The sequence below is a fragment of the Heterodontus francisci genome, chromosome 2 (genome assembly GCF_036365525.1).
Source record: "Heterodontus francisci isolate sHetFra1 chromosome 2, sHetFra1.hap1, whole genome shotgun sequence".
Lineage (NCBI taxonomy): Eukaryota > Metazoa > Chordata > Chondrichthyes > Heterodontiformes > Heterodontidae > Heterodontus > Heterodontus francisci.
The window spans coordinates 24,778,342-25,066,699 of record NC_090372.1 but is presented as its reverse complement, the minus strand read 5'-3'; the positions used below and the strand labels follow the sequence as shown (position 1 = coordinate 25,066,699).

Genomic DNA, 288,358 nt, shown 5'->3' with positions numbered 1-288,358 from the left:
GCTCTAAGATATCCGTACTCATCTAATTCTGGCCTCTTGAGTATTCCCAACTTTCATCACGCCACCATTGGGGGCCGTGCCTTCCGTTGCCTCAGCTGCAAGCTCTGGAATTCCCTCCCTACCTCGTTTCGTCCTTTAAGACACTCCTTAAAACCTACTTTTTTCACCAAGCTTTTGGTCATCTGTCTTTAAGTGTCTGCTTGTCATATTTTGTTCCATTATGCCCCTGTGAAGCCCTTGGGATGTTAAATTACATTAAAGGCGCTATATAAATACAAGTTGTTGTTGAACAGTCTCTTACATGAGACATCCACCCAAGACTTAACACCCAATAGGTTAAGAGCTAATAATATTTTATATTCCCATTATATTTAGTTTTAGAGATACAGCACTGAAACAGGCCCTTCGGCCCACCGAGTCTGTGCCGACCATCAACCACCCATTTATACTAATCCTACACTAATCCCATATTCCTACCACATCCCTATATTTCCCGACCACCTACCTATACTAGGGGCCATTTATAACGGCCAATTAACCTATCAACCTGCAAGTCTTTAGCATGTGGCATATTAGATGTACTTAAATTATATAGTACATAAGCAGTGACAGCAATCGCAAGCCCTATGGGAAAGCTTTCGGAGATGTCGTACTGAAAATACTTCTTGCCAAATTTCCGATTACTGCCCTTATTCGTGGTGTTTAGGGAGGAAATATTCAACACCAGTACAAGCAATCCTCTCTTCTTGACATACGCGGACATTTTAAAACAAACTGCGCAACATATACAATTAAGAAAAACAGTATTAAATAAGAAAGTAGATGAACATTGCTGGAAGAAATCGTTACACGGTCGGCAAATCCCTGCAAAAAAAAAAGACTGATTGTTACCTGTTCACGCAAACAACTGCACTTCATGCGTCCGCTGCATCAACCCACAGTGAAGGACTTCGTACTCGTGACAACTCATCGCCCGACCGCTGCTCAGTTTCGATTTCGCATTATTTCCCTGCAACTGTTTGTGCCCTTTTCACAGCAAGAGGCCAATAGGAGACAGGCCCTAGCAGCGGATCACTCTTGACTCCGGCGGAAATCGAAACCGAACCAAAGTGAATTTACAGAATTTATAAGATACAGTTCAAGGAGTGTTTAGAGATGTGCAAATATAGAGGCAGGACGGACTGAAACTAACGAACGGGCTGACTCCCATATCATTGCGAAATGTAGAATCTGTGCATTCCCTAATAATTAAACACTTTGTATTAGCACTGCACAAGTGTAAATTAGATTTGGTTTGTTTTTAAACATTGTTCAAAAGCATATGTATATTGTTATGTCTTATGTTTCCCAGAGCTTCTTAAGTAATCACACATTAAACACCATTACTGGAACTTGCAACATATTTTCTCACATCACTCCATTTGTGGCAGAATGATACAATATGGGCTGGATTTTAAGGAGTCCATCTATGATTGGACAGCCTGAAGATGGCCCCGGATGAGGCCTGCCGCGGACCTCGACGCCAGCAGGGCCCCGCCCGATAATGCCGGTGGCGTTCAGGCCTCGTGACGGCTCGGCTGTATCCCCCATCACATATCACATCACATCACCACTCGGTGACACGACCACAATTTAAATATTTAAATCGATTAAAATAATTTGAATAAACTTACACTGCCTCCTGATTTCCTGCTGCAATCTTTGGCCCGGCGTCCGGCATTCCCATGCCTTCGGATCCCCGTCTGGGGAAACGAGGCGCAACACTAGTGGGGGGTTGGGGAGGAGGTACGTTTCTCAGCACGGGGAGAGGTGGGGAATGGGGTCAAATAAACGACATGGGTGTAGGGGATAGTGGGAAGAGTTGAAGAGTAAAGTTTGTGCAATTTGGGCGGGGGAAGGTCAGATGGTAAAGCTAAGTGTTTTGGGGGGGAAAGGACAAATAATTTAATTGTTATTGGGGGTCGGAGAGGGGCAAAAGAGATGTATTTATTTAATTTCATTAAATGTTGCTTTAAATATTTAAATTTGCCAATAGGGCTGACAGCCCTTTAAAAATGGCGTCAGCACCTGCGCAGCGGCAGCTAACAACATTGCTGGGACGGACAGCCCATGTGATCGGGGGGGGGGGTGGTGCAGCCCGCCCCAGCTATTTAAATGAGCCGCAGCGCTTGGAATGTGCAGTCCGCACGGGCGGGCTGCCATTTTTTCCGCCCGTCGCCAATTTCGGCAGTGGGTTTGTAAAATTCAGCCTGTTTGGTAAACAGGTTGTAGTGCAGTAGTGACTGATGTGGCATTGTGGAAATAGGGGATTTAGGGGAGATTTTGGTGTGGTGGTAATGTCACTGAACTCGTAATTCAGGTGCCCAGGCTAATGCCCTTGGGTCATGGGTTCAAATCCCACCATGTCAGCTGGTGAAATTTAAATTCAATTAATTAATAAAAAAAATAAGGAATTGTAAGGTAGTCTCAGTAATGGTGCCATTGTTTGTCATAAAAACCCATCTGGTTCACTAATGTCCTTTAGGGAAGGAAATCTGCTGTCCTTACTTGGTCTGGCCTACATATGACTCCAGACACACAGCAATGTGGTTGATTCTTGACTACCCTCAGAGATGGTCTAGCAAGCTACTCAGTCGATAAGGGCAATTAGGGATGGGCAACAAATGCTGGTGTTGCAAGTGACGCCCACATCCCATGAAACTAATAAAAGTATACATAAAAATATATATATACACGCACATATGCCAGAACAATATGGTTCCTAAGTCATTTTGGATAATACAACATTCATCTTTTTTTTTTTAATTGCAATGCATTTTTACTATTAACATAACTTTTCCAAACATTAATTCTTTTTGTTTGGCAAAACTAGAGAAAATTTACAATCAATTTTTACAATTAAACTTGTAATTCTTAACACTGTTCACGATATTGTTCCACTGGTAAGTTGTGTCTCCACCTCGTGGGATTTGGCTGTTGTCATCCTTGTGTGATGAGTTGGTGTGCTGTACTGATGGTGTTGTACGTGCTGCTCCTGGTGATGTTGTGTCAATTGTTGGTGATGTTGTGTCAATTGTTGGTGATGTTGTGTCAATTGTTGGTGATGTTGCTGATGACCTTCTCTGCTTCACCAGTTCTGATGTAGGCTGAATATGGACTCTGTTCCTTCTCATCTGCTTACCTGTTTCAGTCTCAGTGACATATGATCTTGGAGTCTCAGTTCACCAACAACTTCTGCTGGGTTCCAGGTTTTCTGGATTGGATCCTGCACATGCTCAATTTGTCCTCTCAACAACTCAGGCAATGATTTGGCACATTTGTCGAAGTGCTGACTTCCTTCTACCCGTGCATCAGTGTTTTATCGTCTTACTTCTTCATGGTCATCTGGAGGATATTTCTAGCTTGGCAGAGTTGTCTTGTATTTTATGTCATTCAATAGCTCTGCAGGCGATTTCATGTCGGCCTTGCTAGGTGTAGCTCAGAGTGACAATATGACAAGATTTGGGTCTTCCTTTGTCGCTCTGCATTTTATAAGGGTCTTCTTGACTGTGAAGATGTGTCCTTCTATAAAACCGTGCTCCCTTGGGTAATGTGGTGATGAGGTTATGATGTTGAATCCATAGTGTTCAGCAAACTCCTTAAATAATGTGGAGGAAATTGGGTTCAATTATCACAGATCATCCTTTCTGGAGTCCCTTGCTCAGCAAATAGGACTCTTACTGCTGGAGTGACTGTTGTAGCTCTCAAATCGTTTACTTTTCTGATGAATTGGAACTTTGAGTAATTGTCTGCTGCTATAAGATACCATTCTTGATTGCACGAGTCAGCAACGTGTCCATACATGGACACCAGTGTCCATGGTAAAAACTTTGAGGTCCGTGACTGGTAATTTCAGGGATGAGAAATTTCACACTGGCTTCTTCTCCCAGACCAGTCCGACTTCTTAAAAAATTGCAGCCATCGGTTTCACAGCTGACAGGTGCTTAGCGTGGAAACAGTAGTTTCTGAACTTTGGACAAGTTTGTGGCTTCCCAGCAGATTCTGACTTTTTTTAAAGTCTGCCGGACAACCACGAACTTGTCTGAAGTTCAGAAACTGCTGCACCTGCTCTAAGCACCTGTCAGCTGTGAAACTGACGGCTGCAATTTTTTACAAAACTGAATTGAAAGTTCCCACTCCCTGCAACTGTCGGTGGGGGGGGGGGGGGAATTGGGGGGGAGACAGAGTGGGGGGGAGACAGAGTGGGGGGTGGAGAGAGAGAGGTGGGGAAAGAGAAAGTGAGAGAGGGGGGAGGGGGGGAGAGAGACAGAGAGAGGGATAAAGAGGGGGACAGAGTGAGAGGGGGCAGAGGGAGGGGGAGAGTGGAGGGATGTAGGACAGAGTAAGATAGGAGGGGAGAGAGTGAGAGAGGGGGACAGAAAGAGAAGGGGGGAGAGAGAGGGGCTAGAGTGAGAGGGCGCAGCGAGAGAGAGGAGAGGAGAAAGAGAGGGGGAATAGAGTGAGAGAGGGCAGAGAGAGGTAGAAGGACAGACAGAGGAGTGGGGGGGAAGAGAGAGGGGGGAGAGAGAGAGATGGGGGACATAAAGAGAGAGGCAGACAGATTGAGAGAGAGGGTGACAGAGTGAGAGAGGGGGGATAGAGAAGGGGGGGGGGACAGAGTGAGAGGGACAGAGAGAGAGAAGAGTGGATAACATCTGTTAGTAAGAAAATACTGGAATCCATTAGTAAGTAAGTAGTAGCAGGACATTTAGAAAATCATAATACAATCAGACAGAGTCAACATAGTTTTATGAAAGTGACATGGTGTTTGACATATTTATTAGAGTTCTTTGAGGATATGACAAGCAGGGTGGATAAAGGGCAACCAATAGATGGAGTGCATTTGGATTTCCAAAAGGCATTCGATAAGGTGCCACATAAAAAGTTACTACACAAGATATGAGCTCATGGTGTTGGGGTAGTATATTAGCAAGGATACAGGATTGGCTAGCTAAACAGAGAGTCGGGATAAATGGAGCATTTTCAGGTTGACGAACAATAATAACTAGTGGGTACTACAGGGTCAGTGCTGGAGACTCAGCTATTTACAATCTATATTAATGACTTGGATGAAGTGATCAAGTATGTTGTAGCCAAATTTGTTGATGATACAAAGATAGGTAGGAAAGCAAGTTGTCAGGAGAATACAAAGAATCTGCAAAGGGATATAGATAGGTTTAGTGAGTGGGCAAAAATTTTGCAAATGGAGTATAATGTGGGAAAATGTGAGATTGTTCACTTGGCGGGATGAATAGAAAAGCAGAATATTAAATGGAGAGAGACTACAGAATGCTGTGGTGCAGAGGGATCTGGGTGTTCTCATACATGAATAATGAAAAGTTAGTATGCAGATTACAGCAAGTAATTAGGAAGGCAAATGGACTTTATTGCAAGGGGAGTATAAAAGTAGGCAAGTCTTGCTACAACTGTGCAGGACATTGGTGAGACTGCACCTAGAGTACTGCGTATAGTTTTGGTTTCCTTATTTAAGGAGGGATATACTTGCATTGGAAGCAGTTCAGAGAAGGTTCACTAGGCTGATTCCTGGAATGAAGCTCGGGGTTGTCTTATGAGGAAAGGTTGAGCCTATACTCATTGGAGTTTAGAAGAACGAGAGGTGATCTTACTGGAACATGTAAGATTCTGAGGGGGCTTGACAGGGTAGATGCTGAGAGGATGTTTGCACTCATGGGGGAATCTGAGTTTCAAAAGAAAGGGGGCCCCCTTTAAGGTGGAAATGAAGAGGAATTTCTTCTTTTCCAGGGTCATTAATCTTTGGAATTCTTTTCCCCACTCAGCAGTGGAGGTGGGGTCTTTGCACATGGTAAAGACTGAGTTAAACAGAGTTTTGATCGACAAGGGAGTTAAGGATTATGGGGGGCTGGCAGGAAAGTGGACTTCAGGCCACAATCAGATCAGCCATGATCTTATTGAATGGCAAAGCCAGCTCAAGGGCTTACTCTTTCTATTTCTAATGCTCTCATGTTTAACAAGGTTAAATGGACCTGGCCCACTGCCATATCAGGACTAGAGGGCAAACACATAACTCTGGAGTGAGTTCAGCTAAAAGCCACACCAAAGTCATCGATGGGTGTCATTTTAACAGGTGATATTGTATTAGCCGCTTATATGTGCACTCCGAATATTCCCTTCCATTCAAAAGAAAAGAAAATGGGGCAGGATGTATAATGGGCAGCTAATTCAGTATCATTCGTTTTACCCTTATCTCCCAAAGTTAAAACCACCCACAATGGAAAGATTATCAAATTATCAAACTATGAAAACCCAAAAATAGGGAGTGAGGAAAGAGCCATTGAATGGCTCCTTGCCATCGGAAATGAGAGGATTGGCACTTGATTAATTTAACCCCTTAAAGGTGCAAAGTCAACAGCTGTGCTTCCAAAAAGAGAAAAATGAAATTCCTTCCGAACCCCAGAATCAGTTGAGTAATCCTCCAGAAAACCAATCCAGCATCAATCAATAAGGATGGGATGTGTTGGAGAGATGACATTGCTACTTTGAAAACTGGATGTGAGGTAATCACTGATCAAATACATACGTACAGATCCCCATCATCATAAATCCTTTTTGTGTATTAGATGGCATAATATATAACTAAAGGTTCAATGAAGAGTGCAAGAGGGCATGCCAGGAGCAGCACCAGGCATACCTCAAAATGAGGTGCCAACCTGGTGAAGCTACAACCCAGGACTACTTGCATGCCAAACTGCGTAAACAGCATGTGATAAACAGAGCTAAGCGATCCCATAACCAGCAGGTCAGATCTAAGCTCTGCAGTCCTGTCACAACCAGTTGTGAATGGTGGTAGACAATTAAACAACCAACTGGCGGAGGTGGCTGCACAAATATCCCCACCCTCAATGATGGGGGAGCCCAGCAGAAGAGTGCAAAAGATAAGACTGAAGCATTTGCAACAATCCTCAGCCAGAAGTTCTGAATGGATGATCCATCTCGGCCTCCTCCCAAAGACCCCAGCATCACAGATGCCAATCTTCAGCCAATTCAGTTCACTCCACGTGATATCAAGAAATGACTGAAGGCATTGGATACCCCAAAGGCTATGGGCCCTGACAACATTCCGGCAATAGTACTGAAGACCTGTGCTCCAGAGCCTGCTGCGCCCCTAGCCAAGCTGTTCCAAGTACAGCTACAACACTGGCATCTACCCAGCAATGTGGTAAATTGCCCAGGTATGTCCTGTACACAAAAAGCAGGACAAATCCAACCCGGGCAATTACCACCCCATCAGTTTACACTTTATCATCTGTAAAGTGATGGAAGGTGTCGTAGGCAGTGCTATCAAGCAGCACTTGCTTAGCAATAATCTGCTTACTGATGCTTAGTTTGGGTTCTGCCAGGGCCACTCAGCTCCTGACCTCATTACAGCCTTGGTTCAAACATGGACTAAAGAGCTGAACTCAAGTGGTGAGGTGAGAATGACTGCCCTTGACATCAAGGCAGCATTTGACCGAGTATGGCATCAAGGAGCTGGAGCAAAACTTGAGACAAAGGGAAACGGGGAAAAATCTCCGCTGTTGGAATCGTACCTAGCGCAAAGGAAGATGGTTGTGGTTGCTGCAGGTCAATCATCTCAGCTCCAGGACATCACTGCAGGAGTTCCTCAGGGTAGTGTCCTAGACCCAACCATCTTCAGCAGCTTCATCAATGACCTTCCTTCAATCATAAAGTCAGAAGTGGGGATGTTCTCTAATGATTGTACAATCTTCAGCACCATCTGCGACTCCTCGGAGAAGAAGTCCGTGTAGAAATGCAGCAAGACCCAGACAATATCCGGGCTTGGGCTGATAAGTGGCAAGTAACATTCATGCTACACAAGTGCCAGGCAATGACCATCTCCAACAAGAGAGAATCTAACCATCTCCCCTTGACATTCAATGGCATTATGATCACTGGATCCCCACTATCCACATCTTGGGGGTTACCATTGACCAGAAACTGACCTGGAGTAGCCATATAAATACCATGGCTACAAGAGCAGGTCAGAGGCTGGGAATCCTGTGGCGAGTAACTCACCTCCTGACTCCCCAAAGCCTGTCCACCATCTACAAGGCACAAGTCAGGAGTGTGATGAAATACTCTCCACTTGCCTGAATGGGTGCAGCACCAACAACACTCAAGAAGCTCAACACCATCCAGGACAAAGCAGCCCACTTGATTGGCACCTCATCCACAAATATTCACTCCCTCCACCACTTACACACAGTGGTAGCAGTGTGTACCATCTACAAGATGCACTGCAGCAACACACCAAGGCTCGTCAGGCAGCACCTTCCAAACCCGTGACCTCTACCACCTAGAAAGATAAGGGCAGCAGATGCGTGGGAACACCACCAAGTTCCCCTCCAAGCCACACACCATCCTGACTTGGAACTATATCACCGTCCCTTCACTGTTGCTGGGTCAAAGTCCTGGAACTCCCTTCCTAATAGCACTGTGGGTGTACCTACCCCATGTGGATTGTAGCGGTTCAAGAAGGCAGCTTACTGCCACCTTTTCATGGGCAATTCAGGATGGGCAATAAATGCTGGCCTGGCCAGCGACGCCCACATCCCCTAAATGAATAAAAAAACAAAGTGATTCCTGACAACGCAGCTCCCACTGACGTCATCAGGCTGCGCTGCGGAATGCACATGCGCAGATAGTCTCCTGCTCTCTGCGCATGCGCTGCGTTCCGGCTTGCAAGGACTGGTTAGCGCATGCGCGCATGACGTCATCGCGTGACGTAGACTTCCTCGGGAAACGCGCCTGGTCGGTCTCTGCGCATGCGCTTTTTGCAACGCCAACGTGTATTCACGCATGCGTCGATCTTCCGATATTCACGCATGCGTCAAAGCTTCGGCGCAAGTTTCTGAAAGTGGAAGGAGGAGAAGTTTCGTCGGGCATTTTCTCGCAATAATTTAGTCGTTTTGGAGATTTCAGTCTGCTTCATTTTTATTATACAGAGGCGATTGCTCCAAGGTAAGTTGCTCTGCTGTTGTAAGTTGCTCTGAAAACATTTCCATTGTCTGGGGCACTGCATGTGCTCCAGTCCCTGTTGTAAGTTGCTCTGAAAACATTTCCATTGTCTGAGGCACTGCATGTGCTCCAGTCCCTGTTGTCAGCTGCTCTTGAAACATTTCCATTGTCTGGGGCACTGCATGTGCTCCAGTCTCTATTGTAAGTTGCTCTGAAAACATTTCCATTGTCTGGAGCACTGCATGTGCTCCAGTCCACTGCACTGCACTAAAATCCTTTCCATTGTCTGGGACTGTGTGCAGGCAGTACATGTGCTCCAGTCCCTGTTGTAAGTTGCTCTGAAAACATTTCCATTGTCTGGGGCTGTGTGCAGGCAGTAAATGTGCTGCAGTCCAGCGAACAGCTTTCCATCTAAACGGTCACTTTTGTTTTTGTAACGTTTCAATGGAGTACATTCTGTATTTCTTACCTCAGCTCATGTTTCCAGTGTGGTCCCTTAATAGCCTTCCTGAACTGCAAACGTCGATGATGGCTACTTCAGTAGATTCCACAGAGCAGCTCCTCTGCACTGCGAAACAGGTGCGCACCAGATTTTGGGATCTTGTCATGGTGCACATGTGAACTGCTGCCAACAACACACCTGGGGATGGCTGACGTTTTGGTGAGGGCACGAGGAACTTGGGGCGTGCTCATTGAATGTCTGTGTAACTTTTCAGGTATCTCGCCCTGGGCTGTGAGGTCTTCATCAGTGTGAAATTCAATACGAGCAAGAACAAACTGTGTGTCAGCTCCTACCATCTTGTACATACCGGTCATGTTTTGCATCCAGAATGTTTACACTTCTATGCAAGGAGCCGACAACTGAACCACGATGACAGGCAGAAGGTAGAAGAGTTGGTCAAGCTGCAGGCTGGGATCAAACAGCTGAAGGATTATATCGAGCATTCATTCAATAAGACCGTGACCCTTAGTGACATGAGAAATGTAAAATCCCGGCTCAAAACAGGGGATGACAGCATGGATGCGCTGTGTGATACGCTGGAGAAGATTCAGCAGTGCGGGGCTGCAGTGCGGGTTGGTCTGCAGGGAAGCAACATCCTCTATATTGCCTTCATGACACCAGCCATGAAGGCCCACATGCGGGCCTTTCCTGAACTGCTGTTCATGGACAGAACGTACAATGTGAACAAATGCAGCTACCCTCTGTACCAGGTGATGGTGCAGGACAATGTTGGTAGGGGCAGGGCTGTGTTCTATGCCATGGTGAGGAATGAGACGGCTCAGATGCTCGACGAGATTGTGGGTGTTTTTGTCGATTTCATGGGATCCAGTGCCTGCCGCGTGAGGTCAGCCATTGTGGATAAAGACATCAATGAGATTAATGCCATCAGGAAGCATCTCCCAGCTGCAACGGTTCTCCTCTGTCAGTTCCATGTGATGCAGAGCATGAGGAAGAAGATCAGCAGCTACCCACTGAATGGTGAACTGAGGGATCAGTTGTTTATGATCTGCAAGGAAATGGTTCATGCACCTTTGGAGGAGAAGCTCACTAGTTGTGTAGAAAGGATTGGACACCTCTACCCACCCCTGCAGGACTACCTGCTTACAAACTGGATTCCACAGAAGGAGATGTGGGCAGCATGTTCACACGGTAAAGTCCTAACTTTTGGGAACAACACCAACAAGCGCATTGAGTCAGAGAATGGCAAGATAAAGCACCTGCTCCACTCCTCCTCATCCATGAAGGAATGCATCTCAGCGCTGATCTTCCACAATAGTGTCCTGGATCGGGAGCGCTCCTATTACACATTCCTGCAGGGAGCCTCTTTCAAGTGCATCACAGAGGCACCAGCAGTTCTGGATTCACCAGTCATGCTGTGAAGCTGATGCATCAGGATCATAGCCACATTCAGCGAGTACATGTCAAGGAGCAGGATGAAGGCACAGTGACTGTGATTTCTGGTGCCAAACAGTACACACTGCAGATACATGATGGCCAGGCTACCTGCAGCTGCATCTTCTCCATTCAGACTTTGTTGCCCTGCAAACATGCTATTGTTATGCAGAGGCATCTGGGTCTGCCTTTGGAGAGGAGAGGCTTGCCCCCAACTGCCGCTGGCGTGCATCTCAGACACCGACGACGACAGGCATGGCTGCTGCCATTGTGATTACAGAGGAACAGCCAAAGCCCCTCAGCTACAATTAAAAATACCGCTTGCTTTCAGATCAATTGTACCAGCTACAACAGGCCGTTCTGCAGAGTGGAACGGCATCATTCATGCGGAAACTGGACTGGCTGCGGCGACAGACTCTCCGCTGGCAGCAAGGACTGGCTGATGAGATGGAGCCAATTAATTTGCCCAACAATTGCCCGGAGGCACCTTCGGATGGAGGTGGCCACGCACTGGACATCAGTCACGTGCCACAATCCATGGATCCTGAGCGTTTCACCCCCTGGCCTAATGATCTGATGGACCATTCATACGCCTGCCTGTTCAAAGCTCCACTTCCCCCACCTGCGGTACCCTCTCCTTGCTGCTCAGTTACACAGCCACCTGTTCCTGCACCCATCAGAGCAGTGCACATGGACACACAGCCACCTGTTTTTTTTAGAATTAGAACATTACAGCGCAGTACAGGCCCTTCGGCCCTCGATGTTGCGCCGACCTGTGAAACCATCTGACCTACACTATTCCATTTTCATCCATATGTCTATCCAATGACCACTTAAATGCCCTTAAAGTTGGCGAATCCACTACTGTTGCAGGCAGGGCGTTCCACGCCCTTACTACTCTCTGAGTAAAGAAACTACCTCTCACATCTGTCCTATATCTATCACCCCTCAACTTGAAGCTATGTCCCCTCGTGTTTGCCATCACCATCCGGGGAAAAAGACGCTCACTATCCACCCTATCTAACCCTCTGATTATCTTATATGTCTCTATTAAGTCACCTCTCCTCCTCCTTCTCTCCAACGAAAACAACCTCAAGTCCCTCAGCCTTTCCTCGCAAGACCTTCCCTCCACACCAGGCAACATCCTAGTAAATCTCCTCTGCACCCTTTCCACAGCTTCCACATCCTTCCTACAATGCGGTGACCAGAACTGCACGCAATACTCCAGGTGCGGTCTCACCAGAGTTTTGTACAGCTGCAGCCTGACCTCGTGGCTCCGAAACTCGATCCCCCTACTAATAAAAGCTAACACACCATATGCCTTCTTAACAGCCCTATTAACCTGGGTAGCAACCTTCAGGGATTTATGCACCTGGACACCAAGATCTCTCTGTTCATCTACACTACCAAGAATCTTCCCATTAGCCCAGTACTCTGCATTCCTGTTACTCCTTCCAAAGTGAATCACCTCACACTTTTCCGCATTAAACTCCATTTGCCATCTCTCAGCCCAGCTCTGCAGCCTATCTATGTCCCTCTGTACCCTACAACATCCTTCGGCACTATCCACAACTCCACCGACCTTAGTGTCATCTGCAAATTTACTAACCCACCCTTCTACACCCTCTTCCAGGTCATTTATAAAAATGACAAACAGCAGTGGCCCCAAAACAGATCCTTGCGGTACACCACTAGTAACTAAACTCCAGGATGAACATTTGCCATCAACCACCACCCTCTGTCTTCTTTCAGCTAGCCAATTTCTGATCCAAAGCTCTAAATCACCTTCAACCCCATACTTCCGTATTTTCTGCAATAGCCTACCGTGGGGAACCTTATCAAACGCCTTACTGAAATCCATATACACCACATCCACTGCTTTACCCTCATCCACCTGTTTGGTCACCTTCTCGAAAAACTCAATAAGGTTTGTGAGGCATGACCTACCCATCACAAAACCGTGCTGACTATCTCTAATGAACTTATTCTTTTCAAGATGATTATAAATCCTGTCTCTTATAACCTTTTCCAACATTTTACCCACAACCGAAGTAAGGCTCACAGGTCTATAATTACCAGGGCTGTCTCTACTCCCCTTCTTGAACAAGGGGACAACATTTGCTATCCTCCAGTCTTCCGGCACTATTCCTGTCGACAATGACGACATAAAGATCAAGGACAAAGGCTGTGCAATCTCCTCCCTGGCTTCCCAGAGAATCCTAGGATAAATCCCATCTGGCCCAGGGGACTTATCTATTTTCACACTTTCCAAAATTGATAACACCTCCTCCTTGTGAACCTCAATCCCATCTAGCCTAGTAGCCTGAATCTCAGTATTCTCAACAACATTTTCTTTCTCCACTGTAAATACTAACGCAAAATATTCATTTAACACTTCCCCTATCTCTTCTGATTCCACACACAACTTCCCACTACTATCCTTGATTGGCCCTAATCTAACTCTAGTCATTCTTTTATTCCTGATATACCTATAGAAAGCCTTAGGGTTTTCCCTGATCCTATCCACCAATGACTTCTCGTGTCCTCTCCTTGCTCTTCTTAGCTCTCCCTTTAGATCCTTCCTGGCTAGATTGTAGCTCTCAAGCGCCCTAACTGAGCCTTCACCTCTCATCCTAACATAAGCCTTCTTCTTCCTCTTGACAAGCGCTTCAACTTCTTTAGTAAACCACGGCTCCCTCACTCGACAACTTCCTCCCTGCCTCACAGGTACATACTTATCAAGGACACACAGTAGCTGCTCCTTGAATAAGCTGCACATTTCGATTGTTCCCATCCCCTGCAGTTTCCTTCCCCATCCTACGCATCCTAAATCTTGCCTAATCGCATCATAATTTCCTTTCCCCCAGCTATAATTCTTGCCCTGCGGTATATACCTGTCCCTGCCCATCGCTAAGGTAAACCTAACCAAATTGTGATCACTATCACCAAAGTGCTCACCTACATCTAAATCTAACACCTGGCCGGGTTCATTTCCCAGTACCAAATCCAATGTGGCATCGCCCCTGGTTGGCCTGTCTACATACTGTGTCAGAAAACCCTCCTGCACACACTGGACAAAAACTGACCCATCTAAAGTACTCGAACTATAGTATTTCCAGTCGATATTTGGAAAGTTAAAGTCCCCCATAACAACTACCCTGTTACTCACCTGTTCCTGCACCCATCAGAGCAGTGCACATGGACGCACAGCCACCTGTTTCTGCACCCATCAGAGCAGTGCACATGGACACACAGCCACCTGTTTCTGCACCCATCAGAGCAGTGCACATGGACACACAGCCACCTGTTTCCCCATCCACCCTTGAAACAACCATGCAGAGCCTTGTGAGACTCCGCAATTGCCAGCTGCTGCCTGTCAAGCAGAGAGGGCGTCCAAAGCGGTCAAGTACTTGGGGAACATTCAGCAAGAAGAGACTGAGCACTAAAAGAAACAAGCATGCCGTGTCCAGTGGTATCACAAATGTGAATGCTCTTGCTGTGTACACAACTGGTGAGGTGGGAGTGCAGCCACACCATTCTCCATCCTCAATGTTGCTTTAAGGCAAAGGTAGATAAGAGCGAAAGAAATGGAAGGTGATGCTGATAGTAGTAGGCAGGATTAAATGGGAGCGTATGGGAAGGCGCAGGAGTAGCATAACCACTAGCAGGGAACAGCTGGGCTAAATGGCCTGCTTTATGTTCATAGTCCAAAAGAAATGTGCTTCTTTTTCCAGCACCCTCACATCATTCATGTTTTCCCTGAGAGCAGCATTGAACCATCGCGAGATAGGGGCAGTTACATCATCCTGACTCCTACAGCTGAGGTGGGTACTAAGTGATTCATTGGCGGTGTTATCAGCACATGCCTATACTGCAGAACATAAAGCATGCTCAACAGTAATTTCATTGGAGGGAGGGAAGCTCTGACACTGATGTTCTTTCCTTATTTCTTTTCATGTAAAATGTGCCCTTGAGAAAACAATCCTTGAGACTTAAGGACGGCATTCAAGCAAAGGAGGCAGTGCAGGAGAGGACGCAAGGATGTGCTGATTCCTGCATCTGAGGTGGGTAATAAGTGCTTCATTGGCAATGTTATCAATTGGGGCCTTCACTGCAGAACTTAAAAAGGTGTGCACAACAGTAATTTCAGTGGATGGACGGAGGCAAGCTCTAACACTGATTTGCTTTATTTCTTTTCATGTAAAACATGCCGTTGAGAAAACAATCCTTGAGACTTAAGGTCAGCATTCAAGCAACGAAGGCAACTGGATCATGCTGCGGAGCTGGTCACGATGTGGAAAGGAACATTGCATTTATGGATGAAGTGGGAGCGCACATTGGGATGCGTTTGGGGAACATTCACCAAGAATAGACTGAGCTCAGACTCTTGTGACTTTGCCTTCTTCACATGGACAATACAGTAGTGGAATAGAGAGCCAAGCGTTCATTCACCACAAGGCTCTCCAGGAACAATCTCTTTAGCTGTGCATAGCAGAGACTCGGCCTGTCTGTCTCACGGGAATACTGGTGACACAACACTGATGTCTCCATGCACAGCAGTTCCTTGGATGCTTAATGAATTTAATAAAACTTCTCAAAAATTAAACCCAGAATTGTTGAGGTTTTGTTTTGGATGCTATTTCCCCGACTTTGCAACTGCACTTCAGATATTCAACTGTGGTAGAGGTAGGGGGGTAGAGGAAGGGGTGGAGGGAGGGGTGGGTGAAGAGGTGGAGGGAGGGGTGGGTGAAGAGGGGGAGGTGAAGAGGGAGGGGTGTGTGAAGAGGGGGAGGTGAAGAGGGAGGGGTGAAGAGGGGGAGGGAGGGAGGGGTGGGTGAAGAGGGGGAGGGTGGGAGGGGTGGGTGAAGAGGGGTAGGAGGGAGGGGTGGGTGAAGAGGGGTGGGTAAAGAGGGGGATGGAGGGAGGGGTGGGTGAAGACGGGTGGGTAAAGAGGGGGAGGGAGGGAGGGGTGGGTAAAGAGGGCGAGGGAGGGAGGGAGGGGTGGGTAAAGAGGGGGAGGGAGGGAGGGGTGAGTAAAGAGGGGGAGGGGTGGGTAAAGAGGGGAGGGAGGGGTGTGTAAAGAGGGGGAGGGAGGGAGGGGTGGGTAAAGAGGGGGAGGGAGGAACGGGGGGGGTGGGTAAAAAGGGGGAGGGGTGGGTAAAGAGGGGGAGGGTGGGAGGGGTGGGTGAAGAGGGGTAGGAGGAAGGGGTGTGTGAAGAGGAGTGGGTAAAGAGGGGGATGGAGGGAGGGGAGGGAGGGAGGGGTGGGTAAAGAGGGGGAGGGGTGGGTAAAGAGGGGAGGGAGGGAGGGGTGGGTAAAGAGGGGGAGGGAGGAATAGGGGGGTGGGTAAAAAGGGGGAGGGAGGGAGGGAGGGAGGGGTGGGTAAAGAGGGGAGGGAGGGAGGGGTGGGTAAAGAGGGAGAGGGGGGAGGGAGCATGCAAAAGGCAGGGACCAGACAGTTGCAATGCCTGAAGTACTGTTGAGAAGTAGGGGAGAAAGCAACTGGATTGGGGATCCGCAGCTGGATGGAGAGGGCCGGAAGTGAGAAGCCGTAGAGAGCCGCGGGGAGCGAGCGGCCGAAGACCTTGGTGGCGCCGGGTGCGGGGACCAGCTGGCAAGTCGTTTGCTGTTTTTTGCTTTTGCTCCTCCACCCCTCCCCGGCCCTGCTCTCCCCCCCCACCCAGCGCTGCTCTCCTCCCCCCAGCGCTGCTCTCCACGCCCCCCCACCCTGCTCTCCTCCCCCCAGCGCTGCACTCCCCCCCTGCGCTGCTCTCTCCACCCCCCGCGCTGCTCTCTCCACCCCCAGCGCTGCTCTCCCCCCCCCTCGCGCTGCTCTCCCCACCCCCCCGCGCTGCTCTCCCCACCCGCCCCCGGCGTGGCTCTCTCACTCCGGCCATTGTGTGCTGCCACGTGTTTGTTAGGTTGCCTCTGTGTGATTCTTTGAGCAGCGCCATCTTTAGTCCTGGCAGCTGCTACAGTCGCAAGCTGTAACGTTTTAGTGGCACATGCAGTATTTGCGCATGTGCCACATCAGCGCCACCTACCGATAGCGTTGTCAACAAATGCAGTCATTAAAAAAAAGGACAGCAACTTGGACATATTTAGTCATGGGGATTGATGGGAAAGCACAGATCTTGAAAAAAACTATAGAGGACATTTTCTATTTCAGCATTTCTGGCAGTGCATATTGGGACAGAGCACTCCCTATAGGAAAAGTTACCTTAATTTTTAAAGATTTGTTCATGGGATGTGGGCAACGCTGGTACAGCTGGATCTTTCTCGCCCATCGGTAGTTGCCCCGCGAAGGTGGTGGTGGGCCTTCTCCTTGAACCACTACAGTCCGAGTGGTGAGGGTAACCCCATGATGGTGTTAGGTGAGAATTCTAGGATTTTGACCCAATGATGATGAGGAATGGTGATTTTTTTGTCCAAATCAGGATGCTGCGTTACTTAAAGAGGAACTTGGAGTTGTTGATGTTCCCAAAGATCCTACTGCTCTCGTCCTATTGGTAGTACAGGTTACAAAGCAGGGAGATATTATCAAAAATAACCTTGCTGGGCGTACCCTGTAGGTAGTACATACAGTAGCCACAATGGACCGTCAGTGGAGAGGGTGGATATTGAGTCCAGTGACAAAGGCAGCAAACAAGCAGTCTGTCCTGGATGGTGCTCAGCTTCTTGAGTGTTGTGGAAGCTCCACCCATATAAGCAAGCAATGTACATTCCATCACACTTCTGATTTGAGTTTTGTGCTGGGGTGCTGGGGTGGCTTCGAGAAGTCAAGACATGACTAATTATCACCTCTGCTGGCTCATCCATATAAGCCTCTAGTCAGTGATGATTCCACTTCCACCCCCCACCCCCAGGATGTTGATTGTCTGGTACCTGGGGATAGTGATGCCATTAATGGTTAGTGGTAAGTAGCTGGGACATATCCTGTTGCCAGTACTTATGTGGTAGGAATATTATCTGCCACTTGTCATCCCAAGCCTGGATGCTGCCCAAGGTAATGGTTGCTCTATCGTCGTAGGAGTTGCGAATGGAGCTCAATATTTTAGAATCATCAGTGAACAACCACTCTGACCTTACGATAGAGGTTGGGTCATTGTTGGAGCAGCTGAAGACAGTTGGGCCAAGGATACATCCTTGAGGATGAGGACCATCTTCCTTTTTTTGGCAGGGATGACTCTAGCCATCAGTGGGTTTTCTCTTTGACCATCATTGACCTGTTTTGCTAGAGGTGCTAGGTGCCATAGATGGTTGAAAGCTACCTTGATCTTGAGAGCAACTAGTTTCACCTTTCCTCCAACAATCAGCTTTCATTTCAATGTTTAGAGTCATAGAGTTATACAGCACAGAAACAGGCCCTTCAGCCCACCGTGTCCACGCCAGCCATCAAGCCTATCTATTCTAATCCCATTTTCCAGCACTTGGCCCGCAGCCTTGTATGCTATGGTGTTTCAAGTGCTCATCTAAATACTTCTTAAATATTGTAAGGGTTCCTGCCTCTACCACCCTTTCAGGCAGTGTGTTCCAGATTCTAACCACCCTCAAATCCCCTCTAAACCTCCTGCCCATATTGCTGTCCTATCTAGGACCAGCCATCTCTATACCAAACCTGCTGCTTTTACCTGCATGTTGTAGCATTATTTTCCACACTGCCTACCTACTGAGGCATGAGTTTTAAAACAAGCCAAAACACTGTCCTCAACAGGGAAATAAAGCAATTTTGCCAACTAAACGGTTAATTTTAACTGCCATCTGACCTGGTGCTTCAGTGACTAAACTTGTATTCCCAATATCCTTTCTAAAGGTAAATTAAATAGACTTATTTCGGATCCCAATTATCTGTCTTAATGTTAGTTACATGCTCTGCTCTCTGTTAAAAATAGGCTGCTAGTGACCTGGGGGAAAGTTCAGCCCCAAATCCACCTCACATTACATGGTAACACACATACATTGTGCACATTGTGGGAGTAGATGCATATCTGTCCACTGGCAAAAACAATATGAGACACTGACATAACTGGTTTCGTCCAGCACCTGCCAGGTTGCATTAATATTAATGTTAACTGGATGCTTGTTCTACATAAAAGAGTTATTGTAAACGAAACTCAAAACAATGAGGGTAATTTTATTTTCTGGCAATATTAGCTTGGTTGCCCATTAAACACCTCTCCCAATTTTCATTTCCAAACAAAAATCAGGAGCGTTGTGTAACAGGTGGCTGATCTGATATGGTTTCATTTGCAGACCTGAGTAGCGTACACTTCTCTTGATGATTATTTAGCTGATAACAGAAATAAGCAGACAAGTGGATAACTTGAAACTTAGGGAAATTTGACAAGTAGACGTGAGGGTAAGTTTTCCACCCAACAGTATTGCTGGTGCAATTTGAGTGTCAATCACTCTTGCCCGATCATAACTGGAAACATGCCTGTTTAATTCTTCCGGTGAGGCTGTACACCTGCCTAATTTACTGCTGCTCATTCAGGTGCCTCACTGAATATCCCAGTCTTTGAGCTCGGTGTTACTTGTGCTAGTCAGACCAGGCATTAAAGATAAGTTGCACAGGTGAGTAAATAAAGTGGCAAAGGCTTTTTCTTCATTAGGCTAATCAGCATGGATCGGACCTTGATAATTACTTTATTGTGGATGCATTTGGTCTAGTTTTTGGATCAGAATATAGAGGAAATGGTAGGAGACAGTCAAATCTTGTTTCTATTATCATGCAGATACTGACAGTGAAATAAGTCTTTGAGAAAAGCTAGCAGAGTAGGAAGCTCATTACAGAGGACAACATGTGTAAAGTATGCAACCTATGTTCATGCCACATCAGGGCGCATTATGCCATCTAACCACAGGCTCAACTGGATATCACCTTAATACAGGGGGTGACTTTGAAAGTACTGTATTTCATATTTTACCTGGTACAAGATGAAGGGAGTGTTTTTCTGGCACCTTAATCTGCAGCAGCCTAAGAGAAAGAAAAATTCTGAACAAAGTGATGAAAAATTAAGCTCGATGTATTGCCATAGCAGGCACTGCTCAATTTGTAAAATTGGACGGCTGATTTGATTGGCCCGGATTTTCCGTCGGCAGCGAAGTGGTGGCATTCGCAGCTGTCGGCACACAAAAAATCCGTACTTACCTGTTTCATAGGCTGCAGCGAAAACGTCCTCTTCTTGCTGCAGCAGGGCTAGTGTCGGGAAAAACAGCAAGGGCCTTCAGTGTGGCATACTGCTGGTGAAGCCACTCACCCTCTCGTCATGTCTCAAGCTGAAGGCACACCGCTTGAAGTCAGTCTTCAGCTCAATGACAGGTGAGTTTCTTATTACAATTTTAAATATTTTAAAAGTCATGACACTTTTTAAAACTGCTATAAAAGTGTTAAAAGTATTTAAAAGTTTATAACAGTTTTTAAAAAGTTCTGTCGCTCACGTATCAACGCCACCCAACTCCTCTTCTCCCCCCATCCTCCAGCGCCTCCTTTCCCACTTCCACCCTCCCCGTACCCCAGCTCCTTTTTTACAACCCCCCGCCCCAACCTCTGGCTCATCTTGTTCCCCCTCCTCCCACCACCTCCGCCGGCTACTCTTCCCCCCCACCCCAGCTCCACATAAATATCCATGCATGTTCTGGGAAAATAGGCAAAATTTTCGAACTAATTGGCCCCTGCCACGTTAAGAATCAGAACAACGGGATAATCAGCATCGGCTCGTCCAGAGTCCAGTGAGGCACATGGCAGCTTCCGGATTTCAGTGCAAGTCAGGTCGCTGCTATTGAGAAAGAAAAATCTAGACCAACATGTCAGTTTACTGCCTTGCACATTAGGCTAAAAACACCCAGTGTTGAGGTCAGGTGAGGAGGGGTCAGAGGGCTCCCCTCTTGTACCCTCATCGTGTTTGACCACAAAAGGGTTTTTTTTAAAAAGTGGCTATGCTTGCCAATTTAGTGAGTGTTCAAACGATTTACATGATACAATCGTAAAAAGAACCAGTCGGAGAGGTTTTCTTGAGTTTAACAAAGAAAGAGGTTAGCTTCATTGTACTTAAACTGATCTAAGTAAAATAAAAACCATGCTCCAGCTTTCACACACACACATACACAAAAATAGGTTACAGAGTAGGGAAGGGTAGATTAGTTGGATTAGCGTCTGGAGCAATAAAAGGGAGTATAAAGGCTGTGGACGTTGGTGACTTGGTTGTCTTCCAGATGAACTCAATGGTCCTAAAGCTTCCAGCTTGCAGATGTGGCCAGTTGATTCGGGGCTCTCCTGGAAACAGCGATGTAGATGCCTTCCTTCACGGGGTCTCTGTCTGCAGAAGTGATAGGCCTGGGTGGTTACGGCCAGCAGGCAGGGTTCGAAACTTGCAAGGTGGACTGCAGAGAGAAAGAAAGAGAGAGGGACCCCTCTTAGATCTTCTCTGGTCAGTGTCTGGTTGCTTGTCTGGTCTGCAGAGAGAGAAAAACCAGCTTAAATACACAGACGGTGGGCCCTGTCACAGGGGCTCATTTAAATGGAGGGGACGGAGCGGCTGACCCGATGACATAGAGAGGGCGGCCGCTCCATCCCCGGCAATGGCGTCCAGCACCACTGCGCAGGCGCCATTTTTAAAGGGCTTCAAGCCCTTCAGGTTTAAAGGTGCCGGCACCCAGAAATTACAAATAAAATTTCAGAAATACTTTCAATCCCCTTTCCACCACCCCTCCACCCCACCCCCCATGCAGTTATCAATTGATAAAATAACCGGAAAACCAATTTATAAAATTACAAACTTCCACCCCCCGACTTCAGCACCTTTGACCCTCAACCCCTTCCCAACATCCCTACACCCAATCAGAGCGGTTTTCCCCGCTTTCCCCCCACCACCCTGAAAATTTCACTCCTCCCTCCTCCCTACAAGTTTTACGTCTCGGAACTCCAAATGGAGTTCCCAAGGCCGCAAGTTCGGGCAAGAATATCAGCGTGGGACGGCCACCAAGTCAAGGTAAGTTAATTTTCATTTATTTTACTTCATTTTAATATTTAAATGAAGACCCCGGAGTCGGGGGCCGCACTAAGGCCTCAATGCTGCCGGTAAAATGAAGTGGGGCCTTCTTGGTGTCGGATGTCGTGGCAGGCCTCTCCCAGAAGAATTTTCTGTGCCCACCCCTCCCCAACCACCACGACCAGCGAGGGGCTCATAAAACTCAGCCCAGCAAGTGGTTAGGATCTGGAATGCACTGCCTGAGAGTGTGGTGGGGGCAGATTCCAATGTGGCTTTCAAGAGGGAGTTGGATAATTATCTGAGTAGTAAAAATTTGCAGGGCTATGGGGAAACAGTAGGGGAGTGGGACTGCATGAATTGCTCTTACAGAGAGACAATATGGGCAGGATAGGCCAAATGGCCTCCTTCTGTGCTTTAAGCGTTCTATTATTCTATAATGTGGGTGACCTCCCAGGGTGCTGTGGTCAAAAGTCGGTGGGTGAGCAACAGTTGGAGGAGTGTTTTGCTCCCCCTGTGCTCCTGCTTTGCCCGCGATCCTCCTCCCCACATTCCTGCTCTCTTCATAGACTTCTGCTCTCACAGTGGTGTGCTTCCCATTGCTCCTGCTCTGCCCCTGCTCCCTTAGTACTTTCTCCTTGTTCTGCTCTCCCTGGGCTCCTGTCAAGGATTGACATACTCTGCAGGGAGAAGCAAGTACACCCACCTAACTGATATCTGTAAGTAAATACCTGTTTTCTTAAAAGCATAATCGAAACATTCTTTACATGCAACATTTTCATATTCTGTGTATGATGTAGTGTTAAGACCAGGTGAGAAAGTTGTCGAGGGGTATTTTACTGTCTTCATCTGGTCTTATTGTAACAGGGTTTAATTTTAAACTCACTGTGTTTTGAGCTTCCCCTTTGTGAATCCTTGTTCACAGCTTTCCAATCATAAGGCAAAGAAATGAGCATAAACAGGCGTTCTTAGGTTTAAAGAAGAAGAGTGAAATTTTATTAAACCTTAAACTTAAACTCTAATATGGTTAACGCCTATGGATATATGACACGCCCACGCTAGCATGCACACGCGATACACACATGCAATTAGGGACAGAAAAGAGCAGAAGAAAAATAAAATGGAGAGGTTTGAGGCAGTCTCGAAGGGGGGTTTCTTGTTAGGCTGCGTTTGCTGACAACGCAACCACTAGGTGGCACAATATTAGCACATAAGCAAATGCAGCCTTTTCCACTGAAACGTCACTGTCTGCGACTTCTCAGGCAGCTGCCAGTAATAACAATGGCACTGCTCAATTTATCACAAAAACAAATTCAACCCGAAAATCCCTTCAATGGCTGCATCGCTGCCTCCATCCCAGCCCCAACAGTCCACCGCTCCCTCCTGCTATTGCGTTTCTCTTTCCCGCTCCCTCCTGCACCCGTCTTCTCACTGCTTGCTCCCTGCTGCCTTCCCTTAGCCACTTGCTCCAGCCTCGCCACTCCTCCCCCGCCTCTGGCCGCTCGCTCCCTGCTCCTCGCTTCCCCCCAGTGGGGCTGGAGAAAGCGTCGAGGGTGACAGTGAGTGGCTGAGAGTGGGTAAGTGGGGAGGGCTGCAGCGAGCGGCCAGTGGGGTGGGAGCAAGTAGCTGAGCGGAGGGAAGTGGCGATTGAAGCAGCGATTGTGGGGGGGAGTGTGGTACAGGTGAATGGAGATGGCTGAAGGGTGAGGACATTATTGTGTGGTGACGTCATGTGCGTGCATGCGCTCATTCATACTGGCAAGCTGGCAAATGTTCGCACACTGATGACATCCGCAATCGATCTGCGCATGCTCTGCGTTGTCAGGAATCACTTTGGTCCATGATCACCAATCCATTTGAAACAATGTTCCTCAACCAAAAGGTTTGAGAACCGCTAGTGTATCAGACCCCGCGTTAGACACAAAGAAAAATGGCTGTGGTTGTTGGAGGCCAATCATCTCAGTCCCAGGACATCACTGCAGAAGTTCCTCAGGGTAGTGTCCTAGGCCAACCATCTTCAGCTGCTTCATCAATGACCTACCCTCCATCATAAGGTCAGAAGTGGGGATGTTCACTGATGATTGCACAATGTTCAGCACCATTTGCAACTCCTCAGATACTGAAGCAGCCCATGTCCAGATGCATCAAGACCTGGACAACAGCCAGGCTTGGGCTAATAAGTGGCAAGTAACATTCACACCACACAAGTGCCAGGCAATGACCATCTGAATCAAGAGAGAATCCAACCATCTCCCCTTGATGTTCAATGACATTACCATCGCTGAATCCCCCACTATCAACATCCTTGTCCAGCCATACACATGCTGTGGCTACAAGAGCAGGTCAGAGGCTAGGAAATCTGCAGCAAGTAACTCACCTCCATCTCCCCAATGCCTGTCCACCATCTACAAGGCACAAGTCAGGCGTGTGATGGAATACTCTCCACTCGCCTGGATGGTTGCAGCTCCAACAATACTCATGAAGCTCAACACCTTCGAGGACAAAGCAGCCTGCTTGATTGGCACCTTCAACATTCAGTCCCTTCACCACTGATGCACAGTGGTGGCAGTGTGTACCATCTACAAGGTGCACTGCAGCAACTCACCAAAGTTCCTTCGACAGCACCTTCCAAACCCGCGACCTCTACCACACGTAGAAGAATTACGGCAGAAGATGCTTGGGAAAACCAGCAAGTTCCCCTCCAAGCCACACGCCATCCTGATTTGGAACTATATCGCCGTTCCTTCACTGTTGTTGGGTCAAAATCCTGGAACTCCCTTCCTAAAAGCACTGTTGGTGTACCTACACCCCAAGGACAGCAACAGTTCAAGAAGGCAGCTCACCACCACCTCTTCAAGGGCAATTAGGGATGGGCAATAAATGCTGTCCTAGCCAGCGACACCCACATCCCACGAACGAAAATAAAAAAGATCAATAAAGATAGCAGAGAACTTTGCACTCACAAAGAATTCGGACAAGATATAAAATTGAAATTCTGCTATAATTATGCACAATAGATCCTCAAAAATATCACCCATAAAATCTGTTTTCATCTTAACCTGTTGAGATTGTTGGTTCCCTAGTGTGAGCTGTGACTTGGTTGGTAGCATCTTTGCTTTTGAGTCAGAAAGTTGTGGGTTCAAGTCCCACCTTGAGCACATAAATCTAAGCTGACACTCCAGTGCAGTAATGAGGGAGTGCTGCATTGTTGGAGGTGCCATCTATCGGATGAGATATTAATCTAACGACACTCCCAGATGGATGTAAAAGATCCCATGGCACTATTTTGGAGAACAGGGGAGATATCCCTGGTGTCCTGGCAAATATATATCCCTCAATCAATATCACAAAAAGAGATTAACTAGTCATTATCACGATGGCTCCTGGGCAGTCGTCTCCCCAGGGACTTCCTCACTGTCCACATCTATCCTTGGCCATCTGCTGTCATCTGTTGCACTTTCTCCCCCTAAATCCTCTCTTCTGTTGTTTAAGTTCCCCTGATTCTAACAGTGGGTGCAGTTTTAGCCCAAACTTCAAGTTAACTGTTAGGTTAAACAGCCTCTCTCTGATGGTACAAACCCCATCCCCTAGTGAGCTCGGGTAAAGATCTGGATAAGACCTGGATGTACTTTTTCTCTCAAATCTGGCTTCACTGAACATCGAGATCATGTTTCTGCGCTGGACGACATTGGAAAAAATATAAGACTCTACTTACGTCTATAATCTGCTTCCATTCTTTTTTTGGTTTTCTGATCTGTGAGCTGTGGATAAATCTAGATCTAGATCTTTTTTGAAACTTAGTTTCAAATTTCTAGACTTAACTCAACATCAAGAAGACGGTTTTGCCCTGGACTCTGAATTGCTGTTTTGTTGTGATATTTAACTTTGATCAGTTTACTGCCCTTCCCCCACCACTGCTGTGATTCAGAGCCTTCAGTCTCCTGCTGAGCTTGTGGCTGGCCACTGGTTATCCTGGTTTTTCTGCTTCAGCCTATTGCTTGCCAGAAAATCACTTGCCTGTGTTGAGTTAACTCCTAAGTGACCTACAGTCATCTTAGACTGTCCACCTGAGGACGTAGTAGCTGGAGGGTTCAGAGGATGGTGGTGGGAAACAGAGGCTCCCTTCGCACACCTAGAGGACAAGATCACACCTACTTTTGTGAGAATCTTGGGTCCTGCCGGTTGGTACCTTCAACATTAACAACACCATCAAGAACTAATGGCTAAGGGAGTAAACCCGACAAAATCTAGAGTAGAGTCCCATTAGGCAGTTGCTGTTTCCCTCAAGTTAGCACCTTCCGGCAACTCCTGCAATCAAATTGGCCCCAAACATATTGGCTTTCGTTTTTCCTCTGGACAGCAGCCTACAAAGTTGAGAGGAGGGAGCAGGTGTTAGGTAAGTCTGCACCTCCTGAAACCACACCTAGGTTATGCAGCAATCAAAAAAAGGCAACCTTTCGACTTGGAAGCTGGTATGTGAGGACTATGTGCCCTGGAATAAACATCGACCCACACTCCACAGCAAGTGTACGCAAGACAGCCCTCATTGACCAGGAGTTACACAAGCTCGGTGTCAACATTGCCGCTCTACGAGAGAGCAGATTAGCCAATGCAGGCTGTATTCAAGAGGTGAATTAGGCCTTCTACTGGCGTGGAAAGAGTGCTGAAGATCGGCGTGAGCATGCTGTGGGCTTCGTAGTGAGTAACTGGCTGACACAGTCAATTGAGCCACCAGTAGCAAACTCAGAGCCCTTCATCTCCCCGTGGTTATCATCCAATGGAGGCACAGTCAATATCATATGTGTCTACGCACCAACTCTGAAGGCCAGCATCTCAGGTAAAGAGTTTTTCTATGACTCCCTAGGTGACATTCTGAGGAACGTCCCAAATGACGAGAGACTACTCATCCTGAGTAACTTCAACGCACGTGTTGGGGCAGACAGTGATTCATGCCCATTGTGCCTCGGTCATCATGGGGAGGGCAAGATCAACAATAATGGACAATGCCTTCTTGAACTTTGTGCCCTGAATGAAGTCTGCATCACCAACACCTTCTTCCAGGGCCACAAATTATCACGGCGTCACCCAAGATCTGGTCATTGGCACCAACTAGACCAGTCATCACAAGGAGGCGTGATCTGCTCCGTGTTCTTCACACCCACGCCTACCATAGTGCAGATTGTGACACTGACCACTCTCTTAAAAGCAGCAGAGTAAAGGTGCACCCCCGAAAGCTCCACAGCTCCAAACACGACAGGTCACCAAGCATCAACATCCCTTGCATGATGCCAAATACCAGCACTTTGCACTGTCGATAGAACACTTGCTACCCACCAAAGTCTTAACGGGAAGCACCAATGCCAGCATTGATGAAGCTTGGAAGTCACTAAGTCTATGAAGCAGCAGAAGCATCATTTGGTAAAGGCAGAACACACAACAAGGGCTGGTTTGAGATCTACTCAGCTGAGATGATATCTGTCATTGGTGCAAAAAACAAAGCCTGCATGATGCACAACATAAATCCAACAGCTAAGTCACTGCATGACCTGAAAGTAGCCAAGACAGCTGTGCAAAGTAGAGGGAGACTGTGTGCAAACACCGGATCAGCTTCTGTCAAGAAATCCAAACTGCATGTGACAAAGGAAATCTACGAGCTATGTATGAAGGGATCAAGAGGGCGCTTGGCCCAGCCATCAGCAAAGATGCTCCCCTGAAGTACTCAGCAACAGAAGTAAACAGATGTCCCGCTGGGCTGAACATTACTATGAGCTGTACTCCTGTGAGTTGGACATCTCCCAGTCTGTGCTCAATGCTCTCCCGCACCTTCCTCTAATGGATGAATTAGATGAAGAACCCTCATCACTGGTGATCGAGAAGACCATAGACACCTAGCGAACAAAAGGGCACCAGGCAAGGATGGAATCCCAGCTGAGCTGCTCAAGCACGGAAAGTCCCATTTATTGCCACACCTTTATGACTTCCTCCTCCTCTGCTGGAAAGTAAGCTCTGTTCCACAGGAGATGCGTGATGCCAAAATCATCACAATATACAAAAACAAAGGCGACAGAGGAGACTGCAACAACTACAGGGGCATCTCGCTCCTTAGCATTATGGGGAAGGCCTTTACTAGGTCACACTTAAAAGATTGGCCAACCAAGAGTACCTGGAAGTGCAGTGTGGTTTCTGTGCAAGCAGATCTACTGTGGATATGATCTTCTCCATACGTCAGCTACAAGAGAAGTGTAGGGAACAGAGTATACCCCTTTATCTTACTTTCGTAGATCTCACTAAGGTATTCAACACCATCAGCAGAGCAGGACTCTACAAGATTTTAGGAAAATCTGGCTGTCCACTGCAGTTCCTCAGTCTCATTCGTTCCTTCCATGACAACATGCACAGCACTGTATGGTTTGAAGGCTCTACTTCTGACAGTTTCAGAGTGACGAATGGAGTGAAACAGGGTTGTGTCATAGCCCCCACTATAGTTGGCATCTTCTGGATGCCCCTGACCTTCTCCTTCCCTGCAGATATGGAAGGAGTCTACTTGCACACTAGGTTAGACGGCAAGCTGTACAATCTGTCAAGGCTGAAAGCGAAGAAATAACACACTGTGTCCCGATCAGAGAACTCCTCTACACTGATGATAACTGTGCTAATCGCTCACACGGAAAATCAACTACAAAGACTCACAGACTGTCTCTCTCATGCCTGTAACTTGTTCTCCTTGACGATAAGCGACAAGAAAACCGTGGTCCTGGGGCAAGATTTTGCATCTCAGCCCCTGATCACACTAAATAACACCCCACTGAAAGCGGTTTGCAAATTCTGCTATCTTCAGTCCACAGTGACTGACAATCTGTCCCTTGCTGTAGAGCTCGATACATACATAGAGAAAGCAGCTACCACCTTTGGCCAACTCATGAAATGCAGGTGGGATAACACCAAGCTGATCCTTAGGACCAAGCTGATGGTTTATAAGACCTGTGTTCTCAGAACTTTGTTGTTTGACTGTGAAACATGGCCAACTTACAACTACCAGGAAAAGAAGGTCAATAATTTCCATTTTCACTTTCTGCAGCACATTATAGGTATATCCTGGCAGGATAAAATCACAAATGCAGCAGTGCTCTCAAAGGCAGAGGTTCCAAAACTGTTGGTGCTAATCAGAGGTGGCTTCGGTGGATCAGACACATCTGCAGGATGGAAGATGGTCGCATACCCAAGGACCTTCCGTATGGTGAGGTAGCTGGGGCCAGATGACCAGTGGGGTACCCAAAGCTCCACTTCAAAGATGCATGCAAGAATTGAAAATAAAAGTAAGGATGTGATGCTTCAGTTATACAGGGCATTGGTGAGACCACATCTCGAATACTGTGTGCAGTTTTGGTCTCCTTATTTAAGGAAGGATGTAATGTGTTGGAGGCGGTTCAGAGGAGGTTTACTAGATTACTAGAATGAGAGAGTTGTCTTATGAGGAAAGGTTGGATAGACGGGGCTTATTTTCACTGAAGTTTAGAAGAGTGAGGGGGGGACTAGATTGAAGTATATAAGATCCTGAACAGTCTTGACAAGGTGGATGTGGAAAGGATGTTTCCTCTTGTGGGGGAATCCAGAACGAGAGGGCACTGTTTTAAAATTAGGGGTCGACCTTTTAGGACAGAAATGAGGAGAAATTTTTTCTCAGAGTTGTGTGACTTTGGAACTCTCTGCCTCAGCAGGGGGTGGAGGCAGGGTCAGTGAATATTTTCAAGGCGGAGGTAGGTAGATTCTTGTTAGGCAGGGGAATCAAAAGTTATCAAGGGTAGATGGGAGTGTGGAATTCGAGTTCGAAACAAATCAGCCATGATCTTATTAAATGGCAGAGCAGCCTTGAGGGGCCGAATGACCTACTTCTGCTCCTAATTCCTATGTTTGTATGTAAGTGTGACATGAGGGCCCTAAATGTTGACTATCGCACTTGGGTAAAACTAGCTGGTGAAAGAGGGAAATGTGCACCATGACGACCAGTTGCTACAGTAGCTTGGCAACAGGCACCAAAGTCAAAAACAACAACTCACAGCGTCACTTGGCAGCTTCACATGCAACACTTGCGGTAGAACCTGCTTCGCAAAGGATTAGCCTTCACAGCCATCAACAAAGGTGCACCAAGAGAGGACACCCCGCCTAAATGGATTGTTTGCTGCATGGCCATCATCTTTCATAGATGGACAGATGCCAACCCCCCAGTCATTATCACATTGCTGTTTACAGGTGCTTGCTGTATGCAAATTGGCTGCTGCATTTCCTACATTACAACAGTGACTATATTCAAAAGTACTTCATTGGCCCTAAAGTGCTTTAGGATGTCCTGTGGTAGTGAAAGGTGCTATATAAAAACAAGTCTTTATTTCTTTCTTTCTAAACATACACCATCACAATTTTAAATGTTTTTTGAAGTATGTACATCACACTGTTGGCAATTAAAAATATGTAACTCCCACTTTCCAGCTCTAACCATCTACATAAATAATTCTGACTCATGAATCAGAACTGTGATGGTACAACCATCAGGAAAGATTGAACAGGCTACAACTCTTTTCTCTAGAAATAAGGAGGCTGAGGGGTGACCTAATAGAGGTCTTTAAAATCCTAAAGGTGTTTGCCAGGGTAGACATACATACTAGAATACAAGTTATGCTACATTTAAACAAAGTTCTTGTTAGACAACACCTGGAGTACTGTGAGCAATTCTGGGCACCACATCTTAGGAGGATATAGTGACTGTGGAGGGGGTGCAGCGTGGCTTTACCAGAATGATATCTGAATTCCAATGGTTAAATTACAAGGAGAAACTACACAAACTAGGAGTGTATTCCTCAGGACGTAGCTTGGCTGGTGGTGAGAAGGGCCCTCCCCGTCAGATCCTTCATGCATGCCCGAAGTCTCCCCCCTCCGCACAATGCCCCCGCGGTGGCTGTGGTGGGGAAGAGAAGGTTGCCCACCTCCTCCTGGAATGTGTCTTCGCAAAGCAGGTGTGGAAAGAGATGCAGTGGTTTTTGTCGAGGTTCATCCCAAGCAGCTCTGTAACACAGGAGTCTGTGCTCTATGGGCTGTTCCCAGGGACACACACCGAGATAAACATCAACTGCTGCTGGAGGACTATCAATTCGGTGAAAGACGCCCTTTGGTCTGCCCGAAACTTGCTGGTCTTCCAGCGCAAAGAGTTGTCCACCACCGAATGTTGCAGACTGGCACATTCCAAGGTCCAGGACTACGTGCTGAGGGACGCACTAAAGCTTGGGGCAGCCGCAGCAAAGGCTTAATGGGGAAAGACCACAGTGTAAGGTCCCCCCCCCCCCCCCCCAAGCTGAACTGAGGGGCTGGATCCATGGGAAACCCCTCGAACTGTATCGGGAAAGTTTCTGTCTCCTGTATAATGTAAAAATGTATCTGGCAGGACAAATGTGAAATGGAAGGGTTGTGAGGCAACTCATAATTGTATAGAAGGAAACTAATCACCTTTGCACTGTTTGTATTTTTTGACTTGATGCTGTTTTAAACTGTTTGTGAATGTAATTTTTACAGATTTTTATGAATAAAGTATATTTTGAAAAAAAAAGTATTCCTCGGAATTTAGAAGGTAAAAGGGTGAATTGATTTAAATTTTCAAGATATTAAGTGGTTCAGGTAGGGTAGATAGAGAAAAGCTATTTATGTGGTTGGGGAGTCTATGACTAGGGAGCATAGCCTAAAAAATAGAGACAGACCTTTCAGGAGTGAAACTAAGAAATGCTTCTACACACAAAGGGTGGGCAAAGTTTGGAACTCTCTCGCATAAACAGCAATTGATACTAGATCGATTGCAAATTTTAATTGAGATTGATAGATTTTTATTGTCCAAAGGTATTAAGAAATATTGGGCAAAGGCAGGTGTATGGAGTTAGGTCACAGATCAGCCATGATCTTATTGAATGGTTTAACAGGCTTGACCGGCTAAATGACCTACTCCTGTTTCTATGTTTTCACTTTTGGAAGAATCCAAAACGAGGGGCCATAAATATGAGTCACTAATAAATAAAAAAAAGTAATTCAGGAAGAATTTCTTGAGAGTGGTGAGATGTGGAACATGGAATGGTTGACGCAAATAATATGGATGCATTTAAGGGGAAGTGAGATAAGTATATTAGGGAAAAAGGAATAGCGGGATATATTGATAGCTTCAGATGAGGTAAGGTGGGAACAGAAACCAGCAGAGACCATTTGGGCCAAATAACCTGTTTCTGTGCTGTAAAATTGCGTGCAATACTACCTGGACAGTTATCAGAACATCTTTGCCTGTGGTCATTTGAATCTCTGATCAGCGAGGATGAACTCTAACATGGAACAGGAACTTGAAAGGTTGAACCCACGGAGTGCTGAAACCCTGGGAACAGGGAGGTCGCGGAGAGTATGGTTCACCCAAAATTCAGTAGGGATAGAGCTATTGTGTTTTCTGTCCGGATCCCTTCCCTCCTCCCTCCCAATGTCAGAGGACAGCTTTAGGCCTTGTCTGGGGATGTTCGCAGTCTCCCCTAGGAATTCTGGCCAGCACAGTCTCCAAAGGCCCAGTCTAAGTTGCAAAGGCTGAGAACTGGTTTGAATTCTGCAAATGACACAAATGGTTCCCTAGAATGGGGCTTTTAGGATCAATTATCTTAAAATTGAGGCCTGCATTTCTTTTCTAAAATAAAAGTACAAAATTATGTACAAGCCATTCGGCCCTTCTTGGGCCCCTCATGTTACAATTGGAGTTCCATGGTGGCACTTCAATTTTTCTGCCAATAGACAGGACTGGTACCTTTGCCACAAACTCTGGTTGCCCACCCAGTAATAATTCGAATGCAGTCTACTTCTGTGAAATTCCATCCCATTTATTCAGCCTCCAATTAAAAATAGGTGATGAATTTCTGCAGAAATTGTTGATGGAGGACCAATTTCTAAAGTGCCTATTGTTCTGGGTTGTAAGGTCAAGACAATAACGATTACATACATGTGGATTTGTTTTTCCACATGCTGTACTGTAGTTAGCCTCCAAGAGGGAGCTGTTGTATGAAAAGTGAGCTCTGTCTTTTCCTGGTCTGGGGTCAGCAACGTGTCCATACACGGACACCAGTGTCCATAGTAAACATTTTGAGGTCTGTGGTAATTTTAAATGTCTTGCTCCAGACTTGGAATTAGAAATTAATAGTTAGAAAAGATCGTGATCATTGAGGCATCGGGCTAGGTCCTAGAACACGAAGTAGCAAGTAGCATTATGGAGCAGACTGTCAATTACATAGAAAGCGATGCCAAAGAAAAGGTTATGGGGTGAAATTGATGAATGCCAGTAGTATGAAATGGGTTAATGGTGAATTGGCAGTTTGTTATACACAGTGGATGATCTATTAATAAACTTGATTCTGATGTAAAACCAGTTGCCGATTTTCCATCAGCCCATTGGTCAGAGCCAGTACTGCACAGTGATGTCTCAAGCTGCTCATCAAGAGCCCTTATAAGCTCATGAAAGCCAAAATTATTGTGGCGACCATAACCATAAATTTACACTGCATAGATACAGCAGGTAAGGGCTCACGGCTTAAATTAAACAAATGAGCTCCCTTCATTGTTAGTGTTAATATTTCTACCTCTTCTCTGCTTTAAATCAGGGTCCACTGCAGGTTGATTTCAATCCATCCAGTAAGAATTGCTGGCTTTTATTGCCCACTCATTAGGGATGTCAAAGTCAGACTTTGACTTTGGTCCACCTCACAGTATTAAAATGCTTTGAATGTGACAATTCTCATGACTATTGTAAACACTATGATGTTGTGTACTTTAAATTCCACACAAAAGGTTATTCATTAAACTGAAAGCTCAAAACAGAGGATTCTGGGAAAAACTTGGGTCTGGATTAAAATAATGGAGGATATCAAATAACAGATGTTGGCTAATATTGGAGTTGGTGATGGCAGGTGGTGAATTACTTAATGGGTTGCCCCAGGGCTCAGTATTGGCGCACTGCTATTTCTGATTTACATCAATTTATTATTATTATTAGCTTGCTAGCTAACTAGGACAGCTAGCTAATCTCTTTCTCCAGTCGGGAAAATTATTTGCTATTTTACTGGTTGAATGACAAAGTTACTTCTCTCGGTCCTGTTTTTTTAAATTATGTAGTTAGTGGTTTAGTTGGTTTACGACATGCTAACATAACATTAGCACATGGTCTGTCAACAAAAGTAATTCACATTTTCATTGCAGACAGTTTTGCTTGCTAATAAAATTGTGCTGCTCTCCATTGGTGTTTGTATGCTTAACTACTTAATTTACAGGGAGAAATGTGTTTTAAAATTGGACTGTGTTTTGATGGCATTAGGTTGGCTATACATTTTATATACAGATTAATTGCTCAATTATTGCATCAATAATTTTGTTAAATGTCCGTGGTGCATTTTGGTGCCTATCGCTGTTTCTGGTGCTTACCTACCAAAGTGATTCACTCCACAATCTAATTTGTCAACCTTTAGTCACGGTTGCAGCAGCTTTTTCGGAAGCAGAGATAGTGCGAGCGAGTTATCAGCTGGGAAGGTCAGTTTCAGCTTAAAGTAAATTAACTTTTGTTTCGGCGGACCAGGGGACTGCTGGGTAAGTAAAAACCTATATATTTGGGCAGTTTAAAATAACTTACCTTTTGTTCCAGCAGCTTTTTCGGAAGCAGAGATAGTGCGAGCGAGTTATCAGCTGGGAAGGTCAGTTTCAACTTAAAGTAAATTACCTTTTGTTTCGGCGGACCAGGGGACTGCTGGGTAAGTAAAAACCTATATATTTGGGCAGTTTAAAATAACTTATCCTTTGTTGCAGCAACTTTTTTGGAAGCAGAGATAATGCGAGCGAGTTATCAGCTGGGAAGGTCAGTTTCAGCTTAAAGTAAATTACCTTTTGTTTCGGTGGACCAGGGGACTGCTGGGTAAGTAAAAACCTATATATTTGGGCAGTTTAAAATAACTTATCCTTTGTTGCAGCAGTTTTTTCGGACGCAGAGATAGTGCGAGCGAGTTATCAGCTGGGAAGCTCAGTTTCAGCTTAAAGTAAATTACCTTTTGTTTTGGCAGACCAGGGGACTGCTGGGTAAGTAAAAACCTATATATTTGGGCAGTTTAAAATAACTTATCCTTTGTTGCAGCAGCTTTTTCGGAAGCAGAGATAGTGCGAGCGAGTTATCAGCTGGGAAGGTCAGTTTCAGCTTAAAGTAAATTACCTTTTGTCTCGGCGGACCAGGGGACTGCTGGGTAAGTAAAAACCTATATATCTGGGCAGTTTAAAATAACTTATCCTTTGTTGCAGCAGCTTTTTCGGAAGCAGAGATAGTGCGAGCGAGTTATCAGCTGGGAAGGTCAGTTTCAGCTTAATGTAAATTACCTTTTGTTTCGGCGGATCAGGGGACTGCTGGGTAAATAAAAACCTATATATTTGGGCAGTGGCTGAACCCGAGACACTACACGTGTAGTGTCTCCCACCCGCCCTCCTCCTCCAACCAAAAAAAAGGACTCTGGTGTGCTGATAAGGTAAGCTTTTTTATTTCTTCTGTATCGTGTGATTGGTTAAAAATTTACTTTCTTTTTTTACTTTCTTTTTTTGATTTATCTATTAATTGGTTATTTGAAAAAGACCATAGCAGAGAAGTATCAGAAAGTATTTAACTCATAAATTTATATAAAGTAATAAAGTAATTAACTAAGTAGAGATGGCTGGGCAGGTTATGTGCTGTAGCTGTATGATGTGGGAGCTGGCTGACCCCATTGTGAACGGCAGGGACCACATCTGCAGCAAGTGTTGGTTGCTGGAAGAACTCCGGCTCAGAGTTGATGATCTGGAGTCTGAGCTTCAAACACTGTGGCACATCCGGGAGGGGGAGAGTTACCTGGACGTTTTGTTTCAGGAGGCAGTCACACCTGGTAGATTAAGTAACTCAAATTCAGTTAGTGATCAGGGACAACAGGGTGTGATTGCAAGTGAGGCAGGTAGGGGGATCCTGAGTTCAGGAGTGGAGGAGCCTCAGCCTTTGACCTTATCCAACAGGTACGAGATATTTGCTCCCTGTGTGAATGAGGAAAAGGGCTGCGGGAAGGATGAGCCAATTGACCATGGCACCATGGTGCAGAAGGCCATTCAAGAGGGGGGAGCAAAAAGACAAGTGGTAGATATAGGGGATTCTATAATTAGGGGGATAGATAGTATCCTTTGCAAGCCGGATCGGGAGTCCCGCATGGTGTGTTGCCTGCCCGGTGCCAGGGTGCAGGACATCTCTGACCGGCTTGAAAGGATATTGGAGTGGGAGGGGGAGGATCCAGTTGTTGTGGTCCACGTTGGGACGAACAACATAGGCAAGGCTAGGATGGAGGACCTGTTTGGGGATAATAAAGCACTAGGAACGAAATTAAGGAACAGGTCCTGGAGGGTCATAATCTCCGGATTACTGCCCGAGCCACGTGCAAATTGGCTTAGGGATAAGAATATTCGGGAAGTAAACACGTGGCTAAGGGAGTGGTGTGGGAAAGAGGGGTTCCATTTCATGGGGCATTGGCATCAGTTTTGGAACCGGGGGGATCTGTACCGATGGGACGGTCTCCACCTGAACCGATCTGGAACCAGTGTTCTAGCGAAACGGATAAATAGGGTGGTCTCTAGGACTTTAAACTAGTGAGTCGGGGGGAAGGGAAAACGACAGGGAGTATGATGGTAAATAAAAAGGTAAGCAGCAGGTTAACATGTGTGCAGGAGGGTTTAAGTTCAAGGCAGACTATGAAAGAAGCAGAAAGGAAGGATAACTCAGGAGTTATTATTAGAGATGTTGGAAATCATGAGAGTAAGAAAGCTAGCATAAAGGCACTTTACCTGAATGCTCGTAGCATTCGTAACAAGGTTGATGAGTTAACGGCACAAATCATTGCGAATGAATATGATTTGGTAGCCATTATGGAGACATGGTTACAGGTTGGTCACGACTGGGAGTTAAATATCCAGGGGTACCAGCCTATTCGGAATGACAGACAGGAAGGTAAGGGAGGTGGTGTAGCTCTGATATTCAAGGACGACATCAGGGCGGTGCTGAGAGATGATATAGGTTCTATGGAGAATGAGGTTGAATCCATTTGGGTGGAAATTAGAAACTCTCAGAAGAAAAAGTCATTGATAGGCATAGTCTATAGGCCACCAAATAATAACATCACATTGGGGAGGGCAATAAACAAAGAAATAACTAATGCCTGTAAAAATGGTACGGCAATTATCATGGGGGATTTTAATCTACATATAGATTGGTCGAACCAGCTCAGTCAGGGTAGCCTTGAGGAGGAGTTCGTTGAGTGTATCCGTGATAGTTTTCTTGAACAGTATGTAATGGAACCGACGAGGGAGCGAGCTATCCTAGACCTAGTCCTGTGTAATGAGACAGGAATAATTAATGACCTCATAGTTAGGGATCCTCTTGGAAGGAGTGATCACAGTATGGTTGAATTTAGAATACAGATGGAGAGTGTGAAGATAAAATCCAATACCAGGGTCCTGCGCTTGAACAAGGGGGACTACAATAGAATGAGGGAGGACTTGGCTAAAGTAGACTGGAAACAAAGATTTTATGGTGGGACAGTTGACGAGCAGTGGAGGACTTTCAAAGCAATTTTTCAAAGTGTTCAGCAAAAGTATATTCCAGTGAAAAGGAAGGACTGGAAGAAAAGGGGTAATCTGCCATGGGTGTCTAAGGAAATAAGGGAGGCTATCAAATTGAAAGAGAAGGTATACAAAGTGGCCAAAAACAGCATGAAACTAGAAGATTGGGAAAACTTTAAAGGTCAACAGAAAGCCACAAAAAGAGCTATAAAGAAAAGTAAGATAGAACATGAGAAAAAACTAGCACAGAATATAAAGACAGATAGCAAACGTTTCTATAAATATATAAATCGAAAAAGAGTGGCTAAAGTAAACGTTGGTCCTTTAGAGGATGAGAAGGGGAATTTAGTTATGGGATATGATGAAATGGCCGAGGCATTGAACAGGTATTTTGTATCTGTCTTCACAGTGGAGAACATTAATAACATGCCAGTAATTGACAAAGAGACGAACGTAGGTGAGGACCTGGAAACAATCATTATTACGGAAGAGGTAGTGTTGGGCAAGCTAATGGAGCTAAGGATTGATAAGTCTCCTGGCCCTGATGGAATGCATCCCAGGGTAATAAAAGAGATGGCGGGAGAAATAGCAGGTGCACTGGCGGTAATTTTCCAAAATTCGCTGAACTCTGGGGTAGTCCCAGCAGATGTGTTTAAAAAGGGAGGTAGACAAAAGATGGGGAATTATAGACCGGTTAGCTTAACCTCTGTAGTGGGGAAGATGCTTGAGTCTATTATCAAGGAAGAAATAGCAGGGCATCTCGATAGAAATTGTCCCGTTGGGCAGACGCAGCATGGGTTCATGAAGGGCAGGTCATGCTTGACAAATCTTTTGGAATTCTATGATGACATTACGAGCAAGGTGGACAATGGGGACCCAGTGGATGTGGTGTACCTAGATTTCCAAAAAGCCTTCGACAAGGTGCCGCACAAGAGGCTGCTGCATAAGATAAAGATGCATGGCGTTAGGGGTAAAGTATTAGCATGGATAGAGAATTGGTTGACTAACAGGAAGCAGAGAGTGGGGATAAATGAGTGCTATTCTGGTTGGCAATCAGTCACTAGTGGTGTGCCTCAGGGATCGGTGTTGGGACCGCAATTATTTACAATTTATATAGATGATTTGGAGTTGGGGACCACTTGTAGGGTGTCAAAGTTTGCAGATGACACTAAGATGAGTGGCAGAGCAAAGTGTGCAGATGACTGTGAAACTTTGCAGAGGAACATAGATACATTGAGTGAGTGGGCAAAGGTCTGGCAGATGGAATACAATGTTAATAAGTGTGAAGTCATTCATTTCGGTAGGAGTAACAGTAAAAAGGATTATTACTTGAATGGTAAAAAGTTGCAGCATGCTGCTATGCGGAGGGACCTGGGTGTCCTTGTGCATGAATCGCAGAAGGTTGGTCTGCAGGTACAGCAAGTAATTAGGAAGGCAAATGGAATTTTGTCCTTCATTGCTAAAGGGATTGAGTTTAAAAGCAGAGAGGTTATGTTGCAGCTGTATAAGGTGCTGGTGAGGCCGCACCTGGAGTACTGTGTGCAGTTTTGGTCTCCTTACTTGAGAAAGGATGTACTGGCACTGGAGAGGGTGCAGAGGAGGTTCACTAGGTTGATTCCGGAGTTGAGGGGGTTGGCTTATGAGGAGAGACTGAGTAGATTGGGATTATATTCATTGGAATTCAGAAGAATGAGGGGGGATCTTATAGAAACATATAAAATTATGAAGGGAATAGATAAGATACAAGTAGAGAGGATATTTCCACTGGCAGGTGAAGCTAGGACAAGAGGGCATAGCCTCAAGATTAGAGGGAGCAGATTTAGGACTGAATTGAGAAGGAACTTCTTCACCCAGAGGGTTGTTAATCTATGGAATTCCTTGCCCAGTGAAGTAGTTGACGCTTCTACAGTAAACGTTTTTAAAGCTAAGGTAGATATCTTTTTGAACAATAAAGGAATTAAGGGATATGGTGAGAGCGCGGGTAAGTGGATCTGAGTCCACGAAAAGATCAGCCATGATCTTATTGAATGGCGGAGCAGGCTCGAGGGGCCAGACGGCCTACTTCTGCTCCTAGTTCTTATGATCTTATGACTACTCAGTCTTATTTCCAAATGAAACAACTGCTTAGACAAAGATTTCCACCATTCTGCAAAGGCTAAATCTGTGCCTCTCCGGTAGTTGCCACTTTTCTTTCAAACATAATGCAGCTAGTAGTCCCTCAGCATCATGATTGAGCCAAATGAAATTTCAGCAAGCTGCCAAATGAAAACGGTTTCCTATCTGCCATCCAAGATCAGGTAGATCTAACAAAGCACAGTAATAGCGTCAAGTAAAATAAATCTAAAAGTTTGGCTCAGTGGTAACATTTGCCTCTGATTCAGTAGCTTAGGGGTTCATGCGCCACGTTAGGACTTGAGCACACGATCTAGGCTGATACTCCATTGTAGCATTGGGGGAGTGCTACGTTATCAGAGGTGCCATCTTTCAGATGAGATATTAAACCGTGCGTTCAGTTGGATGTAAAAGTACTATTTGAAGAGCAGGCAAACTCTCCTGGCATCTACTAATATTTACCATACGTACTCACGTTGAATTAAGACCATTTTTTGAAGCTAAAATTTGGGGCCGGGCTGGGGTGAATTTTACACAAGTAATATTTTTGAGGGGTTGAAATCCCTGCTCATTTTGAATTCACAACACATGAAATAGATCAATTGATAAAGAGGGGATTTTTTTCCTCAAACTTTTATTTACAAAATAGCCACAAGGGAGACAGACCATTTTTGATTCAATTTATTGGCATGTCAAAATTCATAGGAGCTTCGTCCATCTTGGCACTGCAAGCCAACCTGTAGCCATTCTTCTCTCGATGTCGGAGTATAAATCGGTGGAATTCAGTGATCTTGTTGTCAAGTTCAGCAGGTGGACGCTGTGAAATCTTATGCTTTTGGTAAAGTATAAAATTGCGTCTCTGCCTGAAACTGGTACACCATCCAACACTGGCCTTGAAATCTGCTTTGCCTTCTTTCTTTGCTTCTTTCAGGCGTAGAGTCGGATGGATACACAGGAAACTCCGTATGCATTCTGGAGCCATTCACTGGCCTATTCTGCAACTTCACTATCCAATTGCAGGCACTTGCTAGGCTTTCACCTGTTTGGCACTTTTACTCTTAAGCACCTTCATAAGCTTTCAGGAAAGCTTGCTCCAAACTCTGCCCTTCTTTGATACTTTGAATTCACTTGCTGCCACGCAATTATTAATCTTTTCTGCAAATGCAACAACTTTCAACTTAAACTCTGCTGTGTATTTGTTGTTCTTCCTTGACGTATTTTGCCAAAGTGTGGGGTTCCGAGCTGAACGATCGGGTATTTATACTAGTACGTGATTAGAATATTCTGTCTGCTTTCTGAAAGTTAAGGTCAACTTTTACACGAAATACAGGAAACATGCAAAATGTTTCGGCCAAAAGTCATGAATTGACTTTTACAGATCATAGCATAGAATCATAGAACCGCCACAACACAAGAGGTTATTCAGCCTGTCGTGTCTGCACTGGCTCTCTGAAGGAGCAATTTACCTTTCACCACCTTCTCCCCCTAGCCCTGCACATTCTTTTCAGATAACAATCCAATTCCCTCTGGAATGCCTTGATTGAACCAACTTCATCAAGAACAGATTAACTGGCCGTTCATCTCATAGCTGTTACAGCATCTTTTTGTGTAATTTATTTCTTGTGGTTCCCTGCACGACAACAACATTTCAAACTATAAAGTGCTTTGCCAAGTCCTAGTGCTATAAAAAATGTCATATAAACACAAGTTTGTTCCTTAAAGTAACAAAACTCTTACATTTAAAGGGTTCTGATATGAATTTGCTCAAAATCAAATTCTATCATTGTAAAGAGCCCAGAACAAGCGGATATTAAGAAACACTAACAGAATTTAGGAGGAATTTCTTTACTCAGAGAGTGAGAATGTGGAAGTTGCAGCCACATGGAATGGTTGAAGCAGATAGCAATGACACATTTAAGAGGAGGTTTGATGCATCCATCAGGGAGAAGGGAAAAGAGATGGAGGTGGCGGGGAAGTGTGGGAGGAGGATCACGTGGAACAGAAATTGCACCATGGATCAGTTAAGCCACATGGCCTGTTTTGGTGCTGTAGATTCGATGTAATTTCATGTTTTTAAAAAAAAAAAATCCCTCAGTACTGCACTGGCCTGGAATATCAACCTCGATTTTGTGCTCAAAACCTGTAACTGAGCCACACTTCAGAGGTACTAAAGAAAGCTGTGGGTCCTTTCAGCAATATAACCAATGTTACTGAAACTTGGCCTCCATGTGCCCACCACTCAGTGCTCTTTGACACTACCTTGATATGGGGCTTCAAGGGTCTCAGTGCAGCCTCTCAGTCTTTTGCCAGGGAGATTTTTTTTTAGATTTAGAGATACAGCACTGAAACAGGCCCTTCGGCCCACCGAGTCTGTGCCGACCATTAACCACCCATTTATACTAATCCTACACTAATCCCATATTACTACCACATCCTCACCTGTCCCTATATTCCCCTACCACCTACCTATACTAGTGACAATTTATAATGGCCAATTCACCTATCAACCTGCAAGTCTTTTGGCTGTGGGAGGAAACCGGAGCACCCGGAGGAAACCCACGCAGACACAGGGAGAACTTGCAAACACAGGCAGTACCCAGAATTGAACCCGGGTCGCTGGAGCTGTGAGGCTGCGGTGCTAACCACTGTACCACTGTGCCGCAGGATATGCTTAAATTCCCAGCAGAGGCATGCCAGGATTAACCATGGGTGGGGAAGCCACTTCTTAGGAGTAACCCCACATTCAGGCAATCCACTCAAGTGACCCATGTTGAGTCAAAAAAAAAGGGCCAGATCCAAACAGCCACTACTGTAGCAGTTCAGCACTGCACCATCCAGCAACCAACTCATTTTCTGCCACTAGGGTAGGACCTGGGCACTCCCCTTTCCCATTAATATCATTCCCGTCAGAATTTGACTGTTTAGAAACTTCCTTTATCACAGGTCACATTTCTGCAGGTGTAGGGATGTGCATGCACAATGAGCGAGGTGGAGTACAGGTTCAGTGCATCAGTTCATTGAAGTTGTGCTGGGGGTGATTAAAGTTAAGTGAAATTGTTTTCCATTATTGTTATTGCAGTAATGGAATTGGCCTTGCCCAAGGCTCAGCCTCAGTCTTCTTTGGCCCTCCTCCTGCACCATGGTGACTCCTCTCCTGCTAGCATTAACTGTGCAGTACTTACTATTTTTCAGGACAGTACAGCAAGAAACCCCAGAGAATCTCTGTTTCAATATGCCTACTGTGTGCTCTATTTATTTTTAATCATTTTTCTACATAACCTTGAAGCCAGAACATTTTGGGTTGGGAACAGGAAGAATTCACTCCAGTGAAGGACACGGCCTTTCATCCAAATTCATCTGAGCATTCAAAGGAAGATGCAAATATGATAATCCACTGGGGACTCAAAAACTCAATCTTTCCCCTGTGATATTAGTCAGAGTACAGTGCAAGATAGCTGATGAATGACACTTATTTTACCTTGAAGGTTTTGACTCGTGCTAGACTATGGCATCAGCAGATTCTTCGTGTCCTGCCCATGTGAATTTAGACAGCAAATATTGCAAACCTATTGGGCTCATCTATTCCACACACAAACACCTCCACTAGAAGAAACTAATTAGGAATAGAAACCCCAATTAACAGGTATATTGAACCCAATTGCGACACTCCTCCCAGTCCTTAGGCAAGATAGGCAAACAGAGACTGGCGATGAAACCCAATATGTTCCTAGTCCATGCTAGAGCTGCTTACTGTGTCTAAATTGGCCCTTTGAACATCATGGCTATGGTTTCTTGTGGTACTGACCATTCAACCTTTTCTAGAAATCTGAAATTATTAAATCTTCAACAGAGGATAATTCTGCTCTGATCAACATCCAAATTAACTTTAGCAGCCTGTTCAATACTGTAAATCATCCTAAACCATATTTCAAGAACTCAGGCAAGTCAAATTACCTACAAATATTACTAAAGTAACTTGATAAGGCAGCAAAGCTATCTGAAGGTAGTTTTGAGAAATCTGCTGAGAGGTTAAGTATTCAGGTCATCTGGCCAGGCTAGAGATGTGGAGGGATCAAGTTCGATAGCCCCCCACTATTTAAAGGGAGGGAGGGAGTGTAAACAGGGAATTACAGATCTGTTAGTCTTACATTAGTCATTGGGAAAATGCTAGAATCTATTCCAAAGGACAGACAAAAAGCAAAAGGTGGTGGAGTTGCATTGCTGGTTAAAGAGGAAATTAATGCAATAGTGAGGAAAGATATTAGCTCTGACTTTGTGGAATCTGTATGGGTAGAGCTGAGAAACACTAAAGGGGTAAAAAAACGTTAGTGGGGGTTATATATAGACCCCCAAACTGTAGTGGTGATGTTGGGAATGGCATTAAACATGAAATTAGAGATGCATGCGATAAAGGAACATCTGTAATTATGGGTGACTTCAATCTGCATATAGATTGGGCAAATCAAATTGGTCACAATACCATATAGAGGAGGAATTCATGGAGTGTATACGGGACGGTTTTCTGGACCAATACGTTGAGGAACTAACTAGAGAACAGGCAATCTTAGACTGGGTATACTGTAATGAGAGAGGAATAATTGACAATCTAGTGGTGCGAGACCCCTTGAGGACGAACGACCATAATAAGACAGAATTCTTCATCAAGATGGAGAGTGACGTAGTTGATTCTGAGACAAGTGTCCTGAATCTTAGTAAAAGGAAACTACGAAGGTATGAGGTGCGAGTTGGCCATGACGGATTGGGAAACATTACTTAAAGGGATGACGGTGGATAGGCAATGGCAAACATTTAAAGAGCGCATGGATGAACTGCAACAATTGTTTATCCCTGTCTGGCGCAAAAGTGGGAAAGGTAGCCAAACCATGGCTTACAAGGGAAATTAGAGATAGCATTCGATCCAAGGAAGAGGCATATAAATTCACCAGAAAAAACAGACCTGAGGATTGGGAGCAGTTTAGAATTCAGCAAAGGAGGACCAAGGGATTGTTTAAGAAGGGGAAAATAGAGTACGAGAGCCTTGCGGGGAACATAAAAACTGACTAAAAGTTTCTATAGGTATGTGAAGGAGAAAAAGATTGAAGACAAATGTACATCCCTTATTGTCAGAAACAGGGGAATTTATTATGGTGAATAAAGAAATGGCTGACCAACTAAATGCATACTTTGGTTCGCTCTTCACAAAGGAGGACAATCATACCAGAAATGTTGGGGAACACAGGGCTTAGAGAGAGAGGAACTGAAAGAAATCAGTATTAATATAGAAATGGTGTTGGGGAAATTGATAGGATTGAAGGCTGATAAATCCCCAGGGCCTGATGGTATGCATCCCAGAGTACTTAAGGAACCGGCCCTAGAAATAGTGGATGCATTGGCGGTCATCTTCCAAGATTCTATAGACTCTGGAACAGTTTCTACAGATTGGAGGGTAGCTAATGTAACCCCACTATTTAAAAAGGGAGGTAGAGAGAAAGCAGGGAATTATAGACCAGTCAGCCTGACGTCAGTAGTGGGGAAAATTCTAGAGTCCATTATCAAAGATTTTATAGCAGAGCACTTGGAGAACAGTGGTAGAATCGGGCAGATTCAGCATGGATTTACGAAAGGGAAATCATGCTTGACAAATCTACTAGAATTCTTCGAGGATGTAACTAGTAGAGTTGATGAGGGGGAGCCAGTGGATGTGGTTTATTTGGACTTTCAGAAGGCTTTCGACAAAGTCCCACAGAAGAGATCTGCATGTAAAATTAAAGCGCATGTGATTGGGGGTAGTGTATTGCAATGGATAGAAAATTTGTTGGCGGACAGGAAACAAAGAGTAGGAATAAATGGGTCTTTTTCCAAATGGCAGGCAATGACTGTGGGGTACTGCAGGGATCGGTGCTAGGACCACAGCTATTCACAATATACATTAATGATTTGATGAGGGAACTAAATGTAATATCTCCAAATTTGCAGATGACAAAACTGGGTGGGAGGGTGGGTTTTGAGGAGGATGCAGAGAGGCTTCAGGGTGATTTGGACAAGTTGAGTGAGTGAGCTAATGCATGGCAGATGCAGTATAATGTGAATAAATGTGAGGTTATCCACTTTGGTAGCAAAAACAGGAAGGCAGATTATCTGAATGGCTATAAACAAACAGAGGGGAATATGCAGCGAGACCTGGGTGTTCTCGTACAGTCGCTGAAGGTAAGCATGCAGGTCCAACAGGCGGTAAAAAAGGCAAATGGTATGTTGGCCTTCATTGCGAGATGATTCGAGTACAGAAGCAGGGATGTCTTGCTACAATTATACAGGGCCTTGGTGAGGCCACACCTGGAATATTGTGTGCAGTTTTGGTCTCCTTATCAGAGGAAGGATGTTCTGCTATAGAGGAAGTGCAGTGAAGGTTTACCAGGCTGATTCCTGGGATGGCGGGACTGACATATGAGGAGAGATGGAGTCTGTTAGGATTATATTCACTGGAGTTCAGAAGAGTAAGTGGGGGGGGGATCTCATCGAAACCTATAAAATTCTAATAGGACTTGACAGGGTAGATGCAGGAAGGATGTTCCCAATGGTGGGGGAGTCCAGAACTAGGGGTCATAGTCTAAAGATACGGGGTAAACCTTTCAGGACTGAGATGAGGAGAAATTTCTTCACCCAGAGAGAGTGGTGAGCCTGTGGAATTCACTACCACAGAAAGCAGTTGAGGCCAAAACATTGTATGTTTTCAAGAAGGAGTTAGATATAGCTCTTGGGTCTAAAGGGATCAAAGGGTATGGGGCGAAACCGGGAACTGGTTACGGAGTTGAATGGTCAGCTATGATCATAATGAATGGTGGAGCAGGCTTGAAGGGTTGAATGGTCTACTCCTGCTCCTATTTTCTACGTCTATGTTTATGTGATAAATGGACATTTGGATAATGATCTGATTGGGTAATCAACATGGATTTAATGAATGGGAAATCATGTTTGACAAACCTGTTGAATTTGTTTTTTTGAGGATTTAACATAATTGATAAAGGGGAGTCGGTAGATGTGGTATACTTGGATTTTCAGAAGGCTTTTGATGAAGTCCCCCACAGGAGGTTTGTTAGCAAAATTAAAGCACATGGGATAGAAGGTAATATACTGGCATGGAGTAAGGATTGGCTAACAGGCAGAAAATCAGTGAGTAGGAATAAAATGGGTCATTCTCACGTTGGCAAACTGTGACGAGTGGGGTACTGCAGGGATCAGTGCTTGGGCCCCAGCTGTTCACAATATATAATCAATGATTTGAATGTGGGGACCAATTGTAGTATTTCCAAGTTCACAGATGGCAAAACTAGGTGAGAATGTGTGTTAAGGAAGATGCAAAGTGGCTTCAAGGGATTTGGACAGACTTGGTGAGTGGGCAAGAATGTGGCAGATGGAATATAATGTGGAAAAATGTGAGGTTATCCACTTTGGTAGGAGGAATAGATGTGCAGAGTATTTCTTAAATGGTGAGATTAGAAAGCGTAGATGTACAAAAGGGACCTGGTGTCCTCATCAATAAGTCAATGAAAGCCAATATGCAGGTGCAGCAAGCAATTAAGGCTAATAGTATGTTAGTCTTTATCACAAGAGGATGAGTGTACAGGAGTAGTGAAGTCTTAATTCAATTGCTTAGAACTTTGGTTAGACTGCACCTGGAGTATTGTGTGCAGTTTTGGTCCTCTTACCTTAGGAAGGATATTATTGCATAGAAGGGGGTGCAACAAAAGGTTCACCAGACTTGTTCCTGGGATGGCAGGACTGTCCTATGAAGAGAGATTGGGAAAACTGAGCTTGTAGTCTCTCGAGTTTTGACGAGCGAGAGGTGATCTCATTGAAACCGACAAAATACTTAAAGGGATAGACAGGGTAGATGCAGTTAAGATATTTCCCCTGGTTGGAGAGTCTAAAGCCAGGGGAAACAATTTCAAAATAAAGGGGGAAGCCACTTAGGACAGATGAGGTGAGATTTCTTTACTCAGAGGGTTGTGAATCTTTTGGAATTCTCCACCCCAGAGGGCTGTGGAAGCTGAGTCATTGAGTATGTTTAAAGCAGAGATTGAGAGATTTCAAAATACAAATGACATAAGGGGATATGAGGATAGTGTGAGAAAAAGGCATTGAAGTGAAAGATCAGCCATGATCGTATTGAATGGCTGGGAAGGTTAGATGGGCCAAATGGCCGACTCCTGCTCCTATGTCCCAAAAAGGGCATGGGGTCACGATGCTTCACCTGTCTGTTGCTTACAATTTTGGAAGCTCTTCAATTTTGTGCTATTGATTTACGTTTGCAGCATGCAACCAATGCTAACCACACTGAGTGTGGAAGGGAGCAGAAAGGCATGGCACTATGCTTGATGGGAAATTTAGCCAAGTTAGGAATAAAAGCTTGTTTTTGTAGGACAAGGAAATAGATCAGCAGAATTCGGTTGGCACAGACTCGGTGGGCCGAAGGGCCTGTTTCAGTGCTGTATCTCTAATCTAATCTAATCTAATTCAGCATCTGTTATTTGTGTAGTCACACCGGCAGGCTGCAGGCAGTTAATCGCACCCCTTACTGGAAATAGACTTTAGAATAGACTAGATATAGGTAGATTGTGCAATGATATTAAGAACATGATGGGCTGTTAACCTCAGTAATTAGTATGTAAAACGAACAGAATGTACTGCTAAATGTGCTGTTAACCTCAATAAATGGTTTAACAAAGAGGTATAGCACGAAGCTGAGTTGTATCGCACTGATTGGTTGAACAAGGAGGTATAGCATGAATCCTAAATGTATAAACGATAGTATCTGTAACACGAGGGCACTTACTCTGGTGGACTCGACAGACTCTGTTGGAGTCAGTACCGCTGTACCAGACTAGGTCCGCCGGCTAGTGCGCAAATAAAGTAATTGATTTTAAATGGTGTCGAGACTTCTTTACCTATACAGGTCTGAACCGATTCTTACAGCTGCACACCCCAGAAGAGGCCCAAGATTGGATAGGTGCAATAAAAAAGGATACGTGCATTGTGACTAGAAAAGGTACTGAAAGTCACTAACTAATGCAGGCCTGGGAAAGATAGAAGAATGGTACAGTATAGGAGAGTGTGGGGTCCAAGATTTTCCAATGTTGCACTGGAGGCTGTGGTTCAGAAGGGAAGAGTTCTGATCTAATCAGTAGGGGGCCAGGACACCCTCCAGACAAACTCTTAGAAGGCAGTAGGAGCAGATAGCCATAGTGACCAATGCCAGGGGTTGAGCTCCCAGGACCTGGATGTAGGGCCACAAAAAATTCAGTGACCTCACACAAATTGTCAAAGTCAGTGAATGCATCTTCAAATGAGATAGCCCATCAACTGAACCACTAGCCTCAATACACCACATCCCCACTCACCTACCAACATTCTCTTATCAATTAAGACTCACACCCAATACTCATTGCGCTACTGCAAACCTCACACCCATATCTCTCAGCTTGCACACACTGCCAGCTATTCAATAATGACAGCTACATCACCCAAACAGATTGCATCATTCACTTTACACTTCTGTCTCTTGCAGGACAAGCAAGTGCACAACCAAAGGCAGCAAGTAGTAATCAGTGGGGGACAGGCAGCTGTCGGTCCTTACCCCTTGCACATGAGGTAATGGTGCCTGCCATCAGTTAAGTGGCCATTGCTGATGCTTTGGCCAAGGCAGGGCTGAAACAATAGATGACTGTATCCTCACACCTAATCCTCTTTGATATCCCACTTTCCCCTCATCGCACAATCTCTGATTTAGAAGTTGCAAATATGCAAGTCTTACTTTTCCTCCTCGCCCACCCGTCCCAACAGTCCTCACCACAACCCTACCTTGTGTCGTTCTCCTTTCAAATACCAAAGAACTACAACCTGGCCAGGCAGCGATGGAACAGCAAAAGGTGAAGAGCAGAAAATCAATGAAGAAACACTGTCACTCAATCTCACATTCACAGCCCAGAGGCTGATGCCCATGCCAAGATGGTGCAGTCCAAAGCTAGGCCTTCTATGCCCAGAGTTTCTGGGGGTCATACTCCAAGGCCAGCTACAATTTCCTCCACTGAAAGTCAGTAGCCTTCCACCAGCAATGCTGCAGCCACTGGGATAGCACTGCATAAGAACACGAGGAGACACAAATGAATGAACAAGGATGATCTGTTGACATTTGTGTGCAATATAGCATGCTTTGATTTATAAAATTGGTTTAGAACGTTTTTGTATTGGCTTTTATTTTTGCATCATGTCTGATCAGACCCTATGATGGGTAGTCAGAGGGAAGGTAAGGTATGTGGAACTGTTGTTTACTGGTATCATACAATTTCCCAGTTGCCATTACCCCAAATCAGGTGAGTTGCTCAGACAGCCCAGCCAAAAAGCAGATGTGTAGGTTGCCTCAAATCTTCCTCAGTTGCACACTGTTTAGCTACTGGTAAGGGCTGTACCCTCACAATGGCAAGGTTGTATAGCATACAGTAGACCACTACAAATTGACACGTAGTGCAGGGTTCCTCCAGAGCAGTCCAGCCAACGGAAGCATTGTTTCAGCACACCCAATGGTCTGCTCAATCACATTTCATTTGGCAGCATAATTTTCATTGTGTGCAGCTCACCACGTGTGCACAGGTTGCACACCAGAGTCATCAGCCATATGGTCACCCAATAATTTTCCTTTGGTTGGTTGTGCTGGCACAAATGCAGATGGCAGTAAAAGGCCAGAGAATGAAGGCATCATAACTGCTGCCAAGAAATTGGGCATTGACCATCATGATTTCCTACATATGGTTGCACACCAGCTGGATGCTTTTTCTTCTTGTAGAAAGAGATTTACTCTGCATCTAACTTTTTTTTTTAAAATGTATTTTTGTCAAGGGCCAGCTGGACGTTGAGGGAGTAGAATCTCTTTCAGTTGTGGTATCTGGAGTTGACATGCAGCACCCACAAAGATGTGCCTGCAGTCAATGGCACCCTGCAATATTTCAAAGCTGCATGCTCACTCTGGCAGAACACAGCAGGTGGAACAAAACTAGTCAACTCTGTCTGAAGAATTAGGGATCTCCCTTTTGCAACAGTGGACGGCAAACACGTGGCTGCAGCAGGAGACAGATTTCCATCAGGATGTCCTTAGTGGAGGGCAGATGTCTCACCCTGTTCTTCAATGAGGTTTGATGAGTGACTTGGGATGTTTTATTACATTAAAGTGGTCATCCTTGAACATGCTGGGCTGATCTGGCCTCCTGCCGAGGTCCCTTCTCTCCCTCTTCTGGCAGCTTGTCCTGCTCGATGTGCCCTCCGCTCATTCTCCCAGTCATGCTATATTCCAAGGGGAATGGCTACTACTGCACCCATGTCTGGATACCATGCAGTCAGGACCAAGTCATTCAGCACCTACTACACCACTCTCTGTAGGCTTTAGCATCTTTACAAGAACTCTAGAAAGCAACAGAAATTTTGTACAATCATAGATTTCTACTGGCTGTTGCTATCAACACCTAACCCGAAAGTAGTTGACGTTCCCTTTAAAATAGTGCTGGTGGGGGGTGGTCTTCCTGCTTAGCACACATTCAGCGTGCATAATTAAAAGATGGCATTAGCTAGAGCATTGAGCTCCAATGACAGTGCTGGCGTCAAATCCACATTTATATGCTGACTGATTTCATGAGCTGACGACTCTGCATACCTCTGGCAGATGCTTACTGCATGTGTGTATGTCAATGGCCTTCGCCAACATGGTGTCCAGCATGACTGCAGCAGAAGTGTGCACGTGTGCTACAGACACTATATTGGACCATATTAGACCTTCAAAGCCACAAACCTAAATTTTATGCCTGTGGTTTAATGATCACAACCTACACATCTTCCTTCACTAGGGAGATTGCATATGTGTGGTCTACTTATTGTATTGGGCGTCAAGGAATCTGATCAAATATCCATGGTCGGTGAAACAAAGAAACCAAATGAAGTTGCAAAATTTCGCAGACAACTGGGACCTGTCAACAGAAGAACTAATGTATGTGACCCAACATGTAGGTGTATGTGCTGGAAATCAGCAGGGAAAGTTCATCGGATGCCCTTGGTGAGCATATATGTCCACAGGTGGTTACCCCCCTCCCCCTCTTGGATAAGTTCTGGCTCAGGTGTGAAGGTTGAATGAATGAAAAGGATTACTTAATTTCGTAAACTAATCTGTTTAAAGCAAAATGCTTCAAAGGCACCATTAGTTGGTAATTACTGTAAAGCCTGATGACAAACTTCTTGAATGCATCTTTATGGCTTTGAAGGACGTGTTCTGGATCCTGAAGGACCTTGAAAAAAAAAGAGAGGAGAGACTAGTATGAAGAATATAGCTGCTGTATAATCCACATCACAAAAAAACAAAAAAATCACCAGCAGTAACCATATATTCACCACTTCCACAGCGGATAACAAGTTATACAAGCAGAACAACTCATGATAATTCTTCATGCATAATGTTCACTATTTGTTAATACAAAATTGGGTCCAAAACTTTAGATTCTTGGAGAATTTGGAAAGTAACAGTGCTGGGGGCAGGAAAAGCTAATAGTGACGATAGCGTGGCTATGACTTGCTTTTATTTTTGCCTACCCAGTAAGGACAATCCCATTGACGTGGACGATGGAGAGGTGTTGGAGGAGGAAAATGTGAACTACCATGTGGCAGGCTACAAGGAAATCAAGAAGGATGGGGAGGAATACTCAACTTGTGTGAATATGGTGAATATAATTTTTGACTTGGTTGGGACTGTTTCAGAGAATGACTCTCTCCCATTAGCTTTCCAACAGGGAGCTACAGGAAGGATGAGCAGATTTAGGAGGCAACTACAGATTCATAAACTGTCAGAAACAGAAGTTGGAGCTGGGGAAATTGTCAGGATAGAGGGGTTAAGGGCAAGTTTTTTTTTTTGAGGAATGAATTTCATGATGGGAAGGGGACAATACCCAGGAGGGGGAAGCATTTACAATGCCATGGGCCAGGAAGGTAGTAATTTAGTGGAAACTTGATCAAGCAAGCAGGAGGTGGATTTCATGGACCAATTGAGTTTGGAGAGGGCATGAGGCAGATAGGAGAGAAACAAGAGTGAAACAAGAGAAAGACAAGTGTTGGCCAGGGGCTGTAAGAAACAGAATCAGTTTCAAACTGCTGGGATTGTTTGACCTGTAGTAACCTGGAGCTCGGACACTGGCCTGTGCTGGTAAAAACCAGTTCGAACTAATTACTTAATGGGACAAGACAAAGAACAGGACACAGGAAAAGGGCCTTATTTGGACACTGTGTCATACTAGGGTCTTTGGGCCTGGGCTAATTGAGAGAAGCTGTGAACGAGGTGAGCAAGCTTAAGCCAACCGGAAAGACACAGCTCAGATTTGGAGAGATAAGCAACAGGATAAGAATAGAGCTTTTTGGGCATAGAGCCAGCGGAAACTCCAGAGATCAACCATAGTGGAAGCGGGAGACCCTGCGTGAGCAACACGACGACGTGAGCGAGAGCAAGAGCGAGAAACGGCTGGCCAGCGTTAACTCTCCCTTTTTCGGGTAATATCCTTAAGTTTTCTGTGACTAAGTCAGGGAAAGGTCAGAGGAACCTAGTGTGTGTGCTTATGAATTCTAGCTAGTTTTGTTATTAACAGTATAACTCAGTGGGAGTTGTATGTTTTTGTCTAAGTATATAAGCCTTATTCTTACATTGTACAACAACGTGAATAAAGTAAATTGATAGTTAAAGAAAGGACTGAGTTCTCCCTCTTTGTACTAAGCCAGTAACTGTAGCTGTGGATTAAGCTGGAGGGTGGCTTTCTTGAAACCGGATATCCCAAACACTCAACGTGAGCCTGAATTAAGAGGACTTCAGTCCCACGTGACGGCCAGGACCAACTGTGTGCAGGGAATAAAGGGGACAAGGGGGAGTTGACTCCGCGCCACGGTTTACACAAGTTCACGGCTGTAAGGCTTTTGGATATCTCTTGTATTTCTGTTATGCTGTGAGGCATGTTAATATCTCTTGTATTTCTGTTATGCTGTGAGGCATGTTAATATCTCTTGTATTTCTGTTCATAGATGTAAAATGTAACCAGTTGTGGTGTGGATCAGTGTGTCGAGCTCACCCTGGTGGTGAAGACATGGAGGCAAAGGATATCATGATGAAGGGAGAAGAATTCTGACTGACGACATCTCTGGGGTTCATAAAAGGACTTAAAAAAAAAAAGGCAATGTAAGTGAACTAGGACCCCCATATATACACATACAGGCAGACAAATCAGAACATGCCACTGATGTGATAGCCTGGACTGTTAGAACATCCAACAGCCTGTCTACAACCACACTCAGGGACAATGGCCTTTTGAAATATGCGTGAATTGTTTCCTTCTTGCCTCATCAAGATGCCGATATCACATCCATGGTGGTACGCATTGAAGAACCCCACCTGCTGAGAGCAGGATATGACCACATGCAGGTGGTCTTGCATAGCCAGGATTGATAAGGCACTGAAACCCAATAGGGTGACCCAATTTAAAACATTACCTTGTATGTCGAGGGACCAGGGTCAGGAAGGGATATAAAACCACAGCTCACAAGGACATTGTTGCTGCAGCCAGGAAGTGTGACTTAGTCACATGATATTGTGCAGAAGACGTAGTTCAGCAGACCTGACACCTGGGAGCAAGTTTCTGTATGTGGGTCTAAGCAACTGGTGTTGTAAGTATATACTATTGCTTGGTGAATTAATAAAAGGAATTCCCATTAAGTGGAAATTGTATCCAAAGTCTGTTTCATGCGATCGATACTCATTATGGGTCAGGACCTTAGAGGGAAGCAAGACCCCCTTCTTATTTTTAATATAAAGAGTCTTACACAGCTAAGACAAGAGGAAGTGGGAAGCATCAGCAAAGGTCGCTGTACTGATGGTCACAATCTTAATGATAAACATGACTAATACTAACAGTAGGAAAATAGGCACAATTAACGAAAGAAAGGGAAGCTACACAGATAATGCTGTTCCAGGTGAATACGTGAAAAATCAAGCCTCTCTAAATTATGTTGAGCAATCAAGGTACTCTGAGAAGCAGAGCATGTGTCCCCCAAGGTGCAGTACTAAGTTCTACACTTGCCTCTCATCCTTGGCATCATTGGTGGTCTCATTCCTGGAGGAATTCCCATGGGAGCTCCTCTGCCAGAAGGCATCCCCATCGGTGGTGGTCCATATTGAAGTCTCATGCCAGGAGGTGGTCCCATAAAGCCTGTAATATGGAGATTGATGGAGGTTTGCAATTTGCAGTGATCAATGCTGGAATGCCTTTTGCTTTGTCTTTTTATGCTCCCACCTTTATCCCACCCCAGAAGCATTCCCCAACAGAGCAGTAGCCAGCCTAGGATGGTCAATACTGCTCTTAAAGCTGTAGCTAAATTGTGTGCAGAAAGGAACATTTCCCCTCAGTGTGGTGGAGGCAGACTCAATAGAGGCCTTCAAAAGAAAAAAAAAATGGATAATTATCTGAAGAGAAAAAATTTGCAGGGTTATGGGGGAAAAAGGCAGGAGGAGTGGGCCTAGGCGAGTTGGCACAGACACAAGGGGCTGAATGGCCTCCATCTGGGCTGTAACCATTCTATGATTTAAAGTTGGAATGCCACATTCAATTGTACGTTTGGCAAGAGGGTCAGTTATAAGAAAAATACCATTACTGCTTTGATGAGCAGAATTGACCATCACATTATACTGCAAGCATGTTGTAATGGCAGGAGTGGTTAACAATGTGAGAAATAGGATTTGGAATGCAATTTCAAAACTTGTCTGACTGGAGAGATCATTATGGCTTGTAAATTGGTGCAGAGCTACAAACTTGAAAGGTGCAACAATTTCATTCTGAATTTGGATAGGACAACCACCTGTTTGTGTGTAATGTTCAACTTCACCACCAGGGCAGTAACCGGACAGCAGGTCATCTTACCTTTATGGAGTCTGGACAGGTTCTACAAAAAAAAAAGATGACCCACTCCAACAGGTTACCACCCAGACTGAAACGACTTTGGAGGTCAAAAATCCGATGAGTCAAACAAATGCATATTTAGCAAATTAAAATCTGAAAACCTTGTCCAGATTAGATACTGATGCTGGGGTCTCGTTATCTCAGCTTCAACCAGCATCCACTATCATGGGCTAAAGGCCGGCTACCCAACCCGAACGGGACCCGACAACGTGTGTCGGGTACAGGTCGGGTTGTACTTCTGATTCTGGCATTCAGGCTCAGGTGGGTTCAGACACACTCCATCACAACCTCAGGTAAGTGGCTCCAATGTTAAATGTAGTTTTTTGACTAGAAAGGTGGTTTTGTTATTTTAAGCTTGTGCAGATCAGCAAAGTGAAAAACAGAAGGTAGGTTAACTGATGGTCAGAACAGGCACAGAAAAAAAAAAAAATGGAAGGACTCGGGGCCGGGTCGGGCTTAGATGTGGTCCTGTCGGGGTCAGGTTTCATTTGCAGACCCAAGGCGGCCTTTATCATGGGCAAATACTCATCAACCTACCTGGTCTTGGCTCACCAAGATTCAGAACAGGCGGAGCTCCCCTCATTGGTACATAGGGTTGAGGGACAGCAGAAAAGCTAGGACTAGGCGCAACTCCAGTTCCTCTAGTCTGAGGGACCATTTCCTAAAACAGGAAATAAAACACATTGTTGATCTACAGTGCATAGATCAAGCACTTACTGTGACAAGAATGATCAAAATGTTGTACAACTTGCAGATGATATCAGCTTTTAAAATATTAAGTGGCTTTAAATAGAACAAGTTGTATTTATAGTGTCTTTCACAACCTCAGGATGTCCAAATGGCTTCACAGTCAATGGATTCCTTTTGAATTGTAGTCATTGTAGTAATGCAGCCAATTTATGCACAGCAACATCTTAAACAGCAATGAGATAAATGACCAAATAATCTACATTAATGCTGTTGAGGAATTGGTCAGATTACCAGGGTGAACTCCCCTACTCTTCAAAATAGTGGATGGGATTTTTATTTTTTTACACCCATAGAAAGGGCAGATAGGGGTTTCAATTTAATATCTTATCTAAATGGCAGCACCTCCAACAATACAGAAATCCCTAGGTACTGAACTGAATTATCAGCCTAGATCTGTGCTCAAATTTCTGGAATGGGGCTTGAACCCAGAACCTTCTGACTCTGAGCCACAGCTGACACCTATTTTAAAACTGATTACCACAAAGGTAGGTGTACACCTACCATTTGACCCTAGTGTATGCTTCGACTCAACTGAATATGCAAAATCTTATTTCACATGACTCATTCAGATGCACAGGGTAATAAAAATTTGCCTAAATTATGTGCTCAAGTCCTGGAGCAGGGCTTGACCCCATGACCTTTTGACTCAAGAGCTGCGAGTGTTACCACCGAACCAAGTACTGCAAAAATTATCTACCCACTCTGTACAGCGTACAATTGGTCTTTGCAACACAATCTTGTTCAGTAAGTCACAGTTCTATTATCAATATTCCAACTGCTACGCTATTTTGTAATTGGAACAATTTCTAAGTGCTACAACACAATGCTCACTAATTTATTTTATATAAAAAAAGAGATGCACACTTTCAGCAACAAACAAATGAGTTCTTGCAACCTGAAAATATAGAATACTCCCACAAAAACGTAGTGCCCAATTAAAGAAATTCACAAATCAATATTAATTTTCATCTCAGAAATCAAATGTTAGCTCAAATAAGATTACAGCCTTATAGTCAAAGTTGGATACTCATGAAGGGTTTGGAATGAGTTTCCAATTTGTATGTCAGATGTTGAGTATGAATTAGTTAAGATATTGGGGGTGAAATTCAACTTCTGTGGGGCATAAACAGGCAGTTATGACTGTTAAATAGAAAAGTGGGTGAGGTGTGTAACAGGCAGCTAAATACCACCCATGTCTCTGAAATTGAAAATCATGTGTCCCCCACAGTGTTTTAAAACCTGCACTATTCTGAAAGTACCTTCTAGTCTGACAAAGGCCAAGTACAACTAAGTTGTCTCCATTACATTCAAGAGAGCAACATATCCACTCCAAAAGATTTGTTTATAGGCGGAATTTGAAACACGCATTGCCAAAGGTTTATCTTTACCTGTTGTGAGGGGCCTCCGACCCCTCTTATCGGTCCTGCTAGTCCTGCGGGTATCTGAACCATTGGCATGCCAGCTGGCATCCCTCTCCCTGCTGCTCGACCAATACCAGGACCGCCAACAGGAACTCTAGAAATGCCAACCTGTGCGCAAATATTAAAAAAAAGAGAATTAGGGAATATTATTCCTAGAAAAACAACAATTTGATCGAAACTGATCCACAAATTCAACTTTCATTATGTCGTTACTCCCATCAGACTGCCACTAAAATACTTAGTCTATCTTGGGACTCTTGTATGTAAAATGTAACCTGGTGCCACTGTCAATCAATAGAATGTGCTGGCCGGTGTTTTGAATTTATTGCACATATTCCTTGGGGGTACATTCAACATTTTGGTCATCAATGCTTCCCTAAAACAGTTGAAGCAACAGATACATGAAAGAACCTCCTTCATTGACTATTGTGTCACACACAGTCTATACAAGAGGGATGAAGACAACTATCTGTAACAGGTGTTCAAATGGCAATGGTGCAATATAAAACTGCTAGCTGTAGTTGTCTGGATGTTGGTAGGTGGAGCAGGAATGATGCTCTGCAGTGCAATTATAGGTTTGCATCATTTAGTGTCCCAGAATCTTCAAAAGAACTTCACACCCAATGGATTAGTTCGAGATGCAATGACTGCCAAGTAGGCAAAAAAGCAGGTAATTTGCACACAGCAAGATCCCACAGCAAAATGAGATAAAGAGCTTGTCTTCCACAAACTCGGCCGTGTTCCAAAGCACTTTACAGCCAATTTTTTTTTTGTTTTTTTCTAAAGTGCTGACACTCTTTTAATGTTTTAAATGAGACAACCAATTTGCACACATCACGATCCCACAAACCAAAATGAGATAATGATCAGATAATCTGTTTTCAGATCTTAGTTGAGGGATAAATATATATCAGCTGGGACACCAGAAGATCACCCCTGCTTATCTTCAAATAGTGCCTTGGGATCTTTTACATTCACTGAGAGATCAGGCTCTGATTTAACACATCTTTTAAAAAAAAAACACAGCTCTTCTGATGCTCTCTCAGTTCTGCACTGAACTGTAGATAAAGTGCTCAAGTCTCTGGAGTAGGACTTGAACCCATGACCTTCTGAAATCAAAAAAAAAGAGTGCTACCACGGAGGTAAACACGGCAAAAATTATCACTAGGTCTATACAATATCCAATTTCATTTCAATTGTTGTTGTTGATTAAGTCTTACATCAATTTTCCAATTGCTAGGCTACTTCATTACTGGAAATATTTCCTACTGCTACAAAACAATGTACTTTAAATATTCAAATGCACACTTCAAGCAACAATTTTTTAAAAATATAACTGAAGTAGCATTGTAATCTGTTTGAATACCAGGCAAGAAATTAAAAAGTCATCCAAATAATGGGTGCTGTTAAGCTGCCCACTTTCTTGAGTACATACATGACTAAATTTGGAAAATACAGGAGAAGGAACAGTCCTAGCACGGCATTAAATCTAAATTCTTTAAAAATGTAACCAAGTTTAATATAATATAAATCACATCTGAAACTGTATTCTATTTCTTGCAATGAACATCTACAGCCTCTCCTCACAAAATCACACAGTAATGTGTTCAGGTCACCACAGAATGCTTCAAGTCAGAACATGAAGGGCAGGGTTACAGCTGGGTGAAGACTAGACCAGATATTTTATATAAATCACATTAAGGCCTTACTGGAAAACATACCTTTCACTGGGTGATAATGTTGTTTAAACCATATATAGAGGACAGGCATAACTGAGTGAGTGCACAGCTAATTCATTGGCCTCATACATTACCTCATAATACTGGCCATATGTAAATTAGAGTTTACATTTTACCTGGGACAGCTCTCCCCACAACCCAGTTTTCAGTGTAGTACATTCCACATGATTCTATTTCCCCCCTGTGGATCAATCACATCCTTGGTGCAGACCTGATAGAAGGAAGTTACCTGCTGGGGATTAGGAAACTGTGTCCAACATATTGTAAACATCTTCCTCTGCCAGACACTTAGACCGTGCCTGGCTCTTCACATCAGGCATGCATGTGCCAAATCAATGCAAGTTAAATTGAAACATTGTTCAGTTTGGCCCATATAAACTAGATTAAAAAATAGAACCACATTAGTGTAACTTTGGGAAACCCCCAGGGATTATGTTTGATTGATTCAAAGGTCCTGCAGCTCTGGAACATAGATAAGATATCCACAGGGCACCCCTGCAGGAAAACTATGTTTTTGGCATAATAAAGTTTTAAAACATTCATTATAATTTTTTTTTTTTAAATCACTCCATGGCCTTATTTCACCCAATTACAAAAACTTCCCCCAACCTGCTCAGAACTCTCTGGCTCCAAACTCCTGTACATCCCATTCACCTCACTACTGGCAGCCAAAGCCTGCAGTCACTTTCCTACAAAGTTTCAATATGAACGTTGAAAACATTTGACTATCTGAATGACACCAGTACATTTGTACATTAGTCATTTACTATACTAGTTTTTAAACACATGTGGCAAAGTACACTTAGTGTCCCCAAATTAGCTTAAGTGAAGTGGGTGGTGGGGGGGGGGGGGTGGTTGGGGAAATAAAAGGGTGAACTGCTACTTACTTCTCTCACAGGAGGCCCTTCCACAGTCATCGTGACAAGTGTTTCTCCTCGAAGCAACACGAGACCAAGAGCCCGTTTTTCTTCTCTTTCACCTTGTTTGGAGTTCTTTGACCTATATCAATCCAGTCACCATATAGGTGAACAAGAAAAACTTGCATTTATATAGCCCCTTCAAGGTAGTAAAAAGTCCCAAGACACCATTATCAGACAAAATTTGCAACCAAGTCACTTGAGATACTAAGACAGGTGGCAAAAGCTTAGTCAGAGATGCATCGTAAAGAGTATCTGAAAAGGAGGTAGAGGGGGAATGTCTGGGCCTAGGGCCTAGGCAGCTGAAGGCATGCAGACCGATGGAGGAGTGAGAAAAATCAGGGATGTGCAAGAGGCCAGAATTGGAGGAGCAAAGATTGGAGGGTTGTAGAACTTGAGACTAGAGGTACAGAGGGGCAAGGCCATGGAGAAAACGAGGATAAGAATTGAAGAGGAGCAGTTTTCAGACTGGGAGTCAATACAGCTCAGCGAGCAGAGAGGCGATGAACGAACGGAACTTGGTGCAAGTTGGGATATGGGCAGCAAGTTTGGGATTAAAGCCAAACCAGATCATTTTTCATACAGCAGAAAGGTACAAGCAGCATACATACTTTAACTTTCTGAATTCATCACAGTCACACAGAATTAGATTCATGTGCCGGTCAAAAGCTTTGAAAGTGCCAATGAATACACGCCCATCTTGGAGTACACATCGCATCCTGTAATCCACATATTGTACCATTTTAGCACTTCTTCCAATAGGCTGAAAAGAAAAGAATTATTTATTGATCCAACTCAGTTGAACAGTCAGCATGGCCATCTTCAATCTTCAAATGTAGTTCATACTACATATACAGTAAGCATAATTCAAGAAGAAATCTCTTAAGGACAATGGGTTGCAGTCATTGGATATATATATATATATATATATATATATATATACTTGAAATTGAAAAATTGCAGAACTTCAGGGAAAGAACAGGGGAGTGAGACTAATAGGAGAAAATGCTGAAAATACTCAGCAAGGCTGACATCATCTGTGGAAATAAGCAACGTTTCAGGTCTGTGACCTTGCAGGGTAGGGCAATGGGACTAATTGGATAGCTCTTTCAAAGAGCTAGCACAGGCACAATGGGCCAAGTGGCCTCCTTCTCTACTGCAGGATTTAGCTACATCTGTTTAGTGAATTACATGCCCTGGTTCTTGAACAGTAGACAATAGGAACAGCATGAAAATAATACATTATGCCTCAAAACTTTCAACACCACAGCACAAGCAACATCAGAAAGATCTGAACAGGTGGGGAGGGAACTTTGCACGCTATAATCTAGTGAGCCCTCAAGGTCATCTTCAGGCTATATTGGCCTGGATTTCACCATTCACTTCAAGTATAGTTGCCCACAGACTTTTTCTGGGCTTGTTAGTGCACAGCAGTCAATCTTTGTGGAAGCGGGGGGCGATCGGAAGCCACCTGCTTTTCCTGTGCGGCTTTTGCCGACTTCAGGATGCCCACTTGCCACATGTAAAATCCGTGTGGAGGCTGGCGAAGGCCCTTAAGTAGCTGTTAAATGGCCACTTAAGGGCCTTGATTGGCCAGGGGCGAGCGGACGGTTTTTTCGCCCCACCCCCACCGTACGTAAAGTGGGGTGGAGGTGGGAGCGGGTCCGGAAAGCCTCACGGAGCATCCTGCTCCATTTTATGCCACCCCCTCAGCTTTGTGCTGTAATTCAAGATAGCTTTTGATGTTGACCATGTGGTTGGAGAGAGACCAGGCTGATGTTGATGACTTGATGGCTGAACTGCAAAACAGCAAAGGAGTGGCGCAGTGGTTAGCACTGCAGCCTCACAGCTCCAGCGACCCGGGTTCAATTCTGGGTACTGCCTGTGTGGAGTTTGCAAGTTCTCCCTGTGTCTGCGTGGGTTTCCTCCGGGTGCTCCGGTTTCCTCCCACAAGCCAAAAGACTTGCAGGTTGGTAGGTAAATTGACCATTATAAATTGCCCCTCATACAGGTAGGTGGTAGGGAAATATAGGGACAGGTGGGGATGTGGTAGGAATATGGGATTAGTGTAGGATTAGTATAAATGGGTGGTTGATGGTCGGCACAGACTCGGTGGGCCGAAGGGCCTGTTTCAGTGCTGTATCTCTAAACATCTAAACATTTCCAGACATCTGGTGTCTGTCTGAATTTGTCGCCCTACAAGGAAAGCAACAGAAAGATTGAAGAATCAGACATGCAGACAAAGGAGGAAGTAAAAACATAAAATATAAAATTTACATATAAATAATTGTACAGGAAGCAAAATAAAGATTGAGAAACACAGGATTAACTCAATTACTCCTGATTGAACGAGTCCCAACTTTTCCAGCCATTAAAAAAAAAAGAGAGAATAGGGGGTAATTACCCCATGTTCACATCATGATTCTGATCTGTGTAAATTCCATCACCAAAGACTGCAACGACACAGCCTGTGGAACAGTAGGGCATCACTGACAGCAACGTCTGGACTTCTGCATTTAACACATGGTTTTGGGGGTAATATGTTAGCATGGAGAGGGGATTGGCTAAGTAACAGGGAGAGAATCGGGATAAATGGGGCATTTTCAGCTTGGCAAGTTAAATAGTGGAGTGCCACAGGGATCAGTGCTGGGGCTTCAACAATTTACAATCTGTATTAATGACTTGGATGAAGGAACCGAATGTATTGTAGCCTAATTTGTTGACGATACAAAGATGATCAGGAAAGCAAGTTGTGAGGAGGACACAGTCTGCAAAGGGATATAGATAGGTTAAGTGAGTGGGCAAAAATTTGGCAGATGGAGTATAATGTGGAAAAATGTGTGGTTGTCCACTTTGGCAGGAAGAATAGAAAAGCAGTATATTATTTAAATGGAGAGAGTGTGCAGAATGCTGCATTAGAGGGATCTGGGTGTTCTCGTACATGAATCACGAAACGTTAGCATGCAGATACAGCAAGTAGTTTGGAAGGCAAATGGAATGTTGGTCTTTATTGTCAGCAGATGGAGTATAAAAGTAGGGAGGTCTTACAACTCTACAGGGTGTTGGCGAGACCCGAACTAGAGTACTGTGCACAGTTTATGTTCCTCAAATAAGGAGACCTACTTGCATTGGAAGCAGATCAGAGAAGGTTCACTCGGCTGATTCCTGGGATGAAGGGGTTGTCTTATGAGGAAAAGGTTGAGCAGTTGTGTCTATACTCATTAAAATTTAGAAGCAGGAGAGGTGATCTTATTGAAACACAAGATTCTGAGAGGGCTTAACAGGGTAGATGCTGAGAGGATGTTTGCCCTCATGGGGGAATCTAGAACTAGGGAACACAGTTTCAAAATAAGATGTCTCCCATTTAAGATGGAAATGAGGAGGAATTTCTTCACAGAGGGTCGTTAATCTTTAGAATTCTCTACCCCAGAGACAATGGAGGCTGGATCATGGAATATATTCAAGGCTGAGTTAGACAGACTTTTGATCTACAAGGGAGTAAAGGGTTATGGGGCACAGGCAGGAAAGTAGAGTTAAGGCCACAATCAGATAAGCCATGATCTTATTGAATGGAGGAGCAGGCTCGGCAGGCTGAATGGCTCACTTCTGCTCCTTTTTCTTATGTTTTTATGTTCTTAAAAGATGATATCAGTTTTACCCTGTAATAACTGAGCACTGAGCCTTATTAGTACAGCAATAAAGTAGATTGAATGGGTTCAAAACTTGTGGCATCTGCAACTCCTGCTCTTCTGTTCTACATGCACCATCCTTACTATTGACTGTCAGATGCCTTTTCATTAATTTCACATTTGGTTTATTAGGGCCAACTGCAATGTTTTACAGCTGCAGTGCATAGTTGTGGATTGGTGCCATGAGACACATTTCAGTGGCTACCTCATCCGAAGCCAGTCAAATGGTTATTGTCCTCAAACAACTAAAAAAAAAAGGACTCCAATTTAAAAGGAATAAATCCAGCTTTCTTCTGTACACTGTGCTGATTTTGGATCTTTTTATTTTACTAATGGAGTTGGGGATAATATATTAGCATGGATAGAGGATTGGTTAACAGACAGGAAGCAAAGAGTGGGTGTAAACAAGTTGGCAGGCAGTGAATAGTGGAGTGCCACAGGGATCAGTGCTGGGGCCTCAGCTATTTACAATCTACATGAATGACTTAGATATATTACTCTGTTTCTTCATCCAAGTTTACTGATGATACAAAAGATAGGTGGAAAGGTAAACTGGGGAGGATGTAGAGAGGCTGCAAAGAGATATAGACAGGTTATGCGTGTGGGCAACAAGATGGCAGATGGAGTATAATGTGGGGAAGTGTGAAGTTATTCACTTTGGTCGTAAGAATAGAAAGGCAGAATTTTTTTCTTAAAAAAAAGGGTGTGACTTGTAAGTGTTGATGCTCAGAGAGACTTGGGTGTGTTTGTACAAGGAATGCAGAAAGTTAGCATGCAGGTACAGCAAGCAATTAGGAAGGCAAATCCTATTACAGGTAAATAATCTCTAATTTGAGTAATTTAAAAGGAGTAAATTAAGAGCAAGTCATGGCAGGGCAGCTCAGCAGCACAGAATGCTCCTCTTGTGCAATGTGGGAAGTCAGGGACACTTCAGTATCCAGAGCGAACACGTGTGCAGGAAGTGTCTCCAGCTGCAGTTACTCGAAATCTACATTTTGGATCTGGAGCGGCAGCTGTGGAGCATCCGCGAGTCTGAGATCATCATGGATAGCATGTACAAGGAGGTGGTCACACCGCAGGTAAAGAGTCCTCAGGCAGAAAGGGAATGGATGACCGCCAGGCAGAGAAGAACAACTAGGCAGGTAATGCAGGAGTCCCCTGGGTGCATCTCCCTCTCTTACAGATTTTCTGCTTGAAATACTGTTGGGGAGATAGCTTCTCAGGGAAATGCAGCAAGAGTCAAGTTTAGGACGGCACAGTGGCGCAGTGGTTAGCACCGCAGCCTCACAGCTCCAGGGACCCGGGTTCGATTCCGGGTACTGCCTGTGTGGAGTTTGCAAGTTCTCCCTGTGTCTGCGTGGGTTTTCTCCGGGTGCTCCGGTTTCCTCCCACAAGCCAAAAGACTTGCAGGTTGATAGGTAAATTGGCCATTATAAATTGTCACTAGTGTAGGTAGGTGGTAGGGAAATATAGGGACAGGTGGGGATGTTTGGTAGGAATATGGGATTAGTGTAGGATTAGTATAAATGGGTGGTTGGTGTTCGGCACAGACTCTGTGGGCCGAAGGGCCTGTTTCAGTGCTGTATCTCTAATCTAATCTAATCAAGTCTGTGGCACCATGGGTGCACAGGAAGGGAGGAAAAAGAGTGGGAGAGTTTATAGCGATAAGGGATTCTACCGTAAAGGGTACAGATAGGTGTTTCTGTGGCCACAAAAGTGACTCCAGGATGGTATGTTGCCTCGCTGGTGCTAGGGTCAAGAATGTCATGGAGCAGCTGCAGGACATTCTGAAGGGGGAGGGTGAACAGTCAGAAGTTGTGGCTCATTGATACCAATGACATAGGTAGAAAGAGGAAAGAGGGGTGTGGGTAGGGAGATGGGATAGAGTGGGGGTACAGTAGCGGGTGATGCACAGCCAAATATAGAAGAGAAACTACATCAATCTGAAAAGCAGAGCAAATATAAACCTGTTAAGGCACAAGTGAAAGCTGCAAGGCTGGATTTCATCTATTTTAATGCAAGGAATCTTACAAGTAAGGCAGGTGAATTGAGGGCATTGATTAACACATGGGAATATGATATTATTGCTATTACAGAGACACGGTTGAGAGAATGGCAGGAATGGCAGCTCAATATTCCAGGGTATAAAATCTTCAGGCCTGACAGGGGAGGGTGTAAAAGAGGAGGTGGCATTGCACTATTGATCAAGGAGTCAATTACTACAGTAAGAAGGGATGATATCTTAGAAGGTTCCTCAAATGAGGCCATATGGGTAGAACTTAACAAAAAAGGGGGCAATCACTTTGCTGGGAGTGTATTACAGACCTCCAAATAGTCAGGGAGAGATATATAGAGAACATATGTTGGCAAATCTCAGAGGTGTAAAAATTAGAGGGGAATAATAGTAGGGAATTTCAACTTCCCTAATATTAACTGGGATAGTCTTCATGCAAAAGGCTTAAGAGGGCAGAATTCATAAAAATACATACAGGAGAGCTTTTTGAGCCAGTCCGTAGAAAAACCTACAAGAGAAGGGGCAATACTGGACCCAATCCTAGGGAATGAAGCCAGACAAGTGGCAGAAGTGGGGGGAGCATTTTGGGGATAGTGACCATAACTCTCGAAGATTTAAGGTAGTTATGGAAAAGGACAAGGATGGACCAGAAATAAAAGGTACTGAACTTTTGTGTGGGGGAGTGGGGGGGGTGGGAAAGGCCGATTTCAATATGATAAAACAGGATCTGGCCAAAGTGGACTGGGAGCAGCTACTTGTGGGAAAGTCGACATCAGACCAGTGGGAGTCATTCAAAAAAGAAAGAGTGTGTGTTCAGGGCCAACATGTTTGCGTAAAGGTGAAGGGTAGGACCAATAAGTCCAGAGAACCCTGGATGTCAAGGGATATAGAGGATTGGATAAGAAAAAAAAAGGCTTATGGCAGATTCAGAGTGCTGAAAACAGTGAAGGCCCTAGAGTATAGAAAATGTAGGGGGAATTTGGGGGTGGGGGAAGAAAGTGGGTGGGTACTTAAAAAGATGATTAGCAGAGTGAAGAGGGGGCAGGAAAAAACACTGGCTGGTGAGATAAAGGAAAATCCCAAGGCATTTTATAAGTATATTAAAGGGCAAGAGGATAACCAGGGAAACAGTAGGGCCTATTAAGAACCAAAGTGGCAATCTGTGTGTGGAACCAGAGGAGGTAGGTGAGGTTTTAAATGATTACTTTTCATCTGTGTTCACTATGGAGAAGGACAATGTAGGTGTAGAGATCAGGGAGGGGGATTGTGATATACTTGAACAAATTAACATTGAAAAGGGAGGAGGTATCAGCAGTTTTAGCAGGCTTAAAAGTGGATAAATCCTCAGGCCCAGATGAGATGTATCCCAGACCATGTGAGGCAAGGGAGGAGATAGCAGGGACTCTGACAAATTTTCAAATCCTCTCTTGCCACAGGAGAAGTGCCAGAGAATTGGAGGACAGCAAATGTGGTACCATTGTTCAAAAAGGGTAGTAGGAATAAACTAGGTAATTACAGGCAAGTCTAACATCAGTGGTAGGGAAACTATCAGAAAAAATTCTGAGGAATTGTGAGGATTAATTTCCACTTGGCGAGGTAGGAATTAATCAAGGATAGTCAACATGGCTTGGTCAGGGGAAATCATGTCTAACAAATTTGATTGAATGTTTTGAGGAGGTGACTAGGTGTGTAGATGAGGGTAAAGCTGTTGATGTAGTCTACATGGACTGCAGTAAGGCTTTTGATACGGTCCCACATGGGATCTAGGGCAATTGGGCAAATTGGATCCAAAATTGATTAGTGGCAGGAGGCAGAGGGTGATGGTCGAGGGTTGTTTTTGCAATTGGAAGCCTGTGACCAGTGGTGTACCGCAGGAATCTGTGCTGGGACCCTTGCTGTTTGTAGTGTACACTAATGATTTAGACGAGAATTTAGGAGGTACGATCAGCAAGTTCGCAGATGACACGAAAATTGGTGGTGTCATAAATAGTGAGGAAGAAAGCCTTAGATTACAGGACAATATTGATGGACGGAGCAGCGGCAAATGTATGAGGCGTGAGTTGGCCATGACGGATTGGGAAACGTTACTTAAAGGGATGCTGGTGGACAGGCAATGGCAAACATTTAGAGCGCATGGATGAAATGCAACAATTGTTTATTCCTGTCTGGCTACCTTTCCTGTTTTATTTTTGCGCCAAACGATGGCTTACAAGGGAAATTAGAGACAGCATACGATCCAAGGAAGAGGCATATAAATTTGCCAGGAAAAACAAACCTGAGGATTGGGAGCAGTTTAGAATTCAGCAAAGGAGGACCAAGGGATTGATTAAGAAGAGGAAAATAGAGTACAAGAGCAAGCTTGCAGGGGACATAAAAACTGACTAAAAGTTTCTATAGGTATGTGAAGAGAAAGATTGGTGAAGACAAATGTAGGTCCCTTACAGTCAGAAACAGGGGAATTTATTATGGGGAATAAAGAAATGGCTGACCAACTAAATGCATACTTTGGTTCTGTCTTCACAAAGGAGGACACAAATATCATACCAGAAATGTTGGGGAACACAGGGCTTAGTGAGAGAGAGGAACTGAAAGAAATCAGTATTAGTAGAGAAATGGTGTTGGGGAAATTAATGGGATTGAAGGCCGATAAATCCCCAGGGCCTGATGGTATGCATCCCAGAGTACTTAAGGAAGTGGCCCTAGAAATGGTGGATGCATTGGCGGTCATCTTCCAAGATTCTATAGACTCTGGAACAGTCCCTACAGATTGGAGGGTAGCTAATGTAACCCCACTATTTAAAAAGGGAGGTAGAGAGAAAACAGGGAATTATAGACCAGTCAGCCAGACGTCGGTCGTGGGGAAAATTCTAGAGTCCATTATCAAAGATTTTATAGCAGAGCACTTGGAGAACAGTAGTAGAATCGGGCAGAGTCGGCATGGATTTACGAAAGGGAAATCATGCTTGACAAATCTATTAGAATTCGTCGAGGATGTAACTAGTAGAGTTGATGAGGGGGAGCCAGTGGATGTGGTTTATTTGGACTTTCAGAAGGCTTTCGACAAAGTCCCACATAAGAGATTAGCATGTAAAATTAAAGCGCATGGGATTGGGGGTAGTGTATTGCGATGGATAGAAAATTGGTTGGTGGACAGGAAACAAAAAGTAGGGATAAATGGGTCTTTTTCTGAATGGCAGGCAGTGACTAGTGGAGTCATAGTCATAGAGAGATGAGTACTGCAGGGATCGGTGCTCGGACGCAGCTATTCACAATAAACATTAATGATTTAGATGAGGGAACTAAATGTAATATCTCCAAATATGCAGATGACAAAACTGGGTGGGAGGGTGAGTTGAGGAGGATGCAGAGAGGCTTCAGGGTGATTTGGACAAGTTGAGGGAGTGGGCTAATGCATGGCAGATGCAGTATAATGTGGATAAATGTGAAGTTATCCACTTTGGTAGCAAAACAGGAAAGCAGATTATCTGAATGGCTATAAACTGAGGGGGGGGGGGGGGGGGTGGGGTGGTGGGGTGGGAAAAGAGAGAAATATGCAGCGAGACCTGGGTGTTCTTGTACACCAGTTGCTGAAGGTAAACATGCAGGTCCAACAGGCGGTAAAAAAGGCAAATGGTATGTTAGCCTTCATAGCTAGAGGATTCGAGTTCAGAAGCAGGGATGCCTTGCTACAGAGCCTTGGTGAGGCCACACCTGGAATAGTGTGCGCAGATTTGGTCTCCTTATCTGAGGAAGGATGTTCTTGCTATAGAGGGAGTGCAGCAAAGGTTTACCAGACTGATTCCTGGGATGGCGAGACTGATGTATGAGGAGAGATTGAGTCTGTTAGGATTATATTTGCTGGAGTTCAGAAGAGTGAGGGGGGGGGGGATCTCATAGAAACCTATAAAATTCTAACAGGACAGAGTAGATGCAGGAAGGATGTTCCTGATTTGGGGGGAGGGGGGGTGGGGGTGGGGGGGGTGGGTTGTGGTTAAAAAAAAAAGAGTCCAGAACCAGGGGTCATAGTCTAAGGATACAGGGTAAACCTTTCAGGACTGAGATGAGGAGAAATGTCTTCACCCAGAGAGTGGTGAGCCTGTGGAATTCTCTACCATAGAAAGCAGTTGAGGTCAAAACATTGTATGTTTTCAAAATGGAGTTAGATATAGCTCTTGGGTCTAAAGGGATCAAAGGGTATGGGGCGAAAGTCAGAACAGGCTACTGAGTTGGATGATCAGCCATGATCATAGTGAATGGCAGAGCAAGCTCGAAGGGCTGAATCGCCTACTCCTGCTCCTATTTTCTATGCTTTAATTGAATTTAGCCCTGATCCATTTTGTGAGGACTAACAAGGCAAGGGAATGTACAATGGATGGTCTCTTTTGGGCCTCCTTATCTCGAGAGACAATGGATACGCGCCTGGAGGTGGTCAGTGGTTTGTGAAGCAGCGCCTGGAGTGGCTATAAAGGCCAATTCTGGAGTGACAGGCTCTTCCACAGGTGCTGCAGAGAAATTTGTTTGTTGGGGCTGTTGCACAGTTGGCTCTCCCCTTGCGCCTCTGTCTTTTTTCCTGCCAACTACTAAGTCTCTTCGACTCGCCACAATTTAGCCCTGTCTTTATGGCTGCCCGCCAGCTCTGGCGAATGCTGGCAACTGACTCCCACGACTTGTGATCAATGTCACACGATTTCATGTCGCGTTTGCAGACGTCTTTATAACGGAGACATGGACGGCCGGTGGGTCTGATACCAGTGGCGAGCTCGCTGTACAATGTGTCTTTGGGGATCCTGCCATCTTCCATGCGGCTCACATGGCCAAGCCATCTCAAGCGCCGCTGACTCAGTAGTGTGTATAAGCTGGGGATGTTGGCCGCTTCAAGGACTTCTGTGTTGGAGATATAGTCCTGCCACCTGATGCCAAGTATTCTCCGAAGGCAGCGAAGATGGAATGAATTGAGACGTCGCTCTTGGCTGGCATACGTTGTCCAGGCCTCGCTGCCGTAGAGCAAGGTACTGAGGACACAGGCCTGATACACTCGGACTTTTGTGTTCCGTGTCAGTGCGCCATTTTCCCACACTCTCTTGGCCAGTCTGAACATAGCAGTGGAAGCCTTACCCATGCGCTTGTTGATTTCTGCATCTAGAGACAGGTTACTGGTGATAGTTGAGCCTAGGTAGGTGAACTCTTGAACCACTTCCAGAGCGTGGTCGCCAATATTGATGGATGGAGCATTTCTGACATCCTGCCCCATGATGTTCGTTTTCTTGAGGCTGATGGTTAGGCCAAATTCATTGCAGGCAGACGCAAACCTGTCGATGAGACTCTGCAGGCATTCTTCAGTGTGAGATGTTAAAGCAGCATCGTCAGCAAAGAGGAGTTCTCTGATGAGGACTTTCCGTACTTTGGACTTCGCTCTTAGACGGGCAAGGTTGAACAACCTGCCCCCTGATCTTGTGTGGAGGAAAATTCCTTCTTCAGAGGATTTGAACGCATGTGAAAGCAGCAGGGAGAAGAAAATCCCAAAAAGTGTGGGTGCGAGAACACAGCCCTGTTTCACACCACTCAGGATAGGAAATTGAGGAGGATGCAGAGAGGCTTCAGGGTGATTTGGACAAGTTGAGGGAGTGGGCTAATGCATGGCAGATGCAGTATAATGTGGATAAATGTGAAGTTATCCACTTTGGTAGCAAAACAGGAAAGCAGATTATCTGAATGGCTATAAACTGAGGGGGGGGGGGGGGGTGGGGTGGTGGGGTGGGAAAAGAGAGAAATATGCAGCGAGACCTGGGTGTTCTTGTACACCAGTTGCTGAAGGTAAACATGCAGGTCCAACAGGCGGTAAAAAAGGCAAATGGTATGTTAGCCTTCATAGCTAGAGGATTCGAGTTCAGAAGCAGGGATGCCTTGCTACAGAGCCTTGGTGAGGCCACACCTGGAATAGTGTGCGCAGATTTGGTCTCCTTATCTGAGGAAGGATGTTCTTGCTATAGAGGGAGTGCAGCAAAGGTTTACCAGACTGATTCCTGGGATGGCGAGACTGATGTATGAGGAGAGATTGAGTCTGTTAGGATTATATTTGCTGGAGTTCAGAAGAGTGAGGGGGGGGGGGATCTCATAGAAACCTATAAAATTCTAACAGGACAGAGTAGATGCAGGAAGGATGTTCCTGATTTGGGGGGAGGGGGGGTGGGGGTGGGGGGGGTGGGTTGTGGTTAAAAAAAAAAAAAAAGAGTCCAGAACCAGGGGTCATAGTCTAAGGATACAGGGTAAACCTTTCAGGACTGAGATGAGGAGAAATGTCTTCACCCAGAGAGTGGTGAGCCTGTGGAATTCTCTACCATAGAAAGCAGTTGAGGTCAAAACATTGTATGTTTTCAAAATGGAGTTAGATATAGCTCTTGGGTCTAAAGGGATCAAAGGGTATGGGGCGAAAGTCAGAACAGGCTACTGAGTTGGATGATCAGCCATGATCATAGTGAATGGCAGAGCAAGCTCGAAGGGCTGAATCGCCTACTCCTGCTCCTATTTTCTATGCTTTAATTGAATTTAGCCCTGATCCATTTTGTGAGGACTAACAAGGCAAGGGAATGTACAATGGATGGTAGGATCATAGGAAGTACAGAGGGACAGAAGGACCTTGGTGTACTTGTCTGTAGATCACTGAAGGCAGCAGCACAGGTAGATAAAGTGGTTGGGAAGGCATATGGGATACTTGCCTTTATTAGCTAAGGCATCGAATATAACAGCAGGGAGGTTATGATGGAGCTGTATAAAATGCTAGTTAGGCCACAGCTGGATTACTATGTACAGTTCTGGTCGCCACACTATTGGAAGGATGTGATTGCACTGGAGAGGATGCAAAGGAGATTCACCAGGATGTTACCCGGGCTGGAGCATTTCAGCTACGAAGAGAGGCTGGATAGACTAGGGTTGTTTTCCTTAGAGCAGAGAGGGTTGAGGGGGGACCTGATTGAGGTATACAAAATTATGAGGGGCATTGATAGGGCAGGTAGAAAAAAAACTTTTCCCCTGAGCAGAGGTGTCAATAACCAGGGGGCATAGATTTAAGGTAAGGGGCAGGAGGTTTAGAGGATGCATTTTTTCACCCAGAGGGTGATTGGAATCTGAAACACACTGTCTGAAGGAGTGGTAGAAGCAGGAACCCTCAACATTTAATAAGTATTTAGATAAGCACTTGAAATGCTATAGCATACAAGGCTACAGGCCAAGTGCTGAAAAATGAGATTAGAATAGATAGGCTTGATGGCCAGCGCAGATAGTGTGGGCTGAAGGGCCTGTTTCTGTGCTGTATGACTATGACTGACTCAAATGACATGTTGGCCTTTATTGCAAGGAGCTTGGAGTACTTTAATAAAGTCTTGCTACAATTGTTTAGAATTTTGGTGAGACTACATCTGTAGTACGGTGTGCAATTTTGGTCTCCACATTTAAGTAAGGATATACTTTCACTGGAGGCAGTACAATGAGGTTCACTAAATTTGTTCCTGGGATGAGGGGATTTCCCATGATGAGAGGCTGAGTTAATTGGGCCTATATTCTCTGGAGTTTAGAAGAATGAGAGGTGATCTCATTAAAACATACAAGATTCTGAAGGGGCTGGATAGGGTAGATGCTCAGAGATGGTTTCCACTGGTCAGGAAATCTAAAACACGGGGGCACAGTCTCAAAGTAAGGGGCCAATCATTTAGGACTGAGATGAGGAGAAATTACTTCACTGAAAAGGATTGTGAATCTTTGGAATTCTCTGCCCCAGAGGATTGTGGATGCTCCATCATTGAATACATTTAAGGCTGGAATAGACAGTTTTTTGGTGTCTCAGAATCAGGGGATATGGCGAGCGGGTGGGAAAGTGGAGTCGAAGCCAGAGATCGGTCATGATCATACAGAATGGCAGATCAAGCTCGATAGGCCATCTGGTCTACTCAAGCTCTTATTTCGTGTTCTTGTGTTCTTCTTCGATTGCCCAGGATAATTCATTCTTGCCTGTACATCTGGGAATATTCTCTTATCATGCCACTCAGACAATTTGTTTCAGTAACAAACATGGTGTTGAATCAGAGCAGCTATCCTAAGTAAATGACACTTTCTACAACAACAACTTGGGACAAAAATTCTCTGGGATTTTTCCAAACATTTCAATTTTGATTTATTGCAAAGATCTTAGTGAACAGTCATTCTCAACTGGATCTCCGCCCCAATAAATTGCTTAATCAGTGACTTTGTGATGGTAATTCTCTGCCTAGTTTAATACAGGGAGGACAAAAACACAAACTAGTGGATATTTAGCCAAACTTTGAATTCAATCTTCTATCTGGTCAAAAAGCCAGTGGACAATTTACTGTTTCCCCAAGGTAACAAAGTACATAAGAAATAGGAGGAGTAGACCATACAGCAAATTGAGCCTACTCTGCCATTTAGTAAGATCATGGCTGATCCTCAACTCAAATCCACTTTCCCACCCAACCCTGCATAACCTTTGATAAAAGCAAAATACTGCAGATGCTAAAAATCTGAAATAAAAAGAAATGCTGGAAATACTCAGCAGGTCTGGCAGCATCTCAGGCCAGCGACCCTTCATCAGAACTGGCAAATGTTAGAAATGTAATAGGTTTTAAGCCAATAAAGCGGGGTGGGGCAAGCAATAACAAAGGGCAAGGTGTTGATAGGACAGAGGATCACAGAATAACTGACCAGAAGGTCATGGAGCAAAGGCAATGGTAAGTTAATGGTGCAGAGAGGGGGTTAATTGACAGAAAAATGAACAGCCCTGGCCCAAAGCACAAACATGAAAAATCAGTAGGCACATGGTAAAAAAAAAAACAAAAATAAAAATTATAAATACAACCCCCAAATCCTTTGATTCCCTTAGATATTTGGACTTTATCAATCTCATCCTCGAATATGCTCAACAACCAAACATCCACAGCCCTCTGGGGTAGTGAATTCCAAAGATTCACAACCCTCTGTGAAAAAGTTTCTTATCTCAGTCCAAAATAACTATCCCCTTACCCTAAGACTTTGATAACTAGTTCTAGACTCTCTCGCCAGGGGACACAGCCTCTCAGCATCTACTCTCTAAGTGGAGTTTCTTCCTCTGTCTTCCAAAGTGTCATTCAGTAAAATCCTGGAAAAACATGGTTTCCTCATGGGGGATATAAAACTATGCTGTGGACTTTCTAATTTTCATAAAATGTCCTGGATTTAGAAACTTCATGCAAAATGGCCATATTTGCAAATGATGTTGAACTGGGAGTGGCAGTTGTGGGAGAAGGCAGTGGAATTGGAAAAGGCAACTAAGAAATTGCCGTGAGTGTCATGTGAATTATGCAAGTGGGTAGAATGTCAGATGAAGATTAATGCAGATGTTTAGGTGCTACACGAGGAAGGAAACACAAGACAAACCATGAAGAGTGTTGAAATAGCCAAGGATGAAGCTGAAAGAATCGATACTGAACATGTTGAATGCAGCATTCAACAAAGCCACATGTTGTACTACAGAGTCAAAACAATGGAGGTAGTGATCAAACTGCACAGGCCTCTGGTCAGACTGCATCCAGTTCCAGTCGCCAAGGAACATTCAAGGTAGTGCAAAGAGCCTCAGAGATCTTCCCAGCATCAGAGGTTAGAGTGTTGAGGAAAGACTCGAGCCTTTCAGTCTAGGAAGGAGTCTGAGGGGTGATCTCTTGCATGTCTCAAAAGGGTTATGAAAATTAAACTGAGGGAATAGTAAAGTTAAACATAGGCTTAAACCAGTAAACAGAAATTTTTGCACTGATATCTAGAAATTCTTCACAGAAGAAATTTCCAGATCAGAGTGTGGAGGCAAAAACCCTGGACTCATTTAGAAACAAAGGCTACAATGGAAGGAGGTTAGGATCTCACTGAATGGCCTACTTCGTTTATAATTACCTTATGTAGCACTGAAGTATGCAGAGCACAAAGATCCCAGGTTAATTTTCAGCTTTGTAGTTGGAATGGGTGTTACAACTGACTTAAGCAAATACTGGGGGCAGTAGGAAAAAGGGTTCCTGCTACTATTCTACAGGAGTGGAAGGAGCAGTTCCAGGTGGGCCCAGTGTCTGAATAGCCCATAGCACGTGCTAGCCACACAAATTGAGACAAAGCAATAGACACTCATCACTACTTACAAAACCATAAGAACTGAAAGTGGTGGCTGGCATACGAGGAGATGTAATTGGAGGAAGAACCAAAAAAAAAACTGTTGGCCTTCAAGAACACTGCTTATATCCTTATTTCCCCAAGTACTTGCAACTTAAACCAATTCAGTGGAAGTCACTAGCTTCTCTAAGTTTATACATTCCAAAGACCACAACCACTGAAAAAAGGTTGACCCAATTCGGTACATTGTAGCTTTTGATTTTTGCCCCTTTTTTTTAAAAAAAAAGGCGGGATTCATCAACCCGATTGTGTGAAGACTTTTTCGTCATTTACGTTGGGTTTCAATGTTATTAAACTGGAGGATTAGCAATCCTAACCAGTGTACATAGGTACTTTTAACATTCATAACAGAAGTCAGGTACCCACAATCTTTTGGGGGGGGGGAAAAAAAAGTCAGTTTGCCACACCTTGTATCTCACCAAATGCCTGCCTTATTGTCAACTAATTTAAAACCGCAAAGTCAGCGGGTCAGTCAGCATCTTAGGTGAGGGAGGGGGGAGGGGAGGGGAGTGGGTGATGAGCAATTTTAGTACGGACAGACTTCATGTTTCTGCTGTAGACCTATTTGTATCTACAAATGCTAATTAACCCATTGGTGTTTCCAGATACCACGGTATTTTGCTATTATAACAAAATCTGTTGATCGCTAGACAAGAGTCAAACTTATAGCTCATACAAGATGCGGATCTGACGGTTGAAACAATTAATGGACAAGCTCATGGCCTTGACATACAAAGCTGAATACAACTCCTGCACAAAATCTAGTCGAGTTTCCTGACCCCGGTTACATTGCAGTTTGAGTAATAGACTCCAGTAATGTCAATCTTTCTTCACTATTCGTAATTGGCTATGCTATTCCTATAACTCGTCAACCCGACGTTTTCAAATTTCCCACTACACTTTCATTGCTCTAACTTCCTAAACTGTTTTGGACAACACACTTTTTAAAAAAAAAACTCTACTTACCATTGTGTTTCAAGTACAAACACCCGAGCTACTCCAGCTCTCCCTACTCCATGTAAAACAGATTAGACTAGGCCAATCAGGGGTGAGGAGCTTTGCATTTGACAAGTGCTAACTGTTGCAGGTGTAAATGGGGCTGATCCTCCAATCCATGTATTGTCAGCCTTAAGTGCAACGATCTTCATCAAGTGGTTGTGTTTGTCATTCTTAATGTTGATAAATACCCCTTCACAGTCCCCTAATGCCATCAGGTCTTTGCTAAGTGGTTCTATTTATTGCAGACATTTAAAAAAATCAAAAAAGTATGATGTAAAATGCAAGATTCTTGTGCCAGGTCTGGTAAGAAACCAGGGTCCTATACTGAACAGTTCTTCTTCTTTGGCCTCCTTGTCTCAAGAGACAATGGGCAAGCGCCTGGAGGTGGTCAGTGGTTTGTGCAGCCTGGAGTGGCTATAAAGGCCAATTCTAGAGTGACAGACTCTTCCACAGGTGCTGCAGATAAAATTGGTTGTCAGCGCTGTTACACAGTTGGCTCTCTCCTTGCGCTTCTGTCTTTTTTCCTGCCAACTGCTAAGTTTCTTTGACTCGCCACACTTTAGCTGAACAGTAAATCACTTTCAACAATGGGAAGCCTCAAGCAGCAAATAATAGCTCATGGCCTAATCAGTACAGATTTATTATCATCTAACATTTGTATCCCCTGCCCTATGTATAAAACCCAGAATCCCACTCACATTTTTTTCTTATAATATGGATGTTGCTGGCACTTGTCAAATTCAAAGCTCCCTAACCTGATCTAGGTTGTTTCATGCAGAGAAGGGAAAGCTGGAGTGGCTCTGGGTGTCTCTATCTGAATTACAGTGGTGAGTAGAGGGCTTTTATAACGGTGGTCCCAGCACTAATCCTTGTGGGATCCCACTTTCCACCTTCTACCGCTCTACCACCTTTTACCCCGACTGAAGGTTCCGATGAAGGGTCACTGACCCGAAACGTTAACTCTGCTTCTCTTTCCACAGATGCTGCCAGACCTGCTGAGTGGTTCCAGCATTTCTTGTTTTTATTTTACCCCGACTCACTGCTTTCTGTCTTGTAACCATCTAGTAACCCATTCTGTTACTTGTCCCCTGACTCCACATACTCTGATCTTATTCATTAGTCTATTATGTGACACCTTATTAAAGGTCTTTTGGAAATCTATATAAATTACATCTAATGCATGGTTCTTGTCTACTCTCTTTGTTACCTCTTCAAAGAATTCAATGAGGTTGGTCAAGGAAGCCTTTCATTTTTGAAATTCGTGCTAACTATTCATTATTGTATTTTTATTTTCTCCTATAGTAGGTATTCTGCTATTTTTCCTACCACCAATGTTAAGCTGACAGGTCTGTAGTTCCCTGGACATGTTCAATCTCCCTTAAATAGAGATATAATGTTAGCTGTCTGCCAGTCCTCTGGCATTATACGTTTCTCTAACAAATGATTAAATATGTGTAATCGCGCCTCTGCTATCTCTTCTCAAGGTTCTTTTAAAATGCACGGAGGCAATCCATTTGGATCAGGGGTTTAATCCTTCTTGAGTTTGATTAGTTTATTTAATATATCTGCTCTTTTAATTTTAAATGTCGTTATATCATTTTAAATCTAAATTTCCAATGTCATGTCCACCTGATCTGACTCCCTGATAAATATTGAAACATCTTAGAGGGAACCATGAAGGTGATGGAGTTCCCATGATCTTGCTGCTCTTCTCCTTCCCGAATAATCTTCCAAAGCGCTCTCAGTTATGGAATTATCTCTTTCAATTGGAATATTGTGCACATAACTCCATTATTTAAGAAAGTTGAGAGAGAGAGAAACCAGAAAATTATCGACCTATTAGCCTAACACCTGTTGTAGGGACGGTTTGGAGTCTATATTTAAGGACAGAGTGACTGATTAGAGAAAGTCAATATGGATCTGTAACCGGTAGGTCATGTCTAATTAATGTAATTGAATTTTTTGAGGAAGTAACTAAAGTAATAGATAGGGGAATGTTTATGGATGTGGTTTATGTGAGCTTTCAGAAGGCATTTGATAAGAGACTGTTAACTAAAATTAAAGCTCAGGGAATTGAAGACAAATTATTGACCTGGTTAGGAGATTGGTTAGGTGGTAGAAGACAGAGAGTAGGGATAATAGGTATGTACCTGAATTAGAAGGAAGTGATCAGGATCTATGCTGGGGCCTCAACTAATCACTACATTTATTAATTGCATAGATAACACAATAGAGAGCCATATATCCAAGTTTGCCAATGACACAAAAATAGTGGTATAGTAAGTAGTGTAGATGGGAACACAAAATTACAAAGAGTCATTGATAGATTAAGTGAGTGGGCAAAACTGTAACAGGTAGATTTCGACACAGGTAGATATAATGTCATCCGTTTGGAACCAGAAATTTGTTTTCTGGTATTTGAGTTTTATCTAAAGAGTGAAAAACTAGGAACCATAGAGGTCCAAAGAGATTTGGAGATCCATGTACACAGATCACTAAAATGTAGTAGTCAGGTACACAAAAATACTCAAAGAAGATAATGGAATGTTAGCTTTTATAACTGGAGGGATAGAAGCTTTGCTACACCTGTACAAAGCCCTGGTTAGACCACATCTGGAGTACTGTGTACAGTTCTGGGCACCACACCTTAGAAACGATATATTCGCCTTGGAAGGAGTGCAACACAGAGTCACCAGAATGTTACTAAAGGTCCAAGGGTTAGATTATGAGTTGATATTGCATAAACTAGTCTTACATTCCCCAGAATATAGAATAATAATGGGAAATTGATTGAGGTTCTTAGGGTTTTGAAGGATAGATAAAGAGAAACCTTTACTGCTGGTGGGGAGTCTAGGACAAGCAGACATAACCTTAAAAACAGAACAAGGAGAGAAGTTAGGAGAAACTTCTTCACTTGAAGGGTGGTAGAAGTGTAGAACTCTCTCTCTCTCAAAGCAGTATATGCTCATTCAATTATTAATTTTAAAACTGAGATTTATAGATTTTTTTCTAGCCAAGGATATAAGAGGATATGCAGCCAAAGGCAGGTGGATGGAGTTACGATAGAGTTAAGCCATGAACTCTTTGAATGGTGGAACAGGCTCAAGTGGAATGGTCTAGTCCTGTTCCTAGGTTCCTATGGTAGAAATAGCAGGGCTGGGAGGCGCTGGTGAAATAAGCTTGGTAAGTTGCACCAACCCTAATGACATTGTTAAAACAGAGTGTTGGTGGTGTGCAGGAGAGTCCTTGCTGTGACATCCCTCTGGATTTTCCCTTCCTCTTCCCCCACTTGTGATGAAGACTGTGAAAAAGCATATTGGGAATCATCAGACTGTTTCTTCAACCCTTCCCACTGTGTTGCAGCAGGTTAGCTCTCAGGTGCTGGGTCACTGTACCATCCATTTAAAAAAAAAAGTTTTATAACCAAATGCATTTAAAGGTAGCAACTGAGCACCAACACAGCACAGGAATACAAGCCAACACCACTCCCACTCAGTAAAGATCACACACTAACAATGATGTACCATGTACATTGTAGCAAGCTTACAATGAATGTAAGATGTAGAAACAGAAGTAGGCCATTCAGCCCCTCGAGCCTGTTCTGCCATTCAATTAGATCGTGGTTGATCTTAACTCCATTTACCCCCTTTGGTTCTGTGTCAACACTTTACTTCAAATTAAACTATGTCAGCATTTTACTTTAAATTAAACTGCAGATATAAAACAAGGAGACATGGGCTCAAACTAATAAACAGCAATTTGTCAAGAAAGTCTACCGCACAAAAGAGTAATCGATATAAACTTCCAGTTAGAGTAGTGGAGACAAAAAGCCTGTAATTATTTAGAAACAATCCAATGCTGTAATGGAGGAATGTTAGGATCACTCGAAATAGATGGAAAAAATGAACTGAATGGCCCTTCTCATCCATAATTACCTTGTGTGGCACTGATACAGAGCACAAAGATCCCAGATTCAACCTTAGGTTTGTACTCATCATCAGTCAGATGAATGGGTGCTACAATGTGTCTCTGCAAATACTTGGAGGGGAAAAAAGAACATATTAGCCAGGGTATAATAAACAAAGGAAAAATACAAAAAAAATGTAAATAATTATTTATCCTAAATCGAACTAGCCCAAAATTGTTATGGAATTGCACTAAAGTAAATGCCCAGCAGAGGGTGGTATTCTCTAGTCTCCTGTATTAGGAACACCAGGGCTCAGAATTAGGTGCATCAAGGAACAAGCTTTAGTCAATCTGCAGTTATTACTGAACTGGGTATTGGAAATGGATTATTTTGATTGCTTTCACATTTGCCCTGCAATTTTATTCTGAAAAAATTTGTATTTAATGTAAACAGTTTTGAACTTTTTGCCCAACTTTTAACATTTTTATTTTCTGTATTAAGTGTGATCAGGTTGTTTGCTGATTCTCCACGGCAGTAGTGCTTAATCAATAATGACTTACATTTATATACCGCTTTTAACATAGTAAAAACATCCCAAGGTGCTTCACAGGAGCGTAATTAGACAAAATTTGGCACTGGGCCACATAAGGAGATATTAAGACAGGCAGCCAAAAGCTTAGTCAATGAGAGAGGTTTTAAGGACCATCTTAAAGGGGAAAGATAAGTGGATAGTTTTGGGAGGGAATTTCAGTACTTCGTGTCTAGACAACTGAGGGCATGGCTGCCAATAGTGGAGTGATTCAAACTGGGGATGTGTAAGAGGCCAGAATTTGAGGAGCACAGAGAGTCTGGAGGGTTGGAGGAGATTACAGAGATAGGGAGAGGTGAGGATATGGTGGGGTGGAGTGTGGGGGGAGTTGAACAAGGGTGAGAATTCTAAAGTTGATGCATTGCCGGACTTGGAGACAATGTAGATCAGCCAGCAACAGGGGTGAGCGGTGAACAGTACTTTGTGCGAGTTAGGATACGTTCATCAGAGTTTTGGATGAGCTCAGGTTTAGAGAGGATGGGAGGTGGCAGAGGGGCCAAGAGAGCATTGGAATTATCCAGTTTGGAGGCAACAAAGTCATCGATGAGCAGCAGTTGAACTGAGGCAAGGATGGAGTAGAGCACTATTACAGAGGTGGAAGTAGGTGGATATGGCATCAGGAGTAGGAGGCTGAAGGTGCAAACAGTTTGGTTCAACTTCAGACTGTGGTCAGGGAGTGAAATGGATATGGTGACTATGGAACGAAGTTTGTGGGAGAGACCGAATACAATCGCTTCTGTCTTCTTGGGCGGCACAGTGGGACAGTGGTTAGCACTGTAGCCTCACAGCTCTAGGGACCCGGGTTCGATTCTGGGTACTGCCTGTGCGGAGTTTGCAAGTTCTCCCTGTGTCTGCGTGGGTTTTCGCCGGGTGCTCCGGTTTCCTCCCACATCCAAAGACTTGCAGGTGATAGGTAAATTGGCCGTTGTAAATTGCCCCTAGTGTAGGGAAGTGATAGGGAATATGGGATTACTGTAGGGTTAGTATAAATGGGTGGTTGTTGGTCGGCACAGACTCAGTGGGCCGAAGGGCCTGTTTCAGTGCTGTATCTCTAAAATAAAATTAAAAATTCCCAATATTTAATTGAAGGAAGTTTCTCTTCATCCAGTGCAGGATGTTGGATAAGCAGAGTGACAAGTTCAGAGTAAGTGGAGGATGGTGAGAGCTGGTGGTGAGAGTGGAAGATCACCCATGATTGTATTGAATGGCAGGGGAGGCTCGATGGGCTGAATGGCCTACTCCTCTTCCTATGTTCCTATGAGAAAGTTCTTCTGTAATCAACTCATAAACAACAAAAACCTGATTATTGCAGTTGAAAAGAAAATCCCTAATCACTTTGCATAAAAAAGCAAAAAAATTACAAACTTTTAATAATTCTAATTTTCACTCCCATGTTAGGATTTAAAGCAAAAAAAAAACCAAATTGTTCATGTTTTGGCAACTTTCACCTGACTGCGTTGATTGTCACTTCAATGCGGATTGTAGAGTGTTTAAGGGATTATCTGTCAATGAAATTATTATGGCGAATGTTCCCAAAGTAGGTTGATCTTTTCGGTTATAATGCTCGTCAATGTGCATCAACCTTATAGTTTACCCGGTGTGCAAGGAATTCTATAGGTCTTTTCTTTTAATAATTGTATGTCTAGCGATCGCACCAGTAGTAAATTGGATTAACCAATTAATAACGCTGCCGTATAAACCGCACCCCCCCCCCCCCCCCCCCACGTACGAGTCCCCAAATGAAATGTTATTTCATCCTTTAATTAGAGCGGTTGGCATCGATCCAAGCTCGGAGCCGTCCAAAGCAGTAAAATAACATTTGAAATTTTAAGATTTGCAAGTCAGCAGAGTCAGTAAGAGATAAATCGGCTGTTAGTTGCTGTTTAATTGTTTCAATGTTTTGGTGTGTTCAGCCCCTGTGCTCCGTGTGTGTGCTGATGAGTGAGTGAGAGTTTGAGGGCTCTCTCTCTCTCTCTCTCCACTCACGACTCTGGTTAGTGTTTTGGATGACATTGCGTGCAAAGCTTCTGATGACATTGAAAAGGATCCGGCACCTGAAATATAAGGAAGTGAGTCTTGCCTGGTGGGGTTATTTCGTGCGGCAAAACCATCACTCGGGGCTACATATTCCTAATGATGATCAGCACCAACTTTTAGACCCATGTTGGCGGATTGCTTTTGCGTGTGTGTGCTTAAGTGTCAACTATTGTGATAGCAACTCGTCCTGTCCCTGTGCTGTGCAGTAAATTCACAGCTCGAAGCTCCGCCAAAGGTCGCCTTGGGACAGGTATGTCGATTACACCCAGCAACTGGTCAGTTCCCGAGGCGGGAGAAATAGATACTAGCAGCAACGTGCAGGTAGAAGCAGGGAATTCGGTTTAAGTGCAGCAGGAATGTGACAACAACACCGCGTACTTAAATGTTGCTCACAGCCAACTCTTATCACAGATCAGATAAATGTGGGATTTAATAAGAAATTGGTTGCTGCCTGGACAACTGATAGACTCGATTCAGACTAGGTTATGCTTACTTTCTTTTCAAAACAATTATGAAAGTTTTAAAAGGTTGCTGCCATGTTGCTAACCTGATGTGGAGAATAAAGGAAGAGACAATTAATATGACGTGACACTAACGCCGTACTGTGCATCACTTAAAAAAGAATAATATAATAAAGGGTTGGGATGGCACTGAGTGAAGTGGACTGAACTCCAGTGACTAAAGTAGCACCTGTAACTGTTGGCAGGTTTCAAAGCCATGATTCCACTCGGCGAATGTATGTACGCGGGCAGAAAACGAAGGAAACCCATTCAGAAACAGTGAGTACAGCCATCAGCAACCGGATAGACAGATGTAAAATGTCTAATTTGGTTGCCTTTTTAAAATAAACACACTGTTGGTGCCAGGTGCTTGAGGCAGCGATTGTTTGAATATAATTGCGCTGTTTCCCTGCTGTTCCTTAACGGCAGAGGCCATTGTAAAAAAAAAATATTTTGAAAGGTGCCAGTCACATCTTGGTGAAAACAGAACTGTGCCAACTGAGAAAAGAAAGTTTATTGTAAAAGGACTGGGATTTTTTTTTATAGCGGGAATTTTCATCGTTAAAATATCTAAACGAAACTGAAAGACTTTTCAAATTGTCAAATAATTTCAACTATTTTTAAATAGTATCATTGCAATGATTCGTGTTTCATTATTAAGTATGGATGTTAATTATTGAACATATTGATTTTCAGAATATTAAATATTTATCCAGGTATAAAAGTGATGTATATTTCATCATTAATTTACACTATATATTGCATACTTTTGGTATATAAAGTATATTTTATTGTTAATTACTAATTTGCTGAACCAGTTTGTTGTATACAGACTCATTGTAAACTGCAGATTAGTGAGTTTTTGAAATAAAAAGTTTCTAACCTTTCACAAACAATAAGGTGTACATTTGTGAAACAGCCCATAATAATGTCACAGTTTTTATTCTTGCATTCTTTTGTAAATATGTTTTCTCTAAAGAGTGGCTGATAATTTGATGAACACACTAGCACTTCTCTCTCGCTCATTGCAGTGATTCGCATCCTATTAGTTTGGAGATTATGTGACTGCATTATAAGCTATATAGTAATTGGATCAGAAATGCTTCTTTGATACAGTTTCAGCGCAATGCCTGTTTGCAACAATTTCTACCCAAGATACTGACATTTAATTTTAAGCTGAAGTTATTTTGTTTTGTGCTTCCTGCTTTTTTTGATTATAAACTTGCAATTAAATTTTAAACACAAGGTCGCTGTGTGGTATTACTTTATATTTTGGTTGTACAGCTGCTGTTTTCTTTCACAAAATCAGTAACGTGTCGAGCTTGTGCAAGAATCCAGTGATGTGAACTTGAAATGCACCACACAGACTTAAACAAAAAATAATTTTGACAAATCAGCCCGGCTGCAATTCAAATGTAACTTTCAGAAGCAGCAATGTCGGTCGTGGAGCTCAACACTGCAGAAGGAGTTCCTTCTGTTGATTAATGAGCCCCCATTTTAACCTAACCCAGACCAGAGTTTGTTCAGGTCCGATGCTCGTTTCCCACCCTGCCGATTTTACTCCCCATTGAGCACAAGAGAGGAGTCAATTGTCACTTGCATCACCTGGCGTTAAACAAACCAGTAATAGCCTTAAAATGGGATCAGTACCCTGAGCCCCCCGCCCCATTTAACATTGACTAAGAGATGAGGGGCCTAGCACTGGCTGCCCAGAACACAGCTCTATGTTAGGCGATGGGCCTCTTTTTTAATATGCAAATATGTGATCATGACACCATCCCACACTTAACCTTGCTCGCGACTCAATCGCCAAGTCCCATTCACCCATCACCCTTGTACTCACTGAAAAACAATGACTCCCGGACCACCTATTCTCTGAAATCGGGTGGGGTGTGAAATCAACATTGGCCCTGAGCCCTTCAGTTCCCCATCTGGCGAAGTTAGATTAAAATTCCTTTTGGAATGGTCTGGTGAGGAGAGTCTGTATGTGCTCTCCTTGCACAAAGTTGTCTCTTTCAACAAATTTCCCCCTAACCTTTAGGAGGAAGATTTTTACGTCTGGGTGTAAATCTGGCATTGGGATTGCCCACTCCTTACAGAAGCATTTCACTTCACTGAGGTGAAAAAAAAAATCAGGCGGAATGTAAAGCCGGAGTCTGACCCAAACCAGTCATTCCCCCACCTCCCCCACCTCTCCTTGCTGGGGCAGGTTCAGTTGAAATAGGGGCTTGAGTCTTTGCCTGTGATTTTCAGGGTGTCGAATGACCCATTTCTGCTGGGTGGAGAGGCCTCAGCATTCAGCTTGCTGTGTTTTTCTTGTATGTTTTTGGGAATACAAGGAAATGAGAGTATGGATGGAGAAAGGTGTAAGATGGATTCGGACTTGATTATGAATAATCCTTTATTGAATTCAACCAAGTCACCACATACCCGATGTTTAAGCAATAATATTGAGCAACAATCTTACAAAGAAGAAAACAATAATATCCGTCTTTTGCTTTGGATAGAGGTCAGAACCCTCAGATGACTGTTTGTTTGTCTTTCTCTCCCACTCTCTCCCCCCATCCTGTACCTCTAAAAATTCAAATGTAAAACTAGAGTTCTTTATACTCTTGTCACGCAAGTTGTCTCTTATTTGGATTTGGTATTCTCATTCCTTGACCCCTTATCAGAACTGCTCAGGGCCTGTGCGTACTCAAGCCCCCTTTATCTTGACATGCTCAAGGTCCGCATATTCTCTACTTCTCCTTTTATCTTGTTGCAAAATGCTTGAAACCTGCAATGTAAGCAGGTTTCAGCATCACCTTGCTCTGCCTTTCCTACATTCTGGGTAGGTATTAACTTGACAATTTCATGATCTTTAGCCACTATCCTATGATTCCTAGCAATCTCATGTTTATAAGTATGTGCTGTTTATACATTAAGAAGCTGATCCTAAACATGAGTGGTTTAAGTGCTTTCAACGTAGAAACCATATAATCTAAACATAAGTTTTATATCCTGAAAAGGCCTAATCTTACACAGGGAGGGAAGAAGTATTAAAACCCTTCCATTGAGTTGTGTGTGTGTGTCATAGGCTAAACTGCTGTTCACTGTGCCCAATTGATTTCAAAAGTATTAGTGACTTATGTTTCTAAAATAATTTATTCTAGCTATAGGCCCTGATTGATTTATTATGTATGTTGAACTGTGCACAGTTATATTGCAGCCTATAAAATCCAACAGTCAAAAATCCAAAGCAGTATGAAATAAATTTGTACGTCATCTAGCACAGTACAATTTCTGATTTTTTTTCTTTTTTTTCTTGTACATTTTCCAATTGAATATGCCAGGTGTAGAATGTCTCAACCAGGAGTGTGCAATTTTACGCTCACTTAATTGAATGGAAAATCCTGGGCTGCAGCATGCTTGTGCATGCAGCATCTGAGGCTGTACTCCTGGTGTGGGAGTTGCTGCAATGGGAGCACACAATAGAGAAACTGATTGCACAGTTAGTTGCATGTTGTTGATTGCATAGTTAGTTCTATGCTCTGAGCACACACTTGCAAAGTACTGCTGACATTGCACCAGTTGTGTATTATTGCTTTAAAATGCAAAAGTATTGGGAGCTTCTGTTATTTAACTAGAGCATGAAAGGTATCAGCAGTGGCTCTGTGTGGTACTCTCACCTCTCAGGCAGCAGGCCCTGGGTTCAAGTTCCACTCCAGAGATTTAAGCGCAAAATCTAGGTTGACACTCCAGTGCACTAGTGAGATAGCGCTGCACTGTTGGAGGTGCGGGCGTTTGGATGAGACATTAAAGTGAGGCCCTCTCTGCCCTCACAGGTAGAAGTAATGGGCAAGGGAGCCCATTTGATGCCTTGGCCAATACTTATCCCTCAACCAAATTCAGGCCTAGAAGAATAGCTTTTCTTTGGTTTCACACCTGAAAAACAAATGTAACATGTAAGGAAAAGTGGGTGCTAATTCTTTTCCCCTGTTATATGCCTGAGTAATATGGCACCAGCATTCCCTCTGTGGCTGCACCTGACTATGCCTGAAGATTGCCCAGCAAGCTAGATACAAATGAATGTCAGATGGCTCTACTCACATGTCCTGTAATAATACCAGACAGATCAGCATTCCTGCATTTCACTATTGGGATTTCTTTCAGGGCCACAGGCGAGCTCCTGCTTTGTGGCAAAATCATTTTCAATTGACTTGATAAACACGACTGTTGACAGCGACAAATTCTCACTAGCAAATATCAGAGACCAGACATGATCTAGAATGTCATCAAACGAATGTCCTGTTGTATCTACCATAGCATTGTGCCATGCTGCCAGATGGACAATGTCCTGTCATGTTATAGTGTGGAGATGATTGTGAAGGACAGCTTCAACCAACCAATGACACAAACTTACTCACTTGGCATCATTTTGGATGATGGTAATAACAGGAGAATATCCCGAAAGCCAAGAATCTTCATGTCCAACCTTTAAAATGATAAAGGGATTAGATAGGATAGATACAGAAAACCTATATCGTCTGGTGGAGCATAATCTTAAAATTGCAGCTAAGAAATTTCGGAATGAAATCAGGAAACACTTTTTTTTACATAAAGGGCAGTTGAAATTTGGAACTCGATTTCCCCCAAAAAGCTATGGATGCTGGGAGACAACTGGACCTTTCATGATTGAGATTGATAGATTTTTATTTGGTAAGGAGCAAAAGATGGGTAAATGGAGTTAAGATTCAGATCAGCCATGATCTAACAGAGTGATAGAACAGCCTTGAGGAACTGAATGGCCTACTGTTCCTCTGGCAAGGATTTTTATTTAAATGTGAGGGTGGGAACGAAGGCAGGTGGACTCTTAAGCCTGCCCCTCAGGTTGGCATGCTGGTTTCCTGATGTGAAACCGACATGCTGAAATTTCAAAAGTCTTTGAGGAGAAGGCAAAGAGGCAACCCACCCGAAATAGATAAATGGCTAGTTAAGGCTCTTAATGAGCTTGCTGTCCGCTCGTTAAGGGCCGGTTTAGAATTTGTTTTTTAAGGCATGAGACCACGCATGGTCTCAACCACGACCAGGAAGAGGAGGCGCAAACATGGTGGGGAGCAAGTCAGAACAGCAGGATAGCATCAAGAGACACCATTGAAGAGGGAAGGCTCAGAGAAGGCCTTCATTCAAAGGCAACTAGGTGTACAGCATCAAAAGAATTATCTGTAATACCTCTTCACTCTGGACAAGGGCATTTTGGGGGATGGCCTTGGGTGGGGTGGGGTGGGAGCAGGTGGACAGGTCCTTCTGCATACAGGCCTCACGGGTTTTTGAGAGAGGGGTTCAGGAAGACTCCACATTCCAATTGAAAGGAAGGACATAACAGGAAATGGGATTAAGCTACTCTGATAGGATAGGATCAACTAGCGATGAGGAGCAGAGGCAACAGGGCACAGTGGTGAGGAACGAGGGGCAGGAAGGCAACAAAGGCGATACCCTTAGCATAGAGTCTACCACCAGAGGGGAAACTAGCAGGACATGTTGGAGCATCAGTGCCGCAGAAGGGTGTGCCTATTCAGGCAGATAGTTGTTGACTCGTGTGTCTTCATTGAGCGTCATCTGTGGGATCACACCTTGCTAGGTGCAAATTGGCTGCTGTATTTCCTACATTACAACAGTGTCTACATTTCAAAAAGTACTTAATTTGCTCTAAAGTGCTTTGAAATATCCTGAGTTTGTGTAATTCTTTTTTTTAAATGGGTGGTTGCCTGTTTTGCCCTGCGATTAACCAACTAACAAAATCATGCACATCAAAGTCGCATTTTCCCCAATTTCATCAGCTGGTCCTTGATTGTGTACAGGTACTCTCCCTGTTTAAAAAAAGTCATTTGAGTGTCTGTAGCTAAAACAGAGTGGACTTTTGAAGTGGGTAATGGATAGAACAGAACTAATACTGGCTGCAACATCAATAACTTGCATTTAGTTTTTTTTTGCACTTGTGCATGTCCTACTTGTTCAGGACTAATTGTTTTGCTTTTTCACTAGTTTCCTAGTTGTATTCCGATGTGGCCTTTGTTAAGTGACATTGAGCATCAAATAAATGGGCCATATTAAAGAGGGAGACATTGGCAACAATATCCCATCGTGACTTCAAGCCATTAAAAATGTTTCAGATTCTCTATCAATGTTTGTGCAATCATTTTATTTAAACTGTGACTGTTGGGTGCTTAATAAATGATTTCTCCATTTTATTTCTCAAATGTCTGAAAAGTATGCCACAGACAAGATATACATGAAGTGCAGTTTCTTTTGATCACATCACTGGGGGAATTAGCGGATGACATGATTGCATTACATGAGGAATTGGGTGATTTACAGGATGACATCACTAGAGGAATTGGCTGGGTTAAAATCGTGAACCAACAGTCCTAATTTTCTTCAGTAGACATGAGGTCTACTCAAATTGTCCTCCCAGCAGGATGCCTCACCCACTGGCATAGGATATCAGGCACCATCTCCTCACAATTTTTTCTTCATTAATTTTAGTGACTGGACGATCAAGATTGCATACAAACTTGGTTTGTATTCCCTTAAGTTTAGAAGGTTGAGACACCATCTAAATTGATGTGTTTAAACTAGTTAAAGGATCTGAAAGAGAAACCATTTCCTCTGGCAGGCAAATCTGGAACAATGGGACATAATCTTAAAATTAGAGCGAATCTATTTTGGAATGAAATCAGGAAGCATTTATTCACACAAAGGGTACGGGAAATCTGCAACTCAAGTCCCCAAAAGGCTATGGATGCTGGATCAATTGACATTTTTAAGACTGACAGATTAGATTCTTGTTGGGTAAGGGTATCGAGGGATATGGAGCTAAGGTGGGTAAATGGGGTTGAGGTACAGGTCAGCCATGATCTGATTGAATGATGGAGCAGGCTTGCGGGCTGAATGGCCTACTCATATTCCAATGTGCTCTACTTTGTCATCTTAATCTGGTTTCTACTTGGTTGAACATGATTGTAGCTACTCCAAAATGTGAGTATCAGTGAGAAGGGATCTGTCATTTTATCTCACACATTGAAGTGTAGCAAAGACACATGGATGGAACTGAACAGAGAAATCAGTCAACCGGCAGCTAGCTTGCTGTTTGGATATTTGTCACCGAGCACAGCCACTGCCTTCCCACCCCACACCCCTCCCTCCACTGCCACCAAGTTCCCAAAATAATGATTAGTGTCAACATTTTAAGACACTTGAAAGAATGTCATGGGTCTTGGACTCCAAGTCTATGTATATTCCTAGTCACCATACTACAGTGGGGACATCCTAGGTCTTGGAGAGGGTGTGGAGAATGGTAAGCAACATGTTATCAGGGACTGGGATTTGAGGAGATTGTGAAGGAGACAGAAATGATGGCCTGGGACATACCTGATTAAAGTTAAAGATTCTAATTGGCCTAGATAAAAGGGGCTCCAATAAATTGTTTGAAAAAATCACAAATTCTGTAACCAGAGGGCTCAAAAGAGGGAAATTGAGCAGTTTTGGTTTAACCAATTCACACAGAGGATGGCAAATGTGGGGAACAAACTGTGTAGGGAGATGATGGAACTAGATAGTGTTGGATAATCCAAGAGAGCGCTGGATGTTATTTTTGGTGAATGAGGAATTGAGGCATATTTGAAAGAGAGAGAGAGAGAGTGAGCAAATGTGGTGTGGCATTTTGTTTTGAACTTTGAGTTGACCATGGGCCACAATGAGCCAATGCATTTGTGTCTTTGCAATAACTGAATAATTGTCATTTATTATGGATTATGGACTCTGCCTTCTTGTGCATGCCTGATTTCCATTGCCCCAGCATTGGTGGCCATATCTTCATCTGTCTAGGCTCCTCTGGAAAACCCTTTCTAAAATTCTCTGCCTCTCTTCCTCTCCCTCCTCCATTAAGATATTCCTTAAAACTTACCTCTTTTTGGCTAAGGTTTTTTTTCACCTGTCCTAATATCTCTTACTGTGGTTCGATTTTAAAATTTGTATGATAACACTCCTGTGGAGTGACCTTGGATGTTGCTAAATTAAGGGCATTATATAAATGCGAGTTGTTGTTATTGATTATGGATATGAGGGAAAGAGGTCAAGCCACTGATGGGCTTTTAACTTATTAAAAAGAACATTATGTATCCATTAATTTATAGACATTATATTAAGTAATGCGATCTATTATACAACAGTTATTCTTTGTGCAAGGAAACATCATGCTGGTTGCTCCTATTTCATGGCCCAAAAACTAATCATGAAACAGATTGACCTCATTGCCCAAGCTTTTGATTGCCCCTCCTAATATCTCCTACTTTTTGGCTTGAGTTTTTATCATACAATTTTACAGCACAAAAGGAGGCTATTCAGCCCATCTCGCCTGTGCTGGCTCTTTGAAAAAGCTATCCAATTAGTCCCACTCCCTCACTCTTTTCTCCTCACTCTTTCCCCATAACCCTGCTATTGTACGAATTTTAATTTGCAATAGGTAATGACTGTTGGATTTATTAACTATGTAATCCCCACAAGCCTATGCTGCTTTTCCTAGCACTAAACCAGACCTAGCTAATCAGATTTAAAACACAGAAATCGTCATGTGATTATTACAAAGGTCACTCACTGCTCGCAAAGAAGTTTGAACCTGATTAGATGCTATGTAGATGTCAGTACTCTAACTTGTACTGAGAGCAAAATTCACTAAATGATCACATGATTACTGTTGGCTAATAAGATTGCTGGAAAGAACACAGTCATGTGATGACTGTTAACCAATAAGCTGGCTGAAAACAACATCGGTTTATTTTAAGGTGTATATGATTTGTTACCGGCAGCTCTGAAGCATTGTGTGCCAGTTTTCTAAGTTCTATATTACACATGTTGTTCATCAGCATAGAACAAAAGATATCAGAGTGGAGAATTTGTAACATTGCCTCTAATAATGTCAGAGGGTTAGCATTTTTAATTTGTTTCCCTCGTCCTGTGTTTATTTTAATGTTGTTCCATCTTTTTGAATCTTCCCTCAGTGCCTCAATTGATAAACACACTGCCCATTGTGAAACTGTCATACAGATCAATAGGTCCAGATATAACCCTTGATCTAAGATGCTACAAAGGTTCTTGTGTTCTGGCCGTATAACTGTGGGAACAGTGGAGATAATTTTAGCTTAACTTGCCTGTCAGGAAACTGACTGGATCAGGTGCAATCTCAATCTCGTCTCCATCGCAATGTCTGTCTCCATTCATCATGTTCGCTCTCAATTGAATTCATTGCCCTCCTATCCTCCTTTAATCTCTATGCAAGCTCCCCTGATTACTCTCTTGTAACACTTTCCACCCACATCACGCTTCCCCCCTCCAACCCTACTTCCTTCTGCATCTGTTCTGGAAAAAAAAAACTCTTCACCTAATTCCCTTCAACTGTCTCAACATTCCTGCAGGTACCAATCTGCTCAACCACACCATCACCTCCAACTTTGAAGCTCTAGTCCCCAATAAAACCATTACTCTCTCTCACCCTGGCAGTTCCCCCGGTATGGCCCTCATCTCTGCTCCCTATGTTCAAGGAATGTAGACTTAAACGGATATGGCAGACCATTCATCACCAGGACTGGCTGGACCACATAAAGCACTATCGGGTCCAGCTCTCATCCACGAAAACTGCTCACTATTCCAGGATCATCCTGGAATACAAAGATAACATCCGGCTTCTTATCTCCACTGTAACCTGTCTCCTGAAACCCCTCTCCCCTGCCTCCTGCATCCTCATTTCCAACAATAGGTTCAAGGAGCTCATGGATTTGTTTGTTACTAAGTTTGAGATAATCCAAACAGCTGCCTCTTCCACCCCTCTCCCTTCCCCGAGCCCACCGGGCCAAACCCTGCCATATCCCTAAATTTGCATCTTTTAATTTCTCTCCTATCTCCCTTCATGTCTTCTTTTCTTGTCTATGAGAACCACCTCCTGCTCACTCAGCCCTAAACCCACCCTATTTCCTTTTCTGGCTCCTGTGTTAGTTGATATTGTTAACGGTTCTCTCTCCTCAAGTTCTGTCCCTCTGTCCTTCAAACCTGCTGTCATTACCCCAGTCATCAAAAAGCCAACTCTTGACCCCTCCAGCCTTGCAAACTACCTCCCATTTCCAACCTTCCATTCCTCTCCAAAGTTCTTGAATGTGTTGTCGTCTCCCAAATTCGTGCACATCTTTCCCAGAACTCTATGATTGAATCCCACCAAACAAGGTTCCACCCCTGCCACAGTACCAATATGTCTCTCTAAGTCACAAATAACATCCTATGTGACTGTGACAAAGGCAAATTCTCCCTTCTTGTCCTTCTCGACCTGTCTGCAACCTTTGACATCGTTGACCACATCATCCTCCTCCAACGTCTCTCCACTGTCATCCACCTGGTTGGGACTGTACTTTCCTGGTTCATTCTCGTCTATCTAATCGTAGCCAGAGAATTGCCATCAATAGCTTCTCTTCACATTCCTGTACAGTTATCTCTGGTGTCCCAATGATCGATCCTTGGCCCCCTTCTATTTTTCATCTACATGCTGCCCCTCGCCAACATTATCTGAAAGCACAACGTCAGTTTCCACATGTATGCTGATGACACTCAGTTTGACCTCACCACCACCTGTTTCGACCCTTCCACCATCTCTAAATTGTTAGACTGCTCGTCTGACATCAAATACTGGGTAAGCAGAAATTTCCTCCAATTAAATATTGGGAAGACTGAAGCCATTGTCTCAGCTCCTGCTGCACTTTTTCCTCATCACTGACTCCATCCCTCTCCCTAGCAACCATCTGAGGCTGAACCTGATGGTTCACAACCTTGGTGTCATATTTGACCCTGAGATGAACTTTCAACCCATCACTAAAACCATGTATTTCCACCTTCGTAACATTGTTCGACTTCACCCTTGCCTCAGCGGTTCTGTTGAAACCCTTCATACTTGACTATTCCAACTCACATCTAGCTGACCACCTATGTTCTACCCTTCATAAAGCCCGAAAACTCCCAAATATCTGTGCTCCTCTAATTCTGACCTCTTGAGCATCCCTAATTTTAATTGCTCCGCCATTGGTGGTTGTGCCTTCAGTTGCCTAGGCCCTAAGCTCTGGAATACTTTCCTAAACCTCTCTGACTCTCTACCTTCCTTTCCTCCTTTAAGATATTCCTTAAAACCTACATCTATAACAAAGCTTTTAGTCATCTATCCTAATATCTCCTTATATGGCTCAGTGTCATATTTTGTTTTATAATGCCTCTGTGAAGTGCCTTGGGATGTTTTATTACATTAAAGGCATTATATAAATACAAGTGTTTTTTGTTGAAATGCTAGTTTCACGCCCTGACCGATTTTTATTTTCCGTTGAAGGTCTAAAACTGGCGTTCTGCCCGATTCTGTGGGGTTCCTGCCCGTTAAGTTAAAATTACCCCCATTATTTCAGTGAGTGGTTAACCTGTGGAATAGGTACCTTGGGAAAATGATACAAGCAGTAGTATTGATTAATTCAAAAGTAAATTAGATCACTTTTTATTGAAAAGAAATGTTGGAATACAGATTGAGTTGTATGAGACGTAACATATAGTAATGTTGCACACTTGGGAAGGAACAGGTGAGTTTGGAGCTATGATTCCCATTGCTCTCCACCACTGGGGTTTTCCTTGTCTCATTTCTGGGTCTGTTGTAGACTTAATTCGGCTTAATTTTCACCACGGAGGTGGGAAACAGCAGCTGGAGTTGTTTCGGGTCAGAAACCCACCTCCGGTAAGAAATTGATTCGAGTTAAGATTTGTGTAAGGGGAAAAGCCCTTAATTGGTATGGAGACAGGTTTCCTGCCCACATAGAGACAGCAGGGGTGGAAACAGAGGTGGGTCAGCTGAGGTTTGGGACTCATTTAGACTGCCCAAGGCAGACATCACTGAGGCTGCTAGTTGTCCTGAGGGAGAGATCTGCGATTTGTGCCAAAATATTCCACTGCACCAGAGGGAAGTGAGATATCACAGGGGAGCAGGAAGCCTCGCACCCAGGATAGAGTGGTCCCTTGTTTCATTGATGTCAAACTGGATCTAATGTTGGAGGCATGAAGGAGAGGTGGGAGGTCCACTTCCTTGAGGGTGGCAGGAGGAGTCCACCTTGACTTGCAGCAGGGACACCTCTCTGTTTAACGTCATATCCCTCAGCCTCCTCTTTCACTTCCTGCTCCTGCATCCTCCCCCAATGAGCTGGCTCCTTCCATGGCCTCACTGTCCTCAAGGTCCACACCTCACTGGAAGGCCATGTTATGAAGTGCACAGCAGACCACGACAATGACTGGGACCCTTGCAGGAGTGCATTCCAGGCACCAGAATAGCATCTTCAGAAGCCTGATGCTCACTGGTTGTCCTAGTGAGCAGGTGGCACTGGTTGTATCACCTCTGTGCTACTGTCAGGGACTCATGCAGAGAGGCTAGCAGCCAGCTCTTCAAGGACTATCCCTTGTCCTCTCTGATCCATCCACATGCTTTGGGAGTTGAAGTGAAGATCTGAGGCAGCCTGGACTGGTGGATGATGAAGGAGTTAAGGCTGCTGCAAGGAAAGTGAGCGCATGCATGGAGGAAGCTCGTTGTTCTGGTCGCAGATCAGTTGGACTTTGAGGGAGTGGGAGCCCTTCTTGTTGATGGATCTGACTGGCAGGTCACTGGGTGCCTTAATGGTCACATGGGTACAATCGATGATGCGCTGCACCTGGGGGAATCTAGGACTGGAGTTGAAGTCCACTGCCCTATGTCCTTGCAAGGCTGTGTCTGTTGTAAAATGAGTGTGCCCTCCAGCTCTAGCAAAGTGGACATAGTAACCTGCGAGATACAGTGATGTGCAGCCATTTGGAAGATGCCACTAAGGTCCACAGCTGATCCTTGGAAAGAGCCAGAAGTTGTTCAAGGCCACAGCGACTTTGACAGCTACTGGTAGGCCATGGCCACCAGTGCTGCAAGGTGTGAGATCTTCGGCGATGATGGCCCAGATCTCTGTGACCATCTGCCTAGAGAGTCACAGCCTCCTGTGGCACTGGTTCTCAGTCATCTCCAGGTAACTTTGTCTCAGCAGTAAATTCTGTGTTGAGGGGTTGGCCTCCGTTGCCTTCCTGCCCCTTTTCCCTCTCCCGTGACCTTCAAATGTCTGGCATCCTGCCCTTCCTGCCCCTCACCAACACTGAAATCTGACAGTTGTGCCCCCATTACCAGCTGGAGCCTTCGTTCTGGGTAGGTAGTCACCCACTTGTCCTTGCCAGCCTTCCAGCCTTGCCCTGTGCTTTTCTGCCCCTATGATGCTGGAGGGGGTGGGGTGGGTGGGTGTTGCGGGGAAGGGGAGGCGTGGGTACTGACTCTGTTCAAAACCCAGGTGCTGAGTACCCACTCTCTCTGAACCTGTGTAGCACCAAGGACACCCCTTTGCCAAGTGTCCAGTCTCCCTTTGCCCTGCTGACCCTCTTATGGGGCCAGGATGTTGCCCTGGGGCAGACATGTCTGGCTCCCTATTCTTTACCCATCTCCCTTTTGTTGGCCAATTTCTGAAGGTGGGTAACCTGTCCCCCCACTCGCCCCCCACCTTTAAAGATTTAAAGTTCACCCCTTGACAAGCTCTTAATGAGTTTTTAAACAGTGTTAAATTGGCCTCAATTGGGAGGAAAGCGAGATTCCTCTCCTGCCCTCCCCCGACCCTGGTGATTAATGCCAGTTTTGGGATTGGCATCTTACGCTGCCTGGCACTGCTATTTTCAGGGCGCCCCCCACCCCCCCCACCACCCCGCCAACCTCCATTCCTGACTTTAGCGGGCCCCTGAAAATTCAGGCCATTGATAGAAATTAATTGCTATGTTTAGTCAACAGCTCCATTATTGGATCTTGCAACTACCAGCATGGTGGAAGGCAAACTAGGTGGATCTTGTCCTTTTTCAGCTAGTAAGTCAACAGCCAGCTACAACAAGTGACACCTAGTCAGGTACCCATTTACAAATGATTATCTGTTATATGCCACTGATTTGCAGTTGTAAAGTTTTAAAGTTAAAAACATTGTTACGTTTCAGGTTGATAACAACACATTATTTTTACTATTTACCCACTACATACCAGTGAATCCCACTCTCTCCAAATTCCTATTGCCACTCTGTTTAGCAGATTTTCCAAGCTCTCTGCACACAGTTTATGATCTGTACCTCAGCATAAGTCAGCACTTTCAGGAGAGCACACAAGAACACAAGAAATAGGAGCAGGAGTAGACCATTTGGCCCCTCAAGCCTGCTCTGCCATTCGATAAGATCATGGCTGATCTGATTGTGGCCTCAACTCCACTTTCCTGTCTGCCTGCCATAACCCTCAACTTCCTTGTCGATTAAAAATCTATCTAACTCAGCATTGAATATATTCAATGACCCTGCCTCCACTGCTTTCTGGGGAAGAGAATTCCACGGACTAACGGCCCTCTGAGAGAAAAAAAAATTCCTCTTCTCAGTCTTAAATGGGAGACCCCTAATTTTTAAACTGTGTCCCCTAATTCTAGACTCCCCACAAGATGAAACATCATCTCAGCATCCACCCTTTCAAGTCCCCTCAGGATCTTATGTTTCAAGAAGATCATTTCTCATTCTTCTAAACTCCAATGGGTATAGGCTCAATCTTTCCTTCATCCCAGGAATCAGTCGAGCAAACCTTCTCTGAACTGCTTCCAATGCAATTATATAATTTCTTAAGTAAAGAGACCAAAACTGTACACAGTACTCCCAATGTGGTCTAAGGCCCTGTACAGCTGTAGCAACACTTCCCTACTTTTTGCCATACGCAGTCAAATGCTGCCTTGATGTCAAGGGCAGCCAATCTCACCTCACTTCTTGAGTTCAGGTCTTTTGTCCATGTTTGAACCAAGGCTGTAATGAGGTCTGGAGCTGAGTGGCCCTGGTAGAACCCAACTGAGCGTCACTGAGCAGGTTAATGCTAAGCAAGTACCACTTGATAGCACTGTCTACGGCACCTTCCATCACTTTACTGATGATGGAAAGTAGACTGATGGGGCGGTAATTGGCCGGGTTGGATTTGTCCTGCTTTTTGTGTACAGGACATACCTGGGCAATTTTCCATCTTGCCTGGTAGATGCCAGTGTTGTAACTGTACTGCAACAGCTAGGGGCGCAGCAAGTTCTGGAGCACAGGTCCTCAGTGCTATTGCCAGAATGTTGTTAGCGCCCATAGCCTTTGCAGTGTCCAGTGCCTTCAGTCATTTCTTGATATCACATGGAGTGAATCGAATTGGCTGAAGACTGGCATCTGTGATGCTGGGGACTTCAGGAGAAGGCTGAGATGGATCATCCACTCGGCACTTCTGACTGAAGATTGTTGCAAATGTTTCAGTCATATCTTTTGCACTGATGTGCTGTGCTCCCCCCATCATTGAGGATGGGAATATCTGTGGAGTCACCTCCTCCAGTTAGTTGTTTTAATTGTCCACCACCATTCATGACTGGATGTGACAGGACTGCAGAGCTTAGCTCTGATCCGTTGGTTGTGGGATCGCTTAGCTCTGTCTATCGCATGCTGCTTACACTGTTTGGCACGCAAGTAGTCCTGGGTTATAGCTTCATCAGGTTGACACCTCATTTTGAGGTATGTTTGGTACAGAGTACAGGTGGGCATTGTTTAGAATGCTCTGAACCCACAGACTTACCCCAAAGCTCTTCAAACTCTTGCCACTGTTTCTAGGTCACCTGCCTGCCCACCTAATTAATGCTTCCAGGCTTCAGTTCTGTCATAGCAGCATCTGCTCCTACACTGCATCAAATTCCCACCCTTACCAAATTCTTCAGCTCACACTGTGGGCTGGATTTTGTTCTTAGCCCGACGTTGGGTTTCATGGCGAGGTTGGGGGGACAGAGAATTGGAGCGGCAGCAACCATCACGGAACCCGATGCCAGGATTTCCGGGCCTGATCATCCCAGGGACAGGGAAGCTCTGTGGAGCCTCTCTGCATAATTTTCACTGTCATCCACCGCAATCCTCCTATCCATTCCCGATCTTGAGCTCAATGTGCGGCATTCACGCGCTTTCACTTTCCCATCCATAAGAAGCTGGCACCAGCGAGGAGGGGAAGGGGTCAACTTGCATTTTGTTTATAGGTTGTGGGGGGGGTGGTGGGTGGTGAAGGGCCAACTCTGCATGTTGTTAATAGATTGGGGGGGAGGAAGGGGCCACTCAGCATTTTGTTTATATATTTGGGGGGGGGGGGGTGGTGAAAGGAGTCAACTTGCATTTTGTTTATATATTGGGGGGGGGGGAAGGGGTCAACTTGCATTTTGTTTATAGATGAGGGGGGGGAAGGGGTCAACTTGCATTTTATTTATAGATTGGGGGGGGGAAGGGGTCAACTTTGCATTTTGTTTATAGATGAGGAGGGAAGGGGTCAACTTGCATTTTGTTTATAGATAAGGTGGGGGGGAAGGGGTCAACTTGCATTTTATTTATAGATTGGGGGGGGAAGGGGTCAACTTGCATTTTGTTTATAGATGGGGGGGGAAGGGGTCAACTTGCATTTTATTTATAGATTGGGGGGGAAGGGGTCAACTCTGCATTTTGTTTATAGATTGGGGAGGGAAGGGGTCAACTCTGCATTTTGTTTATAGTTTGGGGGGGAAGGGGTCAACTCTGCATTTTGTTTATAGTTTGGGGGGGGAAGGGGTAAACTTTGCATTTTGTTTATAGATGAGGGGGGAAGGGGTCAACTCTGCATTTTGTTTATAGTTTGGGGGGGGAAGGGGTCAACTCTGCATTTTGTTTATAGATGAGGAGGGAAGGGGTCAACTCTGCATTTTGTTTATAGTTTGGGGGGGGAAGGGGTCAACTCTGCATTTTGTTTATAGATGAGGGGGGAAGGGGTCAACTCTGCATTTTGTTTATAGATGAGGGGGGGGAAGGGGTCAACTCTGCATTTTGTTTATAGATGAGGGGGGAAGGGGTCAACTCTGCATTTTGTTTATAGTTTGGGGGGGGGAGGGGTCAACTCTGCATTTTGTTTATAGATGAGGGGGGGGAAGGGGTCAACTTGCATTTTATTTATAGATTGGGGGGGGAAGGGGTCAACTCTGCATTTTGTTTATAGTTTGGGGGGGAAGGGGTCAACTCTGCATTTTGTTTATAGATGAGGGGGGGGAAGGGGTCAACTCTGCATTTTGTTTATAGATTGGGGGGGGAAGGGGTCAACTCTGCATTTTGTTTATAGATTGGGGGGGGAAGGGGTCAACTCTGCATTTTGTTTATAGATTGGGGGGGAAGGGGTCAACTCTGCATTTTGTTTATAGATGAGGAGGGAAGGGGTCAACTCTGCATTTTGTTTATAGTTTGGGGGGGGAAGGGGTCAACTCTGCATTTTGTTTATAGATGAGGAGGGAAGGGGTCAACTCTGCATTTTGTTTATAGATTGGGGGGGGGGATGGGGTCAACTCTGCATTTTGTTTCTAGATGAGGAGGGAAGGGGTCAACTCTGCATTTTGTTTATAGATGAGGAGGGATGGTGCCAACTCTGCATTTTGTTTATAGATTGGGGGGGGAAGGGGTCAACTCTGCATTTTGTTTATAGATGAGGAGGGAAGGGGTCAACTCTGCATTTTGTTTATAGATGAGGAGGGACGGGGCCAACTCTGCATTTTGTTTATAGATTGGGGGGGAAGGGGTCAACTCTGCATTTTGTTTATATATGAGGGGGGAATGGGTCAACTCTGCATTTTGTTTATAGATGAGGGGGGAAGGGGTCAACTCTGCATTTTGTTTATAGATGAGGGGGGGGTAGGGGTCAACTTGCATTTTATTTATAGATTGGGGGGGGAAGGGGTCAACTCTGCATTTTGTTTATAGATTGGGGGGGAAGGGGTCAACTCTGCATTTTGTTTATAGGAGGGGGGGGGAAGGGGTCAACTCTGCATTTTATTTATAGATTGGGGGGAAGGGGTCAACTCTGCATTTTGTTTATAGATTGGGGGGGGGAAGGGGTCAACTCTGCATTTTGTTTATAGATTGGGGGGGGGGGAAGGGGTCAACTTTGCATTTTGTTTATAGATGGGGGTGGGGGGAAGGGTCAACTCTACATTTCGTTTATAGATGAGGGGGGAAGGAGCCAACTCTGCATTTTGTTTGCAGGGCTGACAGCCTTTTAATAATGGCACCAGCACTTGCTCCCGCATTAGGGTGGCACTGTTCACAGTGTCGCCAATGTAACCCCCAACGCGTGTTTGGGGGAGGCGGCCACCGTCAGTATGTTAAGGTGTCACCCACCTCAGAATCACGGCAGTGCGGGTCCCGTGCGGGGCAGTTGCCATTGGAGCAGCAGCGGGACAACAAGATCTTGAGCTGCTACCTTCGTGTCAGCTTACTGCGTGTGCCTCGCAGGATCACCTGTATTTATACTAGCAGAAATTTTCAGAGCTGAGTCATGCAGTGCTGGCTAGAGAAACCAGTTCTAACTAGCTACCTAATTAACTAACTGTAGCAGCCTCTCCAGCAGGGAGGTTGTTTATCCTTGACTAAGACTGAAATAAACTTAACTTTAACGGTAAGTTGTAGTTAAATGCTAACAGCATTAACGGGGCAAAGTGAGGGGAGTAAAGGGGACATGTTTTCTTTTTTTAGTGTCAGGTTTTCCTCATTTGCACAACTGACTTATTTTCAATCTGAATTAATTTTTGAAGAAATTTCCATTGGTCATTCCAAATTCCTTCTGGGATGAAAGCTTGTGTAATTGCAGTACAATCCTTTATACAGTTACAAATACAAAGCCATCTGCTTTGATCTTGTAAGGTGACTGTTATTTTCTCTTTGCTTGTAGCCTCCCATATTGATGCTTTTAAAACAGACCAGTTTTTATTAAAAATAGTTTAGTCAGAACGAAAGATCCAATTATGGAATACCATTCCAGTTTACTCAATCTGCATGCATTCTTGCAACACTCTTATTAAAAACTGCATAAGCATTTAGGACTAAAGACCAATAATAATTATGGTATGTATATTTGTGTGCACATATGTATATATTTTTATATTATTTCATGATTTCCAAATAGTTACAGTTAATAGAACTAACTTAAAGACAAGATTTAATGTTGTCAATTCGCCACATCATTACGTGGAATTTACAGCACAGAAAAAGGCCATTTGGCCCAACTGGTCTATGCTGGTGTTTATGTTCCACACAAACCTCCTCTCACCTGACTTCATCTAACCCTATCAGAATATCCCTCTATTCCCTTCCCCCTCATGTACTTATCTAGCTTCTCCTTGAATGCATCTATGCTATTTACTGCAATTACTCCAAGATGTAGCAAGTTCCACTTTCTGGGTAAAGAAGTGTCTTTTCAATTCCTTATTGGAATTCCATATGTCATCTATTGCAAACTCTTTTTCAGTCAGCACTGTTTCTGTATGGTGCTTAGTTTGGCAGCTAAATCTATGTGCATGTTTGTATTGCAAATTCTGGAATTTTATGAAGCAAGAAATCTTAAAACCACTTAAACAAGATGAGAATTATATAACAAACTTCACATATGTGAGCAGCATGAACCCTCAGTGAAGAGGCTTATTCTTTTAACAGCTCCTGGATCCAATAGTTCTGGCAGCATCAACGCTGGAGGGCATGGGCAGGCGCGATCCTGATCTAACCATTGAATTGTGACCTGAAGATTCTTGTGCCAACACTTCCTTGGAGAAATAACAGTGGAAATAAAAATTAAGCTCCTCTGGAATAAGGCTATGACAATTCTAGGGCAAATCAACTAATTAGCAAGGATATGCATTTAAATTTATGTTTCAATCCATAAACAATTTTGTTCACTGGCAAGGCCAAAATTTATTGTCCATTCCTAGCTGCCCCGAGAACAAGGTGGTGGGCCTTGAACCACTGTAATCCCTATGCTGATGATGCTGCTGTAGTGGTGTTACTGTCTGTGGTCATGAGATACTAGCTGTGATCAACTAATGAGTGAAAATGTCCATTTATGATTTTGATCCTGGTGAACTTCTCTGAGCTTCCTCACTTGGAGCAATGCCCATCATTGCCCCTGCTAACCATGACACGCTCTTTGTAGAATGTATATATTGTTCCTATACTTTGTGCAGTAAAACAAAACTTGATGCATATCCGTAACCCAAATTGAGGTACAATAGAGCTAACCGAGTGCACAGCACCTGTGATTTTATTTTCGATTTTCCACACTGAATTCATGCAGTCCTCTGAGGGAGCTTGCTGGTTACTCACCTGGTCGTAACAAGGACAAAATTATCTATAATTCGGCGGTAATTTGCTTTAATTTGTTTTAATGTAGGAGTCTTTTCTCTCTTGAGGTTTACGTGTCTTCAGTGGGTCAAGAGGCCTGTGGGAAAGTGAGAGGGAGCCAGCTAGTAGAGAGGCTGTCTTGTTCCAGGTTCAGTTGCACTCTGCAGTCTGACCAAACTGTCCTGTGAGCACAATTCGAAACTCGAAGTTGGCCAGCAGGTTAGTCATGTGACTAACTGTTAATCAAACTTCTGCGTTTGTGGATTTCAAAGCTCTCGGTGGTGGGGGTGTAGTGCTGTCTCCCACCCCGACAAGATGTGGATCACCATTGCCCAGCCCAATCTCTGTTAATTGAATCAATGAGCAATTCTTTTGTCTCTCCAAGCACTGTCTCTTAGAATGCAAATGTTCTTCCAGCCACTGCTGGTCTTTTCAAACAAGTCATCTCTTCACTCCAGCAACAGTTTAAAATCGATGTTTATATGACAACATTAATATACCTTATTCTTGGCAGTTGGGGGTCTGCATGACAGTCCTAATGTCAAATTATGGTCAGCTCAGACTTGAACAGCAACAGAAAGAGAGATAATATCCATCCTATTTTAATTCAGAATCTAGCAGTGAAAGGATGTTGTGCGGACCCATTCTGCTCCTTCATCCCTGAACAATTCACAATAATCCTAGTCATATTCCTGGCTACCGATCCCAATTCACTTTAAACCGATTCTACTCAAATACAAGAGTTTTTGCTTACTTGAAAGCCTTGCATTCACCGCAAAGTCTGGGTTTAGACTTGGTGGGCTGAATTTTATATTGCAGCAGTGGCCGTAAAAGATGGCGGCCCGCACGCGCAGGTTTCACTCTGCAGAGTTGCTGCGATATTATACGCGGTGGCTCATTTACATGGCCAGGGCGGACCGCTGCCCCCGATGATGTGGAGGGGGCGGGCGAGCCATCCCCGGCAATGGCATCCGGCGCCATTGCGCAGGCGCCGGTGCCATTTTTAAAGGGTTTCAAGCCCTTACATTTAATTTAAATGTTTAAAGGGAAAGTTTAATAAAACTGATTTTTTTAAAAATTACATACACGTTTCCAGCCTGTCTCCCACTCTCTCATTAACAATACACTCATTCCTTGCCCTCTTTCCCCTAAAAATACTTAACTTGTTTACCTGACCTTCCCCCCCAACCCCCCAGCCTCCCCAAAGTTCACAAACTTTTAACTTTACCTTTTCCACCATCCCCTCCACCAATCAGAATAGTTTGACCCTGCTCCTCACCTGCCTCACTGAGGAATTTACCTCCTCCCCCCTCCCCACAGGTGTTGCACCTCATTTCCCCGGACGGGGATCTGAAGGTGCAGCAGTGCCGAACACTGGCGGCACTTCAGGAGGCAATGGGAATGTCATCAACTCAGGTAAGTTAATGAATTTGAATATTTAAATTATGGTCCCGTCACCAAACGGCGGGGGGTGGGGGCGCCAGGAGGCCTCGCCGCTGCCAGCAATATTAGGACAGGCCCTGCCACCGTCAAGGTCCGTGGCGGGCCTCATCCAGGGTAATCTTCATGCCCCCGCCTGCCACAGATGCCAATGTCAAGACCTCTATAAAATCCAGCCCGGTATTTGTGCCCAATTATACCAATACACTTATGAAATCTGTATCCCTGGCAACTCCAGGAATGTCCATTTTGTGAGGATTAATATCATAACCTGATGTTGAATAATTTATGAAGACTATTTATTTCTTTTGACTTGTTAAAAGTGTAACAACTTGATGGAAGACATGTCAACATACAGCTAAAACCTTTTGTTTCATTTACTGCACTCAAAACTCAATCTATTTAACAAGGAACAGCACAAGCCTTCACTCTGGATTGTGGAGCTTCTCCACTTAGAGGAAGGAATGGATATCCAGTACTTTGGAATCAATTCAATACACTTCTTCATGTAATATGTTCCAATTGTGGAAACACACAAGTTTCTGACGATAACTGCAAAACAGCGAAAAAAAGGGACTTTTGATGCACATTAGTACATTGAAAAAAATCACTAATTAAATCTGTCTCTGAATTCCCGGCACTATATTAACCAAGATATTCCCAAAACACACAATAGCTGATAAAATTGTTACGGCATCACTGCCATGTTAGTAGTCTTAGCTCCAGATAATGTTCCTATGGTAGTGACCTCAGTTAAACCTCAAGTTCTCTGGCGGACACCCACCTCTATACATAAGGGCCGGAATTTTATGTCCCCACCCCACTCAAAGGAGCAGGCTGGTGGTAGCGGGGGAGGGGTGGGCCGTAACATTGAGTGGGAGGTAGGGGTTGCCATTCCCGATGCCTTCCCATCTCTGCTGCAATTTTAGGAGGGGGGGTGGCAAGTAACGGCCTGCCAGCCCCAGGCCAATCAAGGCCTTTAAGTAGCCAATTAACTGCCACTTAAGAGCCTTCTCCCACTGTTGCTGGTAAAACCTGGCAGCTTCCTTGCAGGCTGGGGGGGCCCTCCTGATCGAACACCCTGTGCCCCATGGAAGGCCCCCCTCCCAACCATCCCTTCCCTCTCGCCCTGCCAGGGCCCGGCTGATTGTCCCCGGCAAGGCCCCAAAAATTTACCTTGTTTCCGGGGCTGTCGTCTCCTCTTGCTGCTGCGGCTGGGTGCGGTCCCAGCAGTCGCCACCGCTCCCAGTGGCGCTACTGGGACTGAGAGCTGCTGGCCCGCTGATTGGCCGGCAGCTCCATTAGGCAGAACTTCCTGCCTAAGAGGGGTGGAAGTCCTGCCTGAGGCCAATTAAGGGCCTGGGGTGCGTGAATTCCCAGCGTGGTTCCCCACGCCCAGTGGAAGCAGGCTCACCCCTGACTTTTTGGCCAGTGGGCGGGGCCTCCCACCCAAATTCCAGCCAAGGAATCAGATGACGGATGCACTTTAATAATTTAAACATATGCAATTAGACTATATTATTGCCTGATCTCAGATTCCTGGATATTTGTACCATCATTTCTGGTATCACCTTTAATTGACTTTTACAATTTTGTATGTAAAGGATCCTCAGATTTGCACAATCACCTTGACCATGCTTATTGGCCTTCTTGTGCTCAACCTTAGCTCATTCATCAGAAACTCTAGGTAATTCTCTATAGGTAGCTGTCTTGGGGTTAATGAGCACTTAGTGAAAGTGGAAGTGCTTGGTCCCTGGATTTCCGCTCAATATTCTCCATCCTTCCTTCACCATTTAACCTTGCCTTTCTGTTGCCCCATTTTATGCTGTGTAATAGGGAGCAGTGTCAACTGCAGATTCTATGTGGGCGGCACAGTGGCGCAGTGGTTAGCACTGCAGCCTCACAGCTGCAGGGACCCGGGTTCGATTCTGGGTACTGCCTGTGTGGAGTTTGCAAGTTCTCCCTGTGTCTGCGTGGGTTTTCTCCGGGTGCTCCGGTTTCCTCCCACAAGCCAAAAGACTTGCAGGTTGATAGGTAAATTGGCCATTATAAATTGTCACTAGTATAGGTAGGTGGTAGGGAAATATAGGGACAGGTGGGGATGTTTGGTAGGAATATGGGATTAGTGTAGGATTAGTATAAATGGGTGGTTGATGGTCGGCACAGACTCGGTGGGCCGAAGGGCCTGTTTCAGTGCTGTATCTCTAATCTAATCTAATCTAATCTTTTAAATCCTAAAATATCACATTGCTAATAGTTGCTTCATTTCTGGTTCCATGTATTTAAGGCTTGGTTTTAGTCACTGAGGTGGAACTGCGAACAAGCTCAATGAGCAAACATCCAGTTATTAGAAGTGTGCATCCTATACTCACTGAAAGCTTCTGCAATGTCTGTGAAGCTGTGGTCTGTCTTTCAAATTTTTATTCATACTTGGGATGAGGTCCTTGCTGGCAAACCTTGCATTTATTGCCCATTCCTAGTTGCCCTGCCTAGTGGCTTGCTAGGCCACTTCAGAGGGCAATTAAGAGTCAAGCAAATTAGTGTGGGATTGGAGTCGCATATAAGCCAGACCAAGTAAGGATGGTAAGCTTCTTTCCCTGAAAGATACTTGTGAAACAGTGAGGTTTTTATGACAATCTGACAGCTTCATAATCACTTTTACTGATACCAGGTTATCGGGTGTAGGTGGGAATGTGAAGTTGAGTTACAATCAGATCAGCCGTGATCTTGTTGAATGGTGGAGCAGGCTCAAGGGCCGATTGGCCTTCTCCTGCTCCCGATTTGTATGTATGTATGTTGCCTGACAGCAGCATGGATTTTGAAATGTACAGCTCAGTAAACTGCCCTGGTAAAATCACAAGAACTCTTTTTTTTAAAAATATTCTTGTAACATGATTAAACTTGCCCTTTTTTCATTATATAGTTCCTTTTTAAGTTGTGGGCAAATCCGGAGAGAACTTTTTTCACATACTCCAACAAATCCTAACATTGCAGTAAACTACTTAAATGTCTGGCCTAGCTTTATTACTGCAAAATTAACTCTCTACAAATAAAACAAACACCAAAAACAATTAAAATTTTAAAATGTAATCCTTTTAATTCTACTGTCCATGTTGTCTCTTCTGATTCTCTCTTAATCACATCAGCCGTGGCTTGTTTGTTAGCACCCTCGCCTGAGTCAGAAGGTTGAGGGTTCAAGTTCCACTCCAAGTCTTGATCACAAAAATCTAGGCTTATGCTTCTGTGCAGTATCAAGGGAGTGCAGCACTGTTTGAGATGCCGTCTTTCAGATGAGACATCAAACTGAGTTCCCGTCAGCCCTCTCAGGTGGATGTAAAAGATTCCATGGCACTATTTCAGAGAAGAGCTGGGGAATTATCCCTGGTGTCCTGGCCAATATTTATCCCTCAACCAACATCACAGAAAAAACAGATTATCTGTCTTTGCTGTTTGTGGGACCTTCCTGTGTGCAAATTGGCTGCAGTGTTTCCTACATTACAATAGTGATTACACTTCCAAAGTACGTCATTGGCAATAAAGTGCTTTGGGATGTACTGTGGTCCTGAAAGGTGCTATCTAAATGCAAGGTTTTCTTTTAATCATTCTTGGTGTGCTTTTATATTTGAAATATGTTGTTTTTGTTGTTACCTGAAATGTCTGACATTAATAGATTATTGTTGGGTATGGGTATTAAAGGTTATGGAAGAAAAGCCGGTAGATGGAGTAAAGATACAGATCAGCCATGATCTAATTGAATGGTGGAACAGGGTCAAGGGGCTGAATGACCTATTCCTGTTCCTAATCCCTCTATTCTGTACTATTTTTGCAACAACTTCAAAATGCATAACTTCATTCTGCTTCCATCTGGCTTTTACTGTGCATTTTGATTGGCAAAAAAAAATTCTTAAGTTGTGTCTAGCCAGGCAAAAGCTGTAGAGGTCATTGGGTTAATCTGTGATCCACCAAAACAGGAAGGGCTACTGATTAATACACCCTATATCAGCTCTAAGCAAAAGTGTGCAGTGTTCTGTGGCACATTCTGGCCAGATATATAATTATTGTGTGTGGTGTGTGTGTGTGTTTATATGAAAGTAAATGTCATGTACTGGAAAAATGAGACATACAGAATATTTATAACTAACATTTACTTTTGGTCTTTCTGTGCTTTTGCTGGCCTTTGTGTCTCAGTCTCGTTACTTTTCACTCCCTTGGCTCTGATTCTCTCTTACTCCATATCTTTGATTTTGCATTTTTATTCTTTGTCCTTTTGTTGGCATTCATTTTCCATTTATTGCCTTTCTTTTTCCTCTTTCCATTGCTTTTTCTTACTATGTATTTCACTGTCTGAGATCCGTACTCCTGAATGGCATTGGGTGCTCGCCAGAATGAATAATATCAGTCAAAAGAAAGGACTTGCATTTATATAGTGCCTTTCACAGCCTCAGGGCATCCTACAGCCAATGAAGCACTTTTGAAGTGTAAGCAATGTTGCAATGTAGGAAACACGGCAGCCAATTTGCACAGAGCAAGCTTCTTCAAACAACAATAAATAAGTGACTGGATAATCCGTTTTTGTGATGTTGATTGAGGGATAAAAATATTGGCCAGGACACCGGGGAGAACTCCGCTGCTGCTCTTAAAATAGTGCCATGTAATCTTTTACGTCCACCTGAGGAGGCAATTGCAGCCTTGGTTTAATGTCTCATCTGAAAGATGGCACCTCCAACAGTGCAGCATTTCCTCCGTACTGCAATGGAATGTCAGCCTAGATTATGCACTCAAGTTTCTGGAGTGGCTCCTAAACGCACAACTTTCCAACTCAGAGGCAAGAGTATTACTTGCTGTGTCACGGTAACATATGCCGATTATCACAGTGTGTCTTTTATTTTTCATCAGCTGCTTGAGATATTAATTTTTGGGGGTTTTGTTCATGCATTACCATCCTCCTTTAATATACTTATTACAGAGCTAGGTCTGCAATGCTTTTTCTTTTATTATTGTAGGTTTTGGGCAGAATTTATACTTCCAGGCAGTAAATACCCTGTTTACAGTGCCTGACTCCTGTCTGGCTACATCCTCAGTCCTCCTGGCCAAGAGAAAAGTCTACACAGTTCTCCCTCCCATCAATTAGCATTTAAATGTTTAGAGAGTGTGGGGAGAGGAAAATCCCTTCTCTCTAAATATTTAAATAATGTCAGTTTAGATTTAATGAGCCCAAGGGGAGGAGGGACCCGTACAATAACCTCTTCCATCCCTGAGTATTTAATAAACCAGATTTTACTCCACACTGGATGTTAATTCAAAATGGTGTGAGTCTTTACCCAGAGTAAGGTTGGGTTGTGACTCCAGATGTATGTACATAGCCGACTTTCTATGAATGGGGAACCTCTCACTGGGCGCGCATGTGGGGTATTTATAGATCCGCCCCCCACCCCACCCCACCCCAACCCCCTCCACCACGATTTTACATCCCTTTAAAATGAATAAGATTGAAGATTGTGAGAAGCAGTTGCCAAATTCCTTGAAATGCACTCCTAGTAGTGGAGAATCCCTGTTGGAAAGATAATATTCAAAATTGGCCCTTGCGTGTCAACAGAGGAAGGAGGTGAGGTTGCGGGTGGGGGAGGTTCCTTTAAATCTCTCCCACCACAAACTATTCACTGACTGATCCCTGATACTGGCCACAAACTGTCAAGAGTCCTGAGAAGCAGATCAATGGTTAGTACATTCTGAGTTGAGCAACAGACACAGAAAATGAGTAATAACAATAATTTACAGGTCAGAAACAGGCTGTTTGGCCCAACAGGTCCAGGCTTTTTTTTAACTCATTCACTGGATGTGAACACCACTGTCAAGGCCAGCATTTATTGTTCTTGACAAAGTGGTGGTGAGCTGCCGTCTTGAACTGCTGCAGTCCAAATGGTGTAGGTATACTGACAGTGCTGTTAGGGAGAAAGTTCCAGGATTTTGACTCAGAAACAGTGAAAGAACAGCGATGTAGTTCCAAGTCAGGATTGTCTGTGGCTTGGAGGGGAACTTGCAGGTGGTGGTGTTCCCATGCGTCTGTTGCCCTTGTCTTTCTAGGTGGTAGAGATCCCAGGTTTGGAATATGCTGTCGAAGGAGCCTTGGTGAGTTGCTGCAGTGCATCTTGTAGATGGTACACACTGCTGCCACTCTGTGCTGGTGTGGTGGGAGTGAATGTTGAAGGTGGTGGGGTGCCAATCAAGTGGGCTACTTTGGTCTGGATGGTGTTGAGCTTCTTGAGTGTTGTTGGAGCTGCACCCATCCAGGCAAGTGGGGAGTATTCCATCACACTCCTGACTTGTGCCTTGTAGATGGTGGACAGGCTTTGGGGAGTCAGGAGGTGAGCTACTCACTGCAGAATTCCCAGCCTCTGACTTGCTCTTGTAGCCACAGTATTTATATGCTGGTGTTTATGCTCCACACAAACTTCCTCCCAGTTTCTCCCTTAAGTACTTATCTGTTAAATGTATCTATGCTATTCACCTCTATAATAATGGGAGGGAAGGGTAATGTATTTGACCTTGTAGAATGTCACAGCTTTGATCATTTTTCAGGAAACCAGACTTTGGCATGAGCTCTTTTAAAGTATGTTTTGAGCCAAAGTTGGCCTGACAGGAGCTAGCTTCTAAATATGGTGCCCATGCTGGATCCAGAGCCACATGCCAGGTGATTAAAAGGAAAAAAAAGACAGATTTTGCATTTATGTAGAGCCTTTCACAACATCAGTCAGGACATCCCAAAGCACTATATAGCCAATGAACTTCTTTTGAAGTGTAGTCACTGCTATAATGTAGGAAATGTGATAATTTGTGCACAGCAAGCTACCACAAGTAGCAATGTGATAATGACCAGATAATCAGTTTTCATGATTTAAATATTGGCCAGGATACTGGGGAGAACTCCCCTGCTGTTCTTTGAATAGTGCTATGGAATCTTTTACATCCAGCTGAGAGGGTCGACACAATCTCAGTTTAACATCTCATCCAAAAGACAGCATCTCCAAATGTGGAGCCCTCCCTCAGTACTGCACTGGAGTACCACTCCGGATTATGTTCTCAAGTATCTGAAGTGGGACTTTAGCTCAAGACGTTCATACTCTGAAGCAAATGCACTACCACTGAGCTACATCGAACACCTAAATGCAAACTGGGTAATTGTCAACCTCAGAGTCCAAACAATGGCCAATTTGCTAACGTGTATGCTGATTCAGGAAGATGCCTAGCACGTTCTGGTGTTAAAAAGTTTCTTTGATTAGTGTGGGTCGGAGAAGAGAAGCTATCAAAAATCCAATCACAAACACCAAGAAACGGTCAAGAAGCTGATAGCTGCACAGTTCTGGGTGGGTGGTAGGACATGGCACAAGAAGATTGTTTCCTTAAGTTGAGTTAAGTCGACCCAACAGAATGAGCTAGTGCTTGCTTGTTCTTTTATTTTTTGTAATAGTACATGTATGGAAATTGTGCTGTTTACAATCATTTCATTCTCCTATATGTACTTCATGCAGTGCAGTAGTTATGTTTCAAACCAGATCTGCCAAAGTGTGGTCCTCTGGAGCATTTACAGGAGAATTGGATGCTGTCCCCCCCAGTGTCCTGCACACAGGCTTCCAGAGGAGTCAATGGAGTTCTGAGCAACAAGTTCTCAGGCCTACATTACAACAGTGACTACACTTCAAAAGTACTTCATTGGTTATTAAGCACTTTGGTACATTCTGTGGTTCTGAAATGCACTGTATAAATGCAAGTTCTTCCTTTCTTTGCTTTAGAGGAAGTCTGTTCTTCCATGTGGCTGTGGTGCACCAACTTCTTCTACAAACTGTGTCCAGCCCAATTGTATAACTGTATGCAAAGTCACCATTTTAGACTGCACAATGACATGGAGGCACAGTAGAGCAGGCATAGTTCTCCCTCCAGCAGCTGTTGAGATAGTTTTGGAGATGTTAAAAGGCTAGTATCAGTCTTCTGCTGCTGAGGTTTTCCTGCTGTTATTGCAGACCTTCCAAATTTATATGGTGTCACACACAGAAGGGGATGTGGAAAATCTGGTGACCATTTAAGCATCTTTCTATTGCCTTCCAGTATGGTGAAGAATTTGGTTCCTAGTCGATTTGACCAGTGGCTACTGCTGATTCATTTGCCCTTCCCCGTCAATCTGAAGAAATGATATTCACTTGAGCCTCCTCATTGTCTTGGCTTTTGTTGGTACTTTGTGAGTTCATTTGTTGTGATGTTAGTTGTTGAATTTGACTTTCATCTTTGTCACCTTTTTTAAAATTTGTTCAGAGGATGTGGGCATCATTGGCTAGGCCAGCATTTATTGCCCATCCATAATTGCCCTAGAGAAGGTATTGGTGAACTGCCTTCTTGAACCGCTGCAGTCCTTGGGCATTGAGGTGGTGCATATTTTACATTTTCTTTTCTGTGCACCTTGAGGAATTTTAGAAACTTGTTTCATTTTTTATCTTTATTGCCATGGTCTCAACCTTTTTACATCCTTTCAAAATGTTCAAGGGATTACTTGACCAGGATGAATAACTCGGCAACTAAAAACATGGTTATATGATCTTGCTGCCCATTTTCCTCCTTTCATGCTTCTGATATATTTATCAGCATAGGGCAAGGACCTTCTTCCAGCTTATTAAACAATGAATTTGAATAATTTACAGGGGAGTCTGACTAGATGACAACTACCAGCCACCAAATATTTATCCTGCTTTTTCCCTTAAAAGATGCAACCAGTTACTGTTGCAAAGTCTTTCATGCTCCAATGACCCTCTGTATAAAGAAATTTCTCCTAACCTCTCTCCTTGATCTCTTAGTGACCATTTTAAGTTGCTGACTGTTTGTCACTGACTTCCCAACCAAACAAAATAGTCTTTCCCTATTCACCCATTGGAGCCCTTCAAAATGTTTAAAATACCCAATATTTCTTCTTTTCACCTGCTCCGCCCCAATGGAAATAGTCCTGGTATCTGAAGTTTCTCCTCATAATGATAGTTCCAAAGCCTGTCATCATTCTGGTGAATTTACACTGTACACTCCCTAAGGTTTTAATATCCTTTCTATAATAAGTAATGAAGCCCACACACAGCATTGTAACAATAGCCTAACCAATGCCTTGGACAAATTTGTCATTACCTCTTTGCTCTTCTGTCCCATGCCCTTAATTATAGAATCCAAAATGTTTGTAAAAGCTTTTTCAAATTATAGCTTTGTCTGTCTGAACTTGTATTTTCAAGGAATTTTGTATATCTGCCCTTTGATCTGTTTTTTCACCTGCACCTTCCTTAATTGTATACTTCCACTCCTTATTTCCTCAGATGCATTACTTTTCACTTCTCAATGATTGGGTATGGTAGTATTGTAAGCCAAAAGTGAAAAGAGAAAATGCTGGCAGTACTTAACAGCTCAGGCTGCATCTGTGGAGAGAGAACAGAGTTAACGTTTCAGGTTGATGATCTTATGTCAGAACTGGAAAAAGTTAGAGATGTAACAGGTTTTAAGGAAGTGCAGAGACAGGGAAAAGGGGTAGGAGAGGAAAGAACCAAAAAGGAAGGTCTGTGAAGGGGTGGAAGGCAGGAGAGATTAAATGACAAAGGGGTTGATAGCGCAAGGCAAAACGGGAATGTAATGGGACAAGAAACAAAAGATTGGTACAGAGGAGGTAAAAATGGCAAAAGCAGAACCATTACCAGCATCTGCTGTCCAAAGTAATGGGAGCAGTGGTTATGATCTGAAATTGATGAACTCAGTGTTGAATCTGAAACATTGTGAACCAGAAGCCTGGACTAATAATCCAGAGAAAGTGAAATCAAATCCCACTATAGTAGTTTGAGAATTTGAATTCAGTTTTTGAAGAAAAAAATTGGGAATAAAAGTTGGTGTCAGTAAAAGTGACTATGAAGCTGTTGGATTGTGGTTAAAAACCTAGCTGATTCACTAACATCCTGTTTAAGAAGCAAGCCTGTTGTTCTTACCTGGTCTGACCAATATGGCTGACCCTTTACTGCCCACCTCACTCTGTTGTATCAAACCATTCAGAAGAATGATGACCACCAGCTTCTCCAGGCAACTAGGGTGGGCAATAAATGCCACGCTTGCCAGTGGAACCCGCATCCTGAGAATGAATAGTTTTTTTAAAACGAAATTACATCTGCCACCTGTCCACCTGTACCATAATCCTGTCTCTGTCTTTCTGAAGTCTTGCAGTCCTCCTCGCTGTTTGATACAATCTATCATCAGTTGGATAGATACCTTGTTTTAGTCAACCATCTTTGGTGGTGATGATGTTGGTTTGGGATGTGTTAACAATGAAGCACATTACCTTTGCAGGTGGACTTTGTATATTCCTGATTCCCTTTTCCAAATCTTTTTAAATCTATGGAGGGAAGCACAGGTGTTTCGGAGTACTCCTGTACCTCTCTGTGTATTAACCATGTGTACCAAAGAAGCTAATGTATCTGTTTTTATACTTGGCCCATTAGCGCAGTCTAGAAACCTAAATATAAAATCTAGGCTGGCATGCCAGTGCACTATTGGAGATGCCATCTTTTGAATGAGACATTAAACTGAGTCCTTGTCTGCCCTCTCAGGTGGATGTACAAGATCCCTTGGCACTATTTTGAAGAGCAGGGGAGTTCTCTCCAGTGTCCTGGCCAATATTTATTCCTTAAACAACATTACTAAAACAGATTATCTGGTCAACTGTTCTTATTGCTGTTTGTGGAAGCTTGCTGTGCACAAATTGGCTGCTGTATTTCCTACATTGCAGTGACTATTCGTTGCAAGTTACCTCATTGGATGTAAAGTACTTTGGGACATCTTGAGGTCATGAAAGGCACTTTGGAAATGCAAGTCTTTTTCTTCTTTGTTCTCTACAGATTGCTTTCTCACTGGAAATTACATTTGAGATAAATTGTTTCTACTGTTGCTTCACTGGACCTGACAGTAAAATCAAAAATTAAAAGGAAAAATTGTAGACCCAGTCAGTGTCACATTTGATAAATGTATCATAAAAGAATAATATAGTGGAATCACTTGGTGGGTCAGGCAGCATCTGTAGAGAAAGAAACAGAATTAAAGGGGGGATATTTAAGCCTCCCATGATGGGAAATGGGGGGGGGGGTGGGCGTGGCAGGGGGATTGGGTTGGGGCTGGAGTGGGTGCACAGAGCTTGGTTAAGATAACAGAAAGCAGAAACCTGAACTCATCCCGTCTCCATCCTGCTCCTTTCCATTTTTAATGGAGGCGGTTTGGTGGGAATAACTCCCTCTGGAGAGGCATGTTACAAATTATGTTCTGATGAAAGGTCACAGACCTGAAATGTTAACTCTGCTTCTCTCACCACAGATGCTGCCAGACCTGCTGAATATTTCCAACACATTCTGTTTTTATCACTAATTATAATATTTAAATAATGCAGTTTTAAAGACATTTTCACAGTGATTTGAATTTAATGGCTGCAGCATGGATTTTCTGGGGTTGGGGAAGTTGCTATTTAAATGGAATGGGATTGATCGGCATTTCATGGGAATGATTAAAGGTCGAGAGTCCTGAGATTAGTAAAGGCTTAATGCTCTCACAGCTGCTTTCTCAGTTCCTTCTGGGAAGCGGCGTTGTGACAGTACTTGTTGTGAGTGACGTATTTCTACAGTTTGGAGACACACACAGACACACACCAGTTTGGGTGGTGCCATGGCTGCTTTAGCTTGGACTTCAGAGGAGGAAGACACAATCAGCATCCAAAACAGCAAGAGTGTGCTGTGAAGGGAACTGCAAGTGGACAGCAGAAAAAGGAGCAACAGAGGAGTTGAAGTCGCAGGAGGCATTACCCAAGTTACTGGGTGTACAGACAGCAGCTCAGCTTCCTTGACTTCTCAGAACAGCAGTACTCCCAAGGGCTGTGTTTGTCATGTCTGGTGGTTGCAGACACCTGCAGCCTGCTAGAAGAAGACCTGCCACCTGCTGGACCTGCTTTCCACCCACTACTAATGACTGTGAAAGTCACCACTGCTGTCAACTTTTTGCCCCCCGGTTCTTTCCAGGGCACTACAGGAGACATAGTGAGAGTCTTGCAATTAGCTGCACATAAATGCATAAGGCATGCGTTTTATAGATTGTTTGCAACGGCAGGGAGTTACATAAACTTCCCCTGTGATGCCAATAGTCAGAATGAGCGGGCACTCGGCTTCATGTATCTGGTTGGCTTCCCACAAGTGTAAGGTGCCATTGATTGCACACGCGTGGCAAACCAAGGGCCTACTGATCATCCAGGAGCATTCATCAACTGCAAGGAAGTTAATTTCATCAATGTTAGGCTGGCATGTTCCCACAAGAAAAGGTTCACACTGGTCTATGCTAGATTCCTGGGGTACTGCCATGATGCTTTCATACTGCATCAGTCCAACATTCCCGACCTGTTCATACCTGGGTGGCTGCTAGACAACAAGAGATATCCACTTCAAACCAGACTGCTGACAAATTTGAGAAACTCTGCTGATGAATCCCAAGAGTGCTACAATGACAACCATATAACAACCAAATGTGCCATCAAGCAAGCCATCGGCATGCTCAAGATGCGCTTCAAGTGCCTGGACACTTCTGGAGTTGCCCTTTAAATACTCACCAGTGAGTGTCTCTAGGAGAATCCTTGTGTGCTGTCTTCGGCACAATATAGTGCAGCAATAAGGACTAGAGGTAGAGAAGGGAATAAGCCACTCATCACTCATCATCTGATGAGGATTTCCATGGAGAGGAGGTGAAGTAAGATGAAGATGGAGCTTCCCAATGCCAGACCAGCCATTAATATTGCTGCTTAGGATGCCAGGGATTCCCTAATAGTTAAAAGGATTTTAGTCCAGTGTGAGTGATATCACATACCACCCCCCCCCCCCCCACCCCCCCCCCCCCCCCCCCCCCCGACGCCCCTCCTCAAGTCTCACTAACAAAAAGCAGTCCTTTTGCCAACCATTCACCCATTGCATATCCACCAATTGGCATCTGTCAATTTATGTCTTCACAACGAGCCACTGAAAAGGCGAGTTGATAGCCTACATGCAAGAATGGGCAACACAGGAAAGTGATGCAAATTAAAATATTTTATGTGATTTGATTTTTTTTTAAAAAGGAAACTTAATATTTTCAAAAAACCCATGTGCATACATACCCTTGGTGAACTATAAAAATCTTCACTTTAGGAAATGTAACACCACTACTCAGAAGGTAGCGAATGTTATTCAAGAAAGAAGGGAGAGAGAAAACAGGGAACTACAAGCTAGTTGGCCTGATATGAGTGTTCGGGAAAATGCTGGAATCCATTATTAAGGAAGTGGTAACAGAGCACTTAGAAAATCATAATATGATTAGGTAGAGTCAGCATGATTTTATGAAAGGGAAATCATTGTTGGCAAATCTATTAAGAGTTTTTTTCTGAGGATGGAAGTAGCAGGGTAGATAAAGGGGTTGTAGTATATTTGGATTTTCAAAAGGCATTCAATAAGATGCTGCATGAAAGGTTGTTAAGTGCTTATCGGGTTGGGAGTAATATAGATAGAGGACTTTGGTGAGAGCATAGAGCTTTGGTCTTCTTACCTAAGAGTGGATATACTTAGAGTTGGTGCAATAAAGGTTCACTAGTTTGATCCCTAGGTCAAGAGGATTGTCTTATGATGACAAATTGTGTAGAATAGGCTTATACTGTCTGGAATTCAGAAGAATGAGAGTTGATCTCATTGAAACATACAAATTTCTGATAGCACTTGACAAAGTATATGTTGAGAGGTTGTTTCCCCTGGATTGGAGAGTCTAGAACAAGGGGGCATTGACTCAGGATAAGGGGTCTGCCATTTAGATTTAGATTTATTTTAGATTTAGAGATACAGCACTGAAACAGGTCCTTCGGCCCACCGAGTCTGTGCCGACCATTAACCACCCATTTATACTAATCCTGCACTAATCCCATATTCCTACCACATCCTCGCTTGTCCCTATATTCCCCTACCACCTACCTATACTAGTGGCAATTTATAATGGCCAATTCACCTATCAACCTGCAAGTCTTTTGGCATGTGGGAGGAAACCGGAGCACCCGGAGGAAACCCACGCAGACACAGGGAGAACTTGCAAACTCCACACAGGCAGTACCCAGATTTGAACCCAGGTCGCTGGAGCTGTGAGGCTGCGGTGCTAACCACTGCGCCACTGTGCCGCCCCTGGCACAGGACTGAGATGGAAATCCTCTCCTTAGAGGGTTGTGAATCTTTGGAATTCCCTACCCTCGAGGGCGGTGGGCGCTCAGTCATTGAGTATATTTAAGGCTATTATTGAGTATATTGAGATCGATAGATTTTTGGATCCTCAGGAAATCAAGGGATCGGGCAGGAAAGTGGAGTTGAGATCAAAAGTCAGACTTGGTCCTAGTGAATGGCAAAGCAGGCTCAAGAGGCTTACTGCTGCTCCTATTTCTTATGTTCTTTGCCTACTGCTGCTATGTGGTGAAACCCCTATGGTTTCAGCAGAAGTAGACGCAGACTGCTCAGATCCCTGCTCTGAATGTTGAGATGCTCTTGACTGATAACCTCTGAATATTGCAGCCCCTGAGGGCTCCACCAAAGACTGCTCCACCTGCACCTGTGCAGAGGCAGATTTGGACAATGAAGCAGAATGTCAGGTACTGGCTGAGGCGGGTGAAATGGATGAAATGTGGGAGCATTTTGAGTGGATCTTTCACTTCCATGTCCCTTTTTGCCTTCATCCCTCATCTGGGCCAACAGCACATCATTCCCGCCTCCGTGCAGGAGAGCAGCTTGGTGAAGATCAGTGCCATATTCTAAGGTCATAGCTAAGGTATCTGTCATCCCGTTTAAGGCAGCTGACATGTTGGCATCTAAAGTCTGCAAAGCCATGGTCATGGCCTGCATGAACTCACTTAATTTCTGCAACTGAAATTCCATAGAGGAAGCCACTCCTATGGAAAAAGACATTCTCTCAATAGCCTGGAGGACAGAGGGGCTGGAAATTAATTAGTACTGGCTAAAATCAACTCAAGATGGCTTAGTCTTGTATGAAACGTGATTTGGAGATATTTAATGATATAATCAGGCAGCTGCAAAGTCCCAGTCTCTGATGGTCAGGGATACACTGCTCTCCAGGCTGCCCATCACCTTTGCAGTTGTCAGCTGCACTAGCTATGACAGCCTCTTTCCCTTTCCCTTGTGTACTATCCTCATTTCTCCTGCAATGGGCAACGACAGACCTATGAGTTGCTGTAAGATATGTGCTTGTCTGATGGATACTATGTATTCGATGATGTTGACTACCAGTCAGATGCATCAGATTGTATAAGGATTGGGGTGAGTGGCATAGAGTCATAGTCATGGAATTATACAGCACAGAAACACCCTTCAGCCCACTGTGTACACGCCGGTCATCAAGCCTATCTATTCTAATCCCAATTTTCCAGCACTTGGCCCGTAGCCTTGTATGCTATGGTGTTCATCTAAATACTTCTTAAATCTTGTGAGGGTTCCTGCCTCTACCACCCCTTCAGACAGTGTGTTCCAGATTTCAACCACCCTCTGGGTAAAAATATTTTTCCTCAAATCCCCTCTAAACCTCCTGCCCCTTACCTTAAATCTATGCCTGCTGGTTATTGACACCTCCGCTAAGGGAAAAAGTTTCTTCCTATCTATGCCTCTCATAATTTTGTATACCTCAATCAGGTGCCCCCTCAGCCTTCTCTGCTATAAGGAAAACAACCCTAGCCTATCCAGTTTCTCTTCATAGCTGAAATGCTGCAGCCCGGCAACATCGTGGTGAATCTCCTCTGCACCCTCTCCAGTGTAATCACATCCTTCCTATAGTGTGGTGACCAGAACTGTACACAGTACTCCAGTTGCGCCTAGCTAGCATTTTATACAGCTCCATCATAACCTCCCTGCTGTTATATTCGATGCCTTGGCTAATAAAGGCAAGTATCCCATATGCCTTCCTAACCACCTTATCTACCTGTGCTGCTGCCTTCAGTTATCTATGGACAAGCACACCAAGATCCCTCTGACCCTCTGTACTTCCTAGGGTCCTACCATCTGTTGTATATTCCCTTGCCTTGTTAGTCCTCCCAAAATGCATCACCTCACACTTCTCAGGATTAAATTCCATCTGCCACTGCTCTGCCCATCTTACCAGCCCATCTATATCGTCCTGTAATCTAAGTCTATCCTCACTATTTAATACTCCGCCAATTTTCATGGCATCTGCAAACTTACTGATCATACCTCCTATAATTCACATCTAAATCATCAATGTACACTACAAACAGCAAGGGTCCTAGCACCGATCTCTGCAGTATACCACTGGTCACAGGCTTCCAATCGCAAAAACAATTGTCGACCATCACCCTCTGCCTCCTGCCACTAAGCCAATTTTGGATCCAATTTGCCAAATTGCCCTGGATCCCACTAGCTCTTAACTTCTTGACCAATCTCTATGCGGGACCTTATCAAAAGCCTTACTGAAGTCCATGTAAACTATATCAACTGCTTTACCCTCATCTACACACCTAGTCACCTCCTCGAAACATTCAATCAAATTTGTTAGACATGATCTCCCCCTGACAAAGCCATGCTGACTATCCTTGATTAATCCCTGCCTCTCCAAGTGGAGATTAATTCTGTCCCTCAGAATCTTCTCCAATAGTTTCCTTACCACTGATGTTAGACTCACTGGCCTATAATTACCTGGTTTATCCCTGCTACCCTTCTAGAATAATGGTACCACATTCGCTGTCTTCCAGTCCTCTGGCACCTTTCCTATGGCCAGAGAGGATTTGAAAATGTGTGTCAGAGTCCCTGATATCTCCTCCCTTGCCTCACAAAGCAGCCTGGGATACATCTCATCTGGGCCTGGGGATTTATCCACTTTTAAGCCTGCTAAAACAGCTAATACTTCCTCCTTTTCAATGCTAATTTGTTCAAGTATATCACAATCCCCTCCCTGATCTCTACACCTACATCGTCCTTCTCCATAGTGAACACAGATGAAAAGTAATCAGTTAAAACCTCACCTCCATCCTCCGGCTCCCCACACAGATTGCCACTTTGGTCTTATATTAGGCCCTACTTTTTCCCTGCTTATCTTGCCCTTAATATACTCATAAAATGCCTTTGGATTTTCCTTAATCGTGCCTGCCAGTGGTTTTTCATGCCCCCTCTTCGCTCTCCTAATTACTTTTTTAAGTACTCCCCAGCACTTTCTATACTCCTCTAGGGCCTTCACTGTTTTCAGTCCTCTGAATCTGCCATAAGCCTCCTTTTTTTTTTCCTTATCCAATCCTCTATATCCCTTGACATCCAGGGTTCCTTGGACTTATTGACCCTACCCTTCACCTTTATGGGAACATGTTGGCCCTGAATGCTCACTATTTCCTTTTTGAATGACTCCCACTGGTCTGATGTAGACTTTCCTACAAGTAGCTGCTCCCAGTCCACTTTGGCCAGATCCTGTTTTATCATTTTGAAATCGGCCTTCCCCCAATTCCTTATTTCGATCCACCCTTGTCCTTTTCCATAACTACCTTAAATCTTACAGTGGTGAATGGACAAATGGGGAGGTCAGGAAGTTCAAACAGAGTGAAGGAAGGGTGCTCGTCAAACTTAAGTGGCTGTGAGAAATGATGTGTTGGAGTACCCTTGACAGGAGATGTGGTGCAGTATGCACTACAGGATGTAGGTGAATCTGCAACTGGTTAGGTCTTTAAAGTGCTTTATGCACTGGATCCAGTTATGAACCACAATCCTGCTGCTGCTGACTATGCCGCCTTCGCAAAGGTTTCTTCTTCTCATTGCTGGGAGGAATTGTCTCCTTTCTGCTCCTTGTTTCCCCCAACAATACAAAAAGCAATGTGTTGATAAACCAATGATCAGCTTTTAAACATCCTGATTCCATCTTATATGATTACCATGTCTATGCAAAACCTTTCAAATTCCATCTTTGAATTGGCCTTTCAGATTTGAAGTTACATGGTGTGGGCTAATGACCACTGGATACACGAAACCCAAAAATAATATGTTTAGGTAACCCTGTTGAAATTGGTCATTCCAATGCACCTAAATCTCATTCAGCTTTCATGGCTGCTATTGTCCCACTGCTCAGAACCCGCCTCTTTGTTATTATCGAGCCCAAGGTTTCAGGTCAATAACATTCCATCAGAACCTGTTGATGTTGGAGGTGAACAGCTTTTAAGCAAGTGCGGGACCAAAGAAAAGTTGGGGGGTGGGTGGTGCAAGGAAAGAACAGGTGATAAGGTGGAGGACAGGAGTGATTCAATGTCAAAAGGAATGCTGGTGCAAGGCAAAAGAGGATAATAAAGAAACAAGTGAAGAAACAAAAGTTCTGGCAAGAAGAGGTGTAAAATGGTTTCAACAAAATAGCAGAGGGGGAGGAAAGTATGAAAAATTTGGCAAAACAGAGAAGGATCACTTGACCCAGGAATGCAGCAGAAGAAAGGCAGGTAGATCCCAGTGATGTGGACTATCCCACTGGCCATATATCGATAGATTTCTACTCCTCTACTCCTAGTGTCTCTGGTGCAGCCACCCTCCATTACCAGCACCTGCTCTCTGATTTTTTTTGGTAAATATATACCTTGTTTTCACCATTCATCATGTCCAATACTAAAACGTACACAATAATATCTGTTTGCCTTCACTCAATTCATAAGATGGTTACATACTGTGAATAATCATTGCTATTTCTGGAATGTTCCAAACAGCAAGTCAACATCGACCAGTGTGAAGTCCAATCCATCTAAAAGACACAGAGACCGTCTGAATGCTGAGTTAGATCATCTGGCCAATCTCCTGCCGTTTCCACCAGATATTATTTCCAAACTGGATAAACTTTCGGTCCTACGCCTCAGTGTCAGCTACCTTCGAGTGAAAAACTTCTTCCAAGGTAGGCTCCATTAGCGCTGATGGGTTCTTTATTTTAATCTCTCTTTTATTTTCGGTCACTTAAATTGACATATTCTACTCTTAATCCTGTAAAATAGCCCTGGTTGTTCTCAATCCAAATACTTTTACATTTTTCTACCCTTTTTTGTTGTTCCATGTTTTACCCTTGAGTTTTCTGTCTGCTTCTATTTCTCTGCACTGTTCTTTCATTCATGTATTTCAGTCTATTTTTCCTTTACCATGGGTCATTCCTTACAATTCTCTCGATAGCCTCCTGCATTCACCTTTAAGCCTTTGTCCTACCATTTGCTGCCATGTCTTCAGCTGTCTAGATACCACACTCTGAAATTGCCTCTCCTAAAGCTCTCTGCCTCTCCACCTCCCTCTCTTTCTTAAGACCCTCTGTAAAACTCACTTCTTTGAACCCAACTTTGGGTTGGTGTCCCATTTTTTAATTGCAGTTATGCACCTTGGTACCTCTGTTAAAAGTGCTATATAAATGCGCATTCTTGTAGGAATTGTATTTTTAAAACGATCTCAACTTTTCCTTGCCTTCCTGGTACCTTTACGTTGTGAATTCTCTCTTGCTGTCTTTGTCTTTTGGCTTTTTCTTTAAGATTTCCTCTGCTCTTCCAAACAAAGCTGTTTTAAATTTGTTCCAATGTTATTCAATAGCACATACTGTGTCCCTTTTAAAACTCTTCAAATCTGTCGTTCATTTTTATAGCATATTTCTTTGCTTTGTAACTTATTGAAACCATCATCGTTAATCCTTAACAAAGTTGAGTCTTGATCATCTTAAGCCTGATTCTTATCTCTGCAACCACTGGGTTGTAGTCTGAGTTACAGTATGTTTTCGAGTTTAAAATTCTTATCCTTGTATACAAATCCCTCCAAGGCTTTGCTCCTCCTTATCTCCAAAACCTCCTCAATCCCTAAACTCTCAGATCTTTGGGCTGCTCCACTTCTGGCCTCTTGCGTATTCCATATTTTCATCAATTCATTGTTGGCAGCAGTGTCTTTAACTGCCTAGGCTCTAAGCTCTGGAATTTTCCCCCTAAATCTCCCTGCCTCTCTACCTCTCTCTCCTCCTCTAAAACATATAAAACCTACCTCTTTGCCCAAACCTTTGGTCATCTGTCCTAATATCTCTTAGGTTTTGCTACATTAAAGGCGCTATGTAAATGCAAGATGTTATTGTTTATTGAGTCTTTGAAACAATTTCCTACTGTAACATAATGTGTCTAGTTTCTTGCTTTCCATTGTCTTTTTTTGGTTCCTTCCATATTACCAACAATGTGACCCTGACACAGCATTGGCGGGCAGATACTCTTTAGATATTGCCTGAGCTTGTACCTAAGTGTGTTGTCCAGTTTCCTTTAAATATTTGAATGGTACTTGGCACCTGCAGTGTGAGAGCCAAAAGGGTCGGCGATCAGAATGGCAGAAATGGAAGGGCTACCGGCTGCCTTAATATAGTGTGCCACCTTTTTAGTATAATGGTTTGGGAGTCAATGGGGCAATTTTAACACCCAAGAAAGGTGGTTTGGAATTGGGTGGAAACTAAGGGCTGAATTTTGAAGAAGTGGCAGAAGTCCCACTGTCTGGGTTTAAAGCAGGAGCAGGTGCCACCCAGCTTCGGTGGGTGGCAGGACATAGGAGCACATTTTGCCAGCCCGCCCCCAAGAGCTGCTGATCCAATCAGAGGGCTGGTAGCTCAGTAGCTTCAACAGCGCTACCAGCAGTGGTGACAATTGCTGGGACTGGAGCTGGAGCTTGAGGGCTCATTGATGGCTGGGGCCATCAAAGAGGGATAAGTAGGGTTGGGGATAACTAGAACCTGACAGGCAGGCTCCAGAAATTGGCGGGTGGGTGGCAACCATTGCCACCAGGAGGTCGCTCTGTGGACCAAAGAGTGCCCAAAAAGGAGGCTGCAGCAACCTCCCCAAGGACCCCCCCACCGAGTCAGCTGGAAGGCTGCCAGCTTTCACTGGTCTCCACAAGCAGCAGCGTGCCACCCAGCTGCTGGCAAAATGCCTCCAGTGCAGGGAATGGCCACTTAAGTGGCTCAATTGGGCTCTGGGCAGGAGGCTCGTCAGCCATTTTTCCTGCCGCTGGCAAAGTGGCATGACAGCAGGAAGGCATTGGGCACAGCACCCGATTCTTTCTCATATCATTTGCCAGCCTTCTCACCTCCCAGCTTGTCCCCAAAGAGCTGGTAAAATTTAGCCCTGAAAATAGAAGAAAATTGAAGCACATCCACAACCTGGCTCCAAAGCACACACTCCGGGTTTAAATGAGGTGCGTTTGGCTGGGTATGAGTAACATACTCGCCGGAGTCGATGCAATCATTAGTGCAGGTGGGTCAGCAATAACACAGCATATGACATCATTATTAATAGAAATGAGGGGATTTTGAATTGATTTATACGTTCTTCTGAATTTAACACATCCAGCGTGGGTTTCTCAGAAAACTCCCTATTGAAAAGGAAGTGAGATTAAGGCGTACTTTATGGGGGTGTTTAGAGTTCAGATTGCCCAATATCAATAAAGGCTCAGTGCTTATTCCTGCTTTATCAGTTCCCTCTGGAAAATGTTTAGAAGAAAATGTGCCATGGATGTTCTCAACTTTCATTCCATATAGGGTCAATCAGCAACCACAGCAGTGACAGCATGCTGTGGAGGGATCAGCAGATGCACAGGAGAGAGATGCAGAACAGCAGAGAGGAGAGCAACAGGTGCTGATATTCCAGCAAGGTCTATGGACAGAGGCTCAGTTTCCTTATCCTATCTGAAGAGTAGTGCTTTTCAGAGCAGGCTCAGATTGTCATGGCAGATGGTCTGCCTCCTGCTAGACCTGGTGGCCAATCATTGCCCATTGTTATCTGAGTCATCACTGCCCTCAATTTATTTGCCTACCAGTGCACCACCAGAGACGTCTCAAGGATCCCTCAGCCTGTAAAAATAAGATAGATCATGGATGGGTTGTTTTCCACATTGTTGACATGTCAATTTTCCCCTGCGACGACAACAGCCAGTGAGCGGGCACTGGCATTCTCCTCCGTGGCTGGTTTCCCACAGGTACAGGGTGCTATTGATTGCACACACGTGGCAATCCAAGGACCAGCACAGCAACCAGGCGATTTTACCGCAAAAGATTTTATTCCATCATACAACTAGATTAGGAGGGATGGGTGATCAAACTAGAGAGGGTACAAAGGAAATTTACAAGGATGTTGCTAGGAATGGAGGCAAGATTGGATAGGCTCGGGTTGTTTTCTTTGGAACAGGGGAGGCTGAGGGGAGATTTCATTGAGGTGTATAAAATTGAATGGCCAAGTTAGAGCAGATAGGAAGGAGACATTTCCCTTAGCAGAGAGGTCAGTAACCAAGGAGAGGAAAGGGTGAAAGCAGAAGTGCGTGAAGTGGAATGGGCACAGTCGAGGGCCCTGTCAACCCCGATGGGGAGCAGAAATCTTCGATTGAGGAAAAAGGAAGACATATCGGAAGTGCTAGGTTGGAAGGTTGCATCATCAGAATAGATGAGACAGAAAAACTGGGAGAATCTACTGGAGTCCTTACAGGAAACTAGGTGTGATGAAATGTAGTCAAGGTAGCTTTGGAAGGTTGAGTTGGCACTCAGGGTACAACAATGGGCAAGATGTGGAAGTGGTGTGAATCAGTAAATTTTATGTGGCCTTACTTTAAAAAAAAAAGGAAACTTAGTGAATTACAATTGTTTTAACTTACACTTCCTAATTACATAGTGTATCCCTTGTGGGAATAAGTAGAGTCAGGGTGCTTAGATTCCTGCCCTGACAGCTGAGATATTTTTGGCCTCTGACCACTGGGTGTTGGAACCCCTGAGGAACCCACCAAAGACAGCTCTACCTGTACCTGTGCAGGGGAGACTTGGCTATCGGGAGATGAGGTAGCATGTCGGGTACTGGCTGAGGGGGACAATGGGTGAGGCATGGAAGCGCTTTGAGTGCCCTTTCACCATCATTCCTCTCTTGAGCTAGTGTCACATCACTATTATCACTCTGCTGCAGACCAGCTTGGTGAAGATTGTGACACCTTGTAATGCCACAGATGTCATCAGTCATCCTGTTTTAACGTGACAGACATGTAGACATCCAAAGTCTGCACAGCCTTGGTCATGACTTTTATGGACTTATTTCCAGCCAGACTTAAGCTCCATGGCGATAGCCACACTCTTCATGGAAGATAGTCTCATAGTTCCCTGCACTGCAATCGACTCTCATTCAAGTTGGACCCTTGTATCCACTCTAGTATTGTGGAGAGTGTGTGTGGCAACATCCATCAGTTCCTTGCAAAGTTGCTGATGTACTTCCATCATTCTGGTTCTCAACAATGGTCTCTGGGGTTCAGAATTTGTGTCAAGCTGAGCATGGCTTTGGGAAGATTGTGCACTGCCCCCCCCCCCACCAACCCCCCCGCTGACACAGACTTTCCACAGCTGTCCCAGCCACCAGTGTCATCTCATGTTCACTTGTGAATTGTGAATCATCAGGTGAAAACCCAACTCAAAGTCTAAGTAGACCCACTGAAGTGCGAGTATTTTCACTGGTACATGGCTGTATTTCTTGAGATGGTACACACTCAGACGGAATGTGAGGGATTGTCCTCCTGCATGTCCAGTGACACTTACTGTATGTGTGAAGGCCCTAGATGACAAAAGCCAAGGGTATGAATTTGTCTTTGCACAGTAACAATCTTAACAATCACCATACTCAGTCTTATAGTTCTGTTATTGATGAAATAAAATGAACATAAGTGTGTCAGATGTACTTTTAATTCTGTCAACCTCCATCTGCAATTTCCCAGTCTCTCCACCTCTAATTGAGGGGAACATACAGTGCCAGTTATCTCCAAGGTAGCTTCCTCTGCATCAGTTAGCTGCACAATTTTCAGTGGGCCACCTCCAGTCCTCTCCCTCTTCCTTGCATTTTGTAATCTCTTCTCCAACAAGGGGTGAAAGCACAGGCCTGCAAATGACTGAAGGTCACGTATTCACACTATGGATGAAGTGCATTCAGTGAAGGTGGTTGTCCGACAGATGCATCGCGTTGCAAAGGAATTGGGGTGGATGGTGTGATGTCCTGTGGGCTTAAGTGAGGCTTAGCCGAATTTGGTATAGATTGGCAAAGATTGAGAGACACAAACGGCAGCAACTGAACACAAAGGCTTCTCCTATTATTCTGTCTTAGTTTCACTTTCTCTTTGCTAGCATGTGTGTTCTACAGCAACCTCTAGAGTTTATAATGCACAATGCAATTGCAATTTCAAAACACTACAGCACTAGAGATGGATAGATGGGAAGGAGAGGAAGTGCATAGAAAGTGAAGGACACATTGTGCTGAAACTTAAGTGGAAACCTAAGAGGAATGATGTGATGGAGAATTCTTGGCAAGGGAGAGTGGGGTGGGGGTTGGGGTGCAGCAGAGGCTTTGCACCACAGGATGTAGGTAAATCAGCAAATATACTCACTGTGTCAGAGCTGGTTAGGTCATTAAACTACTTCCTGCTTTGCATCCAAGATCAAGGCACTATGCTCCTGCTGCTCACCTATCTTCAGCCATGCCTTCTTGGTGAGAGCAGTAGGTTTAGAGTCATAGAAAGATACAGCACTGAAACAGGCCCTTCGAGTCTGTGCCGACCAACAACCACACATTTATATTAATCCTACATTAATCCCATATTCCCTACGACATCCCCACCATTCTCCTACCACCTACCTATACTAGGGGCAATTTATAATGACCAATTTACCTATCAACCTGCAAGTCTTTGGCTATGGGAGGAAACCAGAGCACCCGACGGAAACCCACGCGATCACAGGGAGAACTTGCAAACTCCACACAGGCAGTACCCAGAACTGAACCCGGCTCACTGGAGCTGTGAGGCTGCGGTTCTAACCACTGTGCCGCCCCACTGTTGATGGGGAAAAGTATGTCCTTCCTGCTCCTGACTGTACCTGGCAATAATTCAAGAGAAGCATTGTTGAACCTCTGTGCTGCCCTTCCCCTTTGTGTATCCATCCTGGACACCTGGCTGCTCCAAATTCCAATTCTGCAGTGGCCCTTTAAGTAGTAGCAGTTTGCTACAACTGAGTGGTTTGCTAGGCCATTTCAGAGGGCAGTTAAGAATTAACCATGTTGCTGTGAGTCTGGAGTCACAGATAGACCAGACCGGGTAAGGATGGTAGGTTTCCTTCCCTGAAGGGCATTAGTGAACCAGTAGAGTTTTTATGATAATCCAATAGCTTGATAGTCACTTTTACTGATAACTGGTGTGGCTCCCTGACAGCAGCATGGATTTGTAAATGTACAGCTCAGCAAGTTGTCCTGTGGAAAATCTCATTTTCTCCCCCCCCTATTCACATTAAAACTTTTCCTGTAAAACCTGCCTTTTTCACCTGTATAGTTTCTTTTTAGATTGTTGGCAAATCCAGAGAGAAAAACTTCTCAAGTAGACATCAACCCATGTTGGGTGAGAGACTGGAGTCCCATAAATGCCACACTTGGTATGGACAGTAGGTTTCCTTCTCTAAAGAACATCAGTAAATCAATTGGGTTTTTAGAACAGTCCGATAGTTTCATTGTTACCATTACTGAGACTAGCTTTTTATTCCAGATTTATTTATTTAATTGAATTCAAATTCACAATGCCTATGGTGCATTTGAACTCATGTATCCAGATTATTCGTCCAGGTCACTAGGTTACTAGTCCATTAACATAACCACTGTGCTACTGTAGCCTAGGCCTCCATTGCCTTCTCATGGACAATTAGGGATGGGTAATAAATGCTGGTTTTGCCAGTTATGCTCACACCTTGTGAATGAATTTTTAAAAAACTTCAGTTTGCACCAAGCGGGTGCGCATCATGCCTGCTGCACATCAGGAGATGTGAAACCCGGAAGGAAAAAATTAATAATTAAATCAATTTGAAATCCGAATATTCAACCCCGTAACTTTACTTCTGAGTTTCATTCATGCAATCTCTCTCCTTCCCTGCTCAGAATTGCCTTTGCATAATGTATCGATGTTTTGGGAGGCCAGAAGAGTCAGGGGCATTGACTAAGGTTTGTTTTAATTTTACTTCTGGGCATTCCAAGAGCAAAGCCAGGTTTTTCTGTCAGTCAGAAGTGGCTTGTCAGGCGAGGTGCTACCTTGCCTAGAATTGTCACAGACTTCCCTAACCACTTTAACCAACTGTATATTATTGTAAACTGAGTGTAATAGAACATTTATTGCTACTAAGTTTAAATGACAACTTAATATTTCTACATGAAGAAATCTACAATGTGTTCAAACTGAAGGCATTCCACATGCAGGAAGGGGCTATTGCCATGGTGACAAGAGGCTTTAGTTAGTTCCTAGAACTCCTAGATCACCTGAGGAGGAAGTATGCAACCATTTCTAGGGAGATAGGAATTCGCGGAATTAGAGTTAAAATTGATGTAAGGCACTATGTTAGTCTGCAGACTAGACATGGGACAATTAGGGACTGGAACTCAGACAAAGCAGACTGACAACAGACAGTGGAGAGGTTGAGAGAGGTAGTGGTGAGGTAGAGCTGGGTGTCGTCAGTGTACATGTGGAACCTGATGTCATGTCTTCTGATTGTTGAAGGGCTGCATGTAGATGAAAAATTGGAGGGAGACAAGGATAGATCCGAGGGACTCCAGAAGTAATGGATTGGGAAGGGAAGCCATTTTAGGAGATTCTCTGATTATGATTGGATAGATAAGAGTGGATCCAGGTGAGGGCATTTCCACGCAGCTGGACAATGGAGGAGAGGAGTTGGAGGAGGCTGGTATAGTCAATAATATCAAAAGGCTGCAGTCAATGGATGACATTTGTGACTTTGATCATTATCGTTTCAGTGCTGCGGAAATGGCAGAGACCCAATTAGAGAGGTTCAGATGTGAAGTTGCAGAGAAGCTGGGTATGAATTTGGGAGATGACAACACATTCAAGGACTTTGGAGAGGAAAGAGAGGTTGGAGATGCAATAGTAGTTTGCAATAACAAAGGGTTCAAGGGTAGGATTCTTGAGGAAAGGGGTGATTAAACAGATTTGAAAGGGAGGGAGATAGTACCTGAGGAGAGGAAACCATTTACAATCTCAGTGAGCATAGGGGCAAGGATGGGTAGTTGTGTGTTCAGTGGTTTAATGGGAATAAGATCGAGAGATCGGGAAGTGAGTCTCATGGACAAAATTTGCTCTGAGAGGGCATGAGGAGAGATAGAAGGAAACTGAAGAAAGATGCAGGTTCAAGACGAAGGCAGGGGAGAAACCTCGGGACAAGCTTGGATTGATGGGAAGGGAGAAATGTGGCACAGGCAGCTGAATAAATGATCTCAACTTTAGTAGCTAAGTTCCTGAGCTCCTTGCGCTTGTTGATGTTGATGGTGAAGGGAGGCAAAAGGGGTTTAAAGAGATGATTGATAGTGGAAAAGTATCTTCTCATTGCATCGAGCACCAATTTTACAGTAAAGGTAAGAAAATTCTTAGGCACCTGCAAGTAGAACCTATCGTTTAACTGGAGGAATTAATATACATGAAATGGCTAAGCCAGTACATAAGCATGCTGACATTGGATCTGTTCAAAACATGGAAAGATCTTTAGGACCTGGTATGTTTGATTCTAAATAAACACATAGCTGATTCCAATGGAACTTTGATCCCAGCAGAGAATTCCACTGAATCAAATTGCATCCTCTGCACTCCCACTCTACATAATTCTTGTGTATGTATAATCCCATTCCAGCCAATGAACGTTTCTCGATTACGCTTGTTTCCATTTCTCAATATAATTTAATGCTTGCAATCCAGCACGTCAACCATCATTATATACCGCTAACTGTGTTTACCTGCTCAAATTAGGTTGGAGGTCAATTGATTAAATGAGGTTGGACTCAAAATAAACACTGGAAAGTTCTTAGTTTTTTTTTGTGAGCAGTCTATGGAAAATCTGCCATGTTTCTTTGACTAGCTCGTTGTTCATTTGTTAGAATTACGTTGAATATCATGAAAAAAGTATTAAAGACAGAATGATCATTAAACATAAGAAAACTCATTTCTTCCAAAAGTGCATTAATTTTGTATACACAGTGAATTACATACGCATGCTATTTCAGTTAAATACATGTAAGGCACACTAAATCATTCAGTGCATCAAACTAGACTCCCTGTTGCTTCCATTTATACAAAGTTGTTGCCATCTGGCTCCAATCTTCTGGCTTTTCCTGACCTAGTTTCTAAACGTTCATTAAGATGGGGCTTGACAGTTCAAAGCGGGCGTATTTACTGGGCAAACTCGCAGGTCAGGAATTGGACATCTGACCGACACTACCACAGGCTTCAATTCCAAACATCTTCCATATATTGTAGCTCTCAGACACTGCATGCCACTGGAAACTCCTACCTTACAGGCCAGGACCTCCTGTTTGATGAAACAAAAATGGCCACTCTTGGTGGGTCAGAGGTTGTGAGTCGACATGGTTTTACAGCAGAAGTGTTTGTACGCACATTTGTAATTCTGTATCCACTCGCACCAAATCCCATTCACCGATTACCCCTGTTCACATTGACTGCTGGTCTGGCAAAGCCTCGAAGTTAAAAATTCTCATCCTTTAAGCAAATCTTTGGATGAGAAATAGAACACATACCCACACTGAACTGATCAGAATGGGATATTTCTCTCCTCTCGTAATCTATCAGGCATGAAGTAAGGAAATTGAACAAATTTTAGGCGTAACATAAAGATCGCTATCTTTAGTTGCTGTGGCTCCAAGGCTGAAGAAGAAATGTTCTGTGGTGCACCTCAGTATGCATAGAGACATTGGGTGCTTTTGTTCAAGAGGTTGATACATCCAAATCCAAACTGAAATCCAATATTGGCAAATAAATGTCAATAAATTTGAAACTTGACAATCTGGACTCTGAACTCAGTTTATTGCTCATTCTGGGTCTGGTTATACATGATAATAAATTTGCCAGGTTGTGTTCATAAAAAAATGTTAATGTAGTTCAGTTGTTGGAGACACCATATAAGATTTATAAGATGATCCTGGGCATGATTTAGAGTTCAGATTTTTCCACAATAGTGCTATAATGATGAAAATAAAGAGGAACTTGGCATAAGTCCTTTCTCCTGCTGATTGATTGTTCCAGGAACAAGATCACAGAAATGTTCTAGCTGCTGTTTGTGACAGTTAAATGGTCCTCCATTAACCTTTCTATCCAACTGCTGCATCGATGCTGAAATTTGGAAACATAGAAACCCTGCTTGGTACCTTGTTTTACAGCATGCTTGATCTTATTTTCTTTTCACTTGAATGTTGAAGAAAATCAGCCATGGTATAAAATGAGGTGTCAATTCGCTATCGCCTGTTTTGTGCTTTCACCAAAGGCCAATTTCAACCCATGAGCTGCTTAGCCTTTTGTGTTATGGGAAGACAGCAAACATTTTTTTTAAAGTTCAAGTAAAATAATGCTGCAAGGTATTTGAAGCCATCTTTTTTGAGTGTTGTCATTTTTCACACTGACAGTACAAGGTATACAAAAGCACTCTTGGCTTTGAGACTTATTTTGAGTGCTGTAATGTTCCACCACGTTTTCTGATGTGGGTGTATTGCAGTAATAACAGCTGCTATGCAAAGAAACACTATGAATCCCATCAACCTATGTAATATGGCATTTTCTGATACTTTTAATCTCATTGCAATAACACCTAGCACCCTTACACCAAGTCTTATCACTATCAATTCATGTATCCTTTAAGCTTCTAGAAAGTCCTGAGAAATTCTAATCCCCTTGAGCTGGTCCTCTGATGAACACTAATATCAGTATAATAAAGTTACTTAGATATCAAGATTAACTTTATCACTGTAATAATCCTATATTACTAAAATAAATGCTGTAAAATAAAAAAGAATTTGCATTTATTGACATCGTTCATGACCTCAGGATGTGCCAAAGCACTGAAATACTTCTTTGAAGTGCAGTTAATGTGTAACATAGGGAATGTGGCAACTGATTTGCAAGGTTCCACAAACAGAAATGGAATGAATGGCCAGATCATCATTTTATGTGTTGGTTGAGGGATAAATATTGGTCAGGAAGCTGGAAGAAATCCCCTGCTCTTCCTCGAGTAGTGCTGTGGGATCTTTTCCATCCACGTGGGAGGGCAAATGGGGCCTTGGTTTAACGTCTCTTCCGAATCACAGTTCCTCCAACAGTGCAGCACTTCCTCAGTGCTGCATTAGGGTAGCTTGGATTATGCACTCAAGACTCTGAAGTAGGACTTCAACCCACAACTTTTGGACTCATTCATTAAATTAAAAACTACTCCTGCTGTCCTCTTTTGCCCTAATTGTTTACTATGTTTTGAATTATTTTAGTTTTACTTCTAGCCAATTTCTAATTAACATATCCTAGTTCCTATTCTGTACCTTTTTGAAATTTTTAAAACTTGAAACTTTTTTTTATTAAAAAAAAAATACATTCTTTGTGCTTTCCAAGTCCCACAGTCCATTTTCAAGGTGGGTCACACGTTGAAAAAAATGGTTTCAATGATTTTGGTGTGAATTTCTTGGGGTTTATCCTGCTCCATCACCACAATCTCAGTCAAGGTTGGACAGGAATCCAAGGATACCTAGGCCTTTGAGAGGTTGCAGAGGAGATTTACTAGAATGATATCTGGAATGAAGGACTTCAGTTATGTGGAGAGATGAGAGAAGGTAGGATTGTTCTCCTCAGAGGAGGGAAGGTTAAGCAGAAGATTTATTAGCTCAAAATTCTGAGGTGTTTTGATAGAGTAGATAGGGAGAAACTGTTTCCACTGGTAGGAGGGTTATTAACCAGAAAACACAGGTTTACCATAATTGACAATAGAACCAGAGGGAAGATGAGAATTGTTTTTTAGGCAAGACATCGTTACTATTTTGATTGCACAGGCTGAAAGAGCGGTGGAAGCTGATTCAATAACTTTTGAAAGGGAATTGGATATATACTTGAAAAGGAAAGATTTGCACAGCTATAGGGAAAAAGTAGGGGATTTGGGACCACTTGGTTAGCTCTTGCAAAATGTTGCATGCCCCAAAGCTTAACAGTTACTCAATTTATCTTATTTCTCAGGATATCGGCATTTGATATTTTGAGAATGTGGTGGTGGGATGTCCACTTGCTTGTTTTCTCCAACTGAGGCCTTCTCAAGAGGCTATAAAGAGTCTACCATATGATGTAGAACTCACAATCACATGTAAGCCACACTGGGTAGGGTTGGCAGATTCCCTTGCCCAGTGTATTATCTATATGCTTACTGGACTATGCCTCAAGCTACACTATCAATCTTTTCATAATGAAGGATAATAAATACAGATAAAATATTATAGACAGGTTACAGCTAAAGAGAAATATCAACCACTTTTAATATTCATTGAATCATTGTGCAATATAAATATATAATATTAACGAATGTCCTTAATGGGCCAATAACTTTGAGTAAGCACTTCCTTCTGGAGAAATATATGAGCCTTTTCCTTGGTTACGAAAACCCAGCTTAGAACAAGTTATAGCCTAAATGTTACAAGCCCTCCGACATCGGGGGTCGTGGCGGGGGGCTCAGAAAATACCTCCGGGAGATGCCTGCCACGGGCCTCGATGCCGGGAAGGCCCCGCCCCATATTATTGGTGGCGGCAAGGCATCGTGGCGGCGCCCCCCCCCACCGCATGGCAACAGGAGCCTCATTTCAATATGGAAATAAATGTTAATGAATGAATTAATACTTATCTTGTCATGACGGCCGTCCCGCTCCGATATTCCGGCCAGTTGCCAGAAGTCCTGTGCCTTCCGATCTGTTCGGGGATCCAAGGTGGAACACTGGTGAGGAGTGGCGGGGGGGGGGGGGGGGGGGGGCAGGTGGAGAAGTTACATTTTCAGGGTGGTGGGGGAAGCTGGGAAGACTATTGCGATTGGTGGAGGGGATGGTGGGAAGGGACTGAAGGTGAAAGTGAATAAAGTTCGGGGGGAAAGGACGGGATCGAAAGATAAGTTTTTTTTGGGGGGGGAGAGGGCAATCAATAAAGTCTTTAGCATTGGGGGAGGGGCTTTAATCATTCATTACATTTATTATATTAAATTTATAGTGACTGTTCCCTTAGACATATAAATTAACTGTAAGGGCTGGAAACACTTTAAAAATGGGACCAGCGCCTGATCAGTGGCACCGGACACCGTTGCCCAGGACAGAGCACCCATCTCCTCCACATCATTGCGGGTGAGCGTTCCGCCCCCTTCATGTAAATGAGCAGCCGTGCTATGTATCACGGCAGTTCCACGGCGCACACCTCGCACATGCGCCGAGCTGTTTTTGAAGGTCACCGCCAAGATCAGTGGGGAGCTGGAAAAATTCACCCCATAGTCTTCTACCACTTTAGTATCAGTATAAGGAGTGTGATGCAATACATACCATTTCTCAGATGCATAAATAAAATGGGAGTTGTCCATCTGTCCAGCAACAGAACCAATAAATTGAAACAATCTCCTTTTTCAGCTTTTTAAAATATATTCATTCATGAAATATGGGTGTTGCTGGTGCAGCCAGCATTTGTTGCCCAGCCCCAATGGCCCTTGAGAAGGTGCTGGTGAGCCCCCGCCTTGAACCTCTTCAGTCCCAAATGGTGTAAGTACACCCACAGTGCTGTGAAGGAAGGAGTTCCAGGACTTTGACCCAACAACGATCAAGGAACGGCAATATAGTTCCAAGTTAGGATGGTGTGCAACTTCGAGGGTAAATTTCAGGTGATGGTGTTTCCATGAGCCTACTTCTCTTGTTCTTCTACGTGGTAGAGATTGTGGGTTTGGAAGGTGCTTGAAAGCGTCTTCGCAAGTTGCTGTAATGCATCTTATAGATGGAGTGGACGGAGTGAATGTTTGATGTGATGGATGGGGCGCCAATCAAGCAGGCAGCTTTGTCCTGGATGGTGTTGAGCTTTTTGAGTGCCGCACCCATCCAGGCATGTGGAGAGTATTCCACCACACTCCTGATGAGCCTTGTAGATAGTGAACAAGCTTTAGGGAGTCAGGAGGTGAGTTACTCACTGCAGAATTCCCAGCCTCTGACTGGCTCTTGTAGCTACTGTGTTTATATGGCTGGTCAGTTAAGTTTCTGGTCACCCCAAGAATGTTGATGTTGGAGGATTCAGCAATGATAATGCTGTTGAAGGTCAAGAGAGATGGTTAGATTCTCTCTTGTTGGAGATGGTCATTGCCTGGCACTTATATGGCATAATAGTTATTTACAACTTATCAGCCCAAACCTGAATGTTGTCCAGGTCTTGCTGCAGGTGGGCACGGACCACTTCAGTATATGAGGAGTCACGAATGTTACTAAACACTGAATAATCATCAATGAACATCCCCACTTCCGACCTTATGTTGGAGGGAAGGTCATTGATGAAGCAGCTGAAGATGCTTGGGCCTAGGACACTACCCTGAGGAGCTCCTGCAGTGGTGTCCTGGGACTGAGATGATTGGCCTCCAACAACCACAACTATCTTCCTCTATGCTAGGTATGACTCCAACCAATGAAGATTTTTTCCCCCAATTCCCATTGACTTCAATTTTGCTAGGGCTCCTTGATGCCACACTTGGTCAAATGCTGCCTTGATGTTAAGGGCAGTCACTCGCACCTCTGCAATTCAGCTCTTTTGTCCATGTTTAAACCAAGGCTGTAATGAGGTCAGGAGCCAAGTGGCCCTGGAAGAACCCAAACTGAGCAATAGTGAGTAGGTTATTGCTGAGTAAGTGCCACTTGATAGCATTGTCAACAACGCCTGCCATCACTTTGATGATGATCGAGAGTTGACTGACGGGGCTGTAATTGACAGGATTGGATTTGTCCTGCTTTTTGTGGACAGGGCATACCTGGGCAATTTTCCATGTTGTTGGGTAGATGCCAGTGTTGTAGCTGTACTGAACAGCTTGGCAAGGGGCATGGCTAGTTCTGGAACAGAAGTCTTCAGTACTACAGCCAGGACCCAAAGCCTTTGTTGTATCCAGTGCCTTCAACCATTTCTTCATATCACATGGAGTAAATCAAATTTGCTGAAGACTGGCGCCTGTTATGCTGGGGAACTCAGCAGGAGGCCAAGGTGGAGCATCCTCTTGGCATTTCTGGCTGAAACTGGTTGCAAATGCTTCAGCCTTGCCTTTTGCACATCACTGAGGATAGGGATGTTTGTGGTGCCTTCGCTTCCAGTTAGCAGTTTAATTGTCCACCACTATACACGACTCCATACAGCAGGACTGCAGAGCTTTGATCTGATCTGTTGGTTGTGGGATCGCTTAGCTCTGTCTATAACATGCTACTTCCACTGTTTAGCATGTATGTAGTCCTGCATTGTACTTCACCAGGTTGGCACCTCATTTTTAGGTATGCCTGGTGCTGCTCCTGGCATGCTCTCCGGCATTTGCTGTAAGAAATGATTCGGTGAGTATGACAATGTCAGCCTGTTGCTTGATGAGTCTCTGGGACAGATCTCCCAATTTTGGCATAAGTCCCCAGATATGGAGGACTTTGCAGGGTGTGCGTTTGTCATTTCCTTTTCCTGGATCAATGCTGGGTGTTCCATCCATTTTTATTCTTAGTTGACTTTTCTGTAGTGGTTTGATACAACTGAATGGCTTGCTAGGCCATTTCGGAGGGCACTTATGAGTCACCACATTGCTACGGGTCTGGAGTCAGATGTAGGCCAGACCAGGTAGGGATGGCAGATTGCCTTCCCTGAAAGACATTGGTGGACCAGATAGGTTTTTGCGACAATCCGGTGGTTTCAAGATCATCATTACTGAGACTAACTTTTTATTCCAGAATTAACAATTACATGAATTTAAATTTCCTCAGCTGCCGTGGTGGGATTTGAACTCATGACTCTGGAGCCTTAGTTTGGGCGTCTAGATTATTAGTCCAGTAACATAATCCAGTAACAATATCACTACCCTACCCCCATTTCCCGGTAGCATGTTGTGCCCCTGAAAGGAAGTGACACAAGAGAACTTCTTGTGAGGAAGATTGGAAAATGGCTTCCACTTGGATTTAAAAACAGATACTCCACATGTTTTCTGACATCAATAACTGTTGTTTTGAGCACTACTGAAAATTAACTGCTTATCTGCAGTGATAGGTAAGTGCTTATCTGGAAAAAGAAACATAATCTAGAGATATTGATGATTCATAATTTGCTTAATTCTGTGCTTTGCCTTGTCATTTCTCCACTTGCTATATGGTTTCTGTGGGAGAAAAAATACAAAATAATACGTGTGTTGAGAGAGTGGGTAGCTCACATTTGTCTGTAGCATTGAGAACCAAGGATACCTGAAAGGGTATCACAGGCACTAGCATATTAAAGAGTTCAGATGACATCAGGAACTGTGAGAGCATAGCAGGACTGCTTTAATCATCATTCTGATCTGAAAATACAGTCTTTAAATCTGAGTCCTGTATCTGTTAGCTTTATAATGCTCTGCTCTGTGAAGTTTATGGGATGGATTAATTACTTTATGGCCCTTGCACCTTTTTCCAGTGTGGTTGATGTATGAAAATATATGCACTGAAGAATCTTAATGCAATCACTGCACATTTATCAGGCAATATTAACTTCTCAGGATGTGGGCAGTGACGCACACACCCCATGAACAAATTTTTTAAAAATGGTCTTCTGTATAACCAGCTTGATTGGATCTATCAGTACTGACTACACAAGGGACAAAACTGAGACTTGATCATGGTTATAGGGATTTGCCAGAGAGTTTCTATATGGGTGCAACTGGGTGGTCCCACCTGTATTTTATTTTTTTAAATTGTAACATTTAAACCATAGTTTCAGAGGATAATATACAACGAGCTCAATTCATTTTCATAGGAAAGTAAATATTTATATTTTGCTAATCTCTTTGAGGTAGAGGTTGTGGCTTAATATTGGAGAATGACCCAGCTTATTAGTTGCCACAACAGGTCTGTTAGTTCTGATTTACTAGACGGACACTATAATGTAATGAAGAATTAGCATCCAATTGCAGGCTGGAAACCCTGCATGGGTGACCATTGTTGATGCCACCCCACTGGTGCAGGTACAAGTCCTGGCAGCATCAGTGCAGTAACTCTACCTCTCTCTACCTCTGTGCGTGTCTCTCTCTCTTTCCCCCGCGAAACTGCACAATTGTTAAATTGTTTCTGACCGAAGGCATGCCCTCACCATCAAACGTTAACATGGCTGGGTTTTCAAAAAGTAAGCAAAACAAAAATTATATAGAATGGCACAGAATTTGCAGCACAGAAACAGGCCATTCAGCCCATTGGGTCTGCCAATGTTTATGCTTCACATGAGCCTCCTCCCACCCTACTTTAACCCAATCAAAATGTTTTAAACCCGTTTTATTAAGTTCCCACCACTTACATCTCCCATGTTTATCATGGGCAAATGATTTACACCATAGGAGTCAATTACAAAGGTGCCATTTATAACATAAAAGACGCTGACTATTTTGAGTTGTTCAATAAACTCTTGGCACCCTATTACTGTCCCGTATTTACCGCTTTTAAATAGCTCCACTGATTTCAGGCAAAGACCGGCCTTCGGTCAGTTCTTTGCACCTCATGGAAGTATGATTATCTTAGTAATAAGATTTTTATCATCAGTATTGATTCAGATGCTACTGTGGACAATTAGGAGAGGTGCTTTGCTCAAGTGAAGGTTTCAGGATTTCTGTATCAAGTTTTTTTTAAACCTGCTGTTACAGTCGACCATTATGTAGTTTTTCATTTTGAAACAAAAACAGCACAAGACAGAAGCACCCAGTGGGTCAGTCAGCATCTGGAGCAAACGGTCATTTAGGCTCAGATCCTTCATTGGATCTGAAAAGTATCAGACAAACAAAGGTGTTAACAGGATCTAAAAAGGAGGAAAGAAGGGATAAATACAAAGAGATAAGCAACACAGAGAGGAAGTATCCATGGAATGATTGTTGATGATGCAACAGATTATCTTTGTCAAGTAATGGAAAAAAGAATCGAAGAAGCAAAGTAGTTATGAAAAACATCTGGCACTTTCAAATTTCCAGCAGGGGTGCTTTCTTGTTTGCTGAGTTTTGCTTTGATGTTGTAACATCCATTAGACATTAAGCATGGGCTGAAATTATACTAAAAGCAGTCTAATGCTATACATGTTAGGGCAGATGCTTGCACGCAAAGTCTCTCCTGTTAACCTGGGCCTTGCTATCAGGAGCCACAAGTTGAGTGGAGTTCTGAGCTTTGATATTAAGTCCCCCATGATGGGATGGAGGGGTCTGGGCGGTGGTCAGGGGGGGAAGGAATTGTTAAACCATCAAAAATGTGAAATACAACCCTAACATGCTGCCCATGCAGCCATTTTCGTTTTTAAGGTGGCAGATATTGTGTAGGGGTCCAAGTAACCAGCTGTTGAAAGGTGGGTCCAATATTAACATATTTAAATCAGGCTGCTATAGTGCGATTGTGAGCCCAGTTTGATATTAAAGGGTCCAGCACCGGTTACCTGGGTGTTTCAAAAACTTGGCATTAAAACTGAGGTGTGATTGAGTGTCATTTTTTTGGGATGGTTAATAGTCCCGAAGCCATACCTGAATAAAGGTTCAGTGCCCAAAGCTGCTTTCTCAGTTCTTTCAGGGGAACAGTTTGGTGAGAGACTTGCTTGTACTGTTTTGGGATGTTCACGCAGAGAACATCATAATGGACGGTACCATAGCTGCTTTTGATTAGACTTTGGATGTTGAACATGAACCAGTTCATCTCGGTCAATTCCATGTCTTCACATTCAGCCCCAAACAAAAAAAGTAGAGTTGCCACTTGCCATGCATGAATGTGAACATAGGAAAGTGGTGTGATGTAATAAATTAACTGTGAATTACTAAATTAAAAATATTAATTAAAAAAAAATATGCTTACCCTTGGTGAACTAAAAGCTTTTCTCTCTCTCGGAGTTCTGTGTGGTGCAATCCCTACAGTTTCAGCAGAGGGAGGGGCAAGCTGCTCTGATCCCTGCTCTGACTTTTGAACTGCTCACAGCCGACAACCTTTGAGTGTTGGAGCCCATGAAGATCTCATCAAAGACTGTTCTACCTGCACCTGTGCAGGGGACGCATGCATTAACAAGATACAAGGCAGCATGTCGCTAACTACTTATTGAAGGGAAGGCGACAAACAAAGAACAAACAAAGAACAGTACAGCACAGGAATAGGCCATTCGGCCCTCCAAGCCTGCGCCGATCTTGATGCCTGCCTAAACTAACACCTTCTGCACTTCCGGGGCCCATATCCCTCTATTCCCTTCCTATTCATATATTTGTCAAGATGTCTCTTAAACGTCGCTATCGTATCTGCTTCCACCACCTCCCCTGGCAGCAAGTTCCAGGCACTCACCATCCTCTGTGTAAAAAACTTGCCTCGCACATCCCCTCTAAACTTTTCCCCTCGCACCTTAAACCTATGTCCCCGAGTAACTGACTCTTCCACCCTGGGAAAAAGCTTCTGACTATCCACTCTGTCCATGCCGCTCATAACTTTGTAAACCTCTATCATGTCACCCCTCCACCTCCGTCGTTCCAGTGAAAACAATCCGAGTTTTTCCAACCTCTTCTCATAGCTAATGCCCTCCAGACCAGGCAACATCCTGGTAAACCTCCTCTGTACCCTCTCCAAAGCCTCCACGTCCTTCTGGTAGTGTGGCGACCAGAATTGCACGCAATATTCTAAGTGTGGCCTAACTAAGGTTCTGTACAGCTGCAACATGACTTGCCAATTTTTATACTCTATGCCCCGACCGATGAAGGCAAGCATGCCATATGCCTTCTTGACTACCTTATCCACCTGCGTTGCCACTTTCAGTGACCTGTGGACCTGTACGCCCAGATCTCTCTGCCTGTCAATACTCCTAAGGGTTCTGCCATTTACTGTATACCTCCCACCTGCATTAGACCTTCCAAAATGCATTACCTCACATTTGTCCGGATTAAACTCCATCTGCCATTTCTCCGCCCAAGTCTCCAACCGATCTATATCCTGCTGTATCCTCTGATAATCCTCATCATTATCCGCAACTCCACCAACCTTTGTGTCGTCCGCAAACTTACTAATCAGACCAGCTACATTTTTCTCCAAATCATTTATATATACTACAAAAAGCAAAGGTCCCAGCACTGATCCCTGCGGAACACCACTAGTCACATCCCTCCATTCAGAAAAACACCCATCCACTGATACCCTCTGTCTTCTTTGACCGAGCCAGTTCTGTATCCATCTTGCCAGCTTAACTCTGATCCCATGTGACTTCACCTTTTGTACCAGTCTGCCTTGTCAAAGGCCTTACTGAAGTCCATATCGATAACATCCACTGCCCTTCCTTCATCAATCATCTTTGTCACTTCCTCATAAAATTCAATCAAATTAGTAAGACACGACCTCCCCTTCACAAAACCATGCTGTCTCTCGCTAAAAAGTTCATTTGTTTCCAAATGGGAGTAAATCCTGTCCCGAATAATCCTCTCTATAGTTTCCCTACCACTGACGTAAGGCTCACCAGCCTATAATTTCCTGGATTATCCTGCCACCCTTCTTAAACAAAGGCACAACATTGGCTATTCTCCAGTCCTCTGGGACCTCACCTGTAGCCATTGAGGATGCAAAGATTTCTGTCAAGGCCCCAGCAATTTCTTCCCTTGCCTCCCTCAGTATTCTAGGGTAGATCCCATCAGGCCCTGGGGACTTATCTACCTTAATGCTTTGCAAGACACCCAACACCTCCTCCTTTTTGATAATGAGATGACTGAGACTATCTGCACTCCCTTCCCTAGGCTCATCATCAACCAAGTCCTTCTCTTTGGTGAATATTGATGCAAAGTACTCATTTAGCACCTCGCCCATTTCCTCTGGCTCCACACATAGATTCCCATCTCTGTCCTTGAGTGGGACAACCCTTTCCCTGGTTACCCTCTTGCTCTTTATATATGTATAAAAAGCCTTGGGATTTTCCTTAATCCTGTTTGCCAATGACTTTTCATGACCCCTTTTAGCCCTCCTGACTCCTTGCTTAAGTTCCTTCCTACTGTCTTTATATTCCTCAAGTGCTTCATCTGTTCCCAGCCTTCCAGCCCTTACAAATGCTTCCTTTTTCTTTTTGACGAGGCTCACAATATCCCGTGTTATCCAAGCTTCCCGAAACTTGCCAAACTTGTCTTTCTTCCTCACAGGAACATGCTGGTCCTGGATTCTAATCAGCTGACGTTTGAAAGACTCCCACATGTCAGATGTTGATTTACCCTCAAACAGCCGCCCCCAATCTAAATTCTTCATTTCCTGTCTAACATTGTTATAATTAGCCTTCCCCCAATTTAGCACCCGAGGACTACTCTTATCCTTATCCACAAGTACCTTAAAACTTCTGGAATTATGGTCACTGCTCCCGAAATGCTCCCCCACTGAAACATCGACCACCTGGCTGGGCTCATTCCACAATATCAGGTCCAGAATGGCCCTATCCCTAGTGGGACTATCTACATACTGTTTCAAGAAGCCCTCCAGGATGCTCCTCACAAATTCTGCCCCATCCAAGCCCCTAGCACTAAGTGAGTCCCAGTCAATATTGTGGAAGTTAAAATCACCCACCACCACAACCCTGTTACCTTTACATCTTTCCAAAATAGTGAAGTGAAACATGCAAACATGTTGAGAGGAGTTTGCACTTTCATCTCCCCTATTGCCATTATCCCTCTCCTATTCCAACAGTACATCACTCCTGCCCCTCTGCAGGAGAGCAGCTTGGAGGACATCAGTGGCAACTTGGAAGTGCATGTTTAATTTGACTGTTATCCTGTGTAAGGCAGTAGACATGTTGATGTTCATAGTTTGTAAGTCCTCCATCAAGAGTCATTACTCACAAATTCAAGGTCCATAGAGAAAACCACTCTTTCAATGGATGGCATCCTCACAATGGCCTGCATCATTAATCCACAAATGTATGAGCTAAGCTTCTCCATCTTCTGGGACATTGTGGAGAGTTTGCCTGGTAAGATGGCCAGTAGCTCACACATTTGCTGCTGACCTTCTTTCATTCCCGTTTTTCATTGATGGACCCCAGGTTTCAGCATCTCTATCCAGCTAAGCAGAGCTTGGAACAGACTGCACTCTCCAAAGTGAACTCTCCCCAGCTGTCCCTACTGCCACTGTGCTCACTTGTGATGTGCGATTTACCAGGTGACATCCCATCTAACAGTCGAACGATGTTAAATTCCAGAAAGCTTGTTGTGGAAGAATAATGCTGGAGCCTGTCTTTACTCAGTTTCATATTTATTGTACAGAGTAAAAGGATTACAAACATGTAGTTCCTCAATCAAACCCTCCACCAGTCTCTAAGTGTTTGCTTATAAGTGCTCAAGTAAGATGCCAATTAACGTCCTCCTATAATTAAATAATTGACACACAATGAACAAGCAGGACACACTGAAGTGCCCATTTCTGCACTGGTGCTTGGTAAGCATGTGTCCTGTTACAGTGCATCCTCAGCAGGAATGAACTCCTCCGAGGAACCTTGTTAGCAAAAGGCAAAGCTGCTATTCTTCACATGATTGCTGTAGAGGAGATAAGAAACTTATGAAATGGTCATGGGAATGTACAAATGTTGAAATGCACATGATTAAGGTGATCATATTTCATTAGGTACTGAATTCAAGTCAAGATGACTTAGTCTTGTAGGAGATATGGGTCTGAGAGATTAAATCTATCACCATGCAGCAATGAATGCCCAGTCTCACCATCTCTGATGGTTAGGCAGGCTGATATGCCACTAACCTCCAAAGCCTTCTGCTCCAGATTGGTGAACTCCACAATCTGCCTCTGGTTCCCAACCTCTCTCTTGTATCCTGCAAGGGGGCACCTCAGACCTATGAGTGCCTGTAAGGCATGTGTGCAGTGGATTCAGTGAGGATGACAATTGGGCAGATGTATCATGAATACATTTGAGGAACATTTTGAAAGTATCATTTAAGGATGTATGCTGCAAATCAGGGGAGCTGACTGAGATGGTATCACATTACACAAGATTTGGGGTGAGTGGCAGTGGTGAATGGAGAAGGGGAGGTGAGGAAGTGCATTCAAATAGAACAACGGGTGCTGCTGAAATTTAAGTGGGTGAGAGCAGTGACCTGAATGGAGTATGCTTGGTAAGACAGACTGAAGCGGAGAGCACTGCTGGATGAAAGTGAATCTTTGCACAACTTTCCTGACCTGGTTAGGTCACTAAAACACTCCAGGACTGGATCCAAGTCCTCATAATAACACCCCTGCCGCTCACCTCTTGGGCCACTTACAGCCATGTCTTCTTTGTTGTATCAGTGGTTTCCTTTTCCCTTTACAAGAAACAGGTTCTCTTTACTTGCCTAACAGTACGTCCAGGGACGCCGCATTGAATCTGGGTGCAGCCTTTGCCCTCCTTGCTTCCATTTTTCACTTTGTACTTAACTGAACACCAAGCACAATCCACTAAAATCCAAACCTCCTTCACCATTGTAAGTGTAAACTGGGACAGTAAATAGTCAAAGTGCAGTTGCGTCATGCGGATCCGCATAGTAATGATAATGAGGCATCCCTGTTGAAATCAAACATTCCATGTATCCCACAATCTTGCATGTTTGTTTCCCGCTGTCTGCCCCACTCCCCCGCTACCCCCACCTCAACCCCCCGCCCCAATGTATTCTGATCCCATCTCTGTGTTAATATCAGGGACAAGGGGTTGCCTCATTGGAGAGAGGAAGGGAAAGGAGACCATCTCCTTCTTCTCCATTCCTTCCCTCGGACTCTTTATTAGTATTGCCCTGAAATTGGCCACGAATCTATGAGAGCAATCCAGTTTTGCTGAGAAGGTTTTCCTTACCACCTGGTGTGAGAGGGGCCTCTTCTCCCCACCATGATGCAGCTGAGATTGGTAACACAAGATGCAGTTTGTATTGCTGTGTTTACACCACTGCAATGCACAAGTGACAGTATAACTGGAGCCTAAGCTCGTCCCATGTCTAGGGAGGAATGGTCCAAGACCCTCTGCTGGAGGCAGTAGCATCATACTTGAGCTTTCAACTACACTGTGTAATTCCAGTGCAAACCAAAATCTGATTTAAAGGATTCTTGAAAATTTTGGCATTGTATAAACGTATGAAAGTTTTAAAACCCTGATTTGTAACCTAACCTGCCTGGCCTGGGGTGGAATCAAGTCAGATGTTCAATTCACACCCCACCTGATACAATGGATTGAAGATGGAGAAGACCCATGTCTCACTTCCCAATTCCCAGTACTAGACATTAGTGATATGCCATTATATCATTAATTCCGAATCAAGATCCTTATGCATCTAATTCTGGGGTTTTTTTGGGCAAGTATCTGTGTTATTTTCCTTTTTCCATTTCATGTCTTTTTTTCTGATGGTAGCAATTTTTTTTTTGAAAAAAGCATCGATTTGTTCTGTTGACCTGTTGGATCAAACAGGAACTCTTTTGGCCACTGGTAAAAGGGATCAGAAATGTAGACATTTACCACTTTGGAACTGTATAAAAAGTGAATCTCTCTAGATGACCAGGCCTGCTACCTGTTTGACCAAAGGAAATCAGCTGCACGCTGACCACTGTGTTCTGCAGCGCCCTACCCATTTCTCATGGACTGATGAACTCAGTAGAGATCATTGGCACCATAACTTCTTTCATTATCTCTCTCTACCCACATCACCACTTTTCGTGACCCCAAGATGTTCCAAAGTGCTTAACAACCAATAAATTACTCTTGAAGTCTGGTCACTGTTGTAATGTAGCAAACACAGCAGCCAATTTGCATGCAGCTAAGCCCCACAACAGCAATGCGATAAATGACCAGATAATCCATTGGCGGACAGGTCTTGACTAAAACTCCTAGAGAACTGAAGCAGCCCATGTCCATATGCAGCAAGACAACATCCAGGCTTGGGCTGATAAGTGGCAAGTAACATTCGCGCCACACAAATGCCAGGCAATGACCATCTCAAACAAGAGAGAATCTAACCATCTCCCCTTGACATTCAATGGCATTACCATTGCTGAATCCCCCACTATCAACATCCTGGGGGTCACCATTGACCATAAACTGAACTGGACCAGCCACATAAATGCTGTGGCTACAAGAGCAGGTCAGAGGCTGGGAATTCTACATCGAGTAGCTCACCTCCTGTCTTCCCAATGTCTGTCCACCATCTACAAGGCACAAGTCAGGAGTGTGATAGAATACTCTCTACTTACCTGGATGAGTGCAGCTCCAACTACACTCAAGAAGCTTGACACCATCCAGGACAAAGCAGCCTGCTTGATTGGCAACCCATCCACCACCTTCAACATTCATTCCCTCCACCACGGACGCACAGTGGCAGCAGTATGTACCATATACAAGATGCACTGCAGCAACTCACCAAGGCTCCTTCGACAGCATCTTCCAAACCCGCAACTTCTACCACCTAGAAGGACAAGGGTAGCAGATGCATTGGAACACCACCACCTGCAAGTTCCCCTCCAAGTCACGCACTATCCTGACTTGGAACTATATCGCTGTTCCTTCTCTGTCGCTGGGTTAAAATCCTGGAACTTCCTTCCTAACAGTACTCTTGGTGTAGTACACCCCAAGGACTTGCAGCAGTTCAAGAAGACAGCTCACCACCATCTTCTCAAGGGTAATTAGGGATGGGCAATAAAAATTGTCCTAGCCAGCAACACCCACATCCCCTGAATGAATAAATAAAAAAACAACTTGCCTGCCTTCCTTCAAATGGTGCCATGGGATCTTTATGTTCACTTAAGAGGGTAGGAGAGGTCTTGGCTTAATGTCTTGACCAAAAGGTGGATCTCTGACAGTCCAGTACTTCCTTAGCACTGCATTGAAATGTTGGTCTCAATTATGTGTTCTGGTCCTTGAATCCATGACCTTTTTGTTCCAGTCATGGAAAACTAATAGAAACTGTAGTCTTGGCCCTTGGTGAGGGTCTTGGGATTTCACAGAATCACAGAATAATACAGTGCAGAATAATGCAATGCAGAAAAGGCCCTTCGGCCCATCGAGTCTGCACCGATGCATTAAAACACCTAACCTGTCTACCTAATCCCATTTGCCAGCACTTGGCCCATAGCCTTGAATGTTATGACATGCCAAGTGCTCATCCAGGTACTTTTTAAAGGATGTGAGGCAACCCGCCTCTACCACCCTCCCAGGCAGTGCATTCCAGACCGTCACCACCCTCTGGGTAAAGAAGTTCTTCCTCAAATCCCCCTTAAACCTCCCGCCCCTCACCTTAAACTTGTGACCCCTCGTAACTGACCCCTTCAACTAAGGGGAACAGCTGCTCCCTATCCACCCTGTCCATGCCCCTCAATGAACATAAAATTACAGAATTTATCTTCGTCTACCTAGGGTGAAATAGCTAGTGTTGATTCATTGCAATGAAATGGACAGATTTCTTTCAGAATATATATATGAATAATTGGGTACATGACATGTCTTTCATACTTGGGAGCAACAGATGAATTTAGAGCTATGTTTCCTAATGTTCTCCACCACTGGGGTTTTTCTTGCCTCATATCTCGGTCTGTTGTAAATTAATTAATGACCAAGATTGACTGCCACCCTTACCTGTTCTTTGATAGTGGTGGTGGACAATCTTCATGAATCACTGCAGCCCTTATGATGATGGTGTTATAGGGACTTCACATTGTACCATTTTTGTTGTGGCTTGTAACTACCAAGATGCTGGAACATGAGCTAGATTTTGTCCATCTTTGTCTAGCAATTCCTATGTTTGTTGCGTGTTAGATATTTATAGCCCAGATATTTACATTTCTCTGCCAAGTTGTCTTGCCAGAGGGAGCACATTAATGATTGTTTATAAGGAAAAGTTTCAGTGTTAGGAGATTACTGTTGCTGTTTGTTTAAAGTCAGTACCTGAAAATAACAAACTTCCACTTTACTTACTTTTAAAGATTTTTTTTTGTTTGCCAAAAGATTGTAGCAGCCATTAAGTTGAGATACGTTTATTGTTATAATTGGAGAGATACGCTGGAATTTTACGCCAACGAGCCAGATGGTGGCGGGGAAGTGGCTCAGCGCCTCCACCCGCCCCTTTACATAGGGCGGGGGAAAACAGCCCGCCCAAGTCAGGCCAATCAAGGCCCTTAAGTGCTCACTTAAGGGCCTTCGCCCGCCTCCATGTGGATTTTACGCATGGCAAGCAGGCATCCTGGAGCCGGGAAAGGCCACCTGTGAAAACCAGGCAGCTGCGATCGTCCCGGGGTGGGGGCCCTGCTCATCAGGCACAGGGATGGAGGGCCACCCCCACTACCCCAACCACCCCCAGCACCCAACACACCCTCCTTCCCCCCTTGCCTCGTCGGGGCCTGATCGATTACCCCCGGCGAGGCAACCAAAATCTACCTGTCTTCCCAGCTTCCAGGCATCTTCTCTTCATGCTGGGCTGCAGTCTCAGCAGTGGCCACCATTCCCGGTGGCGCTGCTGGGACTAAGAGCTGCCGTCCCGCTGATTGGCCGGCACCTCAATAAGGCGGGACTTCCTCCCTCAAGCGGGTGGAAGTCCCGCCTTGGAACAGTTAAAGCCTGGGGATCTGTAAAATACAAAATGGATCCCCAGGCGAGGTAGAAGCGGGTTCGCCGCCAACTTTTACGTCGGAGGCTGGCTCCCTTCTGCCCACTGTAAAATTCCGGCCACAGTCTGTGATAAAGCTTTAAAGTAATGAGCCTGCAGATCTGTAATAACCAATTGTTTATATAAAGGATAAACTGAGGAGTTGCAGGGTGCAAGTAATGTCCTACTGCTGAGTTATAGGCAGCATCAAAACCAGATATAGGAAGGAACTTGCGTTTATATAGTGCCTCAGGACATCCCAAATACTTCACAGTCAATTAAGTACTTCTGAAGTGTAAGAAATGTGGCAGCCAATTTGTGTGCAGCAAGGTCCCACAAGCAGCAATGAGATAATGATTAGATATTCTGTTTGTGACGTTGGATAAATATTGGCCAGGACACCAGGGATGAACTCCTCTACTCTTCTTCGAAATACTGCCATGAAATCTGTTATATCTACCTGTGAGGACAGACACGGCCTTGGTTTAACATCTCATCAGAAAGATGTAAACCGACAGAGCAGCATTCCCTTGGTACTGCACTGATGAGTCAGCCCAGATTTTGTGCTGAACTCTGTGGAGTGGGGTTTGAACCCACAACCCTCAGAAGAAGCAAGAGTGTTACCACTGAGCTACCAATTTACTCCCTAAGTTTTCATCTTGTACTACTAAGTAGTTAAAGAGATATGTAAATTGTAACTTTAAATGCAAACCACATTTATGATGTGATAAAATCCGCAAAATTTGTTTCTTTCACCCTGCAGTTATGGCTGTTGCCCATTATTTAATTAAAAAACATGTCCTGGGTGGTGTCATTGTGTCCTAAGTTGTAAATTAGCTTCATGTCACCTCAGACCTGTGTGCTGCAATAGAGTGTGAAAAAGAAGCACAGCAGTGATAGTGCGAAAGGGTTATTATTTAGACATTATTACAAACTATACTCTAATGTAATCAATGCACAATTGTTTCTCTTTGGCTGATATCCTTTTGGCAAAAAGTTATTCAAAAAATAACCTCATGCTTATTTAAGGGCCATTTTTCCTTACAATTTTAAACATCAATCATAAATCACAACTAAGAAAAGTTTGACCTTTAGTTAATTTTCGCAAAAAGGCAATGAGATTTTTTTTAATGCCAGCTTTTAACTAAAATTACCACAAAAAATAATTTTGCCTCTGATCTGACACCCACATCTGAGGCTGCCAGGATTAAAGCAGAATTTCTAACACTTCTTGGGGAGGAAAACGATGAAATGAGAAGTATCTTTAGCTGGTAGTAAAGTATCTCGTACATTCAGAATTTTTAAGTTAGAAGCAAATTTCTCCTATTAAAGCATGTAACCTAAGGTTCAATATGATTGTGCATCAAACATACTGATGACCTCCCACCATCCTCTTTTTTCTGTCTTCCTTGGCCTATATATCAGTATCAGTACAGGTATAACAGGCCGAAGGGCTTCATTCTGCACTGTTTGGTTCTATGAAATCCATCTGAAAATGATTGATTTTCAACCTAGCCCAGCCTTAAAGTGTTCCAGTCTTCAGCAGGCAACAGCAGCTCTGAGTAACTAGGCATTCCAGAAACTCCCCATGCCCCTGCAGGAAAATCTACACCTGACAGAATGGCACAAGTTATTGAACTCAGATGGCTAGATTTTTCCTTCAATTTGCTTCACGTTTTTGGGGCAAGACCGAGAGAAATAAGGTTGGTAACAACAACTGAGTGTGTTAAAGGAGCAGCTCTTATCTATAATTTACTGCTGAAATCAACAAGATTCTTGAATATTGGTGTACAGATTTATTAAGCATACAGTACATGCTTATAGTACTTAAACATGCACTTAAAAGGCAGTACTTGGACCCGAGCCTTGCTGATTTAGTTGGGCACTCAAACAGATCATACAGGTTGATCACACTTAATCGAATCTTGGGTATCTGTACAAACACCCACTTTGTATATCTTTCTCTTACCCCCTCTGTGTGACAATTCATGTTCTTCTGCATTATAATTATACAAAAGTTAAACTACAACCACATATAAAATAAATTTTAATGAACTTATCCCTTACCAATAATTTTAGTTTTTCTTAGTTAATAAGTTCTTTTTCTGTTGTTAACAAGCTTTTGATTTACTTTAGAGGGCCTCCTCTTCTTCTCCATCAGGTGTTACTGTTAAAATGCCATCAGGACACTATAAATATCATAAAACCCTAACAGAATGCATTCATGAGTCAGGCAGGTGCATAAGCCAACTAATAAAAGAAGACCCAGAGAAGATGGCAGCGAGCGGCAATGGAGCAGTAAGTCTTTCCACAGCAGAGTTCCAGCCATGACTGAGTTGCACTCTCATCTCTGAGTCAGAAGGTTGTGGGTTCAAGTCCCACACTGGTGATCTGAGCACGTAAATTAGGCTGACACTTCAGTGCAGTGCTGAGTGAGTACTGTACTGTCAGAGGTGCCGTCTTTTAGATCAGGTGTTAAACTGGGGCCCCCATCTGTCCTCACAGGTGGATATAAAAGATTCCAAGGCATTATTTTGAAGATGAGCAGAGGAGTTCTCCACAATGTCCTGGCTCAATAATTATCCCTCAACCAGGAAGACTAAAAACAGATTATCTGGTCATTATTATGTTGTTATTTGTGGGACCTTGTGTGCAAATTGGCTGCCGTGTTTCTTATGTTACAACAGCGACTATGCTTCAAAAGTACTTTATTGGCTGTGAAGCGTTTTGGGACATCCTGAGGTTATGAATGGTACTCTATAAATGCAAGTTCTTTTTTTTCTTTTTAACTGCACACCTGTCTCATTCTCAGCAGGCTGGTTGAGTTAGAATTTCACTCATTGGCCCATATCCAAAAAACAAGCCAGCTCCTTCATTGCTTTAATGTATGGAGGAGTGTCATGCAAATGAATTAAAAGCTCATATGCAAGGAATATTTTCTAGGCTATGGCTGCATTGCATGTGGCAATCAAGGCAGTGCTTCATTAGTGTTTCATTTGGGGTGTGGGGGTGGAATTACAACTTCTTCCAGTGCTCAATAGGTCACTGAATGCCCTTTGCAGGTCAACAGCATGTCAACCCACATTAAAGGAAGAGGTAGTATTGAAAATGAGAGCAAGCCCTCAACTAACTCAGAGGAGTTGTTTCAAACCACTGAGAAAACAAACAGCACAGTGTTCACACAGTCGTGACTCACTTCACTCATAGATGTTCACGGAGAATACTACATCTCTATATTAATACCAAAATGGAAATTAATCTTATTGCCAATTCTTATTTTAGCCTCCAATAATAAGCCCAGGGTTGGTGTTTGCAGGGTAAAGTTTTGAAAGGCATGTAATTACAGTCAAATCTTTTGCATAATTCAGTTAATCAATTACAAGCAGTACTTCCCACACTTTTTTATCTGTTATTTTTCACCAACAGCACAATGATGCCTGTGACTGATGATTATTTAGTGTTTCACTGACTAGGTAACATTCCATTAGTACCATTAAGGTTGGCTACTCTCTGTGGCGAACCAAACCAGCAGGGAATCTGTAAACAATGCCCGGATATCTCTACTCTCATCCCCTCATTCCATCCATAAGTATGAATGTAACCCTATGTAATAAACAATTAGACATGAATAAGTTGGTTTCTCACTCATCACCTAACTAACCACATAATAATACCCTTCTGTCAAGAAACAACTGCTGAAATGTTTTGGTTAACACATCTTCATGTGTCAGACTGTCCCTTGAGATTAATCTTGAGACTATTTTAAAAGGAAGAACTTACAATTATATAGTACCTTGCATAATTTCAGTACATCCCAAAGCATTTTGCAGCCATTGTGTACTTTTGAAGTGTAGTCACAGCTGCAGCATTGGAAATACAGCAACCAATTTGTGCACAGCAAGGTCCCACAAATAGCAACGTGATAATGACATAGTGATCTGTTTCAGGAATGCTGGTTGAGGGATACTATTGGTCAGAATATTAGGGAGAACTCCCCTGCTCTTACTCAAGATAGTGCCATGGGATCTTTTAGGTCCATATGAGAGGACAGATAGGGACTCAGTTTAACATCTTACCTGAAAGATGGTACTTCAACATTGCAACACTCCCTCAGTACTGCACTGAAGTGCCAACATAGCTTATGGGCTTAACTATCTGAAGTGGGGCTTGAGCTGTGAGTGTTTTTCTAATTCTTTCACGGGATGTGGGCATTGCTGGCTCGGCCAGCATTTATTGCCCATCCCTAATTGCCCTTGCGAAGGTAGTGGTGAGCCGCCTTCTGGAACCACTGCAGTCCATGTGGTGTGGATACACCTACAGTGCTATTAGATAGGGAGTTCCAGGATTTTGATCCAGTTGAGTCACAGCTAACACCTAACTGAGCTGCAGGGTGTAGTATTCAACCAATAATATTACTCCTATTGAGAATATGGAATAATGCACATTTAGTTTTTCAAATTATAAAGCAGTAATATTCATCTAGATTGAGTTAATACTTAAAAATAGCCTGTGCAGAATTTCAATCAATTTAACTTAATGTTAGAGCATTATCCTTAATTAATGGGGTGGGGATTCCCCATCACTGCATCACCAGATGCTGACTTGCCTTTTTTCCCCCCAAACTCCTGGGGCACTGGAGCCTATTTTGCTTTGCTGGTTTTTCCTGCTCCCCTTTCCAGTTTAACTAACTTGCTTTAACTCTTCATATGCATCTATACATCTTTTATTTCTCTAACACTGCATGCCAGGAGTTCAGCACATAGTCCAGGCCAACACTTCAATCCTGAGAGACTGCGGCATTGTTTGAGGTGCCATAATACAGACCAGTAACCAAACTAAGGTTCCATGTGCCTGTTGAAGTGGATGTAAATGATCCAACAGCACTATTTGAAGAAGAGCAACAAAGCTCCTGATGTCCTGGTCAATATTTATCCCTCAACCAACACAAAAGAAAACCCAGATTAACTTGTCACTTATCTTTGCTGTTTGTAGGACCTTGCTGTGTACAAATTGGTTATTGGGTTTGCCTACATAACAGTTAAAAAGCAATGAATTGTCTATGAAGCACTTTGGGACATGCTGACGATGTGAAAGACACTATATAAATATAGGTTCCTTCGCTTTTGTTCTTTCTGCAGTGATCCATTTCGGGATGTGTTATGACCAGGTGAGAAAGGTGTTTAGGGTTCTCTTTCAGCCTTCACCGCTTTCCAATTATAAGGCAAAGAAACCAGCACAAACAAGCTTTCTTAGGTTTAAAGAAGAAAAGTTGAAATTTATTAAACTTAAACTCTAATTCAGTTGATGCCTATGGATACACAACGTGCCCACGCTAGCATGCATATGCGATCACACATGCAAATAGAGACAGAAAAGTGCAGAAGAAGAATAAAGTGGAACAGTTTGAGGCAATATCTGAAGAGCTGTTGTTATGGTTCTTCAAGCTCACTGTAGAGTCCTTGATTGTAGGTAGATCTTGCTTTTTGTTGGAGCCCAGTATTCTTAAACCTTGTTTACAGTAGGAGACTATTCTCTCTTGAGGTTCATCTGTCTTCAGTGGATTCAAAGGCTTGTGAGAAAGAGATGAGAACAGACAGGAGAGATCTTTTCAGTCCAGGAGCAAACAAACACTCTGCCTTCAAACTCTATGTGGCCAGTTCAAAGGAAAACCCTGGAACAGCCAGGTAGTCCTGTGACCAGCTGCCCCTTGTGAATTGTATCCTCCTTAGCAGTATCTGTAATGCGCTTCCTCACCTTTGATGTCTGTTAGTATGTAAATGTTTTTTTCCAGCCACGGCTGATCTGTTTAACAAGTCATTTCCTCGCAACAACAGTTAAAAATCAATGATCATGACAAAATTGATGTGCCTCATGCTTGGCAGATGGCTGCCTAGCATGACAGCATGGATGAATCTTTATTGAACACTGAAAAGAAATCTTTACCTTATGCATTAGTTCATTAGACTTTTAAAACATGCTATTGTCTTCTGATTAAATTAGGTCGTGAATTGAGCATTTAAAACATATATAGGTTCTATGCTTGAATTGTGATTTTGTATTGGGATGTTATGCTTGGATCCAAAATTCCACACAATGGGAATGGTTGGGATGTGGTTTGATGTTTTGGAATTCTCTGCTCATACGAAGTTATGCTTGGAGCGGCTACATGTTTTTGGGAGTTGATGGAAACGCTTGTTGGTTTATTGACGTTACATGACAGACGACCTAAGCAGTATGTAAACCTTCAAAGAGCATTCAGCATTCAAAGACTTAACTCTTTGACAGTTGTGGCCCAAAATTATGCAAACTGCACATAGTTTACCTTAATTAGGTGTATCCCGTTCTAGAATACATTTAACTGCTCCATGTTTTCAAATCTGTGAGCAGCAACTACTCAGAGCAAAGGAGGTTGACAAGTGAATGTAATTACAGATGGGGGAAGGGCATTCAACCCGGCTTGACCCATCCTTCCAAAGGGATCCGAGAGTCTCCCAATTATTTCTTAAATGGTGAAGGGTCTAACAGGTAGTCCAGAGGGAGTCATAAACTTCCCCAACATGTCCCTTGACATGGGGAGTGCAGATGGCAGATTCACCCCATTGCTCTCCAACTGGAACATGGCTAAAGCTGAAAAGAGGTGATATTCAGGCACACCCAGCTATGCCCATTTTCAGTCCTAAATTCTAGTCTCCAAAAACTGATGAGAAAACCATTGTGTAAAATTGTCATTTTACCAACAAAAGAAATACACTTTTTTTTTAACTGTCTGCAGGAGACAACTTGGAACATTCAGTGGAGATATTCAGTGAGGGGAAGTGAAGTTAATCCCAGGAATGTAGAAAGCTCAACAAACAATGTAATACTAGTTTGTGTCTACAGTTCACCACATGTCAAACTCCTGATTTTAGGGAGAGGGAGCCAGGAGATGCCAGTTAGCAACCAAGAAAGTAAGTAAAAATCACCTTGACCAACAGACTGCCAAAAGCAGGTGTCTACCCTCTTGATGATGAAAGATTTTTTTTAAAATTGAGTGTATAAATTGTTTTACAAATGGAATGGGAATTCAATAAATGTGATACAAGTATAGAACATTGTGCCTTATGTTTGATATCACAGTGTCTCCTAGGTCTGAGAGATCTGATTCAGAATTCCATTTTTGTAGCTCTCGGAATCCATTGGTTCCTTCACTGGTCTTTCCCCTTTGCTGTGCTTTCCACAGGATTGACTGCTCTCTTGGGTGGAATGCACCATCTGTGGCAAAGAGAACAGGCAGCTGACTCCTCTGCCAAAGATGCTGTCACACTAGAAAGATGAACCAGGCTGAATATTTGCAGGACTATGGGGAAAGGAGATGGGAGACAGACTAATTGGATAGCTCTGTCAAAGGGTCGACACAGGCATGATGGACCGAATGGCTTCCTGCTGTGTTGTATGATTCTCTGACTGGCTCAGGGTGATGTTTCTTCCAGCTTTCATTCTCTGGGGTAAAGATCCTCTCATTGTTGCTCTCGTACTGCACTCTACATACAGCATACTTTGGGCCAGTATTTGTTCTGGCAGACCCCTGTTGCTATTTCATGGCGGGGAAGCCATCCCTTTAAGGGATGAGCTCCCGCCTTCAGAGCTACCAGCCAATTGGAAGGCCGGCAATGCCACCAGGAGCGGTGGCCACTGCTGGTACTCCAGGAGGCCCTGCAGTACTGAGGAATGGGGGGGACCCGGGAGAACTAAGTGGAGTCAGGGTCACCAGGACCTGACAGCTCGCTGCAGCGGTGGGCCCCTCCACCTTCAACAAAATTGAGGTGAACGTGGGAAAGGCCCTTAAGTGGCCTTTACTTAGCCACTTAAGGGCCTCAATTGGCCTGGGGTGGGAAGGCCGTCCTCGGCCTTCCCCGACCTGGACAAAATGGCAGGGAGCCAGGGTGACCTTGGGAATGGTGGCCCCTGCCTTTTGTTTGCCCCCTCTGTCTCCATGCCCACCTCCAAGGGCAGAACAGAATCCTGCCCTTTAATACTCTATTCTGTCGTGTTAGCTGTGTCTCAGTGGGTAACACTCTTGGCTCCAAGTCAGAAGATCAGAAGATTGTGAGTCCAAGTTCCACTTCAGAGACTTGAGTCCATAATCCAGCCTGATACTCCCAGTGCAGTACAGAGGGAATGCTGCATTAGCGAAGGTGTTGTCTTTCCGATGAGACATTAAACTGAAACCCCGGCTACCCTCTCAGGTGGGGTAAAAGATCCCACAGCATCATTTCAAAGAACAGTAGGAGAGTTCTTCCATAGGCCAATATTTATCCCTCAAGCAACCACACTAAAATAGATAATCTGTCATTTCTCACATTGATGTTTGTGAGAGCTTACTGTGCACAAATTTCACACATTCTATCAGTGACCACAGTTCAAAAGTGCTTCATGGGCTGTGAAATGCTTCGAGACACACTGAGGTTGAAAGAGGCGATATATAAATGCAAGTTCTTTTTTTTACATGGCTAAGATGACATTGATGGTGTAGGGCGAACTCGTGGCACAGCTTGATGTCCCATTATTTTATAGAAAGCTTCACACGCCCCCTCGTTAAAATGTTATTCAGCTCCTACGCAGAGGGATGAAAGTTGAGCTGTTTCAGCCATTTGAACAAAGTCTTCCTTGATTGTTTATTTCAATGCAGGCCTCTGCAACTGATATGGTACAGTTAAATTCTTTATAACTTTATTCTTAAGATGTGGGCAATGCTGGCAAGGTGAGCATTTATTGCCCATACCTAGTTGCCCTGAGAAGGTGGTGGTGGACCTTCTCCTTGAACTCCAGAAAACCTGTTGAAGATAATACTTCCACAATGCTATGAGATGCTATCAAAGTAACCTTGGTGCATTGCTACAGTGCATCCTGTAGATAGTAGGCTGCATATAGTGACACCATGAGAGATGATTGAGTTATTCCCCCAGCAAACACACTTGTAGACTGTTGTGTCTACATGTAGAACGACATGAGGTTTTTACTGGGAGCAGCTTTGTTGGAAAATGTATTTACACCTCTCAACAGAGAGGGCAGCTGAGAGGCTATTACAATACAATCAGCCAGTTTAATAGAGTTAATTACATTCCCTCCCCACTTAAATTTTTTACATTAAATGTAAAATGCTACTTGTACATAATTTCCCAGAATACAATAAAGATACTCTGAAATTTAACAGGTTGGGTTGCATGCCTGTTATTACTGATATCACAACTGTCATGCAGGCCCCCACCTGCCAAGAATGAGGCACATTAATTTCACCACATGGACATTAAATTTCAAATTGTTGCTGGGAAGAGAAGGCCTGTGACGAGAGGTGCCAGACCCTGGCTGGAAAGACATTTTTACATATTAACAGACAATGATTGGAACAAAGGAACCATCCCCTGCTCCAATACAATCCACAAACAGATGTGGTCAAACCAATTAGTCACATGACTAACCTGCTTGGCAGTCTGGGTATTTTTCTGAATTGTACAGTTTGAACTGGGAGTCTGGGGAATGCTGTTTGCTCCTCGATTGAAAAGACCTCTCCTGGCTGGCTCACCACAGCCTCTCCTGTCTGCTCCTGTCTCTTTCTCATGGAACTGAATCCACTGAAGACACATGAACCCCAAGAGAGAAAAGTCTCTTACAGCGAACAAGGGTTAAGAAGAATACTGGGCCCCAACAAAAAGTAAGATCTATCTACAATCAAGGACTCTACAGTGAGCTTGAAGCACAGTAACAAAAACCCTCTTCAGAGATTGCATCAAACTTATCCACTTTATTTTTCCTCTGCTCTTTTCTGTCCCTATTTGCATGTGTGTGTCGCGTATGCATGCTAGCGTGGGCATGTCGTGTATCCATAGGCATTAACTGAATTAGCGTTTAAGGTTAATAAATTTCAATTTTCTCTAAACCCAAGAATACTTGTGTGTGCTGGTTTCTTTGCCTTATAATTGGAAAGCGGTGAACGAGGATTCATCAAGGGGAAGCTAAAACATGGTGTGTTTAAAATTAAACCCGGTTACAGGAAGACCAGGTGAAGGCTGAAAGGGAACTCTAGACCTCTTTGTCACCTGGTCATAACACAATGAAAACGTATATAACCAATATTTCCAGAGTAATTTACATGTTAAAAAATTGTTTTCCTTAACACCAGTATGTCTTTAACAAAAATATTATCGACAAAAAATAATGAAAAGAACAACTTATATATTCTTCCTTCCTGCGCACCTTCAATTAACCTATCTAGCTTCTTCCTCTTCCTGTCTGGATATCTTCTTCCTTTTCAATAGCTTGACTCTGCTCTCCCAAAATCTCAGACTGTGTCAACGCTGAACTTTGACGTTGACTATCAACTCCGCTTGGCTGGGACTGTGAAATTGATTGGTTTGCCTTCATCAAAGACCCTGACTAACTTTGCTTTACCAGTGAATTCTGTGATACTGGCAAACTATCAGTTTCTTTGTGATTTTTGCTTTCTTTCTGACTTTCTTGCAATTGTAGAGACTTGGACTTTCAGAAGTTTCTCATGCTCTCCCTTTGTCAGATTTTTCTAATTCAAGCAAATGATCTACATGACACTGATGGAGTCTCTCACTAATCCTCACTAGATTTGTGAATACACCTAGTCTTTTTACAATAGCTCTAAACACATACTTCTCCTCATCGCCTCCGGTAGTTTTTCACCATGAACCTGTGCACTGAACTCGCGAAGTATCATAACTCATCTTCACTCTGCCTTGCTTTTCTCTTACCTTGCTATCGATGTCTGGCTTAAGCAAACCTTGTCCTAGGAGCATGTTTAAACAGTAACTTGTAAGGTGAGCAACCTGACGTAGACTGGGGTTATTCTGTAAGAAAACAGAAAACTGACTAGCCTGTGTCGAAGAGAAACATAGACATTACTGCCTAGCTTGTCAACTAGCAAATACTTCTGCAAAGACCTCTTCACAATTTGTACACTTCTTTCTGTAGCACCATTTGATGCTGGGTAATATGGTGGTATTAGAGCATGTTTGATTCCATTCCTACTCAGAAATATTTCAAACTCTTCTGATGTAAATTGTGGACCATTATCTGAAACCAACAATTCTGACAACCCATAAATTGCAAACCAACTTCTCAAAACCTCAATCGTTTTGGCATTTGTGGTATTGGGTATAAATTCAACATTTATCCACTTGCTAGGTCTATCAACCCAAACAAATTACTCTTTACCTTCCACTTCAAAGAAATCAACATGTCTTCATTCAAACAGTTTTCTTGTGTTTGACCATGGAATCAAAGGAACTTTGGTTGAATAATTTCTCATTCTGAGATTCACTTCACAACTTTTCACCTACTCATCAATATCTGTATCTACCTTTGAATACCAAAAATAGCTTCTTGCTATTGCTTTCATATGGACTCTCCCTGTGTGCTCTTGATGAAGTTCATCTAACAATCTTTCTCTAAACCGTGGTGGAATAATGACCCTTAAACCCCATTGGTGACAACCTTGATCTACACTTAGTTCATGTCTATGTGTGCAAACTCCTGCAATTTCTCATCATCATGCTCTTTAGACCAGCCATTCATGACATAATTGAGTACTTTACCAAGCACCACATCCTTGCGAATTTCTGCAGAAATTTCTCTGGCAAACACTGACATGTTATTTGTGTATGTAAAGTAATTTATAGGTAACTCATGGGCTAAGAATGAATCAGTCTTCATGGGAAATCTCGAAAGAATGTCCACATTTGCACGATCTGCTGACTTAAGATGTGATACTTAATATCATACTGATGAGCCATCAAAATCAATGCCCATCTCTGAAGTCCTGCTGCCGCTAGATACAGTGCTCCCTTCTTTGGACCAAAAATGATCGTAAAGGCTTGGTGGTCAGTTCACAAAGTGAACTTTCTACCGTGCAGGTATTTATGGAACTTTATACAGCATATATGATCGCTAATGTCTCTTTCTCAACTTGTGAGTAATCTTGCTCAGACTTTGTTAAAATACATTAAACATATGCTCCAGGCTTCTCCACACCATCTTCCATTATGTGAGATAACACCACACCTAACCCCTGTGGTGAGGCATCGTAAGCTAAAACCAATGTTTTCTAGGTGTCATAATGGGTCAAAACAGCATCACTAGTCAGTACTTCCTTCACTTCTTCAAGTGTTTTTTAACTCTCCACAGACCACTCCCAATTTACTCCATCTTTGAGCAGTTGATACAATGGAGCAAATGTATTAGCTAAATCGGGGATGAATTTAGGATCATGCACAACAATTCCTATGACTGTTCTAAGTTCTTCTTTGTTTTCTGGTCTCTTCGCTTTTAAAATCCCCTCAACCTTCTCCTGCATTGGGTGGATACCTTCACCATCTATTTGGTGACCCAGGTATGTTACACTAGACACCATGAAGCAACACTTGTGCTTTTTAGCTTTGATGCCATTCTCTTGAAGTTGATCTTGGACTTCGTTCATCCTTACAATGTGCTTTTTATCTGTCTTACTGCTAAATAAAATGTCATCCAAGAAGCATCACTCTCCTTTCATCACATTTAGTACCTGATCCATGAGCCCATCCTGACTTGGAATTATATCACCGTTTCTTTACTGTCGCTGGATCAAAATCCTGGAACTCCCTTCCTTACAGCACTGTTGGTGTACCTACATCCCAAGGACTGCAATGGTTCAAGAAGGCAGCTCACCACCACCTTCTCAAGGGCAATTAGGGATGGGCAATAAATGCTGGCCCAGTCAGTGACGTCAACATCCCACGAACGAACAAAAAAAAGAATGCTGCGGTAGCAGTAGACACGCCAAATGGTGATCCTTCGTGCTAGTCCAACCCATTTGTTCTTGTCAGTTAATTCTAATTGCAAATATGAATCTGGCATCTATTTTCCCGAAGATCTTCCAAATTGCTAAATTAGAAAACAAATCATCAGTAGTAGGCAGTGGGTATCATTTTCAATCACCTTATTTACTGTTTCTTTATAATCCCCACAAATTTGAATGGATCTGTCTGGTTTTTGAACTACCACAATGGGTGCGGCCCATTCACTGCTGTCACCTTTTTAATTTCACCTGTTCTTTCTAATCTATCTATCTCTTCACTTACTGCTTCTAATTATACATAAGACACTGGACTAGCTTTGCAAAATGTCGGTTGTACATTGTCCTTTATCTGGGCTTCAACCTTGTGAAGCATAGTTTTATCATTTAGTCCTTCTTGCTCAAAAAACCACTTTGCACTCTCTTCGCACTTCCTCGATGTCAGATGTACCCTTACTGATTACTACTGTAAATAACTTGGCCCAGTTCAAATACATTTTTTTGAGCCTGTTTCTTCCCATCTGGGAGACTTTGGTCCCTCCTACTACTACCAGTTACAAATAATAGGATTATCATTGTATTCCACCTTAACACTCACTTCATCTAATAGTGGAATACTGTTATTGGACTAACTAGTCAGTTTCACATAAGAGAATGTGACTTAGAGACTTCTTGCACTCTCTTTCCGAGATAACAGACACTGCTACGGCTGTTTTGCCAATGAAATTGAGTTGTGAGTCTCGTATTTTCATTTGTACTGTGGGTGTTGGAATTATATCTTCAGTCCTTTTCTCTTTCAACTTTCATATTCTTGCTTTCTGAGTACAACTCTTGATCTACCTGCTTGATAACATCAACTTCTATTTCTACATCTATCATATGTGCATTTGAGAACTTCCAGGAGCCTGAACTAGCTTTAGGCATACCAAGACCTCAACCTGGTGCATTGCCATGACCTGGAGCTTTTCTGCAACCTGGAGCATTACTGTTTCCTCTACTCCTGCATGCTGTCTGGATATAACTGACTTTCCCACAGGCATAACACTTCAATTGGAAATGGGAGCATTTAGATGGTTGCTGGCTACCATGACAATGATAACTTTCTGACTCGGGGGAATTTTATCCTGGTGGCAGGGGTCTCAACATCAGGAGAAACCAATGCTGAGATCCCTGTGAGGCCTCTTTTCTGGAGGACCCACCAAATCTAGTGCCACTCAGCTATTTAAGTGGATAGCAGTGGGGCTTCCATAGGATCTAGGATCCCATCACTGGAAGTCCTGCCCTTGGAGAGCTACCAGTCAATCAGAGGCCTTCAGCTGCTGTGCCACCACAGAGGTGGTGGCTACTGCTGGAGGTGACCATCCTGGAGGCCGAGGAGCGTCGCTGGAGCTAGGCCTCAGGTAGGTCAGGGCGGGAGGGGTCTTGCAGGGTGGGGGTTGTGGGGGAAGGGGGGTCGGCAGCAAAGGCAGGGGTTGGCCTTCAGGGGGCACCCCCTTTCCCGATGCTGGGTCCTTCATTCAGTCACTATGCCTTTTAATGAAGACATCCCTGTAAAGTTGGGAAGCAGCCTGCATGGTTTTGCCTAGGGCAATAGGGCCGCCCGCCGTACAGGTAATAGTGCCTGCGGAGAAAAGAGGCTCTTAATTGGGGCTTAATTGCCCAGTTAAGTGCCTCTATTGGCAGGGTGGGAAGGCCATTTCCCGCCACGGACTAAATTTTGGTGGAGGTGGGATGGTGGCAGGAACCACCCCCCCCACACCACCACCATCCTACCCAGTTTTATGCTCTCACCACCTCCAAACTTGCCACAGGGGAGAGCATAAAATTCCACCCTGAGTCTGTGAGTTGGCTGCCTGTTTCCCACAGAAATCCAATGGACCTTCCCTGCCAGCTCAGGAAAAGAACTTCCTTGAAATCTGCATTATCTCTTTCTGCCATTTCCATGGCTGTAGCCTCATCAGAGGCCTCCTTCCACTTCATCTTATTGCCTTTATACAAAAGCTTGGCCTGAATTTTACTGCTCTATAAACCTCCAACGAACATGTCTCTAAGGTTGACTCCTGAGTTGGTATCATAACCACAGTGATGACACAGTTTCTTGAATTAAAGAATATAATCTGCAAAAGACTCACTTAGCAATTGCTTCCTTCCATGAAATATAACTCGCAGCGCAATTTTGTTCTTAGTTGAGCCATAATATGAGTCCAGAATCTCATTTATTTCAGAATAATCCAAAGTCCCATGGGCAACACTGGTTAAACACTACCTCAGAAACATCCAGCCCCATTATGGTGAGGAAATCATTCATTTTATCCTGATCTCCGATTTTGTTAACTTTAAGTCAAATGTGTAACCTTCGTTCATAATTACACCAGTCCTCTTTGTTAGGGTTGAATTCCTCCATTGTCCCAAAATATGTCGTCTGTGCCATATTTTTAAAATTACTTACTCATTGAGTTGTAGCTGAACACGAATTGCAGACACACAAAGCAATCTTTGAAATTGCTCAAACTTCTTTAAAATTGACTTTGGGAGTTCCAAAAAGTGTGTCCAAATGTTCTTCAGACTCTAATATCTCAAATTAGATGCAAAAAAAAATCAATCCCATCCTCTCGTTGTGAGGTTTCTGTTGTGTATTCAGAGTAAAACTACATGAGGGCTTTACTGGGAGCAGCCATGTTGGAAACTTTATTTACACCTCCCAACAGAGAGAACAGCAGCAAGGCAGTATAGCTATTACAATACAATTGGCCAGTTTAATACAGTATACTACAGAGACAGCGCTGCAATAAGTAACTATGATTGATTTTGTGCACATAATTTGTATTATGTAACGGTCCTCCACTCACTGCATTTTGCTGAAGAAATCTCCTTGTTTTTTTATCAGGAAAGGTTGCTTTGACTTCAGTCATGAGCTCTTTGCATGACTATAGATCATAGGGACTCGTTATAAATAGATTCTGCAGACCGTTTGTTCTGGTGTGCTGTTTGTTGAGAAAACAGACTTTATTTGCTGTAAAATACACTTTTGGCTGTGAGTTCTGCCTTAAGTCCTGCCCCGCCTCCAACTTATGGCTGGCACTGTAGTGTCAATAGACACTCTGTAGGCACACTACAGCCACAAAACAACAACTTGCATTTATGTGCTGCCTTTACTATAGGAAACCACAGGCATGTAAGCAGAAAATAAATCAGGAAATATGAGGAGGAGTGACTAAAAGCTTGGACAATGGTTTTAAGGACCCTCTTGCAGGAGGAGAGAGGTAGAGAGGTTTAGGGAGTGAGTTCCAGATCTTAGGCTCCAGGCAGTTAGAGACACAGTTGCCAATGGTTGGCTGCAGTGTGCCAGTGGTGGAGGAGCTGGGTATTAAGTTCAGTGGCTGGGAGGCTGATCAGATGCACTGTTCTGCCCTGGATAACGTTGAGCTTCTGGGTGTTGTTGCAGTTGCCCCCATCCAGGTGAGTGGTGAATGTTCCATTAAACTGCTGAATTGTGTCTTGTAGATATTGCAGAGGCTTTGATGGTTCAGAAGGTCACTGCTTCTGCCCTGCTGTTGTAGCCAACTTGTTGATTTGGCTGGTCCAGTTATACCAGTATAACCCCCAGGATGTTGATGGTGGGGGAAATTGATAATGGTGGTGCCATTGTAGGTCAGCAGGAGGTAGTGGAGCCATTTCTTGTGGAAGATGGTCATTATCTGGCACTTATGTAGCACAGGTGTTACCTGTCATAGTCAGTTCAAGCCTGCATGTTGTGAAAGTTATGCAGTAGGTCAGAATGGGCTGCTTTATCAGAGGTAAGGAACTTATACATCTCAGTGCTGCTTCCCATGGTAACATGAGCAATGTTTCAGTTAGTAGAGAAATTGGATCAACAAATATTGGACAATGCAAGGCTTTATTTGCCAGTTTTATACTGTATAATTTTTAATTGCCACGAATTAATGAGTGCCTCTTAATGGTAATGAAAACTACTGCAGTCCCCAACCCACAACTTAAAATGTCAAGTTCTGATGATAGGTCACAGACCTGAGATATTAACTTTCTTTCTCTCTCCACAGATGTTGCCAGACCTGCTGAGTATTTCCAGCATTTTCTGTTTTTATAACCATTATTGATTTGCATTCAAGTCAATTTCAAAGTTGCCAGTTATAGCATCTTATGTGTTCCGTCTATTTCGGACAGAAACAGCCGGGATTACTCACTAGTTCACAAATTATTAAGGAGCACCGAATGCAAGAACAAAGCCAAGTAAATAGTACCTTATTAATATTCAATTACCTTTCGTGCACTTAAGTTTTTCTAATACCTCTAAATGGGGTGGGGTGGAAGTTTGTACTAAGCATTGACTGCAGTTTAAATAAAGCTGTAGGTCAGAGTGGAGCTGGAAACAACGGGGCAAAATGTTATTATATAGTAGAGTACTGTAATAGCGCTACCCTGGTATACTAGCCATCGTGTAGAGCGGGAAAATCACATTTGCACAAACACTCCCACTAGGTGCTTTTCTATTTCAATGCAGACCTCATCAATTTAAAATTACTGTCAGGCAGCGTAGGAATGGTTTGACATCACTCACCGACTGCTGAAGCATATCAGAACACAGTCAAACTATTTTGTGAAATGTGCCCAGTTTCCACTGGTAGCGTTGTATGTTGCAATAATTTAATTTCAGGGTGCTTGCCCTCCTAACTGGAGGCCTATTACTTCTTGTGGCTGAACCTCTCCACTTCCCTCCAGCACGTTCTCTGTTATGATCACCCTCCCACTCACAAAGACCAGTGGTCCACTGGGTTTTATGGGAAATGGAGAGTTGGAATTGTTCGAAACGTCTGCAGGAAAGTCAAGCCAGGGGCCACTGCCAAAGTTCGTCTGCAACCAGCTGGCACCTCGATCGTCAATTAAAAATCCATCTTAGCTTGAAGTATTACTACTGCAGAACAATCCCTTGTTCCAGACTCAGAGCTGCCATTTGATGAGTAATGCAAATGTACTTTTATGATGACCTCACTTAAATGCGTCAAACTGGAGATTCTCTTCCTCTGTCTGGATTTCTTTTCCTGTTAAATACCTACTTTTTCACTTCAGGGCCAATGTAATATAATTTTGATTGTGGGTTGCCTTCAGATGAGTAAGTCATTAGGATTACATTACCAAGGTTTCTATTTAAGGAAAGTACTTCCAGTGCCCGTACAGCACAAGCTACAAATATTTGTAAGTTCACTTTGTTATCAAGCTCAAAAGATGGAAATAGAATTATATAAGTCTTAATGAGGCCTGGCTTGATTTGGAAAGGACATATCCCAAGACACTTGCCTTTGGAAATTAAGGCATTTAATATATTATAAGTTGGTCTCCCGTTAAGTTACACACAAAGACAAGAACATCTGGTGCAGGTTGTTCCCGGTATATTTTCATGCATGGTGGTTCACATGGAAAAGATTGTTACTGTACCAAGGTCCTTCTGAATGTCATGGGAACATATGAACATACATCACTAATAGACCTTTCTGATCACTCCCAAAGTACCATACACTGTTCTCGCTCTCAAATCCATCAATCCCTTTTTCCACCATATGTTGACCGGTTCCGTCTTCAAACTCAAGATTCCAACTTCTTGAAAGTCTCCTCACCAGCCTCCTGTATTCTTCACTCCATGAGTGCCCATCTAGCGCTAGCTCATGCTTACTCATCACCCCTATCTTGCAGGCCTGTGTCCTAAAGTAGCAGATTCATAATCTTTGTCCTTGTGTACAAATCCCTCCACTGCCTCACTGAACCTTTTTTAAATAATTTTTTTCCCTTGGAATATGAGCGACACTAGCATTTATTGTCCAACCCTAGTTGCCTTGAAGGCATTGAAGGTCAATTGCACAGGCCAGACCAGGTTCCCACTTGTTTCCACTTGTCGAAGCGAGTCCAAAACTAGGGGTAATTAATATAAGGTAGTCACTAACAAATCCAATAAGGAATTCAGGAGAAACGTCATTACCCAGAAAGTGGTTAGAATGGGAATCCTGCTACCACATGAGGTAGTTGAGGGGCATAGCATAGGTACATTCAAGAGCAGCTAGATAGTTACATGACTGAGAAAGGAGTAGAAGGAAGTCCATGAAGTAGGATGGAAGGAGGTTCATGTGGAGCATCAACACCAGCACAGACTAGTTGGGCTGATTGGCTTGTTTCTGTACTGTAATTTTTATATAATTCTATGTAGTTTATTGAATTACATTTCACAATTATAAAGCATTGGATTCTGCACAGAAAGAAAAATAATGAGGCTTTCGTGAGAGTACAACAGATATTTGCTAGGTTGCTGCCTGGTATCTGCAAATACAAATATGAAGAACGACCTGAAAAATTAGTTCATCGTCTTTCTTAGAACAAAGCAGATTACAGAGTGATGTAATAACTGTTTAAAATTATGAAAGGATGGAGCAGGTTAGTAAGGGTCAAGATAGACGATTAAATGTAAGAGATTGCTGGAGCAATTTCTTTGCACACAAGAATTGTGAGGCTCTAGCATTCAGGTCTGGGGTTACTCAATGAGGCAGAAGCTATGTCAAAGTTCAAGATTAGGTTGGACAGGTGGACGAAGGAAAGGGGGTTTAAGAGGCATGCGAGCAAAGCAGGTATAGGTCATTAGGACAATTTCCTTGAGTGGAGGGTAAACATTGGCATGGAGCAATTGGGCTGAATGGCCTGTTTCTGTGTTGTAACTTCCATGTATTTCCATGTAACTTGCTATTAAACTAGTCCAGTACCACAATCTCTAGGCTACTGTGCCTATGATTATTTTCATATCGCTGGCTTGTTCAGTTGCAAAAATGAAGACAACTGTACAATATTTTCTAAATAAGAAGATCCCAGAATCAAAGCAGAGAAGACTGTAAAATCTCACAAGGATATACGGTTACCTATGGTTCAGTGGTAGCACTCTTGCCTCTGAGTCAGAAGGTTGTGGGTTCAAGTCCTGCTCCAGAGACTTGAGCTCAAAGTCTATGCTGCCATGTTATGTTATGTTATCAAAGGTGCCATCTTTCAGATGAGGCATTAAGCTGAGTCCCTGTCTGCCCTCTCAGGTTGACATTAAAGATCATATTCATAGAAGTGCAGAGGAGTTATTCCCTGTGTCCTGGCCAATACATATCTCTCAACTAACATCGCTGAAACATATTATCAGGTCATGATCACAGTGGTGTTTGTGGGAGCTTGCTGGGTGCAAATTGGCTGCTGCACTTCCTGAATTACATCAGTGACTATGCTTCAAAAGTACTTCATTGGCTGTGTAGCACGTTGGAGCATTCTGGGGTCATGAAAGGTGCTGTATCAATGTGAGTTCTTTTAACCGCACACCTGTTCCATTTTCACCAGGGTGGCTGGGTCAGAATTCCATGCATTGACCCATACCCAAAAAACATGCCAGCTCCTCCATTACTTTCGTGGGCAGAGGTGTGTCATGCAAATGAGTTAAAAGCTCGTCAGCAAAGAGTATTTTCTAGGCCAGAGGTTCTGCAAACACTTTTGAAGGACCCCTTTTGAAATGGATTTGTAATCATGAGCCCTCCTATTTATATTCTAAATACTATATAATATTCATAATATGAAGGTGCTGCATATAAAGCGTGTTTTAATAATGCTTCTAAGAAAATAGGTATTTACTTACAGACAACGGTGAGATGGTATGTCTGCTTCTCCCTGCACAGTCTATAGTATTTAAATATTTTAAAAGCTTCCCTCTCTTGAGCAAGGCTGAACTCACCTGGTGCCCACAACCATCTTTGGTAACTGCTGGTCTGCCTGGCTATCTACGTGCCAATCTCAGTGCTCCCTCCTAGAGGAAACAACCAGCCTACTCTGTGCTGCACTTGTAGCAGTCACACTTTTCTCCCACCTTCTGGCTTGCACCAATCTCGTCTCCGGCCACCGTTCAATTATTTCGCTAACTTCCAGAAAAGTCTATGGACTCCCGGGCTCTGAGAACCATTAGTTTATGCAACCTGTCCTTATAATTTAACCCTTGGAGCGCTGGTATTATTCTGGCAAATCTGCACTGCACCACCTCCAAAGCCAATATATCCTTCCTGAGATGCAGTGCCCAGACTGAATGCAATCCTCCAGCGCGGGTCTGACCAGATCTCTTACCTAGCATTAAACCAATAAGGAGCTCAACAAAAACACACAACCTTGCAATTCATTTTTTGAACACAGTATTTTAATTTCTTTTACACACAGAACAGAACAAAAATGATGGGCTGGATTTTGCTGCGGGCATTGGGATCCTGACGTCAGGACCAAATAGGGGTCCGGAGCCCGTACCTGCCAGCAGCGAGAACAGTGGAGCGATCTTCCCAGAAGCTGCCTCCTAATTGGCCATCTCTGCTCTTGCTATCCTATTAATGATGGCAGGCGGGCCCCTCCAGGAGAGGTGGAGGCTGCTGGGGCAAATCAGGGACCGGGAGGGTGCCTCAACATGCAGGCACCATCGGAGACACAAGAGTAAACAAGTAATTCTGAGGGATGAAGCTGGTCGGCCTCTCGGAGTAGAGGGAAATCCCTCCAGGAGGATTGTCTGGGCCATGGGTATGGCCTTTCCTGCCTGTGATCCCATCATTCAGGCATGGAGCTTCCGGCTCTAATGGCCTCCCCCAAGCTACTGATGGGGGGCTGCCTCCGTTGAGCTGGTGGCATCTGCATGCAGCAAGGTGAGGGGGTAGGCGGGGCGGGGCGGGGGGGACTTCGCTGGTGGCGAATGCCGGCAAGGCTTCAAAATCGCCCCTAGTTCAGGCCTTAACTATGTTAATTGCCTTCCCGCTTTGTGCAGCAGGCAGCCAATCTGCTTCCCAGGCCGCACCTGGGTAAGTTCCCCAGTGGGAAGCCATCTCGACACAGCTCCCCACTATTTTCCTGGCCCCACCCTACCCCGCCTCCAAGCCCACCACCATGGAAAATTCAGCCTGATGAGTAAGGCATTGAGAACAAACCGTTTACGTTCCTAAGCATTATTTGAATAAATAGTGAATGGACAGTCAATAAATATGAGTTTTTTTCAAAAACTTCACCCATTCACAAGTTTGGGAGCAGTAACACTTGGCCTGTTGTGATTTTTCTCTAAGATTAGTAAAGACCTGTAGAGCAATGGGTCTGAAACTCGGGTGGCCGCACTTTGCTCCCACCTCCTGGCTCGTACCAAGTTCACCTCTGGCCACTACTCAATTACACTGTGGACATCCTGGAAAGTCTGTACATACCCCCAGAGATCCGCAGATCCCAGTTTGAGAACTACAGTTCCAGGCCATGGCTGCACTGCTTTTGACAATCGAGGCAGTGCTTCATTGTATGTAGAACACTTTGGGATGTTCTGAGGTTGTGAAGGTTGCTGTTTCAATGCAAGTCTTTTTTTCCTAAGCTCACGTAATTTTACTTATTGCTGAAGTCCCTTTTTAATTTTGCACGCACAAAATTAGTTCTGTTTCCTTGAGTTGCAGATTTGCAAGCATGAATGCTGGGTTTCCCGAGCTGGAAAATAAAATGCAAGTAACTATTTCACCACATAACTTTCACAATGTAAAAATAAAACCTTGTTTTTGTATGTATGTAAAAAAAGGAAATCTATGCTGAGAGGAAAGGGTTAACAGTGCTGCACAGAAAATTACTTCTTTTTGAATGGGAATACTGGCGAGCCACTGCAACAACATCCTCTGTAGTGTAATAGTAAACCCCAATAGGCTGGGGATTGCGTGACTGGAACAGGCTCAGCTGTGACCTCAGAAAAGTGGTTATGAAAATGATCTGTCGATCAGAGGAACGGGATTGCACTGCAGAAGTGACCAGCAATGCAGAAATGAGCCTCCTCCCCATCGCACAGGAAAGCACAGGCACTCAACAGCTTGAAGAATTTATGATTCTTTCATCTCGCTCTCTCTCTCTCTCGGGGCTGTTGCTGAGTTTGTAGTCATGCTGGGGCCTATTTAATGTTCTCATTCTTTCTCGTGTGCCAATCTAGGACTTCATTTCTGGCATCTTCTCGGCCCAAGTAGTTGTGACTATTGAGTTCAAGTCATTATTTATTAAGTTGCTTCATTTTTGGTTAATATTTTTGAGTCATCTTCAATTTTGCAGAAACTGACGGCAATATATTAAGTGTGTAAAGTGGAAGAAAAGAAAACAGAACTACTTACAGAATAATGTACTATTGTATATTATTGTAATCTACATTTCTACTATTGTGAGATGGGTAAAAGATTCTGGCAAACAGCGCTCACTGTTATTATAGAGTAAATCAGACAACAACTTCCAGAATCCATATGTGCGCAGTTAAATATAGAAATCCAGAAGTTACTGTCCGATTTGCTATGCTGCTCCATAAACTACACACCACCTTTACCTCCCTGTAAGACTCAGCATTAAAATCCATGTAAAGGCATGAAGTCGCAGTAATTAAAAAGTAGTTTACCCACTAAACACTACAGGTAAATGTTGGGGCTGGTGCTTTCAGGTTCAAGTGAATTTTGAACAGCATGATGCATCTTATTTACTGCCAAACACGATTTCTGGCCCTTAAAATGTACTTTTGCAGATATGGAGTTTCGTTCATTCAGAATATAATTATTGCAATTTTTTTTTTATTTCAAACTTTTTCTTTCTGTCTCATTTATCTCTCTCCCTTTATCCCACCTTTCATCCCTTCCCTTAATTTTGTTTTCTGCACATAAGCCCCCACAGAGCTAAATATTCTAATTTATACTTCCTAGTTAGAATATTTATATACTTCCTAGTTTAGATTCTGTGGGCTGAATTTTTACAGATCTGACCGACCAGGAATGGCAGGGTCTGAAAGTCACGGGGAACTCGGAAGCAGGGAGTTTTAACATCACAGTGTGCGCGTGATGTCACTAATCATTTCCCGCCTGGATGCGGAGGGTAGGAGGAGTGTTGCAGGGAGTTTTAAGGCCTCTGTGTGGGGAGACCAGTGGAGCTGGAGGTCAGAGGCCTCAGGAAGGTGGGGGCGGGGGGGGTGCGGGTGAATGCAATCAGAGGCCTGGGTGAGGGATTGGAGGGCTAGCTGAGAGCTCAAGGGCCTGAAGGGGAAATCTGAGGCCTCATGGGGGGTGTGGGCAGTGGTTCCTCAGGCAGGCACGCTGGATCAGGTGGTAGGTGTAAAGGTACTCACTGCCTGGATCTAACAAGTTCTCGCCTGGATGGAGCTGTTCGTTTCCCCAATGCGAGGAAACCCAGCCAACCAGAGAGTTAAAGTTGAAAGGCTGATTGGCAATAAGGCTTGAAGCCTCATTATCATATTTAAAGCACCAACCCAGCTCCTTGGAGCAGGTTGCCTGCCCGCCCACCTTTTGGCCTCAGTTAAAGATGGAAATGGACTGGTTGGAGGTGAATTTGGTTGGGAATCTGATTTTTAAGACTTAACCTGACTACTCCCCAACCGAAACCCGCCCGATTGATTGGTTGGAGAGATACGCAGTTGCTTGCCCTGTTCACACATAGCACAGATCCCCTTTAGAGGGTGCCAGACTGAAAATGATCTCTTACAACTGTAAATCTGCCCAAAAGCCCGTGAGACAGCTATAAATGCAATGAACAGCAAGTGCCATTCCTTCGCCACTGACTGCATAATCCAAGACAATAGTTAGAAACTATTGATCAAATTGCTTCCTTATTCTGTTGCTCAATTAATAACAAAAGCAAGGAAGCTATGGTAAGCCTTCACAAATTACTGGTTATGTCTCAGCTGGTTGACTGAGGTCCTTCAAGGAAGGGAATCTGGTCTGGGCCTACATATGATTCCAGTCCCACACTGGTTATGGCTCAGCTGGAGTTACTGAGTACAATTCTGGGCACCAGACTTTAGGAATAATGTCAAGGCCTTGGAGAGGGCGCAGAGGAGATTTACTAGGATGGTACCAAGGATACAGGCCTTCCATTTTGGAAAGACGAGAGAAGCTGGGATTGTTCTCCTTCGAGCAGAAAAAGTTCAGGGGAGATTTAACAGAATGTTCAAAATCATGAAAGGTTTGATAAGTAAATAAAGACCAACTGTTTGCAATGGCAACAGGGTTCATAATCGGAAGACACAGATTTAAATTAATTGACAAAAATCCAGTGGGGAGTTAAGGAGAAATGTTTTTACCCAGTGAGTTGTCATGAACTGGAATACATTGCCTGAAAAGGTGATGGAAACGGATTCATTAATAACTTTCAAAAGGAATTTGGATGAACCCTTGATGGTCAAAAATTTGAATGGCTAGGGAGAAAGAGCAGGGGAGTGGGACTAATGGTATAGCATTTTCAAGGAGCTGGCACAAACACGATGGGCCAAATGGCCTTACTCTGTGCTGCATCATTCCACGGTTCAATGATTCTCTTGAGTTAACTTTAGCTCTGAAGGAATTAAGTTGACAGGCCAGCAGGGCTAGAATTGCTGTTTTTCTTCAATCATGTATTCTGAAGATTAAATCAACGTCTTGACCTGTCGTCGACCTCAACTTGACAGCATGTTCATAATTTGCACTTAACTACCGATGGAGAAGCCCAGGTTGGCTTTTTTTAAAAAAAAAGTCAGAACCCGCCGGAAAACCCCGAATCTATCCGAAGTTCAGAAGCCGCTGTCCTTACTCCAGCACCTGTCAGCTGTGAAACTCAGTGCAACTTTCTTTAAAAGCTGGCCTGCAAGAAGAAGCCAGTGGAAAATTTCTCATCTCCAGTCACGGACCTCTGGCAAGGAGGAGGTACGGCCGAGTACAGTTCACATCTGTGGGCCGAATGGAAATCTTTGACGGGCTGGATCCTGGCCCACGGGCCGTATGTTGGACAACCTTGATCTAGCTTGACACTCCTGTGCCATACTAAGGCCCCGTCTGCCCTCTCAGGTGAATGTAAAAGACCCCATCGTACTATTTGAAGAAGGGCAGGTGAGTTCTCTAGTAGTTTTGGGACCTTGCTGTGTGCAAATTGGCTACCACATTTCCTATAACAGTGATCACACTTCAAAAGTACTTTATTGGCTGTAAAGTGCTTTGGGACACCCTGAGGCCATGAAAGGTGCTATATAAATGCAAGTCTTTCCTTCATCTTTCTTTATAGCCAAATTGGTGAATGAATTCTGAATTAGAACATCGTGCTTTGTTGGTTTGCATGTATCTTGAGTTGTGCATAGCAATGAGAAAACTGAATTGTGGCTCATAACATTCCCATGGTAAGCACCTAAGTGGCTCACAAAGGCAGGAAGCTTGGACAGTCTTGTGCTCAGAGGTCAGGAGAGTGGCTGAGAATGATCCAGCCTCCAACTGCAGGGAAATTATTTATCCCCTCTTGGTGCCTTTTTCAATGGACTGCCTGTGATTTGCTTGTGGATTCATGCACTAAAACTACTACCTGTTAACAATTGGAAATATTGCAGCATTTCACTATCCACGCTTTTTCTTCAGGGTGCCTGTTGAATTGTCTTAACCAACTCTCCTTAATAACCAACTTCATGACCATTACAGTTATTTGTCCAGATAAACTAAAGCAACAATAACGTGCATTTATACAGTGCCTTTAACATAGTAAAACATCTCAAAGAGCTTCACGATGCACCATCAGACAAAAATGAATGCTGAGCCTAAGAAGTTGAGATGGCAAGGCACGGCCAACAGTTTGGTCATAGAATCGGCCATATATAAGATGATCGCAACAAGGATGAATTGCAATACTAGCATCAGACATCACCTAATTTACATATTAAGTCTTTATTGCCGCAGTTATGTAATGGAAGCTTCCTTGTGTCTTTATAAAGGACTCAGAATTGCCTTTCAAGTGATGTTGCATTGATTGGAATGTAACTCAATATTAGACAAGCATTTCACTATTAATATTCATTGTCATTTTACTGGGTTCATTTCAATTAAACCTCATCATATACTGGATCCATTTCAATTAAACTTCAACGTGGGAGTATTCGGATGTGGGTTCACCTCGTGCAGTGAGCTCTTAATTCAGCTATTGTAACTAGGGAAGGCACCAAGCAGAAAGGCCTTGGATATTGAATAGGTCAATTAATCTAGGCAAGTCAATTCAAATTATAAACAATCATTTGGACTGTTTTTCTACCTTAATTCCCATCTGAAATGCAGATGTTTTTCATTTGGGATCAGTAAAAAGATGTTGTAATTTGCATGTAGTACTACATAACTTGACAATCTATTGGATATGATTTCAATGAGATGGCGTGTCAAAAAGCAATCAATTGTACTGCAGCCATGACGTGAGACTGGTGAACAATTTGAGAAAATAAATACTTTGAGAATCAGTTGGTCTGTTTCTTGAGTGTTTTATTTTGAGTCCATTCAGTTTTGGCTACAATTACATTAACAGTGCTTGACTTGGGCTGCAATCTGTCCCAGAACTTATGGGAGATAACTGGGCCTGTGCCAAAGTGTATTGGGCTGGAGCCCAAGGGCATTATGACTTCCTTGTGACTGTACTCTAATAGTCAATGTAGAACAGTACTATCGTAGAACCATAGAAAAATTATGATACAGAAGGAGGTAATTCAGCCTGTTGTGTCTGTGCCGGCTGAAAAAACTAGCCACCCAATCCAATCCCACCTTCCAGCACCTGGTCCATAGCCTTACAGCACTTCAGGTACATGTCCAGGTACCTTTTAAAAGAATTGAGGGTTTCTGTCTCCACCACCGATTCTGGCAGTGAATTCCAGACACTCTCTGGGTGAAAATGTTTTTCTCATGTCCCCTCTAATCTGTTTAACAATCACCTTAAATCTGTGCCCCCTGGTAATTGACCTCTCTGCTCGGGGAAACAGGTCCTTCCTGTCTATCTAGGCCCCTCATCATTTTGTACACCTCAATTAAGTCACCCCTCAGCCTCCTCTGTTCTAAGGAAAACAACCCTAGCATATCGAGTCATTCCTCATAGCTGCAACTTTCAAGCCCTGGCAACATTCTTGTAAATCTCCTCTGTACTCTCTCCAGAGCAATTATATCCTTTCTGTAATGTGGTGACTAGAACTGTACGCAATACTCCGGCTGTGGCCTAAGCAGTGTTTTATACAGTTCCAGCATTACATCCCTGCTTTTGTATTCTATACCTCGGCCAATAAAGGAAAGCATTCCAATGCCTTCTTCACCACTTTATCTACCTGTCCTGTGACCTTCAGGGACCTGTGGACATGCACTCCAAGGTCTCTCACTTCTTCTACCCTTCTTAATATCCTGAGAACAACACCAGCTTTTGTTTACTGTTAATCCCCACAGGCTACTGCCACTTTTCTCTGTGATTTTACATATATAAATATGTATATTTTATATATATATATGTGTGTGTGTGTGTGTTTGTGGAATGTATGTTTTGGAGTTTTGGAAGTATTGTCAGTGAGCGGTAATCTTGTCTGCAGCTTGAGAACATTGCAGAGGGAAGCTCAGTTGAGTGTAGTAGCTTATGGCTGGGCATCTGATAAAATGGCATCAATTACTTTATTGCCAGGATTAGTGGGAAGAATTAATCTTAATGGTGTTGCTTTGTGTTCTGGTTTTACACTTGGCATCACATACCTGGTTTTGATTGAGTGAAATAAAAACAAGAAGTGCTTGAAATACTCAGCAGGTCTGGCAGCATCCGTGGAGAGAGAAGCAGAGTTAACGTTTCAGGTCAGTGACTCTTCATTGAGTGATTTTGGAAAGGAGTAGTCTGTTATTTCTTCGGCTCTCTGAAGTGAATTGTTTAATGCCTCAGCTGTAGTATGCCAAGAGGTGAAACAAAGTAAAATTTTGCATTGATACATGTCCTCAGGATGTACCAAAGTGCTTCATAATCTGCAAATTACTTGAGGAAGTCTAGTCACTGTTATTTGGGCAACTGTGGCAGCCCCAAATTGCACACAGCAATGAGATAAGTGACCAGTACATCTGTGTTGATGTTGGCTGTGAGATAAATATTAGCCCATACACAAGAGAACTGTCCTCACCATGCTGTGGGATCTTTCACATCCACCTAGGAGGGCCGATGAAACCTTGGTTTAATGTCGCATCTGCAAGACAGCACTTCAGCCATTGTAGCACGCTGTCTGAACTGCACTGGATTTTTAATCTGGATTATGGCTCAACTTCTAAAGTGGGATTTGAACCCACAGCCCTCCATGCTCTGAAGTGACAGCACAACCAACTGAGGCTGACTGACACCAGCCATGGAATAACTGAATTCTGGAAATGCTGATCATAGACTATTCCCCCGACCCCACCTGCACCTTACCATCTTTAGCTTGATAGAAATGCTGATTTAATATTAAAAATTATAATTTAATATTGAAAATGCTGATTAAATTTAAGCATAGGTGCAACAAATTGTTGAATATAATTTAATTCAATTATTTAGAATACAAAATATTAAGACCTGATTTGCATAAATATTAAAATTACAGCTTGATCATGGATGTGAGCAATCTGAAATAAAAGTTCGGAAATGATTCCAACCTACATGTACTTTTTACGTGATTAATTGTAGAGTGTTCACTGCAATCCTTGCTCATGCTCCAAGTACTCCCAGCACATGTTCAGTGTACATCCTACATGTGTTAAATGTACCTTCCTGCGTATGTTTGGTATACTGCATGCTCATGTTCGATGTAGACCATACTTGGATTCACCGTACTCCTTGTACACACTCATTGCATGTGCTCATTGTAGTTGTGTTCTTGGTTTATGTACCCTAGCCTGTATTCAGTTTATTCCTTGTTACATAAGTCACAATGGCCTGGATTTTGCATCAAGAATAATGGTAAGGCGAACCGTGCTCACTGTTATTATGGAGTAAATGGGACAGCAACTACTGGAATATGCACATGCGCAGTTATACACAGAAATCTGAAAATTGTGGTCTAAGTTACTCTTCCTGCTCAGGTTGTGCTACAACTGCACCGCGCTTGGCATTGAAATCCGCATTAGGGCTTGAAGTTACGGTATTTACCCACTAAACATGCCAGAAAAGGTAGGGTTGGTGCATTTATATGTAATTGAAGTTTTAAGGACATGATAAGTATAATTGCTGACAAACTATCTCTCTGGCACTGAAAATCTAATTTTATAAACATAGATACAAGAACAAAATACTGTAGATTCTGGAACACTGAAATAAAAATTGAAAATGCTGGAAGTACTCAGCAGGTCTGAGGAAAGAGAAACAGAGTTAACATATCAGGTCGATGACCTTTTGTCAAAACTCTCTACAGATGCTGCCTGACCTGCTGAGTATTTCCAGCATTTTCTGTTTTTATTTTACAAGTTTCTTCAGGATTTAATTAGTGTTGGAGATTTTTTTTTTAAAGTTTCCTTTTACTTTTTCCTGTCTCTTCTTTCTCCCTCTCTTAATCCCATCTTTCTTTCCCTCTCTTTATTTCGCTTCCTGTACATGATTTAAATCAATTTATACTTCCTGGTTTAGACTCTGCGGGCTGAATTTTACATTGGGGGTAGGAAACTGAAGCCTGAACTGTTTCCGGGTCCTGAACCCACCCCAAGGGGTGAAACAGTTGACATTTTGACCAGGGTGCCCCCTTAGTTGGCATAGAGACAGGTTCCTTGTCCAATTAAAGGCAGCGGGAAGGCTCTCGAAGCTGGAGGGCCAATCAGAAGCCTTCCAGCTTCAGAGGATGACCGAACTGCAATAAAAGCTAAGTAACTGAGATGGTGCTTCAACATCAGGGTGCCCTCTCAGCCACTTTTTAAAAACTTTCATAAAAAGGTAAAGAAAGCAGCCAAGCCCCAACTGTGGAGCGGGGAGTCCCTCTACAGGTGGCCTTTAGCTGGACCCCCACCCAGGCTGGCAAGGAGGGCATGTAGGCTTATGTGGAGCGCTGGCACCCAGGCCTGCTGCTAGGTGACTGCCTCCAGGCAGTTGATCTGCGCCTCCCCCCCCCACCCCACCCCACCCCACCCCTGTCATGTGGGGAAAGTGGAGGCTGACTGGAAAATCCCAGTCAGCCTCCTTAGCTTACCTTTAGCAAGACACTTAATGAGCCTAATTGGCTGCTCGTCTCGGGGGGTGAGCAGCCCTGCTGGCCCCGAACCTGCCTCAGACAAAATTGTCAATGCAAGGAACGGGATCAGGAAACTGGCACTAGCTGGGTCCAGTATTTTCAGGCCCAGTCTGCCTCCGTTCTCAACCTCCGTGGGGCCTGAAAATACTGCCCAGTGTGTTTGTGAGGATTCTCCAATCTGATTGGTTAAAGAGATAATATGTAGCTTGGCCTGTACACACACACCATAGATCCACTGTAGAGGTGCGCCCTGCTAAAAATAATCTCTTGGCATTGTAACTTTGCACTTAAAAACCTTGATAAATCTCTGGGCAGCTGTAAGTGCAATGAACAGCGAGTGCCATTCCTTCATCACTGATTGCAAACTGCAGGCCAATAGTTCACAACTACAGTTACTGTGTTATCCTGCTGATCTATCAATAATAAAAGAAAGGACACTAGGGTAAGCCTTCATAAATTACTGCTTCTGTCTCAGCTGGTTCACCAAGGTCCTTCAGGGAAGGGAATCTGGTCTGGGCCTACATGTGACTCCAGTTCCACATTATGTGAAAGGAAGAAGAAAGAAAGACAGGTTTGCATTTAAATAGTACCTTTTATGTCCCAAAGCCCTTTACAGCCAGGGTAGTACTTAAGCGGTTCAACTGGAAACACCTTCTGGGAAAGTGTAGTCACTGTTTTAATGTAGGGAATGCGGCAGCTAAATTGTGCACAGCAAGCTCCCACAAATAGCAATGTGGTAATGACCAGATAATCTGTTTTTGTGATGTTGATTGAAGGATAAATCAACAGGACACCTCCCTTGCTCTTCTTCAAAATAGTGCCATTCACCTGAGTAGGCAGACAAGGCCTTGGTTGAATGTCTCATCTGAAAGATAACACCTCCAACAGTGTTGCACTCCCTCACTAGTGCACTGAGTGTCAGCTTTGATTTTTGTGTTCAGATCCTGGAATGAAACTTGAACCCACAACCTTCTGACCAAGAGGCAAGAAAGCTATCAACTGATGACATATTTGGCACTAAATGCACTCAAGGCAACTAGTGATAGGTAATGAATACTGCCTGCCAGCATTGCCACAACCTGAGAATTAAGAAAAAAACAGCATAACTGAATAAAGTATACAAAAAGAAAACAAGCAGCAAACAGAGTAGGGTCCAACTCCTGGTAGATGCAGTTCGAACTGCTGTGTCTTTCCAGCATTTTATTTGGAAAATGTGATGTTCTGTTTAGAAAGAAAATACTGCAAAGGCATAGTTGAAGAAACTAGTAACCAACTTTAAAAACAAACTATGTTAATTGTCAAATAAAAACAGAAAATGCTGGAAACACTCAGGAGGTCCAGCAGCATCTGTGGAAAGGTAAACAGAGTTAAGATTACAGGTCGATGACCTTTAATGAGAACTGGAAGATGTTAGAGATGAACAGCTTTTAAGCAAGTACGGAGCCAGGAAAGCAATAGGGGAAGAAGTGAAAGAACAAAAGGGAAAGATCTGATAGGGTGGAGAGCAGGAGAGATTTAATAACAAAATAGCTGATAGTACAAGAAGTGATAATGGGAAAAGAATAGAAATAAAAGATGATTACAGATGATGTGTAAATGGTTACAGTAAAATTGCAGAAGTGGAGGAAAGCCTGGAAAATCTTGCATTTTATAAATCTAATCTGTAATCATACTCTGAAACTTGGGATCATGTTTGAGCAGCATGGTGAAAATGTAAGTGGTAAATATTTATGTTGGTGAGTTTTCTAACCGATCCATATATGAATGTGTTACAGAGAGCTCCACGTGTGACTTCACTGGGGTCATTCCCTGTTCAAGTGTTCTCAATGGGGAGTGGTGCTCACAGGGAGCGCATCTTGGAAAATCATGGGTACATAGCCCACAATTTTCCATCCAGTAATTTTACTACATGGATAATAAATGAATGGGCATGAACTGTGAATGGAAAGCGGTTTCCAGTGGTGTTCCACAGGGCTCAGTGTTGGGTCCCTTGCTGTATGTGGTATATATTAATGATTTGAACTTAAATGTGGGAGGCATGATTGGGAAATTTGCTGATGGCACAACAATTGGCCGTGTAGTTGACAGTGAAGAGGATAGCTGTAGACTCCAGAATGATATCAATGTTTTGGTTGAGTGGGCGGAAAAGTGGCAAAAGGAATTCAATCCAGATAAGTGTGAGGTATTGTATTTGGGGAGGGCAAATAAAGCAAGGGAATATACAATAAACTGAGGATATTGAGAGGGGTAGAAGAAGTGAGAGACCTTGGAGTGCATATCCACAGGTCCCTGAAGGTGAATAGAGTGGTGAAGAAGGCATATGAAATGCTTTCCTTTATTGGCCGAGGTATAGAATACAAAAGCAGGGATGTAATGCTGGAACAGTATAAAACACTGATTAGGCCACAGCTGGAGTATTGCGTACAGTTCGGGTCACCACATTACAGAAAGGACATAATTGTTTGGAGAGAGTGCAGTGAAGATTTACAAGAATGTTGCCAGGGCTTGAAAGTTGCAGCTATGAGGGAAGATTGGATTGGCTAGGGTTATTTTCCTTGGAACAGACGAGGCTGAGGGGTGACTTAATTGAGGTGTACAAAAATATGAAGGGCCCAGATTGAGTAGACAGGAAGGACCTTTTTCCCCTAGCAGAGAGGTCAATTACCAGGGGCACTGATTTAATGTGATTGTTAGAAGGATTAAAGAGGACATGAGGAAAAACCTTTTCACCCAGAGGGGGTGGGTGTCTGGAATTCACTGCCAGGAATGGTGGTGGAGGCAGAAACCCTCAACTTATTTAAAAGGTACCTCGATATGCACCTAGAGTGCTGTAACCTGCAAGGCTACGGACTTGGTGCTGGAAGGTGAGATTAGATTGGGCAGCTAGTTTCCTTTTTGGCTGGCGCAGACATAATGGGCTGAATGGCCTCCTTCTGTGCTGTAATTTTTCTATGGTTCCATGAATTCATGAGAAGCTACCCTGTGAGGGGAACATGGAATCACACCTACTACACATGAATACATGTGTGTGCCGTTTATCTGTGTCAGAATTAATTCCCTGTCTCCTACTCTAACTGGTTCTTTCCTCGAGGCTCAAATTTGTGGAACTCCTCACTTTCTTTGGTCTTTCCTTCTTCCTACAATCCACAAGCTTAGAAAACCCAAGTTTGTTGTCACCTAACCACGATTGGTTGGTTTGCCGTGTTGTTCTCTTGTACTGTGGGCCTCTGCTTGGGTATCTGAAAAAGCATGCATCATTGACTTGATCCTATGGATTTGCTTCTGTGTCCCAACATTTTATTTGTCCATGCAGTTGCTGTCCTTCACTGTGACAACACCTTCAATGGCCAGTTAACAAAGACCAGCAACAGCTTGCATTTATCATAGAAGTATAGAATATTACAGCATAGAAGGAGGCCATTTGTTTAACCGAGTTTGCGCTGGCTCTTTCCAACAGCAATCCAGATACTCCAATGCCCCCACTTTTTCCCCATATCCATCCAATTTTTTTCTCTTTCAAGTATTTATCCAATTCTCTTTTGAAAGCACCGTATCAGGCACTGCATTCCAAATGCTAACCACTCATTGCTTAAAACTAGTTTTCCTCATGTTCCTTCTTTTGCCCATCACCTTAAATCTGTGCCCTCTGGTTATGAAACGTGCATGGGATAACAGCAAGCTGACCCTTAGGACAAGCTGACTGTTTTCACGGTCTGTGTTCTCAGCAGTTTGCTGTATGACTGTGAAACATGGGCGATTTACAGCTACCAGGAAAAGAAGCTCAATAATTTCCATCTTTGCAGTTTGCGGCACTCTATGGATATATACTGGCAGGACAAAATCACAAATATAGCAGTCCCCTCAAAGGCAGAGCTCCCAAGTGTGTTGGCACTAATCAAACAGAGGTAGCTTTGGAGGATCGGACATGTCTGCAAGATGGAAAACGGTTGTGTTCCCAAGGACCTTCTGTATGGTGAGGTAGCCTGGGCCAGTGGGGCGCCCAAAGCTCCGCTTCAAGTATGACATGAAGGCCCTAAATGTTGACTATCGCACCTAGGAGTCACTAACTGGTGAAAGAGGGAAATGGCGACATATTCTGTGGACTGGTGTGCACTACCACGATGACCAGTTGAAACAACAGCTTGGCAACAGGTTTCAGTGTCAAAAACAACAACTCACAGCATCACTTGTGGCAGAACTTGCCTGTCAAGGATTGGCCTTCACAGCTATCAGCAAAGGTGCAGCAAGAGAAGGCACCCCCACCTAAGTGGATTGTTTGCTGTGTCCATCATCTTTCATAGATGGAAGGATGCCAATGAGGTTACGAACCCTTCAGTGATTGCAACAGTTTCTCTTTATTTACTCTATCTAAACCCTTCATGATTTTAAACACCTCTGTCAATTCTCCACTTAGCCATTTCTGCTCTAAAGAGAACAACCCCAGCTTCTCCAGTATATCCATGTAACTTTTTAAAAATTCATTCACGGGATGTGGGCGTCGCTGGCCAGGCCAGCATTTATTGCCCATCCCTAATTGCCCTTGAGAAGGTGGTGGTGAGCTGCCTTCTTGAACCGCTGCAGTCCATGTGGGGTAGGTACACCCACAGTGCTGTTAGGAAGGGAGTTCCAGGATTTTGACCCAGTGACAGTGAAGGAACGGCGATATAGTTCCAAGTTAGGATGGTGTGTGACTTGGAGGGGAACTTGCAGGTGGTGGTGTTCCCATGTATTTGCTGCCCTTGTCCTTCTAGTTGGTAGAGGTCGCGGGTTTGGAAGGTGATGTCGAAGGACTGTCGAACTGTAATCCTTCGTCCCTGGATCATTCCAGTAAATCTCTTCTGTACCCCCTCCAAAGCTTCACACACTTCCCAAAGTGTGGTGTCTAAAATTGTACACAATACTCCAGCTAGGGCCAAACTACTATTTTTTATAGGGTAAGCATTACTTCCTAGCTTTTGTACTCTATGGGCCAGAGTTTATTCTGGCTATGGAAGCTCCAGTGGAAGACCAGAAGGTGGAGGAGACTCTGCCTGGCTCTTCGACAGAACACGGTGGAATTTCATGCTGGGCAGGGAATTAATTGCCCGCTGTCAGGGACACTGCCCCTTTAGGAGACAAGCTGCCGCCTGCAGAGCTACTGGCCATTTGAGAGGCCAGCAACGCCACTGGGAGCAGTGGCAACAGCCGGTACTGCAGGAGGCCCTGCAGTAGACAGTAGAAGATTGATGAGGACCCTGGGACAGGTGAGTGGGATTGGGGTCGCCGGGACCTGTCAGGCAGGTCCCAGCGATAGGTTGGGGGCAGAGGTGTTAGTGAGGGTGGGGGGATCTTCCTGGTGATTGCCGCCAGTGGGGCCCTCTAGGGGTCCTGGACTGCTCCCAAAGGAGAGACCTCCTGGCCCTTCTAGGAGGTCATCAGGTTTACCTGGTGGCGTCTCCTTGCAGCAGTGGGACCCTCCACTTCTACAATATTGAGGTGTTGGCGGGAAAAGGCCCTTAAGTGGCCATTAATTGGCCATTTAAGGGCCTCAATTGGCCTGGGGCAGGAAGGCTGTCCTTGGCCTTCCCCACCCTGGACAAAATGACAGGGGCCCGGGCAATGTTGGGAACAGCACCCCTGCCATTTTGATTTCTCCCCCCCCCGCCACCCCCAGCTCCATGCCTATCTCCAAGAGCAGAACAAAATTCTGCCCACATGCCTCTATTTATAAAGCCTAGGACCCCATATGCTTTCATTAACTGCTGTTCTCCCATCTTCAAAGATTTATGGATAAGCACATTTTATTTTATTTTTATTTATTTAGAGATGCAGCACTGAAACAGGCCCTTCGGCCCACCGAGTCTGTGCCTACCATCAACCACCCATTTATACTAATCCTACACTAATCCCATATTCCTACCACATCCCCACCTGTCCCTATATTTCCCTACCACCTATCTATACTAGGGGCAATTTATAATTGCCAATTTACCTATCAACCTGCAAGTCTTTGGCATGCGGGAGGAAACCGGAGCACCTGGAGGAAACCCACGCAGACACAGGGAGAACTTGCAAACTCCACACAGGCCGTACCCAGAATTGAACCCAGGTCGCTGGAGCTGTGAGGCTGCGGTGCTAACCACTGCGCCACTGTGCCGCCCCAAGACATCCAAGTCTCTCTCTTCTTGCACTCCCTTTAAAATTGTATTGTCTTTCCTCATTCTTCCTACCAAAATGTATCATCATGCACTTCTATGCATTGAATTCCATTTGCCATGTACCTGCCCATTCCATCAGTCTATCAATGTCTTCTTGAAGTTTATTCCGATCTTCCTCACTGTTTGCTACACTTCCATGTTTTGTGCCATCTGCAAATTTTTAAATTGTGCCCTGTACTCTCAAGTCCAAGTCATAAATTTATATCAGAAACAGCAGTAGTCCTAGTACTGAACCTTGGGGTACTCCACTGTATACCTCCCTCAAGTCTGAAAAACAGCCATTCACCACAACTTCCTTTTCTATCCCTTCGTCAATTTTGTATCTATGTTGCCACTGCCCTTTTTATCTCATGAGCTTCAATTTTGCTAACAAGCCTAATATGTGGCACATAATCAAATGTCTATTGGAAGTCTGTATATAAAACAACCACTGCACAGTCCTCATCCACCCTTTCCGTTACCTCATCAATCAAGTTAGTTAAACACGATTTGCCCTTTAAAAATACATGCTGGCTCTCCTTTATTAATCCAGGTTTGTAAGTGATTGTAATTTCCTCCCAGATTACTGTTTCTAAAAGCTACCCCACCACTGATGTTAAACTGTTTGGGCCTGGCATTGCTAGGTTTATCCTTCTCTTTTCTGAACAAAGGTGTAACATTTGCAATCCTCCAGTTCTTTGGACCCACCCCGTATATAAGGAAGTTTGAAAGATAGTGGACAGCACCTCCACAATTTCTACCCTTACTTCCCTCAGCAACTCCCTCAGCATCCTACCTGGACCAGGTGACTTATCTATTTTAAGTACTGGCAGCCTTTCTAGTACCCCCTCTTTGTCTATTTTTATCTCATCCAGTATCTGAGCAACTTCCTCCTTTACCATTGCTTTGGCAAAGCCCTCTTCCTTGGTAAACACCGATGCAAAGTACTCATTTAGTACCTCTGCCAAGCCTCTGCCTCCACCAATAGATCTCCATTTTGATCCCTAATTGGCCCCATCCCCCCTCTGACAACCCTTTTATTGTTAATATGCCTATAGAAGACCTTTTGGATTCCCTTTTATTTATAGAATGCCTTCAACAACTTTAAACATCCCAAGAAGCTTCACAAGATTGTAATTATACAAAAATTGACACTGAATCACACAAGCTTGGTCAAAGATGTAGGTTGTAAGGAGTGTCAAAGGAAGAGAGAGAGTTGGAAAGGTTTAAGGAGGGAATTCAAGAGTTTAGGGCCTAGACAGCTGAAGGGCAGCTGAAGCTGCCAATAGTGGGGCAGAGGAAATAGGGGGATGCACCAGAGAGCAGAGTTGGAGGAAACCAGAATTCTTGGACAATCATTGGGCTGGAGGAAACTACAGAAATAGGGAGGGGCGAGATATTTTTGTTCATCTGGATCTTTTTATTTCTAACTTGTATGTAGAATCATTGTAAATCACTTTACATTTCTCCCCAATGCCAGCTGCCCAATTGCTAAGTCTTGGCGGTTTTTATGTCACTTTCCTCAGAACATCCTGCTTTCTGGAGATGACTTCAAATCCTCCACAGATGTGCACATCATATTTTAATACCTCCAGTATGAAATATTTATATAAAACAAAGCACAGTCCCACATTGATACCATCGGGACTCTCTCTTGTTCTTAGCTGCCTAATTAGAACTATTGCCTCCATTGCCCTGTTTCCTATTATTATGCCATGTGTTACCCAATCTGTAAGATTCTTATTTATCTCTAGATCTTTTAAATTAACCACAGCAGACTTGTGAGCAGCCCCTATCAAATGCTTTCTAAAACATTAAAATGACAGTACGTCAAGCACTTGGTATTGTACATCAATTGTGTTGCATCCAGTAACATATCTAATGCATTTCCTTGGCATGAATTCTCTTCAACAGTCCTATCTTGGCTTAGGATTTACTGCTTTCATTCTTTCCTATCTTTTGAACGCACTCCAGTACTTTTCACGCTACAGATGTAGAGCTAACAGAGCTATAATTCCCTGAGCCACAATTCTTAAAGTTGAGAAAACATCAAAATTATATACAGTATTAGATATTTTTCCAAACTTCTGATATCACTCCTGCAAAATTCCCACCACTGCGTCTTTTTCCTTTAAGTGAACTTGCATGTGCTCCTGATCATTTGAAAGACTCAAGTTTTCCAGGGTCTTTTTTTTAAATGCCCAATGCCTTATTTATACTTTTATTTACTAACTGCTGCAGTGAGAATGCTGCTAATCTAGTTTACAGTGGGAATTGTGAAAAATTTTAGTGCTGTTTTCCAACTTTCTCTCCTGACTAGCCTCCTATCTTCCACCCTCCATAAATTTAAGTTCATCCAAAACTCTTCTGCCCATATCTTAACTCTCACCAAGTCCTATTCACGCATCACCCCTGTGCTTGCTGACATACATTGACTCCCAGCACCTTGATTTTAAAAGTTTCATCCTTGTGTTCGAATCCCTCCATGGTCTCACCCCTCCCTGTCTCTATAACATCCTCCAGCCCTACAACCTTCTGAGAACTCTGCATTCCTCCAACACGGGCCTCTTATGCATCCCCCACTTCCTTCACCTTACCATATCAGCACTTGCCTAGGTCCTAAACTCTGGAATTCTCTCCCTAATCCTTCCACCTCTCCACCTCACTTCTCCATTTAGATGTTCCTGAAAACCTATCCACTTGACCAAGCATTCGTCACCTGTCCTAATGTCTCTTTCTTTGGTTTGGTATCTGAGTACAGTACTGTGAAGCACTTTGGGATGTTTTATTAAGTTAAAGGTGCTGTATAAGTACAAGTTGTTATCAGTTCCCCCAGCAAACGATTGCACTGTATTAACTTTAAGAGATTGCTTTTAATTATTTCCTCTTCAGGTTTCTTCACCTTATGCTGTTTCATCCTGTTTGATTAGAAAGAGGTTTTGCTGCAAACCTGCTTCAAGATGATGTTTCATTTTCACCTCTGCAGTAAATTGCACAAGAGCAGTTAATTTATGGTAGTCGTTGTTTCCCTCCCATCTTATTACCCAAATTATGCAATAGAGTTAACTTTCCGAATTTGTATTATGGTGCTTGGTAATGGAAGGAAAATCCCAGGCGGTGCAAACGCGATTTCTTGGTAAACGTTGATACCAGGAAACCTTGCACAGCTGGCAGCTGAACTCGAACAAACAGGTCCCGGGGGGGTTTGTAAGGAGCGTACATTGATAATTTGCTTCTCTAATCAACCATCAAACCGTCACAAATGCTGACCTATCAATAAGATTCTGTAAAAAAGACATAAGCATCAATTCCTAACCAAAGCTGCATGGCTCAAGGGTTTCCTGGTAAAATGGAGAAAGTTGCAGAATTTGATGCCAGAACACTGGGTTTAAAAAAAATCTAGTGGAAAAGAAATCTTATTCTGTCATCATAAAACAATGGTCATGATTGTAATGTATTTTATTCTGGGTTTATGCTTACTTTGGAAATAAATCCACTATAGGTAGTATTTCATCATGGGTACAGTCATGCAGTGGTTATGTTACTGAACTAGTAATCTAGAGACCCGCACTAATAATCCAGGCACATAAGTTCAAATTCCACCAGGGCAGTTTGAGAATTTGAATTGAGTTTTTCTAAACAAATCTGCTTTAATAGATCTCACCAAAGCCTTTCACCTCGTCAGCAGACGTGGTCCCTTCAAACAACTAGCAAAGATCGGATGTCGACCAAAGCTACTAAGTATCATCATCGCATTCCATGACAATATGAAAGGCACAATTCAGCATAGCAGTGACTCATCAGACCCCTTTGCTATCCTGAGTGGCATGAAACAGGGCTGTGTTCTCGCACCTGCACTGTTTGGGATCTTCTTCTCACTGCTGTTCTCACATGCTTTCAAGTCTTCAGAAGAAGGAATTTTCCTCCACACAAGATCAGATGGCAGGTTGTTCAACCTTGCGTGACTTAGAGCGAAGACCAAAGTACGGAAAGTCCTCATCAGGGAACTCCTCTTTGCTGAAGATGCTGCATTAACATCCCACACAGAAGAGTGTCTGCAGAGACTCATCAATAGGATTGCGGCTGCCTGCAACGAATTTGGCCTAACCATCAGCCTCAAGAAAACGAACATCATGGGACAGGATGTCGGAAATGCTCCATCCATCAATATCGGCGACCACGCTCTGGAAGTGGTTCAAGAGTTAACCTACCTAGGCTCAACTATCACCAGTAACCTGTCTCTTGATGCAGAAATCAACAAGCACATGAGAAAGGCGTCTGCTGCTATATCCAGACTGGCCAAGAGAATGTGGGAAAATGGCGCACTGACACAGAACACAAAAGTCTAAGTGTTTCAAGCCTGTGTCCTCAGTACCTTGCTCTACAGCAGTGAGGCCTGGACAACATATGTCAGCCAAGAGCGACGTCTCAACTCATTCCAACTTTACTGCCTCCGAAAAATCCATAGCATCAGGTGGCAGGACCGTATCTCCAACGCAGAAGTCCTTGAGGCGGCCAACAACTCCAGCATATACACCCTACTGAGCCAGCACCGCTTGAGATGGCTTGGCCATGTGAGCCGCATGGAAGATAGCAGGATCCCCAAGGACGCATTGTACAGCGAGCTCGTCACTGGTATCAGACCCACTGGCCGTCCATGCCTCCGCTTTAAAGACGTCTGCAAACGCGACATGAAGTCCTGTGACATTGACCACAAGTCGTGGGAGACTGTTGCCAGTGATCGCCAGAGCTGGCGAACAGCCATAAAGGCAGGGCTAAAGAATGGTGAGTCGAAGAGAGCTAGCAGTTGGCAGGAAAAAAGACAGAAGTGCAAGGGGAGAGCCAACTTTGTAACAACCAATTTTATCTGCAGCACCTGTGGAAGAGCCTGTCACTCTAGAATTGGCCTTTATAGCCACTCCAGGCGCTACTCCACAAACCACTGACCACCTCTAGGCACTTACCCATTGTCTCTCGAGGCAAGGAGGCCAAAGAAGGAGAAAAAGAAGAATCTAGAGGCCCGCACTAATAATCCAGGCACCTAAATTCAAATTCCACCAGGGCAGTTTGAGAATTTGAATTGAATTTTTTTTTTAAAATCTGGGAATAATAAGCTGGTATCAGTAAAAGTGACCATGAAAATGTCGATTTGTCATAAAAACTGAACTGGTTCACTCACATCCTATAGGGAATGAAACTTTCTGCGATCTGTCCCCATATGTGACTCCAGTCCTACACCAATGTTGTTGACTCTTAATTGCCCTCTGAAATGGCCTAGCAAATCATTCAGTTGTATCAGATATTCTAGTCCTGGTATTGCTCAGTATCACAGCAAGTGATTTATGCAGCCACTCAGCTGCAACTGTTGTTAATGCTTCCTTGGCATTTTCCTATGGAATTTTTAACTCGGCTTCTGCCTTCATGCTAGAAAAGTCCAGCCTTGCAATACTTTGAGTGTTTTTTCTTAATATATACACAAATCTCTTTGAAATGACAAGAAATTAGGCAAATTAGAAAAATGAACACACAAACGTTACCTTTCTCTTCAATTGGATATGTTATTCTTTTACGTTGCTGATGTCAGTGGCTCTTCAGATAGCTCCTTGAGGGTCATCATGCTTCTGGCGAGGAAAATGCTGGGCAAGTTGTGGCTTTATGCAAAATGGTGAAATGTTGGATTCAGGAGAACTGCAATTCCATTGAGGATTTGAATTTGGAATCTCTTGAAGAAGTTGAAAGCTGTGGGAGTACTTGGCCAAATCTTGAATTTTATGCAGAAATTAAACTCCAACTCCCACACCCATGTAATGGTAGTTTAGAGCGTTATCGAGTAGAAATTGGCATGCACCATACCCGGATTCTTGGTTTGAGGGACCAACTTTGGCAATGACCATTTGCAGCCTGTGACTTCTGTGTACCGGGGGCACCTACTTAAGACAGGTGTTGGGCCCCTTTATTATGCTAATCAAAGGCCCAATGCTTGTTGTAGGATCCCAGTTTGAAACTGGGCCAAATCTGAGTGGAGCTATGTGCGGTTAGGGTCAGTTCAATGTAACCGAGCCAGGTAAAGTCAGGGCCCGTTCACTGGGCCCAAATCAGGAGTAGTTTGTAAGACCACATGTGGGTGAAATCAGGGTCAGTTCATCGGACCTGATCAAGCTGAGGTTGGGGTCAGTTTGTAGGACCTGCGCCAATTTTGCCATCACCATCAGTGCCCGGCAGTGTTTGTATATGCAAGTGTTCCGCAGTTTCGTGTGCTCACATACTGAAGTCATTTTGGATGGAAATTCCTGTGGTTGCGTCATAAAAGGTTCTTTTTGAAGCAAAAGCTTATTAGATATGAGCAATTTATTTTTCCTTTTTTCAACATAAGTGATTGGTGAGGTAAAAATAATGTCTTCTAACAACTACCACCTTGAAAGATGTACCACTACAGTAGGTAATATATGAAATATAGGATTCTGATCTACGTCCAACTCCCACACACCCATACACTTCTTTACTTGGTCTATTCTGAAGTAAATTTCCTTGTAAATATATCTCTAAATGAAGTTCATGATTTTTGAAAGAGAAACCTGTGAAGTTTCAGTATTTTGAGCATCTAGCTGCAGATTCCTTGTCATCTTTACTTCTCTAGCTGGTTCCTAAAGATGATGCACCTGATGTGCATCTGTAAAATACAATCCACAAAAATTGAAGTTAACCAATTAAAAACATTACAACAGGCCCCCAAATACTTTAGGACTGTACAGGTTTCTGTCATAACTCCAGCAGGAGACTGCCCATCATTTTATGGGTCACAGGAGCCCATAAAACCCTTCCGCTGTATAGGACTAATGGTATAAAGATGGTTACAGCCACAGAAGGAGTGTTCATATCACAGCCTGTCAGACTATTAATCAGCCCGTGAATCCTCCCATTACCAAACACTGTTCTATAATGAATGTGTAGATACAAAAATAACAGCAACAACATCCTGTCAGAGAGTTAGTCTGCAAATCCTGCCACTGTTTCACACTAAGGGAAGAGTCTCAAGTTACGAAAACACAAGTACTTCAGACTTCAGGCTCATTATGAAAGTAACACATCATGACTATTACAATACAGAATGACATCAAAGTCTCAACCATTGATGCCACAGTTTCTGTGTTTATTAGTTTAACACCGTTGCAGGTATTTAGAGCATCTGAACCTCATTCTTTGTATGGGCAGACAGGAGGAATTGCAAGCCATCCAGTTACGTAGAATTTACAGCAAAGAAATAGACCATTCGGCCCAAATGGTCTATGCTCCACACGAGCCTTCTCCCTTTCTATTTAATCTAACCCTATCAGCATATCCTTCTAGTCCTTCCTCCCTTGTGTACTTATCTAGCTTCTCTTAAATGCATCTATGCTATTTGCCTCAACTATTCCATGTGGTAGCAAGTTCCATATTCCAATCACTCTCTAAGTGAAGAATTTTCTCTTGAATTCCTTCTATTTCGATCTATTTTGCTACCAGAGAAGATTCAAGTTGTAGCTACAAGGGGTGGGTAGTAGCTCTTCTGATGGGTGGTCATGGTAATGGTAGGGTCATTTCATATGAAAATGAACAGCCTGGATGTGCTGATCTGTAAAAAGAAGAATCAGCAAAAAACACAGTGGTATAATAAAGTGGGTAAGAAACAATAAGAAAGAAGGAGCTCCTATTTATATTTAGCACCTTTCACATCCCCATGATGTCCAAAATGCTTAACAGGCAAAATATTTTTGAAGTATAGCCACTGTTGTAATGTAGAAACACACAGCAGCCAATTTGCTCACAGCTAGGTCCTGCAAATAGCAATGTGGAAAAGACCAGAAAAGCTGTACCTTGGTGCTGGTTGAGGGATAAATGTTGATCAGGATGCCGGAGAGAACTCTCCTTTCTTCTTCAAATAGTGCCATGTGATCTTCTCTGAAAAGTAGCAAAAGACGCCAATCATCAGAAAATCAAGAGCCACCAAGATATCATGGTGGTAGGAGGGGGTAAGGCCTTTGAACCCAGCAAAATTGGATTTAAGAAATCAAAAAAGATCAGCAGACAAATAGGCTCCCAAAAATGCAAAGATAAAAGAACCAGATGCTCCAATGCTAACATAAGAAAACTAATTGCTATTATTTAAAATAAAATATGAACTGCCAGAATTCTGTTTCATTTTTATTTGTCATTAAAAATGTTTTTAATTTTGTAGTTTAGTGGAACAGAACAGAAAGGCTGAACCAGCAAACTGCTGTTGTGTTATTAGCTCCTATGCTGGTCTTTGTGTAATTTGAAAGTCCGGTATTATATGTGATTTATTGAACTGCTTCGCCCATTGTAGCCAGCAATTATTGTAGTTTATCTTTTCCCACAAGCTGGATAGGATTAATATCCTAAAGTATCCCTGATAAAAATAAATACAAATAGGAAGTGGCAGGAGTCACCGAATGCTTTCTCTTATATTGTTATGATCATCTGAAAAGAATTAAGAAAATCTCCACCCCAATCATTTCCACTCAGTTGCAACAACAATAGGTAGTGTTGTTTGGAACATTCTTAGCCTGGATGTTTCAGCAATTTTTGAATGAATTTTTGGGGGGTTTTTTTGAAGAATGGTTGTTTTTCTTGCATTTTGAGAATAAACTCTATACCAATAACCCTCCAAGTCATACATCAACCAAAACTTGTACATATTGCCCATTCCTTCATCGTTTCTCAATCAAAAACCTGGCATTTCCTGCCTAGCAGCACTGTGGGAGCATTTTCACACAGACTGGATAGGTTCAATGAGAAGGCCCACCAGCACCTTCTAAAGAACCATTAAAAACAGGCAATAAATGCCGGCCTTGTCAGCATGCCCATGTCCTCAGAATAAATTAAAACCTTTACAAGACTTACAAAATTACTTCTTATATAGGCCATTTTTGGGGAACATGCTAAGATGGAAGTTGGCAGGTTGGGAGCAGTGAACATTGCTTTTGTGCCAGCTCAGTGGTATCACTCTCACCTCTGAATCTGAAGGCTGTGGATTTGAGGTCCACTCCAGAGACCTGACTACAAATCTAGACTAATAGTGAGGGAGTGCTGCACTGTCGAAGGTGCCATCTTTCAGATGAAACATTAAACTGAGGCCCCCATCTGCCTTCTCAGGCAGACATACAAGATCCCATGGCACTATTCTGAGTAAAGCTGGAGAGTTCTCCCTGGTGTCCTGACCAATATTTAACCTCAACCAACATCTAAACTAGATCTAGTCATATATCTCATTGATCTTTGTGGGATCCCAGGAAGCAGATTGGCAATTTAAATTTTTTAATGAGGGTGACAGCCTCAGATTTAACCTGCTTTGCAAGTTTAACCGTGACCAGCAGGGTTTCCTGTCCAAAACTGTGCCCCGAATAGGTCCTCCACAACTCAACAATATCAGGGCCTTAGTTCCTACAGAGCATGCTCACCTGTTTCCTTGTGTGTTGGCAAGTGGGAGGCCATTTGGACATAAGGCCATAGGCTGAGCATTTCTGCTGATATGGGCTGCACTGTGCAGCATTATCGTAATAAGCGGAGAGATTTATATACCGGGTCCAAGTGAACGATGATAGTTGCTCGAGTGAACTGTGTCCAGCAATTTTGGGATGCTCATTTGGGCTCTCTGTTGGCCACATAGACTCCTACAATTATTCTAATAATTGCTTCACTGCCACCCATTCCGATATACAGTTGGTTTAATGATCCCGGTCATGTAATTTTGGGAATTAAGAAACAGATGTGACTTCTGGGGATCACCTTTACATTACCATTACCATTTCATTATATTACCATCCTACAAATCAGATTCTTGTTTTTATTGTGACACTAATAGCTTATTATTCTGTGGCACTAGTACCATGACACCAGTAACTCGTTGTACTGTGAGACCAGTCAGGCCAGAAACACCTATTATGGAGGAAAGACATGATTTCTAATGGTTACCCAGGTTACCTGAAATGCATTCTGGGAGTTTCTCAGATTGCAGCATGCTGGGAAATTGGTGGTACAGGTAAAGTTGTGAATGGTCTTCAGCTGGAGTGCCTCTAAAGGGAATATCAACTCAAACCCTAAGCTTTCCAGAGTGACTGAGACCTCTGAGTAAAAACATTATGAAGATTTTCAGACAAAGATGTTGGTTTCATCAATAAATTTAATCTAGCCGGTGAGAAATATGCATTTTTAATCCTCTTATTATGTTGCAACCATTACCTTCAATCACTTTACTTGTGTACAGTTAGGTGGGTGAAGGAGAAAATGATGGCCTGAAATTAAAATCTTGATAAGTATTTTGTTCTTTGGCTTTTCCATGATTTTCCCTCTCCATGATTGTTGCTGTTGCTGACAATCCATTTTTGACTTCTTATATTGATCTTCACGATTCGTAGTTTTCACCACCTTTGCTATTTGATGATTGGTCCACTGCCTAGCTGTTCAGTTCATATTTGCCACCATTGTATAAATACAAAACTTAAGCCAAATGATGCTAAATGAAATGAAATAGAAAAGATGCAATACTTGAAATGTGACCATTGATAGACAGAGAAAGTGAATGAATGTGACCCTCAGGAGAAAGTTAAATCAGACTGACTTCTACAAAGAATTTACCTTGGCTGCAGGCCAAACTTTGGTCAGCATTTTCTTATGCAAATAATACTTAGGGTATTTCAGCTTAAATAAAGTAGTCCCCAAGTTTTATGTAAGTGCTGTTGTCATCTTAATTTGGATAAGATGATGTTTCAGCATTGATGCCTAGAATTTGTGTATTATAGGACCTGAAAGAATGTTCTGTTCACTGAAAATGTTTGGCTAAGTTTTGTCACTGAATGGGGTAGGCATTTGTTGACGTAGCACCACTTCTAGTTATGCAACTTAGCTTGATTCACTACCACTACCCGTGTGGCATACTTCGTGGATATCAATGACGAAAGCCACGTGGGCCATGCAGGTAGCGATCCACAGTGCTGCCTGCCAACGTTCCCTCTCACTTCTGTTTGCTGTGCATGGCCAGCTTGTTGCTCTGCCCAGATGTGTGCATGCACGGCCGCATGCAAATCTTAAAGGGAATGTCACTTGCGCGCAGCCATTTTGTTCCCTGCACAGCACATTTCCGATTGCTGCACGACCATGTGCTCATGCAGCTTCGAGGGAATGTTGCTACTTGCCCTGTAGAATCGGCATTCGTCTGTGTAGTGACACTAAAAGCAGCAGCTACGCAACCAAATTTGTCCCCAATATTTTTAGAACTATTTTTAACCGAGTGATTTTGTTCCCATTTAATTTAGTCAAAAACTGCTCACCACTTGCAATTCTATAGCAACTTTAATGCAGCAAAATATCTCAAGACACTTCCTGAAATAAAATGGAATCAGGCAATAGAGGGACCTGGATGTATATGTGCATAAGTCATTGAAGATGGCAGGACAGGTTTAGAGAGCAGTTAATAAATCATACAGTATCCTGGACTTTATTAATAGGGACAGTGAGTACAAGAGCAAAGAGGTTATGTTAAACTTGTAATAAACACTCATTCAGCCTTAACTGGAGTATTGCATCCAGTTCTGGGCACTGCATTTAAGAAAAGATGTAAAGACATTGGAGAGTTTGCAGAAAAGATTCATGAGAATCGTTCCAAGGATGATTCATTTCCGAAGATAGTTTAGAGAAGTTGGGACTGTTTTCCTTGCAGAAGAGAAGGCTGAGAGGGAATTTGATGGAGGTATTCAAAATTATGAGGGGTCTGGACAGAGTAGTTAGGGAAAAACTGTTCCCACTCATGAAAGGATTAAGAATGAGAGGGCACAGACTTAAGATAATTGGCAAAAGAAGCAATGGCGACATGAGGAAAAACTTTTTCGCACAGTGAGTGGTTAGGATCCGAATGCACTGCCAGAGAGTGTGGTGGAGGCAGGTTCAATCGAGGAATTCAAAGGGAATTAGAAAGATATCTGCAAAGGAAGAATGTGCAGGATTATGGAGAGAAGGCGGGGGAATGGCGCTAAGTGGATTGCTCACTTGGAGAGATGGTGCAGACATGATGGGCCGAATGGTCTCTTTCTGTGTTGTAATAATTGTGATTCTGTGAATAACTGACACCAAGCCATATTATATTTGGAGACATTAGGAGAGGTGACAAAGTTTTGTCAAAGAGGTAGACATGAAGGAGGGTTTTAAAGGAGAGAGGGGTGGGGATGCAGAGAGGTTTAGGGCAGAAATTCCAAAGATTAGGGTCTAGGCGGCTGAAGGCACAGCTGCTAATGATTTAACAGAAAATAATTTGGCCACAGAAATCCACTAACAGTCTAACTCAGTGGGTCAGCGATCTGCTCACTGAGACCTCGCCAATCTACACAGGGTCGGAGGAGAACATAAGAATGAAAGCAATAGGAGCAGGAGTAGGCCATTCGGCCCCTCGCGCCTGCTCCGCCATTCAATAAAATCATGGTTAATTTGATTGTGACCTTAGCTCCACCTTCCTGCCAGTCCCCCATAACCCTTGACTTGGTTGTAGATCAAAAATCTGCCTCACTCAGCATTTAATATGTTCAATGACCCAGCCTCCACTGCTCTCTGAGGAAGAGAATTCCAAAGATTAATGACCCTCTGAGAGAAGAAATTCCTCCTCATCTTCGTCTTAAAAGGGAGACCTCTTATTTTGAAACTATTTCCCCTAATTCTAGATTTCCCCCATAAAGGGAAACATTCTTTCAGCATCTACCCTGTCAAGCCCCATCAGAGTCTTATGTTTCAATAAGATCACCTCTCATTCTTCTAAATTCCAATGAGTAAAGGCCCAACCTGCTCAACATTTCCTCATAAGACAACCCCTTCATCCCAGGAATCAGCCTAGTGAAATTTCTCTGAACTGCTTCCAATGCAAGTATATTCCTAAGGAGACCAAAACTGTGCACAGTACTCCATTTGCCTTTCTAATTACTTGCTGTACTTGCATGCTTACATAGCATGCTAACACCCATGCTATCTGGGTGTACAAAGACACCTAGATTCCTTTGTATCACTGCATTCTGCAGTCTCTCTCCATTTAAATAATATTCTGCTTTTCTTTTCTTCCTGCTAAAGTGAACAACCTCACATTTTCCCACATTGTACTGCATCAGCCAAATTTTTACCCACTCACTTAACCTATCTTTATCCCTTTGGAGACACCTTGTGTCCTCCTCACAAATTGCTTTCCTACCTATCTTTGCATTGTCTGCAAATTTGGCTACAATACAGTCAGTCCCTTCATCTAATTCATTAATATAGATTGTAAATAGTTGAGGCCCCAGCACTGATCCTTATGGCACTCCACTAGTTACAGTTCGCCAACCTGAAAATGCCCCATTTATCCTCACTGTTTACTGTTAGTTGACGCAGGATAATTGAGGTCACACAGGAATCTGAAGGGTGCATCTTGGGCAGATACCAGAAGGAGAAGGCTGCAAGATGCACTAGGGAATGCCAGGTGCGAAGGAGCTGGTGCCAGCCTCCTCATCATGGAAAAGAGCCCAAGGTTTGCTGAGTAGCTCCCTTTCGAAGGAGAGCAAAAAATACAGATACATTGCTTAAAATCTGCCGTGTTTCAGGGTCTTGGCCCAGGCTTGGACTTCCAGCTGGTCCCCACTTCTGCTGCTCTGACACTAGTTTCAGAATGAGGAATCTCCTGATGTGAGACTTCCATCACCCAGCCATGCCTACTCTTTTGTCACATGTCCTCAGTTAAAATGAGCAGTACCTGCACCTCAAGCAGTCTCACCACATTGGCAACAGGCGTGTGCTGAAAAGGCCACAGATTTTCAGCCTCCTGAAATTTAGCACTCAGTTTATCACAATGAATAATTAACTCATCTGCAGAAGTAAGATTGGATAATTGGCTGCTTTTGTCTGCAGTTTATAGAAAACCTGATCCAAACCAGAATTCTTCCTGGCAAACTAATTATGTGTTTATCTGGATTTAATCATGTTGGCAAAGTCTTTCCTTTTTGCAAGACTGAGCTTTTATTGCATGCTTTGTCTGTGCCTAAATGATGACCTACAATGTGAAATATAAATACAAGGTGATTCACACTTTATAGCATGAAATGTAATATGATGGTGGATATGTATGTTAGAATTTAATATTAAAATAATCTAACAGACTTAATGGTTGCATGTTTCCTGAGGATGTGCCGTCCTTCAGATGAGCCAGTAAACTGCTCTGTCTGTCCTCTCAGCTGGATGTAAAAGATTCCATAGCACTGCATTAAAGAAGAACAGGGGAGTTCTTCCCAGTGTCCTGGCCAATATTTATCCCTTAACCAACATCACTGAAACAGATTATCTGGTCATTATCTCATTCTTGTTTGTGGGACCTCACTGTGCGCAAATTGGCTGCTACATTTCCTACATTACTGGAGTGACTACACTTCAGAAGCCCAAAAGCACTTTACAGCCAATTAATTACTTTTGAAATGTAGCCACTGTTGTAATGTAAGAAAAACAGCAGCCAATTTGTATACAGCAAGATTCCACAAACCGTATTGAGATTATTGCCAGATAATCTGTTTTAGTGATGTTGATTGAGGGACAAATATTGGTCTGGATACTGGGGAAAACTCCCCTACTCTTCTTCAAAATAGTGCAATGGGATCTTTTGCATCCACCCGAGAGGACAGATAGCATCTCCGGCAGTGCAACACTCCCCCAATATGGCACTGGGAGTGTCAGCCTAGATTATTTAGGACAGAGATGAGGGTGAATCTCTTCACTCAGAGAGTGGTGAATCTTTGGAATTCTCTGCCCCCAGAGGGCTGTGGAGGCTCAGTATATTCAACAAGACTCAGATAGATTTCTATATATTAAAAATATCAATGGATATGGGGATAGTGCAAGAAAATGCAGTTGAACTAGAAGATCAGCCATGATCTCATTGAATAATGGAACAGGCTCAAAGGGCTGAATGGCCTACTCCTGCTCTTATTTCTTATGTTCTCACTATGCGATTAAGATTTGATAGAGGTGTTCAAAATCATGAGGACTCTAGACAGAGCAGACAGAGAGAAACTATTCCCATTGGCGGAAGGGTCGAGAACCAGAGGGCACCAATATAAGGTGAATGGCGACATAAGGAAAAACTTTTTTTACACAGCGAGTAGTTCGGATCTGAAATGCACTGCCTGAGGATTGGTGGAGGCAGATTCAATCATGGCTTTCAACAGGGAATTAGATAAGTACCTGAAGAGAGAAAAATTGCAGGGCTATAGGAAAAGGGACTAGCTGATTTGCTCTTGCAGAGAGCTGGTACGGACATGACGGGCTGAATGGCTGCTTCCTGTGCTGTAACCATTCCATGTTTCTATAAGTCTTTGGAGTGGGGCTTGAATCCACTCAAAGGTAAGAATGACACCACTGAGCCACAGCTGACCCCTAAACATAGGGATAAATAAGAGCAAATTTGAAAGGAAGAGAGTGGTGAGAAAAATGAAAATGTCAGAGTTGCAGTATTTATATGCAAATATGCAAAGTATTAGAAATAACTTTGGGGAACTAGAGGCAACAAATTAGAACATAGTTTGCAGCCTTGATGGAAACTTGGCTTCAGCCAAGGCAAGACAGGGAACTAAATATTCCCAGCTTTAAAACATTCCGGAGAACTAAAGAATTTAAAAAGGGAGTGGAAGGTGGGCCTTATTAATTAAGGAAATAATCATAACCAAGCAAGGAAAGTTTTTATCCATTGTGGTGTTCAGGCAGAGTCTGTTTGGGTTGTGTTAAGAAATAACAAGGGATCCTTTACCATGTCGAGTATATGTTTATTTTTATTTTATTAGCACTGAAACAGGCCCTTCGGCTCACCGAGTCTGTGCCGACCATCAACCACCCATTTTACTAATCCTACATTAATCCCATATCCCTACCATCTCCCCACCACAACCTACCTATACTAGGGGCAATTTATAATGGCCAATTTACCTATCAACCTGCAAGTCTTTGGCTGTGGGAGGAAACCGGAGCACCCGACGAAAACCCACGCGGTCACAGGGAGAACTTGCAAACTCCGCACAGGCAGTACCCAGAATCGAACCTGGGTCGCTGGAGCTGTGAGGCTGCGGTGCTAATCACTGCGCCACTGTGCCACCCTTATAGCGGGAAAAGAATCAAGGATGAGAGTTACAGGCAATTTGTAGTAGTACCAGAATTGTAATAATGAAACACTGTCCTGCAGCAGAATGAGATAAAATAAAAGCTTGTAGGTAAAATAGGGAGAGGTTCAGAACATGGGGAGTGTGATTGTAGGAGTATCTCAACAGGATGTGGAAGGTAAAAAAAAAATCAAAAGGCAACAGTATAAAAAAAATGAATTGGACTAAAAGTAGAAATTCTGCAGGTCCACATGGCATGCATTCCAGAATACCGAGGGAATCTGGAGAGGAGTTAGTGGAGGCCCCAACTATCCTTTTCCAAAAATCTTGAGAAATGGGAATTGTGCTATGGGATGGCATGTGTTACATTCTGTTTAAGGAAGAGAAAAAGAGACACACCAGGAAATTGCAGGACAATTAGTCTTACCTTGATTATCAATTAATTTCTGGAATCCATAATATGGGATGAGATTGGTACACATTTAGGCTTATGGTAATCAGGGACAGTTGGATTTTATTTGTAAAGGGCAGGTGGGGCTTGACTAATTTAATTGAAACTTTTAAGGAAATCACAGAACATATAGTAATGGGGAACATGGCAGATATTGTATGTATGGATTTTCAGAAGATGTTTGTAGTCCACTTGCTACGAAGACTGAAGGACATAATCTTAAAGGGAAAAGAAAGAGGAAAGCAGGAGGGTAGGTGAAAACAGCGGGTAAGGGTAAATGGATGTTTTTCAGTATCCTGCATGTGTGTAATGATGTGCTTTAGATTTGTACTTTACTTACTATTTATAGAGATGATTTGGAAATAGATTGTTGATCATACCAAATTAGGGATCGTAAAAAGAACACATGCAAGATGGCAACTCTGACAATGCAGCACTGCTCCAGTATCCTATTAAACCCTTTTAGCTTTTTAATCCCTTCAATTAAATCACTCTTCAAAGTGCAACTCCATCCTTATAATTTAACCCTTTTAGCCCCACTATCGTTCTGGTGAATCTGCACGGCACCCACCTCCAAGACCAATATATCTTTCATGAGGTATGACGCCCAGAACTGAATGCAATACTCAAAATGAGAGGGTAAATACTGATTGCTGAGTAACAAAGATTATCACTAGAAGAATCAGTAATAATATCATCACCAGAAGAATGAATAATAAAGATCGACACCAGAAGAATAAAGGGAGAAAATTAAGAGAGATTTTCCCACATGGTTAATATAATATGAAATGCATCACCGTAAGTGGCAAATGTTATAATGTCATATAAAGGGAGGATGGATAAGTATTTGAGAAGGATGAATATAGAAGGATATAGGAAAGGGGCAGGGAGGTGGGATTAGAGTAGGCAGCTCCAGTCAAAGAGCTAGCACCAGCAAGATGGTTTGAATGATCTCTTTCTGTGCTGTAATTCATTATTAACGTTACAAATCAAGACCTTTGAAAGTGGAGAAATCAAGTCACATTGCAATGCAACTTGAAAAATCGTGGGTTAACTATAAAGTGGCTCTTGGCTGAATTTATTGACCTTCAGTCAACAATATAGGACAGACTTGGATTTATTTATGGGCTAATCAGTAACCTTGTATTAAACTTTTCAATTCAATAATCAGAGGTTTCAAATAAAAAAAGCACAAATTTATTAGAAAATAATTATCTTAAACTGCACGCAAATTAAACTATTTTGCGCACTTTTTTTTATAGCAATTCATTGTCAAAAATCAACAATTTGTTCTCAACTGAATCGATCATTAAGGAGGCTATAGCTGGGCACTTAGAAAAACTCAAGGTAATCGGGAATAGTCAGCATGGTTTTGTGAAAACGAAATCGTGTTTAACCAATTTATTGGAGTTCTTTGAAGGAGTAATATGCGCTGTGGATAAAGGGGAGCCCATTGACGTACTGTACTTGGATTTCAAGAAGGCATTTGACAAGGTGCACATAAAAGGTTTTTGCGCAAAGTAGGATATCATGGTGTAGGGGGTAAAATATTAGCATTGGTAGAAGATTGGCTGGCTGGCAGAAAACAGAGAGTATGCATAAATGGGTCCTTTTCTGACTGACAGGATGTGACGAGTGGAGTCCCGCAGGGGTCTGTGTTGGGGCCTCAACATTTTACAACTTCTATCAATGACTTAGATGAGGGGAGTGATGGCATGGTGGCTAAATTTGTAGATGACACAAAGATAGGTAGGAAAGATAGGTAGAGGACACAAGGAGGTTGCAGACCAATATAGATAGATTGAGTGAGTGGGCAAAAATCTGGCAGATGGAGTATAATGTGGGAAAATGTGAAGTTGTTCACTTTGGCAGGAAGAATAAAAAAGTAGAGTATTTCTTAAATGGGGAACGACTGCAGAATTCCAAGGTGCAGAGGGTTCTAGGTGTTCTAGTGCATGAGTCACAAAAGGTTAGTATGCAGGTATAGAAAGTAATAAAGAAGGCCAATGGAATGCTATCCTTTATTACGAGAGGAATTGAAAATAAAAGTAAGGATGCTATGTGTCAATAATACAGGGTATTGATGAGACCACATCTCGAAAACTGTGTGCAGTTTTGGTCTCCTTATTGAAGGAAGGATGTGAATGCTTTGGAGGCGGTTCAGAGGAGGTTTACTAGATTGATACCTGGAATGAGCAGGTTGTCTTATGAAGAAAGGTTGGACAGACTGGCCTTGTTTTCACTGGAGTTTAGAAGAGTGAAGGGAGACTCGATTGAAGTATATAAGATCCTGAACAGTCTTGACAAGGTGAATGTGGAGGGGATGTTTTCTCTTGTGGTGAGTCCAGAACTAGGGTGGGCACTGTTTGAAAATTTGGGGTCGCCCTTTTAGGACAGAGACGAGGAGAAATTCTTTCAGTGGGTTGTGCGACTTTGGAACTCTCTGCCTCAGAAGGGGGTGGAGGTGGGGTCATTGAATATTTTTAAGGCAGAGGGAGATAGATTTTTGTTTGGCAAGGAAATCAAAAATTATCAGGGGTAGATGGGAGTGTGGAATTCGAGACAGAAACAAATTAGCCATGATCTTACTAAATGGCGGAGCAGGCTCAATGGGCTGAATGGCCTACTTCTGCTCCTAATTTATATGGTTTTATGGTCGTAACCATATTATTCAGTCACAATATTTCCTACCTTCTAAGAATTAGGCACCAAAGCTTTGCATATTATTTTATCACTATGCCAGGTTACTTTAATAAGATTAGTTGATAAACATAAGTGCGGCAGTCCGATCTTCCAGCTGTACGTTTGGTTGGAAATTGGTGGAATATTTGGAGAAATGGCCATCTATGCCATATCTCTAAAGGTTCCACCAATATCATGGAAGAGAATCTCTGACTGGCTGGCTACCTTTGTTTCAGCCTCATTTTCCAGTCCACATGTGTTCACAACCTCAGAGGAGACCCTATGCTATGCTGAGCACTTGGGGCAAGGGATCTACAAGCAAAATGGATGTGAGATGATTATTAATTTCTGAGGACATTGTTAACAGATTGTTTATTGTTTACAGTCTTGCAGGATGCAACTTCAAAGCTTTGCTCATTAGTATTTAACCTTCTTTGATCTTCTGTTTTTTTAAAAATTGTGTGAATACACTTTGCTTTATAATTTGACCTTTCCATGTAATTTCTTTATCTAAATCCTTTCTGTGACAAACTGATGAAAAGAATCCTGAAACAGTGCGTTAATGATAATGTGATGTTATAGTGAGTGCCTGGGATTTTTCGGAGGCAGCAGGGGTCCTGCTGCGGGGCTGAAAGCTGGGGGCGCCCAGGGCTGCATTTTATGGGTGCCAGCCAATTAAGTGACTGTCACCGGAGCTGCTGTCTAATTGACGGTGGTTCCCCCAACCCCCAACCCCAAAAGCAGCCAGCCCAATCAGAGGGCTGGCAGCTCAGCTGCCTCAGCAGTGCCACCATGAGCAGTGGCCACTGTTGGGGCTGCATCTGAAGGACAAGGGTGCATCGATGGGCATGCACCCTCAAAGTAAGTTAAGTGGGGTCTGGGGGCACTGGGACCAATCAGGCAGGACCTGGTGAAGGGGAAGCAGGTGGTCACTGAGGGCAGGTGGCGCCATCGCCTCCGGGTGGGGGAGGGCCTTTCATAGGCCAAAGAGTGCCCAAAAAGGAAGGCCCACCTCCGGTGAACACTGGGAGGCTGCCAGGGTTTACCTGGTGGTCTTCCCATGCAGCGGTGGGCTTCCCCCCCACCCCCCCAATAACTGGTAAAATGCCAGGGGAGGTGGGAAGAGGCCCTTAATTGGCCATGTAAGTGGCTCAGTTTGTCTCCAGGCGGGCGAGCCATCTGTCACCTTTTCCATCGCTTACAAAATGACATGGTGGCGGGGAGGCATCAGGCAAATCACTTTGCCAGCCTTCTCGCCTCTGAGCCCATCCCCAAAAGCCCCTTAAAATTCCGTCCAGTATGTATAGGCAGTATGAGACTGGCATGACTGTCAGTGTGATTTTAGTGTCTGTGTTTAATTAATTATTCAAATTAACTGCTCTCCTGTTCTGGACTGATTCAGAATTTAAGCAGCGCTAGAATGTTGGAGCCTGTGCGTTTTTGGGAGTGCAATGTTAAAAGGAGTGTGAAGCTGGCGTAATTGGTATTGAGAGTGAAATATTGCAGTCTTTGTGGTAATGGCAGTGTGCTGTTAAACTCCTGGGGTAGAGTTTCCATTTTGGTCATAATCAGCGATTCCAACGCAAATTGCACCCGTTTTGAAAAGTGTTATTTTCCACATTTCAGCTCAAACCCTTTTGCATATCGCCGAATGCAAAATCTGCTATGCATCAATTGAATCAGGCAATGTTCAAAAATGTAATTTTTTTTTCAAATAGTTTGCTTTAAGACTATTCCTTTATTTATTTAAGAGTGGTAACTTGGTGCAGTTTGATTAATACAGTTGAAAATAGGTTTATCAGAAAAAAATAAGCTTTTAAATCATGATGTCAATCCACCATCTATAACTCAATTTTAAATTTCCAAAAATAACTTTAAAAAAATATGCAAAACTATTTTTTAGTTAAGTTGGGTTACAGTAATATGTTCATTACTAAATTTTGAAAATAAAAACAACCCACAGCCTTTCAAAACATATGTAATAGGGTCCTTGGGCCCAAATGATCCGGCTTAATTTTTTTCAGCCTTCATGAAGGCCTGCAAATGAGCACACCGGAAACTCCCAGTGGTGATTAATTCACCCGGGGGGCCATGGCCAGCAGGGGCGGGTAGGCAATGGGCACAGAACTCCCCCACCTTCCACACAATTTTATGTCCTCCACCACCTCCTAACCCACTCCTCTGGGTGTCGGGGGGAGCCTTAAATTCCGACCATTGTTTTTCACATTGTTTTACAGTTGAAGCATCCAGTGAAAGAGACAATGTGCGGCTCGAGTGATTATTTTTACACTATTGCGTCTTACTGATAACATTTAAGTATCAGTCATGGTTCAGTGGTAACACCCTTGCCTAAGAGTCAGAGGTTCTGGCCTCAAGTCCCACTTCAGAAACTTGAGCATAAAATATAGGCTGACACTCCAGTGCAATACTGAGTGTATGCTGCACTGTCCAAGGTGCCATCTATTGGATAGACATTAAACCAAGGCCTTGTCTGTCCTCTTGGGTGGACGTAAAAGGTCCCATGGCACTAATGTGAAGAAGAGCGGGGAGGTTTATCCCTCAACCAATATCATTAAAACAGATTATTTGGTTATTATTTCATTGCTGTTTGTGAGAACTTTCTGTGACTGTTGTGCTTCCTACATTGTAAGAGTGACTATACTTCCAAAAGTGCTTTATTGGCTGTAATGAACTTTGGGGTGTCCTGAGATCTTAAAAGGCACTATATAAATGCCAGTCTTTCTTTTCCTTTAACCTGTTCCAGAATCTGTTTTTGAATTAGTTGGAAAAATAACGTCAGTTTACCATACAAGTTCAATCAAATCTCTCCTTTTTAAGAAATTCAGGTTCTTATAATTGCCAATTAAGACTGGAAAGTTCCAGTCTTAAAAGTAAATTTTTTTTCCTTATTATATATTCTCAAGCCTCAGAGTGATTTAAACAAGTCCAACTTTTCAGTTTTAATCCTGGCTCATTAACAACTTAAATCCTTGAATACATGAAGAAACTCTGTAGTATAAGAACTGCCAATGCAGCAAGAGTGACTATACCACACAGTCAGTTGATCTGCAAATAGTCAGATTGAGGATCCATACAGTTTGCATTCATTTCCAACTTTTTGGCTTTTTGCCTGTACTGATCCTCTTGCATAAGTACTATTGCAGCATTCCACAAAACCCAGTGTCAATCAAGAGGCATCTGATTTGAGTAACACAATGGTTATATTAAGTATGGGAAAGGCCTATCACAGTTTAAACCACAGGAGAACCCAACCATGTGGCAATTGGATTTACAACCTACAGGTGCTGTCCATAATGAGCTGGATTATGTAAACAAAATTGTAAAACAGGAATTTGTGATAGTTTTGCAGTGGTTAGTTCTAACTGTCGAAATGCAGTGTAAAGATTTGTAATCTGACTGCACTCTTGCCTTTAGCATGGCACCAGGCCCTATGAAAATACTAGCAATCATGGAATTTGTTAGGAGTTGCACTTTGAATTAGAAACAGCGATGGAAACAGTCTAATAATACTCACTAAAACTGTACTTGAAAATAAAGGGCTGCAGTTGTCCAGCATTCCTTTTCCTGTATATCAGGATGTTACAGAAATTAAAGTTTCGTCGGGTTTCTTGAAGTACATCACAGCTGTGTGACTTGGGATTATTTGATAGTTTCCCAGTTGAGAAACAATCTCAGCCTAATTCTGCCAAAAATAAAACAATTAAATGCAATGATGTTTAAGAGAAAGTGGCTCAGTGAGCAGTGAAGGCAGATGTTACTCCTATTTTTAGAAAAGGTAGCAAAAGTGCCCCAGAAAACTATGGTTCAGTGAGTTCGACATCCATTGTGGTAAAGTTATGGAAACACTTATTAAAGAGAAGACCATGGAGCATCTGGACAGAAATAAAATTATAAAAGATAGTCAGTACGGGTTCATAAAGGGGAGATCTTGCCAATCTAACTTACTAGCTTTCTTTGAGTGTTTGACAAAGGAGGGTCATGCAGTGCATGAGGTGTACTAGGATTGCAGTAAGGCCTTTGATAAAATTTCCCTGGAAAGGCTGGTACTGAAAATAAAGTGAAAATCCGTGGAATTTTTTTATAATTGGCACAATATTGGTTGACCAATAGAACAATGAGGGTAGTGGTATGGGGATTGTTATCAACCTGTTATGATTGGGGTCACACAGGGGTCTGTTTTAGGACCATTTTTGTTTAATATTTTCATAAATGATCTGGAGCTAGGAGTCACAAGCCCAATAGCTAAATTTGCTGATGATACAAAGCTAAGGAAGGTGGTAAACTCCAAAGCTGAACAGGATAAGCTACAGGAAATTTTGAATTTACTTGGAAAGTGGGCAGACGGGTGGCAGATGAAATTTAATGTAGAGAAACGCAAAGTGCTTCACATGGGGACAAACAATCAAGAAGGGACTATTATATAAATGGAAATAAAATAATGTGCATGGAAAATGAAAGAGATCTGGAGGTCCTGATTGACAATAAATTGAAGCTATTGCAACAATGCTCAGTGGCAGTGAGCAAAGCAAATCAGATGTTGGGATATATTAAATAGTCAATATAGAGCCAAAATAGTGAGGTATTGCTGCTACTTTATAAATCATTGTACTGTTCTGACCGTCGCAGTACAAATTGGATATTGCAGCTCGTGAATGTACCAAAATGAGGGCTGGCCGGATTAGATTTTGAGGAGCATGAAATTGGGCATGTTCTCACAGGAAAAGAGAATATTGAGAAATGATATGATAGTTCTTTTTAGGATTATAAAAAGACTCGATAATATGGAGCATAACAAGCTGTTTCACCTTGTCCGGAACATTCCTAGGAACTACAGGCTGGTCAGTTTAATATCAGTGGTGGGTAAGATTTTAGAAACAATAATCAGGGAAAGAAAATCAACAGGCACTTGAAGAAGTTTGAATTAATTAACAAGATCCAACAGGGATTTGTAAAAGGCAGATTATGCTTGATTAATGGCATTCAATTTTTTGATGAAATAACAGAGAAGATTGATGAAGGGAATTTGGTGGATGTTGTCTATATGGATTTTAAGAAAGCTTTTGACAAAGTACCGCATAAAAGGCTGGTTAACAAAATGAAGGGTTAGTGTCAGCTTGGATAAAGAAAATTGGCTTAAGACCAGAAAACAGCGAGTCACGGTAAATGGTTGTTTTTCAGACTGGAAGATTGTAGATAGTCATATTCCCCTAGGGTCAGTGCTAGGACCACTGCAATATAGACTTAATGGCGCAGTTTTAAAGAGTGTGTAGGACTTGGGGTCCATGTGCATAGATCTTTGAAGGTGGCAGGACATATGGAGAGAATAGCGAGCAAAGCATATGGGATCTCGGGCTTCATAAATAGAGGTATTGAGTACAAAAATAAGGAAGTTATGCTGAAACTTTATAAAGCTCTGGTTAGGCCCCAACTAGAGTATTGCCTCCAGTTGTGATCACCACACTTTAGGAAGAATGTGCGGGTCCTTGAGAGGGTGCAGAGGGGATTTACAGAGATGAGGGATTTTAGCTATTTAGTTTGCAAAATCTAGTGTTGTTCTCTTCAGGGCAAAGGGGAGATTTGATAGAGGTGTACAGGATAATGGCAGATTTAGATAAGGTAGACAAACAAAAGCTATTCCCATTAATTGATGGTACAAGGACTATGGAACACAACTTTTGGGCAAGAGATGCAGGGTGCATGTGAGGAAGAACATTTTAAGGCAGCGAGTGGTAATGACCTGGAACTTGCTGCCAACAAGGGTGGTGGAAGCAGAGACATTCAATAATTTCAAAAGGAAATTGGATGGGCACTTGAGGGAAATAAACTTTCAGGGCTACAGCGGGGAAATGGGACTGATTGGGTTGCTCTACAGAAAGCTGGCGTGGACTCGTTGGACCAAATAGCCTCCTTGTGTGCTGTAATGACTCTAAGACTGCATGACTCTAAGAATAGTAGAACTAGAGGACACTAACTACTCTTTAAATGGGTTAATTTCAAAACTAATCTGCAGAAACATTGGGCTGAACTTTTCCATTGCGGCTGAGGTCCCGTCAACGGGGCCGAAAGCGTGTGGCGCCCAAGTTTTTGCTGGCGGCGGGAGCCAGGGAGACAACTCAGCAGCATCAGTGGGGCGAGTTTCACTGAGGGTGGGCAGCACTGTTGTCATGGGGGCAGTCATTGACATCCACCGGGGGGCCCCTTCATGGGCCATGGAGTGCCCAAAAGGGAGGACACCCCCCCCACCCAGAGCCCGCTGGGAGGCTACCAGGTTTCTCTGCACAGTGTCTGCATGTGGCGGCAGGCCCCCCCTGGCTTGGGAAAAATGCCCTTAATTGGCCATTTAAGTAGCTCAATTGGGCTCCGAATGGGGGGCCGATCTGTCACCTTTCCCAGTAGCCCCCACCCCCAACCCTTTCCCATGTCATTTTGCCAGCCTTCCCGCCTCCCAACCTGTCCCCAAAGACCTGGTAAAATTCTGGCCAGTATTTCACTGAATGAGTGGTAAATCTATGGAGTAGTCTGCATAGAGAAATGGTGGAAGCAGATCGTGTTGATTTATTCAAATGCAAATTAGATCGATTTCTTCCAGAAAATAACATTTTTAGATGCACTATATGACTAATTTGAAAATTTGACAGGTAGTAAGTTTAGCAAGTTTGGAAGGTGCAGGTGACTTTCGACCTATCATTCCCAAAGCTCTCGACCACATGGGGTTTTCCTCACCTCATGTTTGGATGTTTTGTAGATTAATTGATAGCAACTGATGGTCATGATTAGTCAACAACTCCAGATTGTTGTCTCATATGACTACCAGTGGTTGGTACAGGGATTATCATCAGCCTCTTACCAGTGGCGTTCCAGTTTTAGGACCTATTTTGTTTAATATTTTCATAAATGATCTGGAGAAAGGAGTCACAAGCACAATGGCTAAATTTGCCAATGATACCAAGCTAATGAAGGTGGTAGATTCCAAAGTTGCACAGGATAAGCTACAGGAGGGTTTGAGTATATTTGAGAATTGGGCAGATAGATGGCAGATGAAATTCAATGTAGAGAAATACAAAGTGCTTCATGTGGGGGGACAAACAATGAGGAAGGGAGTATTACATAGATGGAAAGAAAATAGATAATGGAAGACAAACTAGATGGTTCTGGGTCTTTATTTATCGAGCAATTAGAATGTTCCTATGTGAATGTTCAGTCAGACTGCACCCGTGGGCAATATTTTATGCTCTCTGCTGTGGCGAGTCTGGAGGCGTGGAGGGTATTTAATCGGGCAGTCTGGTAGCGGGTAGGAACCCCGCCACCTTCCTGCTTCCACCCCAATTAAGTCCATGGCAGGAAGACCCATGGACGGCTTTCCTGCGGTGCCTCCAATTGAGGCCCTTAAGGAACAACTAACGCCCAATTAATGGCCTCTTCCCGCCGCCACTGATATTAACACAGCGGTGGGTGGGCCTGTCGCCATCTGAGGCACATGACATGTAAACCCGTGCGGGGTTGCTTGTGGTCCCCTGGGGAGGGTGAGTGTCCCTGTTTCAAAGGCACAGTGCCTGATCGAGGGACCCAGCATCGGGAAGGGGGGGTCCTGCTGAGAGCCATCCCCCTGCCTTTGCTGCCGAGCCACCTACACCCCCCTGCCCCTGCGACCCCCACCCCTTTGCGATCCTGGACCTCCGGAGGATGTCGTTCCAGCAGCAGCCACCATCTCCCTAGTGGCACTGTTGGACAAAGTACTGCCTGCCTCTGATTAGTTGGTAGCTCTCAGCAGGCAGGACCCCTCGCCCCAGGGTCCTGATCCTGGGAAAGGCCTGCTGGTAGACTCTCAAGTGCCTGATTGGCTCGTCATATGGCGGGCCTTCCCCAAAGGAGGCAACATAGGTCTCTCGCCGGCTCTCCAGCCAGTGGTCAGGACCCCCATCGCCTCCATTAAATTCCTCCCATTCGTGTGTTGTCTAAAATGGTATTCAGGGACATTTTGATCTCCACCAGTTGAGCAGTAGACTGCTCAGCTTTCATTTCCTTTGCTTTGAAAAGCATGAACATTGGGCAGGTTCTACATCAGGTTACCACACAGGAAGTGGAGTTGAAAATTACACCATTGCCTTTAATTGGTCACACATTGTCTGCCTTCCAAAGCAACACAGCCTCTTAAAGTTGCCTTTGGAAGAATTATTTGGAACAATCCAATAAATACATGGAACACATGCTACTAATAACTGACAGTTCAAAGGTTCAGGTATTATTTTGGCAGAAATTTACCAAAATCATTTAAATAAATATTATAGAGTCAGAGAGACACAGCACTGAAACAGGCCCTTCAGCCCACTGAGTCTGTGCTGACCATCAACCACCCATTTATACTAATCCTACATTAATCCCATATTCCCTGCCACATCCCCACAATTCTCCTACCACTTACCTATACTAGGGGCAATTTACAATGGCCAATTTACATATCAATCTGCAAGTCTTTGGCTGTGGGAGGAAACTGGAGCACCCGGTGGAAACCCACGCGGTCACAGACAGAACTTGCAAACTCCGCACAGGCAGTACTCAGAACTGAACCCGGGTCGCTGGAGCTGTGAGGCTGCGGTGCTAACCACTGCACCACTGTGCCACCCACTGCACTTGCTTAAGAAGCAAGCATTCCCTTTTCAATGTTCATTCCTCTTCTCTCCTTTCCTGCAGCAATCACCCTGAACAGGTATTACTTTATCTAAGTATGTGAGCCTAAAACTGTGAATCCCAGTTGGCTATTCCATCCTATAGGCATTGGAATCAATATCAATCTCAATCCCACTAAAATGTCCAAGCACACTGTTGGGGAGGAGACACTGGACAGTGATCAACAGTGGGAACTGTAGCTGGTTTTCCTCCTCTGTAACCGATTCAGTGGAGTATCAGTCATGCCTCAGTTGGTAGAACTCTCACCTCTGGTTCAGAGATTGTGGGTTCACATCTCACTCTAGGACGTAAGCACAAAAATCGACAGCTCACACTCCAGTGCAGTACTGATGTACTGTCTTTTGAATGTTAAACTGAGGCTTCATTTGCCCTCGCAGGTAGACATAAAAGATCCCATGGCACTCTTTTGAAGAGCAGGGGAGTTCTCCCTGGTGTCCTTGCCAATGTTTATCCCTCAATCAACACCACAAAAACAGATTATCTGGTCATTATCACATTGTATTTTATGGGATCTTGCTGTGTTCAAATTGGCTGCCGGGTTTCCTACATTACAACAGTGAGTGCACTTCAAGGTGACTTCATTAACTGTAAAGTGCTCTGGGATGTCCTATGGTTATGAAAGGCGCTTCATAAATGCACGTTTTTCTTTTTTTCCTTTTTATTGAACTAAGTAATTAAAACACTGCTGTTTTAATTGAACATAAAAACAGATAATTTCCCTTTGGGTACAACTCTAAGTTGCAACTCTTCACCCAACACCTATCAAGGCAATTGGGAGACCTACAACAGGATGAAATGAATTGTATTATGTACATATTGAGGTCTTTCTGTGTGCATTGCATTGCTTTTTTGAAGGGATGGGCCAGCCCAAGTCCAAAATTCAATGTAATCTGGGACAATGAAAAAGATAATTCTGCTCTTTCTAAAGGATCATTAAAAAGGAAGACTTGCATTTATATAGCATCTTTCATGACCTCAGGACATTCCAAGTTGCTTTACAGCCAGTGAAGTACCTTTGAAATGTAATAAATGTTGTAATGTAGGAAACACAGTAGCCAATTGTGCGCAGCAAGATGCCGCAAGCAGGGATATGATATTGACCAGATAATCTCTTTTTTAGTTCCGTTGGTTGAGGGTTTAATATTGACCACAACACTAGGGAGAACTCCCCTGCTGTTCTTAGAAATAATGCAGTAGGATCTTTTATATCCACCCGGGGAAGAGCAAACAAAGCCTCGGGTTAATGTCTCATCTGAAAGACAGCACCTCTGACAGTGCAGCACTCCCTCAGTACGGCACTGGAGTGTCAGCTTTGATTTTTGTGCTCAAGTCCTTGGAGTAGGATTTGAATGCACAACCTTCTGACTTAGAGGTGAGAGTGCTACCACTGGCTTCTATATATAATGTGCACTGCACATTGGACCTGCCCCAACCTATTTGATATCCTCAATGAGACGAATAGCTACATGCAAAATTTCCACAAACATAAGGTTCTCTGACCCCCAAGGTTAATCTAGTGAACTTCCACGCTATCAATTTGACATTATTCATCCTTCACTGGTTGTGTCTCACTGCACATCAGCTAATGTCAGAGGCATATTACATATCACTGGATAGAGATTTAAAACATGACTTTATCTTTCAACTGTTTTTGTGCTGGTGTTGACTCTTTTATTTTACATCGTCACGGTAAGTGTTCATGAACAACAGCATTTACAGAACTCCAGACATATCAGTAATTTTCAGTGCTGGTCTTAGCCATTCAGTCCCTTATTAAAGGAATTAATTGATGTAGTATTAACTATTTTTGTTGGAGATTTACCAGAATGGTTCAAGGGATGGAGAATTTTAGTTACAAGGTTAGGTTGAAAAAGCTGGGTTTGTTCTCCTTGGAACAAAGAAGATTGAAGGGAGATTTAATAGAAGTGTACAAGATTATGACAGACTTAAATAAATTAAACAAGGAAAAGCTGTTCCCATTAACAAATGGTACAAGGACTAGGGGACACAGATTGAAAGTTTTGGGCAAAAGATGCAGGGGGAAAATGAGGAAGCACTTTTTTACACAGTGGATGATAATGACCTGGAACTCGCTGCCCACAAGGGTGGTCGAAGCAGAGACGATCAATGACTTCAGAGGAAGTTGGATGGCCACCTGAGAGAAATAGACTTGCAGAGCTACAGGGAATCAAGCTGGGGAGTGGGACCTGGCATGGTCTCGATGGGCTGAATGGCCTACTTCTGTGCTGTAAATGTCTCTATGACTTTATGACTCAAATTACTCTCTGGGGAAAAGAAAGTAATTCTTCTGCTCCTGACCTCTAGGCCTGGCTTATGTTTGTTAACTTTAAACAGATCACATCTAGTTCCGTGATCACGGGTTAAGTTAAGTTATCTACTTACTGTTCCTTTCGCCATCACTATTATGTGTCTTTCCATGTTTCAAAGTCCTAGGTTAGTTTCCCCACCAAGTCATCTTTGCCCCCGTGAGAGCAGGGCACTTCATTACTTAATCTATTGGCAAATAATACAAGATTGAAAAATTTAGGATTGTAAATTTGGTTTGCTTTCCCTCCATTATCTGTGTATGTCACCTCAAATTCTTCAGTAATTTATTTTTTCATTCTTAGGGGGTGCGCATCACTGGCAAGGCAAGCATTTATTGTCCATCCCCCCGTTCTCTACAACTGAGTGTTTTTCTAGGCCACTTCAGAGGGAAGTTAAGAGTCAAATTAGTGTGGGAAGGTTGTAGCCTTTGCTACAAAGAATGTCTCTTAAAATCTTGCACCCTCACAAAACCTAGAACAGTGTCCCAGACCTTTTCATTATCACTAAGTTGTAAAGTTGAATCCTGAAAGTAGTCAATTAACAAGAGGGTTTGCATTCAACCAAATTCCCAATATAAGGGAATGCTTTTCAAATCCCTGTTGGTTCCTAAAGTTGATCTGACCTAATTCTTTATAGGTATAAATTCACCTTGAGCAGTAATGCTAAATGGGCGATGACAAATCAGCAGCCCAGTTTTAGAAACTGCCCAATATTCTCTTCCGTCAATGGTTCAGAGTTCAGAACAGGCTGTCAATTCTCTGTTCTCCTTTTACAGGACCGCAAAAGACAGATATATACCCTTATGTGTGTAGGACGAAAGACCATTCCAAACCATAGATCAGGGAAGATTTTTTCACTAAAGTGTGTTATATATATATATATATATATATATATATGTCCGAGTGTATCAGGCCTGTGTCCTCAGTACCTTGCTCTATGGCAGCGAGGCCTGGACAACGTATGTCAGCCAAGAGCGACGTCTCAATTCATTCCATCTTCGCTGCCTCCAGAGAATACTTGGCATCAGGTGGCAGGACCATATCTCCAACACAGAAGTCCTCGAGGCGGCCAACATCCCCAGCTTATACATACTACTGAGTCAGCGGCGCTTGAGATGGCTTGGCCATGTGAGCCGCATGGAAGATGGCAGGATCCCCAAAGACACATTGTACAGCGAGCTTGCCACTGGTATCAGACCCATCGGCCGTCCATGTCTCCGCTTTAAAGACGTCTACAAACGCGACATGAAATCCTGTGACATTGATCACAAGTTGTGGGAGTCAGTTGCCAGTGTCCGCCAGAGCTGGCGGGCAGCCATAAAGGCAGGGCTAAAGTGTGGAGAGTCGAAGAGACTTAGTAGTTGGCAGGAAAAAAGACAGAGGCGCAAGGGAAGAGCCAACTGTGTAACAGCCCCGACAAACAAATTTCTCTGCAGCACCTGTGGAAGAGCCTGTCACTCTAGACTTGGCCTTTATAGCCACTCCAGGCGCTGCTTCACAAACCACTGACCACCTCCAGGCGCTTATCCATTGTCTCTCGAGATAAGGAGGCCAAAGAAGAATAGAATATATATATGTCCACAGAATAAATAGATATCTTGTTTATGTTCATGAATTGCTCAAGGTTCACCTGTGAGGTTTATTAGCAAGGAAAAGAACGAACGGGCATTTATATAGCACCTTTCGCTACCTTACGATTGTCCCAAAAGACTTTACAGCCAATTAAGTACTTCTGAAGTATAGTCACTGTTATGATATTGGAAATGTGGCAGCTAATTTAGGCACAGCAAGTTTATATAAACATCAATGAGATAAATGACCAGATCATCTGTTTTAAGGTGTTGATTGTGACATAAATATTAAGCAGGACGCTGGGGAAAACTCTCCTGTTCTTCTTCAAAATATTGCCATGGGATCTTTCATATCCACCTGAGAGGGCAGCCGGGGCCACCATTTAACGTTTCAACCAAAAGACAGCACCTCCAACATCAAAAGCACTGCACTAAATTACTGGCTTGCAACTCTTGGTCAGCCACGATTGCATGTATGTTTTTTGTAGAATTCCCTTTATATTATTCATTAAATCAAACGCTGGAAGCTTCAAGTCAACTGTTAACAATACACAGACAGTCAGCCGCCAGTTATTCAGGAAATTAACTTCAGATTCTTTGTCTCTTCTCACAAGCCCATGATAGTTTCCCTTTTCCAATATCTCCCTTCAGCTGAGAAGAACCCATTTCTTCTGCTTTTTAAGAGAACACAGCATCTTTGAGAGCTTAGGGCCCGTAGTACGAGCTAGTGTAGAAGAAGCACAAGCATTTATGAAACTGAAGCATTAGAGGAAGAAAAGGTTGTAAATTGCCCCCAGTGCAGAGAGGTGATAGGGAATATGGGATTACTGTAGGGTTAGTATAAATGGGTGGTTGTTGGTCGGCACAGACTCAGTGGGCCGAAGGGCCTGTTTCAGTGCTGTATCTCTAAATGATAAAATAAAATAGTGAAAAGTTTTCAAACTTCAGATAAACATCCTCAATTAATACTGTGAGAACATTGTATTCTGTGCAAAGTTAAATATCGTCATTATTTTGCTGCACATTTTCAGCCCAAAGCACTGGGACCCATGGCATTAAGCAGGAAATGTATTCTAGCCTTTGGTGTCTATAAATACCACTAGGAATGTTAGATAATTCAGAATATTGTTCCCTTTGAATATTGCATTGGCATCTGCACACCAGAATCAACAACACCCAATATTACACCTATTTACATGTTCCAAGAATACTTTAAACTAAAGACCTTTCTCTAATTCTGTTTTACAATTTCGTCATTAGAAATTCAGAGCATGCCAATATTCTTAATGGAAACCGTAATGTATACTTCCAAAGTTGAAAAAGTGTTTTGACATACAAAATATTCGGGAGGATTATAGGTAATATCACGGCCATTTGACACCCTTTCTCAAATTTGATTTCTCTATGACTTGCAGTGAACAAGCTTCACTGGTCAATATTGGGTTTCTGTTTCAAAAACGTGACACGCACTGGGGGAAGTCGAGTCCCTGTAGTTGCTCTTTGTGCTGTTTCCTTGATAACTTAGATTCTGGGAACCTGGTGCTTGTGTGCTGTCTGGATCTATGGGCTGGATTTTCCCGGTCCTGCGGTTGTGGGAATGGAGGCGGGGGGGTGGGGTGCAATAGGAGGGGAGCTGCAACAGGATGGATCTCTCCACCGGGAGGTTGCCCAGGGGCAGCCTGGGAAGCGGATTGCCTGTCCACTGCATGGAGGCGGGCAGGCAATTTAAGTAGTAAGGGGCGATTTTATGGCCCTCAGGGAGGGCCCCCCGCTGCATGGAGAGGTCACCAGCTGCTTGGAGGCAGCCTCCCTGTGGCAGTCCGGGGTGCCATTGGAACGGGAGGCTCCATCCCCCAAAGAGGGGACCAGGGCCCCAGAAATCCAACTGGAGGGGTTCCCATTCTATCTGAAGTGCCTTCCGCCTTGCCCCCCTCTGAAATATTTAAATATTTTTACACTTCTGAGGATTTCTCCATTTTGAGGCACCCTCCCAGTCTCCTACCTGCCTCAGCGGTGCCCACCTGTCCCGGTGGGACTACCGAGGCTCTAGAGCTGCCAGTCCTATGATTGGGCTGGCAGCATCAGGGGCCTGCCTGCCGTCCTTAACAGGACAGAGAACGCAGAGGTAGCCAGTTAGGAGGCCATCTCCGGGAAAATATCTCCGCTGGTCAGGCTCCCAGCATGTATGGGCTCAGGACCACCATTTGGTCCCAAAACCCACAGGAAAATACTGTCTATAGTTTTTGCCTGGAGCAGACTGTATCAAAATGTTGATGGAACGTTGACATTTATATCAAGGGAGTTGGAATCTAAATGGGAGGAAGTTATGCCTTGGTCAGACCGTATCTGGAGTACTCTATTCAGTTTTGGACACCACAAGCAAGACATTTGTTTTGGGGCAGGACTCCGACATAGGCGTCAAATGGGGATCCTGACCCTGCACCATGGCGGTAATAGTCACCCGCTATGGATTTTGTCTGGATTGGCCAATTAGTGGCCAGAGGGCGGCTTGCCATCTATATAAGGATAGTGAGTATGCTGTCAAAGCTTGAGGGCCAATAGGAGGTCCACCAGCATGGAAGGAGCTGCAGCCTGCTGTTGCAGGTAAGGGAGGGAGAGGGCGCCTCCATCTTGAGGCCCCCCTCTAAACAACTTTAATAAATTTGAAAAATGGCCACAGCTGCCAGGCCACCATTGTGGAGAGGGAACCCCTCAACATGGCGGCCAGTGGCCACAGCTGTGGCCAGGTAGGCAAGAAAGGCCTCAAAGGCATCTTGGAGTGCTGGCGCTCCCCCCCCCCCCCCCGGTCTGCTGCTACAGACTGCTACCAGGCAGCTGTCGTGCTGCTGACACCACTGGGGGGCCCAAAGACCGACTGGAAAATTGCAGTCGGCCTCTGATGCATGGTCTTAATTGGCCTCTTAATTAACTTAACAAGCTACCTGCTGCTTGTGGACAGGTAGCTGTTCTGCCCCTGCCCCGGCCTTCCCAAAAATGGCTTGGGAGTGGAATGGTGCTGGTCAACTGCTGCACCAGCTGGCAGCATGAAATTACATGCCCAACTGCCTCCGTTCCCATCCCCGCATCAGAGACTAAATCCTGTCCCGCATCTCAAAAAGAGCATATTGACCTTGGAGGGGCTTCAGTGCAGGTTCACCAGAATGATACCGGGGCTTCGAGGGTTAAATTTATGAGGCCAAGTTGCATAAACCTGGTTTATATTCTCTTGAGTATTGGAGATTGAGGGCTGATCTGCTGAAGGAATTTAAAACGTTAAAAAGATTCAATAAGTAGATACTATACTATTAAAGTTAGGGCATTCAAGAGTGAAATCAGGCAGCACTTTTTCACACAAAGGGTAGTAGTAATCTGGAACTCTTTCCCCCCAAAAGGCTGCATAAGCTGGGACAATTGGAGTTTTTGAGACTGATAGATTTTTGTTAGGTGAAGGTTTTACAGGATATGGAACAAAGGCTAAGTGGAATAAATGTGCAGATCAGCCATGATCTAACTGAATGGTGGAATGAGCCAGAAGGGCTGAATGGCCTACTCCTATTCTTATGTTCTTAATTGCTAAGAATGCCACATTGCACCATTGACCTATCTATTGTGCAGGTCTCATTTTAGTGCATGAGTATTAACAGAATTCTAAGAGGCATAAAACACTTCCTAACCACAGGGAAGGAAGTGGTGTCAAGGTAAAGTTTCCAGAACACAGAAAATTGGTGAATGACACTGCATCTAAGGACGGATGTGCTACAGTGCACTTTTGCCATGCACTTTTCCAGTGGGAGGGAGAGGAAAAGGAAGCGATTCAGGAGAAAGAAAGGGATTATTTATTTTCAATAAAAACTTTAAACATTTATCAGGGAAATGACCTACAGTGGACCTGTATCACAAGTGCACACATCAGTCTGCAGATCTGGTGAAGTGTCTTAGAAAAAAAAAAGCTTCAGCAGATGACACACTGCTTTTAAAATTAGCAACGGTGAGTCTCTTCCTTTTCTCTCTTTAGTCTCTGGGGGTAATTTTCCAACTTTGTACTTGTGTCTCACCAAATCCGCACATCAGAAACTGAGCACCAGCTGCGCATGTCTGTTGACCCAGAATTTCTGATATGTAATCTGGACAGGCAAGGCTCCCAAACAGGAGAGCCAAATGCAAACATTGCCCTCCCTCCCTGCTCCACTCTCATTTTCTTCCTTTCATTTCTCAATTTTTTCTTTTTCTTTATCTTTCTTCTCTTTTTCTTTCTCTCCCTCTCTGTGTCTTTATTTCTTTATTTGTCTGTCCCTCCCTTTCTCTCTCTATGTGTGTGTCTATATATAATTAGCATATTTGTTTTTCTAGCATAACTAACAGTCATGAGTGTCATAAATAAAGAGAAAACTCTGGATATCTGATACAACAAACAGTAATGAATTAGGCTCCATTACATTCCAGCTTAACCTTTAAGAACAGCGCTGAGTGCTTGGCAGCAGTCATCAATATTTAACAGCTGTTGTTATTATGAAATTCTTTATAGAGTTATGTGGCTTGCCTGTTTGCACGCAATGGCTTTGAACACGAGCCAATAGCTTGTCAGACACAGAGAGAAGATTGACAGTCTGCTACGTTGCGTGACAGTGGGGCTTTGCCTCGCTGGCAGTTTGTATTCAGTGTTTCAGTTGGATGAAATTCCACAGTTTTTTTTGAGGATGAGATGGGAGTGGGGGTGGGGGGTGGGGGGGGAGGGGGGGGAGAGAGGAGGAGGGGGTGGAGCTATACTGATGAGATGGCTGTATGCCCGAACCCTGCCCATGTGCCTCCAGTGAAGATATCTTCTTGTGTTGACTGCACGCAAAGCTGTCAGGGACGAATGTATTCAGACACGCCTGAGTGGTTATTAAACCTGAGACTTGGCATCTGTGATCCAGCATATATACCGAGAGGGAAAAATAAAACCTGCCATTTTAGAATGCCGTAAAACAGACCAAAATAACAACATTTTTTAAAAAAATGCATACTTGGAAGCTATGGAAAAAATCCCCACAGAAATATGCTGTGAAAAATAAAACCTTCAGATGGCACGGTACAATTCCAAGAGTGAAATTGCATCAAAGGGAAAAAATTTGAGGAAAATTACAAACTCTGAGCTTTATAAATTACAAGATGCTATTGCCAGTTTAGTCCTCTCCCCTCCTGAAGGTGTTAGCTCCTTGCTGAAGTACAATTTCATGAGCCCATATCCAAGTGGCCAATGGTGACAAGTGTGAGGCTTTGGCAGTGGGCTGTAATTAATCCAGAGGCACCAGGGTCAAAATCTGACCATGTCCTCCCTCAACACTGAGACAAACATTCATGCAGTAGGGGTGAACTGGATGGCACTTGGCAGTTGCAGCCATGCTCAATTTGCTTCCCCCCCTCCCCTCAAGTTGTAACATCGCCTATTTCTGCCCCTGCCTTAGCTCATCTGCTACAGACGCCCTCATCCATGCCTTTGTTACCTCCAGATGTGACTATTCAAATGGTCCCCTGCCTGGCCTCCCATCTTGCACCCTCCGTAAACTTGAGCTCATCCAAATCTCTGCTGCCTATATCCTAACTTGCACCAAGTCCCGTTCACCCATTGCCCCTGTGCTCACTGACTTACGTTGGCTCTTGGTCCAGCAACATCTCGAATTTAAAGTTCTCATCCTTATTTTCAAATCCCTCCGTGGCCTTACCCCTCCCTACCTCTGTAACGTCCTCCAGCCCCACAACCCTTTGAGGCCTCTGCGTTTCTCCAATTCTGGCCACTTGTGCATCCCGCCTTCCTTTGCCCTACCATTGGCGACCATGCTTTCAATTTCCTAGGTCCTTAACTCTGGAATTCCCTTCCTAACCTTCTGCCTCTCTACCTCACTGTCCCCCTTTAAAACATTCCTTAGGCTCCAAGCTTTTGGTCATCTGTCCTAATATCCCTTCAAGTAGCTCGGTGTCAAATGTTGATGGACAATGCCCCGGTGAAGTGCTATGGAATGATTTACTACGTTAAAATTGCTATATAAATACAGGTTGTTAATTTGGTGCAACTAAGTCACAATGCGTTGGACTGCGCTGAGGCCAATTGGTACTGGCCTGCCATCCTAATTCAGCACAGAACTGAGCTCTAGCCCTGTGGTGGGATGGGGGTGGGGGGTACGGGGTGGGGGGGGGGTGGTGGGTGTGGTGGATGGGCTTCTTCCTCGTCAAGATTTTCTGACAATTTACTAGAAACTCACTGAGTCATAGTGGAACCCTAGCTGCTGAGCTGGCTTTTGATTTCTCACAGATACACAAGTGCCTACATGTCACGGGGCACAGACCCGATACTAACTCTTTCCCCAGTTATTCAGAAAGGACCAATTCAAAGTGATGGGAATTCCTGAAACTCACAGGGATGAAAGGGTTAAGGAAAATCAGAGATGGGAATAGATCTTCCATGGGTTCAACAATTAAGAGTGTTTTCAGGCAGTTTGAGGGCCGCAGTCCTCAACCATCACTAGATATCAGTATTAAGGAGGCACTAGAGTGAAACCAGAACTGTATGCTGAATCCCACTGCCTGTAGGTCAATCCACTGATATCAAAATTTAGCCAGGTCAGTTTGTTTTGGCCTTGGGTTCCCCAGGGCCAAGGAGAGGAACAAATCTCCCAGTGTTTCCCATCTAGATTGTTCTACAGCTATTCCTGCAGGACAGTGGAGCTTGTGTGTCAGTCAAGGACTGGTTTTCCATGGTAGACTTATCTGCCAACACTCATTGGTAAGGCTCAAACATGAAGTACAAACATTCAGGTTGGTTATTTTTACGTGCAATGATTTCCATAATCTTAAACCCTTAATTTTAATTCTTGAACCCATAGTCCTGTACAAGTTTGCATATCTGGATGAGGAGTTAAAAATTGGGAAAGAAGTGTTTAAAACAGCAAGTTTGTCACTGTAACTTTAGATAAAGCAAACTATTGAACATGGATAAAGTGAGGAAATGCCAATTCTGACATCACTGTACACATTGCTAATCCCAATCACACCGATAATCCAGTATATAATACTATTCATCACGCTGCTAATCCTGGTCACCTTGCTAATGGCGATCATGCTGCTAATCCTGATCACACTGCTAATCCCAGTCACACAGCTTATCTGCTCACACAGTTTATGAGGGGCTGAGATAGAGTAGACAGGAAGGACCTGTTTCCCCTAGCGGAGAGGTCAATTACCAGGGGGCACAGATTTAAGGTGATTGGTAGAAGGATTAGAGGGGACATGAGGAAAAGCTTTTTCACTCAGAGGGTGGTGGGTGTCTGGACTTCACTGCCAGGAACAGTGGTGGAGGCAGAAACCCTTATTTCTTTTAAAAGGTACCTGGATATGCACCTGAAGTGCTGTAACTGGCAAGGCTATGGACCAGGTGCTGGAAAGTGGGATTAGATTGGGCAGCTAGTTATTTTGACCAGCATGGACACAGCAGGCTGAATGGCCTCCTTCTGTGCAGTAATTTTTCTATGGTTTCTAAGGTTTATCCCAGTCATATTGCTAATCCCGATCACTCTGCTAATCCACATCTCGCTGTTAATTCTCAACATGCTGCTAATCCACATCATGCTGCTAATTCCGAACACGCTGCTAATCCCACTCCTATTCCCGGTTATGATGCTAATCCAGATTACACTGCTAATCTCGGTCATGCTACTATTCATGGTCTCAGTCCTATACCCAGTCACATTGCTAATCCCAGTCACAGCCCTAATTCCAGTTACACTGCTAATCACAGTCCCAGTCCTCTTCCCGGTCACGCTGCTAACCCCAGTCACTCTGTGAATCCTGCTCAAGCTGCTAATCCCGATCATGCTGGTAACCCAGGCCATGCTGCTAATCCACGTCACACAGCTCATCCTGGTCATGTTGAATGGAATTTAACACAATTCATGGAACTATTGCCTGGCAGTGGTTGGACAGCAGGCAGCAGAAAAACAAATAGTTATAATCATCAAATCTTCCAGCACAGGAGGCAATTTGACCCTTCATGCCAATTCATTGAAAGAACTATCTAATTAATCCAATTTTATTGCCTTTTCCCCATAGCCTTGCAATTTTTTTCCCTTTTCAAGTATATATTAAATTTCCTTTTGAAAGTAATTATTATTCCTTTTGAAAGTTTCAGGCAGTGCATTTCCGAATCATCATAACTCACATCTTTTAAAAAATTTCTGTCCTTTTTCCAATTACCTTTAAATCTGGGCCCTCTGGTAGCCAACCCTCCTGCTACTGGAAACACTTTCTCCTTACTTCCTCTATCAAAACTCTTCGGAATTTCGAACACTTTTATTAAATCATCCCTTAACCTTCTCTGCTCTAAGGAGAACAACTCCAGCTTCTCTAGTCTCTCCTCATAACTGGAGTCCCTTATCCTTGGAATGAAGCAAAATTAAAACTTTATTTTTTTTGCTAATCCATTTCTAACTGAATGAACCGGGGCTGCTGAATGTACTAGCAACAGGAAGCTGATTTAACATCTGTAGGTACACTCGCATTGCCTAACGGTACTTCACATATCAGCTTACTTCAGCTGTGCAAATTAATTCCGTTGCTTTGCAGAACTAAATAAAAAACCTCTTGCCCCGCCTGTCTTTGAAGACGCTGACCTTTTCTGGGATTTGGTTCTCCAATTGTTGTCACTTTTCAAATTGCCATTCTTCGGTGTGTGAGCCTAAGTATTGAATCTTGACAGGATATTCAAACTGTAGAGAGCATCACAGCCAAATTCAATGCTGACTTCACCTAAAGTTCATACACTTTCTGGTACAGGACACTGGAAAACAATTAGGAATGGGAAACCTAGGTGGAAATGTTTGCTCTCTCCCGCAGTGGGTTTGGAGGTGGGGAGAGCCTGAAATCGGGTGGATGGTGGCGAGGGGGGGACACTGCCGCCTTCCCGCCTCCAGTGAAATGAGGTCACCACCAATTGAGTCCCTTAAAGTGGGCACCTAATTAGCTCAGTGGCGGGCAGGCCTGTTGCCAGATGGGGAGCACAGCAAGAAAAACTCTGCGGGTTGCTTGCCAGTTCCAGGGGAGGGGGTCCCTCGTTGAAAGGCATTTTCTGCCTGATCAAGGGACCTGGCATTGGGAAAGGGGGGCCCGCCGAAAGCCATCACCCTGCCCTTGCTGTTGATCCCACTACGCCCCTCTCACTTGCAACCCCTTCCCCCCCGACACCCCTCCCTCCCTGACCTACCATGTCCGTGGTGGCGCTGCTCAGTTAAAGAGCTGCCGGCCTCTGATTAGCCAGGAGGGCGGGACTTCCGTTGCAGGGGTCTTTGATCCCGTGGAAGACCTGCTGCTGTCCAGTTAAGTGCCTAATTAGCACTTGATTCGGCAGGCCTCCCACAGAAGGGGCGACGGGGGTTCTCGCCAGCGCTTTTGCCGGAGTTTGAGATCCCCATTACCCGGATAAAATACCGGCCCTAGTTTTTCAAGACACCTCCAACAGTGCAGAATTCCCTTAGTTCTGCATTGGGGAAGTAAACCTGGATTATGTTCTCAAGTATCTGGAATGGGAATTAGTCCCACAACTTTGTGACTCAGAGGTGAGAGTGCTAGCAACTAAGATGAAGTAAATAGGGTTAGCGAAGGCACATGTCACGCATGAACATTGTGTGGTAAATTCTCTGTAATTTGATGCTCCTGCCACTGCCTATTTTTAGTTCCTCCTCTGCTCAGACCCACAGCAATTTCCCGACCAACTTAGTTTATGGTACCATGCAAATGGTTGATGGCGGGAAATAGTAACTTGGTACCACTTGCCCTTTGATGTTTTCTTTTTCACACCCTTCTCTTCCATGTTATGGGCCTCCTCTCTGACAGCACGCTCAAGGTCAGAGCTCACTGGTGTCGTGCTAACATGCTTCCACAACAACAATCTGTATTTATACAGTGCCTTTCTTTAATATAGTAAAATGTCCCAAGGTGCTTCACAGGAACATTATCAGCCAAAATGTGACACCGAGCCACATAAGGAGATATTAGGGCAGGTGACCAAATGCTTGGTCAAAGAGAGAGATTTTAAGGAGGGTCTTGAAAGTGAAGGGAGATGCGGAGAGGCTTAGGGAGGGAATTCCAGAGTTTACGGTTGAAGAAGCTGAAGTCGCAGTTGCCAATAGTGGAGCAATGAAAACCACGGCTGCACAGAGGCTGGAATTGGAAGAACACAGAGATCTCAGAGGGTTGTAAGGTTGTAGGAGGTTACAGAGATAGGCAGGGATAGGCCATGAATGGATTTGAACACAAGAATATTAAAACCGAGGCATTGCCAGACCGGGAACCTGGAGTGATGGGTGAACAGGACTTGGTGTGAGTTTGGATACAGGCATCAGAGTTTTAGACAAGCTCCAGTTTTCGGAGTTTCCTGCCTCTGCATGGCGAGGGGCAACTAAAACACTGGCATTCTGTATCAGCTCACCTATTTAAATTGGCAGAAAACACAAGCCAATGATCCCAACTGCCCTCTTTTAAATGGGATCCTATATCTGAGCAAAATAAAAATAATGTTGGCGTCACGTGCACTGGAGTGGTGGGAGGGGCTGTGGCCGGCAGAGTCTCCTGACTTGAGAGGTTCATTGGGCTCCCGTCCTGGGATCCCATTCTCTACTTAAGTAGATCATATTTGTAGGGGAGTTGAAGGGGCCATCAGTTCTGTGATGAATGTGTCAGAAGCAGTACTGTCGTTCACTAAATGCTTCCTTTACAATGGTCGTTCTTTACCGTGCACTATATTCCACTTGGCTAACTGTTTCTCTTTTGGCTTTCAATTGTATTACAGCCTTTGAGGAGACAGATTTGAGGAAGGAATCTTCCCAACTTATCAACTATGACATGAGGGACAATCAAGCCACCCTCTTAACTGGGAATCGACTTTCGGAAGGAGAGCTTCTGCTAGACGTGAGTGGCATCTGTCACAAATAATAAATACATAAAAGTCGGAATTACAAGGAACTGTCAGGCCAGATAATTGGCATGGTGACATTTTTTAAAAATTCATTCTCAGTTCATGGCAAGGATGGTATTTATTGCCTCATCCTAGTTGACATGAGATGGTGGTGATGAGCTTTTTTCCTTTTGATACAAATAAGTGGCTTGTTTCAGAGGGATGTTCAGAGTCAACCATGTTGGTGTGGGACTGGAGTCACATATAAACCAGACTAGTTCAGGATGGCTGGTTTCCTTCCCTAAAGGACATTAGTAAACTTGTTGGCATTTTATGCCCATCAGTCAGCTTCATGAACACTCACTTTTACTGAAGCTGGCTTTTTATTTCCAGAGTTTAAGAAAACTGAATTCAAATTCTCAAACTGCCCCTATAATCCACAAGCTGCATAAATGGGGATTGCTCTGCATGTTCTGTTTATATACAGCAAAAAGATTGGCCCAGAATTTGCTGCCATAACAAAGGTGAGTTTAAAGCACTGTTATTAATGTGGAAATTGTCCAGCAATTTGTGGCAAGGAAGAGAAACCTGGTGAATTGTGAATGGCCACAAATTGCTGGATGATTCGCACTGTTGCTTCGTGGAAAATGACAGCTCGACCTCAACCTCCCCATGGGTTTCATGAAGTTGCTGCAGTTGCACATTAATTGCCAATTAAACCTGCCACTGAAAGTTAGGGCTGGTAATTAATAGTATAAGTATCTTTATAATGAGATTTATGCTCCTGCAATGCCGCTCTACCTATCCAGCCTTGAAAAGGAACAATTTAAACTGTGGAGTCTTATTCCTACAGGTACCAAATTGTTGTTCGAGATTTTTTTTAATTTTTAGATTTAATTCTTAATTTTTTTTTCCTTATTTTTCCTTTCTGCCTTTTTTCTCTCTCTCTTAATCCAATCTTTTGTTCCCTCTTTGTTTCTATTTCTGTATCTATTTTGAATCTAATTCACCCTTTTCTCTTTACTTGATCCTTAAATCTCAATGGTTAAGGACTGTTGGTCCCACCATTCACCAAGGTCCCAGATAGCCCGTTATCAGCTCAAACTTCCAGCAATTTATAAGGCAAAATTTTTCGGGCTGAAGGATGAGAGAAAAATTATAACAGAGCATGCCATGCGATGCCCAGCTCCAGCAAAACCTGGGCCATCCTTTAGGATGGACACCTTTTTTTAGCAACCGCTGTTGGGTAGCACCCAGTAAAGGCCTGCTCAGGCCTGCAAAAAAACCTGACCCGAGCCCAACAGAGCCACATCTGACCCGAGTCCAATCCGGCCCGAGTACTTCCCTTTTTTTCCCGCGCCCTTCCAATTTTCACTTTCTTGCTGATCTGCACAAGCTTAAAATAACTGGAACAAAACCACCTTTCTGGTCCAAAAATTAAATGAACATTGGAACCACTTACCTATAATTGAGCGTTTCCAACCAGGCCCAACCGGAGCCTGAATGCCAGACCTGGAAGTGCAACCTGACCAGACCCGAACCCGACACATGTTGTCAGGTCCCATCAGGTTCGGGTCGGGTAGCAGGCCTTTAGCACCCAGTAATGCCAAGCAATGCAACTAAATCTTGCTAGGTTTCTAATAGCATTAGATTATTTCATAATCATTGGTTCCAAAGATAACGTTATCCATGTTCCAGAAAGTTTTGTTTGTGCATCTGCAACTATTGCATTGTAAAATCCTATTGGCTAAAGTTAGAAAGATTCACTAATAAAGAAAAGCAGTTCTTTCACCAAAGAGTAAGGCCACGATTTTGTTCTTATTATTAGTATCTTTACCAACACCAGTAATTTTTCTGATAATCAGCTTTTGTGGTCACAGTGCTAAAAATGTAAGCAATTTGAAGAAGTTAAGATCTTAGAGGAAATAGCAATAAGAATATCAAACAGCTGTCGTAGTATTTATTGGCTGAAAAGATAGACCAGAGTGTTGGGAATTTTTGACTTAATAAATGCGTCATGGTATAAAGTGTGTGATGATGAGCAGATTGTGACAATGAAGAAAGCAGATTATTACCAACAGACCGTGTGGCTGAGAGCCTCTGCAACATTAAACATTGGTAACAGATAAAATGGAGTAGATCTAGGATCTAGGATGGTTCTGGTCTTCGATGTTGGATTAGGCCTGCACAGCTAAATTGCAAGCCTCATAGTATCTTTCAAGAAAGTGCTTTTTCTACATATTTCATATTGGACTGATGCGTTTGCACTTTTGAAGTGTTGTCTAACTAATCAATCCTCAGGGTGGAAAACTATCATTTTAAAAATTTCATTCTTGGGTGTGGGTGTCGTTGGCATTTGTTGGCCACCCCAAGTTCTCCCAATTAGGTGGTGGTGGGCCGCCTTCTTGAAACATGTGGTTAGGGTCTTGTTATTTTTGTGTAACTGTTTAATGCAAATGAGTGGCTTGCTGGGCCAGTTCAGAGTGCTGTTATGACCAGGTGAGAAAGGGGTCTAGGGTTCTCTTTCAGACTTTACCTGGTCTTACCCTAACAGGGTTTAATTTTAAACACACCTTGTTCTTAGTTCCCCCTTGGTGAATCCTTGTTCACCGCTTTCCAATTATAAGGCAAAGAAACCAGCACAAACAGGGTTTCTTAGGTTTAAAGAAGAAAAGTTGAAATTTATTAAACTTAAACTCTAATTCAGTTAACACCTATGGATACACCACATGCCCACGCTAGCATGCATACGCGATACACACATGCAAATAGAGACAGAAAAGAGCAGAAGAAAAATAAAGTGGAAAAGTTTGAGGCAATATCTGAAGAGTTTTTGTTATGGTGCTTCGAGCTCACTGTAGAGTCCTTGATTGTAGGTAGATCTTGCTTTTCGTTGGGGCCCAGTATTCTTCTTAAACCTTGTTCACTGTAGGAGACTTTTTTCTCTTGGGGTTCATGTGTCTTCAGTGGATTCAGAGGCTTGCGAGAAAGAGATGGGAGCAGACAGGAGAGATCTTCTCAGTCCAGGAGCAAACAGACTTTCTCAGTTCAAACTGTTTGTACAATTCAGAAAACCCCAGGTTGCCAAGCAGGTTAGTCATGTGACTAACTGGTCTGACCACCTCTTGGATTGTATCACCTTAGCAGTCTCTGGAATGCTCCTCTTACACACAATACCTGGTGATCAAGGTCCATTGTGGGTTGAATATGTCAGGGAATGGTCCTTTGTCCTTCCAATCACCATTGTTAATATGCAAATATCTTTTCCAGCCACGGCTGATCTGTCTAACAAGTCCTTTCTTCACTCCAATAACAGTTTAAAATCAATGTTCATGACAAAATTAATGTGCCTCATTCTTGGCAGGTGGGGGCCTAGCATGATGGGGCAGTTAAGAGTCAACCATGTTGGTGTGTGATTGGAGTCACATATGGGCCAGACCAGATAAGGGCAGCAGGTTTCCTTCCCTGAAGAACATTGGAGAACCAATAGGACAGATTTTTATGCTTTAACTATTGTGCAATCTTTAAATACCTATTGCTAAAAAAACGCAATGATTTTATCCTTAAGTTGGCTCACTCAGTGCACAAATATTTTGGACCAAGTTTCTGTCACATTATGCATTTATTGGCAGTGAAATTATGAAGCATATTTGAGATGACGTAATTCTCAGAGAAATTGAAACCTTTCTTTCCCTTTGTATGAGTATGTGTGGTCCTTTGGCTTTTTGTGTATAATCATTGTAAATTGCTCAAAGCCATTTTTTTTTAACAGAAGCAAATACCAGGGCCTCTCAACGCCTGTTCTTATAACAATGGTCAACACTTCTTTGGTTCATCGGAGAAGCTATTGTGATATACTATCAGCAACAAACTGAACCTAGAAATGTCTGAATTTAAGAAAACAGATAATAAATGCCAAAGAACAATGTTGGCATTCTTTAACACACATCCAGAAAGTAGATGAACTATCTGCATAGAACTGATCTAGTGATGGAATGGAGTTTGGGAATTCATTAATCATGATGTAAAGTGGTATTGCACTGTCTACAATGTGATAATAAAAAAGAAATAATAAGCAGAATCACTGTGCTTCTGGGGGAAGGAGAAATGGCACTTTATGGATGCTTAGTGTGTTCCCATGACATTGATGTTTAAAAAAAAGTCATACAAATTAGGTGTTAAATTCTCAAATACAGTAGTCATCTTTAGGTTCTGAAGAGATAACAATTGTAAACTCCATTAATCAACATACCGTCTATGAATCCTATTGAGTTGGAATAGATGTAACAAATATCCCAATATTTTATTCATTCATCTTTCTCTCCACCCACTTCTACTTTAATCTTGTCCCCAAAGCTCCCGATTTGTGCTGCTGAACCATTTGATAACACGTGCTACCTGTAGCTCACCTGGACAGCTGTCGTTATTGTGAATATTGTCAAGTTATTCAGCTGTTGGAACATTACAATCCTGTTTGCAAACCCATGTATACACACAGACACACACATGCACATGCTTAATAGCAGAAGATATTGGAAACATGAGCCCTGTCTGATTATATTTTTACACCTCAAATCTAACGTCAATAGATTTTTGTTAGGCAAAGGTATTAAGGAATATGGAATCAACACCAGTGGATGGAGTTAAGATACAGATTAGCTACGATGTAATTAAACGGCAGCACATTAATAAATGTGAAGTCATTCATTTCGGTAGGAGTAACAGTAAAAAGGATTATTACTTGAATGGTAAAAAGTTGCAGCATGCTGCTATGCAGAGGGACCTGGGTGTCCTTGTGCATGAATCGCAGAAGGTTGGTCTGCAGGTACAGCAAGTAATTAGGAAGGCAAATGGAATTTTGTCCTTCATTGCTAAAGGGATTGAGTTTAAAAGCAGAGAGGTTATGTTGCAGCTGTATAAGGTACTGGTGAGGCCGCACCTGGAGTACTGTGTGCAGTTTTGGTCTCCTTACTTGAGAAAGGATGTACTGGCACTGGAGAGGGTGCAGAGGAGGTTCACTAGGTTGATTCCGGAGTTGAGGGGGTTGGCTTATGAGGAGAGACTGAGTCGATTGGGATTATATTCACTGGAATTCAGAAGAATGAGGGGGGATCTTATAGAAACATATAAAATTATGAAGGGAATAGATAAGATACAAGTAGAGAGGATGTTTCCACTGGCAGGTGAAGCTAGGACAAGAGGGCATAGCCTCAAGATTAGAGGGAGCAGATTTAGGACTGAATTAAGAAGGAACTTCTTCACCCAGAGGGTTGTTAATCTATGGAATTCCTTGCCCAGTGAAGTAGTTGACGCTTCTTCAGTAAACGTTTTTAAAGCTAAGGTAGATATCTTTTTGAACAATAAAGGAATTAAGGGATACGGTGAGAGCGCGGGTAAGTGGATCTGAGTCCACGAAAAGATCAGCCATGATCTTATTGAATGGCGGAGCAGGCTCGAGGGGCCGGACGGCCTACTCCTGCTCCTAGTTCTTATGATCACAGGCTCGAGGAGCTGAATGACCCTCTCTTGTTTCTGTGCTCCTCAAACCAAGGATGTTAAGACTATTAAGACTATCATCAGCACTGCTCCAGCTGAGATCAAATCTCTCCGCACTGACTAAGGACAGAGAGCATCTTATACTATAGGAGTCATTTTGTGCACTGGGACTGGAGCCTCACTAGGCTGGAACAGTGGTCGGAGATGGGACATAACATTATAAGACTGATCCTGTAACCAATGCATGGTGTCATGCAGGCCCCCACCTGCCAAGAATGAGGCATATAAATTTTGTCATATGAACATTGATTTTAAACTGTTGCTGGGAAGAAGAGAAGCCTGTTACAAGGACTGCCAGACATTTAGCTGAAAAACCTTTGCATACTAACAGACTGTGCTTGTGGAGACAAAGCACCATTCCCTGACACATTCAACCCACAATGGATTTTGATCATCAGACATTGAAGGTGTAAGGAAGAGCATTCCAGAGACTACTAAGGTGATACAATCCACAAAAGCCAGGACTGGTTAAACCACCTGGTCACATGACTAACTGGCTGGTCCACGGTTTTTTGAACTAGCCACAAAGTTTGAACTTAGAAGAAAGACTGTTTGCTCCTGGAGTGAGAAGACCTCTCCTGTCTGCTCCCATCTCTTTTTCACAAGCCTCTGAACCCACTGAGGACACATGAACTTCAAGAGAGAGAAGTGTCCTACATCGAACAAGGTTTAAGAAGAATACTGGGCCCCAACGAAAAGCCAGACCTACCTACAATCAAGGACTTTACAGTGACCTCGAAGAACAGTAACCAAAACCATCTTCAGATATTGCCTCAAACTTTTCCACTTTATTTCTTCTCTTTTCTGTCTCTATCTGCATGTGTGTATCGTGTATGCATGCTAGTGTGGGCAGGTCGTGTATCCGTAGGTGTTAACCAAATTAGAGTTTAAATTTAATAAACTTCAACCTTTTTTCTTTAAACCTAAGAAACCCTGTTTGGCTAGTTTCTTTGCCTTATAATTGGAAAGCAGTGAACAAGGATTCACCAAAGGGAAGCTAAAAACAAGGTGTGTTTAAAATTAAACCTTGTTTCGGTAAGACCAGCTAAGGCTGAGAGGGATCCCTAGACCCCTTTCTCAGCTGGTTGTAACAATGGAGTGGAGCATCACAAAGTTACCCCTTATACATCTATATTCTTGGAAGTCTACAAGCTTTAGGATTTGAATCAAGAGCAGAAGTATGAAATGCAGTGACTCAATACCTCATTGACAGCAAATAGAGCCAAATCCATGCATCTCCAATTTCGATACAAGCACATTTTGACCAGTGTTTTCATATACACCAGCAGAAACAAAAGAAGTAACTTGTATTTATATAGCACTTTTCACAACCTCGGGATATTTAAAAACGCTTTACATTCAATTAAGTAATTTTGAAGTCAAGTCATTGTTGTGATGTCAGAAATGCGGCAACCAATTTGTGCACAACAAGTCCCCACAAACAGCAATGAGATAAATGATCAAAGAATATATTTTAGTGATGTTGGTTGAGGGATCAATATTGGACAGGACAGAGTGGAAAACTTCCCTATCTCTTAAAATAGATTCATGGGATCTTTCACCTCCACCTGAGAGTGCAGTCGGGGCCTCAGTTTACTATCTCATCCGAAAGACAGCATATCTGTCAGTGCAGCACTCCTTTGGTACTACACCGAAAGGATTGGCTGCCAAATTTCAGGCACAGTTTACTGTCTGTGATGGAAGATTTCTGAATGTGGAATACATAAGGCCAATTATGTGGAATACATAAAACCAAAGTTTTCTGGGACATGTGTTTTCAGTGAGGATTTGCTTGTAGAACTTTCTTTTGGTGAGTTTAAGAAGATTAATGACTTTGTGTTTAATCATTGTATATTTAGCCTGATCTGAGAGTCTCTTTGATTTGTTTGCCTTATTGAAAGAGAAGTCTCTGACTCTAATAAGATCCAGCAGTTCAGCTGTAATCCAGGGTTTATGCATAGAGCCACATCTAACAGTTTGAGGCAGAATACAGTTTCTCATTACTGACATGGAATCAGCTCAGAACCAACTGTGGACAATATCTGTAGAACAAGAAATCAAGAAGCTGCAGGAAGCATCAGAAAAGGTTTTATATACCTTGCCACATGCGGCCTGACTGTATTTCCAAAAAGTGGACAAGGTTGGACAAATTGGAAGATAGCTGGAACTTGTGAGGGAGGAGCTGAATTTATCAGGAAAGATTGAATGAAGGAAGTCAGTCAGGAAGTGATTGATTGGTTAAGCTTTTGCTGGTGTTAAACACTTGAATTGAGATATTTAATTTTGGATGCAGTCCAATCATCAACATAATGAGATTATGTTGAAATCTACTATTAATCATATATATATATATATATCCAATAGTAATTTGATTAGAAGGAATAAAAATGACAGTTGGAAGACATGATCAAAGAAAGGACAGGTCTGCAATAGTCAGCTATTTATGCATTACGCCTTAAAGTACTCCAAATCGTTCACTGCAAAAGATCATCATTAAGCTCAAGAACATAAATCTGATGATGGAAACATTTATCCAGGAGTCTGCTATATTGACAAACAAGTCAAAACATTAGCAGTGGCAATGAATTCTGAATGATGTTTTGAAACAAGATCGACCTAAAATAAATTCCAGATCAGAAAGTACTTGATACTTGAATGGTCATTGAAGCCAGAGAGAGTGCTCAGTGTAGATAATGTCTCAGATGGGAAACTACAGTTGAGGAGAGACTTGAGATATTTAGGCTATTACCAATGGAGCAGAGAGGGTTAAGCAGAGATTTAAATGAGATGTTTTAAATTATGAAGAGCTTTATTGAGTGAATAGGGAAAGACTATTTCCTCTTTTTGAGAAATCAGTGACAAGGGTTAACTAATAAAGTAAAGAGCAAGGTCAGGTGAAATTTCTGGAGAGGGTTAGAGTGTGGAATGTTTTCCCTCAGGTAGTAGTAGCATCTTTTAAAGGAAATTTGGATTAATATTTGAAGCGGAGGAAAATATACAGCTATGGAAAGAAAACACAGCAAGAAGGCTTAGTTCTTGGTTTACTCTTGCAAAGATTCGCACAAGCATAATGGTTTCTTTCTGTGGTATAAACACCTGTGGTTCCATAGATGGTTCCACACAAGAACACTGGAACATTTTACTTGTTTCTGATCATTCCACATTGATCTATTGGCTGCATTGTGCCAAACACTTGTATCTCTCCATGCTCCATGAGTTCATAGAGCCAACATCTGGAGGGGAGTGATTTGTATGTTATTGATGATGCAAAACATCTATTTCAGTGACCTTTATTTGCCTAGTTAGGAACCGGGGAAGGAAAACAGCAACATTCAGTTAAACGATGGCTAATCTGAATCTTAACTCCATCTAACCGCCTTGGTTCCGTTAATTAAAACCTTTGCCTAACAAAAATCTATCAATCTCAGTTTTTAAATTTTCAATTGACCTGCAGTCTCAACAGCTTTTATGGGACAGAGTTTCAGATTTACACTATCCTTTGTGTGAAGAAGTACTTGACCACCAAACGGCCTAGCTCTAATTTCAAAGTTATGCCTCCTTGTTCTGGACATTCCCGCTAGAGGAAATAGTTTATCTCTATTTACCCTATCTAATCCTTTAGTCATTTTAAACATCTCAACTAGATCACCCCTTAATCGTATATACTCTAAAGTTTAATCAGTGAAACTTGTCAAGTAGCTATGTCTATGAACCAGGCCTTCGCATGGTCATCTGTTTTCACTGTACATTCATTGTTTTCCCTGGCAGTCTGTGAGTCACCTATTTCAGGCATCCAGTTACACAGAGCTGTCATGGGTTTGTTTTTTGGGCAGGACTATTTGTAAATTTCTAAACTGTGGCCTGGTATCCAAATGTCTGCTTTTGAAAAGGTCAACGTCAGCTTTGTTTCTGTGTCTTGTGATGTGATCCATTCATTATTAATATGGATAAGGCTTTCATCTCCCATCAGCAGCAAAGCAAACATTGGATGGCCGTCCATTTAAATGCACTTTACCCTGCTCCATGTCCAGCCTTAAACTAGGCAAAAGAAGCCAACCCTGTCCATCTCCTTGGTAGTCTAAGGAACCTATTCATCCCTAGTTCTTTCCTCTCTCTTAATTTTCTGCTGAGCAATGAACCGCTCCCCTGTCAAGTAGAAGTGCCCGCTGTACCTTGGCTGGTCTGCCCTTTGATTTCCCCTCTCTTCCTGTGAGGAAGTACCTAGGCTATACTTCATGTGAATTTGACTGCATATTGAAATGAGGCACTTGGCATTTCAGCAGTCACGGGCTGAATTTTATCAGCCCTCTAGGGACGGGCAGGGAGATAAGGGTGGGGCCCATAAAATAGCGAGGGAAGGCAGGGGTTGGACAGCCCATCGCCTTCCCGATGCCATTAACTTGTGTCGGGGCGGGGAAGATCGAGGACGGCCTTCCTACCGGAGTCCAGTGGAGGCCCTTGTATGGCCAATTAATAGCCACTTAAGGGCCTCTTCCCGCCACTGCTGGCATTTAACCAGTGGCAGCGGGGGCCCTCCACCATGTGGTTTTTGCTCCCTTGAATGCTTCAGATGTCCCAAAGTGCTTCACAGACAATTAAGGACTTTTGAAGTGTAGTTACTGTCATAATGCAGGAAATGCAGCAGCCAATCTGTGCACAGCAAATTCCACAAGCAGCAATGAGATAAATGACCTGTTTTTAGCAATGTTGATTGTGGGATAAGTGTGGACACCTTCCATACTTTTCTTCCAAAAGCATCATGAGATCTTTTACATCCGCCTGAGAGGGCAGACAAGGCCTCGGTTTAATGTCTCATCTGAAAGACGGTATGTCTGTCGGTGCAGCACTCACTTATATTCGGCCCAGATTATATGCTGAAGTCCTGAACAGGGATTGAGCAGTAATGTGAAAATAATGAAATAATCTGTTCTTTTTTTGTTGTTGATTGAGGGGTAAGTATTGGCCAGGACTCCTCTGGTCATCTTCAACATAGTGTCATGGGATCTTTTACATCCACCTGAGAGGGCAGACAAGGTCTCAGTTTAATGTCTCATCCAAGAGACAGCACCTCTAACCAGTGCAGTAACTGGAGTGGCAGCCGTGATTTTTTTTTTGCTCGCAAGTCCTGGAATGGGACTTGAACCTGGAAACTTGTGATTCAGAAGCAAGAGTGCTATGAACTGAGCCATGCTGACACGCTACTGTTGTGAAGAATGGTCAAGCACTGCTTATTTTTGGCGGGAATCTACTGGAATGGGCGATTGTTCTCCCTAGTACTGTTGCTGGTGACTTGGGAGAAACAGTCCTTGTAGGTGCAGTACCCTGGCTGTCATGGCTTGCAACAAAACCACATTGTCTGATCCCTGATGCTCCCTCCACTATTCAGAATGCACCACTCCATTGCTGGTTGTGAGAATGATGGCATCAGGGCCAACAAAAAATAAAAAAAACTTCGAGTCGTGAGTGAGTAACTGGGAGAGGGCAACACAAATTGGGGGAAAGAGTGAAACACAACTGGGAGAAGAAGAGAGATTGAAATATAAACTGGAAGAGGGAGGGAGAGAGAGCAATATAAACTTGGGTGAGGGAAAGAGAAACACAACTTGGAGAGGAAGAGAGAATGCAACTGGGGCCGGAGTGGGGATTCATCTCAGCGTGCTGGTTGTGGAGTTGGGCAGCTTTTCTGCTTCTTGCTGAGGGCTGAGCCTCACCTCCCTGAAGAAGGGCTTCAGTGGTGTGGTGTGGGAGTCCATGAATTGAATTAGGTTTGATTTTGGTTTTATTGTGGGCAAACATTGCATGTTCAGGTGTTTTGTGATCAATCATTACGACAGGCATCAGTTGATCAACTGTCATGTGATCAAATATCACATGATCAAATCTCCAGGAATGTGTCAAACCAGAGATGGCAGCTCTAGGATAAAAGCAAAATCCTGCAGATGCTGGGAATCTGAAAGAAAAACAGAAAGTGCTGGAAATACTCAGCAGGTCAGGCAGCATCTGTGGAGAGAGAAACAGAGATAATGGACTGAAATTTATGAGTGCGCCTCAAATCGCAGCGGCGCACTCTGATCTTAGCGGTCTTCAGGCGTGGATGTGCTGTCTCTGAGCCCCAAATATATTTCACGTGGGGACTCATTTAAATGGAGGGGGCAGAGTGGCCACCCCCGATGCCATAGAGGGGGCGGCCGCTTGGTCCCCGGCAATGGTGTCTGACGCCACCGCGCAGGCGCTGGCACCATTCTTAAAGGGCTTCAAGCCCTTCAGGTAGAATCACATTTTTAAAGGTCTGGCGCTCAGAAATGACAAATAAAATTTCAGGGATACTTTCAATTCCCTTTCCAATGCCCCCCCCCAACCCCACCAATGAGTTATCAATTAATAAAACAACCCATCCTCCTGGAAAACCAATTGTTAAAATTATGAACCTTCACCTCAACACCTTTGACTCTCACCATCACCACACCCAATCGGAGCCATTTTCACCGCTCCTCCCCCCCCCGCCCTGATATTTTCACTCCTCCCCCCCTCCCCACCCCATGACTGAAATATCAGCGTGGGACAGCCGACGAGACAAGGTGATTTATTTTACATTTATTTTAATCTATTTTAATATTTAAATGAAGGCCCTGCCGCTCATCGGCGGGTGGGGGGGGCGCACCGAGGCTTCCCCGCCGCCGGTAAAATGCAGCGGGGCCTTCTCGGTGTCGGCGGGCCTCTCCTGGAAGAGCTTACCGGCCCCCTCGCCACAACCCCTGATGCCAAAAGGCTCATAAAATTCAGCCCAATGTTTCAGTTCTGTGACCTTTCATCTGATGAAAGGTCACAAAATTGAATCGTTAATTCTGTTTCTCTCTCCACAGGTGCTGACAGACCTGCTGAGTATTTCCAGCACTTTCCATTTATTATGGCAACTCTAGCTCTGCCCTTTCCATGAGAATTCCCAGGCAATGCCGAATGCTTCCCCAGTCAGTGCAATCTGGGCTTCTGTTCTGTTATTTCTGACCTAAGCAAGGTAGCTACAAAGTAAAATCCTCTCATTCAGGAGCAAGAAACAATGGATGGGGGGAATTTGGCATCTCCCTAAAATGAATAGAGTCTAAAATATTCCTTTTAAAATAGAGTACAAAATTTCCCTTTCCAATTGTCCAGGGTTTTGTGGTGAATGAAATCGGGCAGGATGAGTGATGGCTCCATTCTGTTGCTGGTCTGATCTTCTGAGATCAGCCAAGTTTTGCAGAATTAATTGGGATTTTGCTGGCCCTGGCTGCACCACCCCCCCCCCCCCCCCCCACTGCTCCCCACCACCACCCAAAAACGTTCAGTTCACAAAAGGTCAGAGAAAAAGGGACAGTGACCCAAGGGCTGGAATTTTCCACCGGGGTACGTGGTGGTGGTGGTGGGAAACAGAAGTTGGGACTGTTTCTGGGTCCTGAACCCGTCCCCAGGCAAAACAGTCACTCACGTGTGATTTTCACAGGGCGGCCAAACGGTGGGCTCGCTGTCCAATTAAGGGTGGCAGGCGGGCTCTTGGGGCTGGAGGGCCAATCAGAGGCCTTCTGGCTTGAAAGGAGCAGCAAGATAAAATGGAAGGTAAGTGAGAGGATGCTTCAAGATGGACGTGCCCTCTCTCCATCTTTAAATCTTAAATTAAAAATAAGTTCATCAGCCAGGCCATCAATGTGAGAGGTGTGGTGGGGGTGGGGGGCCTATAGAGGGCAGTCCTCTGGCTGCTCCTACACCCAAGCATGCAGGGTGGGCCTCTAGGTCTGCCTGGAGCACTGGACCCCTGGCCTGCTGCCGGTTGCCCACCTCCAGACACCTAAACTGGTCCCCACTGCTTGCAGGAACCTGGAGGCTGACTGGAAAATTCCAGTCAGCCTCCTTTAATTGGCCTTAATTCTGCTGTTAATGAGCCTGATCACCTATCCGCCGCATGCGGGATGAGTAGCCCTGCCAGCCCCCGATGCCACTGCAGAAATGGTCCAGGGTCGCAATGGAGCCAGGGAACTGGCATGATGTCCTGCTATGTTTAGCTACGGCCCACTTCTGACCCCGGCCCTGGCTCGGGCCAAAGTACCAGTCCCCAGACTGCGTAGATTGGGGACCCTTTTCATGTTGTTTGAGGCATCGCAGAGGGAGCAGCTCGGAGAATAGGAACAGGAGGAGGCCATTCAGCCTTTTGAACCTGATTTGCATTCAGTTAGATCATGGCTACCTTTTTACCTCAACTCCATATACCTGCCTATGCTCCATATTCCTTAATGCGTTTTTGCAGCACAAATCTAGCTATCTGAGTCTTGAAATTTTCAATCAGCCCAGGATCCACAACCTTTTGGGAGAGAGTTCCAGATTCCCACTGACCTTTGTGTAAGAAAGAGCTCCATAATTTTGCTCCTAAATGGCCTAGCTCTAATTTTAAGAATGTGTCCCCTTGTTGTGAATTTCCACACCCAAGGAAATAGTTTCTCTGGATTTGCGCTGTTTAATCCGTTTATCATTTTAAAATAATCACAGTTAGATCACCCCTGAGCCTTCTAAACTCAACTGCTGACCATTCAGGTTATTGGGGAGTTGGATCAGCTTGACGTCAGATAGTCTTTACCTGCATTACCCCTGAAATGATCCGAATGGTTTCTAAATGGGAATGGCCTCGCTGGACCAACAGAGAAATTTGGTTTGTCTCCATTCTGGACCAGCAGGGAATGAGGTTTCTTTTCCAAGATCCTTCCCCACCCATCTACTCATCCAACCAGAGAATTTGGACTGATCTACGAAACAATTTCAAAGAATATCTATCTGTGCCACTTCCTGTCATACATCAGCAGCTGATGCAAGCCTGTCATCAGAACCAGGCCCAACAAAGTGAGGAAACATCTGGCCGATGTCGGGTGCCACCTTGCCAAGAACAATAAAGCTAAAGGTTTCTTCTTTTCTTTACGCTCAACGAATTCATTTCAAAGGGCTAGGTGGTTCAAAACAGTTTACAAATATTCAATTCTTGTTTCCATTTGAAATAGGAATTTGCTTAAATGCTTTACTGTACAGTCTTTAAAAAGAGGTTCAATGCTGGCAGCACACTTCAGGCCTCTTGATTTCCACTCTCCATCATCCGTGAATCATCATGGATCGAAAGGGGCATATTTTCGGTGCTTCAATATCTTTAGCAAAAATAGACCCAAGTGAAAAGAGAAAGAAAGAAATATTTGCATTTAGATGGTGCTTTTCATGACCTCAGGTAATCCCAAATCACTTTACAGCCAATGAAGTACTGGCATTGAAGTGTAGGCAGATGCCAAATTTGCGTGCAGCGACCCACAAACCAATAATCTGTTTTTTTTTAGTGATGTGGATTGAGGGATAAACATTGACCCATGGCATTGGGGAGAATGCAGCAGCTCTTCAAAATAATTCCGTGGGATATTTGCCACCCACCTGAGATGGTAAACAGGGCCTCAGTTTAACATCTAATACAAAAGGCAGCAGCCCCAGCAATGGGGCATTCTCTCAGTACTATGCTGGGAGTCTCATGCTAGATTTTGTGCTCAAGTTTCTGGAGTGGGACTTGAACTCTAAACTTTCTGATTGAGAGATGAGAGTGCCACTGCTGAGCCATGGCTGAGACAGTTCCAATATCAGTAAACTGTGCTAATATGGGTTTTATTAAATATGTTTATTGCTGAGCTGAGAATCCGACTAAACATAGATTAAAGAAAATTAGCGATAAATTTTTGAGAAAAGTTGCTTTTACTTATTAAGGCCTTGTTAACGTAACTTAAGAACTCATACAGTGTTCTGCCACTGTGCTTGCAGGTCAAAAGTGAGTATAGCATAGCCTTATAAGGGGGTCTCTGAATAGCACACTGGCGTTGATAGTGCTACTTGTTATCGGGTCTCTGCAGCTCTGGTTTGGTCCCTCGTGATCTGTGATTGTGATCAGGGATGTGGAGTGGGGGTCAAGTTTTCAAACACACCCTGACATCTCGAATTTTTTTTTATCGCGGCACAGTGGCGCAGTGGTTAGCACCGCAGCCTCACAGCTCCAGGGACCTGGGTTCGATTCCGGGTACTGCCTGTGTGGAGTTTGCAAGTTCTCCCTGTGTCTGCGTGGGTTTTCTCCGGGTGCTCCGGTTTCCTCCCACAAGCCAAAAGACTTGCAGGTTGATAGGTAAATTGGCCATTATAAATTGTCACTAGTATAGGTAGGTGGTAGGGAAATATAGGGACAGGTGGGGATGTTTGGTAGGAATATGGGATTAGTGTAGGATTAGTATAAATGGGTGGTTGATGGTCGGCACAGACTCGGTGGGCCGAAGGGCCTGTTTCAGTGCTGTATCTCTAATCTAATCTAATTCCTTCTTTTGAAAGAACGTGCCTCAGATCACTCGATTGAAACACAGAGACAGTGCGTGTTTGTCCAGAGCTGGTCAGTTCCTCAATTTGACCAGTTAACACCCATTAGTTGGACTTGAGCTTCTCAGTACTCACCATGATAACACAGTGCATTGTAGCAGAATTATTGTTAGATTAGTGACACATAACTAGTGCTTAGACTTTATGCTTCCGAGCTTTTGTCCAACAGAACAATTTTTTTCTTTTCATTTGCTTTATTTGAATTGTTAGATTACTGGAAGGAATAATGTTTCAGTTTGAACCTTATTGTGAAATTCCTATTTGAAAAGTTGACCTAATGAAGTATTTTTGTAGTGTGGCAAGCCCGTATCCAAACAATCTGCAGCAAGAGTGCTGTAACTGAGCCACAAATGACACCAGAATAATCTCAAGAAATGCTGGAACCACTCAGCAGGTCTGGCAGCATCTGTGGTAAGAGAAGCAGAGTTAACGTTTCGGGTCAGTGACCCTTCTTCGGAACTAGCAAGTATTAGAAACGTCAAAGGTTATAAGCAAGTGAGCCGGGGGTGGGGCAAGAGATAATAAAGGAGAAGGTGTAGATAGGACAAGGCCACATAGCTGACCAAGAGATCATGGAGCAAAGGCAAACAATATGTTAATGATGTGTTGAAAGACAAAGCATTAGTACAGATAAGGTGTTAACAAACTGAAGATTGAACAGCAGCAAGTACAAACATGGAAAAAAAACAGTGGGTAAGCAAACTGGACAAACTACAGTGAAATGAAATAAACAAAAGAAAAAAAAATTGTAAAAAATGTAAAAAAGAAAAAAATAACTAAAAATAAAAGTAAAATGGGGGGCCCGTCATGCTCTGAAATTATTGAACTCAATGTTCAGTCCGGCAGGCTGTAGTGTGCCGAATCGGAAAATGAGATGCTGTTCCTCCAGTTTGCGTTGATGTTCAGTGGAACACTGCAGCAATCCCAGGATAGAGATGTGAGCATGAGAGCAGGGGGCAGTGTGCCATTTCAACACTGCCCCCGCTCTCATGCTCACATCTCTATCCTGGGCTTGCTGTAGTGTTCCACTGAACATCAACGCAAACTCGAGGAACAGCATCTCATTTTCCGATTAGGCACACTACAGCCTGCCGGACTGAACATTGAGTTCAATAATTTCAGAGCATGACGGGCCCCCCGTTTTACTTTTATTTTTTATTTATTTATTCTTTTTTCTTTTTTACATTTTTTACAATTTTTTTTCTTTTGTTTATTTCATTTCATTGTAGTTTGTCCAGTTTGCTTACCCACTTTTTTCATGTTTGTACTTGCTGCTGTTCAATCTTCAGTTCATTAACACCTTATCTGTACTAATGCTTTGTCTTTCAACACACCATTAATATATTGTTTGCCTTTGCTCCATGACCTCTTGGTCAGCTATGTGGCTTTGTCCTATCTACATCTTCTCCTTTGTTATCTCTTGCCCCACCCCCAGCCCACTTGCTTATAACCTTTGACATTTCTAATATTTGCTAGTTCCAAAGAAGGGTCACTGACCCAAAATGTTAACTCTGCTTCTCTTTCCACAGATGCTGCCAGACCTGCTGAGTGGTTCCAGCATTTCTTGTTTTTAGTTCAGATTTCCAGCCTCCACAGTATTTTGCTTTTATTATACCAGAATAATCTCTGTGGCTCACCTGCGGAGAAATTTCACGTTCTATATTTTGATGTGCAAGTCGCTACCCAAGCTGAAAATAAGCTTTGTGCAATGAATAAGTTAATAGTAAAATAAAAGCAAAATACTGTGGATGCTGGAAATCTGAAATAAAAACAAGAAATGCTGGAACCACTCAGCAGGTCTAGCAGCATCTGTGGAAAGAGAAGTTAATAGTGACTTGGACTTTGTAGTTTGTATAGAAATTGGACATTCCCATGCATCCCATGATCTTGCACGTTTGTCGCCCACTATCATTCCCCCATCCCCCACTCAGATCCCATCTCCACGTTAATATGGAGGCCAATGCGTGTGTCTCGATCACACCAACACAAAAAGACAGTTGACAAATATAATATTTCAACCAGTAATCCTGATCACTAATTAAGTGATGCAGCGAAATCTATCACACCCCTAATGGATTAAATCAACCAATTCAAGCAGTTCAGGCTGCAACAGGTTTCAAAACAAACCAAAAGTATAATCTGAAGTTGAATTTTGAAGGCTAATTTCAAAGGATAGGTGGGTCTGTCCTCTTGGGGAACTTTCTTCCAACTTCTAGCAATGTATTTGTTTGAGTTTTGTTATTTTCACTAGCTGAAGAAAGTGCTTTCACACAAAGTTTAAATACTTCATGATGAGACCCATGAGAACATTTGGGTATGTTGCCAAACTAGTCCTGCAAGGTTTCTGCCACATTCCAGTGCCAAGTTCAAATTGATGAGCAATTGTCACATTGAACCTGATTTTATACAGGTCATAGATGTTTCCCCCCGCCCACTCTTCTCCCTCCCCCATGGAATTTCAGGAAGGAGCATCTAATATGCCAATCATTGCCAAGGAAATTACCACTTAATGTGACACAATAGGGTATATGTAATTAATGCACAATCCTGCTGCAGGAATGCACCCACTGACAGCACATCTTCCCCATCCACCCTGCCATCCCACTAATTACCATCCATTAATTTAAATGGAAGCAGTTGTGAATTCCCACTATGTGCTCCCTGCAGATAACAACTTGCATTTATATAGTACCTTTAACATAAGAAATATCTTCACAGGAGCGTAAGCAGACAAATATTGACCCCGAGCCAAAGAAGGAGACATTTGAAGCAGTGAAGAAAAGCTTGGTAAAGAGGTAGGTTTTAAGTAGGTTAATAAAGGGGGAGAACGTGGGGAGCAGCAGAGAGGTTTGTGGGTGAGTTCCAGAGCTTAGGGTCTAGAAAACTGAAGGCACAGACACCGATGCTGGGGCAAAGGGAATAGGGGATGCACAAGCAGCCAGGGTTGTAGGGGTGGAGATACATAGGGAGGGCATTGGCAGCCGTGCCTTCAGCCATCCCAGGTTTTATGCTCTGCAATTCCCTCCCTAAACCTCTCTAGCTCTCTCTCCTCCTTTAAGACACTCCTTAAGACATCTGGAGGTTGAAATTAGTCTACACCAGCGGTGCGAAACAGGCTTGTAGCGAATTGGCAGCTGATTTTTCACCACACCTGATCTTTCCATTGAAGTTCACAGAACAATAGTTCAAATGCTTTTTTGGAGACTCATTTCCAAGTTGCACTGTTGCTTTTACATGGTTTGAAATTAAAAATCTTGGCAATATTTTTAAGATCAATAGAAAATAACTGGCGTGGTGAAAAAATCAGTTGCCTATTTGTTTTTCGGGCTGCTGGCATAGATCATTTCACCCCCAACATCTTTGACCAAGCTTTTGATCACCTGACCTAATGTCTCCTTTTGCTCGATGTTAGTTTTGTTTTTGGTCTGATTCCACTCCTGTGAAGCGCCTTGAGACTTTTTACTACTTTACCGGTGCTATATAAATACAAGTTGGTGTTGTTGTTGATGCTCAGCAGAGGGCACTCCCGCAATGGCTAATTACATCACATAGACCGAGTCAAATAGGCCAGAAGTTTTCAGGTTTTGATCTCGCGAGTTGCCTAATCTCAGTCAGGGGAACAGTTAGAGGCAACAACTAGTCTTATGAGGGAGAAAGTAATCAAACAAGGTTCCTCCTCCTGGTTATATCCAACTCTGTTTAGATATATTCCTGGATGGTTCAGTACATGACCTCCCGCTTCCAACCGCCCCACCCCACTCTCCTGCTATTGGTTGCCCGATACTTCCATCCTCACAGCACCCAGACCTCCCCCACCAATTGGCAAGCAAGCATAAGCTGTGAAATGCGAGACGGTCAAAAAATGAGCACAGGAATTGTGATGCGTTATCAACCTGCGCTTGTTACTTCTGATGCACATTTTGTGCTGTCTGCTCACTTAACTGATTGCAGTGTGCAGCCAACGCTGAGCATGCTGTTGAGTGGCTGCATGCCTGAGCAGGGGGCACAAAATAGTGAGAGGCTAGCACCACTTAAAGCTAGCCTGCTTTACTTAAAGTCAGCCTGCATCACTTAAAGAGGAGGTATATTCTGGCTGAAGCAGGTACTGGTACCATTTGCACAAGAGAGAATGAGCAAGAAGATGACAGAGGGCGGGTGCCAAGATTTTCAGATGCTGTACTAGAGGCCTTGGTCAAGGAGGTGCAGAAGAGAAGAGTTTTCATCCATCCACAGGGGACTAGGAGACCTGCCACACAAACTCTCAGAAGGCAGTGGGGGCAGATAGCTGTGGCGGTGAATGCTAGGAGCCCTGAGGACCTGGATGCAGTGTCGCAAGAAGTTCAATGACCTCACACAAGTGGTAAAGGTCAGTAAATACATCTTCAAATTCCATATCTTACCAACTGCACCATGAGCCCCTCATGCTGCTCAATACACCACATTCCCATTGCTCACCTACCAGCAATCTATATCAATAATGACTCATACCTAGCATTCATAGATAGCTTCATGTCACCCTCAAACACATAGCACAGCTGCAAGCCTCACACACAACCCACAGCTTACATACACTGTCAACTATTGAACTAGGACAGCCACATCACCCAAACACATTGCATCGCATTCACTGACACACCTCTCTCTGTCTTGCAAGACAAAGTGGCGCACACCAAAGGCAGCAAAAACTAACCGGTGGGAGATGGTGCTCACCATCATTGGAGCGGCCATGACTGAGATTGTGGGCAGCGGTAGAGCTGAAACCATTGAAGATGGTGGTATACTCATACTTACTCCTCTTTCTCACATCCCACTTCCCCCTCATCCCACAATCTCTTCTAATTTAAAGCTGTAGTTGGTGTAAGCATGCCTCTCTTACTTTCCCCCCCCCCTCTTCCCTCACCACAAAGCTACCCTTGGACCTTTCTCCTTACAGATACCCAAGAATTGCAACCTGGCCAGGCAGTGGTGGAAGAGCAGAAACACAGTGGTGATGAAGAAACACCATTTCTTGCTCTCACACTTGAAGCCACCAGCTCAGGTAGGGTGTGTACTTTGGAAGATAGCTTGGAGGTGGGATCTACATTTGATGTGACACTGGGCATGAGTGGCCTCCAGTCAGGGCAGGGGACAAGGATTGTGCAGGTGCCAGCTAACCAGAGGACAAGGTTGCAGATGAGTTCTGTTGCAGAGGACTCAGATGTAGACTTCGATGGGAGCACCTACAGAAAAAGGCTGGTGGGTACACTTTCTGAAATGATTGGTGCATTGGTAGGCCTGGCAATGAAAGCCTGCGGTCACTGTCAAGGAGCATGGAGGAGTCCATCACCGACTTGGCACAGGGCTTTGCAGAGAGTTTGGAGCCCATCCTTTCCAATGTGTAAGTGGTGGCCAACTCCATGAAAACACTAGCAAATCCAACCATGATGCAGCGTCTGATGGTCGACATCTCCGATTCCATTGCAGCACAAGCAGAAACCACCCAACGTCTGGCTAATACAATGGAAGTTCAGACTGAAGTCGTGCAAGCTTAGCTTGCTGCCACGCAAGCTCAAACTACTGCCATCATAGCTGTGGATATTAGTGTGCAAAGGGACTTGCAAAGTCTCACAGCAGTCCAGCAATCTGTCATTCAACACATTGCTAGAATTGCTGTGGTGGCCCCCCCATCTCAGGTTATCAGCATTCATTCTCCCAAAACTGCCATTCCTACAGAGCCCTTGCTATTGTCTTCAACCAGCCAGCCCCAACTGCTGCTACCCATGCCGAGGTGGTGCAGTCTGAAGCCAGGCCTTCTCGGCTCAGAGCTGCTTGAGGTCGTCCTGCAAGGCCATCTACAGTCCCCACCACTGAAAGTCAGCAGCCTTCCTCCAGCTATGCTTGTGGTGCTCACAAACTTCTGGTTCTGGGCACACTGAATGACATTTTGGTAAGGGTGTTGGTGTGGGTGCAGGAAGCATGTGCTGGAAGTATGAAGACGAAGAATATCGTGATGTCAGTCAACATGTAATGTTGATTTGACATTACAAGTACCATATTCCACCTGAACGCTTCAACTAATGCCCTCTCTTAACTTTGTACGGATGAACATGCTTTCAGCAGCAGGAAGGACCCCTTTGAAGGGATCATCAATTATCAGATTATTTGCTGATTGATTTCTATTGGCTGTTGCTCAGTTAGTAGAAGTGTTTGGTAGCTTGTACTGCTATTTAAAGTTGATGAAGTCTACAGGGAGTTGTGTGGCATGCACTGAAGGCCTTGTTTCTGACTTCAAGGGTTCTGCTCAGACCACTTGCTCCCAGACATGAGTGCAATATTTTGTGTCCCCCTTGGCCTGCAGACAGGGAGCAGAAGCGACACAGAGGAGAACAAACTGCTTGAAGAGGGAGGAGGAGGTGGAGCAGATCTTATCATTCCAGGATCTTCGGGGAGCAATTCTCCTTCCTCAACCCACACTAAGGAACAGTGTATGATATTACAGCTTCAACAAGGAGGTGATCACTGAAATCTGCCACCTGTTGTAGCCTGAACTGCAGTTTCAGAGCAGAGTGAGGACGCCATTGCCAGTGTGCCCAGAACCAGAAGTGCGTGAGCACCACAAACACTATTTTGGACCCAAAATGGTACCTGTAGTGCGGAAAATATGGCTGCTATACAACCAAATTTTGCTGCCACAGTCTTTGTTACTCAATTAGATTGTTGACTTTCAATCAAACAGCCTTTTTTCCTTACCTCTAATATTTTTATAACTAGTAAAGAAAGTTTTTGAAGAAAATAGAAGAAATCCAATCGTTCTTAATGCCCTTATGATGTTTCTTCTGGGTTGCTTGTAACCATGTCTTAAAGATTAAACTTTAATTCCTGGCGACACTACACCAGATGGCTATCTTGTGACTCTTGCTAGAAAGTGTGTGTATATAAATAGTCTCTCAGCACTCACATCAGAACTCATGCATGAAAATGGCCCCATGGACAAGTGACCCAAACGTTGTCCCTGAAACCAAAACACTGAGTAAAGCAATAACTTTGGGATGGGAAGAGAGAGGAAGTCAGTTGTGGGGGCTATGGTGGCAGGGTGGTTTAATAACAGAAGGATCACTGTCAGGCAATATCTGCCTGAAAGACTGAAGTCAATGTCCTTTCAGGCTGCCTCGCATTTCACTGTGATGTACGTTAATGAATGAATTGTTTCATGGGTAATGCAAAGAAATATTTAAAAAAATATAGTAGGTGCATGAAAATGGAAGCATGTGACTGATTGAGTCTGCTCTGGGTTTTGAATATATGATATTTGTTAGCCAGTTTCTATCTTGCTACTCCCCAATAAATTGTGTTATTTGATCAACAAGTTAGCAGGAGTGACAGTTCAGTATCTTAAGTGAAATGGTTCCAGGCAAATCAAAAGCCAAATGACCCTGGGAATGTGGTGGCCAAATTGCGTGACTTAAAAACAGTTCACAGCAGGGAATGACTGGAGGCCATTATAATTGTACTGGAGTTACTATGGAAACCATTTCTCCAGGGGCCGCCATGCCAATGATTATTTTTTTCCCTTTTATTCAGAAATGTTGTTTGGAACAGATCTTCTTTAATATGTCCTGACCCTGATGGAATAACTTTGAAGTTCTGGCTAGTTGGCTCAAGTCCCACTTATGAAGAGAAAATAGGAATAAGGATATATTTTCGGCAGGCCATTACAGGAATTCCCATCTGTTTCCATGTCATTTTCAAATTCTTTTTTCTTCATTTATCGGATGCTTCTATTAAATGTTGACACTACATAACTCGAGCAGGTGTCGGTCCTTTTAAATTTAATGTTACAGGATTTAAGAGTGTTTCCTTTGATAAGGCAGCAATCTGTTTTTTCTGGAGACACATCATAAAAAAACAAATAACTTGCATTCACATAGCACCTTTCATAACCTCAGCATATCCCAAAGTGCTACACAGCCAATGAAGTACCTTTGAACTGTAATCGCTGTTGTAATGTAGGTATCAGTGTACAGAAAGACCCCACAAACTGCAATGTGATAAATGACCATATAATCTGTTCTGGTGCCGTTGGTTAAGGCATAATTTTTGGCCAGGTTACGGGGGAGAAGTCCCCTGCTCGTCTTTGAATAGCATTTTTTACGCCAACTTGAGAGGTAGATGGGGTCTCAGTTTGACGCCTCATCTATAAGATGACACCTCTGACAGTGCTGCACTCCCTAAGTAGTGGCACTGAAGTGTCAGCCGAGAATATGTGCTCAAGACCCTGGGGTAAGACTTAAAAGCACAGCTTTTGCGGCTCAGAGCTGAGAGTGCTACCACTGAGCCACGGTTGACACCTAAATGCAGCAAAGAAACAAAGGTTGTGTGAAGCACTGTGACAGTGGAAGACCCTAGGGAAAGGTGAGATAGAAAACAGGAAGCCTGGGAATTGGATTTGAAATTAAGGCAGAGGATGCTGCAAAGTACAGGGGCCCAACAGATCTGTAAAGAGAAAGAACAGGTCAAAGGTGAGGACACAGATGGGGAGCACCGTGTTCTGGTGAAACATCTCCCCCACCAAAAACACCATCCTAAACCCCCTTCCCCTGACACTGACAGACTCACCCCACATCACAAGCAATGGTGCCAACCCTCCTGGATTGTTCCAAAGATTCAGGAATTAATAATTAATCTGCTAGACAATGCTGCAAGCAGCTGGAGAGAAAAATCGTAGGGGCATTTTAAAATATTGTTTTTTTTCATTTTCTTTGAACGCTTTCATTTATTAATTATAAAAAGTATTAGAGAACAAAGGCTGTTTGATCAAGCAGGGCAGATGGAGGCAAGAGGCTGTCTGGTGGAACCTTCAGGGATACTTCCAACCAGAGTTGACAACATTACAAAAAGGAAAGACTTGTATTTCTATAGCACCGTTTACAACCCCAAAGCGCTTCACAGCTGATTAAGTACTTTTAAAGTATAGACACTGTTGTAACGTAGGAAACAGAGCAGCCAATTTGTACAGAGCTAGTTCCCACAAACAGCAATGAGTTAATGACCAGATCATCTGTTTACTTTCGTGATGTTGGTTGAGGGAATAATATTCGTCGGGACACTGGCAGAGAACCCCCCTGCTCTTCTTCAAAATAGTGTTATGGCATCTTTTGTATCCATATAGCAGGATGACAGACAGGGCTTGGATTTAACATCTCATCGGAAAGACAGTACCTCTGGCAGTGCAGCACTCCATGTCACTGGAGTGTCAACCTGGATTATGTGCTCAAGTTTCTGGAGTGAGGCTCGAACCCACTACTTTCCGAGGAGAGAGTGCTGTTGCCATGCGCCTGCTGCCCTTGTCTTTCTAAGTGGGAATGGAATGCAGGCCTTTATATCTAAGGGACTAGAATACAAGGGGTAGAAATTGTGCTATAGCTATACAAAGGCCTGCTTAGACTACACCTGGAGTACTGCATGCAATTCGGGACACCACATCTTATGAAAGAAATATTGGCCTTGGACAGAGTGCAGATTTACCAGAATGATACTTGAACTCCAAGGGTTAAATTACAAGGAGAGGTTACACAAACTTGCGTTGTATTCCATGGAATTTAGAAAGCTAAGCGGTGATATAATTTAAGTTTTCAAAATATCAAGAGAAACAGATAGTGTAGATAGAGAGATACTGTTTCCACTGGTCAGGGAATCTAGGACTAGGAAGCATAGTCTAAAAATTAGAACCAGACCTTTCAGTGGTGAATATAGGAAACAAAGGGTGGTAAAAGTTTGGAACTCTCTTCCTCAAATGGCAATTGATGCTAGATCAATTGTCAATTTTAAAACTGAGATTGATAGATTATTGTTAACCAAATGTGTTGAGGGATATGGGGCAAAGGCGGGTATGTGGAGTTAGGTTGCAGATCAGCCATGATCTCATTGAATGGCAGAACAGGCTCAAGGGGCTAAATGGCCTCCTCCTGTGTTCCTATGTTTCATGTGGTGAAGGTGCTGCCTCAGTGCTGTGAGGTAGGAAGTTCCAGGATTTTGATCCAGGCGCTGGCACATTTTGGTAGCAAAACGAAAGTTAACTGGTGAGGTGGAAATATTAGTGCTCTTCCCCACACCCTAAATAACGGCTTCATGGCCAGTGCAGGTAAGAGGCATCTTAGCAGCAGCTCAGGAAACTGCATTGGCTGTAGGTGCAAGCTGCGCAGCTATGAGGTGTGTTCACACTGTTACACAAAGCAGAATATTCTCAATGCCAAATGTTCACATCAGCTGTGCCTCAGTCTGTCTTTCAGAGAGTTGAGCACAAAATCTAGGCTGACAGTCCTGGAACTATTAGGGAATGCTGTACAGTCAGAGGGGATGTCCTTTGACTGAGATGTAAAATTGAGGCTTTGTCTGCCCTCTCAGGTGGAGATAAAGATCCCACAGCACTATTTTGAAGAGATGGGGAGTTCTCTAGTTTCCTGGCCAACATTTATCCCTCAACCCACACCACTAAAACAAATGATCTGGTCAATATCTCATTGCTGTTTGTGGGAGCTTGCTGCGACAAATTGGCTGCCATGTTTCCCCACAAAACAGCAATGATTATACTTAAAAAGTACTTCATTGGCTGTAAAGCACTTTGAGATGTCCTAAGGACATGAAAGGTGCTACATAAATGCAAGTTCTTTCTTTAGCACTAGATTGATAAAGTTCAGATTGGTAGCTAGCTGGCTGTGCCTATCCTACATTACTTTTGATCTGTTTCCCAGCAACCTGGCTCCTAGAAACAGGCTACCTTAACACTTTAATCAATCTCAAACAGTGCATTACATGCAATGATGCTAAAACTGCTCCTTTCCAGTAAGCCTTCTATTTTATGGACCATGGCTCGCTAAGCATGAAATAACACACAATCCACAGCATTATTTATCAGAGGCCATGATATTTCAATGAAGAACAAATAAACAAAATTACCAGACTTTCAAAAACTAAACATGTTTTATAGAAAATAAGACTGTTGTATTAAGTCATATACAGATATTTCTATAGTGTTATAGTAACTGTATCACATAGATAAAAGCAAAATACTGCGGATGCTGGAAATCTGAAACAAAAACAAGAAATGCTGGAATCACTCAGCAGGTCTGGCAGCATCTGTGGAAAGAGAAGCAGAGTTAACGTTTCGGGTCAGTGACCCTTCTTCGGAACATAGACCTGTGTTGGGAGGAGTCATCTCTTAGCCAAACTCTGATCTTAGCCCACACCTTGATGACAATCAGAGATAATTTTTTACATGGTGTAATAATAAATTACTCGAGCAACTGGGCCTTGAGCCATGTTTCTACAACAGGGCGTCTAAATTTGGTGCCTGTATTTTTCACTAGCTGGTATGAGTTCAAATTCAAACCACATGCCTGAAAGTCATAGTTTAAGGGAGGAATGAATCAGGATTATAATTAGAGAATGTGAAGACCGAAATTCTCATACATCTCACTAAAATGAGCAGTGTATAAAATTTACTGATCTTACTAAATGACATGAGATACCAGTTTGTACAGGTTCATTAAAAAAAGACTCAGTTTTACTTACATAGAATTACATAGAATGTGCAGCACAGAATCAAACCATTTGGCCCAACAGGTCTATGCCAGTGTTTATGTTGCACATAAGGTTGCACCCACCCCTCTTCATCGAATCCTATCAGCATAACCTTCTAATCCTTTCTCCCTCAGTTGTTTATATAGCTTCCCCTTAAATGCATCTATGTTAGTTGTCTCAACTACTTCTTGATCTAGCAAGTGCTACATTTTAACCACTCTTTGGGTAAAAAAAGTTTCTCCTGAATTCCCTTTTGAATTTATTAGTGATTATCTTATATTTATGGCCCATAGTTTTGGTCAGCTCCACAAGTCGAATCACCTTTTATATGTGCATCTTATCAAACCTTTTCATAATCTTAAAGACCTCCATCAGGTAACCCACCTCAGCCTTCACTTTACTAGAGAAAAGAGCCCCAGGATGTTTAATCTTTCCTGAAACCTCTCTGTTCCAGTATCATCCTTTTAAATGTTTTTTGTACCTTCTGTACTGCTCCTCTATATTTTTTAATAAGATTGAGACCAAAGCAGTGTACAATACTCCATGTGTGGTCTAACCAAGGTTCTATACAAGTTTAACATTACATAATTACAGCTACATAAGTGCACTGGTGCACCAAGGGTTGCATTTTATTACCATGTCTTGTTAAAGGGTTAGCATGAGTAAAAACCATTATACCCCAGACTATTTACCTCCATCGGTGCCCAAGTTAGTTTTGATTCACTACCCACAAGACAGCTGGATTTTGACTAGACCCTCTGACACAACCTATTTCACTTTATAAGGAATTCAAATTTGACACCAAATATTGTTTGCAGCTTAATCCTTTTAATCTGTTTTATCACGTCTTGACATACTAGATGTCTCTAGGCAGTGGTCATAATGAAAAATAAATGCAACTACCCTGTTTTTTCCTCTGGGTAGAGACATAACATTCATCAAACCTTTCATTCTCATTTTTCTCTACAAATTGTCAATGAAAGCACAAGATCTTTATAAGCCTCTAGTCACATACACCGCCTTGTTGATTCATTATGTACTAACAACAGTTAAAATGAAGAAGACCCCCACAAAATGAGGTAGTTCCTACAAAACACCAGAAATCAACTCGTTTACCATTAAGCATCCTGGCCTTATTGGCCTGTTTCCTATCTCAAGACTATCTGGGCTATTTCCTGTCACAATATATTGATGATGTCAAATCAACAGGCACAAATCACATATCCTGCACCTCAACAGCACATTCACCTCCTCCCACACCATGGTCTGGGATCCCAAATACTCCTCCAGTGTAAGATAGCAATTTGCATGCATCCTCTAATCCAGTACAGGGGATTCATTGCTCAAGATTTGTTCATCTCTTCACCAGGGATACCAAATGCAGATCAGGGGGCTACTTTTTTGAACACTTCCATTCTGTCTGCAAGTATTGAACGTAAGCTGCCTATGAGGTTCACCACTTTCACTCATCCTCCCGTTCCTGCACTGACCTTTATGTTCTTGGCTTCCACCATGTTCTAGTGAAGCTCACTGTGAGTTTGTGGAACGGAATCTCACTTTTTTTCTGGTGCTCTGTAACCCTCTTGTCTGACCACTGACTGTAGGCTTTACCAATATTCTCCATTGCCATTACAGCGGCACTTGCTTGGATTAAGTTTCAGCTGTGGCCCAGTGATAACCACCACCCGCAGGTTCCCCTCCAAATCACAAACCATCCTGACTCAACTATATCACCATTCCTTCACAGTCACTGGATAAAATCCTGGAACTTCTTCCCTAACAGCACTATAGGTGTGCCTACACGACAAGGATTGCAGTGGTTTAAATGGTTCACCAACACCTTCTCAAGGGCAATTAGGAATAGGCAATAAATGCTGCCTTTGCCCTTGAATGAATAAAAAAAAAGCATTGCCAGAGCACCCCATTTCCATAGCACTCTGATTTTTGCATTGGACAGTATTTAAAAAGAATCAATTTGCATTTATTTAGCATCTATGTCCTCAGAACCTCCCAAAGCACTTAACAGTCAATGAAGTACTTTTTGAAGTTTAGTCACAGTTGTAATATGGGGAAATGCACAGCCAATATGCACACAACAAGCTCCCACAAACAGCAATGTGATAAATGACTGGATAATCTTGTTTGAGTGGTAAATATTGGATTGGACACAAAGGAGAACTCCCCTACTCTTCTTTGGATAGTGCCACATGATTTTTTACATCCACCAGGGCTGATGGGGCTTCAGTTTAATGTCTCATCTAACAGTGCAGTACTCCCTCAGTTACACTGAAATTCTTAAGTTTTTGGAGTTTGGCCATCTGATTCTGAGGTGAGAGTGCTACCAGTGAGTGAAGGCAGATACTCCACCACACCGCCTTAGACTAGTTGAAACATGTGGCCTGATTTTAACGCTGTGCAAGTGGATGAGTTTTGAATGGGTTAAAATCCGGCCCATATGGTCTCACAGTTGTAACAGGAGTCTATTTGTACATTTTTAAACATATTTTGTTCTCAGACTTCAACGGCAAAGAATGAGAGAAACATTTATTTCTGTATTTCGCTTACTCAGTTTAGCAAGACGTGATTTTTTTGGTGCTTTTCAATGTTGATCACTGTTTTTCGCTCCAGCTGTTAGCTCCCTCGTAACAAGTTTCACAAGGCAATTACAAAGTCACTGAGATCAGTTCATCTCCAGGTTCTGCTAACAGTGCACCTTTTTTGACAGACTGTTGAAAACTGTTTATATGCGTTTAATTTCAATGTTGACAATCTGGCATTAAGATTTGACTCCAATTACCAGGCAGCATCATTGAAAATCCATTGCTGTGGAGTGTCTCTGTTCTGTATTTTTAGAAGAATCATGAAACACATCCTTTTTGGAATCTACTGATAATTTTGGAGAAATATCAGGGACTGTGCCTACAAAAAGCAGTCCTTTGAAATCAGGGGTGCCCCCTGCCCCCTCCCCCCACACTAACAATAAGAGTCCAATCCTGGTCTGAACCCTGCCATGGGGCCGAGTAAGCCTGGATTGGTGACTGATGTGTGTCTTGTTCCTCAGCGCACTGGCTGTCAATGCTTCATTGAATCCCCAGCAAGCTGTGGCCATAGGAATTCCCAGTGTTCCCATTCCTGCTCACTCTGATATGTGTAGATAGGTATGGGGAAAATGGAGATTTTACCCCCTCATGGGAACTCCCTGAAAGCAGGCACCAGGCACTCTGCTGTCCCACCAGAGTTGTGGTAGGAGACTGACAGAAGCTACAAGAAATTTCATTCCAAAATCTCAAAGGCACATCTGATGCCCCTACACCCAGTAACATTGTTACCCCATCATTTTAACCTAGGTTTGAACTTTAGTTTAGTGATACAGCACTGAAACAGGCCCTTCGGCCCACCGAGTCTGTGCCGACCATCAACCACCCATTTATACTAATCCTACACTAATTCCATATTCCTACCACATCCCCACCTGTCCCTATATTTCCCTACCACCTACCTATACTAGGGGCAATTGCTAATGGCCAATTTACCTATCAACCTGCAAGTCTTTGGCATGTGGGAGGAAACCGGAGCACCTGGAGGAAACCCACGCAGACACAGGGAGAACTTGCAAACTCCACACAGGCAGAACCCAGAATTGAACCCGGGTCGCTGGAGCTGTGAGGCTGCGGTGCTAACCACTGCACCACTGTGCCGCCATGAAAGCCATGAAAGTTAACTGCCAATTTGTAAAACTGTTCCAAACTAGGGAATAAGCCTATGGGGGAAGGCTTATGCTAGGGTGTCTTTTTAAGAAATGCCGACAAACTTTTTCAGAATGTCTGAACAACAACTTGTATTTATATCGTGCCTTTAACATAATAGACGTCCCTAGGCGCTTCACAGGAGTGTAATCAAACAATAAATTAACACTGTGTCAAAGAAGGAGACTTTAAGTCAGGTGACCAAATGCTTGGTCAAAGAGGTAGGTCTTACAGAGCAACATAAAGGAGGAGGGAGACAGGGAAGTTTAGGGAGGAAATTCCAGAGCTTAGGGCCTATGCAGCTGAAGGCACATCTGTTTCCAATGCTTCCAATATTATACGAAACTGGTTTGGTTTTTCTTTTTTCAGGCACTGGATGGGTTTGTGCTGCTAGTGAGTGCTGATGGAATGATATTTTACGTATCTCCCACCATCATTGACTATCTGGGATTTCATCAGGTAAGGAGTACTTTTCTTGAACATACTATGACATTTTTGCGAGTGATGCCATTCTTCTTGTTTTGAGTTTCAATCCCGTGACCTTCCCATTCCTTGAGTTCCTGATCTTAGGACCAAAGCACATGAGCTGAGGACCAAACAAGTCTCCACAGGGACATGACGAAAATCTGAGAGAGAATCCTCCCAAACTATTGCCTTCTCAACTGGCCCAAAAGGAGCATGGACAGCCCTCGGTGCATTTCCTTGGGATAAGAGACGTCCGCAGAATTTAGAAATAGGAAATAAAAGGAAGGAAAAGATTTTTTTAAAGAAAATTGCTCATATTGGAAGATTATTTCATAAAATAGATTTATTAGCAAATCTGAAGCCCATGGGATTAAACGTGCTGTTGCTGCGTGGATGGGAAATTGGCTAAGAGACAGGAAGCAGAGGGCAATAGTGAATGACTATTTTTCAGACCGGAGGAAGTATACAGTGGTGCACTCCACGATGGGCCAAATGGCATCTTTGGTACTGTAAGACTGTATGGCCTTGATATTTATGCGGAGGTGGGTAGGGAGCGGGGGAAATCCAGCAAGACTGGGCGTGTGGAGGTCCTGCTGGATTTAACTGCTGTATTTCATTATTATTTTATTCTTTTCATTTCCCCACCAGCAGCTGGTCAGGTTGACAGGTTGCCTAACTGCTGGGCAGAAACAGCAGCAGGAGGCCGCAGCCAGGAACACTTGGAGACAGTCCATGGCAATCAAGAGGGAATAGTGCCCTGCAGATCAGGGCTTGGCAGGGCTAGGGAGTGCATGATTGCAGGGCAGGCTGCAGATTGGGACTTGATCGGGGGTGGGCTGCTGATCATGTCAGCAGCTAGGTAGAGCCCGCGATCAAGAGAAGGGAGCTCGAAGGCTTCCTCGAGGGGCTGGGGGAACCCTCCTGGCCAAGAGGATTGCTGTAAAAGGCACTTAGCATCCTGAGCCAACAGCTTCTGCTTCTACTTTTCCTGAGCCCTGGGAAACCCAGCCAGCAGCTCTTAAATTTCAATCAGGCTCCCAATTGCACTTTGTTAATGAAGTGTCCTGTCTCTTCAAGCCCGGCCACTCGCATAGCACATTACCTGTTGCCATAAAACTAATGGCAGGTGGGCACATGTCAAATTGGGATCGTGATTCCCATTTTTAAACTGTTACCCTCATACCCCGACCCTGTACCTCCTCCTGCCTGTCATGGGGTGGTTAATATTGAGGTCATATGATTCTAAGAAAATAGTGTCAATTAGCTACAATAGGACTGTTTTATCGCCTTTCTACATAGCATTCTGAGAATATAAGAATTTAAATTAGATTTTAATATTCTTGGAATGTGGGCAAGGGGCAAGGTAGTCCCCTAGGTACCCTGAGGGCATTAAGAATCAATTACATATTGTGGAATTGAAGTCGCATGTAGGTCCGAACAGGTCAGGGTGAGAGGTTTCTGAAGGACACAGGTTAACTACTTGATGTTTTATGATATCGGCTGTTTTCGTGCTACTTTCTCACTAATTATGAACTTAGTTTCATAACTGGCCATGATGGGATTATGAGCTCACAATCTCTGCGTTGTTATTGTAACCAGTTGGCTCGTATACCATTTTCACAGTGCCGTGTATAATCCATGCTCAACAACACTGATTACACTTCAAAAGTACATCATTGGCTGTAAAGTGCTTTGGGACATCAAGGGGTTGTTTGTTTTTCTTTATTCATTCATGCGATGTGGGTGTCGCTGGCTAGGCCAGCACTTCTTGCCCATCCCTAATTGCCCTTTAGAAGATGGTGGCGAGCCGCCTTCTTGAACCGCTGCAGTCCAAGTGGTGTAGGTGCACCCACAGTGCTGTTGGGCAGCGTGTTTCAGGATTTTGACCCAGTGACGATGAAAGAACGGCGATATATTTCCAAGTCAGGATGGTGTGTGACTTGGACGGAAATTTGGAGCTGGTTTGTTCTTTGTGTCTGCTGCTCTTGTTCTTCTAGGAAGTAGAGGTCATGGGTTTGGGAGGTGCTGTCGAAGTAGCCTTGGCAAATTGCTGCAATGCATCTTGCATACGCTACACACTGTGGCCATGGTGCACCAGTGGTAGAGGGAGTGAATGTTTAAGGCAGTGGATGGGCTGCCAGACAAATGGGCTGTTTTGTCCTGGATGGTGTCGAGCTTCCTGAGAGTTGTTGGAGCTGCATTCATCCAGGCAAGTGGAGAGTATTCCATCACGTACCTGATTTGTGTCTTGTAGATTGTGGAAAGGCTTTGGGGAGTCAATAGGTGTGTCATTCACCACAGAATCCCTAGCCTCTGACCTGCTCTTGTAGCCACAGTATTTATGTGGCTGGTCCAGTTAAGTTTCTGTTCAATGTTGAGACCTGCAGGATGTTGATGATGGAGGATTCAGTGATAGTAATGCCATTATATGTCAAGGAGGGATGGTTAGACTCTCTTGTTGGAGATGATCATTACCTGGCAATTGTATGGCATGAATGTTATCCAGGTCTTGCTGCACATGGGGATGGACTTCACCATTGTCTGAGGAACTGCAAATGGAAATGAGCACTGTGCAATCATAAGTGAGCATCCCCACTTCTGGCCTTTTAAATGATGGGAAGGTCATTGATGAAGCAGCTAAAGATGGCTGGGCCTAAGACACTACCTTGAGGAATTCCAATGTCTGGAGGCTGAGATGATTGGCCTTCAATAACCACAACCATCTTCCTTTCTGCTAGGTATAACTCAAGCCAGTGGAGAGTTCTCCCCCTGATTCTCATAGAGTTCAATTTTATGAGGGCTCCTTGATGTCACACTTGGTCCAAAGCTGCCTTGATGTCAAGGGCAGTCACTTTCACCTCACCGTTGGAATTCAGCTCTTTTATTCATGTTTGGACAAAGGCTGTAATGAGGTCTGAGGCTAAGTGGTCCCAGCAGAACTCAAACTGAGCATTGTGAAAGGTACAATGTTTAGTTTATGTTTAGAAATACAGCACTGAAACAGGCCCTTCGGCCCACCGAGTCTGTGCCGACCATCAACCACCCATTTATACTAATCCTACACTAATCCCATATTCCTACCACATCCCCACCTGTCCCTATATTTCCCTACCACCTACCTATACTAGGGGCAATTTATAATGGCCAATTTACCTACCAACCTGCAAGTCTTTTGGCTTGTGGGAGGAAACCGGAGCACCCGGAGGAAACCCACGCAAACACAGGGAGAGCTTGCAAACTCCACACAGGCAGTACCCAGAATTGAACCCGGGTCACTGGAGCTGTGAGGCTGCGGTGCTAACCACTGCGCCATTGTGCCGCCCCTATGTTAATGTAAACTCTTTCTTTCTTTCTTGGCTCTTTCCAATTTATTTGTCTCTGCAAAAGTTTCTTCTGATCCAAAAGGACAAAGGAAAAAAAACTATAAGATCGAGTGACCTGTGAGATTCTTCCCTTCAAATTCAACACCTCCACACTCCTGGCGCTCACTCTGTCCTTTGCCATTACCCACATTCTGCTTGTCTCACACTTTCCAGATGAGTACTTTAGGATCCTATAGACATCACCATAGAGCCAAGAAGATTCCCCATTTCCTTACAAACTTATAACAAAAGTCGTGTTTCAAACATTGTAAATCCAAAAGTCTATCTGGTCTAATGCCAACGGAATCAAATACTCCTGAAGGAACATGTTTGGCAGATCTCACAGCAATTAAATTGATTCCTTGATACAACAGTCCTTTTTGTAGCAATCAGAGCTACCACATAATTGAAGGTCTATTAAATAAATGTAGTCAAGTAAAATAATACTCTTATTTGACCTTTGTATTTATTTCTTTGCCAATAAAAACTGAGAGGATTTTTAAAGTGAGATTTAAATATATAACTGAAAACTCTGTCCAACCTGATCTGCCATTTGTCCTTTGTATTAGCATTAAACAGCATCCATGAGCAGCAAAGGCCTTTCATACAGCTGTGTTTATCAACCGCACTGTTGGAGGTGCCCCAACAGCATTGTCAGAGGTGCCAGTCTTCGAATTAGACATTAAACTGAGGCCCTGATTGCCCTCTTAGGCGGACGTAAAAGATCCCATGGCACTATTTTAAGAACAATGGGGGAATTATCCATAGTGTCCTCATCAATATTTATCCCTCAAACAACATCACTAAAATCAGATTATCTGGTCATAATTTCATTACTGTTTATAGAGCTTTGTTGTGCGCAAATTGGCTACAGCATTTCCCACATTACAACAGTGACTACACTCCAAAAGTACTTCACTGGGATAAAGTGCTTTGGGATGTCCTGAGGTCATGCAAGGTGTTATATCAATGCAAGTCTTATGAAGGAATCCATCTATAATGAGTGGTTATAAGGTTAAAAGAGTTATTTTCCAATGAATGAGGGATAAAAACATTTTAGAAAGGGTTTATCTTTCTAAAAGTTTAAAACAGTTCATCTCGATAATACTAAATGGACATCAGCCTCTGAGTTAAAGAGCTTGCCTCATTATAGAACCAGTAAGGCAGCTTCTGATAAGAGTAATTCGATCCTAATGTCACAAACCTCATCACACATTGGTAACATAGTTTTGCAAATTGTCACAAAAGCTACCACAGTGTAATACTTGATAAGCTGGTTTTATGCTGACAGCCCGAAACCACAGTCAACTGAATTTTTGGCGAAACTAAACAAACCCAAAAACTGAATTATAATCTTGAAACACAGTGAGATTACTGATGAAAAAATGACCATCACAATGCTCACAGCTTGGCTTTCTTAAAAATCAAAGAGGCCTGGACCTTATCTAGAAATTAACAGTTATATAACCTTTCTTAGGAATCAAAGAGGGCAGACCTTACTTGGGCATTAACAATTATACAGCCTTATTTGGGAAATAAAAGAGGGGTGAACTTACTTTCAATTGAGGTAACACCCCCATACATTAGAAATTAGTAATGCAACTTGGAAAACAGTATAAATATTAGGAGCACACATTGGATTTTTAGATTTGTTGGACTCGCTCCAGCGTCTATCACGGTAAAGGTACGGCTATTGGAGTAAGGCGATGATAATTCTCCCCATAACTGGGACAGAGGTATCTCGCTAACTCTAGTATTCTACTCTGGATTTAAGGTAAATGTTACTTTAACAATTGATGGCTATCCTACTTAAATATTTTACTCAAACAATATTTGGATTTAAAAATTGGATTCGCTGCTAGAAACAAGACTACTTTTTATCTTTTCCTAGAACTATTAATGTTGCGATTGACTGTCTCACCAATTGTGAATTGCATGTTCAATTCTTTAAGAAACCTTTATATAATTTAGAATTTATATTGTCTCACATCGTCTGCTGTACCGCTAACTCGTACACTGTTTGATGTGGAGGTACATTACTGAGGAGAGATTCCCAGACCCTTATAGTATCCGGGTTGTATAGTTTCAGTAATATTCTCAGCTGGTTCCTTTCCTTTAGGGAGAGTTAGATCAGTCTTTCAAACACATTCAGTGTCTTTAGGATCTGTCTTTCTCAACCTTAAGATGAGAGTGATCATCTGAGAAGTATGCCTGATCCGGGATAGCCCCAAAAAGAGGTTAGGATTATAATCCACCACAGTCTTTCTCCCTTATGGTTTGCAATCTCCAGTACCTCAAACTTTCACAACAGCTTAAAATCACCCAGACTCAGTGAAAGGGGATATAATATCACCTTGGCCTCCGTGAGATGCTGTTTAAATTCACTCGGGACTCAGTAAGGAGGTATTTAAAATCACCCGGGCCTTGGTGCAGTGTGTATTTAAAAATCACCTAACTGAGTGAGGGGATCAGACAGATTGGTCCTCACATGCCCCGTTCCAACCCCCTCCCAATACCCACCCACAATTAAAAGCAAGGCTAAAGGCTGATCAATGTGTAGAAAGGACTTCCATGTGGCGTGTTGGTGGCAATACCCCTAGAGTCATATAAGAATCAATTGGATGCAGCAATCACAGGAATCTTGGATCTTTCTGAATGACAAGCTAAGATAGGTCAAGTGACTTTTCTCAGCTGGGTTTATCTTGAGACAGTAAATATGAGGCATCTCATAACCAGAACAGAAACTGGTGTGATGGATACTGTTATGAAAGTGCTTCTGTTTTTTGTTAAAAATATTTTCAAAGGAATTCATAGTCAAACTGAAGAAATGTTGGACCAGATTTTTTTTCAAGAGGGTCATTGAAAGGACACTGAAAGAACTAGTTTGGCAACAACATTACTGGTTGTCACATGACTCAAGTTAAAAACAGAACCTCTGGTAACTGGGAAAAGATGTGGGCAGACAAGTGACAGTCACGCATCCCTTGACAGGACAAGGCTGCTGAAGAAGTGTCACAGAGGAAGAGACCAGATTCTTGCTGATTGTTAAAAGAATCCAGCCTGCAGAAGAAGAGAATGCCCAAGGAAGGAGAGAAGACCACGACCCAGCTTTCCAGCACCTCTCTAAAAGACCCTGAGAAATCCATTGTGTCACCTCATCTCGTCTTCTGTCTTTCAAGAAAAGCTTGCTAAATTAATTCTCAACGCTGCCTGAAAGATCCCTGTGACCCGTCTACATGTATTCAGAGGGTAGACTGTATGCAAATTTTGGAACACAACATATCACATCTGCTGTTTTCTTCAAGAATGAGCAAGTATTCAGCCCAAGTGTTATTTTGTTTTTTCCGGTTAACCAGTACGTACATGTGTATGTGTGTGCGCGCATGCGCGCGTGTCTAAGGTAAAAAGGGAACTTTAAAATTTCAATCTGTGTGTTTATGCTTTATCTTATTACTAATTAACACTTGTTTTATAATAAACTGATAATGTTGTTAATTAAGGAAACCTGGTTAGTGTGTTTTATTCTGGGGAGAAATAATGTATATGATTGACCATATCGAAAGTGGGAAAATGTAATTATATATTGTGGCCCGTGGAAAAGTTGATCTGGAATAAACAGTGCACTTCTCCCACCTCCGTTATAACAATATGTTTTCTTTGAATAAAAGATTGGAATTTGAATGCTCTGGCACTGTTTGGCATTCTGTAGTAACTACCAACCTAGTATTTGAGGTCTAATTTTCTGTTCACCTCAATGAAAGGCATACAGAATGAATGCATGATTATTAGGCACCTGCAATAGGTTACTTATGATTACAGTCTTGCAACAAATACAGGCTTGTGCCTGGAGAAACACTGCAGACTCTTTCAATGGGCTGGTCTCATGCAATGGACATTTGATCTGTCAGCTGCAGTGTTATGTGAAGTGTTTCAAGTGTTGGGTACTTGTGACCACAGTTTACAAATGTTCAATCATTGTTTTCTGCTATTCAGCTCCTAGCATGCCATAGCTTTGGAAAATATGGAGAGGATAAATATTTCCAAAAGCCTGTCATCCAATGATATTCCTGTCTGGGGGACAAAAAAACAAGAGTTTTTAATTTAAGGATTTTAGTCCAAGTTGAAATATAATTGATCAGAAGAGGGAGTAGTAACCTGTGTACATATGAATGACCATACAGCCTAAACATATCCACGAGCCTGAGTATACTGCCACTGTGTTAGCTGTGGCTCAGTTGGTAGCACTCTTACCCTTGAGTCTGAAGGTTGTGGGTTAAAGTTTCACTAAAGAGACATGGCTATATACTATAGCCTGACATTCCAGTGCAGTACTGAGGGAGTGTTACATTGTCAGAAGTGCTGTCTTTCAGATGAGACGTTAAACTGAGGCACTATCTGCTCTCTCAGGTGGATGTGAAACATCCCGCAGAATTATTCAAAGAAGAGCAGGGGAGTTCTCCCTGGTGTCCTTTCCAATATTTATCTCTCAACCAATGTTGTGAAAGCAGATTTTGTTGTCATTATTTAATTGTTGTTTGTGGGATCTTGCTGTGTGTAAATTAGTTACCACGTTTCCTACATTACAACAGTGACTACATTTCAAATTAAAAAAAACTTCATTGTTGTAAAGTGCTTTGAGACAAACTGAGATAGAAAAGGTGCTATATAAATGCAAGTCTTTCTTTTTTTAAATGGATGAATAAGTTTAAGGTAAAGAAAAACTGCGATAGTAAAAGCAAACCTCACAAATTAATGGTGACTACTAGCGAAATCAGTTGAAGTCAATCTAGTGTCAAGTGTAGTATTTAATATTAGTGCTGCTAATTTTAGACTAGCTGACTCAATTGTTTGGCTACTGACCACTTCTGAATCTTGTGACAAAGGCAGCAATTTTTCATGATTTTGTTTCCCCAAATATGCAAAGTTCCTTCAAAGATAATGTGCCATGTAAGTATTGTATGTTATGTTGTTTTTTTCCACCTCTGTTGCTTTCTCCCTTGTTCAACCAGCAGTCAAATAATCTAAACTCAGGCCTATGTCATAGGCTCTCCATACTGAGTTTTGAGATGTTGGTTGGCTCAGCTGAATTTATCTTCTGATTATTCTTTCCCGTATAAGGATAAAGGGCTTAACTCACTGACCCAGCAATGGCTGAGCACCGAAGAGTGGGAAGATCTAAGTGTGAAACTAGACTTTGGTACACCAGAAAATGCACACCCTAAAAATCATCAGCACTTGCTGTACAACATACAGCACACTCTCGTATATACCACCAGCGCCCAGTGTACACCATACAATGTTCACCAGCACATGGCACCAACCAGCTGAGTGGACACCAGAATCTGCACCCACTTCCATCGTTGTTACACTAGGCCTCGTTCAAGCCAAGTCTAGCCTAAACAGTCACTTGCTGCACCATCAGTGTGCCGTGGCTGGCGTGTGTACTTTCTACTGGATGCACTGCAGCAACTTGCCAAGGCTTTGTTGGCAGCACCTTCCAAACAGGCAACCTCCTCTCCCTAGAAGGAGAATGGCAGCAGGTGCATGGGAACACCATCGCCTCCAGGTTCCCCTCCCAAGTCACGCACCAACACAACTAGGACATTGCCTGTTCCTTCATTGTCACTCAGTCAAAATCCTGGAACTCGCTACCTAACAGCACTGTGCGAGTACTTTCACCACACAGATGGCATAGGTTCAAGAAGAAGGCCCAGCACCATCTTCTCAAGAGCAACTAGGGATGGGCAATAAATGCCTTGCCAGCAACACCCACATCCTGCAAATGAATAGAAAGAAAAGATTCCAGTAATCTCCAGAAATCTCAAGGCAGTGTGGGGGAGGATGGAATTCTTATACAACTAGCCTTTATCTCATTTTCTCTTCACTGTTGCTGTGATCATTTCCCACACACGCCAAAGAGAAACATCCATATTATATTGCCTAAACAAGCTCTTAAGTTCTTCTTGGAGAAAAGCAGAAGCAATCTTTATTTCTGATGCTTTATGTTGAGTGCAGTACCTGGAAAATCTTCTCCAGTCTGTTCCATCCTTGCCCCTCCTTTGCAGACTTTGACCAGTGACTTCTTAAACCACAAACCCGTGTCCTTCTGTAATAAGACTTTCTTTCGACTGGCACCAGCTTCAATCTAACTTGTCTATTTTTACATATGCAGACTGATGTGATGCACCAGAGTGTGTATGACTTCATCCATGTTGATGATCGGCAGGAGTTCCAGAGGCAGCTACACTGGGCCATGAATCCACCACAGCAGGTACCTGGGCAGATACCTCCAGGACAGGGAGCTAGTGGTGCGTACTTTCAAACAATCTGCTTTCTCGTGACCCTCGATGTGCAATGAAGTACAGGAGAGCTCTCTCACCTTTAACTGTAGGAGTAAAATAAGAATAACTTGGGCTTGTATGAACAGGTAATGATGGACCTTCTTGTTTCATGGCACCTGTTTTTACAACCAAGTGGTTTTCTAAACTATTTCAGAGGGCATTAAGATTCAAATACACAGTGTGGGATTGGAGCCAAATATAGGCTAGACCGAGTTGGAGGCTCCCTATTGGTGAACTAGTTGGGGGTGTATTTTTGACTTCGTGCAATGACATTAAATGGATGATAGCGAGCTGAAGGAGTGCTGCATTGCCAGAGGTTATGTGTTTCAGCTGATAAACCAAGACCGTGTTTGCCTGCTCAGCTGAACATAAAAGATCTGATGTCATTATATTGAAGAACAGTAGGGCAGTTCTGTCCCGTGTCCTGCCCAATATTTACTAACATCGCCAACATAGTTGAACTGGTCATTATCTCATTGCTGTTTGTGGGAGTTTGCTGTGAGCAATTTGGCTGCAGGGTTTCCTACATTACAATAGCAATTACACTTCAAGAGGACGTCATTGGCTGTAAAGCACTATGGGATGCCCAGTGGTCATGAACAATGCTATATAAATGGAAGGTTTTCCTTTCTTTCTTTATAAAAGCTTTGGGAGTATTTTGTAAGAGAGGGTAAATAAATAAAGTTTATTATTAAATGGAATTCCTTTTTATTCCGAGGAAATTCAAGTACTGTTCATATTGTTTAACTTAAATTCACACAGCCCAGATAAATTTGAAAAACCCAAATAGCACTTTCACCTCTGAGTCAGAAGGTCATGAGATTAAGCCCCACTGCAGGATTGGAGCTCATAATCTAGGCAAGCACTTTGAGCAGGATTGTTGCCCCATGTGGGGGCGAGAACAAAGGTGGGCAGGCATGGAAATTTGCACTGCCAGCTGGAGTGCCAGTTTGCCAGCACCATCGCGCCATTGGGCCATTTTCCCGGAGGCAGGATGGGGGCTTGGAAGGACTGCCTGCCTGCAAACAGCAGGCCAATTGAGATAGTTCAATGGCCTATTTAGGCCAATTGTCAGAGACTGACTGGAATTTTCCATTCGGCTTCCTGGCCCCACAAGGCACTGGGACAAAGTCAGCTGCCTGGAGGTGGCCTCTTGGCAATAGAATGGCAAGCCAGCACTACAAGCAGGCTTTGAGGCCTTCCTCACCTGCCAGACTGCAGGCCATCCTGTGAAGGGGTTGCCCCTCCACGATATTGGACAGGCTGCTGAGGCCATTTTTTAATTTAACACTTTTAAAATGTGCAGAGAGGGCGTCTCCAGCTTCAAGAGCCCACCCACCGGTTCTTAATTGGATGGCCAGTGCCCCCTCTGGCCACTAATTGGCCAATTCGGGGAAAATCACTGCCAGCTGATTGTTTCTCACACAGTGGGGCCATGACCGCCCCCCCCCCCCCCCCGACCCTGATGTCAGGGTCCCGACCCAAAGGGCAAAATCCTACCCTACACTACAGCGCTGAGGGAGTGCTGCACAGTCGAGGCGTCCTTCTAATGAGAAATTAAGCCAAGGTCTCATCTGCCTGTCCAGATGGATGTTAAAGATCCTGTAGAACTATTTGAAGATGAGCATGGGGAGTTCTCCCTTTATCTTGGCCAATATTCTTTCCTCAATCAACAGCACTAAAAATAGAATTACTGGTTGTCATCTTTGCTGCATGCAAAATGGCTGCTGTGTTTAATTACCTAGCAACAGCGAGTACATTTCCCTCAATATGAAGCATTTTGTTACATTCTAAAAGATCTGATAAGGCTGTATATGAAATTCAAGTCTTTTCTTTTCAGGGCTCCAAGGTGTATCGAGTCACCTGAAGCCTCCCATTGTCCTGTTTATTGCTGTATCTGCTGTACTGGATACCCACTGTTGACTTGACCTTTTGTCAAGAGATTCGTAATTCTGAAGCTATCTTTACTTTGTCCAATTTCAGGTGATGAGTATCTGGGCACTTTCAAAGCTCACGACCCGAAGGTTCTGCCGCCAGAGTTCTCTCCGTTCTTGAACCGTTGTTTCATCAGCCGAGTGCGTTGCCTGTTGGATAGCACTTCAGGATTCCTGGTACGTAAACTTTTGAGGAAAGAACTCAAGAGAAAGTTACCGCCTGTCAACTCATTTGAGACCCAAATGGATAAATTAATATTGACAGCCTATTGGGGGCACTGTGATGGGAAGTTTTCTATTGTAAGGATGTCACAGCTTGCCTGTCACAGATTCAGCCAGCCAGGGGACCCACACAGTAGGTGTGATTGTACAGACATATGTACCTTCCCTCCACCTTAAGATTTTATTTGAAAAGTTAAAATAATGAATCCAAAGTTTTCATTCTTTATTCTGATGATCACCCAGTATTTACTTAACAGCAATTAGATTTCATAGCATTAAGTGGGCATAAACCTGCACTTTCTGTGGTTTAATGCACTGGCCTTATAAAACAGCATATTCTCTGGTGTGTGTGTGTAGAAATGAATATTTTTATTATTCATTCTCATTCTCTAGATGTGGGTGTCGTAAGACCAGCATTTATTGCCCATCTCTAATTGCCCAGGTGGTGGTGAGCCTTCTCTTTAAACCACTGCAGTCCATGTGGTGAAAGTGCTCACACAGTGCTGTTAAGCAGGGAATTCCAGGCTCCTGAGAGGGAGATATTTTGAGTCCATCACACTTAAGATATGAATGTCCAGGAATATGAAACTCCATCTCTGTCCACCTGGCTGGCCCCAGAATTCAAAGACAGAATAGACACATATATCCCCCAATTATATTTCTCGCCAAATGCCTGACTGATGTTCTCAGCCCTGTCCGCCTCCCTAGACAAACACTCCCCCCACCCCCCAACATGCCCCCTTGATGAGTGGGGGCATGAATAGGAGACCCCAGTAGGCTCAGTGTGGGAAAGATACCAGCAGTGTTTGTGGCCTGGGTAATTCCACAGTCAATGTGACTTTGTTGTTGTATAAGGTTCACTGGGTCATGATTTGCAGTTGATTATTGGGAAAAGTCTGTGGTCACGAAATCTGTGTCCCTTTTATTTAGCATCTGTGGTCTGTCTCCAAGATAATGTCACTTTTAGTTACCTCAACAAATATCACCTCCTGCTAGCTCACAAAAGCAAAAGTGACGATGAAATGGTTATGAAAGTCTGTGCACGTAGACAATTACATAGTGATACCTAGAAATGTATGGGCCTATGTCAGAGTTTATGCTCCATCTGAGCCTCCTCCCACCATACTTCATCTCCCCTATCAGCATATCCTTCCATTCCTTTCTCCCTCATGGGTTTATCTAGCTTCTCCTTAAATGCATCTATACTATTCGCCTCAACTACTTTTTGTGGTACCGAGTTCCACATTCTCAACACTATCTGAGTAAAGAAGTTTCTCCTGAATTCCTTTTTGGATTTATTAGTAACTATCTTAATTTTATTGGGACTTCCCACAGGTGGAAACATCTCTACATCTACCCTATCGAACCCCTTCAGAATTGTAGAGAGCTCTATCAAAACACCACTTAGCCTTCTCTTTTCTAGAGAAAGGACCCCATACTGTTTAGTCTTACCTGATAGTTATAAGTGTTCTACTAACACTCTTGCTAATCTTTTTTGCACCTTCTCCAGTGCTTCTGTATCTTTTTTGTAATATGGAGACCAGAACTGTGCATATTACTCTCTGTGGCTTAACCATGTTTTAGTTTTTATTTAGTTTCAGTTGTCCAGGCTGCAAGAATCTTTCGGGGGCCATGATCCCAATAATAATGTCATGAATCATCATTGCTTGCAGCCTCCTATGTGACACTGCCCAAATATAGAGGTTTCAGATGGGGGTGCAGTGTGAGGGGGAGGGTGGGAAAGATCTTGTCATTAGCACACAGCTACCAACCTCCTGCATCGCTCTGGGCAACTCTCGGGTTCTGGCCTGCCTCCATAGGCCTGAGAATTGGCTGGCCGGCATCTGCCAGTCCTGGGGGCAGCTGGAATACCTCACCCACCTCCAAATCCCTAGAAAGATAATCCTATGGCCCTCTCAGCCCTCCACCCTTCCACCTCCCCACCCCAGCGCAAGTCCCACACCGACCACTGTCAACAAGGCCATTATGCCTCCTTCTCAGTGTTCCAGCCTTTGAAGATCAACCAGGCCTTGTCGGAAAGGCCCGGGTTGTGAATACTCCCAGGTAAGAAGTCCTCGGCCCAGTGCCACCATGTCAACAGGTTTGGTCGGAGCGAGCGAAGACTCCTGCCCCTGCACTCCCCTCCCACCCCAGTACCAATTAAACCATGGGAAACTGCCCTGTTACATCAGGGCCTGGTCCAGTTGCCAACCTTCCCTATCAAAGTCACAGCTGGAGTGCCTGCAGCCCCTTCTGATCCCCATGCTTCAAAGAATGTAGGAACAGAGGTAGGCCATTCAGCTACTCAAGCCTGTTCAGCCATTCAATTAGATCATTGCTAATATGTATCTTATTTCTTATCTACCTGCCTTGATTCTCAAATCCTTAATACCCTTACCCAACAAAATTCTGTTGATCTCAGTTTTGACATTTTTAATTGACTGAGCTTCAACAGCTTGTTGGGGAGAGAGTTCCAGATTTCTACAACCTTTATGTGAAGAAGTGCTTCCTGACATCACCCCTGAATGGCCTAGCTCTAACTTGAAGGTTATTCCCCGCCTTGTCCTGGACTCCTCACCCCCACCCCTCCCCCCTCCTAAAATCAGAGGAAATAGTTTCTCTCTATCTACCCTATTAATTCCTTTAATTTTAAGCACCTCAATCTGATCACCCCCTAATCTTCTATACTTGAGGAAATACAAGTATAGTTGCCTCACAGTTACAACACTGACGCCACACTTACATTCATTACATTTTTTGCTCCAGTTGTTTGACCTCCTTTCTTCACTGCTCCCCTCCCCCTCCCACCCTCTCACAATAGACAATGCAGTTCCAAGGCAGACTGAAGTACCTCCAGGGACAGGGGAAGAAAACTGGTGCCAACCTTTCGCCACAGCTGGGCTTGTTTTGTATCGCCGTACCTCTGTTGTTCCCTCCCATCAGTGAGATGAAGCTGAAAGGTTTGCTCCTCAAGACCAAGCACAGGCTCGATCTCAACCCTGTGACACTCGAAACGAAGTAAGTAACAAGTTATGATGTCAATCATCTTAGAATGTTCAGCCAGTTTACTGCCTGAAAGGTGGAAGCAGATTCAATTGTAACTTTCAAAATATGTACTTGAAAAAGAAAAAAAATAAAAGGCTATGAGGAAAGAGCAGGGGAGTGGGACTAACCGGATAGCTCTTTCAAAGAACCAGTACAGATGTGATGGACTGAATACCTCCTTCTGTGCTGTATGAATCCATGATTCTATGATTCTTTGAAGTGTGTATTAGTTAATGACAGGCAGGGTTATAACAAGAAAGCTCATAAGAACACGAATTGCATTAAATGTTTTGAAGTGCTCTAGACCCATGTTGTCCAATTGACACTGGCTCACTCATGCCCTTTAGGGAAGGAAACCCGAAGTCCTTATCCAGTCTGTGCCGATGTGTGACTCCTGCCCCACCCCAATGTGCTTGACTTTTAACTGCTGTCTGAAGTGGCCTGGCAAGCTATTCAGTTGTAGGAAACTGCTACTAAGGGCAACTGGAAATGGACAATAAATGCTGTCCTTGCTGTCCCTATCCCATGTATTAATAGTAAAAAAATTATTTGAAACATCTCATGCCCAACAATAGTGCCGGTTAATCATTTTTTTATTTATTAATCAGAATGCAATTTACCAAATCTGAATTCCCAAATAGTCACATGTGGCTATCATATTGGACAACACTATTATAGATACATTCCTACTAGATGCTTTTTTAATATATATTCATTCTTATGATACGGATGTCGATGGCAAGTTTATCATTTATTGCCCATTCTTAATTATCCTGAGAAGGTGATATAGAGTCTTCGTCTTGGACTGTTTATGGGTTGATACAACTAAGTGGCTTGTTAGGCTACTTCAGAGGGTAGTTAAGAGTCAACCACAGTGAATGTGACTTTTGATGATCCCAACTCTTTATTTCCACATTTTTAAAAACTGAATTCAAATTCTCAAATTACCATAGTGGGATTTGAACTCTCGTTATCTGAATTATTAGTTTAAGCTTTTGAACTACTAGTCAAGTAGCATAACCACTACACTACCTTTATATTGCTAAAACCACTCTGGATGCAGCAGGCACTCAGTAATGAAATGAAAACACTAAATTCCCTGGCTTCAAGTCAGAACACCAGAACACTTCAAAATGTGCTAAGTGTTGCTGCCCCGTTGAAGACCCAACTTCCCATTCCACACCTCAACGCACCCCTTGTCCACTTTTTCTGACCTCAGTTACAGGCAGAACAAACCTGTTCAAATCCAGGGAAGCATCCTGTAAGGTGTCTTCGGGGGTTGGGCAAAACCAGATGGCTCCCAGTGTAGACCAAAACCCTCATCACCCATTCCTCACCCCCTCCTTATCCCTTCCTAACCCACTCCTCAACCCTTTTCACACCCCCATCCCCAACCTAGTACTGAAACAATTGGGGCTGGTTCTGGATGCAGAGGACTCCAACCCATAATTGACATCAGCTGAGCCCCTGAGTTGGGGAGAGGTGTGCAGTGGGATAGGCTGTAGGTCTGATGTAAAATTTTCAAGACCGTGATCGATAGATTTTTGTTGTGTAAGGATATCAAGGGATATGGAACAAAAGCAGGTAAATGTAGTTAAAGTGCAGATTGGCCAAGATCTGATCGAATGGTAGAACAGGCCTATTCCTGGTCCTATGTGGTTGGGTCTCTTCTCTGCAGCAAACTTGATACCAATTGGATGAAGGTTAAGGTAAGAATAAACGTACATCTTGTATTTTCAAATATCATTGGGGGAAGAAAGTATTCAAACTTGTTAATGTTGCCAAAAAAACAGGGTTTTTCTCTGCTGCCTATTGAACAAGTTGGGCTTTTGAGAATCCTGCTGTATTTTTCTGGTTTCTCCTGCTCACACTTACCTCCGGGTAAATCAGATGTCTTTATTAGGACAATGAGCTGACTGATAAATGAAAACAGAAATTCCGTTTGTTAATAGGGACAGACAAAATGAAATTCAGCATTCAGTTTCCACACCCCTCCTCACACCCACCATTTGGCGCTGAAACATTCAGGACTGGGTTAGGATGTAGAGAGCTCCGTCCAATAATTTGGTCAGAATGCAAAGTGTCAACTTGTCGGTTCCCTCCGCAGATGGTGCCAAAGTGAGTGTTTCAACACTCTGTTTTTGTCCCAAGTGTATTTAGTCCCCAGTCTCATTTCCTTCCAAAAAATATTTACACTGAACTATTCACCAAGCAATATAAAGTCCAACATTACCATCTGCTGATAAACAGTTGGAACTACACATGTGTCTAAATCCCTTTCATTGTCCTATAAATGAAAGGCTGCAAAGCCTTGGAGATTTTTAAAAATGTTTTTGAACAGGCACAGTAAAGTTTAAGTAAAGTGAAATCTGCTCTATTTGGCTCCTGTTTCTGCTCTTTTTATTTCTCAGTTATCCTGATTTATTGTTTAGACCAAACCAAAGCAGAAGCAAAATACTGTGGATGCTGGAAATCTGAAATAAAAGCTGAAATTCACTGGTAACAATCAACAGGTCTGGCAAGATCTGTGGAGAGAGAGAGAAACATGTTTATTATCATTTGTACCTCCAAGGTCTCTGCACTCCTCCAAATCAGCCTCTTACGCATCCCCACTTTTCATTGCTCCACCATTGGCGGCTGTGCCTTCAGCTGCCTAGTCATTAAGCTCTGGAATTCCCTCTCAAAATCTTTCTGCCTCTGTACCCGCTTCTCTTCCTTCAAGGCGTTCCTCAAAACCTACCTCTTTGACTAAGCTTTTGATTAATTGTCCTAATGTCGCCTTCTTTGTCTCAGTGTCAATTTTTGACTGATAATACTCCTGTGAAGTGACTTGAGGTGTTTTTACTTAGTTAAAAGCACTATATAAATGTAAGTTGTTGAGATCGGTCAGAGTTTCACATCATGAGGCAACTCGCAGTATATCGAGTGAATTATTAGCAGCAGAAGATTATTGTTGTCCCAGGCGCCAGACCTCCCAGGGTACATCACACATGAAGCCACTTTTTGACTATTGGAAGTATGTTGGGGCCTGTGGAAGTAGCTGTACAAGAGAAGATTCTGTGGAAAGTGCTTCAATTGTAAACAAAGCTGCAATGAGTCTCACAGAGGCCCCAGTGCTAATCATGATCGATCCCTTACTGTACCAGGGTTGATACCTCCTTGGAACTGAAGATCCCTTAAAGACGGTTTTTCTGTGTCCCAGCAAGGGCCAATGGGCTGTGTACCTTTCCCTTGGTCTATCCAGGCAGGTGCCCACATGCTAACAACCTGCACCTCAGGGGATCCAGGTCCATGGCTGCAGCCAGCCAGGAGTCAGGGTCTCATATGGTTCATGTGGTGCGGCAAGAGTCCCAGAAATCCAGCCCCAGAGTAGTTGGTTTTCCAGTTGATACAAATTCTTACAGTTTTGTGGAACATAGAAACAGGACTAAGCCATTCAGCCCCTCGAGCCTGGTCTGCCATTCAATTAGATCATGGCTGATCTGTATTTTAACTCCATCTACCTGCCTTGGTTCTGTAACCCTTCCCTAACAAAAAGTTATTAATTTTGACTTTGAAATTTCCAATGATCTAGCCTCAACAGCTTTTTGGGGAGAGTTTTCCAGATTTCCACTACCCTTGCGTGAAGAAGTGCTTCCCACCATCACCCATGAATGGCCTAGCTCTAATTTTAAGGTCATCCTCCCTTGCTACGCACTTCCCCCCCACCCCCCACTCCCCCCAAAGAGGAAATAGTTTCTCTCTATCTACCCTATCAAATTCTTTAATCATCTCAAACACCTTAGTTCGAATATCCCTTAATCTTCTATATTCAAGAAAATACAAATCTATCCTATGCAATCTGTCCTCCATAATTTAACCCTTTTAGCTCCTTAGGTGCAGTGCCCAGAACGGAACACAATACTCCCGATGCGGTCTAGCCAGAGCGTTATATAACTGTAATATAACATCTGTCACTTTGTGATGCAGTAATTTCATTTTTTTGTACCCAGGGGCAAAGCAGCTGCAGGATGGTCAGACGCAGAGCTGAGAGCAAGGTCAGGTTGCCACTACCTCCACTTTACAGACATGCTGTACTGTGCAGAGAACCAAATACGAAGTAAGTCTTTCCCGAAACCTCTCCATCTTTCTACCTCTCTCTCCTCCTTTAAGATGCTCCTTAAAACCTACCACTTTGCCAACTTTTGGTCACCTGTCCTAAAATCTCCTTATGTGGCTCAGTGCTAAATTTTGTTAAATAAAATTCCTGTAAAGTGCTTTGGGATACATAACTATGTTTAAAATCAATATATATAAATGCAAAGTTGTTTAAATTGGAATATCTGCTCAGCAATCTATGGTGTGAAACTTCCCAACATGATTATGTACAGGAAGGCTAAATGGAATAAAGCACATCATGGTTGTGTCAAAAACTGAGCTCCATGTTTCATGTTCCCACAAACAGTGATGAACACTGGAGAAAAGGGCCTTACAGTTTTCAGAGTGCTCACAAAGGAAGGCCAATGGGTTTGGCTCCAAACTAATGGCCATCTGCCCTACAGAAACAAGTCCCCAGACTATGCCACAGTGCCTAAAGAGGAACCCAAGTAAGTGACCTTTTTTTAATAACATTTTTATTGGAATTGCTCTTTAGTTACAGCATGTTGTCAGACACTTGTACATTATAATTAGTAATCAAAATCTTTCAAATATGAAAGAAGTGCACATTTTTTTAACACTCCAATGACTTTGCTCCCAGTTTGCTCACAGCAGTGTCCCAGAGATTATTCTTTAATTCCTGGGAACTCCAGAATAATCCAGGACTTTTGTCTGGTTGTTTCCAGCTCCACTCCAATCTGCAGTTTTATTTAAACTGCAGTCAGTACAATCTGTATCCCTACATCACTTAGCCCAGTTTATGTATACATTTAAATAATTGAACATTAACAAGAAGCTATTTGCTTATTTATTTATTTATGTTTGTTCTTGCACTCAGCGCACCTTAATGAGGTGTCAACTAGTGAGCAATCCCAGTTGTTACTGCCCAAAATAAATGGAATACTTAAGACACTATAACTGGCAACTTTGAAATTGAAGTTAATGCAAATTGTGAATGGTTCGCTTTTTGGCTGATATAAGTGACTGCCTGTTTTAAATGTGGACCTTTTAAGTGATGGGAACTGTACTTCAAAGCCAGTGACAGGACAGCAGCGTGTTCTGTGCATGTTATAATAATGTTTCTCATTTTCCACAGGGATGCAGAAAGATCCAAGGAGGAGCGTTTGGGAAACCAACCAAATCCTGACCAATCAGACACTGCCAACAGACTAGTGTACAGCAACTGCAATGATACATCTCTGCAGTTAAAACATCTGTATGAACAGCACCTGGCAAAAGAAGGAAGAGAGGAGAAATATGAGCCCATTAGAAATGATGGTAGCGCCAACCAAAATGAGCCACTTAATTTTTGCACTTCATTTCCCAGGGTTCCAAAGGTTTCCATTGCAGATGATTTATGGGGATTGGAATATTCCAGGGGTCCATCAAATTCACAGCCCCCGAGGTCAGTGGAGAGAATAAGTAACATTCCTGTTAGGATGGCTAAACCCTTCTGTGGCAGCAATAGACTGCTGTCTGAGCCCCAGCTCAGGGGTAGCGCCCAGGCCTCTAGCTTTCAAAACGTAGCCCAGAGCTTCAGGGGCATCGGAGAGGAGATGCAGCAGAGCCAGACCTACTGCGCCTTGCACTACGCTGACCTGGAGGACTACCCATCTGAAAGCTGTAAATCAGAAGATGTTGTGTCAGTTGCCGATTATGTTGCACGAAGGCCAAAGGAGCATCCTGTGGGGTACTGCAACAGCGCCGAAATGTTCCTGGGGGTGCACATCAAAAGTGAATACAGTCCCACCCCACACAATGAACTGATGGAGCCCTTGGGATCTCCAAGTCAGCAGTGGGCTGATGCCGGAGAAATGGGGAAAAAAATGGCAGGGAGCTTCCCAGGGCAGCCGGTGAAATGCGATCACAACACGCTGGAGCAGTTGCCACCCTGTGAAAAACTGAAGACTGTCCTCCCAGCTCCATTCTGCAGGGCCAGTGCAGCCAAGGGCAGCAGCTTGTGGATGCCAGGCAGCGCATGTAGCCACAACAGGCCGTCGAAACATGGCATAGACGTGGCTCACTTCAGTCTGCAGAGAGCCGCTCATTCCCGTTGCACTCACAGTGATCAACCTGCAGACTGTTTGCAGGCAGATGCCTTCTCACACCATCCTATCAAGGACAAGGGCCCAAGTCAGCAGACGTATAAAGTACCACCGCAGTTCAAAGGTCATGACCTAATCCACACAGTCATCAAAAGAGAGCCCTTGCCCTCTCCTCCTTGGTCCTGCAACAATCCACACGACGTACAGACAACCTTGCAAAGAAATATGCCCAGCTGTGTGATAAATTCATTGACTCACAAAATTACACAGAATGCATATTTGTAATTTTTGTTTTAAAAGAAGAATTTTTTTTTCCAAAACTATTTTGCTCTGAGAATGTTGTATGAAAGTATTTACTTTGCTGTAAACCCTGATGTATTGCTCATTGCAGTTTATTTTGCAATTTTGTGTGAAGATTTGTATTATAATTTGCTTATGATATTGCATATGAATGTTAACAGTCTTGGAGCACTTGAAGAACGTTGAAATATTTGATGTTAAAAAGTCAGTTGTTTCTGAGGAACCCACAGATAGAACAGCAACAACTTGCATTTATACAGTGCTTTTAACATAGTAAACAGCCCCAAAGCACTTTACAGGAACATTTTAGACAAAATTTCACATCGAGCCACGTAAGGCAATTTTAGGACGGGTCAGATATTGAATGGGTGGGCAGATAGAATCAGGGCAACAGTCTGGTTGAAAGATATGTAATGTTCAGACTGTCTGGTACAAAAAGAGATTCAATCTCTTTTTATTCTCCTCCATTGAGTTCCTGTTCTTGTCCTTAAGACAGCTGTTCACCGTTTTGCAGATGATACCTTTTTAAAAGATCTATACTTTGTGGTATTAATTGTTAAGTGTTAACACGTCTGATCCACCTTTAAAGTTATTACAACCAAGACTCATCTTGTCATTCTTGTCATAACCTGATATCCACAAACAAGGCTGGATGTTACCAAGCTTCCGACGTCGGGCTGCGCGGTGTGGGGGGGGGGGGGGGGTGGGTGCAAGGCAGGGAGGTGGGCGGTGCTGGAAGATCGTTCCGGCAGAGGCCCACCATGGCACCCAATGCCGGGAGGGCCAGGCCCAATCCTCCCAGTGGCAGTGAAGATCCATGGTGGCCCCCCCACCGCTGGGTGACGGGAACTGCATCTGAATATGTAACTGATAAAATTAATACATTAACATGCTGTTACCTGGGATCTTATGGGCCCGCCGCGACCTTCGGTGCTGGGGCTGGCACTCCCGCATCTTCAACTCCCCGTCTGGGGAATGCAGGCGTGGCACTGGTAGGGGTGGAGGAGTTAAGATTTTTAGTGCGGGGGTTGGGGGACGAGGTCAAATAATCACCATCAGTGTAGGGGATGGTGGGAAGGTGTGAACTGCGAACTTTGTACAGTTTTGGGGAGGGAACGACCATATTCCAAAGGTAAGTGTTTTTTTTAGGGGGGGGAAGGGCAGATACTTAATTTAATTGTTATGGGGGCAGTGGGAAAGGGGCGTTATAATTTTATTCTGTACATTTTGTGGAGGGTATCTCTTTAAAAATTTAAATTTACCAGCAGGGCTGCATGCCCTTTAAAAATGGAACCAGCACCTGCGCAAATGCAGCTGACGCCATTGCCGGCAGGCCGTCCCGAGTATTTAAATGAGCTGCCGCATGGTAGATCGCGGTGGCTCTGTGGTGTGCGGGTTGCCATTTTTGTCGCCCACAGCTGGGAGCGATGGCGGGCTCTTAAAATCCAGCCCACGTAGATTTCCAGCACCAAGTGACTGGACAGCAACCAGGAGAGACGAATGTGTTTCATCCCGAAATGACAACACTGAGGCTCATTGCAATACTCCCTGTGATGTTTAACTAACTCAGCACAGAACAGGGATGGAACCTAAGATCTTTGTTGTTCAGTATTACACCTGGTGCTTGATTTATTTCACTCTAACTGTCTGATGTTTGATTCTTTGCATTGTTATCGTCTGCACATGGTACGGACAGCATAATGAGCAGATAGTTTTCCTGTTCTTTTGCAATGGAACAAGAAAATCAGCTAGCTATCTTGCCGTGGGACATTTTTATACATTAAAGGCAGCATATAAATGCAAGTTGTTGTTGTACGCATCGCGTAGGGAAACAGCATTTGTTGATGGGTTGCAGGCATGTATTGGATTTCTGTTGTCTTTGGGCCTGTGTCTACCCTTATGAATGTCCAACTCATGCCCCTACCAGCCACAAACCCTCTCTGTAACAGAGTCTTGGGTACTATAGCATAGGGGTTATGTTACTGAACTACAACTCCAGACAGCATGAGTTCAAATTCCAGCGTTGCAGTTTGAGTTCAATTTAAAAAGTGGTGGCGTCTGTATAAGTGACCACGTGGCTGATGAATTGTCAGAAAAATCCAACTGGTTCACTAATGTCCTTTAGGGAAAGGAAACCTGCAGTCCTTATCCAGTCTCCCACCCCAACATGGCTGACTCTTAATTGCACTCTGAAAGTGGATGAGCAAACCACTTAGTTGTATCAACACCTTCTCAAGGCAACCAGGGATGGGCAATAAATGCCAGCCTTGCCAGTGATGCCAACATCCCAATAAAAAAATTTCAAATGCCATAGGTGCCTGCAACACACTCCTCTTCTTCTATGTGATGATTACAACAACCACAACTTGCATTTATATGGCACTTTTAATGTCC

General features: G+C 43.5%; 3 protein-coding genes across 5 annotated transcripts in view; 1 reads left to right on the top strand and 2 right to left on the bottom strand.

The window, feature by feature from the left end:
* Positions 1-1,086, bottom strand: part of LOC137380549 (NFX1-type zinc finger-containing protein 1-like) — an 87,880-nt gene extending 86,794 nt beyond the window's left edge. Inside the window, exon 1 of the mRNA XM_068052533.1 lies at positions 892-1,086. The gene's annotated coding sequence lies outside the window, so the exon portion shown is untranslated. The remainder of the gene's footprint in view (positions 1-891) is intronic.
* Positions 1,087-55,187: 54,101 nt separating this feature from the next.
* On the bottom strand, positions 55,188-61,302 carry LOC137380541 (small nuclear ribonucleoprotein-associated protein B-like). Its single transcript, XM_068052519.1, has 5 exons — positions 61,160-61,302; positions 60,519-60,630; positions 57,860-58,000; positions 56,259-56,382; positions 55,188-55,198 (listed from the first exon to the last, which is right to left on the bottom strand). The coding sequence occupies exons 1-5, from the start codon at positions 61,288-61,290 to the stop codon at positions 55,188-55,190; spliced, it is 519 nt and encodes a 172-aa protein (XP_067908620.1). The 5' UTR covers positions 61,291-61,302.
* Positions 61,303-83,891: 22,589 nt separating this feature from the next.
* On the top strand, positions 83,892-286,635 carry LOC137379367 (aryl hydrocarbon receptor repressor-like). 3 transcript variants are annotated; one of them, XM_068050084.1, is made up of 11 exons: positions 83,892-84,015; positions 84,690-84,762; positions 125,027-125,208; positions 232,735-232,853; positions 264,483-264,572; positions 274,113-274,248; positions 276,265-276,392; positions 279,259-279,455; positions 283,475-283,581; positions 283,927-284,068; positions 284,716-286,635. In XM_068050084.1, exons 2-11 carry the CDS (start codon positions 84,701-84,703, stop codon positions 285,947-285,949), a joined length of 2,397 nt encoding a protein of 798 aa, XP_067906185.1. In that variant the 5' UTR covers positions 83,892-84,015; positions 84,690-84,700; the 3' UTR covers positions 285,950-286,635. The 3 variants fall into 3 exon arrangements, with proteins under 3 accessions (XP_067906185.1, XP_067906176.1, XP_067906191.1); XM_068050075.1 differs by having other exon boundaries at positions 83,892-84,233; XM_068050090.1 differs by lacking the exons at positions 83,892-84,015; positions 125,027-125,208 and having other exon boundaries at positions 84,691-84,762.
* Positions 286,636-288,358: the final 1,723 nt, after the last annotated feature.

What these genes read in the sequence shown, in the direction of transcription:
- LOC137380541 (XM_068052519.1), bottom strand. Translation starts at nt 61,290, where the DNA reads ATGGTACAATATGTGGATTACAGGATGCGATGTGTACTCCAAGATGGG. An exon ending in GATGAATTCAGAAAGTTAAA is followed by an intron (nt 60,631 to 61,159) that starts GTATGTATGCTG and finishes GGATTGATATAG; the next exon opens with GTCAAAGAACTCCAAACAAG. An exon ending in AAGGGCCTCCTGTGAGAGAA is followed by an intron (nt 58,001 to 60,518) that starts GTAAGTAGCAGT and finishes ATTTGCGCACAG; the next exon opens with GTTGGCATTTCTAGAGTTCC.
- LOC137379367 (XM_068050084.1), top strand. Translation starts at nt 84,701, where the DNA reads ATGATTCCACTCGGCGAATGTATGTACGCGGGCAGAAAACGAAGGAAA. An exon ending in AGTGAAAAACTTCTTCCAAG is followed by an intron (nt 125,209 to 232,734) that starts GTAGGCTCCATT and finishes ATTGTATTACAG; the next exon opens with CCTTTGAGGAGACAGATTTG. An exon ending in AAGGAGAGCTTCTGCTAGAC is followed by an intron (nt 232,854 to 264,482) that starts GTGAGTGGCATC and finishes TTCTTTTTTCAG; the next exon opens with GCACTGGATGGGTTTGTGCT.